General features: G+C 47.0%; 1 protein-coding gene, 46 non-coding genes and 3 pseudogenes across 47 annotated transcripts; 16 read left to right on the plus strand and 34 right to left on the minus strand.

Annotated features, from left to right (window-relative positions):
* Positions 1–21,068: 21,068 nt before the first annotated feature.
* On the minus strand, positions 21,069–21,162 carry trnai-uau (transfer RNA isoleucine (anticodon UAU)). The gene is made up of 2 exons: positions 21,125–21,162; positions 21,069–21,104 (listed from the first exon to the last, which is right to left on the minus strand). It is a non-coding gene; the product is annotated as a tRNA-Ile (tRNA).
* A 4,242-nt stretch (positions 21,163–25,404) lies between these two features.
* On the minus strand, positions 25,405–25,476 carry trnat-cgu (transfer RNA threonine (anticodon CGU)). The gene has a single exon. It is a non-coding gene; the product is annotated as a tRNA-Thr (tRNA).
* Positions 25,477–30,878: 5,402 nt separating this feature from the next.
* On the plus strand, positions 30,879–30,951 carry trnak-uuu (transfer RNA lysine (anticodon UUU)). Its single transcript has one exon. It is a non-coding gene; the product is annotated as a tRNA-Lys (tRNA).
* Positions 30,952–47,743: 16,792 nt separating this feature from the next.
* trnaf-gaa (transfer RNA phenylalanine (anticodon GAA)) lies at positions 47,744–47,816 on the plus strand. The gene has a single exon. It is a non-coding gene; the product is annotated as a tRNA-Phe (tRNA).
* A 1,493-nt stretch (positions 47,817–49,309) lies between these two features.
* On the plus strand, positions 49,310–49,382 carry trnav-cac (transfer RNA valine (anticodon CAC)). The gene has a single exon. It is a non-coding gene; the product is annotated as a tRNA-Val (tRNA).
* A 621-nt stretch (positions 49,383–50,003) lies between these two features.
* Positions 50,004–50,075, minus strand: trnad-guc (transfer RNA aspartic acid (anticodon GUC)). The gene has a single exon. It is a non-coding gene; the product is annotated as a tRNA-Asp (tRNA).
* Positions 50,076–53,321: 3,246 nt separating this feature from the next.
* On the minus strand, positions 53,322–53,395 carry trnan-guu (transfer RNA asparagine (anticodon GUU)). Its single transcript has one exon. It is a non-coding gene; the product is annotated as a tRNA-Asn (tRNA).
* Positions 53,396–60,935: 7,540 nt separating this feature from the next.
* trnal-uag (transfer RNA leucine (anticodon UAG)) lies at positions 60,936–61,017 on the minus strand. Its single transcript has one exon. It is a non-coding gene; the product is annotated as a tRNA-Leu (tRNA).
* A 3,784-nt stretch (positions 61,018–64,801) lies between these two features.
* Positions 64,802–64,890, minus strand: trnay-gua (transfer RNA tyrosine (anticodon GUA)). Its single transcript is given in 2 exon segments — positions 64,802–64,838; positions 64,854–64,890. It is a non-coding gene; the product is annotated as a tRNA-Tyr (tRNA).
* Positions 64,891–65,639: 749 nt separating this feature from the next.
* On the plus strand, positions 65,640–65,952 carry LOC148638183 (histone H4-like). The gene has a single exon (XM_088623391.1). It carries the CDS (start codon positions 65,641–65,643, stop codon positions 65,950–65,952), a length of 312 nt encoding a protein of 103 aa, XP_088479517.1. The 5' UTR covers position 65,640.
* Positions 65,953–66,258: 306 nt separating this feature from the next.
* On the minus strand, positions 66,259–66,314 carry LOC148638184 (U7 small nuclear RNA). The gene has a single exon (XR_015931112.1). It is a non-coding gene; the product is annotated as a U7 small nuclear RNA (small nuclear RNA).
* A 14,013-nt stretch (positions 66,315–80,327) lies between these two features.
* LOC148638185 (5S ribosomal RNA) lies at positions 80,328–80,446 on the minus strand (annotated as a pseudogene).
* Positions 80,447–88,202: 7,756 nt separating this feature from the next.
* On the minus strand, positions 88,203–88,274 carry trnah-gug (transfer RNA histidin (anticodon GUG)). Its single transcript has one exon. It is a non-coding gene; the product is annotated as a tRNA-His (tRNA).
* Positions 88,275–88,914: 640 nt separating this feature from the next.
* Positions 88,915–88,987, plus strand: trnav-cac (transfer RNA valine (anticodon CAC)). Its single transcript has one exon. It is a non-coding gene; the product is annotated as a tRNA-Val (tRNA).
* A 616-nt stretch (positions 88,988–89,603) lies between these two features.
* Positions 89,604–89,675, minus strand: trnad-guc (transfer RNA aspartic acid (anticodon GUC)). The gene has a single exon. It is a non-coding gene; the product is annotated as a tRNA-Asp (tRNA).
* Positions 89,676–96,373: 6,698 nt separating this feature from the next.
* LOC148638189 (5S ribosomal RNA) lies at positions 96,374–96,492 on the plus strand. Its single transcript, XR_015931109.1, has one exon. It is a non-coding gene; the product is annotated as a 5S ribosomal RNA (ribosomal RNA).
* Positions 96,493–98,135: 1,643 nt separating this feature from the next.
* On the plus strand, positions 98,136–98,254 carry LOC148638190 (5S ribosomal RNA; annotated as a pseudogene).
* A 12,104-nt stretch (positions 98,255–110,358) lies between these two features.
* On the plus strand, positions 110,359–110,430 carry trnap-agg (transfer RNA proline (anticodon AGG)). The gene has a single exon. It is a non-coding gene; the product is annotated as a tRNA-Pro (tRNA).
* Positions 110,431–112,547: 2,117 nt separating this feature from the next.
* trnap-agg (transfer RNA proline (anticodon AGG)) lies at positions 112,548–112,619 on the plus strand. Its single transcript has one exon. It is a non-coding gene; the product is annotated as a tRNA-Pro (tRNA).
* Positions 112,620–114,736: 2,117 nt separating this feature from the next.
* On the plus strand, positions 114,737–114,808 carry trnap-agg (transfer RNA proline (anticodon AGG)). Its single transcript has one exon. It is a non-coding gene; the product is annotated as a tRNA-Pro (tRNA).
* Positions 114,809–116,925: 2,117 nt separating this feature from the next.
* Positions 116,926–116,997, plus strand: trnap-agg (transfer RNA proline (anticodon AGG)). The gene has a single exon. It is a non-coding gene; the product is annotated as a tRNA-Pro (tRNA).
* A 2,117-nt stretch (positions 116,998–119,114) lies between these two features.
* Positions 119,115–119,186, plus strand: trnap-agg (transfer RNA proline (anticodon AGG)). Its single transcript has one exon. It is a non-coding gene; the product is annotated as a tRNA-Pro (tRNA).
* Positions 119,187–121,301: 2,115 nt separating this feature from the next.
* trnap-agg (transfer RNA proline (anticodon AGG)) lies at positions 121,302–121,373 on the plus strand. The gene has a single exon. It is a non-coding gene; the product is annotated as a tRNA-Pro (tRNA).
* Positions 121,374–123,488: 2,115 nt separating this feature from the next.
* On the plus strand, positions 123,489–123,560 carry trnap-agg (transfer RNA proline (anticodon AGG)). Its single transcript has one exon. It is a non-coding gene; the product is annotated as a tRNA-Pro (tRNA).
* Positions 123,561–125,677: 2,117 nt separating this feature from the next.
* On the plus strand, positions 125,678–125,749 carry trnap-agg (transfer RNA proline (anticodon AGG)). Its single transcript has one exon. It is a non-coding gene; the product is annotated as a tRNA-Pro (tRNA).
* Positions 125,750–127,864: 2,115 nt separating this feature from the next.
* trnap-agg (transfer RNA proline (anticodon AGG)) lies at positions 127,865–127,936 on the plus strand. Its single transcript has one exon. It is a non-coding gene; the product is annotated as a tRNA-Pro (tRNA).
* A 6,187-nt stretch (positions 127,937–134,123) lies between these two features.
* Positions 134,124–134,232, minus strand: LOC148638200 (5S ribosomal RNA; annotated as a pseudogene).
* A 12,219-nt stretch (positions 134,233–146,451) lies between these two features.
* Positions 146,452–146,523, minus strand: trnap-agg (transfer RNA proline (anticodon AGG)). Its single transcript has one exon. It is a non-coding gene; the product is annotated as a tRNA-Pro (tRNA).
* A 2,117-nt stretch (positions 146,524–148,640) lies between these two features.
* trnap-agg (transfer RNA proline (anticodon AGG)) lies at positions 148,641–148,712 on the minus strand. Its single transcript has one exon. It is a non-coding gene; the product is annotated as a tRNA-Pro (tRNA).
* Positions 148,713–150,829: 2,117 nt separating this feature from the next.
* On the minus strand, positions 150,830–150,901 carry trnap-agg (transfer RNA proline (anticodon AGG)). Its single transcript has one exon. It is a non-coding gene; the product is annotated as a tRNA-Pro (tRNA).
* Positions 150,902–153,018: 2,117 nt separating this feature from the next.
* On the minus strand, positions 153,019–153,090 carry trnap-agg (transfer RNA proline (anticodon AGG)). The gene has a single exon. It is a non-coding gene; the product is annotated as a tRNA-Pro (tRNA).
* Positions 153,091–155,207: 2,117 nt separating this feature from the next.
* On the minus strand, positions 155,208–155,279 carry trnap-agg (transfer RNA proline (anticodon AGG)). The gene has a single exon. It is a non-coding gene; the product is annotated as a tRNA-Pro (tRNA).
* Positions 155,280–157,396: 2,117 nt separating this feature from the next.
* trnap-agg (transfer RNA proline (anticodon AGG)) lies at positions 157,397–157,468 on the minus strand. The gene has a single exon. It is a non-coding gene; the product is annotated as a tRNA-Pro (tRNA).
* A 2,117-nt stretch (positions 157,469–159,585) lies between these two features.
* On the minus strand, positions 159,586–159,657 carry trnap-agg (transfer RNA proline (anticodon AGG)). Its single transcript has one exon. It is a non-coding gene; the product is annotated as a tRNA-Pro (tRNA).
* Positions 159,658–161,774: 2,117 nt separating this feature from the next.
* trnap-agg (transfer RNA proline (anticodon AGG)) lies at positions 161,775–161,846 on the minus strand. The gene has a single exon. It is a non-coding gene; the product is annotated as a tRNA-Pro (tRNA).
* Positions 161,847–163,963: 2,117 nt separating this feature from the next.
* Positions 163,964–164,035, minus strand: trnap-agg (transfer RNA proline (anticodon AGG)). The gene has a single exon. It is a non-coding gene; the product is annotated as a tRNA-Pro (tRNA).
* Positions 164,036–166,152: 2,117 nt separating this feature from the next.
* trnap-agg (transfer RNA proline (anticodon AGG)) lies at positions 166,153–166,224 on the minus strand. Its single transcript has one exon. It is a non-coding gene; the product is annotated as a tRNA-Pro (tRNA).
* A 2,117-nt stretch (positions 166,225–168,341) lies between these two features.
* Positions 168,342–168,413, minus strand: trnap-ugg (transfer RNA proline (anticodon UGG)). The gene has a single exon. It is a non-coding gene; the product is annotated as a tRNA-Pro (tRNA).
* A 2,117-nt stretch (positions 168,414–170,530) lies between these two features.
* Positions 170,531–170,602, minus strand: trnap-agg (transfer RNA proline (anticodon AGG)). The gene has a single exon. It is a non-coding gene; the product is annotated as a tRNA-Pro (tRNA).
* A 2,117-nt stretch (positions 170,603–172,719) lies between these two features.
* Positions 172,720–172,791, minus strand: trnap-agg (transfer RNA proline (anticodon AGG)). Its single transcript has one exon. It is a non-coding gene; the product is annotated as a tRNA-Pro (tRNA).
* Positions 172,792–174,908: 2,117 nt separating this feature from the next.
* trnap-agg (transfer RNA proline (anticodon AGG)) lies at positions 174,909–174,980 on the minus strand. Its single transcript has one exon. It is a non-coding gene; the product is annotated as a tRNA-Pro (tRNA).
* Positions 174,981–177,097: 2,117 nt separating this feature from the next.
* Positions 177,098–177,169, minus strand: trnap-agg (transfer RNA proline (anticodon AGG)). Its single transcript has one exon. It is a non-coding gene; the product is annotated as a tRNA-Pro (tRNA).
* Positions 177,170–179,286: 2,117 nt separating this feature from the next.
* On the minus strand, positions 179,287–179,358 carry trnap-agg (transfer RNA proline (anticodon AGG)). The gene has a single exon. It is a non-coding gene; the product is annotated as a tRNA-Pro (tRNA).
* Positions 179,359–181,475: 2,117 nt separating this feature from the next.
* Positions 181,476–181,547, minus strand: trnap-agg (transfer RNA proline (anticodon AGG)). The gene has a single exon. It is a non-coding gene; the product is annotated as a tRNA-Pro (tRNA).
* A 2,117-nt stretch (positions 181,548–183,664) lies between these two features.
* On the minus strand, positions 183,665–183,736 carry trnap-agg (transfer RNA proline (anticodon AGG)). Its single transcript has one exon. It is a non-coding gene; the product is annotated as a tRNA-Pro (tRNA).
* Positions 183,737–185,853: 2,117 nt separating this feature from the next.
* Positions 185,854–185,925, minus strand: trnap-ugg (transfer RNA proline (anticodon UGG)). The gene has a single exon. It is a non-coding gene; the product is annotated as a tRNA-Pro (tRNA).
* A 4,302-nt stretch (positions 185,926–190,227) lies between these two features.
* trnap-agg (transfer RNA proline (anticodon AGG)) lies at positions 190,228–190,299 on the minus strand. The gene has a single exon. It is a non-coding gene; the product is annotated as a tRNA-Pro (tRNA).
* Positions 190,300–192,416: 2,117 nt separating this feature from the next.
* trnap-agg (transfer RNA proline (anticodon AGG)) lies at positions 192,417–192,488 on the minus strand. The gene has a single exon. It is a non-coding gene; the product is annotated as a tRNA-Pro (tRNA).
* Positions 192,489–194,605: 2,117 nt separating this feature from the next.
* Positions 194,606–194,677, minus strand: trnap-agg (transfer RNA proline (anticodon AGG)). Its single transcript has one exon. It is a non-coding gene; the product is annotated as a tRNA-Pro (tRNA).
* A 2,117-nt stretch (positions 194,678–196,794) lies between these two features.
* Positions 196,795–196,866, minus strand: trnap-agg (transfer RNA proline (anticodon AGG)). Its single transcript has one exon. It is a non-coding gene; the product is annotated as a tRNA-Pro (tRNA).
* Between the last annotated feature and the right edge of the window lie 5,383 nt (positions 196,867–202,249).

A 202,249-nucleotide genomic window follows, 5' to 3' on the forward strand; every position in this document is an offset into this window, starting at 1 on the left:
GACACTCTAACCACGTTGTTGCTATTACTGCTACTTCTGCTGCCGTTGCTTTAAACTCTACTCAGCAGGCAAGTAAAGTTGTACAAAGAATAGACTACTTTGAGCCGTCCAAATTCCATTATGTGAATTTAAGCTTTTTTTTTTTATTAATAACAGCATTAGTAATACAATGCGTGCTCAGAAACCTTACTTATTAGCTTATGAAGCAATAGTGTTTCGACAATTTGCGGTCTTCAAAAAGTAAACGCTGAAGTTTTTATACTTCCTTGTGAGCAGATCACCTTTGATTTAGAAAAGGAAAACTTACTCCTCTGTTGCTTTCATTGCAATATCTGAATCGAGACCCAAGCGCTAAGAAAGCTGAAAAACGCAGAAGTCATAAACCCGATTTTAATTTAGACACACATTTTCTAATGCAGCCTTCATTACAAGACAGTCTATTTCTCGAAAGCGTGTTATGTAAAAAAGAGAAAAACGAAAATATATGGATGACAATATTTAAAAGCTTAAGATTTTACTTTTGAGAAACTGTCATTTTATGTATCTAGACGCTTTTCAACCACTGCTTTTAGAACTTTGCTGTGCTTCCTGAATCATTTTCAGCGTTATAAACTGGGTGTGGAAGTAGCGATCACTTTGTAGAGCAGTTGATAGACTGGAGCTGTTCAGACTACTCTTGTTATTTCTCAAATGCTTCCATCATTTTTCTTTCAGGCTAGGACGCGAGTGTGTACATGTGTTTGGTTTTCGTTTCACTGATTCCCATTGAAGATTTGTGAATTAACAAGGAAAGAATCAGTTGCCTCGGAAAGCAGAAGGTTTGGTTCTCAACGATCTTGAAGACACGCCCATGTAGAGCAGCGTGTGATGATTCGTACTATAAAAGACCAAGTGCTCAAAGTGACGTCTGTGTTTGCCGTTGAAACTTTTCATCTCGGGCGCACTTTTAGAAAGCAAAGATAGAGCAGTTGTGTTGAATCACACTACGACAGCTGTCAGCAGAGTGGCGCAGCAGAAGCGTGCTGGGCCCATAACCCAGAGGTCGATGTATCGGAACCATCCATTGCTATACACACCGTCAGTCTAATGAAGTGAATTTAAACTGATCTTTTTCTCTCGTGTATGTGCAAGCTTCACACTTACTGTATTCGTTAATCTTTACCAATAGCAGATGCCCAAATGTATCTTTGGTTGTTCTGCGATCCTTCATAGTTTCCTCAATTCCTTCAAATGAACATCCATATCAAAGCAATTATATATATATTACAATTAAGGTACATATTAAAAATATCAACGCACATTTCTATAATGCTCATTTAATAATGATTGTCAAGGATTGTCAAGTTCTCCAACAAATCTGTGTTCTAATTTTAAAATAGTTTTGCTAAGGATACAACGGGTGTATAAATGAATTCTCCCAACAGCCAGTTAAAGAAAAATTCCACACGTGAGGATGGTTTTCTTGGACATTGACTTAGGTACTGAATTGTTTACTTGTTTTAGTTGCACACGAGTAAAACACGAAGATTTCCTGTAACATTCAAGAGGGTTTGTGAACAAATCCCTTCAATTTTTAGCGGAGATTATGTTTACATCATCACAATCTGAACCGCGTCCCTGAGTGCGTTTGACCCACCAGCCCTTTGTTTAACAGCTGCAGAGGGACACATTCCCGTTGCTTTTCACAAATCACTGGCATTTTTTTGCAGCATTTCTTCTGTCCTGAGAAGCAAGATTTGTATTTTATCTTTCAGAAGTTGTATGAATTTCTTGAAGTTCAAAAACAACTTGTTCCTGAAAAGAAATGAACACTTGCTTCAAAGTAAATCAAGACGTATGTGTCTCTTGCTGTGTGTGCTCTTATCTGTCCATCTCTCTCTCCTCTTCTCTCTGGCAGTCTGTGTAGAGTATCTGAAGGGGATGTAACACCACTTGGAAAAGAAGAAAAATTATCAGGAAAAATTCTCAGGAAAATTCTCAGGCAGAATAAAAAATCATTATTCTTTTCTCAGTCAGATTCATTGCTCAGACTCACACTCAGACAGGATCTCAACTCCGTACTGCTCTCTATCCTCACAATCCAGAACCAGAAGATATTCAGACAATCAGTGCTGCTACATGAACAATATCAGACAGAACAGCCTGGACTCATGTCACATTTCCCCCTTTTATCCTTCCTCCCAGCCCTCTTAGAGACATAGAAGAGCCCCTGGTTCTCCTCTCTGTGAACTGGGCTCAGGGGTCACTGATCTGGCAGTTGTGGGCTCTGTTCCAGGTCGAAAGCAAGAAGGTTCTATTAACGCTTTCCAGGACTTCCAGCCCTTCAGTATTACTTTCTTTACTGTATGTCAGCCTCCCAAAATGTTTATAAATGTTTTATAACACACATGAGTGTGGAATTATTTTATTATTTATATATAGTATTTATGTAATAAACACCAGTAGTGACAATATGATCAGTATATTGATTATTTGTAGCCGATTGTCCGATGGTCGTGTCTACAATAGTGACCATTTGACCAGTCTGTAGCTCTGGGCAGTGGGATTCAGATCACACAGAAGACCTGTCTGTGTGTGATTCCACACCAGCCGTGGGATTCAGCTACTCTCACAAATGTCTCACAGACTGTCTTATAAATTTACAATTAGATGAAGTCATGTAACAGTTTTACAGATAATTTAAATAATCAGACAGCAGTTTTGGCAGTGGATACATCTCCACATGGGGGAAAGGGACAGTAAAATAGTAAGGAAAATACAAAAGAAGAAACTGAAATATATGCGCTCACTGTAAAGTACGAAGAGGTGGTCAGACAAGCAAAACAGCTTTGCGGATAATGTGAAGTGACATTGTTTTGTGTCAATCAGCTCACGGATTCAGCTTCATGTGCCTTAAGCTGTGCATGCCTTCATGAAGACTCTCTTTAAGATGATTGCACCTTTCATTGTCAAATCGCCTTCTTTGGATACAAAAGTTGCACCAATACTAAGAGAAAGGATGAGGAATGGCTTTTATCAAGCGATTGCATTGTTTGTTTGACTGAGGATCCTTGTGTGCTGAACTGGCCTCTGGAGAAGTGTAGTGCAGTAAAACAGAAGGTTTGTGTCACTCAAGATTGTTACAGAACAGAACAATACAATTACAATACTTTTGTGAGAGTAAATATTACTGGTGCATCACAGTTCTTATAATGGTGAAAACAGGAGCCCCTTCTCTACATTTTTGACTGAAGTATTTAAACGGAAAGAAATACTATCACTATGCAATTCATAAATGCAATTGAGCTCCTATAAAAGTTCTAGTCTGATGAAACAATGTATAGAATTAGGTGACAATATCGGAATTCATTCAAATGCACAAGATTAATTTTCAGCAACAAAAAAAGTGCTCGGAAATATTTTACAAGAATGAAACCTTACATTCACCTAAATAAGCATTCACCCTCTACATTAGCAGAGAACAGTAGGACAGAAGGTTAGTGTCACTGGACACTGCATCAGAGAGGCCGATCTCTTCTCCCTCATTATGCAGGCTTACCCACTCATGATGAACTGTCCTCCAGCGATACTCAGCTGCCATCATCGACTCAGACATGACGTTCATGTACATATTATACCTTAATATGGCACTGCGTTACAATAATTTGATCAAAACAACTGGTGAATAAATAATAATCAAATATTTTTTCCTTTCTTTTAGTAGCTAAAGACCAAAAAAGAAGCATTTATTCTTTTCCTCTCCTACCAGCCCTTACAAGTCACCCAGTTTTTAGTTTAGAGCTGGATTAAAGCTCCAGTCTCTTTGAGGGTTGAGTTGGAATCCCACAGCTGCCAAATATCTCCAACTATCTCAGTGTTAAGAAGCAAAAAAACTCACATTTGCTGCAGAAGGAACAGGAGAATTCGTGCCATTCAGCCTTATAGCGTGATGTCATTTTCTCATTCTCGTTTTTAGATGCTTGTGATCGAATCTATGATCCTTATGAGTGTGGTCACCCTCCATAAAGGTAGCACAGATACAACGTGCCACGTTTTCAGAGAATCACATTAATTACAGGTCAGAAGAAGGCGACAAAGTGTCCGCTAGGCAGTCCAGCGATTTCAATGGTGTTCTCTGTTGTTTAGGTCCAGAATGACACCCGTTACAACCAGGAAACACACAGTGTCAGGCATCAAAAAGACTTCCCAAAACCCTGATCCTCTCCTTGATCCGGTGATGGCATCCAGACATTTCCTGCAACACAGCCAGGATACGGTCTTCAACAACACGAGTGAAAAGCTAATTCCCAACCTTTGCAATCCTTTGCAAAGAAGGACCACATGTGCTCAGTGTTAAATGCACTGTTCATTATTAATAATAATAATAATCTTTACATTATATAGCGCTTTTAAAGGTGGCTTTTCAAAGCACTTTACAGAATGACAACAATAAAGTTAAAAAAATACACAAGATAAGCAGGATGAGAATACACAGTTAGAGGAGACAATAGATGGTGGTATTAAATACAGTAGGAACAGAGGGGTAAAGAATAGTGCATTAAAAGCTCTTCTAAAGAAGAGGGTTTTGAGTCTGGATTTGAAGGAGTTTAGAGAAGGTGACTGATATCCTTGGGGATAAAGATCCAGAGCTTTGGGGCAAAACAGGAGAAGGCCCTGTCACCCATAGAGTGTAGTCCAGATGGACTGGGGGACAGATAGGAAAACACAATTAGAAGAGCGAAGGTTGTGAGGTGGGGAGTAGGGCGATAACCCAGACAGGTACTGAGGTGCCAAGCCATGGAGAGCTTTATAGCTGAGCTTGAGGATTTTGAAGTTGACAGGAAGCCAGTGCAAGGACTCCAGGACAGGAGTGATGTGATCACAGTCCAGTGCTAATTTCTTTCTTGTGGCTGCTGGTTCATTTTCAACTGTGGACTCTTAAGAAGTCCTGTATTTGACTTGATCAACACCAATCCCTAGAGGATTTAGAAAGGTTCAATAAAAATGATACATGACTCTGGTAGGACTCGAACACACAACCTTTGAATGACTTCATTCTATCAAGGCCTAGAAGTCCAACGCGCTCTCCATTGCACCACAGAGCCAGCTGTATGAAAAAGTGTTTGCCCCCTTCCTGATTTCTTATTTTTTTGCATGTTTGTCACACTGAAAGTTTTAGATCATCAAACAAATTGAAATATTAGACAAAGATAACACAAGTAAACACAAAATGCAGTTTTTAAATGAAGGTTTTTATTATTAAGGGAAAAATTAAACCTACATGGGCCTGTCTGAAAAAGTGATTGAGATTTATCAGTCTGGAAAAGTTTATAAAGCCATTTCTAAAGACCAAAATTATCCCAAGAGCACAGCGAAGACTCATCCAAGAGGTCACAAAAAACCCCACAACAACATCCAAAGAACTGCAGGCTTCACTTGCCTCAGTTAAGGTCAGTGTTCATGACTCCACCATAAGAAAGAGACTGGGCAAAAATGGCCTGCATGGCAGAATTCCAAGACGAAAACCACTGATGAGCCAGAAAACATCTTGATGACCCCCAAGACTTTTGGGAAAATACTCTGTGGACTGACGAGACAAAAGTTGAACTTTTTGGAAGGTGTGTGTCCCATTACATCTGGCGTAAAAGTAACACAGCATTTCAGAAAAGGAACATCATACCAACAGTAAAATATGGTGGTGGTAGTGTGATGGTCTGGGGCTGTTTTGCTGCTTCAGGACCTGGAAGACTTGCTGTGGTAAATGGAACCATGAATTCTGCCGTCTACCAAAAAATCCTGAAGGAGAATGTCCGGCCATCTGTTCGTGACCTCAAGCTGAAGCGCACTTGGGTTCTGCAACAGGACAATGATCCAAAGCGGGCAAACTTCTATGCCCACTTTGATGCTCTGAACAAGGGCAATGCTGAGAAGACCCCAAGTGTGCAGGGCGAGTTTGATCTGAAACTCTCAGAGCAGGACGTGCAGAAGACTCTGAGCAGGGTGAAAATCCGTAAGGCTGCAGGGCCTGATGGGATACCACCTCACGTCCTGAGGACATGTGCAGCCCAGCTGACCACAGTGTTTACGGACATCTTTAACTCCTCCCTGTCACAGTCCATGGTCCCCACCTGCTTTAAAAAAAACACTATTGTTCCAACCCCCAAAAAGACAAAAGTGACATGCCTGAATGATTACTGCCCAGTAGCATTAACATCTGTGGTGATGAAATGCCTAGAGAAGCTGGTGTTGTCACACATCAACTCCTCCATCACAGAGTCCCTGGACCCCTTGCAGTTCGCCTACCAGAACAACAGAGCAGTGGATGATGCTGTCTCCCTGGCTCTGCATACAACCTTGGAACACCTGGACACTAAGAACTCGTATGTGAGAATGCTGTTTGTGGACTACGGTTCAGCATTCAATTCCATCATACCCAGTCAACTGGTGACAAAGCTCAGGGGATTAGGTCTGTGCAACTCTGTCTGCAACTGGCTGCTGGACTTTCTTATTGAGAGACCACAGGTGGTGCGGATAGGCAATAAAACATCAACACCACTCACCCTGAGCACTGGAACCCCACAAGGCTGCTGTCTGAGTCCAAGGTTGTACTCCCTATTTACTCACGACTGCACAGCAAGACACAGCAACAACCGCATCATTAAGTTTGCCGATGACACCACTATAATAGGACTGATCAGTGATGATGACAAGTCCACTTACAGGGATGAAGTTGTACAGCTGCTTAGGTGGTGTCATAGCAATAACCTGGACTTGAACATAAAGAAAACGAAAGAGCTAATAGTGGACTTTCGGAGACACAGGCCATACACTCACAGCCCACTCAGTATTGATGGAACGGAAGTGGAAACAGTCACCAGCTTTAGGTTTTTGGGAATTCACATCTCTAAAGATCTAACCTGGACTGTGAACACTGACTCTATCATGAAGAAGGCTCAGCAGCGCCTTTATTTCTTGAGGTGCCTCAAGTGATGGGGGATGCCAATATATGTGTTGGTGAACTTCTACTGCTGCACCATCGAGAGCATCCTCACCAACGGGATCACTGTGTGGTATGGTAACACCTCTTCGCGAGAAAGAAAGGCACTACAGAGAATGGTCAATATGGCCCAGAAGATCATCGGCTGCAGTCTCAACGAGATTAAACAGCTCTATGAGGACCGCTGCCGTGGTAGAATTCTGGCCATCACAGAGGACAGTCACCACCCCGGGCATGAGCTCTTCACCCCACTGCCCTCAGGCAAGAGATATAAGAGCATACGGACACTTAACACTAGATTCTTCAATAGCTTCTATCCACAAGCAGTGAGACTGGCGAACAAATTTAGCAATCCCCCTCGGACAACACCTACACCATCACCATCTACCTCTTTATGATTTCTTATCTATTGCACATCTCCAGTCATTGTTTACACGTCTGTATTGTTTACATTCAAACTGTCTACATGTTTACTTGCACATTGTCTATTGTTTGTTTGTACATTGTCTTGATGCACTGTTTGCACTTTGTCTTGTTTTTTACACTTGTTTTACAATCGAGAGACTTTCTGTAAGTAAGAATTCCATTGTACCAGTACCGGTTACATATGGCAATAAAGTTCAAGTTCAAGTTCAAAACACACCAGCAAGTCCACCTCTGAATGGCTTAAGAAAAACAAAATGAAGACTTTGGAGTGGCCTAGTCAAAGTCCTGACCTGAATCCGATTGAGATGTTGTGGCATGACCTTAAAAAAGCGGTTAAGGCTCGAAAACCCTCCAATGTTGCTGAATTACAACAATTCTGCAAAGATGAGTGGGCCAAAATTCCTCCACAGCATTGTAAAAGACTCATTGCCAGTTATCGCAAACGCTTGATTGCAGTTGTTGCTTCTAAGGGTGGCCCAACCAGTTATTAGGTTTAACTAAATGTTATCCACAACTTCAAACACCTGTGAGAAACGGGCAACTGCAGTGTTTCGCCTGCTGGCTCCACAGATAATCCTTTTTTGAAGTTTAAGGAGAGGATTTCTTTGTCAATTCAATTAAACGTTTCAGAAATGCTGAACTATTGATGTGTTTCACACGCAGCACGGGCTCTCCTTTGCTTACAAATATTTTTTTTACACCAATTTACTCAACTACGATTTTGCTTGTTTTCTAAGACAATCAGACCAGCTGTTCTGACCTTACCCTGCACTGGAGCCACTCTTTTCTTTCCAAAGGCGTGGAGAGAGATACTACTGCAGGTAACACCCCATGAGAAACATCATGAGTTTCTGGAAAAGCTCTCTACCTGCCCGCTCCCCACACCGACGTGTATGAGCAGGGATTTAAAGGGACATTCTGAAGTGTAGAAACATTTTATCGTTACATACTTTTTCTGTGCAGTTAGTTCTCCTTCAACTCCGCCCGACAACAGAGGTCGTTTTTAATACAGGAGTAAAGGCACACTGCACATCTGCAAAACATCACGTTAAGGTTTAGGGAGAGCGACATCAGTGATTGGAAGGTACAGATGCAGCCATTCAAAGTGCGCAGTACAGACACATACCGGAGGTAATTGGCTACGGCGTCGCGCATTGTGACGCGCGATGACGCAAAATACCGCGGTACGTGATTGGTTGACCGACAGGGGCACTCGTAGTCCGTTGGTGGGTCGTAGAAAGATTTACAGTAAATGTCTTTACTGTGCACATTTTAGCATTGAATATTCATATGGAATTTTACCACTGAAGGGAAATCTTAGTACCTGAGCATAAAAAGAATAGGAGCATACTGTAACGTGTGTGAAGGCCATAAACGATATTAATTTTGGAACATAAACATACAGTATATGGCTGGTCTCTGTATTTTAAATAAAAAATACACACCAGTATTCCATTTCTCCCTTAACATTTTAAGCTTCGAAGTCTTTAACTAATGTGATACTGGAGTCAACAAGCATACTTTTAGAATTTGATTAAAAGGGAATATAATATGGAATTGCGTATCTAAAGAAATTAATAACGATATAATTATATTCATGTACCGCAACACAAGAATAGTACATGCTGTACATTGTCTGTTGATAATGTTTCTGTAGTGCTTTTTCAGCACTCTGCATGTGACCTTGCTGGTGGCACTGTGGGTTAGGCTCCTGACTCCTACCTCACATGCTGTGTGTTTGAATCCTGCTGGAGTCATGACTTTTTTTTCAACAAACATTTCTTTGAAAAAATAAAACATTTCCCTGGGTCAGAGATTAAATAAAACCTCACTCGCACCAAACAAATTTATATTTCTAAATATCACAACATGATCGAATTTAAGTCATTTTAATAACAATGAATAGTCACCTATGTGTTACAATATAAACATTTATATTGATTTAAATCGCGTTTTGATTTAAATCACAAACGCAGGTTTAAATATATGTGTTTTTTGATTCACAATCAGACAAATGCAACATAAATTGATATCTTTGTCTTCTAAGTATCTTAATAAACTTTCAGCATAGCATTCTCCCCGTTTAGATTTATTTTTCTTGGGATCCTGGGATCAAACATGGAAAGATTAGATTGTAATCGTTTTTTTTTTTAAATACATTTTAGAAAAGTGTAATCTATACTAAAAAGTTGTACACCACCTGCTATAAAGATACATATTGTAATACTTTCGGGTTCGGATAGGACAGACACGAGAACTCAGACTTGCGGAGTTAAAGCAAGTTAAAGCCTTGATTTTATATATCACCTTTAAAAGTGGCATCTCAAAGCAAAGTAAATACCCAACACTGATTGTACCAATCTGTCATGCTAATAAAGCACCTTGAATTGAGAGAGAGAGAGAAGGGGAGGGCGAGCAAGCGAAAGAGCATAGCCAGGACAGACAGGCAAACAAGATACACTCCACAGACATTCACAACAGCGACATATCATAAAACATTTGCACATATAGTTAAATTATTATTTGTTTTTCAGGAAGTTAAAAAAAAAACACTTGAATTACATATCCAGTCTCTCGAAATAAAATTATTTTTCAAGCAATGCAACTAACGTCGGGCAATGTGTCTTTTTTAATCCAACATTGACAGCCACATCTTAAATCTTGTCAGTCAGCTCTTTTTTCTCTATTTGAATTGTGGCAATTCAAACAACCTGGGATAACAAGTGGTCTCAAAGTCACAGAGCTCACAGAGCTTTCACAACAGATGACAATTCCCTTAGTCCTTCCTTAGTCTTCCTGAAATTGTCAGATTATGAGTGAACAAAAACATTTTATTAAAAATTTTATAAAAATTATTTTTTAATCGCGTATCTAAGGAAATAGCAGTATAACCTTGTTCATGCAGTGGCATGTTACATTATTAATTTGGGTGTCTCCTCTTGCCAGAAAGCTCTAAATTGCATTTTGAGTGCGGTTTTTGACTTTTTTTAAATTGCAACCCATAAATAAAGCTGATACTGTTTAGACTTTTAATTATTTTAAACTGTATTACAGCAGCACAATGCAACGTAAATTGCAAAAATGCACTTGGAATCTGTCCAAGCCCTGCTTTGTCAGGCATTTTCTTTTACTGTAATGGACATAAAAACTCCCTTGCTTTTAACAGAGCGTTTCATAATATCTAACTACGAAAATTATTTAAACTGCTACACTTATCATTCAACCAGAGCTCGAAATATCACAAGGATCCTCAAGAGCACAGCAAAGACTGTATTAAAAGTATACTAGTGACAAATTAGTATACTTTAGATCTTTTTTTCTGATACGGGGAAAATCTGATCATGTTTCTCTATAACAATAAAAAAAACATTATTTTACATATCACCTTTATGTGATATCACCTTAAGGACAGCACATACAAGTGTAAATTGCACAATGGACCGCGCATATACATTTAAAATAGTCTTCTTTAGGTGTGAGGGCAGGAGTGGATCGCAGAAGGCATAATCAGCAAATTAGGAAAACAAAGAACAGGACAGGTGAGACGTGTATCCAGAGAGCGGGTGATCAGAAAAAGGAACAGCTGTTATGCCCAGGTTTTACGCTCTCTCTGCTGAATGAATAAAAGCATTTTATTAAAAATTATTAAAGCGTTTGTCTGGGTATTTACTTTGTAATCTGTGGTTTCCATCTACTGTATTGCTTTGAGATGCCACTTTTAAAGGTGATATGTAAAATAAAGTTTTTTATTATTGTTATAGAGAAACATGATCAGATTTTCCCTGGTTCAGAATAAAGACGATTAAAATCTGTAATCTTTCCACTTGTATGTCATCGGAAAATACAAGAAGTTTCTGCTTTGTGTAAGGATTGTATCAAAAAGTAATCTAACTGGTGAGAAAGCTGTGCTGCTCAAAGCGCTTTACAGGATAAAAACAATAACAACAATAGTGTTAGGCTGGGCAAACGATTTTTTTATAGAAATACAAAATGAGATATAATGATGTGTTCCGGCTAAGACATTAACAAGTACAACCCCCCTCTCTGCGGGAGTGCTGGCTGTGACGAATTAAACCGGTTTCACAGGTATTTTCAAAGTAGAAGGGGGCAAGATTTCCAGCGAAAGACACCTCCCCCCTCCAAAAGTACATTACTTACTAGTTAAGAAAGCTAGGCTCCTCAATGAAATCGCTTTAACATGCTAATGCGTTGGTGTAACAGTCCGGGCGTGGCAAGCTTCTAATGTCAACCCGACTACGGCAAAAGGAACCCTTCTTTCATTGGAAGACAATGAACATATTCTAGCCCTAACTGAATTAATAGCAAACATGGTTTACATAAAATACATTTTTCCAAGAAGTTTAGTCTTTGTCACTAATGAAACCACTAAATAAAGACATAAATATATTTTCATTCCTTCCAGAGGAGCGCATGAAAACGAGTTTCCATCTGCGCCATTCTCACTCCTTCTCTGCTATTGTCACAGCTCCTCCTTGTGCACGACCAACACCCATGGAGTCGGTTCTTTCAGCTTTACTAATTAGGTTTTCAAGGGCTGGAAGTAGGGCACAAGACACACGAACACTAAAAGCATCCTTATCTGCTTTCAGCTGCGAAATGTCATTCGTGGACGCTGAAGAATTTGTTTCCAAGGCAGCGGTTTCAAGCAATTTTGCGCTTTAAAAGTAGAGCAGTGCGTTTCCATTTTTATGCAGGCACACGATGACATAAGGAGATTGTTGTAGTCAGCAGGACTTGAACCTGCGCGGGGAGACCCCGATGGAGTTCAAGTCCATCGCCTTAACCACAAAAACACAGCAGAACTCTTCAAACCAATTGAAGTCCGATTGAACCGGTCCACCAACCTGTCGTTCTGGGGATCCAGCGGGGTGGTCCGCGTCTTAGAGATCCCCAGGCTCTGGCACACTCTGGCGAAGACCTGGGATTCGAAGTTACGCCCCTGGTCACTGTGTAATTCCTCCGGCACCCCTAGCCTGGCAAACATCCCCTCCAGCAGTGCATCGGCCACGGTGGGGGCACTCTGGTCCGGGAGGGCATAGGCCTCCGGCCACTTTGTAAAATAGTCCACCACCACCAGGACATAGCAGTTTCCAGCCTCAGTGCGCGGAAACTGGCCCAAAACGTCAACCCCCACCTGCTCCATAGGAGTCCCCACCTGGTGTTGTTGGAGGGGGGCTCCTTCTGGGCCACGGGCACCGCACACGTTCAGCAATACCGCTCCATGTCCCAGTGGCAAAGACCCCAATAAGAAGTTTTTTTTACAGCCGAAATGCCCCACGCCCGGCTGGCCGTGCACCACTCGTGCAGGACCTCCATCTATCACACCATCTGCCCCTCTGGCTCCTTAAAGTGGAGCAGCCAGGTGAGGGACACATGGTCGGTCCTCAACTGGAATTGGGTCCTGAACAGGCACGGCCTGAAGTGGCGGACCGCCACCATCACCGCCAGCAGCTCACGACGGGTCACGCAGTAGTTCCGTTCAGCCTTATTCAAAACCCGACTGTAGTAGGCAACTACCTGCTCCCCATCTGGCCCCTCCTGCGCCAACACCGCGTCCAACTCCGAGACACTCGCGTCGGTATCCAGGATATACGGTAACCACGGATCGGGGTAGGCCAGCACGGGGACCCCCACCAGAGCTTCACGTAACCGGCTGAAAGCCATCTCGCAGCCCGAGTTCAAGTCGAAACGGCGGCCCTTATCGGTGAGGCGGTGCAGCGGGGGAGCGATGCTGGCAAAGTCCCGGACAAACCTCCGGTAATACGAAGCCAACCCCAGAAAGCTGCGCAGCTCCACGACAGTGCGGGGGGTCGGCCAACCCCTCATTTAGGCGACCTTACCTGGGTCTGTAGCCACCCCTCACAGTCCAACAACATGTCCCAGGAAGGTCACCTCCTGCCTCAGGAGCTCACACTTGCGGGGATTGAGCCTCAGGCCAGCACGGCGGATGCAGGCCAGCACCGCCTGGAGGTTCGTCAAGGCCTGGTCGAAACCCTGGGCATGAACCAGCAGATCGTCCAGATACAGCACACACTGGTTCCACGGGACCGATGCCAGCACCCTCTCCATCAGCCTCTTGAAAGTAAACTGCCAGAGGCTTCGAGCGAGTGGTACCTGCCAGTAGCCACAGCGGAGGTCAAGGGAGCTGAACCAGGTCGACCCGGTGATGTAGTCCTTGGCATCGTCTATCCTCGTCAGGGGGTAGGAATCCTTCCAGGTGACCTCGTTCAGCTTGTGGTAGTTTACGCAGAACCTCCACGAGCCTTCTTTTTTTTGGACCAGTACAGCTGGCGCCGAGGGCTCGCAGAGGGCTTAATCACTCCCGCTGCGGCCATCTCCCGGATCTTTTCCTCGGCGGCGGTCCGCTTGGCGTGAGCCATGCGTCCAGTTGGGATGCGGATGGCAGAGGGTCTCCAGTCTCGATGTCGTGTTGGTAGAGGTCCTCAACGCCGCGCCTCGCTTCCACGCAACCGCCGCCGCCGACTCAGGGGCAGGATCCGGCACGCTCGCTCCCCGGCTCACAGGCCCGGTCTGCCACCGCCGCCACTGACTCTTTTTCCCCCGGCTCCGGCAAGCCCGTGTCCCTCAGCCTTCGCCGGGTCTGCCCTCCACCTGGTGAAGTTGCTCCCCCTGCCACACCAACTCCTGCCGGCCCAAGTCCAAACTGGCCCCCACTCGCTGCAGTAGGTCCAGCCCCAGAATGCAGTCCTCCTGGATGGGTGCGAGGTAGCAGGGGTGGCGCACCATCGCTGCACCTAGACGAAAGGCAAGCACCTGTTTCCCCCGCACTACGGCGAGCTGTCCCATCACAGTCCTTAGCCGCAGGCTGGAGGCCTCTCATCCTGGGGGGTTGGTGCCCTCGGTGTCGGGGAGGATGCCCGGCCGGAGTAGGGTTACCGATGAACCCGTGTCGAGCAGGGCCAGGCAGGGTTGGTCCTCGATTCGTTTCGGCACTGGAGGTACAGGCTATAGCCGACTCGCCCCACAGTGGTGTGAGGGGTGCCGGTCTTCACAGCGCTCTCCGGAGAGGGGGTTGAGGTGTTCAAGGGCGGCCGTCCCCGCGCTGAGCCGACCCGTTCCCGTTTCCCGACACTGATCGCGGAGTGCGAGGTTTGGGTGCCCAGCAGAACCGGGCTCAGTGTCGTCTCTTCCCGCTGCGGTCGCAAAACAGCGTGCGGGGCTGTTCCGCGGGGGTTGCTGCACGGGCTGGCTTCTCTTCCCCCTTGCTGGACTCCTCCGTCTGTGTGGGAATCGCTGGTCAGCTCTGGCAGGGAGGGTCTCTTCTCTTTGGGGCATCCACTGGGCGGGAGTAGCAGGCAGTCGCCCCAATTCTACCGGCAGGACCACTACTGGATTGCCCTGGTAAGGGCTGTGGCCACCTGTCGCACCCAGGAGTTGCTCAGACTCCCTATGTGCGCTGCCGATGGGTTCTGTCTCTTTTAGAGTCAGACAGCACTTGACAGAATCGGCTAATGCCTGCCAAGATTTGTCCATCCTGCCCGCTTCTGACACCAATGTAGCATTTACAGGTTTTTCTCAGAACAAAGGACCAGTGGAGACGCAATTAACAAACCAAGCAATAGCTTTATTCTTTAACAACCACAAAACCAAACACAGCATATACATGCACATGAGGAGACTGACAGAACACGTACACATCTTTAGGGCGGTAATTACTTAACAACACGCTATATACTTATAAGACTACACAGGGCACTAGAACTACTAGGACATTATTTACACAGGTAGGGTCAGCCGCTGGTCACCGTGCTGACCCTCAGACTCTCCCCGGCTACAACTCCCAGCATGCCCAGCGGTACTATGCACGCCTAGGGGCGCTTCCTCCTCACCACCAGGCGAGGGCGTTACAATATATATATATTTTTTCTCTGGTTCTCAGCAGTATCATTGGGCTGAACTCCAGTTAAATGCTTGTCTTAGAAAGATCAAAAGTGAGCGATGGAAGATGGGTGGAGATTAATGGAAGTTATAAAGGCAATGGGTTGGCTCTGCTTAAGCTTCATTCAGACCTTATTAGGGCAAACTCTATGGGTCAATTGCATCGAACTGAAAGTAGCATACTAACAGGAGTTCAACCCGTGCTTAGAACGCAGATGCCGTCTAAACTTGTGCTCCACCTTAAGTCCAATTGCAACAAACTTTCCTGCTGTGCTTAGTCCGCAGTGCCGAACTTAACCTGCTCTCAATTGCAATGAACACAAAGTAATAACTGCAGCACTCCAGAGTAACTAAAGTAGCGGACTAATTTAAACTGTCTTCATTTGGCTTAGCACCGTACTCGGTGTAAAGCAGGATTGCATTAGAAGGCTCCCAAATATAGTGGAAATAATCCGTTGCTTGGAAATGTATTGGAATATTAATTAAAATTGCTTTACACTCATACCATATTTATTAATAATGAAGTTTATTAATGTGTGTATTTACAGAAGTGTCATTTACTATTTATGTTTAATGTCAATCATTACTAGTAGCTGTGAGCTTTAAGATATGCTAGGAAGTGAAGAGAACAGAACAGAGCAAATGGTTATATAAATAGAGTGGGAGCTTTTAATATGTTCTATAAAATTTGGGAGTCAACTGAATAGATTTGCTAAGTATTTTATTGTGATGGGTCTCTGTATTTGTGGTTATCAGTGGAAAGCAGGGATAATAAGGAAATGGGTGGCACCCAAGCACATGTTAAAGAAAAAAACTTGGCTTCTTAAAAGTGATTATGATAGCCACAGGACAGAAGAGACAGTGCACTGTGGTCCAATAATGACTGTGTTGAAACAGCCAGAGTGTGCTGCATGCCATGGAGATGGAAAAGGTAGCTCATCCCAGTCAATCGCAAGGTTGTGTAGGACTGCACATGACCTGATGATGATGGTGCTGGCTCTTGATGGACTGGTATACAAACCAAATGACAGCCAAGCAAAGCGTTGTTTTACAATTCCGAAAGATTGTTCAAAGTGGCTTCTTGCATTTTTATGACTCCTGTTATAGTGCTTCTCTTGTTATGTTGTAGGATTGTGCACAGGTGTCAGAAGATATAGTCATAAAGAATAACCACAAGCAAAACAACATGCCAGCTTGCTCTTCCCTACTTTGAAAGGAAGATATTGGAACTGATTAAAGAACTTAACTTGAAATGTAAGCTCCTACTGACACAGGAGAGAGAGTTCTGAAAAGTAAGCACAAGGCACACTGTGGATAAATAAATGTATTAATTTAAAAAAAGAAATACTGAGAAGGTCAGAGGAACAATAATTGTTGTATTTATTTGCTCAGGTAGTTTTATAAGTTTAACTTTCAGTAAAGTTCTGTTAAAAATAAAACTGGTCATTAGTTGGCGTCTTTTGTAATGATTTAGCAATAGTGACATGTCGGCTTGTTCGACTGGAGTGTTAGACAAAATTAATACAGTAGCGTCCTGTCTCAAGTGTACAGCTGCAGTTCTCGTTTGTTTCGTGACTAATTGCAATTGCATTCATCTGTGTAAAAAAAGACTTCTGCAGCTCCAGTGGTGCGATCGAACTCATGCTGAGATTTAGTTCAAGCCTCACCTGGAGCAGTGTGGCCTATATCTTCAACTATTTAAACTAACTGACCAGTTTAGGTCCTGTTAAGTATTTGCTGGAGATCAGGTCTAAATTAACATGAAAGGAACAAGTAAAGGTTTGTTCCTTGTCAGACCTGAAGAAGGCTCCAAAGCTCAAACGTTGTTTGCTTCTCTTTTCAGCATGGAATAAAATTTTACTTGTTCCTATGCAGTCCACACATGCTGACACAGCTCCCTACTTAAATTACCATCAGCAATGGACCTCCAGCAGACCTATACACAAATATATGAGAGAGGTCTACTGAAACGAGAGGAGCACGATGGAGTACCGAAGACTTGAAAAAGCACTCACTTTTCTGTGTTTTTGTTGTTACCCAGATTTGTTTTTAATGTTCTTTTTCTCTTTGTTTTGAAGTTGTTCTGTTTTTTTTTTCTTTTTTGTAGGTGTTAGACTACTACAGGGATTTACCTAGGTTCTATTAAGACTTCTTTTATCAAAACATATTTTATTAATTAAAGCGTGATTTCTTAATAATGAACTTTAATGTTATCTTTATTAGTAGCTGTATTACAGGTAATGCATGCACAGCCTTTATTATGTTATAGTGAATTTTCAGGTATCCCATGGAGGGAAGAGAACTGAAATTAAGGAAATACTTATTTAAAGGGGTCTTAAAGTCTTAAAAGTGTTCTGTCACATCTGGGTGTTAATTGAATAGATTTGTTGTATTATTTCATATGATTTGACTCTACACTTGTGTTTCTCAGGAGACAGCAGTAATATTGGGGATTTGCGGGTACAGATAATAAATTATATTATACAAGTGTAGAGGTTTGATGGGTTTACTGAGACAATTATTAATTGTAGCAGTAATCACGAGGTTGTTCGTTGTGGTTTTTAGAAAATCAATCGTCAGAACAACTAACAACGCACACACACGGGTTCAATACACGAGATACATTTATTCATATAAATTGTGCACCAAAGATATACTAGTCTGCCTGGATATGAGCAGCAGACCTTACTGTGAGGGTTATCAATATACAAAGTATATAATCTCGAAGAGATGCAAACACAAAGAGATACACAACAGAGAATATATGTCAATATATATCGTTCGGTTACCAAATCGCTAATCAGTGTTATTACCCACTGTTACTCTAAACTCGGAAGTAAATACATTACTCATGAATTAAATAGATAACAACTTGTGTTGAGGTACAATTGAATTCTCGAGACGCAATGTAGAACTTGGGGTTTACTTATCCACTGTGTATGGATTTGGAATTTCCCGGCACGAACACCAAACCAGCTGACAGGCTCTGTTGCAGCCTCGGTCCCAGCGGTTGTCCAATGGGCGTTGTCCCGGCGTCCTCTGGCTACTGGCCAACCAGTCGAGGTGCAGCTCGGAGTAGGACGGGCGGAGGAATCTGACTGCGGCGCGCAGGGCAGTCGTTGCTCCGAGGGGATCTACCAGCAGTCCGGCTGGCTAGTAGAAAGTCTCTATGCACTATGCACTCTATGCAGTGTGACGGCTAGTCCTCACAAGTCACTCTTTTGCCCAGGAAGAAGCTGGTTCGTTCCCGGTCCAGCGCTGCTTCTGAATAAGCTATTCAGGTTGTCGACGAGGGTCCAACTGTGGGCTGCCGTTGATCAAGCGGAGCGTTCACATTGGTAGAATTCTGAGTACGTACGGGATCCTCGGCCCTGCGCTTAGAACAAAGTCCAAGTCCCTTTGCAGACAACAGCCTTTGTCACCTGATTGTCTCTGAGGATGCACGAAAATGGCCAAGGAGAGCCCTGATCTGAGCTTGCGCTCCCTTTTTGACCAAGACACAGATGTGTTCTGATTGGTTGAGAGTTTGGCGGGCATTGGAGACCCACATGGTGTTACCACACCCTGCCAGTCTCTAATTGGTTGATCAAGGTGAGATACGAGTCACATACTCCTGACACTAAGGAATGCAGTCCAGATGTCCATTTGGCACTCCCTAGACAGATAGGCGCCAATGGATGACCATTGATCATGATAGCCAGGCTTATCTAAGTGCATCCCCGTTTGGGAGCTGTCCCTTATCAAAAGAAAACATCTTAAATCAGCCTGCATGAATACTTTCTCTGTGGCTGAAGCACAGAGATGGAGAGTGAGATGGGGCCTCATTAAGGAAAGCACAGCAACGCTTAATTCTGTCTTATTACCAAGCATTGCTGCTACAACTGCTTAAATTCAAACTAAACAGGACTATGGGAATGAGATTTGATTTCGAACTGGGTTTTAAATAAATAGGACCGCTGCACTACATTGTGCTTTATGTAAGACAAAAGGTGGGCTTCCTGTGTTTTCGATAACTCAGTTGTAAGAGCGGAGGAATATAGTGGAAACAGCTGGGAACTCTTTGTTCTCTGGTTTGAATTTTGCTGGAAGAAAGGTGTTTTTTATGTTCTTTAATCAAAAAGTGAAAATTTGTCGTTCACTTAGTTGTCTTATTTTCTAGGCTTGTAGACTCCTCACTCTTCCTAAAAGAAAGTGCTGCAGATAAAGATACAGTAGTTGTCGGAAGTTTCGTTCAGTGGTAGAGCACATACAGGCTGTATGTGGTTGTTTTCAATCGCCGGCGTCTCCACTCTGGATTTCTTCCTAAGCGCGATATCTTTCCTTACTTGTGTGTGAATTTCAGCGCGACACATAAACCCTTTGTCTGTTTTATAAAGATTATATTTTAAATCAGTTAAAACAAAAAAGTACCAATTACATTCACGTAGAAAACACATGTATCTAATTTGAAAATTTGGGCAATGTATTACTAGTAGTGGAGCTGAGCTCACAGAAGAGCAGTTGATATTGTTAAACCACGTATTATTTTTAAATGACGCTACTAAGCACTGGCACGGTGTTTGTGCAGTCCTACCCAAGCTTTCTATCGACTGGATGAGTCTCCTGTTCCATCTCCAATTCTTTCTGCACATTTCGTCTGTTTCACCACCATTATCATTAGACTATAGCCACTAATACGAGAATACTGTTCTGAAAGACTGTCTTAAATAATAATGTTGAAAAGGGTAATGATAAGAGTTTTTTTTCATTAAGGTAACCATACATTTGCCTGTATAGTACAACTTATTATCTGTATCCGCAAATCCCCAATATTAATGCTGTCTCCTGAGAAACACAAGTGTAGAGTCAAATAATATTACAACAAATCTATTCAATTAACACCCCTATGTGACAGAACACATTTAAGACTTACACCCCTTTTAAATATGTATTTCCTTCATTTCAGTTCTCTCCCCGGGATACCTGAAAATTCATTATAGTATAATAAAGTCTGTGCATGCATTACCTGTAATACAGCTACTAATAAAGATAACATTAAAGTTGATTATTAAGATATTACACTTTTATTAATAAAATATGTATTGATAAAATTCCTTGTGAATAATTGTAGTGTCTGGAAAGCAATTGTTCATTACTTAATGACGATATTATTTCCACTACATTCAGGACAGTTCCAATGTAATCTATTGTTCCACTTCGTCTGCTTAGTCTCCTACTTTAGTAACATCTAATGGGGAGCAGCTGTTATTTTAGGTTTGTTGCAATTGAGAACAGGTTTGCTACAGAGCTGCTGACAAATTTCAGCAGCCAGTTTGTTGCAACTGACCCGTTGTAGCTACCAATCAGAAAAAAAACCAAACGCAACAACTTCAAAAGAGAAAGAACATTAAAAACAAATCTGGGGAACAACATAAACACAGAATCTAATGCGAGAGCTTTATCAAGTCTTCAGTGCTCCTCTTGTCTCAGTAGACCTCTCTCATATATTTGTGTACAGGTCAACTGGAGGTACACAGCTGATAGTAATTTAAGTAGGGAGCTGCATCACAGCATGCGTGGGCTGCAAATGGAAAAGTATAGGTTTATTCCATGCTGAAAATAGAAGTAAACACAACGTTTCAGCTGTGGAGCCTTCTTTGATTGTGACTCGAAATAAATCTTTACTTGTTCGTTTGATGTTAATTTATCTCCATCAAATACCTAACAGTATCTAAACTCGACAGTTGCTCTCAGTAGCTAAAGACACTGCTCCAGGTGAGGCTTGAACTCACAACCTCAGCATGCCTCCGCTGTGCACTGCTGTATAAGTACCACGCGCTGACCAATTGCGCCACTGGAGCTGTACAAGTTGTGCTCCTCATACAGACTGACGCTGCAGAAACACAGGGTGAAAACGGTTTCGGTTGTGGATCCATCTATACATGGGGAACACTAAAATAGCAAGGAAAATACAAGAAAAGAAACTGAAAGAATTGTGCTAACAGCAAAGGGGAACTGAGGGAGGTGGTCAGACAAGTAAATCAGCCTGGCAGATTATTTGTATCGACATTTTTTGAGTCAATCAGCAAACAGATTTCTCTTCATGTGCCTTAAACTGTGCAGTTTGTATCTTCGCTGTAGATAGGTTTCTTCAGAAGTCCAGTAAACTGACAATAATGGAGAACTAGCTGACGCACCCCGTCGTGAAGACCCTCTGTAAGGTGATTACACGTTTCAATTTCAAGTCGCCTCCTTTACACTCAATTGCAGCCCCGAAACTGAGAGAAAGCATGAGAAATGGCTTCAGTTTCAATGTGAAAGTGCAGTACAGGCTTGATGGCTTCACATCTCCCATCAATCAAATAAAATTGCAGTAAAGCGATCTAAATATGACTCTTAAGTACTTGGAAAGATGATTATTTTGAGCGTGCCTCCAAGGGTCTGCTACGAGGCTTAAGTTGGCTTCTTATTCGCCAGCTTCTTATGCATGTTTTTCGTTCCACCTTAAATGGTGCTGCTGTGATGTTATGTCGCCTTTCGCCTGTAGATGGCTCTCTTCGATCAGTACTAATCCGGCTGGAATACTGTAGACATCTTCACTGAAAAGGAATATCCAAATAAATAGCGACTGTCCAAATTATATTTTTGTATGGAATATATTTCAGAAAATCGCAAACCAATTTTAAAAACTCACCACAACACGGACTTACACTGGGAAAAGGTGACTGCACTTTCTGCTTATTGCTACGGCCTTCCCCCCGATTATGAAAATGTCTCACAGTTCTAACACCGACGTGTGAAAGACAATGTAACAGACTATCAAAATCCTGAAGTACAAGAAATTTTAATGCACCAGTTTTTTAAATATGACCCTCTGATCCTGGCATGTCAGTATACATTTCGAAAAAGTATGGCACCAATCGCACGAATTGCAATGGCACAAATTGTTGAGAATATCACTGACCTTGCCGATATTTGCAGGGGATACGAATGTTTTGCACATGTTGAACTACAACACATAAAAATTGAGCTTCTTAGTCAATATCATCGGGAATGTCCAATAATGACGAACATCAGTAGCTTCAAGGAAACTTTGACTCGCACATGGAGTTTTATCTTCAAATGGAGGGTGGGAGAATTTATTTGTACTCTCGTTGCTCATTAGCTAAACTATTTTAAAAATATGACACAGATTTGTTCGAGAAACTTGTAATTGCCTTAAAGAGAGTCTTCTTGAAGATGTGCACCAGCTAGCTCTCCACTGTCAATTGACAGGACTTTAGGAGAAACTGTTCTCATACAACCAACATACAAATTACACATCTTAAGGAACATGAAGAGAAATCCGTGTACTAAATAACATAAAATTGTCACTGCAAATTATCACCAAGCTGTTTCATGTGTCTGACCACCTCTTTCCTACTTTGCAGCGAGCACAAATCTTTCTGTTTCTTCATCGCAATTTTACTGTCTCTTTCCCCCATGTGGAGATAGATCCACAGCTGAAACTTTAGGTCAGTTCCTGTTACTCTGTCCGATTGAAAGAGCTGTATTAAAGGCACTCCCATCTCTGCAGGAAAGTTATTGCTGCTCTCAACACAATATACTGCAGCCAAATATAGCAATACTGTCACTGCCTGTGGGCCACGTGTTCCTGCTGGCAGTCTATTATGTCATGTTCATCCACAACCAGAAACATTACTTCATCGCTATTTTACTGTCCCCCATGTGGAGATGGATCCACAGCCGAAACTTTAGGTCAGTTCCTGTTACTCTGTCCGATTGAAAGAGCTGTATTAAAGGCACTCCCATCTCTGCAGGAAAGTTAATGCTGCTCTCAACACAATAGACTGCAGCCAAATATAGCGATACTGTCACTGCCTGTGGGCCACGTCTTCCTGCTGTCAGTCTATAATGTCATGTTCATCCACACCCAGAAACATTACTGCTGGAGCACAAGAGTTATATAGGCGCAGTCCATAGAGCAAGAATCTCTTAATCTCAGAACTGTGGGTTCAGCCCCCACATTGGGTCCCTCTGTGTCAATTTCATCCCCCCAATCCTCCTAGCATGACCTGATGGCATAACAGTGATACCCAGTACCCAGCGTAATTCAGCTTTCTTTCCACTTCATTCAGATTTTGATCTGAAATCATCACCCGAACAAGAGTTTGTCTAAATCGAGGGAGATCTGCTCACAAGCAAGTATTAAACACTTCAGCATTTTCTGTTCGAATACCACACTTTGTCAAAACACTGCCGCTTCTTAAGCTAATAAGTAACGGTTTTTGAGCACGCATTGTATTGTTAATGCTTATATTAAAAAAGCATAAATTCACATAGTGGAATTTGGACTGAACAAAGTAGTCCAGCCCTTTTACAACATTACATACCCACTGATTAAAGCTTAAAACTACAGCAGCAGGAGTAACAATAATGGCAACAACATGTTTGGAGCTTGGCATTTCATTTATTCTGCGGAAACGTATCGGAATGAACTGCCCGAGATAAAAGAGTAATTGCGGCTTCAGATCGTTTTTACAGAGCATTGCGTTGTTCTGTTCATGCTGACTACACGCATTACATTTGTCATTTACTGCAAGCGTTGCTTTTCCAGGTTTTTCTGAAATTCCTCGCATTTGAGCCAGCACTAAAATATTTCATTCCCGTCGCTGAATACATCGTGGAAACGGTATTTGGAACGGAATGCTGTCACTCATGAAACCTCTTTGTTATTCGGTTCTGAAGTTTGAAAATGAAAATAAAACGGGGGTCACTTCATAGGCTTGAAAGAAGTCCAAGCAGCATAAAAACCCGCGAATTCTCACAAAGGCTGCACCTTTCTTCTGCTGCTGTTATAAATCAGCCTTAAACATTTGAATACATACCTTACTGCTGCTAATCACATTCACGTGTTTACGAAGCTTTTTTCTGTCCGTTATGTTTTTGCTAAGCAGTTTCTCCGTTTTCCTCGTACTGTGATTGTCAGCGAGCACAACAAGACTGAAACAGTGTAAAGGCAGGTAAAAAAGACAGGGTAAAACGCCTGATTGTCGGGAGTGGGATTTGAACCCGTGCCTCTATTTGGAGAGTGAAACACAAAACTTAAAAGACACGAAGCTGTGAATTTACTGTTTTAAACCGCTCGACTATCCTGAAGAAATAGGTGCTGACTGCACCAGTCGCATCCGATTTTCCGTAATTTTAGGACGATTGATACGACTGGACTAACAATTTGTGGCGTTTAGTCTGACATGGAAAACGGTACCGGAGCATTCGGGTCCGGACTACTAGACTCAGAAACAGTTTTTACCCCCGCACTATCAAACTATCAAACTCCCAGCCTCTCTCGCTCACTCCTCACCTCTCACCTATGATCTGAACCTCACAGTGCCTTCTTTCTTACCAAAAACCCAAACACACATTGAAAATCTACCTCTACCATACATGTCAAAAGCTCACTCCCCATCATTTCTATCCCTTTATTTCATTCTTTTGATGCGTGTTTTTGCACATAACCTGTTACCTTTTTGTTGTTTTGCACGCTGCCTGTTGTTTTTTTGACATCGGCTGTTGTCTCTGTCTTTCTTTTGTTATACAATTGTATTGTTGTTGTGTTTTTTTCTTTGTACTACTTATGTCCGAGAGCTAGCTAAATAGCATTTCGTTATACCATATACCTGTGTATGAGTATAATGACAATAAACTTGAACTTTAAACTTGAACTTGAACTTGACATAGTCTTGCAGGCAGTATATTATTTTATCGTTTACTCGTTTAAAAAAACACGGTCTTCTCGTTCCTAAGTCAGATTTTTAGTGCTTTCGAACGTTACTTCCAACCTGGACTGACAGCTCACCCGATCTGTTTGTGATCAGACCATGGAGTCGGGGGCTGTACCAAGCGCACGTTCCTTCCCAATGCTGAGGCGATCATTCGGAAGATGGGTGTGAAGAGAAACAAGCTTTGTCGACTAAAAAACAAGGCAGGATATGCAAGAATACTAATCACTGGCGACAGTTATGTTCTCTTACTATTGAGATCCCTACATTGCGAGTTTTTTTAAGACTTTGAAACTAAAGGAAAGCGATGACAAGTGAAACTGGCACGGGTGGGGCTTGAACCCACGCTCTTCGGTTTACGAGACCGACGCCTTACCACTTGGCCACCGCGCCTTCAAGTAAGCATGGGAATAAGGTTGTTCAAATTATTTTTTTCTGAATCTGGTTTACATCGCCAAATGTAAACCGGAGGCAGCAACAGCAATAAAAGGGATACTTGTCCTTAAACTCGGACGTGATGTTCTGCAGACATGTGCACAATGTCCTGTTTTCTTGCAGTATAGACATTTTGCTGTTCACGCTCCGCATTCATCTGCTTTGTGCATTGTTAGTCCGCACCTGTAACATGTAATGTCAGCCGTCCCCTGTTCTTCTATTTCTCTAGCATGACTGCGTCCTGCTGCTCGGCTTTTGTTTGTAAAGTTTGAGCGAGCGCCCCGTTCAGTGTCACTTTGTCACTGTGGTCAGAAAGCATTCTTGATTCTGCTTGAGCTGCTTCATGAATTCTAGCGACTGTAAGAGCTCTTTCTAAAGTCAGCCCTTCCTCCTGCAGCAATTTATAGTCTCTTATGTGCACATTTTTCCACAAGTTGATCTCTTAACATGTCAGTTTCCAATACTCCAAAGTCACACGATTTAGCCAGTTCTCTTAGTGCAGTCACAAAAGCATCAACAGATTCGTCCTGAGACTAAGTTCTCTGGCTAAATTTATGCCGTTCCAAAACCACATTTCTCCGCGGTGTAAAGGAAGCGTCTAAAGCAGCTACAGTCTTTTTCTCCAGGGAGGTTGGCGAAAATCCGCTGCATGGGAGCCCCGATACAGTGCAGTAATGTAGCACGTCTCACGGCATCCTGAGCTTCTGTAGATCCACTGGCTATTTAAAAAAAATCTGTACGACTCCATCCATATCTTGTATTCCGTATACAAATCCGGGGCTCCGAGGTTCAGTAGAAGCGGTGGAAAAAGCTGGGCATAAGCAAAGCTTCTCGGCGCGGCTACCATATCTTCCATGGCGCAATCTAAACGAAAAGTCCGAAAATTCAGAAGTTCGTTTCTACCAGCAAGAGAACTAAAATCTGCACTGCACTCGCTTTGAGTCCGTCAAGCACTCATCTCTCGTCGCCTTCAATGTTGTGTATCTTAATAAAGAGACGTTTTTATATTATTTTAACAACTACACAGATCACGTCCTTACACCATATATTCCTGCCTTCTACTCTTTCGTTCTGTTGTCTGGCGATGTCTACTCACTATACTACATTTAGCATGACTTCTTGTTGCAGTTGAGCTCAAAGCTGGAGATGATCTCCATATTCTACCGCACTATCTAGTCCGAAACGTCGTACACAGTACATACTTTTTTAAGTGAAGTCAGGTTGTTAAAAAATTAAACCAGCGCCCTGTCACAGAAACGTACCCCAGTCTCCCGCGCAACAAGCGGGGGTACTCAGCACTATACTAACGAGGAGCGCTTGTCTGCAGCTGAGCGTCAGTTCTGTTTACTGTCAGCAGTCATTGCCTCATTTCCAAAGACTTTTTCACCTGCTCTCAGCTTTTAAAGACAGTCATAAACGCTCAAGAAGTAATTCATGCCAGTTGGAAGTCTGTTTCTGTTGTCTCAGCTCTTGATAAAGAAAAGCCGTGCGTGGGAGACTCCCTCTCTGAAGAAGTTTGCCGTCACCCTGCGAGGGAGAAGAGCCATCAATCACCGAGGCAACCACTGAGACAGTTAACATTAAACACGTGAAATGCGAGATGTTGTGATTTTTTCCCCGCTTAAGGCTTCTATTGTTTCTACTCTAACGAGAAAGACCTCTTTATTAGAAGTGAGATTTTAACAAACGTCTCCAGGCTTAACTGCGACCTGAACGCAACGCCTTAGACCACCAGCCATCTTGCCTGTGGTACTTAGAGCAGCGCTCAATAAAAATGATCAGAAACCGAAAGCGCTTCTTATGCGGATCAGTATATTCCGATTCCACTGGTTCTGCATAAGAAATAAGAAAAGCCGAACTCAAAGCACTGTGTTTCCATTACGGGTACTCTGCAGCTGCTTTAAGATCTACTCACACCGTGTTGCCATTAAGGCTACCTAGTTAAAAAAAAACGTATCGTCATCTTTTTGAACGTGATTATTAGACACCCGTTAAATCTCCACCGAGGTTTCTTGAGAGATCTTCAGCGAGCGAGTATTAAAAAACGACGTCGCTTCCAACCTCTGCTGTCACTGTAAACTCGGACGTGATGTTCTGCAGAGTTGCAGTGTGCCTTTCCTCTTGTCGTATTCAAGAGTACTCACTGTGTGAGGTCCTCACTGCGTGTTCTGTACTCTACTGTGATTTAATTTAGATGATTAGGTGGAGTAGAGTGACAAGATCTACTTGAACATTTTCGGTTTGTGAAATGAAACACTAAATACACTACTGTAAATACAAGTAATGGACATTTAAAATAACCACAGTACAGCTAGAAGAGTGAAAGATAAAAGACTATTTAGAATGACATTCACAATAGACTTAAGAACAGCACAACCACCCGTACAGGGACTTGAACCCTGGGCCCTCAGATTAAAAGTCTGATGCTCCACCGACTGAGCTATCCGGGCTCTGAAAGAAAGCTAACACTGTCGGGATCCTCGCAAGTCACGTGTCTCTTGTGCCGAAGAGCAGTCATACCTGACCCGTCTGGAATGACCACTGACAGACTTTATCCAGAAGCGACGGCACCACTCCCAGTAGAGTGAGAAATACAGCATGACATGGGTAGTTAAGGGGCTCCCATAATCCATCTTTCCTCACATTACTGATTTTTTTCACATTCAGATTTTTTTTCACATTTAATAAAATCTTTTAATCAACAACATTAAAAAGAAAACAAATGGAACATTTTTTGGAACAATAATTTAAAAAAAATCTTTCAATGCCTTGGTTGTATACGTGTGCACACCCTTTATAAAGGGAGTTGCAACAGTGCTGAAATTTAAAGAGCATTTCTGTAGAGAAAACAGCCTTGATGTTAAGCTTAGGGAGCCTGAAATTCTATTTCTTAACACCTTGCACAGCCTCCCGAGAGACTAACATATTTTTTGGAGAAACTGGCTCACACACCGGAAGACACTAACGTTTATTTACGTTAGAGTATGTGAATAACAGTTTAACCGAAAAAGTTTGTAATTGTGATTTTGTTAAAATTCAATAAATCGTCTATCAACAGTTAGAATTTATTAAGAAATTGTTTTATTTCATAAACTATAAGACAATTAAGAGAGTTTATAGGTCATATCCGTCGCTTATGTTCTTTTAACTCTATCGTTCAGGATCCAAACCCAGGTGCGGACGGTTGTGTTTCTTGAATCTCTTGTAATCATCAAAAGTCGATGTGTAGTCCTTCAGTACTTTCTCGAGTTGTGCCATGGATATTTTATACGTTCAATACTTGTCATGCTCTTTTGCATTTTCCTTAACAAACGGAAAAAGTTTAAAGTGTGTTTATGGCAGTGTTTCACATCTACAGATGTGAGAGCACTCGTAACAGTACAGGACACGCAGTGAGGAGTTCGTGAAGCTTTCAGTTTAGTGCGGAGTTCAGAAGGAGGATTCGCTCGCTGAACGATCTCTCAAGAAATTCCGGGCGAGATTCAACAGGTGTTTTCTGCAACAGCCACGGCAAGTGTGAAGCAATATCTGGATTTCCTGAATTTGAACTAATTATTAGTTCAAATAATTTAGGATTTAACAGAACTAAATGAGGTACATTTAAAACAGCAGCGCAATTCTGCAGCACGTCGAGTGTGCCTGCATTTAGTTGTGTAAACCTGGCTCTCTCTGAACACAAGCAATGAGTTCTCACTCAAAAGAAGATTGCGATGTGAGTACTGTAATATAAAGCACCTGCAGATGCCAGGGACTGAAGCAGGGACCTCATACATAGAAAGCATGCGCGCTACCACTGAGATACATCCCCGATGGAAACGGTAATGGAACAGACTTGTCCAGATGCTCACTGATCACAATCCACCACTCACGAAGAATGCCTGCAGTTTCCCACTTTCACGTTTCCTCTACTACAGAGTAAATTCATGGGAATGAAGAAATAAGGAAGGAAAAATAATCGCATTGAAGCTTCAAGAGACTGGGCACAAATTAATCTATTATTTTTGTATCCAGTCACATGTGCGACGGTGGTTAATTCCCAGACGGGGGAGTGCTTTTTTTCTACCTTCTTACTCGACTGTCTTTCAATTTTGTTTTATTTTAAAGCTTTTTGCATCTTTTAAGTGCTCTTGATTAAACTATGCATAGAAAAACAGCACTACTGATGATTTTCATGGACCGATGCACACTTGTTCTGTACAACTCGAGTGATAAAGCCCTGTCTGCAAATATTGTAGAAGAAAATAAAAGGGTGAAACAACGCCACAACCACAGGTTGGTAACAGGAAGGATCGTGTTCTTATTTGATAAGTCCTTTTGAGATGTCTTGTCAATGCACACAGGCGTTAGAGCTGAATAATTTACTTTTAGTGGTGTTTTTAAACAAAGATGGAACATGTTATTTCTATACCAGGAAGAAAGGAGCAGATTTTAACTTTAAGAGGCAAAAACGACACCTTATCAAAGCTAAAATTAATTAAAATGACATCACAACAAAAGAGTGGAGCCTTGAGTGAATAAGATTAGTTTTCATTGGACGTCTGTGTCTCCATAACTTTGTAGGTGAGAGAGAGGGTTGTGACAATTTGCAGGTGCTTCTCGGAAGTGCGTTGGTGGTACAGGCGCCATCCAAATAATTGAGTCGGGTTTGAATCCCAGCCAGTACAAACCCAAATCTTTTCAAGATAATTTGTGGTCCGCTAACACATCTTTTGAAACACTACAACAGGTAACTCCCCGTGTGAAACATCATGAACATCTGTTAAAGCCTGAGTTTTACATACTCTAACGTAAATAAACGTTAGTGTCTTCCGGTGTGTGAGCCAATTTCTCCAAAAAAATATTTGTTAGTCTGCCGGGAGGCTGTGCAAGGTGTTATAAAATAGAATTTCTAAAAGACAGGCTCCCTAAGCTTAACATCAAGGCAGAAAAAATGCTGTTTTCTCTACAGAAATGCTCTTTACATTTCAGCACTGTTGCAACTCCCTTTATAAAGGGTGTGCACACGTATACAACCAAGGCATTGGAAGTTTTTTTTTTAATTATTGTTCCAAAAAATGTTCCATTTGTTTTCTTTTTAATGTTGTTGATTAAAAGATTTTATTAAATGTGAAAAAAATCTGAATGTGAGAAAAGGTCAAAATGCTATTGAAAAAAATCAGTAATGTGAGGAAAGATGGATTGTGGGAGCCCCTTAACTACCCATGTCATGCTGTATTTCTCACTCATTCTACTGGGAGGGGTGTTGTCGCTTCTGGATAAAGTCTGTCAGTGGTCATTCCAGACGGGTCCGGTATGACTGCTCTTCGGCACAAGAGACAGGTGACTTGCGAGGATCCCGACAGTGTTGGCTTTCTTGCAGAGCCCGGATAGCTCAGTCGGTAGAGCATCAGACTTTTAATCTGAGGGCCCAGGGTTCAAGTCCCTGTTCGGGCGGTTGTAGTGTTCTTAAGTCTATTGTGAATGTCATTCTAAATAGTCTTTTATCTTTCACTCTTCTAGCTGTACTGTGGTTATTTTAAATGTCCATTACTTGTATTTACAGTAGTGTATTTAGTGTTTCATTTCACAAACCGAAAATGTTCAAGTAGATCTTGTCACTCTACTCCACGTAATCATCTAAATTAAATCACAGTAGAGTACAGAACACGCAGTGAGGAGCTCACACAGTGAGTACTCTTGAATACGACAAGAGGAAAGGCACACTGCACATCTGTAGAACATCACGTCCGAGTTTACAGTGACAGCAGAGGTTGGAAGCGACGTAGTTTTTTAATACTCGCTCGCTGAAGATCTCTCAAGAAATCTCGGTGGAGATTTAACGGGTGTTTAATAATCACGTTCAAAAAGATGACGATAAGTTTTTTTTTTAACTAGGTAGCCTTAATGGCAACACGGTGTGAGTAGATCTTAAAGCAGCCGCAGAGTACCCGTAATGGCACCACAGTGGTTTGAGTTCGGCTTTTCTTATTTCTTCTGCAGAACCAGTGGAATCGGAATATACTGATCCGCATAAGAAGCGCTTTCGGGTTCTGATCATTTTTATTGAGCGCTGCTCTAAGTACCACAGGCAAGATGGCTGGTGGTCTAAGGCGTTGCGTTCAGGTCGCAGTTAACCCTGGAGACGTTTGTTAAAATCTCACTTCTAATAAAGAGGTCTTTCTCGTTAGAGTAGAAACGATAGAAGCCTTAAGCGGGGAAAAAATCACAACATCTCGCATTTCACGTGTTTAATGTTAACTGTCTCAGTGGTTGCCTCGGTGATTGATGGCTCTTCTCCCTCGGAGAGTGACGGCAAACTTCTTCAGAGAGGGAGTCTCCCACGCACAGCTTTTCTTTATCAAGAGCTGAGACAACAGAAACAGACTTCCAACTGACATGAATTACTTCTTGAGCGTTTATGACCGTCTTTAAAAGCTGAGAGCAGGTGAAAAAGTCTTTTTAAATGACCGGGGTAAAGTTAGCTCGAAGTTCGAAAACGATTTTGGCACACCTGTAGCGCTTTCACGAAACCTCTTAGAGTTGCGAGAATGCTTGTTTTGTGTATAAAATACATTGTGGATTCTTTCTCAGCCTTTACTTTTTCGTTTTTATGACATTTTTTTGACCAAGCACGAATATTCTTTTGTCCATATCTTCGCAATGGAAGCACAGAACGCCGTCAAACCAAATGCATTTTAAAGACCACGACTTGTGGATATTTCCACACCCTTAACATCAAACTATCAGTGAGCTAATTATCTCTTTTTAACCCTCCGGTTTTTTATCGATGCGTAATTACGCACGAACTGGAACCCGGGGGACCGCTGTGTGCACACGTTCACAACGCGAGAAATACTGTTCAATACGGCTTCATGCGAAAAACCCGTATATGACCATAGGAAGCAGAACAGCGCAGTCTCCCATTACCCAGACTGTAAGCACGGGAATAAAGCTTTGTTTGATTTCTGAAACCCTTCCTTTACGCCCTGTTTTCATTCAGGTAAGGGTCAACTATATTCACAATACTACTGACAGCAGGAAGATTAAAATATTCTTTACTCAGCGGCTTATTAAAAACAGCTCCCATGATGTTCAAACCGATTTTTTACACAGAACACTGACACAGCTTTGCATTCTGAATCTCTTTTTCTCATGCTTTTATTTAATATGGCACAATGCACTGGGATAGGGGTATTTAAACCACAGCACCCACAATGCTGCAGGTAAGTGTTTTGCACACTAAGCAGGTCATCTGACTATTCCCAGCTTTGTTTTGGGTTATGGAACCTTTATTTTTTTATGATTTTCTGAAGATAACACTACAGGTAATACACTGGGACGGGTGGGTCGTCTTCATGGCTCAATAGCATTTCAAATACAGCACCCACACTGCTGAAACCAAGTGTTTTACACACCAGACAGGCCCCCGAACCTCATCCAACCTTACTGTGGCTATGGCCCCTTTCTTTATTTTGTTATGAGTTTCTGAAGATAACACTACACGTAATACACTGGGATGGGTGGGTCGTCTTCATGGTTCAATAGCATTTCAAATACAGCACCCACACTGCTGAAACCAAGTGTTTTACACACCAGACAGGCCCCCGAACCTCGTACAACCTTGCTGTGGCTGTGGCCCCTTTCTTTAATTTTTTATGATTTTTTGAAGATAACACTACAGGTAACACAGTGCGATAGGTGGGTAGTCTTCATGGCTCAATAGCATTTCAAATACAACAACCACACTGCTGAAACCAAGTGTTTTACACACCACACAGGTCCCCTAACCTTATACAACCTTTCTGTGGTTGTGGCCCCTTTATTTATTTTTTTAATAAGAATTTTAGTTTTTCAATATGGCACCATTAGACAGGCGGTACATGGGGATTGGGGGTTGCTATTCATGAGTCAATAGCTCTTCAAGCACAACAGCCACAGTGCTGCAACCAGGTGTTTTACACCAGACATTTCCCCTAACCTTATACAACCTCGCTTTGAGTTGTGGAACATTTCTTTATTTTTTAATGTTTTTTTTGACTGTAATCAAGTGTTGTGCTCACTAGGCAGGCCTCCTGACCTTTCACAGTCATGCTTTGTTGTGTGCAACTTTAATTATCTTTTTAGGATTTTTTGAACATGGCAACTTCCACCGAGACGGGTGGGGGGTGTGGGGGTGCTCTTCAATAGCTTTTTCATCTATACACACAAACGGATGTAACCAAGACACTCAGAACCTGTCACGCAGGGGCTGACTGCTGAGGATAGGGATCCAATGCGGTGCCCTTGGTAGGGTTGGCGCGAGACGCAGGCGTAGTTGGAGTAAACAGGCAGGGGCCTGAGTCCAGGAAGGCGTAGTACAGGCGTAGGCACAGAATCGACAGGCGAAGGCGTAGTCGAGGGACTGGCAGGGGTCGGAGTCCGGGAAGGCGTAGAAGTTGCGTCGGTAGGCAGAGGCATAAACGAAGAGACAGGCTGGGGTCAGGATCCGAGAAAGCGTAAAACAGGCGAAGGTACAAAATCGAGTGGCTAAAGCGGTTGTCGGAAAAGCGGGGTCGAGGTCCAGGGGAGAAGTCATAGTAAGGCAAAGGCGTAGTTAGTAGGTAAGCTCCGGGAGAGAATCTCAATCGTGAGCAATGACCGGGGGACAGATGAGGGTTTAAGTAGAGGACTGATTGACATGTGCACGTTTGGTATAAGGAGAGCTCGAGGGAATGCGGGAGCGCTTGCCTGCGTGAGGGAGATTCATGACAGAACCAACAGAATCAACCTGAACTCATAGAAAAACAAGAATGCCCCCGAGACACCTGAATCCCCCTCCTGGACCACTCTGGTATCAACACCCCCAAACCCATCCATACCAGCTAACAAGACTCAGAATCGGTGCAACCCTCCAACCTGGACCAAGAGCAGGATGGGACAAGAACCTGCACCACACTACGTACACAGGTTTGTATTTTTGGCTGAAGATGAAAATGTCTAACATAGATTGTTTTGGTTCTAGCAAACAATAAAAATAGTTGTTAAAATCAGGCTGTTTTTAATAAGCTGCTGAGAAAAGAATATTTTAATCTTCCTGCTGTCAGTAGTATTGTGAATATAGTTGACCCTTACCTGAATGAAAACAGGATGTAAAGGAAGGGTTTCAGAAAAAAGATAATTAGCTCACTGATAGTTTGATGTAAAGGGTGTGGAAATATCCACAAGTCGTGGTCTTTAAAATGCTTTTGGTTTGAAGGGGTTCTATGCTTCCATTGCGGAGATATGGACAAAAGAATATTCGTGCTTGGTCAAAAAAATGTCATAAAACCGAAAAAGTAAAGGCTGAGAAATCATCCACAATGTATTTTATACACAAAGCAAGTGTTTTTGTAACTCTAAGAGATTTCGTGAAAGCGCTACAGGCGTGCCAAAATCGTTTTCGAACTTCAAGCTAACTTTACCCCGGTGTGGTCACACAGCATGCTGCCCCATATATCAGGGAGCAGTTTGGATCAAGGCACCGTCTCTTTCAAGACAACGATCCGAAACACACAGCAGCAAGGGCGAGGCTTATAGCAGAAGGAGTGAACTGGGCGAAAACTCCAGCCGAATCCCCAGATCTAAATCCGATAGAGATGGTTTGGCATTCGTTGAAAGACTACGTTCGGGAAAACTGCTAAGCCCGTCACAAAGCAGGAACTGATCGATGCAATCTATAAATTCTGGGAGGAAGAACTGACCGAACAAAATTGTAAAAATTTTATTAACAGGCTGTTTCGTGTTCTTCCTAGGATTGTTGACCGCGGCGGGGGACATTCGGGAATGTAAGTCTGAGAAAGACAGTCTCACGTTTGTGGACAGTCTGTCCACAAACAAAACATTCCTGTTAGACAAGAGGAATTGAAAAAAAACAAATTTTGTCAAATATTTTTTTTGAATCCCCGGCGGAACACATTCCATAAGAATCAGCGCTTTACTTCGCGCTTTACAACCCTTACTTCGTGCGACTGGAAAATAATTCGTGATCGGATCAACTAAATGCTTCGTAGAAGGAGGTGCTCTTTTCCTCTCGTCTAACAGTCTGTCCACAAACAAAACATTCCTGTTAGACAAGAGGAATGTAAAAAAACAATTACGTTTGTCAATGGAAACCTGTGTGTGTGTGTCTCTCTCTCTGCTGGATGTCCCTCTCACTCTCTGCTGAATGAATAAAAGCATTTCTATTAAAAACGAGTTTGCGTTTGTCTGGTATTTACTTTGGTCCCTTTTAACTGTTTTTCCCATCTACTTTTTTGCTTTGAGATGCCACTTTTAAAGGTGATATGTAAAATAATGTTTTTTATTATTGTTATAGAGAAACATGAACAGATTTTCCTTGGTTCAGAAAAAAAGATCTAAAGTGCTACATCTAACTTTCTTAATTCGATGTATTTAAAGCAGTGAACTACTGTAGATGTAACATAACACTCAGAAATACAATCGAGAATAGTTTTGTGGTGTTTGTTTAGATGAAATGTTCCTAAAACGTATAACGTAACAAAATTAAAGACGATTAAAATCTGTAATCTTTCCACTTGTACTGTATGTCATCGGAAGGTTTCTGCTTTGTATAAGGATGGTATCAAAAAGCAATCTTAAGTGGTGAGTAGCTGTGCTCAATGTATTTAAGGGACTTAAAAGTAAAAGGAGATGCTTCATATTGCTTGACTAATTTTAAAAACGAAGTTATAAATGCAGACGCTCCCTCGGTACTAGTATTTTAGTACTTAGTACTAAAGTACTAAGTATTTATTTTAGTACTAAAAATAAGATACACTCTACAGACATTCACAACGGTGACTGTCAGAAGATAGGACACAGCGGCTCAGGCACCTGCTGAATGGAAAAGGGGCACTTTAATGTTCGGTATGGCTAATACTAAAGCCAATACTAATATTCAATACTTTAATATTCTTTTCTGTATGTTTAACAATAGTGGGTACTGGCCTTATTCGTCCCTGCTCCCGTTGTTAGGTGTTAATGTGTTGTTAAGTGTGAATTTGTACCTGTTTCCCTGAGGTCTGGCTTTTTTTCTGGAAAACCATAACTCTGGTCTTGTCCAGATTGACTGTCGGCGCCCAGGTCTGACAGTGCTGCTCCAGCAGCGCCAGGTTCTGGCGCAGCCTCTGTTCTGTGGGCGACAGCGGGACCAGGTCGTCTGCAAAGAGCAGGAACTCGATTTCCATAATTAATGCAGATCAGTAAATCAAGGGACAAAACAATTATTGCGCCCGGCTCCTCAATGGGGTTTGACGTGCTAATGCGTTGGTTTAACAGTCCGGGTGTGGCAAACCTCTAATGTCTCCCGACTTCGGCAAGAGGCACCCGCCTTTCATTGGAAGACAATGAACATTCTAGCCGTACATGTGAATATAGCATAAATACACAAAGGGATTGGGTGAGCTCCCATCACAAAAAAAACTGCGAACCTGCACTACAGCGACCACAGTACAGTATGGAGACCAAGACCTTTTACGGGAAGAGACGGGGTGCTTCTGCCGCCCCAGCTTCCAAAGAGCGAAGGGTAAGCAAATACAGCAGACTTCATCTGAAATACGTGATTACAGCGTATATTACAAGGTATTATTGCCGTTTTGAATTTTAAATTCAATTTTAATTATTTCTTCGTAGCCTGTTCTTCAAGAAAACACCGCACGGGCGAAACGATCTACCACCAGGACAGTAAAAAAGAAAGCGGTAAGACGGAAAAAAAGAAAAGTTTATTTTGACTTCTGTTCCGCGACTGATGAATACTACTGTGTGACTTTATTTCTTACATGAATTATGTTATTTTGCCACAGGCCGTGGGTCTCTGCTCTCGGCCACTGGCCAGGGTGCCAACCTGTAGAAGCAGCATCTGTGTGGAGACATTTCGGCAGCAGCGGGAGCAGTACGATGCATTACTGGGGAGGACTGGGAGGCTAGAGACACTCCTGAAAATGCAGAGGAAGGAGACAGTATGTTCCAGCAGTCAAACAGTTGAGCAGCTGTCTCCCGAAAAGTGCCTCTCCCCGCCGCGCAGGTTGCAATGCCTGGCGGAAGCTCTGCCCCCCGCAGAGCACACACCGCCTCAGGACACTCCATCCCGGCCTCTCCGTTCACCACCGCATGGGAATTGGTTGATGCTGTCCCCGCCGTCTATCTCCCCCCAGGAAGCACAGCGGAATTCACAGACGCCAGTGGGACGAATAATTCTCCCAGATGTCCAACTGCTACCCATCACTCAGGAGATGGAGGGGGGGTTGTACTTGCAGTGCATCGGCATAGACAGGAAAGCAAGAGCCGACCGCTACGCCGCCCTCATGTTTCGAAATCTTGTGACTTTTGAAATTTACTGGGGGTGGACCACGTCTGTAAATTTCGATGGGTCCAGAGGCAAAAGTGCCTTGCCTTGCAATCTCCGGGAAACCATTAGTAGCATGGTGAATCGGAGATTCTCAACCCTTACTTTGTGCGACTGGAAAATAATTCGTGATCGGATCAACGAAATGCTTCGTAGAAGGAGGTGCTCTTTTCCTCTCGTCTAACAGTCTGTCCACAAACAAAACATTCCTGTTAGACAAGAGGAATGTAAAAAAACAATTACGTTTGTCAATGGAAACCTGTGTGTGTGTCTCTCTCTGCTGGATGTCCCTCTCACTCTCTGCTGAATGAATAAAAGCATTTCTATTAAAAACGCGTTTGCGTTTGTCTGGTATTTACTTTGGTCCCTTTTAACTGTTTTTCGATCTACTTTTTTGCTTTGAGATGCCACTTTTAAAGGTGATATGTAAAATAATGTTTTTTATTATTGTTATAGAGAAACATGATCAGATTTTCCCTGGTTCAGAAAAAAAGATCTAAAGTGCTACACAAAACTTTCTTAATTCGATGTATTTAAAACAGTGAACTACTGCAGGTGTAACATAACATTCAGAAATACAATCGAGAATAGTTTTGTGGTGTTTGTTTAGATGAAATGTTCCTAAAACGTATAACGTAACAAAATTAAAGACGATTAAAATCTGTAATCTTTCCACTTGTACTGTATGTCATCGGAAAGTTCCTGCTTTGTGTAAGGATGGTATCAAAAAGTAATCTTAAGTGGTGAGAAAGCTGTGCTCAATGTATTTAAGGGACTTAAAAGTAAAAGGAGATGCTTCATATTGCTTGACTAATTTTAAAAACTAAGTTATAAATGCAGACGCTCCCTCGGTGCCACGCCGGGTGTAAAGATCAAAATATACATTCGTCCCGGGCAGAGGCCGAAGAGTGCCCGGCTGGGGTGCGCGGGGAAGAGCAGGACAGGAGTGAAAGTGGTCAGGGCGGGGTTTAGGAAGGCGTACAGTCTGGGCAGGTATAGATTACACTTTTCTAAAACGTATTTGAAAAATAAAAACGATTACAATCTAATCCTTCCACGTTTGATCCCAAAATCCCAAGAAAAATAAATCTAAACGGGTAGAAAGCTATGCTGAAAGTTTATTAAGATACTTAGAAGACAAAGATACTGTATCAATTTATGTTGCATTAGTCTGATTATGATTAAAAAAACACATATAATTAAACATGCATTTGCGATTTAAATCAAAACACAATTTAAATCAATATAAATGTTTATATTGTAACGCATACTGTCCAGCCTCCATTTCTCTATAAAAATTTACTCTATTACACACACACACAATAGAAGCAGGAAGCAGAAGCAGGGACCGTTGTCAGAAGGGAAGAAGGTGACTATTCATTGTTATCAAAAATGACTTAGAATCGATCATGTTGTGATATTTTGAAATATAAAAGTCAATTGATTGTCCATAATATTGCTATTCTATTTTTTCGAAGAAATGTTTGTTAAAAGAAAAGTCCAGCACCAGCTGGATTTGAACACACAACCTGTGAGTTAGTAATCGGGCACGTAGACCAGTGGGCTACAAGGGAAGTCACATGAAGAGAGAGGCGAAACAGCCCTACACAGCCCTGTCGCAGTACACGACTATAATCATATCGTTATTAATTTCTTGAGATACGCGATTCCATATTATATTCCCTTTTAATCAAATTCTAAAAGTATGCTTGTTTACTCCGGTATCACGTTAGTTAAAGACTTCGATGCTTAAAATGTTTAGGGAGAAATGGAATACTGGTGTGTATGTTTTCTTTAAAGTACCGAGACCAGCCATATACTGTATGTTTAATTTCCAAAATTAATATCCTTTATGGCCTTCACACGCGTTGCAGTATGCTCCTATTCTTTTTATGCTCAGGCACTAAGATTTCCCTTCAGTGGTAAAATTCCATATAAATATTCAATACTTAAAGGGCACAGTTAAGACATTAAATATACATATACATACTGTATACAGTACAGTTTGCATACGGTAATATGTTTATGTTCCTAAATCAATCTCTTTTATGAGCATGTGAAAGGCATGGTGAATTGATTCTCAAAAATTACTGTACTTTGTATGATTGGAAACAAATGCATGATTACGAAATGCTGTGGTGTTACTTTTACAAAGAGGGTCAATGAAAAAAAGAATGTTGACCAGGGCAATACTTTGAATTTACACTTACAGCTCGTCCAAGGTCATTCATTATTACTACTATTAGTAATATCTTCGTTAAAGACTTTGATGGCGACAGCTCAAACATGAGAGGTTGAGCTTTATTAGCTCCACCTTGCGGAAATTCCGGATACTATTATTTTGCTTGCCGTATTATAGGAGAATTTACGGTAACTAGCAGTATTTACCGGTAACTCGCGGTAGACTGCGTACAGCGTACCAGAAAATAATGCGGTATCGGCCACGCATTTTGAATGGCTGCATCTGTATGTTCCAGCAGTCAAACACTAGGGTGTCAGCCGTCTCCAAACAGACCTTCATCTCCTGAAAAGTGCCCCTCCCTGCCACACAGGTTGCTGTACCTGGTGCAATGCGTATCTCCATACAACCCTCCACCCCCAGCAGAGCACACCCCCTCAGGACACTCCATCCTGTCCTCTCTGCTCACCACCACTAATGAATTGGCTGGTGCCGTCCCCACTGTCTCTCTCCCCTCAGGAAGCACCATCTACACAGCAGAACTCACAGATGCCACGTACAGTTCTCCCAGATGTCCACCTTTTGCCCATCAGTCAAGAGAAGGAGGGATTGAATGTGCAGTGTGTCGGCACAGAGGGGACAGCCAGAGCCGACCGCTACGCCACTCTTATGTTTCGCAATTTTGGGACTGGGGGTGAACCACATCCATAAATTTTGACTGGTCCAGAGGCAAAAGGGCTTTGCATTCTCCAGGAAAACATAGGTATGTTGAATTGGAGATTCTCAGAACTTACTTTGTATGATTGGAAACTGATACATGATAGGATAAACAAAATGCTTCAAAGAAAGAGGTGCTATTTCTCTCTGGTTTTAGTCTGTGCAGCAATAAAACAATCAGATTAAACAAGAGAGAGTGCGACATTACTTTTCGTCAATGAAAAAATAGTCTTTTCATGTTTATTTAAGTGTCCTTCTTTCATTTGGATTGCATTAAACAACTCGGGAGTTATTGTTATGATTACTCTATTATCGAATCCTCAACTCGTTCACTTTTTGTTATTTTGGGAACATTTTGACATGTTGCTTTTAGCCGTCGATTCTGTTGAATTCACTCAGTTTGTAATGTAGGGTGTAGGGTAAGTTAAACTTTGATACAGGACAAATATATTTCCCACAAGCTGTACTGTAGTAGCATTAAAAGCATACAACATGACACGGTATGCACGTGGCACATCTTCGTTCAACTTAAGAAAAAACAGGACATTTGATTGTTGGTTGCCTTATGTTAAAGGCCAACAATGACACCAGAAAACTGAAAGTTCCTTCCCCTCCCCAAGTAGAACTGTCTAATCTACATAAACACAGTGGGGTGTAACACCTAGCCTAGACTTTGTGAGAAGTATGGAGCTGCGTTGCATTAAAATGGTTGCAATGGAATATACATAGTAGGCAAAAGTTAATTTCAAGCTGAAAAGAAAAGACTCATGTGGTACATGTCTCCTCTATACATCTTCCATTTAGACCATCCAATCATTTATTATTAATATCTTCCATATCCCATTAAAATCAGAAAGTTTCTTACGAGTGTAAATCCAACTATTTTCTAATCGCTTTATCCAGGACAGGTAACGGTTTCACCAATACTATTTGGTAACTTTTTACGATTGTCAGACTTCACAATGCTTCAACTGATGTTTAAAGATATGACATAATGTGCACTGTGTTAAAGAGCTATTGAGCACAGAACATCTTTACACTTGTGAAAAGATTTGCACGTGCAGTTTATTCTTATCTGTGTGAAAACAGGAAATATCGATGGAGTTTCAGAAAGTAAACAGAGGTATAGAACACCATATCTCAGATGTTTAATAAATTCAAGATTGTGAAAACAGTGACAAATCACCCCAAACAAAATACAATTTTAGAATAGAAGCAGTTTGAAATTATTAGTTGTTATTAATAAATCACTTAACTTTGAACATGTTGTGATATTTAGAAATAGCAACAAATCAATATAATTTACTATTTTAGTTTTTCAAAGAAATGTTTTTGTTAAAGGAAAACTCATGCCAGGAGCTGGGTTCAAACAAAGCTATAGCTGAAAAGGGCAGGCAAAATGTTTAAGTAATCATGGGTGAATGAGACAAATTGATGCAGATGTTTAGAAAGAAAGTGGACTACAGTAATATTTTGAGCTTACAGCCTATCCAATGTTATTCATTATTAATCTTTCATATCACATTAAAATGAATGTTTTTTTTAATGTAAGAGGAAATACACAATTTGTGTCCTCTATAGCACTTCAGTGTACTGTTTAATCAGTTTAATGTTTAACAATGTAATACAAAGCTTAAACTTATTAAATTGTATATGCCATTTAGACTGTTAAATTCTGTAACAGACAAAAGATTGTCCCTCAGCATTGACAGGGATTCAAAACCAAGTGTTTTCTGGCAACAGCCCAAATGCTGCACATGAGAGCTTTCATAGCTCCACCTAATGGTTTTACAAGATATTCCACCCTACTTCGATACATCATGCGGTATCCTGCAGTTCTTTGCGGAACGAGCACTGCGATTTACTGCAGCATACCTTGCACATTTTGAATGGTTGGATCTGTAGTTCTACTCAGTTTGGTGAATTCTTGATAAACCAAACTGGTGCCCTCCCTCTAACTCACCATTCCTCCCTTATGGTAGTGTATGCAGAGAAACCCATGTATATAAACCCATAGGGTCAAACGCAATGGACTTCCCGAGTTAAAACACAGCCGCGTACTAAGTTAGTATGGTACATTCTGGAGATCATCTCCCGCTCTGAGTTCAATTGCAGCAAAAAACATGTGGAACAAAGTTGGAGCTCAGCTCAACTTGTGCTTAATCCGGTTCCAAGGGCTCGGCATTGTTGTACTAATTAGCCCGAACTGGAGAGGACTGTACATCAGAACACTTCAGATTAGTAGAATAATATGTAGGCCACATTAATATACAATTACTTTTCTGTTTCTCATTTATATTCAAACTAAATTTCCTGACAAATCAGTTAGTTTTTAATTTAAGAATTGCATTTAGTCGACAATTCACCTGATGAGGCTACATAGTTATTAATGAGATACCCAATTATAATTAGTCATGAAACAAATGAGAACAGCAGCTGTGCATTTGAAATTAAACACTACTGTATTATTGCAGAATTAATTTTGTTTAACACTCCAGATGAATAAGCAGACATCATTACAGCTAAATCGTTACAAAAGACACCAACTAATAATCAGTAAAGTTAAGTTTTATTTTTAACAGAACTGGAAATTAAACTTATAAAAATACTTGAGCAAAAAAAAAAACAACACAACAATTGTTCCTCTGACCTTCTAAGCATTTTTTTTAAGGCAATACATTTCTTTAGCAGGGTGTGCCTTGTGCTTACTTTTCAGAACTTTGATTTTCTCTCTCTCTCCTGTGTCAGTTCAGATTAAGCTCTTTAATCAGTTCCAACATCTTCCTTTCAAAGTGGGGAAGTGCTTGCTGGCGTGTTGTTTTGCCAAGTCGTGCCTATCCTTTATGACAGTATCTTCTGACACCTGCGCACAATCCAACAACATTACAAGACCAGCGCTATAACAGGAGTCATAAAAACACAAGAAGCCACATTGAACGAGCTTTCAGAATTGTAAAACAACGCTTTGCTTGTCTGTCATTTGGTTTGCATACCAGTCCATCAAGAGCTAGCACAACCCTGGCTGTTTCAACACAGTCATTGGATCACAGCCACAGGACAGAAAAGGGACTGTAAACCATCATAAATCACTTAAGATGCCGAGTTTTTTCCTTTAACATGCTTGGGTGCCACCTATTTCCTCCTCATCCCTGCTTTCCTCCGATAACCACAAATACGGAAACCCATCACTAAAATATTTAACAAATCTATCCAGTTGACTCCTCGATTTTATAGAACACATTAAAGCCTCACGCTACATTTATATAAATAATAGTTTAAGTTCTGTTCTCTTCACTCCCTAGCACCTTAAACTTCACAGCTACTACTAATGATTAACATTCAACATAATTAGTAAATGTCACTTTTGTAAATACACATATTAATCAGCTTCATTATGAATAAATGTGGTATGAGTGTTAGGCAATTTTAATTAAGTATTACAATGTTTTCAAGCAGATGCATAAATTCAGTACGTGGTAACTATTATTTCCACTATATTCTGGAGCCTTCTAATGCAATTCATCGTTACACCAAGTATGGTACTAAGTTGCTCAAGCCATATTAAGAGGTGGTTTAAAATAATTCACTAGTTTAGTCACTTCTAGAGGGCAACAACTATTACTCCGTGTTCGTTGCAATTGAGAACAAGTTTAGTACAGTGCTGTGGACTAAGCACAGCAGCAACGTTCGTTGCAATTGGACTTAAAGTGGAGCACAACTTCAGACCACAGCTGCGTACTAAACACGGGTTGAACGCCTGTTAGTACTTCACTTTCAGTTTGTTGCAATTAACCCCTAGACTTTGCACTACTAAGGTCTAAATCAAGCTCAAGCAGAGACAACCCATTAATGGCTTTCATAACTTCCATTAGTCTCCACCTCTGTCTTCCCCAACTCATTCTTGATCTTCCTAAACTAGGCCAATGAGACTGTTTAGTCTGAGAAAAAAAAAAATAATAAGCGCTATTCCTGACAGCCTGAAAAGAAACACAAATTCCTATAGCCTCAACTGAGCAAAAGAGTCAGTTTCTTTACCTCCTGAAGTATTATTTTTTAAAAAAAAACTCCAGCACTGGCTGGAGAGGCTGTGTGTCCGGGCTCAGCGGTTATATAGGACAGGACTCAGCGCGCAGCAGGTGTGACTCATTGCTCTGCGCTGCCCGTGCGGAATGCGCGTCTCCTCCCTCCACACGCCACCGCCTCGCTAAACCGCCTTCATACTCCCCAGCGGCAATAACATCTCCATTTATTAAATTTATTCTTCCATCTTAACCTAGAAAACTCCCGGGACGTTTCTGTGAACCGGTAAAGCTCTCTCTGTTGGTGGTCACACGTAGAAACAATGCACGAGCTGAAAGCAGGAAGTCAAGCACTCCTCCCTCACTGTATATCTGGGTCCAGACTTCCGAAAACTCCTAAAAGTGAATTTCCAGAACGCCATATTAAAGTCTCCCACCCGTTCGTTTCAAATACATCAATTAGATGAGTTCGGGTTCTTTTCTGATGTATTTTAATAGTTTGGCACTGTGCCTTGTTAAATATGTTACAAGCAAAGTTTATCAACTTCATGCGAGGTTTTGCGTGGATACAAAAACATTATATGATATCTATAACACACGTGAAGAGTGAATCTGAATTAATCAGAATGCTTTGCTGCACCAGAATTGTTATTTACGTATTTTAAAAATACATCTGGTGCATCTGAAGACAGAATAAAACCCAGAACTGTAAAAGGACGACAGACCATTAAACTGTCTGGTGATATTGCTGCATGTATAATAGAACACGTTATTGTAAAAAATGTTTACATTCGTGAATGAGTATTTTTTTTAATTATACCAAATGTCCGTTAAATAATGAATTACGTTTATCAGACCATAAACACTATTATATGAAAAAAAAAACATTTACTATACATGCATTTAACTTGCTTTTTTAAAAAACATGACAATACGGTAGATGAAAATTGTTGTTCAGCGCTTTTGTATTAAATATACTCTACCAGCCTTTTAAGTCATGTGTCAGAAATAAAGTGTATAAAATTCGCTAAATCAAACAAAACACAAGCGCTACGAAAAAGAAAAAAATGTGTTTATCCTGCAATTTTATCTTGCTGAAACGTTTTTTTTTCTGTGGCACTAACGGGCTAACGGTTAGGATTCCTGGTTTCCTGATTACATAGAAATGTGTCTCTCTTGTCTTACGGTGTCCAAATGACCAGTTCAGTGTAGAAAGGAGCAGCGTAAAACACCGGGGTAAAGTTAGCTTGAAGTTCGAAAACGATTTTGCCACGCCTGTACCGTTTACACGAAACCTCTTAGATTCGCGAGAATACTTGCTTTGTGCATAAAATACATTGTGAATGCTTTCTCAGCCTTTACTTTTTCGTTTATATTACAGTTTTTGGACCAAGCACGAATATTCTTTTGTCCATATCTTCGCAACGGAAGCACAGAACGCCTTCAAACCAAATGCATTTTAAAGACCACGACGTGGATATTTCCACAGCCTCTACATCAAAGTATCAGTGAGCTAATTATCTTTTTTTAAACCTCCGGTTTTTCATCGATGCGTAATTACGCACTAAGTGGAACCCGGGGGACCGCTGTATACACAAGTTCACAACGCGAGAAATACTGTTCAATACGGCTTCATGCGAAAAACCCGTATATGACCATAGGCAACAGAATAGCGCAGTCTCCAATTACTCGGACTGTAAGCACGGGAATAAAGCTTTGTCTGAATTCTGAAACCCTTCCTTTACGTCCTGTTTTCATTCAGGTAAGAGTCAACTATATGCACAATACTACTGACAGCAGGAAGATTAAAATATTCTTTACTCAGCAGCTTATTAAAAACAGCTCCCATTATGTTCAAACCGATTTTTTACACAGAACACTGACACAGCTTTGCGTTCTGAATCTCTTTTTCTCGTGTGTTTATTTAATGTGGCACAATGCACTGGGATAGGGGTATTCTGTTCACAAACCAATAGCATTTAAACCACAGCACCCACAATGCTGCAAGTAAGTGTTTTGCACACTAAGCAGAGAGCGATGTCTTCCTCGTTAGTATAGTGGCATGTATCCCCACCTGTCACGCGGGAGACCAGGGTACATCAGGACATGCATTGAAGTGAAAGCAGGATGCGCTGCGACATCCACTGTACAGATCCCGCCACACTAAGAGGTGAGTGGGTCTGTTCGATCACAGCGCTAGACGAATCCCCAAACAGTGTGCGTGGCAACAAACGAAACGGGCCTGTGTCCGCCCGGTTTCGATCCAGGGAAATCGGGCCCAGTAGTGGCGGGATCTGTACAGTGCATGTCGCAGCGCTTCAATGTGCTTCCTGATGTCCTACCCCGAGAACAGAAAAGACAGCATCCACAGCAACAACAGCTCAGGTCTCTACACGGGAGCTAAGCTGCCCCCATCTCCTCTGCTCTGCGGCTCCTGCGGAGCGAAGTCCTGCCTGGAGCCGTGTTTGCAGGCGGCGGCTCCCCACACCTGTCTGTGCGTCGTGTCCAAGAGCTCCTGGGAGGAAGAGAGAGCCCTCCCACTCGGGGGCTTTTCCACGGTCTGTGTGAGGAGGGGCGGGTGTGTCCAGTAGCTTATCGAGCGGAAGCCTGGGGCGGCGGAGAGCTGTGATCGTGCAGACCTTGAGGTGTCACCTCTTTGTCTGCTTTCCCGCCCCCCCTCCGCCCAAGCTCTGCTCCAAAGTAGCCCGGCAACCCCTCACACCTGCACGTGTCACAACCTAAGGTGCGGTCATGAGACACCCATGGGGTGTCGTTCTGTTCTTGCTAATTGTTTCCTGCCCGTCGCAGGCAGGAGTCCATGCGAGGAAGATGTGCTGGACAGAGCTCAGAGGGCGCACCTGGGTGGCTTTCCTTCTGAGTGACGTTCCTGCAACACTCTCCCGCTACTCTTGGTGCGCTCATGCCACAACACAGGAAGGCTGGAGCAGGTGGTTGTGGGCTTTGCGCACCGCCGAAATAGCTCAGTTGGGAGAGCGTTAGACTGAAGATCTAAAGGTCCCTGGTTCGATCCCGGGGTTCGGCATTTTGTTTCATCGCGCCCTTTGTTCCTCTCTCCAGCGCCCCCTGCCTAAAGTGACGCGTCCCTTTCTCAGCCCGAAACGCAAGCGAGACACCAGCAGCGGTCCCTGCAGGTTTCCGTAGTGTAGCGGCTATCACGTTCGCCTAACACGCGAAAGGTCCCCGGTTTGACACCTCGTTTTGCACGCTCCTGTACTTCACAGAGGTCTTGAGCGACAGCTCATTTGTTCCCAATGTATTTCCGGTGCCTTCGTGCACTCTTGTACCAAACGCACGTTCCTTCTGTACGCGGAGCCGATCATTTGCAGTTGGGCTGTGCCGACAGACCAGGACGAGCTCTGTCGGCTCAAAAGCAGCGCAGGACCTGCAAGAACAACAGAAAGATTAGCATCCAGCGGGGGCCTCTTAGTGAGCCCAAGAGCTCATCAAGAATCGGCTCCAGCAACAGGGCTGGGCGCATTGTTCCATTCTCTGCCCACTCTCGGTGTAAACAAGTCCCTCCTGGTCTCTGCTTGAAATGCACTTTCCTGCGTTTGCTTTGGTGTAACTGGCTTCCCCTGCATGGGCGAATGTGAAGAAGATCCTTAGTAAGTCATTGAAGAAAACCGAGAAGAGGTCGGAGTGGCCTCTGTCGTTCATCAACGATCCAGTCAGGCAGTACTCCTCTGTAAAGCGCCGTTCGTTCACATCGATTGGCTTTTTTTTTGCCTTCATTCGTGCGAGTAGTAAAAGCAGACGCCCCTAATCTGCCGTGACCCAGATTTGAACCGGGGTTGTTGCGGCCACAACGCAAAGTACTGACCACTATACCATCACAGCGAGTTACCAAGACACACACGGCAGGGCGTAAAGGGCTGTGCTCTCTTCGTGTGACATAATTCGGAAAAGTCCTGACGTTGCATTTCAACTGAGCCCTTCGACACTCTGAGTGACAACTCTCTTGCGTGTTTTCTCATATTTATGTAGTTTGCTTGCATGATGCCGGGAACAGCATGGTTGTTCGCTGCCATTTAGTCTAGCGGTTAGGGTTCCTGGTTTTCACCCAGGCGGTTCGACTCGGTTTTGCCTCCTGCTTTCCAAAAGATCAGCACCGTGTACGAAAGAGCCGCATTAAAACTACTCGAACGTGCAAAACGTGCGAGAAGAGGGGGCGTTTGTTTCCAACCGAAACTTCTCGCGTGTGAGACGAGCTGATCATCGCTGTGGGAAGGTTACTCTGGTAGACAGGGCTGACCTTCGGCAATAGGATTTATAGTCTCCAAGATGATATTTGCACTTTCTGGAGAGGCGATTTTCTCCACTTCAGTAGCCCGATTTCGTCGATTGCGTGGAGAGGGCTGTAGAATGTGGCGCCGCCTTTCCTGCTCCGTCCATGACAGGCGTGCTGGTCTCTGGAGAGAGAGCACGGTCCATCAGCGCACTCCAATAAAGGCACTGGAAGCAGCTAAATCGCATTGGCGAAGCTCAGCGCTGGGCCGCTGGGCACGTCTTACCACCGTTTCCGTAGTGTAGTGGTTATCACGTTCGCCTCACACGCGAAAGGTCCCCGGTTCGAAACCGGGCGGAAACAGACATCTTTTGTCGCCAGGCACAAAAGGGGATTGGGGATTCGCCTAGCGCTGTGATCGAACAGACCCACTGGACCCACCTCTTAGTGTGGCGGGATCTGCACAGTGCATGTCACAGCACATCCTGCTTTCACTTCAAGGCGCGTCCTGATGCACCCCAGTCTCCCGCGTGACAGGTGGGGACAGGTGACAGGTCCTATACTAACGAGGAAGACATCGCTCTCTCCGACCCCCGGCATCGTGTCCCGACCCACCGTGCTGGAAGCCGACGCGTGCTGTGATTCCTTTACGGAGCAGAAATGACAACCGAGGAGCCGAGAGATCATTTCAGCATTTCGCGTCTGAACGGAAAACACAAACGACCAACTCGGAATGACTTGCCTTTGACGCTTCTCAAAGCGTTCTTTGTGCATCGAACAGACCCACTCACCTCTTAGTGTGGTGGGATCTGCACAGTGCATGTCGCAGCGCTTCCTGCTTTCACTTCAATGTGCTTCCTGATGTCGAGTCGTGTGCCGTGCGGAGGCTCTGAAAGCGAGAGCAATGAAAAGGTGCACGACGCTGTGAAAGAAAACAGAGAAGTGAAAGGCAGTCATTTCTCTAAGGAGGTGAAAGAAAAGCTACTCCCCGTCGGGGAATCGAACCCCGGTCTCCCGCGTGACAGGCGGGGATACTTGCCACTATACTAACGAGGAAGACATCGCTCTCTCCAACCCCCGGCATCGTGTCCCGACCCAGCATGCTGGAAGCCAACGCGTGCTGTGATCCCTTTACGGAGCAGAAATGACAACCGAGGAGCCGAGAGATCATTTCAGCATTTCGCGTCTGAACGGAAAACACAAACGACCAACTCGGAATGACTTGCCTTTGACGCTTTTCAAAGCGTTCTTTGTGCACGACGACTGCGCCGCCTAGCAGATACAGATGGGTTGTACAACTTTGAACTAGCAAATGGAAGAGGGCTAAGCCCCCTCTCTTTTAGCCCAGGTTCGATCTGTCTCCCAGAATAACCAGGGCGCACGCACACACACATACCCGTGCCGTTGAAGTGCTCTGCTTCATTTCTAAGGGCAACTCAACATTCACTCCTACCCCGAGTGCAGAAAAGACAGCATCCACAGCAACAACAGCTCAGGTCTCTGCACAGGAGCTAAGCTGCCCTCATCTCCTCTGCTCTGCGGCTCCTGCGGAGTGGAGTCCTGCCTGGAGCCGTGTTTGCAGGCGGCGGCTCCCCGTGCCCTGTCTGTGCGTCGTGTCCAAGAGCTCCTGGGAGGAAGAGAGAGCCCTCCCACTCGGGGGCTTTTCCACGGTCTGTGTGAGGAGGGGCGGGTGTGTCCAGTAGCTTATCGAGCGGAAGCCTGGGGCGGCGGAGAGCTGTGATCGTGCAGACCTTGAGGTGTCACCTCTTTGTCTGCTTTCCCGCCCCCCCTCCGCCCAAGCTCTGCTCCAAAGTAGCCCGGCAACCCCTCACACCTGCACGTGTCACAACCTAAGGTGCGGTCATGAGACACCCATGGGGTGTCGTTCTGTTCTTGCTAATTGTTTCCTGCCCGTCGCAGGAAGGAGTCCATGCGAGGAAGATGCGCTGGACAGAGCTCAGAGGGCGCAGCTGGGTGGCTTTCCTTCTGAGTGACGTTCCTGCAACACTCTCCCGCTACTCTTGGTGCGCTCATGCCACAACACAGGAAGGCTGGAGCAGGTGGCTGTGGGCTTTGCGCACCGCCGAAATAGCTCAGTTGGGAGAGCGTTAGACTAAAGGTCCCTGGTTCGATCCCGGGTTTCGGCATTTTGTTTCATCGCGCCCTTTGTTCCTCTCTCCAGCGCCCCCTGCCTAAAGCGTCCCTTTCTCAGCCCGAAACGCAAGCGAGACACCAGCAGCAGTCCCTGCAGGTTTCCATAGTGTAGCGGCTATCACGTTTGCCTAACACGCGAGAGGTCCCCGGTTCGAGACCGGGCGGAAACAGCCTCGTTTTGCACGCTCCTGTACTTCACAGAGGTCTTGAGCGACCGGTCATTTGTTCCCAATGTATTTCCGGTGCCTTCGTGCACTCTTGTACCAAACGCACGTTCCTTCTGTACGCGGAGCCGATCATTTGCAATTGGGCTGTGCCGACAGACCAGGACGAGCTCTGTCGGCTCAAAAGCAGCGCAGGACCTGCAAGAACAACAGAAAGATTAGCATCCAGCGGGGTCCTCTTAGTGAGCCCAAGAGCTCATCAAGAATCGGCTCCAGCAACAGGGCTGGGCGCATTGTTCCATTCTCCGCCCACTCTCGGTGTAAACAAGTCCCTCCTGGTCTCTGCTTGAAATGCACTTTCCTGCGTTTGCTTTGGTGTAACTGGCTTCCCCTGCATGGGCGAATGTGAAAAAGATCCTTAGTAAGTCATTGAAGAAAACCGAGAAGAGGTCGGAGTGGCCTCTGTCGTTCTTCAACGATCCAGTCAGGCAGTACTCCTCTGTAAAGCGCCGTTCGTTCACATCGATTGGCTTTTTTTTGCCTTCATTCGTGCGAGTAGTAAAAGCAGACGCCCCTATTCTGCCGTGACCCAGATTCGAACCGGGGTTGTTGCGGCCACAACGCAAAGTACTGACCACTATACGATCACAGCGAGTTACCGAGACACACGTGGCAGGGCGGAAAGGGCTGTGCTCTCTTCGTGTGACATAATTCGGAAAAGTCCTGACGTTGCATTTCAACTGAGCCCCAGTATACATCGACCCTTCGACACTCTGAGTGACAACTCTCTTGCGTGTTTTCTCATATTAATGTAGTTTGCTTGCATGATGCCGGTGAAGTGGAAATCTAATAAGTAAATTGATTCTTAAAAATGTAGAGAGCTTTGAAAAAATATATTGGTGCTTTTAGATAATATATTTCAAGGATGTAACTGCTGTGCTACAGTGCGTGCAGAATTTTAGAAAACAGTTCGTCAACAAAGTACACTGTTTAGGTTAGTTTAGAAGACAATGTACCAAAACAATATATGCTGTCTGGGTCATTAGAATTAGCTGAAAGTAACTGATAAGCTTTGAATAACAAATCTAGTTTTTCTTCTCTCGCTCTATGATGTAATCTGTTTTCTCTTAGAGAAAGGGGAAGTTTTAGTAGGGACCAAGTGCTGAACTTTTTTACAGCGCAACGTCTTATAAAAACCCTGTACTGCTTGTAACAAATTGAGTCTCTGGTTGCACTTTGCAGGGCTCCCAATATTGCAATATTGAAATAAAGACCTTACTCAGGTGAGAACTCTCTCTTGTGGCTTCCTTGATAGTTATATTTCCATGACAATTTGGGGGCTCGTCCGGGATCACAAACCTGAGCGCGAACAGCTGCTGAAACTCCATCCATTTAGCAAATTGGACGAACCTCGGAGGATAAACTGTTTATCCTTCCAGAGACGCGTCTGGAGAATTGGCAGCTGTCTGACGTCAGTAAGTGATCCTTTAAAATTAATAGTTATATTTCCATGACAAGAGAAAAACCATCAACACCCCTACCACCTCCACCAATCCTAACCTTGTTTTTACTATACCCTCTGACCTTTCCCTTTCACCCCTTTGCATCCTCAGCTAACATATTTTAAAATTACAATAGACTGTATAGTATTTATGTTTAAAATTAAGGTAAATATGTCAAAATATCAAAATCCAACTGCACAGTGCTATTGTAAGAATGCTTGTCAAGTTCTCAAACAAACCTGCATTGTATTTTTAAAATATTTCAGCGGAGGATTCAACTGGAATATAAATGAAGATTCGACGATAATTTTTTTTGAGTGAATATGGTTTTCTGGGGAGTTGCAATGTTGGGCATTATTGGACATTTCCCGGTGACCCTGACACGTGTTAAACACTCGCATTTCCTGCAAATATTAAAATGGTTAAGGTTTCGCTGAGAAATCCAATCGACTGAAGACAATGTTTATATCGCAAAAGAACCCCGTCCCTGGGTGGACTCGAACCACCAACCTTTCGGTTAACAGCCGAACGCGCTTACCGATTGCGCCACAGAGACTGACCGGTAAGGTCATTTCTCGAATCACAAGTTTTCGGTTAAAAAAAAATCTCTTCCCGTTTATTTTGCCAACCTGTAATATTTCTTCTGCACTGATAACCAAGAATTGAATTTCATTTTTCGCAAGCTGTGTGAATTTAATCAAAAACAAGTTTTCCAGAAAGGAAATGAACACATGCATTTAACGAAATCAAGCCCTTTGTGATTGCCCGAAATGATACGTTCTGTACTACAAGATAGGAAGAAAGACACGGCTGGGATTTGAATCTCAGTTCTTTTGTTTAATAGAGAAGCGCTTTAACCAACTAGGCTACGGTGACAGGACAACCTTCACCTTTTACAGCCGCTTGGACACACCGCTCTGAGACATCTGCGTTCAGTAAGCGCTGAACCTGCGCTCAGAGCAAATTGCCTCTTTTACATAGCAGCCCCGACACTGAGAAACGAAGAGAACTGGCTTTTATCTGCCATTTTCATGTCCAATGCGTTTGACATCTCCCAAGGGCGACAGGGTTCTTTTGCGACACTATTTCTTCTTTTTTATTTCTGTACGCTTTGATAAAAAACTAGAAATCGTGCAACGGAAAAATGTCTTTTTTTCATAGAGAAAACGTGCACCAGGAAATGTTGTGTTGAGAAGAAATGATTTAACATGATACGTAACCTAATTTATCGGAGCAATTGCTCGACCAGCAAGATCTGGAGAGGTTGGAGAGTCTGGTGGATGTGATAATTATACGGTGTTGTGGAAGAAAACAGTCTTTCTTTGAATTCTCAGTCAATCGGAATTTCAGTGCGAAACATAAACCCCTTGTCTGATTTAAAGAGATTATATTTTAAAACTCATAAAAAATCAGAAAACACATGTTTCTCACTTTGAAATTTTAGACGGAGCGGTGCATTACTAGTAGCGGCGCTGAGCACACTATGGGGGAATTCAGGTCATGTGAAATGCCAGCGGTTTAATAAACAACGCGTCTGATTTCGGATCATAAGATTGTAGGTTCGACTTCTACCTGGCTCGTGTAAATTTTATTCAAGCTCCTCAGTAATAGATGTATATTATGTAATGAACCGCACCTGAAAGCAAACGTTGGGTCTGTTTCCTTTGTTTTCCAGCATGAAATAGCAAATCGTTACAAAAAGCACCTGCTAATGTCCAATAGCGGGTTTTGTTTTCAAATTACAGTTTCAGGCTTCAGACACTTTTTAATAAAACAAAAGTGTCCGGAAACTCATTAACTTTCAGGTTTGCTTGAACCTGTATTAAAAAAAGTTATCTGAAACTTCCGGGATTCCATTATCTGATGTAGCTGTCTCTAAAGTTGGACGTGATGTTAAGCAGATGTGAACTGTGCCTTTTCTCTTAAAAAAAAAAAACAAAGTTCTTTTTTCCCCTCCACTCCAATGCTGGAGACTGTAAGCCTGTGTGAGCTCCACACTGCGTGTCCTGTACTGCTCTATTTTGTTTTGATTATCTATGTGGTGTACAGATAGAACTCAACTGCATGGTGTGAATTCCGTGTTCAGGACCAGCAGAACCTGAAAAAGTAACAGCTGACCGCGACATGATTTGAACAAGCAGCCATCTGATCTGGAGTCAGACGCGCTACCATTGCGCCATGAAGTCACAGCTGCCCGTGCCTTTGAATTCCCCAAAGGAGACAAATCAGCTTCACAAAAAAAATCTGTGAAGAGCGCAGCTCTTCCGAAGAGAGTCTCTTCTTCCCAGACCACATTTTATCTTCCTGCGCAGCTCTTGTGCAGGTGTTGTTCTCAATTACAGATCCAGGAACACTGATTTTTTTTCTATTTTTTTTTAATTAAGTACCCCATGGTGCAACGGTAGCACGTCTGACTCTAAATCCCCAAGTTCATTTTCAAAGTATATCGGAGTCAACTGATACTGATCAGGTTCTGCTGCTACTGAACCCGCAGTCTTCACCTTAAGGTTCAATTCCTCAAGCCTTTTGACCTTATATGTCCATCCCTTCTCGTCAAAACTCGTATTTTCACAGAGTACCCTTCAGAAATCGCAGTATAGAATGAATAAACTCCAGTAGATCTCGGCCGCTGTTGGTGATTTTCCTTTAAAAATAAATGAATCTCTGGAAATTTTACGGAGTGTATCACTTTCACTGAGACCGAGAAGTGTTAAGCTGTACATGAGTCTTTGTGGTTCGGTTGTTAACCAAAAGGGTGGTGGTTTGAGCCCTCCCAGGGACACTATGAGCCTTTTAATGTACACACCCGTCTCACTTTATCTCCACGGCCGGTCTTGTACCGCAATCAAATACAGAGCCCGTAGGAGGCAGTAAGCTCGCATATATAGCTCACTGTGTATATAATGAAGAAGCAGAGGTTAGTTTCTCATCTGCGCGTTACAGAGCCTTACGCAACTCGTACTGTACCAACAGCGAGGGTTTGATCCCTGCACGGGCTATTAGTTGAAAAGCCATTGTAAATGACGTGTAAGAGATTTATAGATACTGTAGATCAGTGGTTCTCAAACTGTGGTACGCGTACCGGCAGTGGTACGTGGAGTGCCACCAGGTGGTACGCCAAATGACCCTGGAACTGTGTAGTGTGCACTGAAAAATCGGGACGGGTTTTCATATTTTGTATTTTAATACTTGTCGAATACGCAGCCTACATACTACGATACAGTGCGTGCTAATACTTCAGTGGACACAAGAGATACTCTGTAATTCTATACCACTCTATAGGAATGCGTGCTACGGATGCAAGTGACCAATTGTATTTAAAAAAAGCTATTGTATCTCCAGCAAATAGGGAGAAAGGAGAATGTGCGTGATTTTGGAACAATGCCAACATTGTAAACACAGGAATGCATAGAAATACGTGCTACGAACGCAGGCAATCTTGTGAGCACACGAAAGCGTGATAGAAAAATATTTAAGAACTGTTCGAATTTGAGAAAAATACACCGAGCGTCTCTGTGTTTCGCTCCCATGCGCATGAAATAAAAACTTTAAATAAATACGGAAATAAAAACGGAAACGCGGAAAAAGCTTGCGGATTGCTAAAGCAGGTAAGCTACACTATTTTTGAAGAACCTTATTTACCGTTGGCAAAAGAGCTGACACGTATTATGTGTGGAAAAAAAGCTGCTAAACAGCTCGACCTGCTGCCCCCCTCCCCCTGAAAGACACAGTCATTCATAGAATTATTGAAATGAAGGATTATATCAAAAGTACACTGATAGAGCGCGTTAAGATGAGCAGATGTTTTTCACTGCAATTAGATGAGTCTGTAGTCGATTTGGCCAATTTGCTCGTTTACGTTAGATACGAGTTTGAGGGTATGTCCCATGAAGACTTTCTGTTCTGTAAACCGCTACCAACAGGAACTACAGGAGAGCACATATTTCAGCTTCAGAATGAATTTATCGAAGAGAATGACCTCGACTTGATAAAATGCATCTGAGTTTGTACAGACGGTGCTAGAGCAATGACAAGCCGACATAACGGTGCAGTTGCACGAATTAGAGAGGTTGCTCCAGAAATTAATGTACGCATTACAACATCCACCGCGAGACCTTTGCCGTCAAGAAAATGCCTGATGATTTAATATCTGTTAGACTCTGTTGTGAATTGTATCAAGGCTCGAAAAATTAATTCACATCTCCTTTGCTCAACTAAATAGGCTCACCCCTCTCACTGAAATGGTGCTTTTTTATTAGTTGTTGTTAATGTTTTTTTTTCTGTAAAATACTTTGAGAAGCCACCTTTAAAGGCGCTATATCAAATAAAGTTCATTATTATAATATTTATTATATGTATGTGTGAGTATGTGCACGTACACTCATGTTGGTCATTGAGAATTTCTGGGGTTCCTATGAGATGATGACTTGTAGGTGGTACTTGGATGCTTTGGTTGGATTAGGGGTGGTACTTGGTCCAAAAAGTTTGAGAACCACTGCTGTAGATACTTTATTGATCCCATGAGGGAAATTAATAAAGCTTATCCAGCTGGCTTTTATGTTTCACACTAAATTGCGATCTTGAAACCAAAATAATTAGAAATATGGAACACAACCATTGTTCTCCAAGAAGGAAAGCTGTTTAACACTGACGTCACTCCTTTTTATTTAACCCAGATTGTGAAGACAACTCCACCCTATCAAAGGAAAATGTTGCACAAAAGTTGGAAAGCACACTCTGAATCCATCTGTACTGTATATTTGATTTCCGCGATCCGTTCAAGGCTGCTTGGTGCTTCGCAAGCAAGTCATGTTCAGGGAAGAAACTCAGCTTAGAGAACTACTGGTGCATTTTCACTCATTGAATTTGATCTTTGTACTCTCTTTTCATTCTCAGCTATAATATTTCAAAATTACAGTTCGGATTTGTTGGAAAACTTCACAGGCATTATTAAGTTAGGACTGTACAATTGTATTTTAATATCTTGGTATATTTACCTTCATTTTAATATGGATGTAACCATAAATGTTGTACTTTTGTCGTACATTTTAACTGAGGACGCACGACGACTATTATACCTTGTGATACATGCAAGACATCTGTAAACGAAGATGTAGTCAAATTGGCAATTAACAGAAAACCACAATTGTATAATATTATTTCTCTATGTCGATGATCAGTTGAAGGATTTGAAGAAACTATATATTATTCCTCGATATCGATGATCAGTTGAAGGATTTGAAGAAACAGCAGCGATAGCAGGTGATTTTGGTTTTGAACCCATCTTTACACCTCAATAATCCATTTGTCCTCGAAAAAAGAAAAGACAGGCATGTTTTGAGTCTCATAATGATCATCTTCTCGATCCAAAGAAACATATAAATTTGATTCCTTCCGTAGTATTTTGGATTTTCTTATGAAGATCTCACGAAGTATTGCCAGGATCTATATTTAGCGTTCGGTAGTGATAACACTGCTGATATTGATTGAGTAGAAATCTATGATGTATTGACAACTTTATCTGAAGCGAGAAGTCCTAGAACGCTGTCTATGAAGTGTTAGGATTCATACCAAGATATACTTTTTGTTTTCAACCCAAAATGCTGCTATTGCATTACACATTATATGAACATTACCAGTTTTGGTAGCTTCTCTGCATGATTTTTCAAAACTGAAACTAATTACAAAATTATTTAAGATCAACCATGACAAAAAAATTATAAATCAGGACTAATATTAATATCAACTGATGTTACTACAGAAAAAAAGATTTAACTGAAATATTAATAAGACTATGCAAGCCTAAAAAGTAGAACAATTCAATTTATATAACTTTTTTTTTTTAGAAATGGGCTCACACACCGGAAGACACTAACGTTTCTCTTCGTTAGAGTATGTGAATAACAGTTTAACCCAAAATATTTGGAGTCCAGAGGGAGGACTTGCTCGCTGAATGATCTCTCAAGAAATCCCTGGTGAGATTCAACAGGTGTTTTCTTCAACAGCCACTAAAAGTCTGATGACCTTCTCTGGATTTCCTGAATATGACGTAAAATTAGTTCAAATCATTTGGTAGTTAACACAACGAAATGCTTTGGAGGTACATTTAAAACAGCAGAGCAAGACTGTAGCACTTCGTGTGTGACTGAATTTAATTGTGTAAACCTGGCTCTCTATGAACACGAGCAAAGAGTTCTTACTCAACAGAAGATTGCGATGTGAGCACAATAATATAAGACATCTGGAGACGCCAGAGATTGAACTCAGGACTTCATACAAAAAAAGCATGCACTCTACCACTGAGCTACATCCCCTATGGCACAGATGGTGGAACTGACTTAAAGATGTGCATATGTTTACTGACCACAATCCACCCTTCATGAATAATTGAAATGAATAATTTATTTTTATATCCAGTCACATGGGCGACGGTGGTTGATTCTTCAATGGGGGAGTGCGTTTTTCTACCTCCTTACTCGACTGTCTTTCAATTATGTTTTCTTTGAAACCTTTTTGCATCTTTTAAGTGCTTGCAATTAAATTACGCATAGAAAAACAGCAGTACAGTTGATGTTCATGGACTGATGCACACAACTCCAGTGATAAAGCCCTTTTGTAAATATTGTAGAAGAATGTTAAAGGGCGAAACAACGCTCCAACCACGTGAATGGTAACAAGAAGGATCGTGTTCTTATTTAATATGTGCTTTTAAATTGCCTTGTCAATACACACAGGCTTTAGAGATGGACAAATAATTGAGTGAATCAAATTAGTTTTTGTTGGTCGTCTGTGTCTTCATAACTTTGTAGGTGAGAGAGAGGATTGCGAAAATGTGCAGGTGCTTCTCAGAAGTGCGTTGGTGGTATAGGTTCCTTCAAATAACTGAGCCAGTGCATCCCAAATCTTTTCAAGATGATCTGTGATCTGGTAACACATCTCCTGAAACTAACATTCGAGGTAGGAAGTGTGCTCTTAAACACCAAAACACTCAAAAAGGAAGAAGCAGATCTCTGTACACAAGACGGTAGTGCGATATTAGAATTTCAGAGTTCTTGACGGATTCAGGCTCCTTCTCAGAGGTCCTTGCTCGCCAAATAACTTTGCATCTGAGGAAGAGCACCACGGAAAAAACCCAACTCAACAAGAGAGCGCGTTGGTTGCTCTTGCTCTTAATGCAAGGAGCTGTTTTTTTTTCCTCGCAATAATAATTATTAACCAGAAACAGCAGCACAGGTAGGTCGCATTTGTGATTATGTCACTTCTCTGCTTCAGCAAGGTCAATAAAAGACTCTGAAAGTAGTAAAGCAAAACTGAACTCAAAATCATATTAGGAATTCTGAGCGATATCTCCATACAGGTAATCCAATAAGAACGTTGAAATATTTGAATATCATCTCTCTGTAGATTGCGCTGCTTTTTACCCAGAGTAAAACTATTGGATTGAAGGAATGCTAACCGCTGGGTTAAAATGTATAGTTGTTATTTGGAGAAATCTGTAAACTCGTGATCGACAGTGCTGATTATTTTCCGGAGACGGAGCACTGATGACCTATCCGAGCTAATTGATAAAGCTCACCCAGTGGATACTCTAGCAGAACGTCAAAGAACATTCACCTTTGTATCCAAAGAAACCACAGGCAACATCAGGAAGCACAATCAATTCCCCTTTTAAATCTTTCCTGTAAGGTATGCTATGTGAATTCATGAAGTTAATCCTCTGATCTCTTTTGATCACGAACAAAGTACTTCTGATGGAGCGCTATGTTCAAAGATTTAATAAGCTTTACCCCTGCCAACGATTCGGCATGAAGAATTAAAAGTTTCACAGACAAAAGCAGCTCACCACCACAGCCAATATTGAATGTACTGTACTTGCCGGTACACTATCATGTGCACTGCCTCAAAAGTGATCTTGGCAGATGTTGTTCCCTACATAAAACTGAACGTACCAAAGAGAATTTCTGTTGAGAAAACAAAATATTTTTTCTGCCTTGATGTTAAGCCTGTCTTTTAGAAAGTCTATCTCTTAACACCTCCTGCAGCCTAACAAAAAGCACTTTTACTGATCGTATTGCAGGTCTTAAAACATTAACATTTGGCAGCGGTGGGATTTGAACCCACGCCCCCAGAGAGACTGGAGCCTAAATCCAGCGCCTTAGACCGCTCAGCCACGCTACCTTCCTCCATGTCCATCTTCCTCACATTGCTGGCTTGGACTGGGGGGCTTCAGCTCTTGTCGTCGGATCTAATGATATCATGACATGTGGAAGTGACTGCACCTTCACCTTCCGAGATGCTTTCTATAGCACAAACGCTACTTTCACCGGCACAAACATAGCAATAACGAAGGAGGTGGGTTTCATCCTTTGTGCTGTTTGTAGGGGCGCAACTCTACGTCGATCTACTGACTTGAAGAGCAAAAATCAAAATCCTCTCCTACTACTATTGCTTTTTTCATAGTTTCTTCAAATCCTTCATTTGAACGTCGATTTTGAAGGATATTGATGATAATACCACATAAATTGTGGTTTTCTTGTGATCGCCAATTTTATTCAAATATCAGCCTTTTTTACGGTTCCTTGCGTGTTTCACAAGGTATAATAGCCCCCCTCGCATCCTCAGCTAACATATTTTAAAATTACAATAGCTTATAAAGCATGCATGTTTACATTTATATTAAAATTAAAGTAAATATACAAGAATACATACAGTACTAACCCAATAATTCTTGTCAGGTTCTCCAACAAATCTGCGTTGTTATTTTAACATGTTTCAGCTGAGGGTGCAAAAGGAGTATAAATGAATTTTCCCGCCAGCCAAATTCCATGAGACCAAATTCCATGAGTGAACATTATTTTCTCAGAAGTTGCCGGCATTGGACTTTGCCGGTGGTATTGAATTATGTCCAAACTGTTGTAGTAGTTCCTTCTTGAAATTCGACACGTGCAAAGCACTCGTAATATCATAGGTGTTAAAGTTCGCTGAGTCTATTCGAGTCATGGTGTGTATCCCTGCCTATCATTGGGAGACAGGTAGCTTTTTTACACTCAGATTCCAATCTTCAATGCTTTGTGTGAGAGCTTACATAACTTTCATTTTCTCACATTTTCTGACGACTGTTCCAAAGGGGCACCCTGTCAATTCCGAATACTTTTCAAAAATCTGCCTGCATGTTTGATTATTGTCATTTCATTTAAAAAAAGTTCAATATTGATCATAACTAAAGAAAATAATGATCATGAACAAAAAAGGGATAAAGATGCGAGTCGATCTTGAATCACAGCTGGGTGACACGGGCTTCTGTTCTGATATGGTTGTATGAGAAACAGGAGGAATCGCCAATCTCCTATAGAACATGAGTTGAATCAGGAGTGAGACATTTCGTATACTCGTGCATATGTCAACGCCTGACCTACATCGTAAAACTAACATTAAGTTGTCAGAGACATTCATTTATATACAAACAAGAGACAGACCAAGTAATAATTCTACATTAGTTCAGGTGGGTAAACCTGAACTAACTAACTAATAAACCTATTAATAATTCTACATTAACGTGTCCTACACTGATCAGACTAATTGACATGGTCTGATTCAGAGCCTGTGCAGTTCGTGCTAATTACAACAACGACAGTTCTGAACCCTCATCACCGAACTGAGCACAAGTTCAGCTGTTCTCCAGTTTTGTTAGGCATGGTTTTTCATTGCAATTGAGTTCAGAGCTGGAGCTGATCTCCAGACAGTACAGTGTTTTGGGTAAGTTGTCGATGCAGGAGGCTGCAGACAACTTACCCAAAGTGTTTTCTATAGCTTTCAGGTGCAGTTCATTTATATAAAAGAATGTAAGTGGTATAAACTCAACAAGCCAGATGGCAGTCGAACCCATAATTTTCTGACACGAGGCCTAACGCGTTATTCATTACGCCACTGACCCTGCTATTATAGTGTTAAAAAAACGCGTTTTCTACGTCTGTTTAAAAATCACTAAAAAAGACAAAGGGCTTGTGTGTTGCGCTAAAATTCTGCTTCATTTCGAATGCAAATAAAAACCGTTTTGTTCCGTGAAATCATACATTTGTCACATCCTTCATACTATACTTCTCTCTTGTATTAGTAAAGCATTTTGATTTAAACTGAACAATATATTGTAACGCAACAAGGGCGCATTAGGTCGGCCCCCCACCGTCGGGGGCTCGAACCCGGGACTCCCATGTCTCTCTGCAGCAACCCAGCCCGGTGAGCTGAAGAGAGATCTCCCCACAACCCACGGGCTGTGGTCCTGCTATCACAGGGAAGGGCAGTGACGTCACCTGCTCTGGTACACCGGCTCTTACACAGTGCCTGTCGGCCGTAAGCGTTACACTATGAAAGGTTTCATCTATACACTTACACATAATAAGTATACGAATAAATACTCGGAAGAAGCCGCAGCTCAGGTATTAGAGAGATTTAAAATCGGATCGGAGGATTTAGAGTCCAGACTGCAAACCAACAGCTGACACAGGTCTTTTATAGAACTGTTTTGATTTCCTCTACTTTGTCCCCGTGACGTCATTGTCCTGCTCGCAGCCGAGCCCGACACACGTCTGGTTTCTGTCGCTGGGCGCATACCCTGCGGTCCATGCGGGTCCTGATACCCCAGTACAATGACGGGGACGCTAAACTGTAAACAGGTGCCGTCCTTCGGCTGAGACGTAAAACCAAGGTCCTGACTCTCTGTGATCATTCAGGAGAATGGTGGTGGTGGCGGGGAGTCCCCATTACCTGTAAAGCGCATTGAGTGGAGTATCCAGAACAGCGCTATATAAGTGTAAGCAATAATGATTATTATTATTATGTAAAATGCAATAAAAAATAAAACAAAATATCAAACTTTGATTCAAAATAGATTAATATAAAACTGATAAAGCTAATGCTTTTTTCAGGGCTATATCTACTTTTTTTTTTTAAAAAGCGAAGTCTGTCGCGACTGAAAGTTAGAGAAGGTATACCAGCGGGTGCCTTCATATCGTGAGCGTCAGTCTCGCCCGTAGCTGCGAGAAGGTTAAAAGCGCACAAGTGATTTGTCTTTCGTCAAAGTAACTGCCGGAGCAGTAAGATGCAGAGCACAATCCAGCTGTAGACGATGTTCGGGGAAGAGCTTATTCTGTTTTCAGCACAGGGAGTGAGAATGAGCTCAGTCCGGCTCCCAGCAGAATCCATCCTGGTTTGGTTACAGTGAGTCTGAGGCTCTTTGGATCGTAACGTAAAAAAAAACAATTGCTCACATCGTGTGACTTCCACGACAGGAAGGAAAGATATCACTTAAAAAAATCAGAACTGAAGATTTGGATCCGGGGCCTCATACTTATAAAATTATTAAAATAATAATTATCAAAATATCAGATTGTGTTTCGGCAAAATTTCGTGCACAGTACGCCATTTTTATCTAAAACAGTCACAACGAGGGCTTTACACGCAGTCTGGGGTATTTTCCCCTTTTATATTTTTGCCACTTTAAATCGAACCTGTTATACTCCCAGAAGTGCACAGTAGCTTGTACTTAATAAAAATGTACAATTCACCGCTGGTATAAACAGATGTGTGCCGTGTTTGCCTTTGTAAGCATTTGTTTAAAAAATAAGTTCACAATACGATAAAAACACAGAAAGCACAAACTTTATAATACAACGATACAAAATCAATACCAAATCATTATGCCAATTAAGTAACTATCCTTTGAAAACAGAGAACACCTTTATATCTACAAAAAACTTGACATTTGTATGTATTTTTGAATTACAAAGCAGACAGTGTAGTCCCTTAATTCAAAGATCAGATCTTGGCAAAAAAAAAGACAATCAGACGTGGGCTGAATTCGGAACAGGAGCCTTTGCTTAGTCGATTATTGAGCTTTTGATCAATGTCTGAATAAAACAGAGTCACTTTTTTAACTCTTTGATTAAATTACATGAAAAGCACCTTCCTTCGAGCCGGAATCAAACCAGCGACCTAAGGATTCCCTGTTGACTCCACTACAGTCCTCCGCTCTACCAACTGAGCTATCGAAGAGATGCGGTGGCATTGCTCTCTGGCACATACTGCCCAATGAAGTAAAATGTGAAATGGGTGATTTAAATCCCACTTCGACATCAAGTTTGCAACTCGTTTCCTTAGTCTCATTTACCTTGAATTTAAGCCACGAACCAGGATTCTACTGTATAAACTTCCAGGGATATTACAAAATGTTTGATGGGGCATCAATCATTCCAGGCGGAAATTGATTCCTTTTTTTTCTCGAGGGATCATATTAAACATTTCATTAGTCTCGAGAGGAGGATCACCAGTAGACACAAAACAAACAGTTTCTTTCTGTCTTTATTAGAAAGTAGCGTTTGTGCTACATTAATAATATTTTCGTGGAAATAAAGAAGTTGTAAATTTTAAAAATTTATATTTGAATCGAAATGTGGTTTTGAGTTAAATATTAGCGTGTTCATGTAATTAGTTTGTGTTTGTCATTACTATATATATTGCCATGTTACTAGAATTTGTAACTGAAGTTTACTAGTTGTGTTTTTTATGATGATTAGATATTTGAATACTATATTGTATATAATGTATAATTTGAACTACATATTGTTCAGGTGTGAATAATTGTATATTTTAAGAATACGTTTCTAAAACAAATCATTGGCTTTATTTACTAGTTTCTACACCTATAAAAATCTTTCTTTGATGTATAATAGACATCAAAGAAAGATGTCTATTATACATCAAAGATGAGCAGTGTGTGTCGTGTTCACAGCTGATAACTAGAAGATGTCTGGAAGAGGCAAAGGCGGAAAGGGACTCGGGAAAGGAGGCGCTAAGCGTCACCGTAAGGTTCTCCGTGACAACATCCAGGGAATCACCAAGCCCGCCATCCGCCGCCTGGCTCGCCGTGGGGGAGTGAAGCGGATCTCCGGGCTGATCTACGAGGAGACCCGCGGGGTGCTGAAGGTGTTCCTGGAGAACGTCATCCGCGACGCCGTCACCTACAACGAGCATGCCAAGAGGAAGACCGTCACCGCCATGGACGTGGTGTACTTGCTGAAGCGCCATGGCCGCACCCTGTACGGCTTCGGAGGCTAAACAGGAGCGGAGCTTCACTACTGGACCCCGACGTATAAACCCAAGTGACCCAGTGACATTTGTCACTGCTGAGGTTGCTTTATGGGTCTATTTTCTATACCGTGCTGATCAATTGGAAATCAAATTGCAAAAAAGACCCGTTCCCACACCTAAGGTCAAATATTAGGAATCAAAACTGCTAGAGTGTATGGAAGCACACAGCTTTATCAAGATTTCCAAGTGCAAGATCTTTTTATTCATAAAAGACCCTATTTATGTTGTATGAGAAATATTAATATTAATACAGAATCTTTTTTCACCAAATAAATGGGCTTCCTGACTTCAGAAAGCCTTCTAGACAAATACTAAAAGAGCAAAAATTCAATTTGGTAAATGAAATGAAAACACATACCCTACCAAACCTTGAGTACAGGCCATTCAGGATGATAATACAAAACCATTTATAATTCAACAAATAAAACCTGTCAACTGGTAATCACCACTTATCATAAAAAAATAAGTAGCAATACACAGTAGGGGACTCTTGGGTGCAAGTTAAATCCATGCAAGAAGGGGGTTTAGTGTTATATTTCCAAATCAGATATGCAAATGAGAGATCTGCCCCAGCCACTCCCAAAGCTCCCTTGGTCTGGAATGGAGCTGCTCCCCTCTTCTAGTTATTCACACTGGAGTTAGGTTACATATTAGCACATTTCATCTAACAGTTGCTGCAGAAACAAAAACGTAAACAAATGACCTGGAATGTGACCACACCTATTAGAATGTAGTTCAACAGATAACTTGTAAACCTTGTCATAAGATTTTTTTTGTTCTACAAAATATACTTTATTCCGCAAAAAAAAAACATCTCAAAAGGAACATCTCACACATATTAGCACTCCATGTAATAAAAAACAACGGCGGAACGGAGATTGATTGTTCATTATCAATCTTTGCAAGTGGGGGCGGATTTGCGCAATTAAGAGAGTCCCTCCAAACCTACCACTTGCTATTGTCCTTTAATCCCTGTATAGGGCCCAAAGTCCTTTCCAGCGCTCCCTCGCCGTGGGGTAACCCCATTTGGTGACGTGGTGCTTCGTCTTCCTCCTGAGGTCCGCCAGGATCCTCTCCTCCAGCTCCCTCGCCCCCCACTTTATGTTGTGCCGGATGAGAGTGTTCCTCGCCTTCCACAGTCCTTGTTTTGTGAGGGACAGCAGCAGCCCCCGCAGGTCCTGTGTCCCCTTGTCCAGTCCGGTGGGTGCCAGCCCCCAGCAGAATGTACTGGTAACTGAGCACTGCATCCGTTCCCAGGAGTTGCATAATGTTGTCCATTCTGCCCCACACCGCCTTGGCGAAGAGGCAGCTCCAGAACACGTGCTCCTGAGTCTCCTCGACAAAACACGCGTACCGGGGGCAATGCGGATTCCTGGAGATCGAGTGTCTGTAGAGGACCTTTCTGGTAGCCAGTCTCTTGTGTACAGCCATCCAGTTGAGGTCCTTCAGTTGGTTTCCAAGTTCTTTGGGCTGCGTCCTTTCCCAGACTTGTCTTTGTACAAGTCTCTGTGGTTGGTGCAGAGCTCTGGCTGTCTCGTGGCCTCGTACCTCCTGCTCCACTTGACAGCGCGGATGTAGAACTTCGGTCGCCTTCTGCCTTGGGCCCAGTGTTTGACCACTGGACCAAGTGCCTCATTGGGACGGAGAGCCACAGCCTGACAAAGTACTCGTACTTGTGGCCGATGGGCTCCCGCTGCGCCCGACAGAAGTTGCAGAAAAAGATGCAGTCGAGTTTCAGGGGGAAATGTGGGACATCTCGACCCCCTTTCTCGATCGGCTGACACATCCGGTTTCTCGTGATGTACTCGTACTTGCCGCCCCAGACGAAGCCAAAGATCATCCCTTGCAGCTCTCGTCTGAGTCTGGCCAGCAGCGGGTACACCGCAGACCCAGCATCGCATTCACCTTGGCGATCCTCTCGGTCCGGTTGATGGTCTCGTTGTCCTAGCTCTTGAAGGAAACCCCCAGTATTTTGAGAGGCTCCGTGCAGAGCTCGAGACCCTCCGGCTCCGTCGTCCTGTGCTTTCAGGGCCCGGAGAACTTCAGTTTGCTCTTTCGGCGGTTGAGCTTCGACCCCAAGGCTCTGGAGTATTGCTCCATGACCTGCAGGGCTCTTCTTAGCCCCCTGTCCGACCTCAGGAACAGCATCGTGTCGTCAGCGTGCTGGGAGATCTTCAGGGCTTCCCCCGCACCTCCCGGTATCTCCAGGCGGTTGATGACAGGGTCCCGTCTCACCGCCTCTGCTAGGGGCTCTGTGAAAAGAACATAGAGAAGGGGTGAAAGGGAGCAGCCTTGTCATACTCCGGATTCCTGGGGAATGAAATCCCCCAGGTTTCCTTTCACGTTGACTCTGCTGCCTATGTCAGAGTACAGTATATTAATCCAGTGGCTGAAACTCTCTCCGAAACCGAAGCGTTCCAGCACCCTAAACAGATAGCTATGGTTCACTCTGTCGAAGGCTTTCTCCTGGTCCAGTCATGGGCATATTCCGGTCCTCGCCCCAGGCGCTGGTGTCTCTGGTCAGCTGGAGGTTCCAGCTGACGGATCGCCCTTCCACCCACACGTCTGGTTGCTGTGGATGATGTGGGGAAGGGCGGTTCTCAGTCTGGCGGTCAGAAGCTTGGACGGGATCTTTACGTCCATGCAGAGCATCGTGATCGGCCTCCAGTTTTTGAGGTCGTCGGCATCTCCTCCCTTAAAGAGCTGGGAGGTGATGCCCTTCCTCATGGTGTTTCCGAGTTTCCCCCGCGGAAGATCTCCTGCACCACTTCCACCAGATCTGCCGCCAGGGTGTCCCAGAAGCATGTGTAGAATTCCTTGGGGAGTCCATCCGGTCCCGGCACCTTGCCATTCTCCATGGACAAGAGCGCAGCCTTCAGCTCCTCGGCCGTGATTGGACCCTCCAAGTCTTCCCTCACCTCCTCTGGTACTCGTGCCTTCAGCCCCTCCAGAAAAGCATCACCTGCCTTCACCTCTGTCTGCTTTTCTGAAAAGAGCTCCTTGTAGAAAGTGGTGGTCGCTTCTACCTTGTCACTCTCGTCCAGCACTTCCTCTCCATCTCCCCGTCTCAGGCTGTAGATCACCCTCTTTTTCTGGGCTTCTCGGACCTGATTGAAGAAATAAGAGGAATAGGTTTTATTATTTTCATAATGCTCCCTTTGTGCCTTGACCAGGAAAGCCTTGGCTTTCTTGGTGTGCAGCTTGCGGATCCTTTCCTTCAGGTCCCATGCCCAGGCTGAATTGAAGGCTCCTCCCCTGTTAGCCAAGCTGTACTCCTCCTCTAGTTGTTTCGGGAGTTGCGCAGCTTCCTTCCTCTCCCTGGCCACCTTCCGTCTGCAGTACGTCTGTGCCAGCGTTCGGGTCCTGTCCTTCATGAACTCCCACCATTCCACCACGGAGCTGTAGCCATCCTTCATGTCGACCCAGCTTGCGTAGTCTTTACTGAACAGTGCCCTGAAGTCGTCTTCCTCCAATATCTCCCGGTTCAGCTTCCAATACCGACGACCGAATGCCGGCAGGTTGGTGTTAGCCACCACTGTCACGCACTCATGGTCGGAATACCACTCCGGGGACACCGTCGCCGACTCCAGGGAGCAGGTCGTGTGCAGAAAGATGTAGTCCAAGGCGGCTGCACACTCCCCGGGAGTTTTTCCCGTCGTTAGGGCGGCACCGTCTGAAACCGTCTACCAGGGAGAACTGCTTGAGTAGCGACTCCAGCTCTGCTGAGCTAGCGTCGCTCCCCTTCTCCCGGTCGACGTTGAAGTCCCCGCCAAGCACCACCTGTCTGTTGGTGGTGCAGCAGCTGGCCAGGTCAGCAAACACTTCCTTCCGGAGAGAGGGTTCCATCGGAGCATAGACGTTAATTGCTCTCAATTTCTGCCCCCTCCAGTCGATGTCTACGACCAGGATCCGGCCCTGCACCACCGAGAAGGAGGAAACCAGCGTCATCTCTGGGTTTCCGAGGAGGATTCCCACTCCGGAAGAATGGACCCCTCCTACGCTCCAGCATGATTCTCCCTTCGTCCATTCCCTGCTGAATGTCAGCTTGTCGCTTTCATCCTTCAGGTGGACCTCCTGTAAGAAACAAACTGAGAAAGACTTTGAGGCCAGATCATGAAAGACTCCCCGTCTTTTCACCGGGTCTCTTAGCCCTCTCACGTTAGTTGTTAGAAAGATAAGTTTCACAGTCATGATTAAACAAGTGAAAGTTGAACCTCCTCTCTTTGTGCTTACAGTGGGGAAAACTTGGGATTCTACATCTGGGCACTGTTTAGCCTAGATGTAACTCCTCTTGTTTGGGTCCTGGGGGGAATATGCTGGGCTCCCTCCAGGTCTCGCTGGGGACTGAAAGGTAAACATGCTGGACAGGTCCAGCCCTACCATCAGTCCCGGCTCCAGGGCGGCTTCAAAGTAATCCTCGTCTTCCTTGAGGATACTCTCCACCACCATTTCGGGAAGGCTTTTTTCTTCCCTTTCTCCAGGAGTTTGGGGGACCTCCAGTTGCTCCTGGGCCTTGGGGGAGGGGGTTCCGACTTCCTGGGCTGCCTCTTCCTGTTGTTCCTGGGCCTCAGGGGAGGGGGTTCCGACTTCCTGGGCTGCCTCTTCCTGTTGTCCCTGGGCCTCGGGGGAGGGGGTAACCTCTTCCTGGGCTGCTTCTTCCTGTTGTCCCTGGGCCTCGGGGGAGGGGGTAACCTCTTCCTGGGCTGCCTCCTCCTGTTGTCCGTGGGCCCTGGGGGGGGAGGGTTTCCATTTCCTGGGCTGCCTCCTCCGGTTGTTCCTGGGCCTCGGGGGAAGAAAGTTCCGTTTCCTCTAGGAGGAGGAAACAGTTCTCCCTTACCACTCTTTTCTTTTGTCCTTCCGAAGGTGGATCCTCTTTCCCTTCTTGCTGGGAGTTATCCAGGGCCCTTCCTCCGGTCAGCCATTTTGTCCGTTGTCCTGGCGGCCATCTTGAGGCACTGGTGCGGCTGGGGGTGTGGCCTTGGCAGTTTCGGTTCTCTGCGGGGGAGGTGCAGGTTCTTTGTTCTCACCTCTCTCCCTTTGTCTTGAGACCGGTTTCTGCCGGTCGGCTTCCACCACCTGCGCAAAGGAAGGTTTGCTTACCTTGCATTAGTGAAGGAGGTGTCCCTCGGCGCCGCATCCATCGCACTTTTTGGCTGCCCGGCAGGTTTTTGCCAGGTGCCCCTCTTTGTTACAGTTGTGACATCTGACGATGTCACACGTGTTCTCTTTGTGGCTGGACTGTCTGCACTTCTTGCAGAAATCCGGCATCCTGGGGTAGTAAAGCTACCCCCTGTCGGCTCCGATGTTGAAGTGGGCCGGGGGGTGCTGGAAACCGTCTACGCCCTCTAGGTCCTCTTTCAGGAGGACTCGGTACAGGTGTTTGCTGTACCAGACGCCACAACTGTCCCTGATCTCCGTCGGTTTGTCCACCACAGTTACATACCTCCCTAGGTACGCTGTTACCAGTTCCATTGGTACGTAGGGGTTGTATGTGAGGACTTTTAATGGTCCTCTGGTTTGTCTTCCTCATAGGCTCCGGCCTGAAATCAGAGAAACCGGGGTGCTTACCTTTTTCATTTGATCATTTTCGTTGCCTTTTCATATGAGGCGTCCGTGGCCATGTAGGCCTCCATGTATCTCTCTGCCTTGTTGTCTTGCAGGCAGTAGAGATCTCCGGCCACCAACTGCAGGATCCCTCTTAGGAAGGTAATGAAAATGGATTTCGCAGTTAGCATCGTCTCTGTTTTCTTGGTCCAGTGGAACCGGATCAGTGTCTTCTTGTCTGCCATCTGGAAAGGAGAAAAAAGAAAAAAGGAGAGAAAGAGAGAGAGCAAGGTCCTGTGGAGAGGAGGGTTTAGCTGCTAAAGGAGCAGTGAGGGAGCCCTGGCCTTTGTCCTTGTGGGCAAAGCCCAGCTAGGTGCAGGCGCAGGAGGAGAGAGAGAGAGGGAGAACATTGCTGCCGGATCCCTCCCAGCTCAGCTGCTGCTTGGCCTTAACCCCCTGGGCTCAAGCTAGGGCGATACCAGCTCAAGCGCTCTTCAGGATCTTCGATCGCCTTCTAGAACTTTGGAAAGACAAGAACTGCGGGCATGCCACTTGAACTTGATCTTAGCCAAAAGGCCAATAAAATTGGATTCCAGCTCACTGGCCCTGCAAAACTTAGTTCAAGACTTTAAACTCTCAGACACATATAGATGTATATATCCCACAACAGCAGGATATACATGGTCAGGGAGGAATAGCAGCTCCAGAATTGACTATTGCTTTGTCTCAGAGAGAGAGTGAAAGTTGTTGGGGTCACTCTTCAGCCTGTCTTCTTCTCAGATCATCAGGCTTTAGGTACGCTGGGCAAACGTTCCGAGGTCAAATTCTTCCAGCACGGGGTACCTTTAAAGCGGAGACGACGGCACCGAAATTTTTTGGCGCGCCTTCTCTTTAAAGCCCTGGCCAAATATGAAGACAGTACGTACAGTTATAATTCAAACGGAATTAAAAACTACACATCCCAGTAACCATGGTGGTGCTTGTGATCATTGCGTTTAACCAACGAAACAGGGCGAAAAATCAGTCACATGACTTTGGGGCAGAGTTTCGAAAGCTTAACCTATCAGCAACAAAGCGAAATTTACACGATAGGCTACCTCAAACTGTCAGTTACACGACTGCGTATGTCGCTTAAGCCACTCCTATTTGGCATTTTAGTTATGGAGGCGAGAAGACGCCCCCCCCCCCCTCTTTGGGTGCCTGATTTGCCGCCATCTTTAACCGCTTCGTGTCCAAATCGCAGTAGCTACGCATACGAAATAACGTTCATCCCAGCTACAAAACATATATATTTTTGTGGTAAGAGGGAGCAAAACATCAGTATTTACTGCTTTTAATTAGTGTACGATTTATAGTTGAAATCTGAGCCTAAATATAAAGTTAAAATCTCGACAAAGCAATGTAGGAAATACAGAGAAAATAAATCCTTTCTGACATCTAAAATCAGTTTCGATCAAGGTCTCTAAAACGAACAAGAAAAAGAGGATTTTCGGAGGGCAATTACGCTGTATTTATAGAGAATAAGTGATTTATGATCAATCTAATTTCTTGTTCGTTTAAAACAGTGAAATGTCAGCTGCAAAAGATCGCACCAGAAACAGCACTCTCTCTGCCTGTCATAGACGTTCAGGAAAGGCTGAATGAAGTCATGGTGATCAATAATAACAGTTGTAGGACAAGAAACAAAAGATAGTGAAAACTTAAGATTTTTAAGGCTAAAACTCAAATTCATTCTACAAATTAAGGCAAATGAAAATTCAGGACGTGAAAGTGCTAGAGGTGTAAAAAAATACAAAAATGCACATGAGCAAAACGTTTTAGAAATGGAGCAAACAGAATAAAAGCCATGCCTATAGTACAGAAGAGGGATGCAGGAACACTTGCTTAGATATACAGAAAAATCACAAAAAGGTGTATGTTACAAAAGAACATGTAAACATGTACATCAATTTCCCTTCGCGATCAATAGTCTTATCTATAAACATGAAACAGAGTGAGGAATCAGAAATTAGCATGCATAAAAAACAGCAATTCTGTCAGTGAGCCCTAAATAAATTAATAGCAACTATGGTTTCATGGAGGGCTTCTCAGATAGTTGGGCATTTAGGTAAACTGCCAGGTGAAAGGACTTGTAAACATATTTTGTTAAAGCAAGTCAGTTTTTTCCGCAACACATAAAAGACATTTTTCCAAGAAAGTTTAGCCTTTGTCACTAATGAAACCACTAAATAAAGACATAAATATAGAAATCTTAAGATTCGTTTTATTTAATGTTGGTAGCAGGATGAACTGTCAGGTTGAGCTAAGTGTATATTTTGTCGCAGAGTTGCTATAAGATGTTAACAGTGAAAAGGGTATTTAGAATTGAGTTATTTCAAGATGAAAATTTTCAGAATAATTGCAAATCTAGCAGGATAGAGAAAGCACAGAAAACTGGCAGTTAGATTGATCAGATTAGTATGAAAAGTCATTTAGCAAAGGGAATGAGAAGAGTGACAAACTAGTATACTTTAGATCTTTTTTTCTGAACCAGGGAAAATCTGATCATGTTTCCCTATAACAATAATAAAAAAACTTTATTTTATATATTACCATTAAAGGTGGCATCTCAAAGCAATACAGTAGATGTAAAAACAGATAAAAGGACCTCAGATTACAAAGTAAATACATATAAGAAAGACAAGCAGTTAGAGGTGCTACCAAAATTAGAAAATGAAGCAGATACAGACACTAAGTCTTCTGAAAAGAAAGGTTCTGAGGTTAGATTTAAATGCACTCAGGGTACGTGACTGATATCACTGGGAATACAAATTGAGAGCTCTGGGGTGCAGCTAGAGAAGACCCTGTCACCCACAGAATGTAGATGTTCTTGAGGACAGCTAGAAGACCAGAGTCAAAAGGACAAAGGTGGGGGAGTAGACAGATAATAAGCCATATACTGTAGGTACAGAATGAGGATGAGGAATTTGAAGTTGACTCGAAACCTGATAGGTAACCAGTGCAAGGACTTGAAAACAGGTGTAATGCATCCCTGATAGGATTCTTGCTGTCATATTCTGAACATATTGAAGATTGCTCAGTGTGGATTTAATTTCCCCAGTGAACAGGATGTGCATTTATTAATTCTAGGAAAAAAAGCCTTTCTTAATTTCTCTAGTTCCCTTTAAAATAAACTATTATCCCACAATGCAGAGTATTAAATGGCCAGTATTTACACATGATATTTGTGATTTAAAGAAATTAACACAAGCAGCTTTTGGGGATTTAAGTGTTGGCTGAGTTATTGCAGGATAAAAGACTAGAGATGTTGGTAAGAAGAAGATAATTTTGGGAAAGCTAAGGAATACACTGATAACAGGAACACTTCCTAATGGGGTTAGGCATACTTTTGATGAAGAGGATGAAGTTAACAGACTGTATGTTTACATAGATACTGAAATGAGGATTGTATTTTAGATTTTGTGCAGTTACTAGTATTGAACTGTGTGTTGGATGCACATGAATTGAAGGAATTGGCAAACATAGCTGATGCGGATCCACAGAGCCAGCATATTAAGATGTTTTTAATTAGAGGTAATTTGTTTAAATAACTAGGTATGGATACTGATGTGCATGAGAGGTGAAAGGCCAGCACTATAAAATATTTTATTCTCAGTGAGATGCTGCCATTTCATAGTGGGTTTCTAACACTGTGTATAGTTCCATCTATTTCTAATCTCTTTATCCAGTACAGAGGATTTGGAGCCTATCCCATTAAGCAAAGGACACAAGGCAGAATACACCCTGGACATAGCGCCAGTCCATCACAGGACAGACAGACACAAACACACACACACCAGGGCCAGTTTTCCCATAAACCAATTAACTTACCAGTATGTTTTGGAGTGCGAGAGGGAGTCATATCACACATATGGAGAAAAACCATGTAACCCAGAGAGAACATGCAAACCCCACACACACAGGATGGGAGGAATTGAATCTAGGACCCCAGTGCTCCAAGATAGCAATGCTAACCACTTTGCCACCATTATAAATGGATGGATATCTTAGTTATCTTTCTAGTTCACAGGTTTGCATGCATAATTTAATTTTGAAAGGCGCTGAGACATCAAGTACTACTGTTGTATTTATGAAAAAGAAACAAAACAAAAAGCATACTAACAACTGTGCCATCCTACTCTTTAGTTAATACAATTTATAATTTATAAACAGTTAACATTGTTAGCAAAATATTTTGAATTATATTTAACCCTATTTCTTCTTCAGTTTTGTATTTAACTTATTATATGATATATGACTTATTAGTCAGATTTAATGTATATTTGAACAATGAAAATATATTTTTACAAGATGCGGGGGAAAGTGCAACAACTTATTACAGTGCTAAATTTAATATTGATTGTAATTAAAACAGTGAACTAAGTGTAACATACCATTCAGAAATACAATCGAGAATAGTTTTGTGGTGTTTGTATGGATGAAACGTTTCTAAAATGTATAACATAACAAAAATAAAGACGAATGTAATCTGTAATCTTTCCAATTGTAATGTCATTAGACAGAACAAGAAGTTTCTGCTTTGTCTAAGGATGGTATCAAAAAGTAGTCTAGGTGGTGAGAAAGCTGTGCTTGATAATTAAGTTACTTAAAAGTAAAAAGAGATGCTTCATATTGCTTGATTAATTTTAAAAACTAAGTTATAAATGCAGACGCGATCGCTGCCATAAGCGCTCCAGGCAGTAGAACGTTCATTCTGTGCTGCTGAGCTCCGCGCCTCCTCCCTCTCTCTGTGCCGCGCCCCTCTCTGACGGAGCGCAGTGGGCGGTACGCTATTTTCAGAGCCTCTGATTGGGAAAAAAAGACCTGCTGATGAGTTTCACACAACAGGAAGAGAAAAGAATGGGATTTTTTCTCTTCGAAACGAGTGTTGTCTTTATGAAATTCGTGAATTTTAAACGTTTAATTAAGAAGTAAAAACCTTACAGCGTACACAGAGATTCTGAGCTGATCACGAGGAAGAAAAATCACCCATTTTTCGCGCATAAAAAGTGGTTTTTAACTCTCGAAACCCATTTTTATAGGTTTTAAAGTCATGCAATGTCTAAGTTGAGCAGGAACACATCATTATATCTCGTTTTTTATTTCTTTTTTAAAAATTTTAAAAATCGTTTGCCCAGCCTACTTTAGGGTGTAGAGTGGAACTCAAGGGCGGGACTGTCTTTGGCCCAGGCCTCTGGAAACTCAACACAAAGCTGCTAGAGAACGAGGGGGTAGTATCCCGCTACAAGGAGAAACTATCACAGTGGCTGTCCTTGCAGTGTCTGTATGGGTCAGTAGGAGAGTGGTGGGAGGAGGTGAAGGTGAGGACAAAGGCCTTTTTCATGGCTGAGGGAAGGAAGGCTGCTGCCAGACGGAGAGGAGTGCTAGCCAGGAAACAGAGGCAGCTGCAGCGTCTCTACACGATGCTGCACAGTGGCTTCGATGTGCTCGAGGATATCACCCTCTTAAAAAAGGACATCCGGAGCATAGCGAAAGAAAGTAGTCGAGGAGTGCTGTTAAGAAGCAGAGTGCAGTTCTTGGAAGAAAATGAGAAGTGTACTCGCTTCTTTTTCAGGAAAGTGGTAGGCTCCAAGTCTGTCATGGAAAGTGTAGTTGATGAGGAGGGACGAGAGAGAACAGAGCCGAGTGCTATCCTCTCCTGCACCGAGGCCTTCTACTCAAGACTGTACAGCTCTACAGAGGTAAAGGATGAAGAAATTCATTTTTTTAAATCAAAGTTAGAAAACGTTTTGAGTGAAGAAGATAAGGAAGTACTTGAGAGGAATTTGACAGTAGAAATGCTGAGACAGGCTATGGAGAGCTTACAAAAGGGGAAAACTCCGGGTGCTGACGGGCTCCCTAAAGACTTTTACTGCACCTTTTGGGATCTGCTTCAGGATCCGCTACTGCTCCTATTCGAGGAAAGCTATAAGACAGAATTGCTGCCTGACTCCTTAAGAGAAGGCACTATCTCTCTCTTGTTTAAGAAAGGAGCAAAGAATGACATAAAGAACTGGAGACCCTTCAACCTGTTAGGCATGGACACTAAGATCCTGTCCAAAGCCCTTTTCCTGCTCCTACAAAATGTAGTGGCCTCACTGGTAGGGAAAGAACAGACTTGTGGGATAGCAGGATGCCTGATGAGCGACAACCTGGCCTTGTTGAGGGATGTCTGTCTGTACTCAGAGGATCGCTCCCTCCCTCTGTGCATTTTAGGTGTAGACCTAGAAAAGGCCTTTGACCGCCTAAACCGGCAGTACTTAACATCGGTACTTGAGCACATGAAGTTTGGCCCCATCATGAGAAAGTGGATTAACCTGCTGTACACAGGTAGCAACAGCAGAGTAATGGTTTATGGCAATAGATCAGGCCCCTTTGAAGTCTGTTCAGGGGTGAGGCAGGGCTGCCCATTACCCCCCTTGTTATTCGTTTTGGCTATGGAGCCCTTAGCCTGTGCCTTGCGCCAGGATCAGGCCATTAATGGTATACCAGTGCCTGGAAGTGGGGCAGGAGAGGTAAAGACATCTCTATACATGGATGATGTCACCCTGCTCCTCTCTGGCAATGCCTCAATTAGCAGAGCTCTGCAGTGCTGTGATCGTTTCTCTTTGGCTTCCTCTGCAAAAATTAACAAATCTAAGAGTGAGATTTTTTATCAGAACTGGAGGGAGCCAAAAGAAGGACATGATCTCAGGCTGCAAGAGAAGAGAATTAAGGTCCTGGGGGTGTATTTTGGAGAAGAGATGGGAACAGTAAATTGGCAGAACAAATTGCCAATCTTAAACAAAAAACTGATGCAATGGAAGGACCGAGACCTCACTAGACAGGGAAGGTGCTGGTCATCAAAGCTGAGCTCTTGCCTGTCTTGAATTTTCTGGCTTCTACCTTCCCAATCCCACACCGTGTTGCGGCGGTGCTGAGGAGATTGATGTTTCAATTTCTATGGGGTGGGAAGCAGGAAAGACTCAGAAAGGAAATACTGTACAGGCCGCTACCCTCAGGGGGGAAGTCTGTCCCAGATGTTGCTACGAAGCTGCTGTCCATTTTCCTGGCCTCTGTGCTGTGCGTACCTGGACTTATTTTTCCAGGCTCTGGGTAGGTAGGGAGGTGTTCAGAGTGTGGGCTGTCAGACCCAAGCTGGATGTCCCACTCTCTGACACATGCCCCGCAATTTATGGGACAGTTAAAAGTTTTCTAAGATCTCGCCCAATTGGCCATATTCCCCTCCGAGATGTCAGCGTCCAAAAACTGGAAGATTTCGTTACACCCCTGTGGGCATTTTAACATCAGCCCAAACAAGGAAGGTGTGGAAACACACATCCTCTAAGTTTCTGTGTAACATTCACAGAGATTTAGCCTGGAGTGTCGTCCACCAGTGCTTACAGGTACGAACTTTCTTGAACCGTAGGGGCCTCACCCCCAGCCCTCGCTGCGTTAGGGTGGGCTGCGGCGAGGAGGAGACTGTGACCCATCTCCTGTGGTCCTGCTTTTTGCTAAGGCCTTCTGGGCACAGTTTGAAGATTGGTTGCAAGCTCTCTCGCCCCAATTTACCCTGACCGCTGCTTTCGTCAAACACGTCAGGAGGAAGTTTGACAGGATCTGGGCCGTGGTGAACAGTGGGAAAGACGCCCTGTGGAGAGTGAGGAACATGGGGCTGTTCAAAGGCATCGAGGTCCCAGTCAAGGCAGCAGGTAGCCTGGCCCTGTTCATCACCCGAGAGAACTATTACCTCAGAGATCTGTGGAGAGAAGGGAGGGAGGAAGCAGAAAATCTGGGGGAAATAGAGAGCATAGGTCAATATCTCAAGAAACTGTGAAAAACATTATCATGTTTAAGTAAAGAATGTGATTTGCACCAGCAAAAAATATATTGTTGCTATGTAACTGGTACCGTGTCAAAATGTAATGAGATGTGATCATATATACTGTTTTAAATATGTATATTAATGTAAAGCTTTCTAATTTGTGATGTCCTGTATTTTTTTGTGAAAAGAAAATAAAGTTCTTAAAAATCGAAATCGGTTCACCCAGAGCGAGACTCGGCCATTGCTGTGCTGACCCCTGCGAATTCCCCAAATGTGGGAATCTCGACTGCATAATTTCTGGTAGTGGGGGACTGCGTTCACGCTCTCCCCTGATGTGCTTGGTCCAATATCAGATACGGAAGAGTTACAACACCACGAGCTGCGATAGGATCCCAGTTCGAAAGGAGTCGATGCCACTGCTGGTTCCCGGTTTCTTTTAGTTAGAGGTCCGGAGAAGCATTTCAAGCTGGTTACACTACTCCTTCCGGACATTCATTCCCTTTTCAAAGTCAGTCGTTTTGCTGTAGTCTGCATTATTTAGGCTGATTATCGAGGTTAGCCTTTATTTGGTCATGGGGGCCTCGGTACTGTATGCTAATTCTCAAGGCAGTTTCACCCGTTTTCTGATTGCTAGGTTCTGTACCAGTGCAGACATGTCAAACAGTGAATGGCTGTACCTCTATTGGATCTGTGCTCAATGAATGAAATCAGTAATAAATGAATATATGTATAGTTATACGAAAAACAAGTGGTTTATCGACTCATCTTCATTTGCAGATTTAGAGGCAGCTTCGATATTCGTTTTACAAACGGGTTTTTTTTTATATGGGTCACACACATGCCATAGCAACAAAACACCTCTAGAGCTGAGGCTATAGATCAACTTTCCATCCTCCAAATTTTCCTCCCAAAGTCTACGGCACCAATGGCAACCTCTGCTGGCTGAGAGAGTAAGAGCTTGCAGCACCTGGTATTCCCAGGTGGTCTCTCACCCAAGTACTAACCAGGCCCAACCATGCTTAGCTTCCGACATCAGACAAGATCGGGCACATTAAGGGTGGTGTGGCTGCAATCGAAAGCCATGGCGCCTGACTCGCCTGACTGGGAGAGGAGGTCACACACTGTATTATTATTTTTGAGAGACAGACTCACTGTCTGTTCCTCAGGCTGGGACAGGAGATCATAATCTGCTTTATTATTATTGAGAGACTGGCTCACTCCTGTCTGTTCCTCAGGTTGGGACAAGAGATCACACACTGTATTATTATTGAGAGACGGGCTCACTCCTGTCTGTTCCTCAGGCTGGGACAGTGGATCACATACTATATTATTATAACTGAGAGACAGGCTCACTTTCTATTCCCCAGACTGGGACAGAAGATCACACACTGTATTATTATTGAGAGACAAGCTCACTGTCTGTTCCTCATGCTGGGACAGGAGATCACATAGTTTATTAATATTATTGTTGAGAGACATGCTCACTGTCTATTCCTCTGGCGGGGGCAGGAAATGACACACTGTATTATTAGTTTTGAGAGACAGGCTCAGTGTTCCCCAGGCTGGGACAGGAGATCACACACTGTATTATTATTATTATTATTATTATTATTATTATTATTATTATTGAGATACAGGCTCACTGTCTGTTCCTCTGGCTGGGACTTGAGATCACACACTGTTCTATTATTATTGAGAGACAGGATCACTGTCTGTTCCTCAGGCTGGGACAGGAAATGACACACTGTATTATTATTATTGAGAGACAGGCTCGCTGTCTGCTCCTCAGGCTGGGACAGGAGGTCACACACTGTATTATTATTATTGAGAGACAGGCTCGCTGTCTGCTCCTCAGGCTGGGACAGGAAGACACACACTGTATTATTATTATTGAGAGACAGGCTCACTGTCTTTTCCTCAGGCTGGGAAAGGAAGTCACACACTGTATTATTATTATTGAGAGACTGGCTCACTCCTGTCTGATCCTCAGGTTGGGACAGGAGATCACACATCGTATATGTTACGGATTCGGTAAGAGAAACCGAAACCAGTGAGAGAACCCACTTGCAGGAGCTGACAAAGCCAAGCCGTGATCCAAAGAAAGCCGTAGTCGAAGGAACGAGCCGAGAGTCCAGGGGAAGCCAGAGATCCAAAAGGGAACGAGTTACCGAAGTCAAAGCGTGATCCGAAATCGTAGACAATAGAGTAATCCGATAGTCCAGGGGTAGCCAGAGATCCAAAACAGAGCGTGAGTAACGAAGCCAAGCCGTGATCCGAAAAGCTGTAGTCAAAAGGGGAAAAACCGTAAACGGAAAGCCAAGAAGAACACTAGGTAGAAGAAGGAGTAGGGCAACCAGGAAGCTCGAAAGGGAAACCAATACTGAGCAAGGAGGTAGGGAAAGACATGTGCTTAAGTAGGATGAGACGGGGGTGTGGTGGTGAATAGGAAAACTGATAGGAAAACTTATTATTATTAGGATTATTATTGAGAGACGGGCTGACTGTTCCTCAGGCTGGGACAGGAGATCACACAGTTTATTCATATTATTGTTGAGAGACATGCTCACTGTCTGTTCCTCTGGTTGGGGCAGGAAATGACACACTGTATTATTATTATTGAGAGACAGGCTCGCTGTCTGCTCCTCAGGCTGGGACAGGAGATCACACACTGTTGTAGTGTGCTCTCACGAGGCACCAGTTCTGTAGGGGTTTGGGCATTTACTGGGACAATTATTAATTGTGGCAGTAAATCACAAAATTGATTCTTTTAATGGTCTTAGAATCCAACCATGCGATATAACTCAAAAAACGCACACACAGGTACTAATACACGAGGATACATTTATCAATATATGGAATATGCATGTAAACTTAACAGATCTTTTCGTAAAGGTTATCAGAATACAAAAGATATATATTCATTCAGTTACAGTTACACATATCAAGAGGACATACGTTCAGTATATCATTCATTTAGAATCGTAATTGAACTTGTTTAAAACTTCTACATTAGATACTCAAAACAAGAACATAACTCTTAGGAATTAAATTGATATCAACTGGTTGGGATAACAATTGAATTATCGAGCAGTAATGCAGTGAAGTGGAATACTCATCCAATCTCTGGGGATTTAGGTCTCTTGCGGGCTCAATGGCTCCGTGCATGGCTGTGCTGTGTGGCTTGAGACGTTGCGCTGCTGATGCTCTCTGAAGACCGGCTAGTTAGTTTTGGCTGAAACTAGCGAAGTTTGTGCACAGGAGAAAAGATGACTGTGGGTCCCAGCAAGTCAGGAAGAAGACCAGTTCGTTCCTGATGAAGCGATAGTTCTGAATAGTGATTCAGCTGTCCACAGTTCCGACCTGTTCACGAGGCTTGCTGCTGGTGCTAACCTCGGGTGGATCCTTTGGTTACTCTCTGGCTACCTCCGCTCTCGACACTTAGAACAAAGCAAAGTTCTGGCACTCGGACACACTGGCCGTTCCGTGGTTGTCCAGGCTGAGTCTCAGGATGGTCAGGAGGCGCGCTGCGAGAATGTTCTGCCCTTGGGAGCCTTTCTGCTCCTAGGCCGTCCCGCCCTGGAATTATCTCACAGCCCTGGAATTCTCCTTTGAATTCCCTTTAGAATAGTCTTGGAGCTTTGTGTTGCCTGTTTTTACCTGGAGGAACTTCAGCTCGTTTATTGGATGAAAGTTTCATGGGCATCAGAGACCCACGTGGGTTACTCTGCCCTACCAGTCCCTGATTGGTTGATCAAGGTGAGATATGAGTCACTTACTCCTGACACTTAGGAATGCAGTCCAGATGTCCATCTGGCACTCCCTAGACAGATAGGCGCCAATGGATGCCCATTGATCATGATAGCCAGGCTAAGCTAAATGCATTCCCATTTGGGAGCTGTCCCTTATCAAAAGAAAACATCTTTAAATCAGCCTGCCTGAATAGCTTCTCTGTGGCTGCACCACAGAGATGAAGAGAGAGATGGGGCCTCATTTGGGAAAGCACAGCAACACTTAATTCTGTCTTATTAACAAGCATTGCCGCTACAATTAGTAGGAAGAAAGATACAATGTTTTGAAAATGTCATATGTTTTAAAGGATTAAAGGGAAAATAAATACTTTATATACGCAAACTAATTCAACTGAGCTCCTCTAAACAATATCGCCTGAAGAATTGCCAAAGCACAGTGTATCAATTTGGGTGACACTGGGGGAAAAGGATCACAACATTGAAAACCACAAGGCTTATTTTCAACAGCAAAATTTGTGCTTGAAAATATTTGACAAAAAAAGGAATATTACACGCACGGAAACCAATATTTACCACTAGGATAGAATGCAGCATAGAACAGTTGGATAGAAGGTTAGTGTAACTCTATAGTGCATCACAGAGGTCAGTCTCTTCCCCCTCATTATGCAGGCTGACTTCACTGTCCTCCAGCGATAGTCAGCTGTAATCACTGATGCAGACATGATGTTAATACTCTGACAGCATCTTGGCTGATTTGGTTAAAGTGTTTTCCTATTAAACAGGAGATTCTGCGTTCAAATCCCAGCAGTGTCTTTCTTCCTGTCTTGTCTTACAAAATGTATCACTATGGATGATTACATGCAGCTTGATTTTGTTTAATGCAAGTTTTCATTCCCTTTCTGATGGCTCTCTACAGTAATTTTTAAAAGTACTAATCGGGATGGATTACTGTACATATCCTCAGTAAAGGGGAATATATAAGTAGTGACTATCCAAATTGCATTTTTGTGTGAAACACATTTCAGAAAATCGAAAACCAATTTTCAAAACTCACAATAACAAGACAAAGGCAAAACATAAGTTCACTTGCACTTTATGCATATTTACCACAACCTTGCCTTCTGATCATAAAAAGTCTTAATTTTAATATAGCAGTTTTAAATGGGACATTCAGAACATGGCATATGAGAATATATGGTTAACCGAGGATGAGCAAAGGATGATCGCACTTTCTGCTTATTGCTATGAACCTACCCCTGGTTATAAAAATGTCTCAAAATTCTGACACTGAGGTGTGAGACACAATGTAACAGGCTCTCATAATCCCGAAATACAAGAAATTTTACTGTAGCGTTTTATAAATTTGACCCTGTGAACATTGCATGTCCCTCCTTCCTCATTACCAAAACATCTCAATGTCCCGGCACTATGTACATTTGTAATTACAACACTTCACTGTTTCATTTATGAGTTGTGACATTGTGAACATGGCATGTTAAAGTATATAGAAAATATAGATCAGAATAGGCTAAATGCAATTCCTAGTGATTTATCATTTTCTTACTTTCTAAATGAAAACAATATTTTTTCAGTGATTATGACACTTCAGTATGACATAAAATATGCTTCAATGACAGAATAAATAATAATAATAAATAATCATGGAAAAAATACCCAAAGTGGACATTCATAGTTGTGATTATAGAATGTTAGATATCGGGTGGGTAGCTGCGTCAGCATGCGTAGGCTGCAAAGGAACAAGTAAAGGACTATTCCTGCTGAAAAGAGAAGAAAAGAATCACAATGTTTCGGCTGTGGAGCCTTCTTCAGGTGTGAGAAAGACAGGGCAGTAAGCAAAGATAATTTTCTTTTTATCTTTGCTGAATGCAGTTTATCGCTGATGACAACATCAAAGACATTAAGGACATTAAGGAGTTTTTACGGCTAACAGCTCCACATCAACTTCCTTTCATAACTTTCATAACTAACCTCATCAGATCCTTCAACTCTTTTCTTGGGTGAATATGGTTTTCTGGGGAGTTGCGATGTTGGGCATACAGTAACTGGACATTTCCCGGTAATTCTGACACCTGTTAAGCACTCGCATTTCCTGCAAATATTAAAATGGTAAAGGTTTCGCTGAGAAATCCAATCGACCTTTGCGAAGACAATGTTTACATCGCAACAGAAACCTATCCTTTGGTGGACTCAAACCACCGACTTTTCAGTTAACAACCGAATGCGCCACACAGACGGAATGGTGGGTTCGTGTCTCACATCACAACTTTCCGGTTAAAAAAAAATATTTTTTTGCCAGCTGGCAATATTTCTTCTGCACTGATAATCAAGAATTGAATTTAATTTCTCGCAAGCTGTGTGAATTTCTTGAAATACAAGTTTTCCAGAAAGGAAATGAATACATGCATTTAACGAAATCAAGCCCTTTGTGATAGTCCGAAATGGTACGTTATGTACCACAAGATAGAAAAAAAAACATGACTGGGATTTTAAGCTACTGTACGTGACCTATGGTACCAGACCGGGGTAAAGTTAGCTTGAAGTTCGAAAACGATTTTGGCACGCCTGTAGCGTTTACACGAAACCTCTTAGAATCGCGAGAATACTTGCTTTGTGCATAAAATACATTGTGAATGCTTTCTCAGCCTTTACTTTTTCGTTTATATTACATTTTTTGGACCAAGCACGAATATTCTTTTGTCCATATCTTCGCAACGGAAGCACAGAACGCCTTCAAACCAAATGCATTTTAAAGACCACGACGTGGATATTTCCACAGCCTCTACATCAAAGTATCAGTGAGCTAATTATCTTTTTTTAAACCTCCGGTTTTTCATCGATGAGTAATTACGCACTAACTGGAACCCGGGGGACCGCTGTATACACAAGTTCACAACGCGAGAAATACTGTTCAATACGGCTTCATGCGAAAAACCCGTATATGACCATAGGAAGCATAACTGTGCAGTCTCCAATTACCCAGACTGTAAGCACGGGAATAAAGCTTTGTCTGAATTCTGAAACCCTTCCTTTACGTCCTGTTTTCATTCAGGTAAGAGTCAACTATATGCAAAATACTACTGACAGCAAGAAGATTAAAATATTCTTTACTCAGCAGCTTATTAAAAACAGCTCCCATGATGTTCAAACCGATTTTTTACACAGAACACCGACACAGCTTTGCGTTCTGAATCTCTTTTTCTCGTGTGTTTATTTAATGTGGCACAATGTACTGGGATAGGGGTATTCTGTTCACAAACCAATAGCATTTAAACCACAGCACCCACAATGCTGCAAGTAAGTGTTTTGCACACTAAGCAGAGAGCGATGTCTTCCTCGTTAGTATAGTGGCAAGTATCCCCACCTGTCACGCGGGAGACCAGGGTTCATCAGGACATGCATTGAAGTGAAAGCAGGATGCGCTGTGACATGCACTGTGCAGACCCGCCACACTAAGAGGTGAGTGGGTCTGTTCGATCACAGCGCTAGGCGAATCCCTAAACAGTGTGCGTGCAACAAACGAAACGGGCCTGTTTCCGCCCGGTTTCGATCCGGGGAAATCGGGCCCAGTAGTGGCGGGATCTGTACAGTGCATGTCGCAGCGCTTCAATGTGCTTCCTGATGTCCTACACCGAGTGCAGAAAAGACAGCATCCACAGCAACAACAGCTCAGGTCTCTGCACAGGAGCTAAGCTGCCCTCATCTCCTCTGCTCTGCGGCTCCTGCGGAGTGGAGTCCTGCCTGGAGCCGTGTTTGCAGGCTGTGGCTCCCCGCGCCCTGTCTGTGCGTCATGTCCAAGAGCTCCTGGGAGGAAGAGAGAGCCCTCCCACTCGGGGGCTTTTCCACGGTCTGTGTGAGGAGGGGCGGGTGTGTCCAGTAGCTTATCGAGCGGAAGCCTGGGGCGGCGGAGAGCTGTGATCGTGCAGACCTTGAGGTGTCACCTCTTTGTCTGCTTTCCCGCCCCCCCTCCGCCCAAGCTCTGCTCCAAAGTAGCCCGTCAACCCCTCACACCTGCACTTGTCACAACCTAAGGTGCGGTCATGAGACACCCATGGGGTGTCGTTCTGTTCTTGCTAATTGTTTCCTGCCCGTCGCAGGCAGGAGTCAATGTGAGGAAGATGCGCTGGACAGAGCTCAGAGGGCGCAGCTGGGTGGCTTTCCTACTGAGTGACGTTCCTGCAACACTCTCCCGCTACTCTTGGTGCACTCATGCCACAACACAGGAAGGCTGGAGCAGGTGGCTGTGGGCTTTGCGCACCGCCGAAATAGCTCAGTTGGGAGAGCATTAGACTGAAGATCTAAAGATCCCGGGTTTCGGTATTTTGTTTCATCGCGCCCTTTGTTCCTCTCTCCAGCGCCCCCTGCCTAAAGTGACGCGTCCCTTTCTCAGCCCGAAACGCAAGCGAGACACCAGCAGCGGTCCCTTCAGGTTTCCGTAGTATAGCGGCTAACACGCGAAAGGTCCCCGGTTCGAGACCGGGTGGAAACAGCCTCGTTTTGCACGCTCCTGTACTTCACAGAGGTCTTGAGCGACCGCTCATTTGTTCCCAATGTATTTCCGGTGCCTTCGTGCACTCTTGTACCAAACGCACGTTCCTTCTGTACGCGGAGCCGATCATTTGCAATTGGGCTGTGCCGACAGACCAGGACGAGCTCTGTCGGCTCAAAAGCAGCGCAGGACCTGCAAGAACAACAGAAAGATTAGCATCCAGCGGGGGCCTCTTAGTGAGCCCAAGAGCTCATCAAGAATCGGCTCCAGCAACAGGGCTGGGCGCATTGTTCCATTCTCCGCCCACTGTCGGTGTAAACAAGTCCCTCCTGGTCTCTGCTTCAAATGCACTTTCCTGCGTTTGCTTTGGTGTAACTGGCTTCCCCTGCATGGGCGAATGTGAAGAAGATCCTTAGTAAGTCATTGAAGAAAACCGAGAAGAGGTTGGAGTGGCCTCTGTCGTTCATCAACGATCCAGTCAGGCAGTACTCCTCTGTAAAGCGCCGTTCGTTCACGTCGATTGGCTTTTTTTTGCCTTCATTCGTGCGAGTAGTAAAAGCAGACGCCCCTATTCTGCCGTGACCCGGATTCGAACCAGGGTTGTTGCGGCCACAACACAAAGTACTGACCACTATACTATCACAGCGAGTTACCGAGACACACGCGGCAGGGCGGAAAGGGCTGTGCTCTCTTCGTGTGACATAATTCGGAAAAGTCCTGACAACTCTCTTGCGTGTTTTCTCATATTTATGTAGTTTGCTTGCATGATGCCGGGAACAGCATGGTTGTTCGCTGCCATATAGTCTAGCGGTTAGGGTTCCTGGTTTTCACCCAGGCGGTTCGACTCGGTTTTGCCTCCTGCTTTCCAAAAGATCAGCACCGTGTACGAAAGAGCCGCATTAAAACTACTCGAGCGTGCAAAACGTGCGAGAAGAGGGGGAGCTTGTTTCCAACCGAAACTTCTCGCGTGTGAGACGAGCTGATCATCGCTGTGGGAGGGTTACTCTGGTAGACAGGGCTGACCTTCGGCAATAGGATTTATAGTCTCCAAGATGATATTTGCACTTTCTGGAGAGGCGATTTTCTCCACTTCAGTAGCCCGATTTCGTCGATTGCGTGGAGAGGGCTGTAGAATGTGGCGCCGCCTTTCCTGCTCCGTCCATGACAGGCGTGCTGGTCTCTGGAGAGAGAGCACGGTCCATCAGCGCACTCCAATAAAGGCACTGGAAGCAGCTGAATCGCATTGGTGAAGCTCAGCGCTGGGCCGCTGGGCACGTCTTACCACCGTTTCCGTAGTGTAGTGGTTATCACGTTCGCCTCACACGCGAAAGGTCCCCGGTTCGAAACCGGGCGGAAACAGACATCTTTTGTCGCCAGGCACAAAAGGGGATTGGGGGTTCGCCTAGCGTTGTAATCGAACAGACCCACTCACCTCTTAGTGTGGCGGGATCTGCACAGTGCATGTCACAGCGCATCCTGCTTTCACTTCAATGCGCGTCCTGATGTACCCCAGTCTCCCGCGTGACAGGTGGGGACAGGTGACAGGTCCTATACTAACGAGGAAGACATCGCTCTCTCCGACCCCCGGCATCGTGTCCCGACCCACCGTGCTGGAAGCCGACGCGTGCTGTGATTCCTTTACGGAGCAGAAATGACAACCGAGGAGCCGAGAGATCATTTCAGCATTTCGCGTCTGAACGGAAAACATAAACGACCAACTCGGAATGACTTGCCTTTGACGCTTCTCAAAGCGTTCTTTGTGCATCGAACAGACCCACTCACCTCTTAGTGTGGCGGGATCTGCACAGTGCATGTCGCAGCGCTTCCTGCTTTCACTTCAATGTGCTTCCTGATATCGAGTCGTGTGCCGTGCGGAGGCTCTGAAAGCGAGAGCAATGAAAAGGTGCACGACGCTGTGAAAGAAAACAGAGAAGTGAAAGGCAGTCATTTCTCTAAGGAGGTGAAAGAAAAGCTACTCCCCGTCGGGGAATCGAACCCCGGTCTCCCGCGTGACAGGCGGGGATACTTACCACTATACTAACGAGGAAGACATCGCTCTTTCCAACCCCCGGCATCGTGTCACGACCCAGCATGCTGGAAGCCGACGCGTGCTGTGATTCCTTTACGGAGCAGAAAAGACAACCGAGGAGCCGAGAGATCATTTCAGCATTTCGCGTCTGAACGGAAAACACAAACGACCAACTAGGAATGACTTGCCTTAGACGCTTTTCAAAGCGTTCTTTGTGCACGACGACTGCGCCGCCTAGCAGATACAAATGGGTTGTACAACTTTGAACTAGCAAATGGAAGAGGGCTAAGCCCCCTCTCTTTTAGCCCAGGTTCGATCTGTCTCCCAGAATCACCAGGGTGCACGCACACACACCCGTGCTGTTGAAGTGCTCTGCTTCATTTCTAAGGGCATCTCAACATTCACTCCTACCCCGAGTGCAGAAAAGACAGCGTCCGCAGCAACAACAGCTCAGGTCTCTGCACAGGAGCTAAGCTGCCCCCATCTCCTCTGCTTTGCGGCTCCTGCGGAGCGGAGTCCTGCCTGGAGCCGTGTTTGCAGGCGGCGGCTCCCCGCGCCCTGTCTGTGCGTCGTGTCCAAGAGCTCCTGGGAGGAAGAGAGAGCCCTCCCACTCGGGGGCTTTTCCACGGTCTGTGTGAGGAGGGGCGGGTGTGTCCAGTAGCTTATCAAGCGGAAGCCTGGGGCGGCGGAGAGCTGTGATCGTGCAGACCTTGAGGTGTCACCTCTTTGTCTGCTTTCCCGCCCCCCCTCCGCCCAAGCTCTGCTCCAAAGTAGCCCGGCAACCCCTCACACCTGCACGTGTCACAACCTAAGGTGCGGTCATGAGACACCCATGGGGTGTCGTTCTGTTCTTGCTAATTGTTTCCTGCCCGTCGCAGGCAGGAGTCCATGCGAGGAAGATGCGCTGGACAGAGCTCAGAGGGCGCAGCTGGGTGGCTTTCCTTCTGAGTGACATTCCTGCAACACTCTCCCGCTACTCTTGGTGCGCTCATGCCACAACACAGGAAGGCTGGAGCAGGTGGCTGTGTGCTCTTTGCACCGCCGAAATAGCTCAGTTGGGAGAGCGTTAGACTGAAGATCTAAAGATCCCGGGTTTCGGCATTTTGTTTCATCGCGCCCTTTGTTCCTCTCTCCAGCGCCCCCTTCCTAAAGTGACGCGTCCCTTTCTCAGCCCGAAACGCAAGCGAGACACCAGCAGCAGTCCCTGCAGGTTTCCGTAGTGTAGCGGCTATCACGTTCGCCTAACACGTGAGAGGTCCCCGGTTCGAGACCGGGCGGAAACAGCCTCGTGTTGCACGCTCCTGTACTTCACAGAGGTCTTGAGCAACCGGTCATTTGTTCCCAATGTATTTACGGTGCCTTCGTGCACTCTTGTACCAAACGCACGTTCCTTCTGTACGCGGAGCCGATCATTTGCAATTGGGCTGTGCCGGCAAACCAGGACGAGCTCTGTCGGCTCAAAAGCAGCGCAGGACCTGCAAGAACAACAGAAAGATTAGCATCCAGCGGGGGCCTTTTAGTGAGCCCAAGAGCTCATCAAGAATCGGCTCCAGCAACAGGGCTGGGCGCATTGTTCCATTCTCCGCCCACTGTCGGTGTAAACAAGTCCCTCCTGGTCTCTGCTTCAAATGCACTTTCCTGCGTTTGCTTTGGTGTAACTGGCTTCCCCTGCATGGGCGAATGTGAAGAAGATCCTTATTAAGTCATTGAAGAAAACCGAGAAGAGGTCGGAGTGGCCTCTGTCGTTCATCAACGATCCAGTCAGGCAGTACTCCTCTGTAAAGCGCCGTTCGTTCACATCGATTGGCTTTTTTTTTGCCTTCATTCGTGCAAGTAGTAAAAGCAGACACCCCTTTAGGGAGCCTGTCAGCACCCGGCGTTTTCCCCTTCTGTAAGCTCTCCATAGCCTCTCAGCTCTTCTACTGTCAAATCCCCCTCAAGTACTTCCCTATCTTCTTCACTCAAAACGTTTTCTAGCTTTGAGGTAAAAAAATGAATTTCTTCATCCTTTACCTCTGTAGAGCTGTACAGTCTTGAGTAGAAGTGTCACGCCCTCTGCAGCCAGAGGGCGGTCCTTCTATGTCCTATCCCTAGTTTCTGGTCTGCTGTCCTTCCTGTCCCTCTCTTTCCCTTGGCTAAATATTTCAGGGTCTTGCACTCTGTCCTCGCTCAGCACTGACGTTCGGATGTCCTGAGACCCGCCTAGCACCAGGGCGCCCCACGTCCGCTCCCTGAGGGCACAGGTTTCTATACGGCATTCCTGAACTCTTTGCACTAATGAGCCCGGGCCTTTTTCCCGTATCGCCGCTAAGCATATGGGTCTTTTTCCGCCCTCCTGCTCCCCACGGTTAGTCCCCTTGGACGTCCGTGACAAGAAGGCCTCGATGCAGGAGAGGATAGCACTCGGCTCTGTTCTCTCTCTTCCCTCCTCATCAACTACACTTTCCATGACAGAATTGGAGCCTACCACTTTCCTGAAAAAGAAGCAAGTACACTTCTCATTTTCTTCCAAGAACTGCACTCTGCTTCTTAACAGCACTCCTCGACTACTTTCTTCCGCTATGCTCCGGACATCCTTTTTTAAAAGGGTGATATCCTCGAGCACATCGAAGCCACTGTCTCGTGTAGAGACGCTGCAGCTGCCTCTGTTTCCTGGCTAGCACTCTTCTCCGTCTGGCAGCAGCCTTCCTTCCCTCAGCCATGAAAAAGGCCTTTGTCCTCACCTTCACCTCCTCCCACCACTCTCCTACTGACTCGTACAGACACTGCAAGGACAGCCACTGTGATAGTTTCTCCTTGTAGCGGGATACTACCCCCTCATTCTCTAGCAGCTTTGTGTTGAGTTTCCAGAGGCCTGGGCCAAAGACAGTCCCGCCCTGGAGTTCCACTCTACACCCTAAAGCCTGATGATCTGAGAAGAAGACAGGCTGAAGAGTGACCCCAACAACTTTCACTCTCTCTGAGACAAAGCAATAGTCAATTCTGGAGCTGCTATTCCTCCCTGACCATGTATATCCTGCTATTGTGGGATATATACATCTATATGTGTCTGAGAGTTTAAAGTCTTGAACTAAGTTTTGCAGGGCCAGTGAGCTGGAATCCAATTTTATCGGAGAGCTAGACTGCCTATCTGTGTGCTCTAAGATACAATTAAAATCCCCTCCCACTATCACGTCTGTGCTACATAACAATAGGGGAGAGAGTGCTTTGAGTAGCTCCACCCTTCCTCCAGCGTCAGTAGGACAATACACATTGATTAGACGCAGGTTAACGGTCCCCCATTCCACATCCACACAAAGCAACCTGCCATCTATGACCCTCTGAATACTTTTCAATTTGAATGCCCATCCTTTGAAAAGAATGGCCACGCCAGAGGTTCTGTTGTTATTGTCCCCTGACCAATCAGAAGGCCCTTTATCCCACCTATCTTCAAAGCTTTTATACCTCTCTTGATTTACTTCTTTTTCTTTTTCTTCTTACCAATTTCCTGCCAGCCATCCTCTGAATGAGCCTTCATCAGGGTGGCAGCAGTAATAGCGTTCACGGAGTCCATTTCAGGGAAGGGGGTAGAGGGAGGGGTGGAGGGGTTCCAGCTGTCCCCATCACCATGCTCTCCTTCCTCCTCGCTCGGGGAGAAAACAGAGTCATTTTTCCTTTTCCTCAAGTCCAGCTCCTGGGAGCACTGAGGGGAAAGGGGTGCAGCCGATGCACCAGTCTCCTCTTCGCCCTCACCCACCAGCTGCTGCAGATCCTCCGTGATGGACTGGCTGGACCCGCTCCACCGGGAGGCCCCACACTGGCCCTCGTTCTGAGGAGCAGGAGTGGGGGAGGGGTCCTCGCTGTTCTCGGGGGTTTTCAAACCCTCGTGCTTGTCTGGTGCAGTCTGCAGTTGTGGGGGCGTAGTGGATTTCTCTTCCACCGGCCCCGGAGCCACAGCAGGACTGATCCTGGCTGGAGGCTGAGAGTCTTTGTCCAACAAGGGTTCTTTGTTTGACTTGTTATTTGCTTTGGATTTTCAGGCCGGTTTGGCTGAAACAAGCACTGCCTCATCCTTTCTCATTTTGAGTTTATTGGCGTAGGCGTGAGGGCAGTTCTTAAAAACGTGTCCTTCCAAGCCACATAAATTGCAATTTGGCAGCATTGAACAGTCAGAGGCTAAATGTCCCTGTTTGCCACAGGTCATGCAGCATTTCACAGTGCAGGACGATGCCAGGTGTCCCACAGCACCACAGCGCTGACACACCTTTGGTTGTCCCACATAAAAAACATAGCCATTGCAGGCGCCCAGCCGGATTGTAGAGGGCAGGTGCCTTAAGCCTCCATTTACATTGTCCGGTAGCAAACGAACCTCGAATTTCCTTGCTCCTGTTTTTATACTGTCAACATCTCTAACCTCAGTTCCATGGTGGACAGTGCAGTACTGGTTAAGCCAGGTGTGAATGTCCTCCGTCTTTGCCAGATCCGAGAACATAACAACATGCACCGTTTTCCTCTCTCTCTGTGTCAGAGGCTGCAAGTTGATCTTCTCAAGGGCAGGAACTTTCCCTCTTTTTGCCTCAAACACATCCACACATCGTTCAAACAGAGAATAGGTAGCAAAAACAACCTCAAATGCTTTCTGACCTGGGAGAGCGAAGATGAAATCCAAGTGCCGAGGTTCAAAGCCAAGTTCCTTCTGCAACACTTTTCTGCTGAACTGCATGCGATCCATGAAGAGGTCATCCAAAAGCTCAAAACGCACAGCATTCTTGCGGGATCCAAAAGTTGCCATTTCGTAAACTGCAAAACAAACACTGCTTCCACAAAACAAGAAAACAATCCAACTACTCCACCTACAGGATGATCAAGGTATCTCCCCTGCCAGGTAAGTATAAGTTATATAAGGCCCTGCAAGCGGCCCACAGCCACAGCACAAAGCGCGCAGCCTAGGCCAGCTACTCGCCCCGCAAGCCACTGCCTCCTGCTGGGCCCACTCTTTCGCACACTCACACGCCACACTAACACTCAAAAGGGTGGGCAAAACGAGAAAACGAGCGCGCCGTTTCCTACACATCTGCAGTCGCCAATGCGCATTCGCAGCATGTCCCGGGATGCAATTTGGCCTCATTTGCATAACACCAGACCCACAAATCGCTACGCAAGCTTGCGTCGTGTGCCTGCCACACACCGAACAAACACCGGAGCCTTTTAAGCAATTTCCAAAAAATGGGCCTGCTCGCCTGCCCACAAGGCTCCGTCTCTTACCCGCTCTCCAGAGACTGCTGCCTTCTGTGCTGTTCTCTCGGCACCGCTGCAGCGCACACAACTCCTGCAGCGCGGGGAGAAAGTTTCCACGCTCCGCCGCAGGGAAGGCTCGCTCCGTGCGCACATGTCCTTTCAATGCCAGTTCAACAAGTGCTCCGCATTAGCAGCGTCGGGGCTCCGGCGTGTCGCACCTCACCTCACCTCGCACAGCCCCCTCCTTGAATGTCTGGCGCTGGGCATGCCCCGCTCTCCTCCACCTTATCTTATCGCGTGTGACCACCGACAATGGCCACAATGCCGGGGAATGGCACCTGTAAAGTGTTAATTGGGGCACAGGAACAGCCCGTCTCGTCTCGGGGGCCAGCTTCTAAGACAATACAGCAAACACAGCGGGGCGGGGGAAGTAGACGACACGACACATGCAGGTACATTCAGCTCCGGCGGGAACGAGTCATTTGTCGGTCTTTTCAAGTGCTGGGAGCCGAGTAATCCTTCGCTTGTATCGTTTCTCCCCGGTGACTAGATCTCACCCTGCGACTCTCGACTGGGCTCACCCACGGCAACCCAGCAGGTGTGAGCCTAGCCGGCACCCGGATGGGAGATTCCCCCCAGAAAAGCTCAGGTTGCTGCTGCTCCTACAAGAGGTGTGACTGGGACCAGTAGGGAGCACTCACCCTGCGGTCTGTGTGGCTTTCTTATGCCCCAGCATCCTGATGGCGACACTCTGCTGCACAAACAGGCGCCGTCCTTCGGGGGAGGCATAAAACCCAGGTCCCAACCCTCCTTGGCCATTAAGAAATACCAGGGCGTCTCTCAAAAAGAGACTCCGGGGGTGTCTCTCTGGTGTTAGTGTTCCCCTTTACCAATCAGTCGGGGTCTCCTCCTAATCCCCGTCTCATATGTAACAATCAATGACGAGGCCCCCCTGTCCCGCGATATTGTACTTGTCTCCTGGCTGCTGGCTGGCGCCGTGAGATTTAGTACTCGCGCAAGAGACAGGGGGCAGAGCGCGAACGCGGTCCCCCGCCCCCCACAAAGTGTGCGCTCCAGGTTCCCTCTCGGGGCTCTGCAACACAGCGGAAAGGCAGCGAGAAGGAGCCTCTTGCTCTGACGCCGCAAGGCCACAAGAGTGCGGAGGCGCCATGTGCCCGGCCGACGTGTTGGACTGGTGCGCTTTATGTGCTGAAATAAACACGCGACAGCCCAGAAATGTTTTCAGAGTGCTGTGCACTGGAGGTTTTTGTCTTGTGAAGACTTGCCTTGTGCTCCTCCGTGCAGTTTGTTTGTTCTCCTCAAGTGCGGGACAAGCCAACACAAGGGAGCACATTCGCCAACATCCAGGTACGCAATGCGATTTGGAAAGAGGCTCCTTTCCAAAGAGTTGCACACGAACGATCCTTCAGTCCTGCTCGGGGGGCACAGAGCCCCAGCCACACACAGCTTCAAGTAGCGAGTTAGGCACGATGGCTTTTCCTTGTGGCCACACCACCCTGAATGTGCCTGATCTCATCTGATCTTGGAAGCTAAGCAGGGTTGGGCCTGGTTAGTACTTGGATGGGAGACTTCCTGGGAATACCAGGTGCTGCAAGCTTTTGCTCTCTTGGCCAGCAGGGATCGCCGTTGGTGCCGTAGGCTTTGGGAGGAAAACCTGGAGGATGGAAAGGTGATCTATAGCCTCATCTCTAGAAATGTTTTGTTGCTATGGCATGTGTGTGACCCATATAAAAAAAAACCCGTTTGTAAAACGAATATCGAAGCTGCCTCTAAATCTGCAAATGAAGATGAGTCGATAAACCACTTGTTTTTCGTATAACTATACATATATTCATTTATTACTGATTTCATTCATTGAGCACAGATACAATAGAGGTACAGCCATTCACTGTTTGACATGTCTGCACTGGTACAGAACCTAGCAATCAGAAAACGGGTGAAACTGTCTTGAGAATTAGCATACAGTACCGAGGCCCCCATGACCAAATAAATTGGCCTTAATAATGCAGACTACAGCAAAACGACTGACTTTGAAAAGGGAATGAATGTCCGGAAGAAGTAGTGTAACCAGCTTGAAATGCTTCTCTGGACCTCTAACTAAAAGAAACCGGGAACCAGCAGTGGCTTTCGAACTGGGATCCTATCGCAGCACGTGGTGTCGTAACTCTTCCGTATCTGATATTGGACCAAGCACATCAGGGGAGAGCGCGAACGCAGTCCCCCACTACCAGAAATTATGCAGTAGAGCCTCGCCCTGGGTGAATCGATTTTTTAAGAACTTTTAAAAGTTCACAAAAAAATACAGGACATCACAAATTAGAAAGCTTTACATTAATATACATACTTAAAACAGTATATATGATCACATCTCATTACATTTTGACATGGTACCAGTTACATAGCAACAATTTCTTTTTTTCTGGTGTAAATCACATTCTTTACTTAAACATGATAATGTTTTTCACAGTTTCTTGAGATATTGACCTATGCTCTCTATTTCCCACAGATTTTCTGCTTCCTCCCTCCTTTCTCTCCACAGATCTCTGAGGTAATAGTTCTCTCGGGTGATGAACAGGGCCAGGCTACCTGCTGCCTTGACTGGGACCTCGATGCCTTTGAACAGCCCCATGGTCCTCACTCTCCACAGGGCGTCTTTCCCACTGTTCACCACGGCCCAGATCCTGTCAAACACGTCAGGAGGAAGTTTGACAGGAGAGATGCCGTTGTAGCGGCAATGCTTGTTAATAAGACAGAATTAAGCGGTGGTATGCTGTCCTAAATGAGGCCCCATCTCACCCTCCATCTCTGTGGTGCTTGTGTATTAGCGTGAGCGTTTTTTATTCTGATCAGGAACAGTTTTACAAGTCCGCAAAGGATCGAGGAAAGGTTTATCGCCAGCTGAAAAGAGACACAGCGCTTCGGCTGTGGAGACTTGTTCGGCTGGCGTTCTGGGAGTCGCGTTTTTCAGAATTGTATTGAGATCGTTTTCCACAGAGCTCAGATGTCAAAGCACAGCAGCAGCTCTCCACAGCGATCCTCTATAGCGCCCTTTCTCCCGCAGCTCCGTCCTCATTGGAAGGAAGCAAGAGTGAAAGGCTGAAGTGAAATAGAGCGGAACGAAGGCAGTGAAGAGAGAGAACGTGGTAAGAAGAGAAAAACGCAAGGGAAAAAAAGATGCGTCGTAAAAGAGGTGACAGAGCTGTCCTCTCTATAAGAAGGGTGCCAGCGAGCCTTGCTCTCGCTTACGGCCACATCCCCTTGAGCACGCCTGATCTCGTCTGATCTCGGAAGCTAAACAGGGATGGGCCTGGTTAGTACTTGGATGGGAGATCTCCTGGGAATACCAGGTGCTGTAAGCTTTTAAGCACAGGAGGCGCCCTATCCCCGTTCGCTCGCTCATTCCCCTGTTCACACGTGCAGTGCGGCTTGTCGGTCTGTTTATTTGTCAGCTTTGGCGAGATACTGGTGCTTGTGTATTAGCGTGAGCGTTTTTTATTCTGATCATGAACAATTTTACAAGTCCGCAAAGGATCGAGGAAAGGTTTATCGCCAGCTGAAAAGAGACACAGCGCTTCGTCTGTGGAGACTTGTTCGGGTGGCGTTCGGGGAGTCACGTTTTTCAGAATTGTATTGAGATCATTTTCCACAGAGCTCAGATGTCAAAGCACAGCAGCAGCTCTCCACAGCGATCCTCTATAGCGCCCTTTCTCCCGCAGCTCCGTCCTCATTGGAAGGAAGCAAGAGTGAAAGGCTGAAGTGAAATACAGATGCAGCCATTCAAAATGAGCGTTAAAAACCCGCGGTTCAGTAACCAACCCGCAGGGCACCGTAGGGCACCGCGGTAAGTGATTGGCTGGCCAAAATGACCGACAGGGGCACTCGTGGTGCATTGGTTGGTAGTGAAAAGATTTAATCATTTAATGTCTTTACTGTGCACGTTTCAATACGCTTAGTTTTGAATATTTATATGGAATTTTACCACTAAAGGGAAATTTTAGTAGCTGAGCATAAAAAGAAGAGGAGCATAACGCATCTGAAGGTCATAAACGATATTAATTTAGGAACATAAACATTACTGTATGTACATAAACTGTACTGTGTATGGCTGGTCTTGATAGTTTAAAGAAAAAATACACACCAGTCTTCCATTTCTCCCTAAACATTTTAAGCATGAAAGTTTTATGAAACGGTACCCAAACATGTGATTGCTGTATAGAATGAATTTTAATTTTTAAAAATTATTTAACACGAAAATTAAGCTGTTTACATCTTCCGCCTGAGAACAGTCAACCGTTGCTACCCAACGCAGAAACACAGCCACTAACTAGCAAAGAGAGGACATTAGCTAGCCAATATGATAAAGAAATAAATGATTATTTTGTATATTTCTTTTGCACATTTATTTGAACATTTCCATCGATTGTACAAGCACTTGGAAACTGTCCAATCCCTAGTTCATCAAGCATTTACCGGTCTGGCGCCGGTCTGTCTTCTAGGATATAATGCCAGCGAACTCTTGTTTTTATGTCCACTATAACTACGCTGGGCAAACATTCCAAGGTCAAATTCTTCCAGCACGGGGGTACCTTTAAAGCGGAGACGACGGCACCAAATTTTTTTGGCGCGCCTTCTCTTTTAAGCCCTGGCCAAATATGAAGACAGTACGTACAGTTATAATTCAAATGGAATTAAAAACTACACATCCCAGTTACCATGGTGGTGCTTGTGATCATTGCGTTTAACCAACGAAACAGGGCGAAAAATTAGTCACATGACTTTGGGGCAGAGTTTCGAAAGCTTAACCTATCAGCAACAAAGTGAAATTTACACGATAGGCTACCTCAAACTGTCAGTTACACGACTGTGTATGTCGCTTAAGACACTCCTATTTGGCATTTTAGTTATGGAGGCGAGAAGACGCCCCCCCCCCCTTCTCTGGGTGTCTGATTTGCCGCCATCTTTAACTGTTCGGTGTCCGAATCGGAGTAGCTACGCGTACGAAATAAAGTTAATCCCAACTACAAAACATATATTTTTGTGGTAAGAGGGCGCAAAACATCAGTATTTACTGCTATTAATTACTGTACGATTTATAGTTGAAATTTGAGCCTAGATATAAAGTTAGATATAAAGTTAAAATCTCGACAAAGCAATGTAGGAAATACAGAGAAAATAAATCCTTTCTGACATCTAAAATCAGTTTCGATCAAGGTCTCTAAAACGAGAAAAGAAAAAGAGGATTTTCGGACGGCAATTACGCTGTGTTTATATAGAATAACTGATTTATGAGCAATCTAATTTCTTGTTCGTTTAAAATAGTGAAATGTCAGCTGCAAAAGATCGCACCAGAAACAGCACTCTCTCTGCCTGTCATAGACGTTCAGGAAAGGCTGAATGAAGTCATGTCAAGTACAATAATTCGGTGATCAATAATAACAATTGTAGGACAGTATATAAGGAGGATAAGGATTTTGAAGTTGACTCGAAATCTGATAGGTAACCAGTGCAAGGACTTGAAAACAGGTATAATGCATCCCTGATAGGATTCTTGCTGTCATATTCTGAACATATTGAAGATTGCTCAGTGTGGATTTAATTTCCCCAGTGAACAGGATGTGCATTTATTAATTCTAGAAAAAAAGCCTTTCTTGATTTCTCTAGTTCTTAGTTTCTCTAGTTCCCTTTAAAATAAACTATTATCCCACAATGCAGAGTATTACATGGCCAGTATTTACACATGATATTTGTGATTTAAATAAATTAACACAAGCAGCTTTTGGAGATTTAAGTGTTGGCTGAGTTATTGCAGGATAAAAGACTAGAGATGTTGGCAAGAAGAAGATAATTTGGGGAAAGCTGAGGAATACACTTATAACAAGAACACTTCCTAATGGGGTTAGGCATACTTTTGATGAAGATGATGAAGTTAACAGACTATATGTTTACATAGATACTGAAATAAGGATTGTATTTTAGATGATGTGTAGTTGCTGGCATTGAACTGTGTGTTGGATGCACATGAATTGAAGGAATGGGCAAACATAGCTGATGCGGATCCACAGAGCCAGCATATTAAGATGTTTATAATCAGAGGCAATTTGTTTAAATAACTAGGTATGGATACTGATGTGCAAGAGAGGTGGAAAGGCTGTTTCCTTAAGCCAGCACTATAAGATATTTTATTCCCAGTGAGATTCTGCCATTTCATAGTGGGTTTCTAACACTGTGTATAGTTCCATCCACACAGTGCCTTTACTTCCATCCATTTCTAATCTCTTTATCCAGTACAGAGGATTTGGAGCCTATCCCAGTAAGCAACGGACACAAGGCAGAATACACCCTGGACATAGCGCCAGTCCATCACAGGACAGACAGACACAAACACACACACACCAGGGCCAGTTTTCCCATAAACCAATTAACTTACCAGTATGTTTTGGAGTGCGAGAGGGAGTCATATCACACATATGGAGAAAAACCATGTAACCCGGAGAGAACATGTAAACCCCCCACACACAGGATGGCAGGAATTGAACCTAGGACCCCAGTGCTGCAAGATAGCAATGCTAACCACTTCGCCACCATTATAAATGGATGGATATCTTAGTTATCTTTCTAGTTCACAGGTTTGCATGCATAATTTAATTTTGAAAGCCACTGAGACATCAGGTACTACTGTTGTATTTATGAAAAAGAAACAAAACAAAAAACATACTAACAACTGTGCCATCCTACTCCTTAGTTAATACATTTTATTTTAACATTGTTAGAAAAATATTTTGAATTATATTTAACCCTATTTTTTCTTTAGTTTTGTTTTTAACATATTATATGATAGTCAGACTTAATGTACATTTGAACAATGAAAATATATTTTTACAAGATGCGGGGGAAAGTGCAACAGCTTATTACAGTGCTAAATTTAATATTATTGATTGCTAATAGTTTATGCTAACACCTAACTTTCTTAATTAGATGTATTTAAAACAGTGAACTAAGTGTAACATACTATTCAGAAATACAATCGAAAATAGTTTTGTGGTGTTTGTATGGATGAAACGTTTCTAAAATGTATAACGTAACAAAATTAAAGACGATTAAAATCTGTAATCTTTCCACTTGTAATGTCATTAGACAGAACAACACGTTTCTGGTTTGTTTTAATTAGCTAGTATTAGTTAGTAGTTAGTAGTTTTAATTTAATTAGTATTGCAATTCGCACTGATTCCCTTGCGAAGATATGGACTTAAGAATATTCGTGCCTGGTCAAAAAATGGCATTAAGCACTTAAAATTTATATGGTTAATAATAGTAAACTGTAACATGCTGTAACAAGATCGGTTAAACTGCGAAGAAAATGCTTTCAGAGAAAATGTTTCAGGTGTGAAGAACATAGATCTCCAATGCAATTTCAACCAAACCTGTTCCCACACACCCTGCCCCCACTACCATTAGAATATACACAAAGCACTGAAATCTTTCGAGCTAATGATCAAGTGACCCGAGAGAGAGCGAGAGAAACACCAAGGGGTGCGGAACCAGGGAACTATTTACATGGAAAACGGGCGATCTCCCCAGACTCCCCAGTCCGCCCGTTTCACTGTTACCTGGATACCTCTTTATTTAGAACTCACTAACACTGATTTTTAGTTTAGAAGGATTCAAGTAGGGTTTTAGATGAAAGGCAGCGACCTTAATCAAGCCCAAATCATAATTGAACCCATTCAGAGCCTACATTACATTTTAGCGTTTCATTCTGAGCAGAAGACCCTCACACCTGAAGAAGGCTTGCGTTTTCTCTCTTCTCTTTTAAGCATGTGTACGATGTGTAATACAATTACAATGTGTAATTACAATGCTGTAATACAATTTGAATCGTATGAGGGTGGGGGGGGAGGGGGAGGTGTCTTTCGCTGGAAATCTCGCCTGCTTCTACTTTACGAGTACAACCCCCTCTCTGCCGGAGTGCTGGCTGTGACGAATTAAACCGGTTTCACAGGTTTCAATCACAGACCATGTGACATGGGAGTCAAGAAACTAACACACAGCGCCACCGGATTTGATAACGCTATAAAAACGCTATAAAATAATGTGACTAGGCACAGAACAAGTTTACAGCACAGTACAACATCACTGAAGTCAACTCCTAGGTACTGTAACTGTCGTGTGGATATTTTCACAATAATCAGACAAAGGTTTAAGCATCGCTTGTTCTAGATAAAACTGCAAAAAAAAAAAAACAACAACCCATAATGTACTTCTTTGCGGCTCTGTTTGCCCAAATCATATATTCACAACGTGAAATTTAGAAAATAATATTACGTAACCAAAATCTGCAATATGGAAACAGAACCTGTGTAATTGTTGATAGATGATGTACTCGTAACATTTTTACAAGACGAACTACAACATTTAAAAAATGACTTGTATGTACTTGATATCTCTAATCAATCCACGGCGACATTGTTAAAGCAGAGTCCCAGTAAAACGAAACTAAAACGCCCTGGGCATACCGTTTCGCGCTTCTTATTAGTTGCTCAAAAGTAATTTGACCGTATGAAATGCATAATATAAACCTAGAAACATATACGTGAGCAGTATTTACGTACTGTAGTATCGGTGTTAAGACATACCTCTCAAATACTGAAAATCAAGTTAAAAATATCTCAAGACCGATTCTGGTCATAATGAAACCATGTTTCGTGTATGTTTTCTTTAAAGTACCGAGACCAGCCATATACTGTATGTTTATGTTCCAAAATTAATATCGTTTATGGCCTTCACACGCGTAGCAGTATGCTCCTATTCTTTTTATGCTCAGCTACTAAGAATTCCCTTCAGTGGTAAAATTTGATATGAATATTCAATACTTAAACGGGCACAGTTAAGACATTAAATATACATATACATACTGTATACAGTACAGTTTTCATACAGTAATAAGTTTATTTTCCTAAATCAATCTCTTTTATGAGCATGTGAAAGGCATGGTGAATCGATTCTCAAAAATTACTGTACTTTGCATGATTGGAAACAAATGCGTGATTGCGAAATGCTGTGGTGTTACTTTTACAAAGACGGTCAATGAAAAAAAGAATGTTGACCAGGGCAATACTTTGAGTTTACACTTACAGCTTGTCCAAGGTCATTCATTATTAATACTATTAGTAATATCTTCGTTAAAGACTTTGATGGCCACAGCTCAAACATGAGAGGTTGAGCTTTATTAGCTCCACCTTGCCGAAATTCCGGATACTATTATTTTGCTTGTCATATTATAGGAGAATTTACGGTAACTAGCGGTATTTACCGGTAACTCGCGGTAGACTGCGTACAGCGTACCGGAAAATAATGCGGTATCGCCCACGCATTTTGAATGGCTGCATCTGTATGTCCCCCAGCTCTGAGCCCATTGGGCCTGCTGGTGTGACCAGAGCTGCAGCGTCGCCATGCTGGTGGGGGTCAGTTCGGCTTTTCTGTTGGAATGAACAGGGGGGTTACATGATGGTGCTGTCTGTGGTCTGGCTGTCCTGCTGGTCTGGATGAGGGGTGCGTAGTGTGGTGCAGGTACTTGTCCCATCCTACTCTTGGTCCAGGTTGGAGGGTTGCACTGATTCTGAGTCTTGTTAGCTGGTATGGATGGGTTTGGGGGTGTTGATACCAGAGTGGTCCAGGGGGGGTGAAGGTGTCTCGGGGGCATTCTTGTTTTTCTGTGAGTTCAGGTTGATTCTGTTGGTTTTGCCACGAATCTCCCTCACGCAGGCAAGCGCTCCCGCAATCCTACGAGCTCTCCCCGTACCAAACGTGCACGTGTCAATCAGTCCTCTGCTTAAACCCTCATCTGCCCCCCGGTCATTGCTCACGATTGAGATTCTCTCCCTGAGCTTATGTACTAACTACACCTTTGCCTTACTACGACTTCTCCCCTGGACCTCGACCCCGCTTTTCCGACTACCGCTTTAGCCACTCGATTTTGTACCTTCGCCTGTTTTACGCTTTCTCGGATCCTGACCCAAGCCTGTCTCTTCGTTTACACCTCTGTCTACCGACGCAACTTCTACGCCTTCCCGGACTCTGACCCCTGCCAGTACCTCGACTACGCCTTCGCCTGTCGATTCTGTGCCTATGCCTGTACTACGCCTTCCCGGACTCGGACCCCTGCCTGTTTACTCCGATTATGCCTGTGTCTCACGCCAACCCTACCAAGGGCACCGCATTGGATCCCTATCCTCAGCAGTCAGCCCCTGCGTGACAGGTTCTGAGTGTCTTGGTTACATCCATTTGTGTGTATAGATGAAAAAGCTATTGAAGAGCACCCCAACACCCCCCACCCATCTCGGTGGAAGTTGCCATGTTCAAAAAATCCTAAAAAGATAATTAAAGTTGCACACAACAAAGCATGACTGTGAAAGGTCAGGAGGCCTGACTAGTGAGCACAACACTTGATTACAGTAAAAAAAAATAAAGAAATGTTCTACAACTCAAAGCGAGGTTGTATAAGGTTAGGTGAAATGTCTGGTGTAAAACACCTGGTTGCAGCACTGTGGCTGTTGTGCTTGAAGAGCTATTGACTCGTGAATAGCACCCCCCTATCCCCATGTACCGCCTGTCTAATGGTGCCATATTGAAAACCTCATAAAAAAATAAAGAAAGGGGCCACAGCCACAGCAAGGTTGCATAAGGTTAGGGGGCCTGTGTGGTGTGTAAAACACTTAGTTTCAGCAGTGTGGCTGTTGTATTTGAAATTCTATTGAGCCATGAAGACGACCCACCTGTCCCAGTGTATTACCTGTAGTGTTATCTTCAAAAAATCATAAAAAAATAAAGAAAGGTGCCACAGCCACAGCAAGGTTGTATAAGGTTAGGGGGCTAGACTGGTGTGTAAAACACTTGGTTTCAGCAGTGTGGCTGTTGTATTTGAAATGCTATTGAGCCATGAAGACGACCCCCCTATCCCAGTGTCTTACCTGTACTGTTATCTTAAAAAAACCAAAACAAAGCTGGGAAAAGTCAGAGGACCTGCTTAGTGTGCAAAACACTTACTTGCAGCATTGTGGGTGCTGTGGTTTAAATGCTATTGGTTTGTTAACAAAATACCCCTATACCAGTGCATTGTGCCACATTAAATAAAAGCACGAGAAAAAGAGATTCAGAACACAAAGCTGTGTCAGTGTTCTGTGTAAAAAGTCGGTTTGAACATCATGGGAGCTGTTTTTAATAAGCTGCTGAGAAAAGAATATTTTAAACTTCCTGCTGTCAGTAGTATTGTCAATATAGTTGAACCACACCTGAATGAAAATAGAACGTAAAGGAAGGGTTTCAGAAATCAAACAAAGCTTTATTCCCGTGCTTACAGTCTGGCTAATTGGAGACTGCGCTGTTCTGCTTCCTATGGTCATATATGGGTTTTTCGCACGAAACCGTATTGAACAGTATTTCTCGCGTTGTGAACGTGTGCACACAGCAGTCCCCGGGTTCCAGTTAGTGTGTAATTACGCATCGATGAAAAACTGGAGGTTTTAAAAAAGATGATTAGCTCACTGATAGTTTGGTGTAGAGGCTGTTGAAATATCCACAAGTTGTGGTCTTTAAAATGCATTTGGTTCGAAGCCGTTCTGTGCTTCTATTGCAAAGATATGGACAAGAGAAAATGTGAGCATGGTCAAAAAAATGTCATAAAAATGACAAAGTGAAGGCTGAGAAAGCATTCACAATGTATTTTATACACAAAGCATGTGTTTTTGTAACTCTAAGAGATTTCGCGAAAGCGCTACAGGCATGCCAAAATCGTTTTCGAACTTCAAGCTAACTTTACCCCGGTACAGGCGTACTGGTCTCTGGAGAGAGAGCACGGTCCATCAGCGCACTCCAATAAAGGCAATGGAAGCAGCTGAATCTCATTGGCGAAGCTCAGCACTGGGCCGCTGGGCACGGTTTACAACCGTTTCCGTAGTGTAGTGGTTATCACGTTCGCCTCACATGCGAATGGTCCCCAGTTCGAGACCGGGCGGAAACAGCTGCTTCTTGCAAGCTCCTGTACTTCACAGAGGTCTTGAGCGACCGGTCATTTGTTCCCAATGTATTTCCGGTGCCTTCATGCACTCTTGTACCAAATGCACATTCCTTCTGTATGCGGAGCTGATCATTTGCAATTGGGCTGTGCCGACAGACCAGGACGAGCTCTGTCGGCTCAAAAGCAGCGCAGGACCTGCAAGAACAACAGAAAGAATAGCATCCAGAGGGGGCCTCTTAGTGAGCCCAAAATCTCATCAAGAATCGGCTCCAGCAACAGGGCTGGGCGCATTGTTCCATTCTCCACCCACTCTCAGTGTAAACAAGTCCCTCCTGGTCTCTGCTTGAAATGCACTTTCCTGCGTTTGCTTTGGTGTAACTGGCTTCCCCTGCATGGGCGAATGTGAAGAAGATCCTTAGTAAGTCATTAAAGAAAACCGAGAAGAGGTCGGAGTGGCCTCTGTCGTTCATCAACGATCCAGTCAGGCAGTACTCCTCTGTAAAGCGCCGTTCGTTCACATCGATTGGCTTTTTTTTGCCTTCATTCGTGCAAGTAGTAAAAGCAGACGCCCCTATTCTGCCGTGACCTGGATTCGAACCGGGGTTGTTGCGGCCACAACGCAAAGTACTGACCACTATACGATCACGGGGAGTTACCGATACACGCATGGCAGGGTGGAAAAGGCTGTGCTCTCTTCGTGTGACATAATTTGGAAAAGTCCTGACGTTGCATTTCAACTGAGCCCCAGTATACATCGACCCTTCGACACTCTGAGTGACAACTCTCTTGCGTGTTTTCTCATATTTACGTAGTTTGCTCGGATGATGCCGGGAACAGCATGGCTGTTCGCTGCCATATGGTCTAGCGGTTAGGGTTCCTGGTTTTTACCCAGGCGGCCCGGGTTCGACTCGGTTTTGCCTCCTGCTTTCCAAAAGATCAGCACCGTGTACGAAAGAGCCGCATTAAAACTACTCGAACGTGCAAAACGTGCGAGAAGAGGGGGCGCTTGTTTCCAACCGAAACTTCTCGCGTGTGAGACGAGCTGATCATCGCTGTGGGAGGGTTACTCTGGTAGACAGGGCTGACCTTCGGCAATAGGATTTATAGTCTCCAAGATGATATTTGCACTTTCTGGAGAGGCGATTTTCTCCACTTCAGTAGCCCGATTTCATCGATTGCGTGGAGAGGGCTGTAGAATGTGGCGCCGCCTTTCCTGCTCCGTCCATGACAGGCGTGCTGGTCTCTGGAGAGAGAGCACGGTCCATCAGCGCACTCCAATAAAGGCACTGGAAGCAGCTGAATCACATTGGCGAAGCTCAGTGCTGGGCCGCTGCACCACAGAGATGAACAGAGATGGGGCCTCATTTGGGAAGGCTCAGAACACTTAATTCTTTCTTATTAATAAGCCTCGCTGCTACAACACATATGCAGTTTGAGCACACATAAGACGATAACCAAGTACCACAAACTACCAGGCATCTAGTATCATTAGCAGTTCAGGTGGGGAGCTGCATCACCATGTGTAGGCTGCAAAGGAACAAGTAATAGGTCTATTCCATGCTTAAAAGAAAAGAAAGAAAATACAACATTTCAGCCGTGGAGCCCTCACACCTGAAGAAGCCTCCACGGCTGAAACGTTGTGTTTTCTTTTTTCTCTTTTCATCTAGTGTCATTAGCCTTTTAACAGTTCCTGTCAAAATAAAATAGAAATGGATAACATTCTAGAGAGAGTTTGAAATACCAAGGTACAATTTAAAACATATCTCTTCCACTACAACCACAATATTTTGGAGAGATCGTTGAACCTCACTGTTCTGACATGTCCGTTAGCCTCCGTCCTGCTTCAGCAATGAATGTGGCGGGGCACATTCTGAGGGAGATGAGGTCAATCAGGTGGCAGGAAAACCAAGCTAAGCTTTTTTTTGAGATCCTGAAGACGAAAGAAGGGCCATGTATATGTGTGCAGCTGGATATGTAATTGCAGGTGGCGTAGCAAATTCTGCTGAAGCCCCACTGCCTGGTGTGGACGGTAGCTGTGCATGTTGCAGCACGTGAGATCAAGGGGGCATGTCATGTGTTTCAGCACTTCACTCCATTCAGTAGCACATGATTCCCTGAGTTCTTTGGATGACCTGTGGACCGATCTTTCACGATGAAGAATTCCTTAAGAAGAATAGATCTCGGCCCACCATCCCAATGCCTCCGTCTCAAAACAGCAACCTCCAACTGCCCTTAGTCTGCAAGGCAGTCCTTTCAAATGCGATGACAACGCCGGGACCTTCGTTGCCTATTGTACGAGCTGAACTTTTGTGCTCATCAATTCAACGCTCTTTCCATCAACTCATCTTGTCTTTTGACGCTTCGTGTTTTGCGCTCCTTTGACTATCGGCATATCGGGTGACTGCAAACACTGAAGTTCTTGCTTACGGAGTGTGGAACATTGTTTTCAAGTGATCGCTGTTCTGTCATGTTGACGCCGAGTGAATCTTTCTTTGGCAACATGGGCAGGCTGACAGCAGTGCGAGCGAAAGTAATGGCAAATTTCTTGACTTATTTCTGAATGTGAATGTTCTTTAGAAAAGGGATGCGGCGTTGCTTCTCGCCCGTGTAAAGGTCACGCATTCCAGACGTGGTTATGAGCGAACAGTTGCCGCAAGTGTTTGAAAAGAGCAAGAGAGGAAGCAGCCCTGCCCCGTGTGAGGATCAAACTCAGGCCCTTCAGATGACGAGACTGACGCACTACCAATTACGCCAACAAGCCCAGCTGCAGTACACACACCGGAAAGTTTGCCTCACATGGATTTCAGTCGCCCGTTCCCTAATCTTTAGACGCCCTCTGCTGAATGTTGCATTTGCCTTTTGATCTCACCGATACATTTTTGGTCTGTTTCTGTTGCGAGTCCGTCTTTCAGATCTCACCTAGCACAAGTCTCTGTGGCTGAAGTGGCCTCTCTGCTTCAGCATCGTGCCCTCACTCAGCCATTAAAAATGTCACTCGGACTTCTGACATGCTGACATGAAATGTCAAGAGAGAGGGGCGGAGTGACGCTTAAGCCAGAGAGAAGATGAAAAGGGGGCGTGGCTGCGAAACGCTTGACAGCTGCACGATGCTCTCCATGTAAGGCGGGACCACAGGCTAAAGGACGCCTTTCGGCACATCAAGCTCTAAGCACACACCTGGAGGATGCGGGAATTGATCCTGCTATCTCCCACATGCAAAGCAAGCGCTGTACCATACAAGCCAACCCCCCTCGCTGGGACTTATGCCTCGGCGTCACCTAGTGCCGCTTGTTCCCCTCTTACCGGGCACAGTTCACTGCCCTTCGTCTGCAAGGCAGTCGTGTAATTGCAGCTTTCTTGACTTATTGATGAAGGTCTGACTGGACGAGCGAATGGCGCCTCTCCCCATCCTCAAGCTCGCTGACAGATTGAAATGGAAAGTGCTGCTGTGGCTCGTTGGTCTAGTGGTATGATTCTCGCTTAGGGTGCGAGAGGTCCCGGGTTCAACTCCCGGACGAGCCCTCGTGTGCTCTTTTCCTCCTCTTCCACAAGACTGGGAACTGATATCCACATCACTTCGCAGCGTCTGCTTATGGCAAACGATGGAATGTGACTAATGACTGAACGAGCCTGGTGAATTCTCATCACGTGGCACAATGAGAGCGTGCAGTCAGCTGTCCAAGGCGGCAACCTCATTGCTCGTTCAAAAGAACACGTACTGAAAACTCATCACCACTGTGTCGTAGATGAGCACCGCGATCGCTTGTTGTCATGCGTCCTTACTTGGGAAATGCAGAAGCAAAAACTGCCCTCTCTCAGCCACCGAAACGTGTGCGGCTCGCCTTGCGCTCTCTGCGCCTCACATATTTGTCGAGCTGTCTGCTCTTCTTTCTGTTGAAGTAATCAAGTTACGGGGCGTCCTGCAGCCTATGATGTTCTCACTGAGAGCTTTCAAGATTTGAAGGAAAACTACGAGCTTGATGGCTCAAGTCGAACGAATGTGATTGTTAAGCAATCGATGATCAAAAGCACGTCTTCTAACAATTCGTGAGAGTATTATCAGCACTGTTTTCACTCGGATATACTTTTCACTTGCTAAGCTGACAAATTGGACGAGAAAATGCCGGAGACGCACTCAGTGCAGACTGAGGTTGGGAAGGAGGTGTGGCCCTTCAACGCTTGACAACTGAAGGACATTCTCTCCGCAACGGAGGAGCACCTGTCAGAAGTCGCAGAAGCTAAACAAGAGCACCGGGCTTCCGGAGATCCAAACTCAGACCTGGAGGATGCGGGCATCGATCCCGCTACCTCTTGCATGCTAAGCGAGCGCTCTACCATTTGAGCTAATCCCCCTCGCTTCATGCGTCTCGGCATCATGTCTTACCGCCTCTGCCCCTCTTACCGGGCACCGCCCACTGCCCTTGGTCTGCAAGGCAGTCCTTTCAAGTGCGATGACGACGCTGAGACCTTCGTTGCCTATTGTACGAGCTGAACTTTTGTGCTCATCAATTCAACGCTCTTTCCATCAACTCATCTTGTCTTTTGACGCTTTGTGTTTTGCGCTCCTTTGACTATCGGCATATCGGGTGACTGCAAACACTGAAGTTCTTGCTTACGGAGTGTGGAACATTGTTTTCAAGTGATCGCTGTTCTGTCATGTTGACGCCGAGTGAATCTTTCTTTGGCAACATGGGCAGGCTGACAGCAGTGCGAGCGAAAGTAATGGCAAATTTCTTGACTTATTTCTGAATGTGAATGTTCTTTAGAAAAGGGATGCGGCGTTGCTTCTCGCCCGTGTAAAGGTCACGCATTCCAGACGTGGTTATGAGCGAACAGTTGCCGCAAGTGTTTGAAAAGAGCAAGAGAGGAAGCAGCCCTGCCCCGTGTGAGGATCAAACTCAGGCCCTTCAGATGACGAGACTGACGCACTACCAATTACGCCAACAAGCCCAGCTGCAGTACACACACCGGAAAGTTTGCCTCACATGGATTTCAGTCGCCCGTTCCCTAATCTTTAGACGCCCTCTGCTGAATGTTGCATTTGCCTTTTGATCTCACCGATACATTTTTGGTCTGTTTCTGTTGCGAGTCCGTCTTTCAGATCTCACCTAGCACAAGTCTCTGTGGCTGAAGTGGCCTCTCTGCTTCAGCATCGTGCCCTCACTCAGCCATTAAAAATGTCACTCGGACTTCTGACATGCTGACATGAAATGTCAAGAGAGAGGGGCGGAGTGACGCTTAAGCCAGAGAGAAGATGAAAAGGGGGCGTGGCTGCGAAACGCTTGACAGCTGCACGATGCTCTCCATGTAAGGCGGGACCACAGGCTAAAGGACGCCTTTCGGCACATCAAGCTCTAAGCACACACCTGGAGGATGCGGGAATTGATCCTGCTATCTCCCACATGCAAAGCAAGCGCTGTACCATACAAGCCAACCCCCCTCGCTGGGACTTATGCCTCGGCGTCACCTAGTGCCGCTTGTTCCCCTCTTACCGGGCACAGTTCACTGCCCTTCGTCTGCAAGGCAGTCGTGTAATTGCAGCTTTCTTGACTTATTGATGAAGGTCTGACTGGACGAGCGAATGGCGCCTCTCCCCATCCTCAAGCTCGCTGACAGATTGAAATGGAAAGTGCTGCTGTGGCTCGTTGGTCTAGTGGTATGATTCTCGCTTAGGGTGCGAGAGGTCCCGGGTTCAACTCCTGGACGAGCCCTCGTGTGCTCTTTTCCTCCTCTTCCACAAGACTGGGAACTGATATCCACATCACTTCGCAGCGTCTGCTTATGGCAAACGATGGAATGTGACTAATGACTGAACGAGCCTGGTGAATTCTCATCACGTGGCACAATGAGAGCGTGCAGTCAGCTGTCCAAGGCGGCAACCTCATTGCTCGTTCAAAAGAACACGTACTGAAAACTCATCACCACTGTGTCGTAGATGAGCACCGCGATCGCTTGTTGTCATGCGTCCTTACTTGGGAAATGCAGAAGCAAAAACTGCCCTCTCTCAGCCACCGAAACGTGTGCGGCTCGCCTTGCGCTCTCTGCGCCTCACATATTTGTCGAGCTGTCTGCTCTTCTTTCTGTTGAAGTAATCAAGTTACGGGGCGTCCTGCAGCCTATGATGTTCTCACTGAGAGCTTTCAAGATTTGAAGGAAAACTACGAGCTTGATGGCTCAAGTCGAACGAATGTGATTGTTAAGCAATCGATGATCAAAAGCACGTCTTCTAACAATTCGTGAGAGTATTATCAGCACTGTTTTCACTCGGATATACTTTTCACTTGCTAAGCTGACAAATTGGACGAGAAAATGCCGGAGACGCACTCAGTGCAGACTGAGGTTGGGAAGGAGGTGTGGCCCTTCAACGCTTGACAACTGAAGGACATTCTCTCCGCAACGGAGGAGCACCTGTCAGAAGTCGCAGAAGCTAAACAAGAGCACCGGGCTTCCGGAGATCCAAACTCAGACCTGGAGGATGCGGGCATCGATCCCGCTACCTCTTGCATGCTAAGCGAGCGCTCTACCATTTGAGCTAATCCCCCTCGCTTCATGCGTCTCGGCATCATGTCTTACCGCCTCTGCCCCTCTTACCGGGCACCGCCCACTGCCCTTGGTCTGCAAGGCAGTCCTTTCAAGTGCGATGACGACGCTGAGACCTTCGTTGCCTATTGTACGAGCTGAACTTTTGTGCTCATCAATTCAACGCTCTTTCCATCAACTCATCTTGTCTTTTGACGCTTCGTGTTTTGCGCTCCTTTGACTATCGGCATATCGGGTGACTGCAAACACTGAAGTTCTTGCTTACGGAGTGTGGAACATTGTTTTCAAGTGATCGCTGTTCTGTCATGTTGACGCCGAGTGAATCTTTCTTTGGCAACATGGGCAGGCTGACAGCAGTGCGAGCGAAAGTAATGGCAAATTTCTTGACTTATTTCTGAATGTGAATGTTCTTTAGAAAAGGGATGCGGCGTTGCTTCTCGCCCGTGTAAAGGTCACGCATTCCAGACGTGGTTATGAGCGAACAGTTGCCGCAAGTGTTTGAAAAGAGCAAGAGAGGAAGCAGCCCTGCCCCGTGTGAGGATCAAACTCAGGCCCTTCAGATGACGAGACTGACGCACTACCAATTACGCCAACAAGCCCAGCTGCAGTACACACACCGGAAAGTTTGCCTCACATGGATTTCAGTCGCCCGTTCCCTAATCTTTAGACGCCCTCTGCTGAATGTTGCATTTGCCTTTTGATCTCACCGATACATTTTTGGTCTGTTTCTGTTGCGAGTCCGTCTTTCAGATCTCACCTAGCACAAGTCTCTGTGGCTGAGGTGGCCTCTCTGCTTCAGCATCGTGCCCTCACTCAGCCATTAAAAATGTCACTCGGACTTCTGACATGCTGACATGAAATGTCAAGAGAGAGGGGCGGAGTGACGCTTAAGCCAGAGAGAAGATGAAAAGGGGGCGTGGCTGCGAAACGCTTGACAGCTGCACGATGCTCTCCATGTAAGGCGGGACCACAGGCTAAAGGACGCCTTTCGGCACATCAAGCTCTAAGCACACACCTGGAGGATGCGGGAATTGATCCTGCTATCTCCCACATGCAAAGCAAGCGCTGTACCATACAAGCCAACCCCCCTCGCTGGGACTTATGCCTCGGCGTCACCTAGTGCCGCTTGTTCCCCTCTTACCGGGCACAGTTCACTGCCCTTCGTCTGCAAGGCAGTCGTGTAATTGCAGCTTTCTTGACTTATTGATGAAGGTCTGACTGGACGAGCGAATGGCGCCTCTCCCCATCCTCAAGCTCGCTGACAGATTGAAATGGAAAGTGCTGCTGTGGCTCGTTGGTCTAGTGGTATGATTCTCGCTTAGGGTGCGAGAGGTCCCGGGTTCAACTCCCGGACGAGCCCTCGTGTGCTCTTTTCCTCCTCTTCCACAAGACTGGGAACTGATATCCACATCACTTCGCAGCGTCTGCTTATGGCAAACGATGGAATGTGACTAATGACTGAACGAGCCTGGTGAATTCTCATCACGTGGCACAATGAGAGCGTGCAGTCAGCTGTCCAAGGCGGCAACCTCATTGCTCGTTCAAAAGAACACGTACTGAAAACTCATCACCACTGTGTCGTAGATGAGCACCGCGATCGCTTGTTGTCATGCGTCCTTTCCTTGGAAATGCAGAAGCAAAAACTGCCCTCTCTCAGCCACCGAAACGTGTGCGGCTTGCCTTGCGCTCTCTGCGCCTCACATATTTGTCGAGCTGTCTGCTCTTCTTTCTGTTGAAGTAATCAAGTTACGGGGCGTCCTGCAGCCTATGATGTTCTCACTGAGAGCTTTCAAGATTTGAAGGAAAACTACGAGCTTGATGGCTCAAGTCGAACGAATGTGATTGTTAAGCAATCGATGATCAAAAGCACGTCTTCTAACAATTCGTGAGAGTATTATCAGCACTGTTTTCACTCGGATATACTTTTCACTTGCTAAGCTGACAAATTGGACGAGAAAATGCCGGAGACGCACTCAGTGCAGACTGAGGTTGGGAAGGAGGTGTGGCCCTTCAACGCTTGACAACTGAAGGACATTCTCTCCGCAACGGAGGAGCACCTGTCAGAAGTCGCAGAAGCTAAACAAGAGCACCGGGCTTCCGGAGATCCAAACTCAGACCTGGAGGATGCGGGCATCGATCCCGCTACCTCTTGCATGCTAAGCGAGCGCTCTACCATTTGAGCTAATCCCCCTCGCTTCATGCGTCTCGGCATCATGTCTTACCGCCTCTGCCCCTCTTACCGGGCACCGCCCACTGCCCTTGGTCTGCAAGGCAGTCCTTTCAAGTGCGATGACGACGCTGAGACCTTCGTTGCCTATTGTACGAGCTGAACTTTTGTGCTCATCAATTCAACGCTCTTTCCATCAACTCATCTTGTCTTTTGACGCTTCGTGTTTTGCGCTCCTTTGACTATCGGCATATCGGGTGACTGTAAACACTGAAGTTCTTGCTTACGGAGTGTGGAACATTGTTTTCAAGTGATCGCTGTTCTGTCATGTTGACGCCGAGTGAATCTTTCTTTGGCAACATGGGCAGGCTGACAGCAGTGCGAGCGAAAGTAATGGCAAATTTCTTGACTTATTTCTGAATGTGAATGTTCTTTAGAAAAGGGATGCGGCGTTGCTTCTCGCCCGTGTAAAGGTCACGCATTCCAGACGTGGTTATGAGCGAACAGTTGCCGCAAGTGTTTGAAAAGAGCAAGAGAGGAAGCAGCCCTGCCCCGTGTGAGGATCAAACTCAGGCCCTTCAGATGACGAGACTGACGCACTACCAATTACGCCAACAAGCCCAGCTGCAGTACACACACCGGAAAGTTTGCCTCACATGGATTTCAGTCGCCCGTTCCCTAATCTTTAGACGCCCTCTGCTGAATGTTGCATTTGCCTTTTGATCTCACCGATACATTTTTGGTCTGTTTCTGTTGCGAGTCCGTCTTTCAGATCTCACCTAGCACAAGTCTCTGTGGCTGAAGTGGCCTCTCTGCTTCAGCATCGTGCCCTCACTCAGCCATTAAAAATGTCACTCGGACTTCTGACATGCTGACATGAAATGTCAAGAGAGAGGGGCGGAGTGACGCTTAAGCCAGAGAGAAGATGAAAAGGGGGCGTGGCTGCGAAACGCTTGACAGCTGCACGATGCTCTCCATGTAAGGCGGGACCACAGGCTAAAGGACGCCTTTCGGCACATCAAGCTCTAAGCACACACCTGGAGGATGCGGGAATTGATCCTGCTATCTCCCACATGCAAAGCAAGCGCTGTACCATACAAGCCAACCCCCCTCGCTGGGACTTATGCCTCGGCGTCACCTAGTGCCGCTTGTTCCCCTCTTACCGGGCACAGTTCACTGCCCTTCGTCTGCAAGGCAGTCGTGTAATTGCAGCTTTCTTGACTTATTGATGAAGGTCTGACTGGACGAGCGAATGGCGCCTCTCCCCATCCTCAAGCTCGCTGACAGATTGAAATGGAAAGTGCTGCTGTGGCTCGTTGGTCTAGTGGTATGATTCTCGCTTAGGGTGCGAGAGGTCCCGGGTTCAACTCCCGGACGAGCCCTCGTGTGCTCTTTTCCTCCTCTTCCACAAGACTGGGAACTGATATCCACATCACTTCGCAGCGTCTGCTTATGGCAAACGATGGAATGTGACTAATGACTGAACGAGCCTGGTGAATTCTCATCACGTGGCACAATGAGAGCGTGCAGTCAGCTGTCCAAGGCGGCAACCTCATTGCTCGTTCAAAAGAACACGTACTGAAAACTCATCACCACTGTGTCGTAGATGAGCACCGCGATCGCTTGTTGTCATGCGTCCTTACTTGGGAAATGCAGAAGCAAAAACTGCCCTCTCTCAGCCACCGAAACGTGTGCGGCTCGCCTTGCGCTCTCTGCGCCTCACATATTTGTCGAGCTGTCTGCTCTTCTTTCTGTTGAAGTAATCAAGTTACGGGGCGTCCTGCAGCCTATGATGTTCTCACTGAGAGCTTTCAAGATTTGAAGGAAAACTACGAGCTTGATGGCTCAAGTCGAACGAATGTGATTGTTAAGCAATCGATGATCAAAAGCACGTCTTCTAACAATTCGTGAGAGTATTATCAGCACTGTTTTCACTCGGATATACTTTTCACTTGCTAAGCTGACAAATTGGACGAGAAAATGCCGGAGACGCACTCAGTGCAGACTGAGGTTGGGAAGGAGGTGTGGCCCTTCAACGCTTGACAACTGAAGGACATTCTCTCCGCAACGGAGGAGCACCTGTCAGAAGTCGCAGAAGCTAAACAAGAGCACCGGGCTTCCGGAGATCCAAACTCAGACCTGGAGGATGCGGGCATCGATCCCGCTACCTCTTGCATGCTAAGCGAGCGCTCTACCATTTGAGCTAATCCCCCTCGCTTCATGCGTCTCGGCATCATGTCTTACCGCCTCTGCCCCTCTTACCGGGCACCGCCCACTGCCCTTGGTCTGCAAGGCAGTCCTTTCAAGTGCGATGACGACGCTGAGACCTTCGTTGCCTATTGTACGAGCTGAACTTTTGTGCTCATCAATTCAACGCTCTTTCCATCAACTCATCTTGTCTTTTGACGCTTCGTGTTTTGCGCTCCTTTGACTATCGGCATATCGGGTGACTGCAAACACTGAAGTTCTTGCTTACGGAGTGTGGAACATTGTTTTCAAGTGATCGCTGTTCTGTCATGTTGACGCCGAGTGAATCTTTCTTTGGCAACATGGGCAGGCTGACAGCAGTGCGAGCGAAAGTAATGGCAAATTTCTTGACTTATTTCTGAATGTGAATGTTCTTTAGAAAAGGGATGCGGCGTTGCTTCTCGCCCGTGTAAAGGTCACGCATTCCAGACGTGGTTATGAGCGAACAGTTGCCGCAAGTGTTTGAAAAGAGCAAGAGAGGAAGCAGCCCTGCCCCGTGTGAGGATCAAACTCAGGCCCTTCAGATGACGAGACTGACGCACTACCAATTACGCCAACAAGCCCAGCTGCAGTACACACACCGGAAAGTTTGCCTCACATGGATTTCAGTCGCCCGTTCCCTAATCTTTAGACGCCCTCTGCTGAATGTTGCATTTGCCTTTTGATCTCACCGATACATTTTTGGTCTGTTTCTGTTGCGAGTCCGTCTTTCAGATCTCACCTAGCACAAGTCTCTGTGGCTGAAGTGGCCTCTCTGCTTCAGCATCGTGCCCTCACTCAGCCATTAAAAATGTCACTCGGACTTCTGACATGCTGACATGAAATGTCAAGAGAGAGGGGCGGAGTGACGCTTAAGCCAGAGAGAAGATGAAAAGGGGGCGTGGCTGCGAAACGCTTGACAGCTGCACGATGCTCTCCATGTAAGGCGGGACCACAGGCTAAAGGACGCCTTTCGGCACATCAAGCTCTAAGCACACACCTGGAGGATGCGGGAATTGATCCTGCTATCTCCCACATGCAAAGCAAGCGCTGTACCATACAAGCCAACCCCCCTCGCTGGGACTTATGCCTCGGCGTCACCTAGTGCCGCTTGTTCCCCTCTTACCGGGCACAGTTCACTGCCCTTCGTCTGCAAGGCAGTCGTGTAATTGCAGCTTTCTTGACTTATTGATGAAGGTCTGACTGGACGAGCGAATGGCGCCTCTCCCCATCCTCAAGCTCGCTGACAGATTGAAATGGAAAGTGCTGCTGTGGCTCGTTGGTCTAGTGGTATGATTCTCGCTTAGGGTGCGAGAGGTCCCGGGTTCAACTCCCGGACGAGCCCTCGTGTGCTCTTTTCCTCCTCTTCCACAAGACTGGGAACTGATATCCACATCACTTCGCAGCGTCTGCTTATGGCAAACGATGGAATGTGACTAATGACTGAACGAGCCTGGTGAATTCTCATCACGTGGCACAATGAGAGCGTGCAGTCAGCTGTCCAAGGCGGCAACCTCATTGCTCGTTCAAAAGAACACGTACTGAAAACTCATCACCACTGTGTCGTAGATGAGCACCGCGATCGCTTGTTGTCATGCGTCCTTTCCTTGGAAATGCAGAAGCAAAAACTGCCCTCTCTCAGCCACCGAAACGTGTGCGGCTCGCCTTGCGCTCTCTGCGCCTCACATATTTGTCGAGCTGTCTGCTCTTCTTTCTGTTGAAGTAATCAAGTTACGGGGCGTCCTGCAGCCTATGATGTTCTCACTGAGAGCTTTCAAGATTTGAAGGAAAACTACGAGCTTGATGGCTCAAGTCGAACGAATGTGATTGTTAAGCAATCGATGATCAAAAGCACGTCTTCTAACAATTCGTGAGAGTATTATCAGCACTGTTTTCACTCGGATATACTTTTCACTTGCTAAGCTGACAAATTGGACGAGAAAATGCCGGAGACGCACTCAGTGCAGACTGAGGTTGGGAAGGAGGTGTGGCCCTTCAACGCTTGACAACTGAAGGACATTCTCCGCAACGGAGGAGCACCTGTCAGAAGTCGCAGAAGCTAAACAAGAGCACCGGGCTTCCGGAGATCCAAACTCAGACCTGGAGGATGCGGGCATCGATCCCGCTACCTCTTGCATGCTAAGCGAGCGCTCTACCATTTGAGCTAATCCCCCTCGCTTCATGCGTCTCGGCATCATGTCTTACCGCCTCTGCCCCTCTTACCGGGCACCGCCCACTGCCCTTGGTCTGCAAGGCAGTCCTTTCAAGTGCGATGACGACGCTGAGACCTTCGTTGCCTATTGTACGAGCTGAACTTTTGTGCTCATCAATTCAACGCTCTTTCCATCAACTCATCTTGTCTTTTGACGCTTCGTGTTTTGCGCTCCTTTGACTATCAGCATATCGGGTGACTGCAAACACTGAAGTTCTTGCTTACGGAGTGTGGAACATTGTTTTCAAGTGATCGCTGTTCTGTCATGTTGACGCCGAGTGAATCTTTCTTTGGCAACATGGGCAGGCTGACAGCAGTGCGAGCGAAAGTAATGGCAAATTTCTTGACTTATTTCTGAATGTGAATGTTCTTTAGAAAAGGGATGTGGCGTTGCTTCTCGCCCGTGTAAAGGTCACGCATTCCAGACGTGGTTATGAGCGAACAGTTGCCGCAAGTGTTTGAAAAGAGCAAGAGAGGAAGCAGCCCTGCCCCGTGTGAGGATCAAACTCAGGCCCTTCAGATGACGAGACTGACGCACTACCAATTACGCCAACAAGCCCAGCTGCAGTACACACACCGGAAAGTTTGCCTCACATGGATTTCAGTCGCCCGTTCCCTAATCTTTAGACGCCCTCTGCTGAATGTTGCATTTGCCTTTTGATCTCACCGATACATTTTTGGTCTGTTTCTGTTGCGAGTCCGTCTTTCAGATCTCACCTAGCACAAGTCTCTGTGGCTGAAGTGGCCTCTCTGCTTCAGCATCGTGCCCTCACTCAGCCATTAAAAATGTCACTCGGACTTCTGACATGCTGACATGAAATGTCAAGAGAGAGGGGCGGAGTGACGCTTAAGCCAGAGAGAAGATGAAAAGGGGGCGTGGCTGCGAAACGCTTGACAGCTGCACGATGCTCTCCATGTAAGGCGGGACCACAGGCTAAAGGACGCCTTTCGGCACATCAAGCTCTAAGCACACACCTGGAGGATGCGGGAATTGATCCTGCTATCTCCCACATGCAAAGCAAGCGCTGTACCATACAAGCCAACCCCCCTCGCTGGGACTTATGCCTCGGCGTCACCTAGTGCCGCTTGTTCCCCTCTTACCGGGCACAGTTCACTGCCCTTCGTCTGCAAGGCAGTCGTGTAATTGCAGCTTTCTTGACTTATTGATGAAGGTCTGACTGGACGAGCGAATGGCGCCTCTCCCCATCCTCAAGCTCGCTGACAGATTGAAATGGAAAGTGCTGCTGTGGCTCGTTGGTCTAGTGGTATGATTCTCGCTTAGGGTGCGAGAGGTCCCGGGTTCAACTCCCGGACGAGCCCTCGTGTGCTCTTTTCCTCCTCTTCCACAAGACTGGGAACTGATATCCACATCACTTCGCAGCGTCTGCTTATGGCAAACGATGGAATGTGACTAATGACTGAACGAGCCTGGTGAATTCTCATCACGTGGCACAATGAGAGCGTGCAGTCAGCTGTCCAAGGCGGCAACCTCATTGCTCGTTCAAAAGAACACGTACTGAAAACTCATCACCACTGTGTCGTAGATGAGCACCGCGATCGCTTGTTGTCATGCGTCCTTTCCTTGGAAATGCAGAAGCAAAAACTGCCCTCTCTCAGCCACCGAAACGTGTGCGGCTCGCCTTGCGCTCTCTGCGCCTCACATATTTGTCGAGCTGTCTGCTCTTCTTTCTGTTGAAGTAATCAAGTTACGGGGCGTCCTGCAGCCTATGATGTTCTCACTGAGAGCTTTCAAGATTTGAAGGAAAACTACGAGCTTGATGGCTCAAGTCGAACGAATGTGATTGTTAAGCAATCGATGATCAAAAGCACGTCTTCTAACAATTCGTGAGAGTATTATCAGCACTGTTTTCACTCGGATATACTTTTCACTTGCTAAGCTGACAAATTGGACGAGAAAATGCCGGAGACGCACTCAGTGCAGACTGAGGTTGGGAAGGAGGTGTGGCCCTTCAACGCTTGACAACTGAAGGACATTCTCCGCAACGGAGGAGCACCTGTCAGAAGTCGCAGAAGCTAAACAAGAGCACCGGGCTTCCGGAGATCCAAACTCAGACCTGGAGGATGCGGGCATCGATCCCGCTACCTCTTGCATGCTAAGCGAGCGCTCTACCATTTGAGCTAATCCCCCTCGCTTCATGCGTCTCGGCATCATGTCTTACCGCCTCTGCCCCTCTTACCGGGCACCGCCCACTGCCCTTGGTCTGCAAGGCAGTCCTTTCAAGTGCGATGACGACGCTGAGACCTTCGTTGCCTATTGTACGAGCTGAACTTTTGTGCTCATCAATTCAACGCTCTTTCCATCAACTCATCTTGTCTTTTGACGCTTCGTGTTTTGCGCTCCTTTGACTATCAGCATATCGGGTGACTGCAAACACTGAAGTTCTTGCTTACGGAGTGTGGAACATTGTTTTCAAGTGATCGCTGTTCTGTCATGTTGACGCCGAGTGAATCTTTCTTTGGCAACATGGGCAGGCTGACAGCAGTGCGAGCGAAAGTAATGGCAAATTTCTTGACTTATTTCTGAATGTGAATGTTCTTTAGAAAAGGGATGCGGCGTTGCTTCTCGCCCGTGTAAAGGTCACGCATTCCAGACGTGGTTATGAGCGAACAGTTGCCGCAAGTGTTTGAAAAGAGCAAGAGAGGAAGCAGCCCTGCCCCGTGTGAGGATCAAACTCAGGCCCTTCAGATGACGAGACTGACGCACTACCAATTACGCCAACAAGCCCAGCTGCAGTACACACACCGGAAAGTTTGCCTCACATGGATTTCAGTCGCCCGTTCCCTAATCTTTAGACGCCCTCTGCTGAATGTTGCATTTGCCTTTTGATCTCACCGATACATTTTTGGTCTGTTTCTGTTGCGAGTCCGTCTTTCAGATCTCACCTAGCACAAGTCTCTGTGGCTGAAGTGGCCTCTCTGCTTCAGCATCGTGCCCTCACTCAGCCATTAAAAATGTCACTCGGACTTCTGACATGCTGACATGAAATGTCAAGAGAGAGGGGCGGAGTGACGCTTAAGCCAGAGAGAAGATGAAAAGGGGGCGTGGCTGCGAAACGCTTGACAGCTGCACGATGCTCTCCATGTAAGGCGGGACCACAGGCTAAAGGACGCCTTTCGGCACATCAAGCTCTAAGCACACACCTGGAGGATGCGGGAATTGATCCTGCTATCTCCCACATGCAAAGCAAGCGCTGTACCATACAAGCCAACCCCCCTCGCTGGGACTTATGCCTCGGCGTCACCTAGTGCCGCTTGTTCCCCTCTTACCGGGCACAGTTCACTGCCCTTCGTCTGCAAGGCAGTCGTGTAATTGCAGCTTTCTTGACTTATTGATGAAGGTCTGACTGGACGAACGAATGGCGCCTCTCCCCATCCTCAAGCTCGCTGACAGATTGAAATGGAAAGTGCTGCTGTGGCTCGTTGGTCTAGTGGTATGATTCTCGCTTAGGGTGCGAGAGGTCCCGGGTTCAACTCCCGGACGAGCCCTCGTGTGCTCTTTTCCTCCTCTTCCACAAGACTGGGAACTGATATCCACATCACTTCGCAGCGTCTGCTTATGGCAAACGATGGAATGTGACTAATGACTGAACGAGCCTGGTGAATTCTCATCACGTGGCACAATGAGAGCGTGCAGTCAGCTGTCCAAGGCGGCAACCTCATTGCTCGTTCAAAAGAACACGTACTGAAAACTCATCACCACTGTGTCGTAGATGAGCACCGCGATCGCTTGTTGTCATGCGTCCTTACTTGGGAAATGCAGAAGCAAAAACTGCCCTCTCTCAGCCACCGAAACGTGTGCGGCTCGCCTTGCGCTCTCTGCGCCTCACATATTTGTCGAGCTGTCTGCTCTTCTTTCTGTTGAAGTAATCAAGTTACGGGGCGTCCTGCAGCCTATGATGTTCTCACTGAGAGCTTTCAAGATTTGAAGGAAAACTACGAGCTTGATGGCTCAAGTCGAACGAATGTGATTGTTAAGCAATCGATGATCAAAAGCACGTCTTCTAACAATTCGTGAGAGTATTATCAGCACTGTTTTCACTCGGATATACTTTTCACTTGCTAAGCTGACAAATTGGACGAGAAAATGCCGGAGACGCACTCAGTGCAGACTGAGGTTGGGAAGGAGGTGTGGCCCTTCAACGCTTGACAACTGAAGGACATTCTCTCCGCAACGGAGGAGCACCTGTCAGAAGTCGCAGAAGCTAAACAAGAGCACCGGGCTTCCGGAGATCCAAACTCAGACCTGGAGGATGCGGGCATCGATCCCGCCACCTCTTGCATGCTAAGCGAGCGCTCTACCATTTGAGCTAATCCCCCTCGCTTCATGCGTCTCGGCATCATGTCTTACCGCCTCTGCCCCTCTTACCGGGCACCGCCCACTGCCCTTGGTCTGCAAGGCAGTCCTTTCAAGTGCGATGTCGACGCTGAGACCTTCGTTGCCTATTGTACGAGCTGAACTTTTGTGCTCATCAATTCAACGCTCTTTCCATCAACTCATCTTGTCTTTTGACGCTTCGTGTTTTGCGCTCCTTTGACTATCGGCATATCGGGTGACTGCAAACACTGAAGTTCTTGCTTACGGAGTGTGGAACATTGTTTTCAAGTGATCGCTGTTCTGTCATGTTGACGCCGAGTGAATCTTTCTTTGGCAACATGGGCAGGCTGACAGCAGTGCGAGCGAAAGTAATGGCAAATTTCTTGACTTATTTCTGAATGTGAATGTTCTTTAGAAAAGGGATGCGGCGTTGCTTCTCGCCCGTGTAAAGGTCACGCATTCCAGACGTGGTTATGAGCGAACAGTTGCCGCAAGTGTTTGAAAAGAGCAAGAGAGGAAGCAGCCCTGCCCCGTGTGAGGATCAAACTCAGGCCCTTCAGATGACGAGACTGACGCACTACCAATTACGCCAACAAGCCCAGCTGCAGTACACACACCGGAAAGTTTGCCTCACATGGATTTCAGTCGCCCGTTCCCTAATCTTTAGACGCCCTCTGCTGAATGTTGCATTTGCCTTTTGATCTCACCGATACATTTTTGGTCTGTTTCTGTTGCGAGTCCGTCTTTCAGATCTCACCTAGCACAAGTCTCTGTGGCTGAAGTGGCCTCTCTGCTTCAGCATCGTGCCCTCACTCAGCCATTAAAAATGTCACTCGGACTTCTGACATGCTGACATGAAATGTCAAGAGAGAGGGGCGGAGTGACGCTTAAGCCAGAGAGAAGATGAAAAGGGGGCGTGGCTGCGAAACGCTTGACAGCTGCACGATGCTCTCCATGTAAGGCGGGACCACAGGCTAAAGGACGCCTTTCGGCACATCAAGCTCTAAGCACACACCTGGAGGATGCGGGAATTGATCCTGCTATCTCCCACATGCAAAGCAAGCGCTGTACCATACAAGCCAACCCCCCTCGCTGGGACTTATGCCTCGGCGTCACCTAGTGCCGCTTGTTCCCCTCTTACCGGGCACAGTTCACTGCCCTTCGTCTGCAAGGCAGTCGTGTAATTGCAGCTTTCTTGACTTATTGATGAAGGTCTGACTGGACGAGCGAATGGCGCCTCTCCCCATCCTCAAGCTCGCTGACAGATTGAAATGGAAAGTGCTGCTGTGGCTCGTTGGTCTAGTGGTATGATTCTCGCTTAGGGTGCGAGAGGTCCCGGGTTCAACTCCCGGACGAGCCCTCGTGTGCTCTTTTCCTCCTCTTCCACAAGACTGGGAACTGATATCCACATCACTTCGCAGCGTCTGCTTATGGCAAACGATGGAATGTGACTAATGACTGAACGAGCCTGGTGAATTCTCATCACGTGGCACAATGAGAGCGTGCAGTCAGCTGTCCAAGGCGGCAACCTCATTGCTCGTTCAAAAGAACACGTACTGAAAACTCATCACCACTGTGTCGTAGATGAGCACCGCGATCGCTTGTTGTCATGCGTCCTTACTTGGGAAATGCAGAAGCAAAAACTGCCCTCTCTCAGCCACCGAAACGTGTGCGGCTCGCCTTGCGCTCTCTGCGCCTCACATATTTGTCGAGCTGTCTGCTCTTCTTTCTGTTGAAGTAATCAAGTTACGGGGCGTCCTGCAGCCTATGATGTTCTCACTGAGAGCTTTCAAGATTTGAAGGAAAACTACGAGCTTGATGGCTCAAGTCGAACGAATGTGATTGTTAAGCAATCGATGATCAAAAGCACGTCTTCTAACAATTCGTGAGAGTATTATCAGCACTGTTTTCACTCGGATATACTTTTCACTTGCTAAGCTGACAAATTGGACGAGAAAATGCCGGAGACGCACTCAGTGCAGACTGAGGTTGGGAAGGAGGTGTGGCCCTTCAACGCTTGACAACTGAAGGACATTCTCCGCAACGGAGGAGCACCTGTCAGAAGTCGCAGAAGCTAAACAAGAGCACCGGGCTTCCGGAGATCCAAACTCAGACCTGGAGGATGCGGGCATCGATCCCGCTACCTCTTGCATGCTAAGCGAGCGCTCTACCATTTGAGCTAATCCCCCTCGCTTCATGCATCTCGGCATCATGTCTTACCGCCTCTGCCCCTCTTACCGGGCACCGCCCACTGCCCTTGGTCTGCAAGGCAGTCCTTTCAAGTGCGATGACGACGCTGAGACCTTCGTTGCCTATTGTACGAGCTGAACTTTTGTGCTCATCAATTCAACGCTCTTTCCATCCACTCATCTTGTCTTTTGACGCTTCGTGTTTTGCGCTCCTTTGACTATCGGCATATCGGGTGACTGCAAACACTGAAGTTCTTGCTTACGGAGTGTGGAACATTGTTTTCAAGTGATCGCTGTTCTGTCATGTTGACGCCGAGTGAATCTTTCTTTGGCAACATGGGCAGGCTGACAGCAGTGCGAGCGAAAGTAATGGCAAATTTCTTGACTTATTTCTGAATGTGAATGTTCTTTAGAAAAGGGATGCGGCGTTGCTTCTCGCCCGTGTAAAGGTCACGCATTCCAGACGTGGTTATGAGCGAACAGTTGCCGCAAGTGTTTGAAAAGAGCAAGAGAGGAAGCAGCCCTGCCCCGTGTGAGGATCAAACTCAGGCCCTTCAGATGACGAGACTGACGCACTACCAATTACGCCAACAAGCCCAGCTGCAGTACACACACCGGAAAGTTTGCCTCACATGGATTTCAGTCGCCCGTTCCCTAATCTTTAGACGCCCTCTGCTGAATGTTGCATTTGCCTTTTGATCTCACCGATACATTTTTGGTCTGTTTCTGTTGCGAGTCCGTCTTTCAGATCTCACCTAGCACAAGTCTCTGTGGCTGAAGTGGCCTCTCTGCTTCAGCATCGTGCCCTCACTCAGCCATTAAAAATGTCACTCGGACTTCTGACATGCTGACATGAAATGTCAAGAGAGAGGGGCGGAGTGACGCTTAAGCCAGAGAGAAGATGAAAAGGGGGCGTGGCTGCGAAACGCTTGACAGCTGCACGATGCTCTCCATGTAAGGCGGGACCACAGGCTAAAGGACGCCTTTCGGCACATCAAGCTCTAAGCACACACCTGGAGGATGCGGGAATTGATCCTGCTATCTCCCACATGCAAAGCAAGCGCTGTACCATACAAGCCAACCCCCCTCGCTGGGACTTATGCCTCGGCGTCACCTAGTGCCGCTTGTTCCCCTCTTACCGGGCACAGTTCACTGCCCTTCGTCTGCAAGGCAGTCGTGTAATTGCAGCTTTCTTGACTTATTGATGAAGGTCTGACTGGACGAGCGAATGGCGCCTCTCCCCATCCTCAAGCTCGCTGACAGATTGAAATGGAAAGTGCTGCTGTGGCTCGTTGGTCTAGTGGTATGATTCTCGCTTAGGGTGCGAGAGGTCCCGGGTTCAACTCCCGGACGAGCCCTCGTGTGCTCTTTTCCTCCTCTTCCACAAGACTGGGAACTGATATCCACATCACTTCGCAGCGTCTGCTTATGGCAAACGATGGAATGTGACTAATGACTGAACGAGCCTGGTGAATTCTCATCACGTGGCACAATGAGAGCGTGCAGTCAGCTGTCCAAGGCGGCAACCTCATTGCTCGTTCAAAAGAACACGTACTGAAAACTCATCACCACTGTGTCGTAGATGAGCACCGCGATCGCTTGTTGTCATGCGTCCTTACTTGGGAAATGCAGAAGCAAAAACTGCCCTCTCTCAGCCACCGAAACGTGTGCAGCTCGCCTTGCGCTCTCTGGGCCTCACATATTTGTCGAGCTGTCTGCTCTTCTTTCTGTTGAAGTAATCAAGTTACGGGGCGTCCTGCAGCCTATGATGTTCTCACTGAGAGCTTTCAAGATTTGAAGGAAAACTACGAGCTTGATAAAAGAATCAATTTAAATGTTTCTTGAAAAACGGATCCTTCTAAATATCGGAAGTCCAACGTCTCATGGAAACTGTCTGTGTAACGGTCTAACGTGATAACGTGATAACCACTACACTCTGGAAACGGTGGGAAATTGTGCCCAGTGGCCCAGTGCTGAGCTACGCAAATGCTATTCAGGGGCTATTCAGGGGCCAATGCTATTCGATGTGAATTGAATGCTATTCAACTCGCCAATGCTATTCAGGGGTGGAAAAGGGTGGAGCCGTGTGTGTCTTTTGTTCAAAGACACCCCCATCTCAGAGCCGGAAGTACAGGCCTTCCTCCCGCAGGTCCACAAAGATGTTATTTTTTAAGAAGATTCTGCGAAAGTCGGCCATCCGCCTCTCAGCCCTGCAGTAGGCCAGGCTGAGAGAGAAGCAGTCCTTCACCCTGGCAATGCACAGCCTGACAAGGTCTGGCTTCAGGCCATTGTACATCATGAGGTTCCTCCTCTCCCAGACAGCTGTCCTCGTTAGGCTGAGGAGGAGGTTCACTAAAATGGCGTTAACCCCCCTCTCAGACCCGCGGTACCCAAAGAGGAACAGCTCTTTCCAGGGCACCCCGTCAAGAACAGCTCCTCGAACAGAGCGAAACAGGCCATCCAGCAGATCCGTCAAGTATGCCCTGGCTCGAGCTGGGGGAAGATCTTACCCCAGAACACCTCTGAGACCGGCACTCTGAAGCGTTTCGCCACCATCAGCCTGTAGAACATGCTGGTGGTGAACCCCAGGAGGTCCACCCCACGGTCCCCCCACTTCACCCTCAGCTCCGGCCAGGCTGGGCCTGCTGCCCCGTCTTGTAGATGGAGCTTCTCCAGCCAACTGTCCGGGAGACCGAGTTTGAGCTGCTCGTAATCCTGACGGATCTTACTGACAGGCAGCTCGTCGTCGACCTCTCGCACAGCGTCGACAATAGCCTGGGTGGGCAGAAATCCGTCCTTTACTTCATAAAGAAGATCCTTGACCTTGGATATGCCAGCCTCGTAGAGCTGCCTGTTCCATCGAGACACCAGCAGGGGGTCGAGGAACAGAGGCTGTTCCAGAATCTGGGCCCGGGTCTCCGGCGTGTAGGAGACATGCTGGGACATGAACTACCCCCTCGCCAGCAGGACCTCCCTGTAAAAGGAGGGCAGATGTTTTATCAACCCCGGAGTCAGCCTCACCAGGAGAGTCTCCTGCCCCAAGCCCCCGCAAGTCTCGAGGTAGCTTCCCATACCAATCTTCCAAATGCTGACATTATCCAGGTCAAGGAACTTCTTCACTACTTTCAGCCTAAAGCTTTTCAGCTTCAGGCCTACATCACACAGCTTCAGCCCACCCCTGGAGATTTTCCCAATGAGGGTGTCATGAGTGACCCGCGGAGGCTTCCCCTCCCACACGAATCCCACCACCAGTTGCCTAATCTCATTCTCTACCCGTTCAGGAAGAGGCATCACAGACAGTGGGTACCACAAGAGGGACAGGCACAGTGTGTTAACGAGCAGGACCCTTCCCTTTAGGGTCAGGGACCTGTGTCTCCACCGATTTAATTTGCCCTCATCTTAATGAGCTTCTCCTTCCACAGGAGAAGCCCAGTGGCCTGCTCATCAGCGTTAATGTAGATGCCAAGGACCTTCAGGTGACCCGTCTCAACCCTGAAAGGGTAACCGAAGAGCGGGGCAAGGTCTGCCCTCCCCACCGGCATGACCTCAGACTTCTCCAAGTTTACCTTGGCGCCCGAGGCAGCGCAGTAGGCCTGCACCACCTCTAAAATGGCCGAGATCTCCGCCACCTCTGCCAACGTCAGTCTGGTGTCGTCAGCATATTGGTAGATCAACGAGGTGGCGGTGCCCCCAGGCAAGGTCACTGGAAAGAAGCTCGTGAGGGAACCATTCACCTTGACACAGCTCACGATCCCCTTGTACACGAGCCTCACCCAGGAGATGAAGGCCTCGCCGAAGCCAAAGCTCTTCAAGACCTCAAACAGGAAGGAATGCTCCACCCTGTCGAAGGCCTTCTCCTGGTCCAGTTTCAGGACGTATCCACCCCTCGGCTGCTCCCGCATAAGGTCCACAACATCTCTGATGGAGCACACCGTGTCCGCGATGTCTCTCCACTTGACGCAGTAGGTCTGCGAAGGCGACAGGATCCTGGGCAGAACCTTCCCGAGCCTGAGGGAGAGAACACGAGTTAGTATCTTATAGTCTGTGTTCAACAGACTGATCGGGCGAAAGTTTTTCAAAAGGGAGGGATCCCCCTGCTTTTTGTAGACAAGAGAGATCACCCCCCTTCTCATAGATGGGGTCTGAGCGCCGGTCCTGGCAATCTCCTGGAACACCTCCAGAAGGAGGGGCCCCAGGGACTGCTGAAAGTGTCTGTAGAGCTTGGAGGAGAGCCCGTCCCACCCAGGGCTCTTGTTAGGAGACGAGCCCCGAAGTGCTTCAAGCACTTCCTCCAAGCTCAGCGCACTGTCACAGAGCTCACGATCGCTCTGTGACAGGCGGGTACTCACCCAAGCCAGCATGGCCCAGGTCTGCTGCTCATCCACCACTTCGGCCAGAACAAGGCGCTATAAAAAGAAAACACCTCATTCCTAACGGCCTCGGGGGCAGAGAGCCGCACACCGTCCTCTCCCACCAGCTCCTCGATGAAGGAGCTGCGCTGCCTCTCCTGCTCCAGGCCGAAAAAGAACATCGTGCTCTTATCGCCCTTGGCAAGATACTGGGCTCTGCTGCGCACCCTGGCTCCTCTCCACTTCTCCTCCTCCAGGGCTTGTAGCTCACCCCTCAGCTCCAGCAAGAGCTCGCAGCCCCCGCCGTGATCTGCCAGGAGCCCGAGCTCTGAGGTGATCCGAGCCCGAAGCTGTCTCTCCCGCCTGGCCTTCTCCCGCCCCCGGGACAGGCCATACTAGATACTGAACTCTTTGATGGCGTACTTGAGATTATCCCACCAGACCAGCTTTTCTGACCTATACAGGGGACACTGCAGCTGCTGCCGGATAAGGTCTTCTATGCCCTGACAGAATGAAGCCTCCCCAGGAGCGCCTTATTAAAGCACCAGAGGCCGGGGCACCGGTCCTCCTGTGCCCCTGCTAGAGAAAAGTGAAGCACAGCATGGTCGCTCAGGGTCATGAACACATAGCGCATCTGGCTCAGGCACGGGAAGAGACTCATGTGCCCCTGCAACAGGTTGATCCGGCTCTGTCTCAAGACACCTTCGACGACCTGCCGCCGAGAAAAGTCCCTCCGCGCACACTAAGCCTGACGCCACGCATCCACGAACCAGTGAGCTTCCGCACTGCGCTCCAGGAAGCTGCGAGCAGCACTGCTCTTAAAGGTCATCCCAACCGCGACATCGAGCGCACTCAGTGCACAGTTAAAATCTCCGACGACCAGCCCTGGCTGCTGAAAGCAGCTCGCCTCCAGCTGCTTGAAGAAGGCGAGCCGCTCAGCTTCCCCATTGGGGGCGTAGATGTTGCTCAGCAGCACGGACTGTCCAGGAAACCCAAGACAGACCTGCAGGAGCTGACCCTACGTGTGGCGGTGCAGGAGCCTTACGCTCTCGTACACTCCCCTCCTCACCAGCACAGCCACCCCCCTCCTGCACAGGCTGGAGGTGTTGCTGTAAAACAGCTCCCCGTCCCACTGTGCTCGCACCTTCCGGACACACTCCTCGTCCCAGAAGGTCTCCTGGAGGCAGACAACATCCGTCCGCCCCAGCAGAGCTAACACTGCCCCCAGCTTTGCTCAGTCCCTCAGCCCGTTGGCGTTTAAAGAGGCGAAAGTTGCCATCACGCATATGGCCATAAGAGTGAAATTAATTCTCCGGCCCGCGCGACAGTTCCCCCGCCCTTTCTGCCACATTCTCATTGCCAACACTTGCCGCTTCCTCCCCACCTCCTGTCTCCGCCACCGCAGAGACATCAGGGATGGGTCTGCGGACAACTCTTGAACTGGGCTTCAGGTTGGGCTGAGGCCTGACGTGGTGCCACTGGATTCCAGCCTTCGAGGGCCCAGGCGGTTGTACCCCGGCTTGCCCACAGCTGGGGAACCGCTGACGGTGATGGTGGTGGTGGTGCTGGTGCCGTCGCCTCCTCCCTCTGCCTCTCTCCCTGCACAGGCTTGGGTGTCAAAAGCCCACTGGTACGCTGAGGGGCAGCCTCTGGTGGTGGTGGTGCCCGTAGGATCTCAGCTGCACCACGCTGCACCGCCGCATGTTGTGGAGCAACCTCCCTCTGCTTCTCTTGCGGCACAGAGTGGGATGCAGCAGGATTGTTAGGGCAACGGGGCGCCTCTGCTGGTGGAGATGCTGGCTGGTCCCCGGCTCCTTTCTGCTGCGCTGTACCCAGGATTGGAGGGGCCTCCTCTGCCTCTCTCCCATCACCGGCTGGGGCGTTGCTGGCTCACTGGGGTCCTGGGGCGCCGCTGCTAGCAACTCTCCATGCTCAGCTGCAGTGGCCACTCGTAGTCCATCTTCAACCCCCTCAGCGTTGCGGGCAGCTGCTCCTGCGGCGGCTGGATCTTCCGGCTCTGGCTCGCAGTTGCAGCTCATGAGCGCATGGAGGCAGTCCGGGCACTTGGCAGCGGTGCATTTCCTGGCGCGATGGCCGGGCTGTCTGCACTCATAGAAGAGGAACTCAGGGCAGTCCTTGGCGATGTGCCCCAAGTCCAGGCAGACATGACACACCCTTTGTTGCTGGTCGTGGAGGACCCTGAAGTACTGCCCCCCCTCTGCCGTGGCGAAGCGGGTGCTGTATGGCAACGAGGCTACATGATCGGGAAAGCGAATCCGAACAAACCTCGTGCCATCAGCAATGGTGGTCCCGGGGTAGTGGCGCATCCTGATGTCCGAAATGACTCTCACCCCCCAGCTACTCAGCTTCTCCTTGATAGTCTAATCTGAGATATATGCCGGGAGGTGGAGGAAGGACACCACTACCTCCTTCCGCTCCAGCCAGCGGCAGTAGCAGGGTGTGCCCTGCACATCCAGCCCCACAGCCACCGCGTCCGCATGTTCTTTTGAGTCCAGAGTCAGTTCAAACTCTTTTGGCGTCTGGGGGCGGCAGGCAAAAAGAGAGCCCTCCCCACAGACGCCGTACACAGCTGCGATAATAGCACCCGCAGACGGTTTCTCCACGCCGCTCACATCCACCACAACAGTATGCGCCCTTGCAAAAACCCGCCAGGGGGGTCGGTCCAAATTCCTCATCTTTCTCTTACCTACACTACAATAACATTCTCTGCCTCCATGTTTTTTCCTTCCATTAAAACACAAACAGGACTCAGAAAGCAACAAAAAAGCAACAAAAAAACCCCAAAAGTCTCTCCCCTCCCCAAACAGAGCTAGGCTGAAGGGGAGGGCTTCAAAAATCAACCAAAAACACCAAAAAAACACAAAAAAACAAAGTCTAACTTAAGACAAACAAATCCTCTGTTCCTCTTCTTCTTCTCCTTCTTATAGAGAGAACAGCTCCGTCACCTCTTTTACGACGCTGCTTTTTTGAGAGCTGCTGCTGTGCTTTGACATCTGAGCTCTGTGGAAAACGATCTCAATACAATTCTGAAAAACGCGACTCCCCGAACGCCAGCCGAACAAGTCTCCACAGCGGAAGCGCTGTGTCTCTTTTCACCTGGCGATAAACCTTTCCTCGATCCTTTGCGGACTTGTAAAACTGTTCATGATCAGTTTTACAAGCTCCTGCGCTTAAAAGCTTACAGCACCTGGTATTCCCAGGCGGTCTCCCATCCAAGTACTAACCAGGCCCATCTCTGTTTATCTTCCGAGATCAGGCATGCTCAAGGGGGTGTGGCCGTAAGCAAGAGCAAGGTTCGCTGGCACCCTTCTTATTGAGAGGACAGCTCCGTCACCTCTTTTACGACGCTGCTTTTTTCCCTTGCGTTTTTCTCTTCTTCCCACGTTCTCTCTCTTCACTGCCTTCGTCCCCGCTCTATTTCACTTCAACCTTTCACTCTTGCTTCCTTCCAATGAGGACGGAGCTGCGGGAGAAAGGGCGCTATAGAGGATCGCTGTGGAGAGCTGCTGCGGTGCTTTGACATCTGAGCTCTGTGGAAAACGATCTCAATACAATTCTGAAAAACGCGACTCCCCGAACGCCAGCCGAGCAAGTCTCCACAGCCGAAGCGCTGTGTCTCTTTTCAGCTGGCGATAAACCTTTCCTCGATCCTTTGCGGACTTGTAAAACTGTTCATGATCAGAATAAAAAAAACGCTCACGCTAATACACAAGCACCCGTGTCTCGCCAGAGCTGACAAATAAACAGACGGACAAGCCGCACTGCACTTGTGAACAGGGGAATGAGCGAGCGAGCGGGGATAGGGCACCTCCTGCGCTTAAAAGCACCTGGTATTCCCAGGCTGTCTCCCATCCAAGTACTAACCAGGCCCATCCCTGTTCAGCTTTCAAGATCAGGCATGCTCAAGGGGGTGTGGCCGTAAGCTAGAGCAAAGCTCGCTGGCACCCCACTTATAGAGAGGACAGCTCTGTCACCTCTTTTACGACGCTGCTTTTTTTCCCCTGCGTTTTTCTCTTCTTCCCACGTTCTCTCTCTTCACTGCCTTCGTCCCCGCTCAATTTCACTTCAGCCTTTCACTCTTGCTTCCTTCCAATGAGGACGGAGCTGCGGGAGAAAGGGCGCTATAGAGGATCGCTGTGGAGAGCTGCTGCTGTGCTTTGACATCTGAGCTCTGTGGGAAACGATTTCAATACAATTCTGATAAACGCGACTCCCAGAACGCCAGCCGAACAAGTCTTGAAGTGGAAATCTAATAAGTAAATTGATTCTTAAAATGTAGAGAGCTTTGCAAGAAATATATTGGTGCTTTAAGATGTAGCGGTGAGGCTTAAATAATAAGGCAGAATTAAGTGTTTCTGAGCTTCCCAAATGAGGCCCCATTTCTCTGTTCATCTCTGTGGTGCAGCCACAGAGAAACTATTCATGCAAGATGTTTTCTTTTGATAAGGACAGCTCCCACAGGGGGATGCACTTAGCTAAGCCTGGCTATCATGATCAATGGTCATCCATTGGCGCCTATCTGTTTAGGGAGTGCCAGTTGGACATCTGGACTGCATTACTAAGTGTCAGGACTAAGTGACTCATATCTCACCTTGATCAACCAATCAGGGACTGGTAGGGCCGAGTAACCCACGTGGGACTCTGATGCCCATGGAACTTTCAGCCAATCAATGAGCTGAAGTTCCTCCAGGTAAAACAGGCAACACAGAGAGCCTGGGAGATTGAGATTCAGATTCAGATTCAGACAAGATTCAACAATTCTAAAGGGAATTCAAAGGAGAATCCCAAGGGCAGGACATTCTCACAGCGCGCCTCCTGACCATCCTGAGACTCAGCCCGGACAACCACGGAACGGCCAGTGTGTCCGAGTGCCAGAACTTTCCTTTGTTCTAAGAGTCTAGAGTGGAGGTTGCCAGAGAGTAACCAGCAGCAGGCCTCGTGAACAGGTCGGAACTGTGGACAGCTGAATCACTATTCAGAACTAGCTCTTCATCAGGAACGAACCAGTCCTCTTCCTGACTTGCTGGGACCCACAGTCATCTTTTCTCCTGTGCACAAACTTTGCTAGTTAAGCCAACAGTGAGCATCAGCAGCGCACCGTCGCAAGCCGCACAGCACAGCCTGGCACGGAGCCAGAGAGCGCGGATTGGACAGCAACAGCCTGCAACTGTTTCTTTGTGCCCGCAGGAGATCTGAATCCCCAAAGATTGGATGAGTATTCAACTTCAATGCATTACAGCTCGAGAATTCAATTGTTATCCAAACCAGTTGATATCAATTTAATTCCTAAGAGTTATGTACTTGTTTGAGTATCTAATGTAGAAGTTGTAACCAAGTTCACTTTACGAAACGGTCTTAATGAATGATATACTGAATGTATGTCCTCTTGATATGTGTAACACTTTGTAACTGATTGAATATATACCTTTTGTATTCTGATAACCCTCTCGATAAGATCTGTTAGGTTTACATGCATATTCTATGTATTAATAAATGTATCCTCGTGTGTTAGTACCTGTGTGTGTGCGTTGTTTGAGTTATGTCGCATGGTTGGATTCTAAAGCCATCAAAAGAATCAACTTTGTGATTTACTGCTACAATTAATAATTGTCTCAGTAAATGCCCAAACCCTACAGAACTGGTGCCTTCAGAGACCCACTATGATTACATATTTGGCGTCCCTGGACCGGTTTTCCCTACATTATTTGGCGTCCCTGGGTCAGCTTAATCTACAAAGATAATATATTTCAAGGATGTAAATGCTGTGCTACAGTACGTGCAGAATTTTAGAAAACAGTGTATCAACAAAGTACACTGTTTAGGTTACTTTAGAAGACAATGTACCAAAACAATATATGCTTTCTGGGTCGTTAGAATTAGCTGAAAGTAACTGATTAGCTTTGAATAACAAATCTAGTGCTTCTTCTCTCGCTTTTTGATGTAATCAGTTTTCTCTTAGGGAAAGGGGAACTTTTAGAAAGGACAAAGCGCTGAGCTTTTTTACAGCGCAACATCTTTTAAAAACCCTGTACTGCTTGTAACAAATTGAGTCTCTGGTTGCACTTTGCGAAGTGGCAGCAGGGCTTGCAATATTGAAATAAAGACCTCACTCAGGTGAGAACTCTCTCTTGTGGCTTCCTTGATAGTTCCATGACAATTTGGGGGCTCGTCCGGGATCAGAAACCTGAACGCGAACGGCTGCTGAAACTCCATCTGGACCCTGACAATTTTAGCAAAATTGGACGAACCTCAGAGGATAAATTGTTTATCCTTCCAGAGACGCGTCTGGAGAATTGGCAGCTGTCTGACGCCAGTAAGTGATCCTTAAAAATTAATAGTTTGAGAAGCGAGCCACAGGGGTGTTCTCACGTGGGTTTGATTAGTCTGGGACTCATATAAAGAACTTATCTTAACACAGACGTGTGGTTTTTGCTCTGCGGAGTAGTTGATGTGATAAGGTTCTAAGTAAGGCACCGATTGGTAAAAATGGGAAATTAAAATTCAAAGATGAAAATGGGACCGAGCAGTCCAGCAAAAGTACATGTACGACAAATTCAGAGAAACAATTATAGCCTGGGTTAGAGTAAAAAAAATGTTTTATGTTCATGAACTGTAAAGCTAGGGTAATAGGTGTAAGGGAACTTGCACATAATTTATATATGATAATTAGGGGCCCATAACTATGAAGGATCTTTGTAAGTGAATCAGAATGGACAGAGGAAAGTTGAATTAGGAAAAATAAGTTTTCTGAAGAAGGGGAAACTAAGAAGAGAAGGAGAAGAACGGAAAGAAAGTGAATTGGAAAGCTTATGTAATGGAAAGAGAAATCACAGAAATAATGGGAAGCTTCAAAAAAGACTAGTCTTGAAACTAAAGAACAGCAAGCTGCAGCTAAAGTCATGACCATGCCTTCTAAAAAGAAAAAGTCTCCACCAAAACTAGAAAGCGGTCCGGAGCCAAAGCCTTTTCACTTGTTCGTGAAATGCCAATGTGCACTTTAACAGGTCCAGAAGGAACTCCAGCATATGTACATTGACATTGGTCTCCTAGTGAATTATTTGCATTAGTTAAGTCTTTTCCTAAATTGCCTGATGACCGTAAAGAATTTCGAAGAAAGGCAAGCCTTGTTCTTGATTGTCTTAAGCCTAATTACAGTGACATAACCTTGTTGCTAGATTATATTGTTCCTAAAGGTTTACAACGTCCTCTAAAAAGGAGGAGGCAGATTGGCGGATATGTAACCCAAATGATGAAGAAGTATCCATCTAAATTAAACCACACGGACATGGAGAGGAAAAGTTAGGCGACCGCTTCTAAAAAGAGGTAAGGACTCCTCTTTTCTAAAAAGTCCCTTGTCCTCTCCATGTTGCTGTGGTGCTGAAGCAAGTATTACAGAAAAATGAGTTAATGGTGTATGTGTTTTTAGATGCCTGTTTTGTGAAGGTGGGGTAGAAAAAAGGGATTGCTGAAGGAATAGCGTCTCGCCCTGCCCGTGCGAAACAATCCAGGTGTTGCATCCTGGTACACGACTGCAGTATGGCTGAAGGTAGTAACTAGAACTGTACTCGCAGAAGAGCCGAAAATGGTAACTCGATTCAACTGTGTGTTTAAAGCCAGGATTTGGAACCTGGTCCGTGATCCTGAATTGTGATAGTTCGTCAGTTTGTCTCGACTGGGGGGTTCCGCGGGGCGCGTGGGAGAAGTGAAAATGGTTTGGTGTGAAGAAAAAAAAAAGTTTGATTAATCCAAAGTGAAACAAAGAAATATGTCGGACGGAATTTAGGCTGAACAGGAATGTAGAAAAGTGCATGAACATTTGGATAAAAATAAACAATATTTAGAGGAATATTTGAGAATTCAACAGAATATCATAGATGAGACACAAAAATCTCTGATGGAAAAGCTAAAAGCAATGGCTGAACGAAACGAAGTTATATATGCAGAAAAAGAAACAGCAAAAGAAGAAATAGAACGCCTTAAGAGAGAATCTAGGAGAAGGGTGGGAATTAGTGTGGAGATTTTTGAAAGCGCATTACCCACCGAAAACTGATTAGACAGCATGTCAGCAGAAGGAAGTGAGGATGTTTCAGATTTTACAGAAAGGTTTATAGCTTTATGGATATTATACTCGGGGTTAGCCGATGAGAAGGAAGTGAATGAAGATACTTCCACAGTAATAAAACAAATTTACTTGAGTGGGTTGATGTTGCTGATGATAAAACCTGATGTTGCCAAGAATGTACAACTATGCTTTCCTGATATTACGGACAGCGGAGACAGATTTGATTTAATAACTCGTGAAGCATGCATGCAGAAGTGCGAGCGCTGCAAATGGGGTAAAAAGACTCCCAAGGAGGAGAAAAGGGAGCTGCCAGTTTGTTGAAATTATTGTGCGACTTTAATGTTATACCGAGATATAAAACCCCAAAGACAAAACTACTAATAAGCTGGTGTACAGTTACTAAAAAAAAGGTGTTTTTTGGAGAAATTGTAAGAAAGAGGCTTGATTTCACAATTAAAGAACATGTCAGAAGCTGAAACGAGAGCCGTGCGTGAACTAACAGTTTTAATCTAGTAAACCCCTCTGTAGCCTTCCTAAATTTATCTCAGGATTTAAATAAAAGTGAAATAATCTTACAGTGTGCAGTAACTGGGGGACACAGGAGCACAGCTGTCCTGTTTTTAGACTAAAACAGCATAAAGATGTGATATAAAGTTTTCTAACGGGTAACAGGAGGCTACAGGAGAAGGGGTGCAAGGGTTGTGTTTAAAGCAAATATAAGCTGTCACAGTCTGCTTGGGAAAAGATGTACAGTTTCAACTACTGATGTGGGTGGGGGACACCCCAGACCTATTTTAGGCCCAGACCGCAGCATTTTATAAGGAATTACTGCATGAAATAGCATTTATGTAAACTAACTCAATAGAGTTATGTGATATTGTGATTGTTTTACCTAATTACGGAATCCATAAGGCCGGGCTACTCCAAGTATTGGATCTAAAGAGGAAAAAAAGGAGTATAAAACCAACTACATGATAAAGCCAGGGTGAATGCCTTCTCAGAACGAGCTTGTCCAGTGACGTATTGGTTTAAGGGGGGTAGTGCAGTCTAAAGACAAAATTGCCTTGACCCCTGCAGCACAAACTGTTTTTGATGTTTTGAAACAAGCTTTCTTGCAGACACTGGCCCTGGACTGTATTCCCTCAGACTGATCATCTGCATGTAATCTGTCTGTAAGTGAAAGAAATGGGTTGTGAGCCGTTGTGCTGGTGCAGGAGCATGGAGATAGGCATCGTCTGGTGGGTTATTATTATTCAGGACCCCTTGATGCGGTGGCCAAGGGGCCGTGTTTATGTGTTGTGCAGGCTACCTGCCTGGCTGTATAAACTGTGAATAATCTGGTGTAGAACTAGCAGACCGAATGAAAATATTTAATTGAAACTTGTAAATATGCTAAATGGAAAATTGTAGCAATTTATATAGACTGTATATATACATTTGGTGTATGCCACAATTTTGGATGGCAGTGAAGGAATAGGGATTTCCCCAACATGGAAGGGACTCCAATCAAGAATGCTGGGTTTGTCTCTGAACTGTTAGAAGCTTTGCAGCTACTGACTGAAGTAGCTGTGGTAAAGTATAAATCACATAATAAAGAAATGTTTCCAGTACCTCGAGGGAACAACTTTGCAGATGTAGCTGTCAGGTGCACAGTCCTGGTAGAACAGGAGTCTGAGACCCCTGTGAGACCTCTGTTGGTGAAAAGGGGACAGCTACAGGATATTCAGGCTGAGGCCTCTAAAGCAGAGAAAAGGACATGGTTAGAAAAGAGTGTGGTGCTGCCAGCACACTGGACGCTCTGCATGCCCTCACAGCCTAATGCCCTTTGTAGCTCGACTAATGCACTGTGTCGGACACCTGGGTGTGAGTCAAATGGTGTGCTGGTTACCCAAACCTGGGTGGGGACCGTGTTTGAAGCAGTAGCCACTTATGTGGCATCTCAATGTGATGCTTATCAAAGGAACTCAACTACAGTTCAGGTGCAGGTGCTACAGCTCAAAAGGCCTGCTCCTGAGAAACCTTTCATGCAGTACCAAATGTTTACAACCTTGGCTCTTATAATCTGTTTTCCCAGTGGGTTGTTGTCACTGCCCCTGTGTCTACCAAACACTTGATGATGGAGATAAGCCCTTGGTGGGCACTGCCCTACCGCATGTATTATGATCAAGGGACAGGCTGTGGCTGGATTATTCGGGGTGAGATGGACTGAGATCACCCTCAGTCTGCTAGAACAGTGGAATGAAGGAACAGAAAAGATTGACTAGACATCAGACTGAAGGAACACCATGGGATGCGGGCTGGATCAAACAGAACTGTGTAATAGAGCCTGTTTGATATCATCACAGGCCAATCAACGAAACTTCCTAGAGGGATGAATTTGGCTAATGGATTGTTGAATTTGCTAATTCTCTATTGTAGTATTGTAGGTTGTTAATTGAAGTGGTGCACGGGGCTGGTGAACAGGTGCTGGACACTTGGAGACCTCCAGTAGAGGGAAGACACGACCTGATACCTGGCGAGTGGGTGTGGGTGAGGAAGATATACCCTGCCAGATGTTGCAACCCTGCTGGGAAGGACCATATCAAGTGCAACTGACTACCGACTCTGCCATCTGAGTGACAGGATGAGATCGCTGGATCTACGCATTGCGCTGACACCGAACCACTGCACCAGAGACTGAGTGAACATTATTGTATTGTCACTGTTTCTGTGTTTGTTGAGCTTCCTGAGGGGGGGTGACAGTGTACCTGTTAAGTGTAAGGAGTTTTACTTTAATAAATGGGGATATGGAATCAATACTTTTTCAGTCAGCCACAAATAATAATCAGAGCTCCTGTTGGGATTGTATTGCTATAAAAGATGCTCATGGGAGTAATCCCCTTTGGTAGAGGTGATTATTTAGGTTAATTGGCATGGGTAAATAGCCCTGCTTTTAGTCTGAGTGTAACTCAGATGTATTAGAATGGAAATAACTGTATGCTCCTCGCTATAATCACAGTTTTAGGCCATTCTCTATTAGGGTGATAGACAGCTGTTTAGGTGAGCAAAGACTAAACAGTACTTGTATTCTAGACAATTATTAGCAAATTAATGACTTAGCAAAGCACATCTATGATGAAGAAAAATATATATCATAATTATAATCCAGATGATTGGGGCATTGGTGCATGGCTACAGTCTGTGCTAGGATCCTGGAGAGGGTCTCTGGTTCAATACATATTTGTGTGTCTGGTATTATTCGTTATAATCATACTGTTAATATCCTGCTGGAAAAACATGTGGACTAAAGCTGCTGCTTCTGTGCTAATTGTACGCCCTGAAGGGATCATGAAGGTCAAAAAATGATTTCATGGGAAAGGTTCTCTTATCTAGTGGCAGAACCTGATGGGTAGAACAATATAGTTTTAAGGGGGGGTTACCCTTGGGAGTGATTCCCCTAGATGCACATTATTATTATGATTTGTTTGTTCATAATAAGATGTTTTGCAGGAACGGGCCAATGAGAAATTTTACAACTTCAGCTACAATTGTTCTGCAAAATGGCACAGCTGAGGCAGTGGAACAATGTGTAGATTTTTCTAAGAGTTATTACTCTTCTGGTGAAAGACTTCAGGAAAAAGAAGTGGTGTTCACTCAGGTGGAGGGGGCCGTACCAAGGCTGCTGACCACTGCGACTGCTGTGAAAGTCACGGAAAGGGTGCCCTGAATTCATGCCTCCCACTGTAAAAGGGTCACAAACGAACTGAGCAAAGCGCAGGAGTGATGTCTCCACAGGGATAGATGGGGATCACATGCTTGGGACTGATGTGCCCAGCCTTTTTCCTTTTTATGTGGAAGCCTGTCACCACCCAGAAAGAGGAAGAATCTAAATGCGAAGCCTCTTTGTATACAAACTGGCTGAATGAAACTGATAATGAGGGGGATATGAGTAATTTGTGGTATAAACTTATAAATCATACTGTAAAGTTAAAGAAATTTAATGCATCTTGTTATGTATGTGCTTTAATGCCTCATTCTACAGCTTCACCCATTTCTCTCCTGGTTAGAATCACTGTTTGGGCCAGGGGGAATGTTTTTCTTTAAGTTACTAACACCGATTATAGTAGCTGTGATACTTGTCTTCCTGTTTTTGTGTTGCTGTACGACATATTATTCCAATGCTTTGAAATATGGTAATGAATATGTTTGCGTATCAGTATGTTCTGATAAGAACGCAAGAATCCGAAGTATGGGAGCCCCCTGGGAGTCCATATTGTAACGCCCTCGCCTGGTGGTGAGGAGGAAGCGCCCCTAGGCGCTCGTAGTACCGCTGGGCATGCTGGGAGTGGTAGCCGGGGAGAGTCTGAGGGTCAGCACGATGACCAGCGGCTGACCCTACCTGTGTAAATAATGTCCTAGTAATTCTAGTGCCCTGTGTAGTCCTGTAAAAGTATAGTGTGTTGTTAGGTAATTACCACCCTAAATATGTGTACGTGTTCCGTCAGTCTCCTCATGTGTGTGTAGATCCTGTGTTTGGTTTTGTGTGGTTGTAAATGAATAAAGCTAATGTTTGTTTGGGTGGGACGGGCTCTCCTCCAAGCTCTACAGACACTTTCAGCAGTCCCTGGGGCCCCTCCTTCTGGAGGTGTTCCAGGAGATTGCCAGGACCGGCGCTCTGACCCCATCTATGAGAAGGGGGGTGATCTCTCTTGTCTACAAAAAGCAGGGGGATCCCTCCCTTTTGAAAAACTTTCGCCCGATCAGTCTGTTGAACACAGACTATAAGATACTAACTCGTGTTCTCTCCCTCAGGCTCGGGAAGGTTCTGCCCAGGATCCTGTCGCCTTCGCAGACCTACTGCGTCAAGTGGAGAGACATCGCGGACACGGTGTGCTCCATCAGAGATGTTGTGGACCTTATGCGGGAGCAGCCGAGGGGTGGATACGTCCTGAAACTGGACCAGGAGAAGGCCTTCGACAGGGTGGAGCATTCCTTCCTGTTTGAGGTCTTGAAGAGCTTTGGCTTCGGCGAGGCCTTCATCTCCTGGGTGAGGCTCGTGTACAAGGGGATCGTGAGCTGTGTCAAGGTGAATGGTTCCCTCACGAGCTTCTTTCCAGTGACCTTGCCTGGGGGCACCGCCACCTCGTTGATCTACCAATATGCTGACGACACCAGACTGACGTTGGCAGAGGTGGCGGAGATCTCGGCCATTTTAGAGGTGGTGCAGGCCTACTGCGCTGCCTCGGGCGCCAAGGTAAACTTGGAGAAGTCTGAGGTCATGCCGGTGGGGAGGGCAGACCTTGCCCCGCTCTTCGGTTACCCTTTCAGGGTTGAGACGGGTCACCTGAAGGTCCTTGGCATCTACATTAACGCTGATGAGCAGGCCACTGGGCTTCTCCTGTGGAAGGAGAAGCTCATTAAGATGAGGGCAAATTAAATCGGTGGAGACACAGGTCCCTGACCCTAAAGGGAAGGGTCCTGCTCGTTAACACACTGTGCCTGTCCCTCTTGTGGTACCCACTGTCTGTGATGCCTCTTCCTGAACGGGTAGAGAATGAGATTAGGCAACTGGTGGTGGGATTCGTGTGGGAGGGGAAGCCTCCGCGGGTCACTCATGACACCCTCATTGGGAAAATCTCCAGGGGTGGGCTGAAGCTGTGTGATGTAGGCCTGAAGCTGAAAAGCTTTAGGCTGAAAGTAGTGAAGAAGTTCCTTGACCTGGATAATGTCAGCATTTGGAAGATTGGTATGGGAAGCTACCTCGAGACTTGCGGGGGCTTGGGGCAGGAGACTCTCCTGGTGAGGCTGACTCCGGGGTTGATAAAACATCTGCCCTCCTTTTACAGGGAGGTCCTGCTGGCGAGGGGGTAGTTCATGTCCCAGCATGTCTCCTACACGCCGGAGACCCGGGCCCAGATTCTGGAACAGCCTCTGTTCCTCGACCCCCTGCTGGTGTCTCGATGGAACAGGCAGCTCTACGAGGCTGGCATATCCAAGGTCAAGGATCTTCTTTATGAAGTAAAGGACGGATTTCTGCCCACCCAGGCTATTGTCGACGCTGTGCGAGAGGTCGACGACGAGCTGCCTGTCAGTAAGATCCGTCAGGATTACGAGCAGCTCAAACTCGGTCTCCCGGACAGTTGGCTGGAGAAGCTCCATCTACAAGACGGGGCAGCAGGCCCAGCCTGGCCGGAGCTGAGGGTGAAGTGGGGGGACCGTGGGGTGGACCTCCTGGGGTTCACCACCAGCATGTTCTACAGGCTGATGGTGGCGAAACGCTTCAGAGTGCCGGTCTCAGAGGTGTTCTGGGGTAAGATCTTCCCCCAGCTCGAGCCAGGGCATACTTGACGGATCTGCTGGATGGCCTGTTTCGCTCTGTTCGAGGAGCTGTTCTTGACGGGGTGCCCTGGAAAGAGCTGTTCCTCTTTGGGTACCGCGGGTCTGAGAGGGGGGTTAACGCCATTTTAGTGAACCTCCTCCTCAGCCTAACGAGGACAGCTGTCTGGGAGAGGAGGAACCTCATGATGTACAATGGCCTGAAGCCAGACCTTGTCAGGCTGTGCATTGCCAGGGTGAAGGACTGCTTCTCTCTCAGCCTGGCCTACTGCAGGGCTGAGAGGCGGATGGCCGACTTTCGCAGAATCTTCTTAAAAAATAACATCTTTGTGGACCTGCGGGAGGAAGGCCTGTACTTCCGGCTCTGAGATGGGGGTGTCTTTGAACAAAAGACACACACGGCTCCACCCTTTTCCACCCCTGAATAGCATTGGCGAGTTGAATAGCATTCAATTCACATCGAATAGCATTGGCCCCTGAATAGCCCCTGAATAGCATTTGCGTAGCTCAGCACTGGGCCACTGGGCACAATTTCCCACCGTTTCCAGAGTGTAGTGGTTATCACGTTATCACGTTAGACCGTTACACAGACAGTTTCCATGAGACGTTGGACTTCCGATATTTAGAAGGATCCGTTTTTCAAGAAACATTTAAATTGATTCTTTTATCAAGCTCGTAGTTTTCCTTCAAATCTTGAAAGCTCTCAGTGAGAACATCATAGGCTGCAGGACGCCCCGTAACTTGATTACTTCAACAGAAAGAAGAGCAGACAGCTCGACAAATATGTGAGGCGCAGAGAGCGCAAGGCGAGCCGCACACGTTTCGGTGGCTGAGAGAGGGCAGTTTTTGCTTCTGCATTTCCCAAGTAAGGACGCATGACAACAAGCGATCGCGGTGCTCATCTACGACACAGTGGTGATGAGTTTTCAGTACGTGTTCTTTTGAACGAGCAATGAGGTTGCCGCCTTGGACAGCTGACTGCACGCTCTCATTGTGCCACGTGATGAGAATTCACCAGGCTCGTTCAGTCATTAGTCACATTCCATCGTTTGCCATAAGCAGACGCTGCGAAGTGATGTGGATATCAGTTCCCAGTCTTGTGGAAGAGGAGGAAAAGAGCACACGAGGGCTCGTCCGGGAGTTGAACCCGGGACCTCTCGCACCCTAAGCGAGAATCATACCACTAGACCAACGAGCCACAGCAGCACTTTCCATTTCAATCTGTCAGCGAGCTTGAGGATGGGGAGAGGCGCCATTCGCTCGTCCAGTCAGACCTTCATCAATAAGTCAAGAAAGCTGCAATTACACGACTGCCTTGCAGACGAAGGGCAGTGAACTGTGCCCGGTAAGAGGGGAACAAGCGGCACTAGGTGACGCCGAGGCATAAGTCCCAGCGAGGGGGGTTGGCTTGTATGGTACAGCGCTTGCTTTGCATGTGGGAGATAGCAGGATCAATTCCCGCATCCTCCAGGTGTGTGCTTAGAGCTTGATGTGCCGAAAGGCGTCCTTTAGCCTGTGGTCCCGCCTTACATGGAGAGCATCGTGCAGCTGTCAAGCGTTTCGCAGCCACGCCCCCTTTTCATCTTCTCTCTGGCTTAAGCGTCACTCCGCCCCTCTCTCTTGACATTTCATGTCAGCATGTCAGAAGTCCGAGTGACATTTTTAATGGCTGAGTGAGGGCACGATGCTGAAGCAGAGAGGCCACCTCAGCCACAGAGACTTGTGCTAGGTGAGATCTGAAAGACGGACTCGCAACAGAAACAGACCAAAAATGTATCGGTGAGATCAAAAGGCAAATGCAACATTCAGCAGAGGGCGTCTAAAGATTAGGGAACGGGCGACTGAAATCCATGTGAGGCAAACTTTCCGGTGTGTGTACTGCAGCTGGGCTTGTTGGCGTAATTGGTAGTGCGTCAGTCTCGTCATCTGAAGGGCCTGAGTTTGATCCTCACACGGGGCAGGGCTGCTTCCTCTCTTGCTCTTTTCAAACACTTGCGGCAACTGTTCGCTCATAACCACGTCTGGAATGCGTGACCTTTACACGGGCGAGAAGCAACGCCGCATCCCTTTTCTAAAGAACATTCACATTCAGAAATAAGTCAAGAAATTTGCCATTACTTTCGCTCGCACTGCTGTCAGCCTGCCCATGTTGCCAAAGAAAGATTCACTCGGCGTCAACATGACAGAACAGCGATCACTTGAAAACAATGTTCCACACTCCGTAAGCAAGAACTTCAGTGTTTGCAGTCACCCGATATGCCGATAGTCAAAGGAGCGCAAAACACGAAGCGTCAAAAGACAAGATGAGTTGATGGAAAGAGCGTTGAATTGATGAGCACAAAAGTTCAGCTCGTACAATAGGCAACGAAGGTCTCAGCGTCGTCATCGCACTTGAAAGGACTGCCTTGCAGACCAAGGGCAGTGGGCGGTGCCCGGTAAGAGGGGCAGAGGCGGTAAGACATGATGCCGAAACGCATGAAGCGAGGGGGATTAGCTCAAATGGTAGAGCGCTCGCTTAGCATGCAAGAGGTAGCGGGATCGATGCCCGCATCCTCCAGGTCTGAGTTTGGATCTCCGGAAGCCCGGTGCTCTTGTTTAGCTTCTGCGACTTCTGACAGGTGCTCCTCCGTTGCGGAGAGAATGTCCTTCAGTTGTCAAGCGTTGAAGGGCCACACCTCCTTCCCAACCTCAGTCTGCACTGAGTGCGTCTCCGGCATTTTCTCGTCCAATTTGTCAGCTTAGCAAGTGAAAAGTATATCCGAGTGAAAACAGTGCTGATAATACTCTCACGAATTGTTAGAAGACGTGCTTTTGATCATCGATTGCTTAACAATCACATTCGTTCGACTTGAGCCATCAAGCTCGTAGTTTTCCTTCAAATCTTGAAAGCTCTCAGTGAGAACATCATAGGCTGCAGGACGCCCCGTAACTTGATTACTTCAACAGAAAGAAGAGCAGACAGCTCGACAAATATGTGAGGCGCAGAGAGCGCAAGGCGAGCCGCACACGTTTCGGTGGCTGAGAGAGGGCAGTTTTTGCTTCTGCATTTCCCAAGTAAGGACGCATGACAACAAGCGATCGCGGTGCTCATCTACGACACAGTGGTGATGAGTTTTCAGTACGTGTTCTTTTGAACGAGCAATGAGGTTGCCGCCTTGGACAGCTGACTGCACGCTCTCATTGTGCCACGTGATGAGAATTCACCAGGCTCGTTCAGTCATTAGTCACATTCCATCGTTTGCCATAAGCAGACGCTGCGAAGTGATGTGGATATCAGTTCCCAGTCTTGTGGAAGAGGAGGAAAAGAGCACACGAGGGCTCGTCCGGGAGTTGAACCCGGGACCTCTCGCACCCTAAGCGAGAATCATACCACTAGACCAACGAGCCACAGCAGCACTTTCCATTTCAATCTGTCAGCGAGCTTGAGGATGGGGAGAGGCGCCATTCGCTCGTCCAGTCAGACCTTCATCAATAAGTCAAGAAAGCTGCAATTACACGACTGCCTTGCAGACGAAGGGCAGTGAACTGTGCCCGGTAAGAGGGGAACAAGCGGCACTAGGTGACGCCGAGGCATAAGTCCCAGCGAGGGGGGTTGGCTTGTATGGTACAGCGCTTGCTTTGCATGTGGGAGATAGCAGGATCAATTCCCGCATCCTCCAGGTGTGTGCTTAGAGCTTGATGTGCCGAAAGGCGTCCTTTAGCCTGTGGTCCCGCCTTACATGGAGAGCATCGTGCAGCTGTCAAGCGTTTCGCAGCCACGCCCCCTTTTCATCTTCTCTCTGGCTTAAGCGTCACTCCGCCCCTCTCTCTTGACATTTCATGTCAGCATGTCAGAAGTCCGAGTGACATTTTTAATGGCTGAGTGAGGGCACGATGCTGAAGCAGAGAGGCCACCTCAGCCACAGAGACTTGTGCTAGGTGAGATCTGAAAGACGGACTCGCAACAGAAACAGACCAAAAATGTATCGGTGAGATCAAAAGGCAAATGCAACATTCAGCAGAGGGCGTCTAAAGATTAGGGAACGGGCGACTGAAATCCATGTGAGGCAAACTTTCCGGTGTGTGTACTGCAGCTGGGCTTGTTGGCGTAATTGGTAGTGCGTCAGTCTCGTCATCTGAAGGGCCTGAGTTTGATCCTCACACGGGGCAGGGCTGCTTCCTCTCTTGCTCTTTTCAAACACTTGCGGCAACTGTTCGCTCATAACCACGTCTGGAATGCGTGACCTTTACACGGGCGAGAAGCAACGCCGCATCCCTTTTCTAAAGAACATTCACATTCAGAAATAAGTCAAGAAATTTGCCATTACTTTCGCTCGCACTGCTGTCAGCCTGCCCATGTTGCCAAAGAAAGATTCACTCGGCGTCAACATGACAGAACAGCGATCACTTGAAAACAATGTTCCACACTCCGTAAGCAAGAACTTCAGTGTTTGCAGTCACCCGATATGCCGATAGTCAAAGGAGCGCAAAACACGAAGCGTCAAAAGACAAGATGAGTTGATGGAAAGAGCGTTGAATTGATGAGCACAAAAGTTCAGCTCGTACAATAGGCAACGAAGGTCTCAGCGTCGTCATCGCACTTGAAAGGACTGCCTTGCAGACCAAGGGCAGTGGGCGGTGCCCGGTAAGAGGGGCAGAGGCGGTAAGACATGATGCCGAGACGCATGAAGCGAGGGGGATTAGCTCAAATGGTAGAGCGCTCGCTTAGCATGCAAGAGGTAGCGGGATCGATGCCCGCATCCTCCAGGTCTGAGTTTGGATCTCCGGAAGCCCGGTGCTCTTGTTTAGCTTCTGCGACTTCTGACAGGTGCTCCTCCGTTGCGGAGAGAATGTCCTTCAGTTGTCAAGCGTTGAAGGGCCACACCTCCTTCCCAACCTCAGTCTGCACTGAGTGCGTCTCCGGCATTTTCTCGTCCAATTTGTCAGCTTAGCAAGTGAAAAGTATATCCGAGTGAAAACAGTGCTGATAATACTCTCACGAATTGTTAGAAGACGTGCTTTTGATCATCGATTGCTTAACAATCACATTCGTTCGACTTGAGCCATCAAGCTCGTAGTTTTCCTTCAAATCTTGAAAGCTCTCAGTGAGAACATCATAGGCTGCAGGACGCCCCGTAACTTGATTACTTCAACAGAAAGAAGAGCAGACAGCTCGACAAATATGTGAGGCGCAGAGAGCGCAAGGCGAGCCGCACACGTTTCGGTGGCTGAGAGAGGGCAGTTTTTGCTTCTGCATTTCCCAAGTAAGGACGCATGACAACAAGCGATCGCGGTGCTCATCTACGACACAGTGGTGATGAGTTTTCAGTACGTGTTCTTTTGAACGAGCAATGAGGTTGCCGCCTTGGACAGCTGACTGCACGCTCTCATTGTGCCACGTGATGAGAATTCACCAGGCTCGTTCAGTCATTAGTCACATTCCATCGTTTGCCATAAGCAGACGCTGCGAAGTGATGTGGATATCAGTTCCCAGTCTTGTGGAAGAGGAGGAAAAGAGCACACGAGGGCTCGTCCGGGAGTTGAACCCGGGACCTCTCGCACCCTAAGCGAGAATCATACCACTAGACCAACGAGCCACAGCAGCACTTTCCATTTCAATCTGTCAGCGAGCTTGAGGATGGGGAGAGGCGCCATTCGCTCGTCCAGTCAGACCTTCATCAATAAGTCAAGAAAGCTGCAATTACACGACTGCCTTGCAGACGAAGGGCAGTGAACTGTGCCCGGTAAGAGGGGAACAAGCGGCACTAGGTGACGCCGAGGCATAAGTCCCAGCGAGGGGGGTTGGCTTGTATGGTACAGCGCTTGCTTTGCATGTGGGAGATAGCAGGATCAATTCCCGCATCCTCCAGGTGTGTGCTTAGAGCTTGATGTGCCGAAAGGCGTCCTTTAGCCTGTGGTCCCGCCTTACATGGAGAGCATCGTGCAGCTGTCAAGCGTTTCGCAGCCACGCCCCCTTTTCATCTTCTCTCTGGCTTAAGCGTCACTCCGCCCCTCTCTCTTGACATTTCATGTCAGCATGTCAGAAGTCCGAGTGACATTTTTAATGGCTGAGTGAGGGCACGATGCTGAAGCAGAGAGGCCACTTCAGCCACAGAGACTTGTGCTAGGTGAGATCTGAAAGACGGACTCGCAACAGAAACAGACCAAAAATGTATCGGTGAGATCAAAAGGCAAATGCAACATTCAGCAGAGGGCGTCTAAAGATTAGGGAACGGGCGACTGAAATCCATGTGAGGCAAACTTTCCGGTGTGTGTACTGCAGCTGGGCTTGTTGGCGTAATTGGTAGTGCGTCAGTCTCGTCATCTGAAGGGCCTGAGTTTGATCCTCACACGGGGCAGGGCTGCTTCCTCTCTTGCTCTTTTCAAACACTTGCGGCAACTGTTCGCTCATAACCACGTCTGGAATGCGTGACCTTTACACGGGCGAGAAGCAACGCCGCATCCCTTTTCTAAAGAACATTCACATTCAGAAATAAGTCAAGAAATTTGCCATTACTTTCGCTCGCACTGCTGTCAGCCTGCCCATGTTGCCAAAGAAAGATTCACTCGGCGTCAACATGACAGAACAGCGATCACTTGAAAACAATGTTCCACACTCCGTAAGCAAGAACTTCAGTGTTTGCAGTCACCCGATATGCCGATAGTCAAAGGAGCGCAAAACACGAAGCGTCAAAAGACAAGATGAGTTGATGGAAAGAGCGTTGAATTGATGAGCACAAAAGTTCAGCTCGTACAATAGGCAACGAAGGTCTCAGCGTCGTCATCGCACTTGAAAGGACTGCCTTGCAGACCAAGGGCAGTGGGCGGTGCCCGGTAAGAGGGGCAGAGGCGGTAAGACATGATGCCGAGACGCATGAAGCGAGGGGGATTAGCTCAAATGGTAGAGCGCTCGCTTAGCATGCAAGAGGTAGCGGGATCGATGCCCGCATCCTCCAGGTCTGAGTTTGGATCTCCGGAAGCCCGGTGCTCTTGTTTAGCTTCTGCGACTTCTGACAGGTGCTCCTCCGTTGCGGAGAGAATGTCCTTCAGTTGTCAAGCGTTGAAGGGCCACACCTCCTTCCCAACCTCAGTCTGCACTGAGTGCGTCTCCGGCATTTTCTCGTCCAATTTGTCAGCTTAGCAAGTGAAAAGTATATCCGAGTGAAAACAGTGCTGATAATACTCTCACGAATTGTTAGAAGACGTGCTTTTGATCATCGATTGCTTAACAATCACATTCGTTCGACTTGAGCCATCAAGCTCGTAGTTTTCCTTCAAATCTTGAAAGCTCTCAGTGAGAACATCATAGGCTGCAGGACGCCCCGTAACTTGATTACTTCAACAGAAAGAAGAGCAGACAGCTCGACAAATATGTGAGGCGCAGAGAGCGCAAGGCGAGCCGCACACGTTTCGGTGGCTGAGAGAGGGCAGTTTTTGCTTCTGCATTTCCCAAGTAAGGACGCATGACAACAAGCGATCGCGGTGCTCATCTACGACACAGTGGTGATGAGTTTTCAGTACGTGTTCTTTTGAACGAGCAATGAGGTTGCCGCCTTGGACAGCTGACTGCACGCTCTCATTGTGCCACGTGATGAGAATTCACCAGGCTCGTTCAGTCATTAGTCACATTCCATCGTTTGCCATAAGCAGACGCTGCGAAGTGATGTGGATATCAGTTCCCAGTCTTGTGGAAGAGGAGGAAAAGAGCACACGAGGGCTCGTCCGGGAGTTGAACCCGGGACCTCTCGCACCCTAAGCGAGAATCATACCACTAGACCAACGAGCCACAGCAGCACTTTCCATTTCAATCTGTCAGCGAGCTTGAGGATGGGGAGAGGCGCCATTCGCTCGTCCAGTCAGACCTTCATCAATAAGTCAAGAAAGCTGCAATTACACGACTGCCTTGCAGACGAAGGGCAGTGAACTGTGCCCGGTAAGAGGGGAACAAGCGGCACTAGGTGACGCCGAGGCATAAGTCCCAGCGAGGGGGGTTGGCTTGTATGGTACAGCGCTTGCTTTGCATGTGGGAGATAGCAGGATCAATTCCCGCATCCTCCAGGTGTGTGCTTAGAGCTTGATGTGCCGAAAGGCGTCCTTTAGCCTGTGGTCTCGCCTTACATGGAGAGCATCGTGCAGCTGTCAAGCGTTTCGCAGCCACGCCCCCTTTTCATCTTCTCTCTGGCTTAAGCGTCACTCCGCCCCTCTCTCTTGACATTTCATGTCAGCATGTCAGAAGTCCGAGTGACATTTTTAATGGCTGAGTGAGGGCACGATGCTGAAGCAGAGAGGCCACTTCAGCCACAGAGACTTGTGCTAGGTGAGATCTGAAAGACGGACTCGCAACAGAAACAGACCAAAAATGTATCGGTGAGATCAAAAGGCAAATGCAACATTCAGCAGAGGGCGTCTAAAGATTAGGGAACGGGCGACTGAAATCCATGTGAGGCAAACTTTCCGGTGTGTGTACTGCAGCTGGGCTTGTTGGCGTAATTGGTAGTGCGTCAGTCTCGTCATCTGAAGGGCCTGAGTTTGATCCTCACACGGGGCAGGGCTGCTTCCTCTCTTGCTCTTTTCAAACACTTGCGGCAACTGTTCGCTCATAACCACGTCTGGAATGCGTGACCTTTACACGGGCGAGAAGCAACGCCGCATCCCTTTTCTAAAGAACATTCACATTCAGAAATAAGTCAAGAAATTTGCCATTACTTTCGCTCGCACTGCTGTCAGCCTGCCCATGTTGCCAAAGAAAGATTCACTCGGCGTCAACATGACAGAACAGCGATCACTTGAAAACAATGTTCCACACTCCGTAAGCAAGAACTTCAGTGTTTGCAGTCACCCGATATGCCGATAGTCAAAGGAGCGCAAAACACGAAGCGTCAAAAGACAAGATGAGTTGATGGAAAGAGCGTTGAATTGATGAGCACAAAAGTTCAGCTCGTACAATAGGCAACGAAGGTCTCAGCGTCGACATCGCACTTGAAAGGACTGCCTTGCAGACCAAGGGCAGTGGGCGGTGCCCGGTAAGAGGGGCAGAGGCGGTAAGACATGATGCCGAGACGCATGAAGCGAGGGGGATTAGCTCAAATGGTAGAGCGCTCGCTTAGCATGCAAGAGGTAGCGGGATCGATGCCCGCATCCTCCAGGTCTGAGTTTGGATCTCCGGAAGCCCGGTGCTCTTGTTTAGCTTCTGCGACTTCTGACAGGTGCTCCTCCGTTGCGGAGAGAATGTCCTTCAGTTGTCAAGCGTTGAAGGGCCACACCTCCTTCCCAACCTCAGTCTGCACTGAGTGCGTCTCCGGCATTTTCTCGTCCAATTTGTCAGCTTAGCAAGTGAAAAGTATATCCGAGTGAAAACAGTGCTGATAATACTCTCACGAATTGTTAGAAGACGTGCTTTTGATCATCGATTGCTTAACAATCACATTCGTTCGACTTGAGCCATCAAGCTCGTAGTTTTCCTTCAAATCTTGAAAGCTCTCAGTGAGAACATCATAGGCTGCAGGACGCCCCGTAACTTGATTACTTCAACAGAAAGAAGAGCAGACAGCTCGACAAATATGTGAGGCGCAGAGAGCGCAAGGCGAGCCGCACACGTTTCGGTGGCTGAGAGAGGGCAGTTTTTGCTTCTGCATTTCCCAAGTAAGGACGCATGACAACAAGCGATCGCGGTGCTCATCTACGACACAGTGGTGATGAGTTTTCAGTACGTGTTCTTTTGAACGAGCAATGAGGTTGCCGCCTTGGACAGCTGACTGCGCGCTCTCATTGTGCCACGTGATGAGAATTCACCAGGCTCGTTCAGTCATTAGTCACATTCCATCGTTTGCCATAAGCAGACGCTGCGAAGTGATGTGGATATCAGTTCCCAGTCTTGTGGAAGAGGAGGAAAAGAGCACACGAGGGCTCGTCCGGGAGTTGAACCCGGGACCTCTCGCACCCTAAGCGAGAATCATACCACTAGACCAACGAGCCACAGCAGCACTTTCCATTTCAATCTGTCAGCGAGCTTGAGGATGGGGAGAGGCGCCATTCGTTCGTCCAGTCAGACCTTCATCAATAAGTCAAGAAAGCTGCAATTACACGACTGCCTTGCAGACGAAGGGCAGTGAACTGTGCCCGGTAAGAGGGGAACAAGCGGCACTAGGTGACGCCGAGGCATAAGTCCCAGCGAGGGGGGTTGGCTTGTATGGTACAGCGCTTGCTTTGCATGTGGGAGATAGCAGGATCAATTCCCGCATCCTCCAGGTGTGTGCTTAGAGCTTGATGTGCCGAAAGGCGTCCTTTAGCCTGTGGTCCCGCCTTACATGGAGAGCATCGTGCAGCTGTCAAGCGTTTCGCAGCCACGCCCCCTTTTCATCTTCTCTCTGGCTTAAGCGTCACTCCGCCCCTCTCTCTTGACATTTCATGTCAGCATGTCAGAAGTCCGAGTGACATTTTTAATGGCTGAGTGAGGGCACGATGCTGAAGCAGAGAGGCCACTTCAGCCACAGAGACTTGTGCTAGGTGAGATCTGAAAGACGGACTCGCAACAGAAACAGACCAAAAATGTATCGGTGAGATCAAAAGGCAAATGCAACATTCAGCAGAGGGCGTCTAAAGATTAGGGAACGGGCGACTGAAATCCATGTGAGGCAAACTTTCCGGTGTGTGTACTGCAGCTGGGCTTGTTGGCGTAATTGGTAGTGCGTCAGTCTCGTCATCTGAAGGGCCTGAGTTTGATCCTCACACGGGGCAGGGCTGCTTCCTCTCTTGCTCTTTTCAAACACTTGCGGCAACTGTTCGCTCATAACCACGTCTGGAATGCGTGACCTTTACACGGGCGAGAAGCAACGCCGCATCCCTTTTCTAAAGAACATTCACATTCAGAAATAAGTCAAGAAATTTGCCATTACTTTCGCTCGCACTGCTGTCAGCCTGCCCATGTTGCCAAAGAAAGATTCACTCGGCGTCAACATGACAGAACAGCGATCACTTGAAAACAATGTTCCACACTCCGTAAGCAAGAACTTCAGTGTTTGCAGTCACCCGATATGCTGATAGTCAAAGGAGCGCAAAACACGAAGCGTCAAAAGACAAGATGAGTTGATGGAAAGAGCGTTGAATTGATGAGCACAAAAGTTCAGCTCGTACAATAGGCAACGAAGGTCTCAGCGTCGTCATCGCACTTGAAAGGACTGCCTTGCAGACCAAGGGCAGTGGGCGGTGCCCGGTAAGAGGGGCAGAGGCGGTAAGACATGATGCCGAGACGCATGAAGCGAGGGGGATTAGCTCAAATGGTAGAGCGCTCGCTTAGCATGCAAGAGGTAGTGGGATCGATGCCCGCATCCTCCAGGTCTGAGTTTGGATCTCCGGAAGCCCGGTGCTCTTGTTTAGCTTCTGCGACTTCTGACAGGTGCTCCTCCGTTGCGGAGAGAATGTCCTTCAGTTGTCAAGCGTTGAAGGGCCACACCTCCTTCCCAACCTCAGTCTGCACTGAGTGCGTCTCCGGCATTTTCTCGTCCAATTTGTCAGCTTAGCAAGTGAAAAGTATATCCGAGTGAAAACAGTGCTGATAATACTCTCACGAATTGTTAGAAGACGTGCTTTTGATCATCGATTGCTTAACAATCACATTCGTTCGACTTGAGCCATCAAGCTCGTAGTTTTCCTTCAAATCTTGAAAGCTCTCAGTGAGAACATCATAGGCTGCAGGACGCCCCGTAACTTGATTACTTCAACAGAAAGAAGAGCAGACAGCTCGACAAATATGTGAGGCGCAGAGAGCGCAAGGCGAGCCGCACACGTTTCGGTGGCTGAGAGAGGGCAGTTTTTGCTTCTGCATTTCCCAAGTAAGGACGCATGACAACAAGCGATCGCGGTGCTCATCTACGACACAGTGGTGATGAGTTTTCAGTACGTGTTCTTTTGAACGAGCAATGAGGTTGCCGCCTTGGACAGCTGACTGCACGCTCTCATTGTGCCACGTGATGAGAATTCACCAGGCTCGTTCAGTCATTAGTCACATTCCATCGTTTGCCATAAGCAGACGCTGCGAAGTGATGTGGATATCAGTTCCCAGTCTTGTGGAAGAGGAGGAAAAGAGCACACGAGGGCTCGTCCGGGAGTTGAACCCGGGACCTCTCGCACCCTAAGCGAGAATCATACCACTAGACCAACGAGCCACAGCAGCACTTTCCATTTCAATCTGTCAGCGAGCTTGAGGATGGGGAGAGGCGCCATTCGTTCGTCCAGTCAGACCTTCATCAATAAGTCAAGAAAGCTGCAATTACACGACTGCCTTGCAGACGAAGGGCAGTGAACTGTGCCCGGTAAGAGGGGAACAAGCGGCACTAGGTGACGCCGAGGCATAAGTCCCAGCGAGGGGGGTTGGCTTGTATGGTACAGCGCTTGCTTTGCATGTGGGAGATAGCAGGATCAATTCCCGCATCCTCCAGGTGTGTGCTTAGAGCTTGATGTGCCGAAAGGCGTCCTTTAGCCTGTGGTCCCGCCTTACATGGAGAGCATCGTGCAGCTGTCAAGCGTTTCGCAGCCACGCCCCCTTTTCATCTTCTCTCTGGCTTAAGCGTCACTCCGCCCCTCTCTCTTGACATTTCATGTCAGCATGTCAGAAGTCCGAGTGACATTTTTAATGGCTGAGTGAGGGCACGATGCTGAAGCAGAGAGGCCACTTCAGCCACAGAGACTTGTGCTAGGTGAGATCTGAAAGACGGACTCGCAACAGAAACAGACCAAAAATGTATCGGTGAGATCAAAAGGCAAATGCAACATTCAGCAGAGGGCGTCTAAAGATTAGGGAACGGGCGACTGAAATCCATGTGAGGCAAACTTTCCGGTGTGTGTACTGCAGCTGGGCTTGTTGGCGTAATTGGTAGTGCGTCAGTCTCGTCATCTGAAGGGCCTGAGTTTGATCCTCACACGGGGCAGGGCTGCTTCCTCTCTTGCTCTTTTCAAACACTTGCGGCAACTGTTCGCTCATAACCACGTCTGGAATGCGTGACCTTTACACGGGCGAGAAGCAACGCCGCATCCCTTTTCTAAAGAACATTCACATTCAGAAATAAGTCAAGAAATTTGCCATTACTTTCGCTCGCACTGCTGTCAGCCTGCCCATGTTGCCAAAGAAAGATTCACTCGGCGTCAACATGACAGAACAGCGATCACTTGAAAACAATGTTCCACACTCCGTAAGCAAGAACTTCAGTGTTTGCAGTCACCCGATATGCTGATAGTCAAAGGAGCGCAAAACACGAAGCGTCAAAAGACAAGATGAGTTGATGGAAAGAGCGTTGAATTGATGAGCACAAAAGTTCAGCTCGTACAATAGGCAACGAAGGTCTCAGCGTCGTCATCGCACTTGAAAGGACTGCCTTGCAGACCAAGGGCAGTGGGCGGTGCCCGGTAAGAGGGGCAGAGGCGGTAAGACATGATGCCGAGACGCATGAAGCGAGGGGGATTAGCTCAAATGGTAGAGCGCTCGCTTAGCATGCAAGAGGTAGCGGGATCGATGCCCGCATCCTCCAGGTCTGAGTTTGGATCTCCGGAAGCCCGGTGCTCTTGTTTAGCTTCTGCGACTTCTGACAGGTGCTCCTCCGTTGCGGAGAGAATGTCCTTCAGTTGTCAAGCGTTGAAGGGCCACACCTCCTTCCCAACCTCAGTCTGCACTGAGTGCGTCTCCGGCATTTTCTCGTCCAATTTGTCAGCTTAGCAAGTGAAAAGTATATCCGAGTGAAAACAGTGCTGATAATACTCTCACGAATTGTTAGAAGACGTGCTTTTGATCATCGATTGCTTAACAATCACATTCGTTCGACTTGAGCCATCAAGCTCGTAGTTTTCCTTCAAATCTTGAAAGCTCTCAGTGAGAACATCATAGGCTGCAGGACGCCCCGTAACTTGATTACTTCAACAGAAAGAAGAGCAGACAGCTCGACAAATATGTGAGGCGCAGAGAGCGCAAGGCGAGCCGCACACGTTTCGGTGGCTGAGAGAGGGCAGTTTTTGCTTCTGCATTTCCAAGGAAAGGACGCATGACAACAAGCGATCGCGGTGCTCATCTACGACACAGTGGTGATGAGTTTTCAGTACGTGTTCTTTTGAACGAGCAATGAGGTTGCCGCCTTGGACAGCTGACTGCACGCTCTCATTGTGCCACGTGATGAGAATTCACCAGGCTCGTTCAGTCATTAGTCACATTCCATCGTTTGCCATAAGCAGACGCTGCGAAGTGATGTGGATATCAGTTCCCAGTCTTGTGGAAGAGGAGGAAAAGAGCACATGAGGGCTCGTCCGGGAGTTGAACCCGGGACCTCTCGCACCCTAAGCGAGAATCATACCACTAGACCAACGAGCCACAGCAGCACTTTCCATTTCAATCTGTCAGCGAGCTTGAGGATGGGGAGAGGCGCCATTCGCTCGTCCAGTCAGACCTTCATCAATAAGTCAAGAAAGCTGCAATTACACGACTGCCTTGCAGACGAAGGGCAGTGAACTGTGCCCGGTAAGAGGGGAACAAGCGGCACTAGGTGACGCCGAGGCATCAGTCCCAGCGAGGGGGGTTGGCTTGTATGGTACAGCGCTTGCTTTGCATGTGGGAGATAGCAGGATCAATTCCCGCATCCTCCAGGTCTGTGCTTAGAGCTTGATGTGCCGAAAGGCGTCCTTTAGCCTGTGGTCCCGCCTTACATGGAGAGCATCGTGCAGCTGTCAAGCGTTTCGCAGCCACGCCCCCTTTTCATCTTCTCTCTGGCTTAAGCGTCACTCCGCCCCTCTCTCTTGACATTTCATGTCAGCATGTCAGAAGTCCGAGTGACATTTTTAATGGCTGAGTGAGGGCACGATGCTGAAGCAGAGAGGCCACTTCAGCCACAGAGACTTGTGCTAGGTGAGATCTGAAAGACGGACTCGCAACAGAAACAGACCAAAAATGTATCGGTGAGATCAAAAGGCAAATGCAACATTCAGCAGAGGGCGTCTAAAGATTAGGGAACGGGCGACTGAAATCCATGTGAGGCAAACTTTCCGGTGTGTGTACTGCAGCTGGGCTTGTTGGCGTAATTGGTAGTGTGTCAGTCTCGTCATCTGAAGGGCCTGAGTTTGATCCTCACACGGGGCAGGGCTGCTTCCTCTCTTTCTCTTTTCAAACACTTGCGGCAACTGTTCGCTCATAACCACGTCTGGAATGCGTGACCTTTACACGGGCGAGAAGCAACGCCGCATCCCTTTTCTAAAGAACATTCACATTCAGAAATAAGTCAAGAAATTTGCCATTACTTTCGCTCGCACTGCTGTCAGCCTGCCCATGTTGCCAAAGAAAGATTCACTCGGCGTCAACATGACAGAACAGCGATCACTTGAAAACAATGTTCCACACTCCGTAAGCAAGAACTTCAGTGTTTGCAGTCACCCAATATGCCGATAGTCAAAGGAGCGCAAAACACGAAGCGTCAAAAGACAAGATGAGTTGATGGAAAGAGCGTTGAATTGATGAGCACAAAAGTTCAGCTCGTACAATAGGCAACGAAGGTCTCAGCGTCGTCATCGCACTTGAAAGGACTGCCTTGCAGACCAAGGGCAGTGGGCGGTGCCCGGTAAGAGGGGCAGAGGCGGTAAGACATGATGCCGAGACGCATGAAGCGAGGGGGATTAGCTCAAATGGTAGAGCGCTCGCTTAGCATGCAAGAGGTAGCGGGATCGATGCCCGCATCCTCCAGGTCTGAGTTTGGATCTCCGGAAGCCCGGTGCTCTTGTTTAGCTTCTGCGACTTCTGACAGGTGCTCCTCCGTTGCGGAGAGAATGTCCTTCAGTTGTCAAGCGTTGAAGGGCCACACCTCCTTCCCAACCTCAGTCTGCACTGAGTGCGTCTCCGGCATTTTCTCGTCCAATTTGTCAGCTTAGCAAGTGAAAAGTATATCCGAGTGAAAACAGTGCTGATAATACTCTCACGAATTGTTAGAAGACGTGCTTTTGATCATCGATTGCTTAACAATCACATTCGTTCGACTTGAGCCATCAAGCTCGTAGTTTTCCTTCAAATCTTGAAAGCTCTCAGTGAGAACATCATAGGCTGCAGGACGCCCCGTAACTTGATTACTTCAACAGAAAGAAGAGCAGACAGCTCGACAAATATGTGAGGCGCAGAGAGCGCAAGGCGAGCCGCACACGTTTCGGTGGCTGAGAGAGGGCAGTTTTTGCTTCTGCATTTCCCAAGTAAGGACGCATGACAACAAGCGATCGCGGTGCTCATCTACGACACAGTGGTGATGAGTTTTCAGTACGTGTTCTTTTGAACGAGCAATGAGGTTGCCGCCTTGGACAGCTGACTGCACGCTCTCATTGTGCCACGTGATGAGAATTCACCAGGCTCGTTCAGTCATTAGTCACATTCCATCGTTTGCCATAAGCAGACGCTGCGAAGTGATGTGGATATCAGTTCCCAGTCTTGTGGAAGAGGAGGAAAAGAGCACACGAGGGCTCGTCCGGGAGTTGAACCCGGGACCTCTCGCACCCTAAGCGAGAATCATACCACTAGACCAACGAGCCACAGCAGCACTTTCCATTTCAATCTGTCAGCGAGCTTGAGGATGGGGAGAGGCGCCATTCGCTCGTCCAGTCAGACCTTCATCAATAAGTCAAGAAAGCTGCAATTACACGACTGCCTTGCAGACGAAGGGCAGTGAACTGTGCCCGGTAAGAGGGGAACAAGCGGCACTAGGTGACGCCGAGGCATAAGTCCCAGCGAGGGGGGTTGGCTTGTATGGTACAGCGCTTGCTTTGCATGTGGGAGATAGCAGGATCAATTCCCGCATCCTCCAGGTGTGTGCTTAGAGCTTGATGTGCCGAAAGGCGTCCTTTAGCCTGTGGTCCCGCCTTACATGGAGAGCATCGTGCAGCTGTCAAGCGTTTCGCAGCCACGCCCCCTTTTCATCTTCTCTCTGGCTTAAGCGTCACTCCGCCCCTCTCTCTTGACATTTCATGTCAGCATGTCAGAAGTCCGAGTGACATTTTTAATGGCTGAGTGAGGGCACGATGCTGAAGCAGAGAGGCCACCTCAGCCACAGAGACTTGTGCTAGGTGAGATCTGAAAGACGGACTCGCAACAGAAACAGACCAAAAATGTATCGGTGAGATCAAAAGGCAAATGCAACATTCAGCAGAGGGCGTCTAAAGATTAGGGAACGGGCGACTGAAATCCATGTGAGGCAAACTTTCCGGTGTGTGTACTGCAGCTGGGCTTGTTGGCGTAATTGGTAGTGCGTCAGTCTCGTCATCTGAAGGGCCTGAGTTTGATCCTCACACGGGGCAGGGCTGCTTCCTCTCTTGCTCTTTTCAAACACTTGCGGCAACTGTTCGCTCATAACCACGTCTGGAATGCGTGACCTTTACACGGGCGAGAAGCAACGCCGCATCCCTTTTCTAAAGAACATTCACATTCAGAAATAAGTCAAGAAATTTGCCATTACTTTCGCTCGCACTGCTGTCAGCCTGCCCATGTTGCCAAAGAAAGATTCACTCGGCGTCAACATGACAGAACAGCGATCACTTGAAAACAATGTTCCACACTCCGTAAGCAAGAACTTCAGTGTTTGCAGTCACCCGATATGCCGATAGTCAAAGGAGCGCAAAACACGAAGCGTCAAAAGACAAGATGAGTTGATGGAAAGAGCGTTGAATTGATGAGCACAAAAGTTCAGCTCGTACAATAGGCAACGAAGGTCTCAGCGTCGTCATCGCACTTGAAAGGACTGCCTTGCAGACCAAGGGCAGTGGGCGGTGCCCGGTAAGAGGGGCAGAGGCGGTAAGACATGATGCCGAGACGCATGAAGCGAGGGGGATTAGCTCAAATGGTAGAGCGCTCGCTTAGCATGCAAGAGGTAGCGGGATCGATGCCCGCATCCTCCAGGTCTGAGTTTGGATCTCCGGAAGCCCGGTGCTCTTGTTTAGCTTCTGCGACTTCTGACAGGTGCTCCTCCGTTGCGGAGAGAATGTCCTTCAGTTGTCAAGCGTTGAAGGGCCACACCTCCTTCCCAACCTCAGTCTGCACTGAGTGCGTCTCCGGCATTTTCTCGTCCAATTTGTCAGCTTAGCAAGTGAAAAGTATATCCGAGTGAAAACAGTGCTGATAATACTCTCACGAATTGTTAGAAGACGTGCTTTTGATCATCGATTGCTTAACAATCACATTCGTTCGACTTGAGCCATCAAGCTCGTAGTTTTCCTTCAAATCTTGAAAGCTCTCAGTGAGAACATCATAGGCTGCAGGACGCCCCGTAACTTGATTACTTCAACAGAAAGAAGAGCAGACAGCTCGACAAATATGTGAGGCGCAGAGAGCGCAAGGCGAGCCGCACACGTTTCGGTGGCTGAGAGAGGGCAGTTTTTGCTTCTGCATTTCCAAGGAAAGGACGCATGACAACAAGCGATCGCGGTGCTCATCTACGACACAGTGGTGATGAGTTTTCAGTACGTGTTCTTTTGAACGAGCAATGAGGTTGCCGCCTTGGACAGCTGACTGCACGCTCTCATTGTGCCACGTGATGAGAATTCACCAGGCTCGTTCAGTCATTAGTCACATTCCATCGTTTGCCATAAGCAGACGCTGCGAAGTGATGTGGATATCAGTTCCCAGTCTTGTGGAAGAGGAGGAAAAGAGCACACGAGGGCTCGTCCGGGAGTTGAACCCGGGACCTCTCGCACCCTAAGCGAGAATCATACCACTAGACCAACGAGCCACAGCAGCACTTTCCATTTCAATCTGTCAGCGAGCTTGAGGATGGGGAGAGGCGCCATTCGCTCGTCCAGTCAGACCTTCATCAATAAGTCAAGAAAGCTGCAATTACACGACTGCCTTGCAGACGAAGGGCAGTGAACTGTGCCCGGTAAGAGGGGAACAAGCGGCACTAGGTGACGCCGAGGCATAAGTCCCAGCGAGGGGGGTTGGCTTGTATGGTACAGCGCTTGCTTTGCATGTGGGAGATAGCAGGATCAATTCCCGCATCCTCCAGGTGTGTGCTTAGAGCTTGATGTGCCGAAAGGCGTCCTTTAGCCTGTGGTCCCGCCTTACATGGAGAGCATCGTGCAGCTGTCAAGCGTTTCGCAGCCACGCCCCCTTTTCATCTTCTCTCTGGCTTAAGCGTCACTCCGCCCCTCTCTCTTGACATTTCATGTCAGCATGTCAGAAGTCCGAGTGACATTTTTAATGGCTGAGTGAGGGCACGATGCTGAAGCAGAGAGGCCACTTCAGCCACAGAGACTTGTGCTAGGTGAGATCTGAAAGACGGACTCGCAACAGAAACAGACCAAAAATGTATCGGTGAGATCAAAAGGCAAATGCAACATTCAGCAGAGGGCGTCTAAAGATTAGGGAACGGGTGACTGAAATCCATGTGAGGCAAACTTTCCGGTGTGTGTACTGCAGCTGGGCTTGTTGGCGTAATTGGTAGTGCGTCAGTCTCGTCATCTGAAGGGCCTGAGTTTGATCCTCACACGGGGCAGGGCTGCTTCCTCTCTTGCTCTTTTCAAACACTTGCGGCAACTGTTCGCTCATAACCACGTCTGGAATGCGTGACCTTTACACGGGCGAGAAGCAACGCCGCATCCCTTTTCTAAAGAACATTCACATTCAGAAATAAGTCAAGAAATTTGCCATTACTTTCGCTCGCACTGCTGTCAGCCTGCCCATGTTGCCAAAGAAAGATTCACTCGGCGTCAACATGACAGAACAGCGATCACTTGAAAACAATGTTCCACACTCCGTAAGCAAGAACTTCAGTGTTTGCAGTCACCCGATATGCCGATAGTCAAAGGAGCGCAAAACACGAAGCGTCAAAAGACAAGATGAGTTGATGGAAAGAGCGTTGAATTGATGAGCACAAAAGTTCAGCTCGTACAATAGGCAACGAAGGTCTCAGCGTCGTCATCGCACTTGAAAGGACTGCCTTGCAGACCAAGGGCAGTGGGCGGTGCCCGGTAAGAGGGGCAGAGGCGGTAAGACATGATGCCGAGACGCATGAAGCGAGGGGGATTAGCTCAAATGGTAGAGCGCTCGCTTAGCATGCAAGAGGTAGCGGGATCGATGCCCGCATCCTCCAGGTCTGAGTTTGGATCTCCGGAAGCCCGGTGCTCTTGTTTAGCTTCTGCGACTTCTGACAGGTGCTCCTCCGTTGCGGAGAGAATGTCCTTCAGTTGTCAAGCGTTGAAGGGCCACACCTCCTTCCCAACCTCAGTCTGCACTGAGTGCGTCTCCGGCATTTTCTCGTCCAATTTGTCAGCTTAGCAAGTGAAAAGTATATCCGAGTGAAAACAGTGCTGATAATACTCTCACGAATTGTTAGAAGACGTGCTTTTGATCATCGATTGCTTAACAATCACATTCGTTCGACTTGAGCCATCAAGCTCGTAGTTTTCCTTCAAATCTTGAAAGCTCTCAGTGAGAACATCATAGGCTGCAGGACGCCCCGTAACTTGATTACTTCAACAGAAAGAAGAGCAGACAGCTCGACAAATATGTGAGGCGCAGAGAGCGCAAGGCGAGCCGCACACGTTTCGGTGGCTGAGAGAGGGCAGTTTTTGCTTCTGCATTTCCCAAGTAAGGACGCATGACAACAAGCGATCGCGGTGCTCATCTACGACACAGTGGTGATGAGTTTTCAGTACGTGTTCTTTTGAACGAGCAATGAGGTTGCCGCCTTGGACAGCTGACTGCACGCTCTCATTGTGCCACGTGATGAGAATTCACCAGGCTCGTTCAGTCATTAGTCACATTCCATCGTTTGCCATAAGCAGACGCTGCGAAGTGATGTGGATATCAGTTCCCAGTCTTGTGGAAGAGGAGGAAAAGAGCACACGAGGGCTCGTCCGGGAGTTGAACCCGGGACCTCTCGCACCCTAAGCGAGAATCATACCACTAGACCAACGAGCCACAGCAGCACTTTCCATTTCAATCTGTCAGCGAGCTTGAGGATGGGGAGAGGCGCCATTCGCTCGTCCAGTCAGACCTTCATCAATAAGTCAAGAAAGCTGCAATTACACGACTGCCTTGCAGACGAAGGGCAGTGAACTGTGCCCGGTAAGAGGGGAACAAGCGGCACTAGGTGACGCCGAGGCATAAGTCCCAGCGAGGGGGGTTGGCTTGTATGGTACAGCGCTTGCTTTGCATGTGGGAGATAGCAGGATCAATTCCCGCATCCTCCAGGTGTGTGCTTAGAGCTTGATGTGCCGAAAGGCGTCCTTTAGCCTGTGGTCCCGCCTTACATGGAGAGCATCGTGCAGCTGTCAAGCGTTTCGCAGCCACGCCCCCTTTTCATCTTCTCTCTGGCTTAAGCGTCACTCCGCCCCTCTCTCTTGACATTTCATGTCAGCATGTCAGAAGTCCGAGTGACATTTTTAATGGCTGAGTGAGGGCACGATGCTGAAGCAGAGAGGCCACCTCAGCCACAGAGACTTGTGCTAGGTGAGATCTGAAAGACGGACTCGCAACAGAAACAGACCAAAAATGTATCGGTGAGATCAAAAGGCAAATGCAACATTCAGCAGAGGGCGTCTAAAGATTAGGGAACGGGCGACTGAAATCCATGTGAGGCAAACTTTCCGGTGTGTGTACTGCAGCTGGGCTTGTTGGCGTAATTGGTAGTGCGTCAGTCTCGTCATCTGAAGGGCCTGAGTTTGATCCTCACACGGGGCAGGGCTGCTTCCTCTCTTGCTCTTTTCAAACACTTGCGGCAACTGTTCGCTCATAACCACGTCTGGAATGCGTGACCTTTACACGGGCGAGAAGCAACGCCGCATCCCTTTTCTAAAGAACATTCACATTCAGAAATAAGTCAAGAAATTTGCCATTACTTTCGCTCGCACTGCTGTCAGCCTGCCCATGTTGCCAAAGAAAGATTCACTCGGCGTCAACATGACAGAACAGCGATCACTTGAAAACAATGTTCCACACTCCGTAAGCAAGAACTTCAGTGTTTGCAGTCACCCGATATGCCGATAGTCAAAGGAGCGCAAAACACGAAGCGTCAAAAGACAAGATGAGTTGATGGAAAGAGCGTTGAATTGATGAGCACAAAAGTTCAGCTCGTACAATAGGCAACGAAGGTCTCAGCGTCGTCATCGCACTTGAAAGGACTGCCTTGCAGACCAAGGGCAGTGGGCGGTGCCCGGTAAGAGGGGCAGAGGCGGTAAGACATGATGCCGAGACGCATGAAGCGAGGGGGATTAGCTCAAATGGTAGAGCGCTCGCTTAGCATGCAAGAGGTAGCGGGATCGATGCCCGCATCCTCCAGGTCTGAGTTTGGATCTCCGGAAGCCCGGTGCTCTTGTTTAGCTTCTGCGACTTCTGACAGGTGCTCCTCCGTTGCGGAGAGAATGTCCTTCAGTTGTCAAGCGTTGAAGGGCCACACCTCCTTCCCAACCTCAGTCTGCACTGAGTGCGTCTCCGGCATTTTCTCGTCCAATTTGTCAGCTTAGCAAGTGAAAAGTATATCCGAGTGAAAACAGTGCTGATAATACTCTCACGAATTGTTAGAAGACGTGCTTTTGATCATCGATTGCTTAACAATCACATTCGTTCGACTTGAGCCATCAAGCTCGTAGTTTTCCTTCAAATCTTGAAAGCTCTCAGTGAGAACATCATAGGCTGCAGGACGCCCCGTAACTTGATTACTTCAACAGAAAGAAGAGCAGACAGCTCGACAAATATGTGAGGCGCAGAGAGCGCAAGGCGAGCTGCACACGTTTCGGTGGCTGAGAGAGGGCAGTTTTTGCTTCTGCATTTCCCAAGTAAGGACGCATGACAACAAGCGATCGCGGTGCTCATCTACGACACAGTGGTGATGAGTTTTCAGTACGTGTTCTTTTGAACGAGCAATGAGGTTGCCGCCTTGGACAGCTGACTGCACGCTCTCATTGTGCCACGTGATGAGAATTCACCAGGCTCGTTCAGTCATTAGTCACATTCCATCGTTTGCCATAAGCAGACGCTGCGAAGTGATGTGGATATCAGTTCCCAGTCTTGTGGAAGAGGAGGAAAAGAGCACACGAGGGCTCGTCCGGGAGTTGAACCCGGGACCTCTCGCATCCAAAGCGAGAATCATACCACTAGACCAACGAGCCACAGCAGCACTTTCCATTTCAATCTGTCAGCGAGCTTGAGGATGGGGAGAGGCGCCATTCGCTCGTCCAGTCAGACCTTCATCAATAAGTCAAGAAAGCTGCAATTACATGACTGCCTTGCAGACGAAGGGCAGTGAACTGTGCCCGGTAAGAGGGGAACAAGCGGCACTAGGTGACGCCGAGGCATAAGTCCCAGCGAGGGGGGTTGGCTTGTATGGTACAGCGCTTGCTTTGCATGTGGGAGATAGCAGGATCAATTCCCGCATCCTCCAGGTGTGTGCTTAGAGCTTGATGTGCCGAAAGGTGTCCTTTAGCCTGTGGTCTCGCCTTACATGGAGAGCATCGTGCAGCTGTCCAGCGTTTCGCAGCCACGCCCCCTTTTCATCTTCTCTCTGGCTTAAGCGTCACTCCGCCCCTCTCTCTTGACATTTCATTTCAGCATGTCAGAAGTCCGAGTGACATTTTTAATGGCTGAGTGAGGGCACGATGCTGAAGCAGAGAGGCCACTTCAGCCACAGAGACTTGTGCTAGGTGAGATCTGAAAGACGGACTCGCAACAGAAACAGACCAAAAATGTATCGGTGAGATCAAAAGGCAAATGCAACATTCAGCAGAGGGCGTCTAAAGATTAGGGAACGGGCGACTGAAATCCATGTGAGGCAAACTTTCCGGTGTGTGTACTGCAGCTGGGCTTGTTGGCGTAATTGGTAGTGCGTCAGTCTCGTCATCTGAAGGGCCTGAGTTTGATCCTCACACGGGGCAGGGCTGCTTCCTCTCTTGCTCTTTTCAAACACTTGCGGCAACTGTTCGCTCATAACCACGTCTGGAATGCGTGACCTTTACACGGGCGAGAAGCAACGCCGCATCCCTTTTCTAAAGAACATTCACATTCAGAAATAAGTCAAGAAATTTGCCATTACTTTCGCTCGCACTGCTGTCAGCCTGCCCATGTTGCCAAAGAAAGATTCACTCGGCGTCAACATGACAGAACAGCGATCACTTGAAAACAATGTTCCACACTCCGTAAGCAAGAACTTCAGTGTTTGCAGTCACCCGATATGCCGATAGTCAAAGGAGCGCAAAACACGAAGCGTCAAAAGACAAGATGAGTTGATGGAAAGAGCGTTGAATTGATGAGCACAAAAGTTCAGCTCGTACAATAGGCAACGAAGGTCTCAGCGTCGTCATCGCACTTGAAAGGACTGCCTTGCAGACCAAGGGCAGTGGGCGGTGCCCGGTAAGAGGGGCAGAGGCGGTAAGACATGATGCCGAGACGCATGAAGCGAGGGGGATTCGCTCAAATGGTAGAGCGCTCGCTTAGCATGCAAGAGGTAGCGGGATCGATGCCCGCATCCTCCAGGTCTGAGTTTGGATCTCCGGAAGCCCGGTGCTCTTGTTTAGCTTCTGCGACTTCTGACAGGTGCTCCTCCGTTGCGGAGAGAATGTCCTTCAGTTGTCAAGCGTTGAAGGGCCACACCTCCTTCCCAACCTCAGTCTGCACTGAGTGCGTCTCCGGCATTTTCTCGTCCAATTTGTCAGCTTAGCAAGTGAAAAGTATATCCGAGTGAAAACAGTGCTGATAATACTCTCACGAATTGTTAGAAGACGTGCTTTTGATCATCGATTGCTTAACAATCACATTCGTTCGACTTGAGCCATCAAGCTCGTAGTTTTCCTTCAAATCTTGAAAGCTCTCAGTGAGAACATCATAGGCTGCAGGACGCCCCGTAACTTGATTACTTCAACAGAAAGAAGAGCAGACAGCTCGACAAATATGTGAGGCGCAGAGAGCGCAAGGCGAGCCGCACACGTTTCGGTGGCTGAGAGAGGGCAGTTTTTGCTTCTGCATTTCCCAAGTAAGGACGCATGACAACAAGCGATCGCGGTGCTCATCTACGACACAGTGGTGATGAGTTTTCAGTACGTGTTCTTTTGAACGAGCAATGAGGTTGCCGCCTTGGACAGCTGACTGCACGCTCTCATTGTGCCACGTGATGAGAATTCACCAGGCTCGTTCAGTCATTAGTCACATTCCATCGTTTGCCATAAGCAGACGCTGCGAAGTGATGTGGATATCAGTTCCCAGTCTTGTGGAAGAGGAGGAAAAGAGCACACGAGGGCTCGTCCGGGAGTTGAACCCGGGACCTCTCGCACCCTAAGCGAGAATCATACCACTAGACCAACGAGCCACAGCAGCACTTTCCATTTCAATCTGTCAGCGAGCTTGAGGATGGGGAGAGGCGCCATTCGCTCGTCCAGTCAGACCTTCATCAATAAGTCAAGAAAGCTGCAATTACACGACTGCCTTGCAGACGAAGGGCAGTGAACTGTGCCCGGTAAGAGGGGAACAAGCGGCACTAGGTGACGCCGAGGCATAAGTCCCAGCGAGGGGGGTTGGCTTGTATGGTACAGCGCTTGCTTTGCATGTGGGAGATAGCAGGATCAATTCCCGCATCCTCCAGGTGTGTGCTTAGAGCTTGATGTGCCGAAAGGTGTCCTTTAGCCTGTGGTCTCGCCTTACATGGAGAGCATCGTGCAGCTGTCCAGCGTTTCGCAGCCACGCCCCCTTTTCATCTTCTCTCTGGCTTAAGCGTCACTCCGCCCCTCTCTCTTGACATTTCATGTCAGCATGTCAGAAGTCCGAGTGACATTTTTAATGGCTGAGTGAGGGCACGATGCTGAAGCAGAGAGGCCACTTCAGCCACAGAGACTTGTGCTAGGTGAGATCTGAAAGACGGACTCGCAACAGAAACAGACCAAAAATGTATCGGTGAGATCAAAAGGCAAATGCAACATTCAGCAGAGGGCGTCTAAAGATTAGGGAACGGGTGACTGAAATCCATGTGAGGCAAACTTTCCGGTGTGTGTACTGCAGCTGGGCTTGTTGGCGTAATTGGTAGTGCGTCAGTCTCGTCATCTGAAGGGCCTGAGTTTGATCCTCACACGGGGCAGGGCTGCTTCCTCTCTTGCTCTTTTCAAACACTTGCGGCAACTGTTCGCTCATAACCACGTCTGGAATGCGTGACCTTTACACGGGCGAGAAGCAACGCCGCATCCCTTTTCTAAAGAACATTCACATTCAGAAATAAGTCAAGAAATTTGCCATTACTTTCGCTCGCACTGCTGTCAGCCTGCCCATGTTGCCAAAGAAAGATTCACTCGGCGTCAACATGACAGAACAGCGATCACTTGAAAACAATGTTCCACACTCCGTAAGCAAGAACTTCAGTGTTTGCAGTCACCCGATATGCCGATAGTCAAAGGAGCGCAAAACACGAAGCGTCAAAAGACAAGATGAGTTGATGGAAAGAGCGTTGAATTGATGAGCACAAAAGTTCAGCTCGTACAATAGGCAACGAAGGTCTCAGCGTCGTCATCGCACTTGAAAGGACTGCCTTGCAGACCAAGGGCAGTGGGCGGTGCCCGGTAAGAGGGGCAGAGGCGGTAAGACATGATGCCGAGACGCATGAAGCGAGGGGGATTAGCTCAAATGGTAGAGCGCTCGCTTAGCATGCAAGAGGTAGCGGGATCGATGCCCGCATCCTCCAGGTCTGAGTTTGGATCTCCGGAAGCCCGGTGCTCTTGTTTAGCTTCTGCGACTTCTGACAGGTACTCCTCCGTTGCGGAGAGAATGTCCTTCAGTTGTCAAGCGTTGAAGGGCCACACCTCCTTCCCAACCTCAGTCTGCACTGAGTGCGTCTCCGGCATTTTCTCGTCCAATTTGTCAGCTTAGCAAGTGAAAAGTATATCCGAGTGAAAACAGTGCTGATAATACTCTCACGAATTGTTAGAAGACGTGCTTTTGATCATCGATTGCTTAACAATCACATTCGTTCGACTTGAGCCATCAAGCTCGTAGTTTTCCTTCAAATCTTGAAAGCTCTCAGTGAGAACATCATAGGCTGCAGGACGCCCCGTAACTTGATTACTTCAACAGAAAGAAGAGCAGACAGCTCGACAAATATGTGAGGCGCAGAGAGCGCAAGGCGAGCCGCACACGTTTCGGTGGCTGAGAGAGGGCAGTTTTTGCTTCTGCATTTCCCAAGTAAGGACGCATGACAACAAGCGATCGCGGTGCTCATCTACGACACAGTGGTGATGAGTTTTCAGTACGTGTTCTTTTGAACGAGCAATGAGGTTGCCGCCTTGGACAGCTGACTGCACGCTCTCATTGTGCCACGTGATGAGAATTCACCAGGCTCGTTCAGTCATTAGTCACATTCCATCGTTTGCCATAAGCAGACGCTGCGAAGTGATGTGGATATCAGTTCCCAGTCTTGTGGAAGAGGAGGAAAAGAGCACACGAGGGCTCGTCCGGGAGTTGAACCCGGGACCTCTCGCACCCTAAGCGAGAATCATACCACTAGACCAACGAGCCACAGCAGCACTTTCCATTTCAATCTGTCAGCGAGCTTGAGGATGGGGAGAGGCGCCATTCGCTCGTCCAGTCAGACCTTCATCAATAAGTCAAGAAAGCTGCAATTACACGACTGCCTTGCAGACGAAGGGCAGTGAACTGTGCCCGGTAAGAGGGGAACAAGCGGCACTAGGTGACGCCGAGGCATAAGTCCCAGCGAGGGGGGTTGGCTTGTATGGTACAGCGCTTGCTTTGCATGTGGGAGATAGCAGGATCAATTCCCGCATCCTCCAGGTGTGTGCTTAGAGCTTGATGTGCCGAAAGGCGTCCTTTAGCCTGTGGTCCCGCCTTACATGGAGAGCATCGTGCAGCTGTCAAGCGTTTCGCAGCCACGCCCCCTTTTCATCTTCTCTCTGGCTTAAGCGTCACTCCGCCCCTCTCTCTTGACATTTCATGTCAGCATGTCAGAAGTCCGAGTGACATTTTTAATGGCTGAGTGAGGGCACGATGCTGAAGCAGAGAGGCCACCTCAGCCACAGAGACTTGTGCTAGGTGAGATCTGAAAGACGGACTCGCAACAGAAACAGACCAAAAATGTATCGGTGAGATCAAAAGGCAAATGCAACATTCAGCAGAGGGCGTCTAAAGATTAGGGAACGGGCGACTGAAATCCATGTGAGGCAAACTTTCCGGTGTGTGTACTGCAGCTGGGCTTGTTGGCGTAATTGGTAGTGCGTCAGTCTCGTCATCTGAAGGGCCTGAGTTTGATCCTCACACGGGGCAGGGCTGCTTCCTCTCTTGCTCTTTTCAAACACTTGCGGCAACTGTTCGCTCATAACCACGTCTGGAATGCGTGACCTTTACACGGGCGAGAAGCAACGCCGCATCCCTTTTCTAAAGAACATTCACATTCAGAAATAAGTCAAGAAATTTGCCATTACTTTCGCTCGCACTGCTGTCAGCCTGCCCATGTTGCCAAAGAAAGATTCACTCGGCGTCAACATGACAGAACAGCGATCACTTGAAAACAATGTTCCACACTCCGTAAGCAAGAACTTCAGTGTTTGCAGTCACCCGATATGCCGATAGTCAAAGGAGCGCAAAACACGAAGCGTCAAAAGACAAGATGAGTTGATGGAAAGAGCGTTGAATTGATGAGCACAAAAGTTCAGCTCGTACAATAGGCAACGAAGGTCTCAGCGTCGTCATCGCACTTGAAAGGACTGCCTTGCAGACCAAGGGCAGTGGGCGGTGCCCGGTAAGAGGGGCAGAGGCGGTAAGACATGATGCCGAGACGCATGAAGCGAGGGGGATTAGCTCAAATGGTAGAGCGCTCGCTTAGCATGCAAGAGGTAGCGGGATCGATGCCCGCATCCTCCAGGTCTGAGTTTGGATCTCCGGAAGCCCGGTGCTCTTGTTTAGCTTCTGCGACTTCTGACAGGTGCTCCTCCGTTGCGGAGAGAATGTCCTTCAGTTGTCAAGCGTTGAAGGGCCACACCTCCTTCCCAACCTCAGTCTGCACTGAGTGCGTCTCCGGCATTTTCTCGTCCAATTTGTCAGCTTAGCAAGTGAAAAGTATATCCGAGTGAAAACAGTGCTGATAATACTCTCACGAATTGTTAGAAGACGTGCTTTTGATCATCGATTGCTTAACAATCACATTCGTTCGACTTGAGCCATCAAGCTCGTAGTTTTCCTTCAAATCTTGAAAGCTCTCAGTGAGAACATCATAGGCTGCAGGACGCCCCGTAACTTGATTACTTCAACAGAAAGAAGAGCAGACAGCTCGACAAATATGTGAGGCGCAGAGAGCGCAAGGCGAGCCGCACACGTTTCGGTGGCTGAGAGAGGGCAGTTTTTGCTTCTGCATTTCCCAAGTAAGGACGCATGACAACAAGCGATCGCGGTGCTCATCTACGACACAGTGGTGATGAGTTTTCAGTACGTGTTCTTTTGAACGAGCAATGAGGTTGCCGCCTTGGACAGCTGACTGCACGCTCTCATTGTGCCACGTGATGAGAATTCACCAGGCTCGTTCAGTCATTAGTCACATTCCATCGTTTGCCATAAGCAGACGCTGCGAAGTGATGTGGATATCAGTTCCCAGTCTTGTGGAAGAGGAGGAAAAGAGCACACGAGGGCTCGTCCGGGAGTTGAACCCGGGACCTCTCGCACCCTAAGCGAGAATCATACCACTAGACCAACGAGCCACAGCAGCACTTTCCATTTCAATCTGTCAGCGAGCTTGAGGATGGGGAGAGGCGCCATTCGCTCGTCCAGTCAGACCTTCATCAATAAGTCAAGAAAGCTGCAATTACACGACTGCCTTGCAGACGAAGGGCAGTGAACTGTGCCCGGTAAGAGGGGAACAAGCGGCACTAGGTGACGCCGAGGCATAAGTCCCAGCGAGGGGGGTTGGCTTGTATGGTACAGCGCTTGCTTTGCATGTGGGAGATAGCAGGATCAATTCCCGCATCCTCCAGGTGTGTGCTTAGAGCTTGATGTGCCGAAAGGCGTCCTTTAGCCTGTGGTCCCGCCTTACATGGAGAGCATCGTGCAGCTGTCAAGCGTTTCGCAGCCACGCCCCCTTTTCATCTTCTCTCTGGCTTAAGCGTCACTCCGCCCCTCTCTCTTGACATTTCATGTCAGCATGTCAGAAGTCCGAGTGACATTTTTAATGGCTGAGTGAGGGCACGATGCTGAAGCAGAGAGGCCACCTCAGCCACAGAGACTTGTGCTAGGTGAGATCTGAAAGACGGACTCGCAACAGAAACAGACCAAAAATGTATCGGTGAGATCAAAAGGCAAATGCAACATTCAGCAGAGGGCGTCTAAAGATTAGGGAACGGGCGACTGAAATCCATGTGAGGCAAACTTTCCGGTGTGTGTACTGCAGCTGGGCTTGTTGGCGTAATTGGTAGTGCGTCAGTCTCGTCATCTGAAGGGCCTGAGTTTGATCCTCACACGGGGCAGGGCTGCTTCCTCTCTTGCTCTTTTCAAACACTTGCGGCAACTGTTCGCTCATAACCACGTCTGGAATGCGTGACCTTTACACGGGCGAGAAGCAACGCCGCATCCCTTTTCTAAAGAACATTCACATTCAGAAATAAGTCAAGAAATTTGCCATTACTTTCGCTCGCACTGCTGTCAGCCTGCCCATGTTGCCAAAGAAAGATTCACTCGGCGTCAACATGACAGAACAGCGATCACTTGAAAACAATGTTCCACACTCCGTAAGCAAGAACTTCAGTGTTTGCAGTCACCCGATATGCCGATAGTCAAAGGAGCGCAAAACACGAAGCGTCAAAAGACAAGATGAGTTGATGGAAAGAGCGTTGAATTGATGAGCACAAAAGTTCAGCTCGTACAATAGGCAACGAAGGTCTCAGCGTCGTCATCGCACTTGAAAGGACTGCCTTGCAGACCAAGGGCAGTGGGCGGTGCCCGGTAAGAGGGGCAGAGGCGGTAAGACATGATGCCGAGACGCATGAAGCGAGGGGGATTAGCTCAAATGGTAGAGCGCTCGCTTAGCATGCAAGAGGTAGCGGGATCGATGCCCGCATCCTCCAGGTCTGAGTTTGGATCTCCGGAAGCCCGGTGCTCTTGTTTAGCTTCTGCGACTTCTGACAGGTGCTCCTCCGTTGCGGAGAGAATGTCCTTCAGTTGTCAAGCGTTGAAGGGCCACACCTCCTTCCCAACCTCAGTCTGCACTGAGTGCGTCTCCGGCATTTTCTCGTCCAATTTGTCAGCTTAGCAAGTGAAAAGTATATCCGAGTGAAAACAGTGCTGATAATACTCTCACGAATTGTTAGAAGACGTGCTTTTGATCATCGATTGCTTAACAATCACATTCGTTCGACTTGAGCCATCAAGCTCGTAGTTTTCCTTCAAATCTTGAAAGCTCTCAGTGAGAACATCATAGGCTGCAGGACGCCCCGTAACTTGATTACTTCAACAGAAAGAAGAGCAGACAGCTCGACAAATATGTGAGGCGCAGAGAGCGCAAGGCGAGCCGCACACGTTTCGGTGGCTGAGAGAGGGCAGTTTTTGCTTCTGCATTTCCCAAGTAAGGACGCATGACAACAAGCGATCGCGGTGCTCATCTACGACACAGTGGTGATGAGTTTTCAGTACGTGTTCTTTTGAACGAGCAATGAGGTTGCCGCCTTGGACAGCTGACTGCACGCTCTCATTGTGCCACGTGATGAGAATTCACCAGGCTCGTTCAGTCATTAGTCACATTCCATCGTTTGCCATAAGCAGACGCTGCGAAGTGATGTGGATATCAGTTCCCAGTCTTGTGGAAGAGGAGGAAAAGAGCACACGAGGGCTCGTCCGGGAGTTGAACCCGGGACCTCTCGCACCCTAAGCGAGAATCATACCACTAGACCAACGAGCCACAGCAGCACTTTCCATTTCAATCTGTCAGCGAGCTTGAGGATGGGGAGAGGCGCCATTCGCTCGTCCAGTCAGACCTTCATCAATAAGTCAAGAAAGCTGCAATTACACGACTGCCTTGCAGACGAAGGGCAGTGAACTGTGCCTGGTAAGAGGGGAACAAGCGGCACTAGGTGACGCCGAGGCATAAGTCCCAGCGAGGGGGGTTGGCTTGTATGGTACAGCGCTTGCTTTGCATGTGGGAGATAGCAGGATCAATTCCCGCATCCTCCAGGTGTGTGCTTAGAGCTTGATGTGCCGAAAGGCGTCCTTTAGCCTGTGGTCCCGCCTTACATGGAGAGCATCGTGCAGCTGTCAAGCGTTTCGCAGCCACGCCCCCTTTTCATCTTCTCTCTGGCTTAAGCGTCACTCCGCCCCTCTCTCTTGACATTTCATGTCAGCATGTCAGAAGTCCGAGTGACATTTTTAATGGCTGAGTGAGGGCACGATGCTGAAGCAGAGAGGCCACCTCAGCCACAGAGACTTGTGCTAGGTGAGATCTGAAAGACGGACTCGCAACAGAAACAGACCAAAAATGTATCGGTGAGATCAAAAGGCAAATGCAACATTCAGCAGAGGGCGTCTAAAGATTAGGGAACGGGCGACTGAAATCCATGTGAGGCAAACTTTCCGGTGTGTGTACTGCAGCTGGGCTTGTTGGCGTAATTGGTAGTGCGTCAGTCTCGTCATCTGAAGGGCCTGAGTTTGATCCTCACACGGGGCAGGGCTGCTTCCTCTCTTGCTCTTTTCAAACACTTGCGGCAACTGTTCGCTCATAACCACGTCTGGAATGCGTGACCTTTACACGGGCGAGAAGCAACGCCGCATCCCTTTTCTAAAGAACATTCACATTCAGAAATAAGTCAAGAAATTTGCCATTACTTTCGCTCGCACTGCTGTCAGCCTGCCCATGTTGCCAAAGAAAGATTCACTCGGCGTCAACATGACAGAACAGCGATCACTTGAAAACAATGTTCCACACTCCGTAAGCAAGAACTTCAGTGTTTGCAGTCACCCGATATGCCGATAGTCAAAGGAGCGCAAAACACGAAGCGTCAAAAGACAAGATGAGTTGATGGAAAGAGCGTTGAATTGATGAGCACAAAAGTTCAGCTCGTACAATAGGCAACGAAGGTCTCAGCGTCGTCATCGCACTTGAAAGGACTGCCTTGCAGACCAAGGGCAGTGGGCGGTGCCCGGTAAGAGGGGCAGAGGCGGTAAGACATGATGCCGAGACGCATGAAGCGAGGGGGATTAGCTCAAATGGTAGAGCGCTCGCTTAGCATGCAAGAGGTAGCGGGATCGATGCCCGCATCCTCCAGGTCTGAGTTTGGATCTCCGGAAGCCCGGTGCTCTTGTTTAGCTTCTGCGACTTCTGACAGGTGCTCCTCCGTTGCGGAGAGAATGTCCTTCAGTTGTCAAGCGTTGAAGGGCCACACCTCCTTCCCAACCTCAGTCTGCACTGAGTGCGTCTCCGGCATTTTCTCGTCCAATTTGTCAGCTTAGCAAGTGAAAAGTATATCCGAGTGAAAACGGTGCTGATAATACTCTCACGAATTGTTAGAAGACGTGCTTTTGATCATCGATTGCTTAACAATCACATTCGTTCGACTTGAGCCATCAAGCTCGTAGTTTTCCTTCAAATCTTGAAAGCTCTCAGTGAGAACATCATAGGCTGCAGGACGCCCCGTAACTTGATTACTTCAACAGAAAGAAGAGCAGACAGCTCGACAAATATGTGAGGCGCAGAGAGCGCAAGGCGAGCCGCACACGTTTCGGTGGCTGAGAGAGGGCAGTTTTTGCTTCTGCATTTCCCAAGTAAGGACGCATGACAACAAGCGATCGCGGTGCTCATCTACGACACAGTGGTGATGAGTTTTCAGTACGTGTTCTTTTGAACGAGCAATGAGGTTGCCGCCTTGGACAGCTGACTGCACGCTCTCATTGTGCCACGTGATGAGAATTCACCAGGCTCGTTCAGTCATTAGTCACATTCCATCGTTTGCCATAAGCAGACGCTGCGAAGTGATGTGGATATCAGTTCCCAGTCTTGTGGAAGAGGAGGAAAAGAGCACACGAGGGCTCGTCCGGGAGTTGAACCCGGGACCTCTCGCACCCTAAGCGAGAATCATACCACTAGACCAACGAGCCACAGCAGCACTTTCCATTTCAATCTGTCAGCGAGCTTGAGGATGGGGAGAGGCGCCATTCGCTCGTCCAGTCAGACCTTCATCAATAAGTCAAGAAAGCTGCAATTACACGACTGCCTTGCAGACGAAGGGCAGTGAACTGTGCCCGGTAAGAGGGGAACAAGCGGCACTAGGTGACGCCGAGGCATAAGTCCCAGCGAGGGGGGTTGGCTTGTATGGTACAGCGCTTGCTTTGCATGTGGGAGATAGCAGGATCAATTCCCGCATCCTCCAGGTGTGTGCTTAGAGCTTGATGTGCCGAAAGGCGTCCTTTAGCCTGTGGTCCCGCCTTACATGGAGAGCATCGTGCAGCTGTCAAGCGTTTCGCAGCCACGCCCCCTTTTCATCTTCTCTCTGGCTTAAGCGTCACTCCGCCCCTCTCTCTTGACATTTCATGTCAGCATGTCAGAAGTCCGAGTGACATTTTTAATGGCTGAGTGAGGGCACGATGCTGAAGCAGAGAGGCCACCTCAGCCACAGAGACTTGTGCTAGGTGAGATCTGAAAGACGGACTCGCAACAGAAACAGACCAAAAATGTATCGGTGAGATCAAAAGGCAAATGCAACATTCAGCAGAGGGCGTCTAAAGATTAGGGAACGGGCGACTGAAATCCATGTGAGGCAAACTTTCCGGTGTGTGTACTGCAGCTGGGCTTGTTGGCGTAATTGGTAGTGCGTCAGTCTCGTCATCTGAAGGGCCTGAGTTTGATCCTCACACGGGGCAGGGCTGCTTCCTCTCTTGCTCTTTTCAAACACTTGCGGCAACTGTTCGCTCATAACCACGTCTGGAATGCGTGACCTTTACACGGGCGAGAAGCAACGCCGCATCCCTTTTCTAAAGAACATTCACATTCAGAAATAAGTCAAGAAATTTGCCATTACTTTCGCTCGCACTGCTGTCAGCCTGCCCATGTTGCCAAAGAAAGATTCACTCGGCGTCAACATGACAGAACAGCGATCACTTGAAAACAATGTTCCACACTCCGTAAGCAAGAACTTCAGTGTTTGCAGTCACCCGATATGCCGATAGTCAAAGGAGCGCAAAACACGAAGCGTCAAAAGACAAGATGAGTTGATGGAAAGAGCGTTGAATTGATGAGCACAAAAGTTCAGCTCGTACAATAGGCAACGAAGGTCTCAGCGTCGTCATCGCACTTGAAAGGACTGCCTTGCAGACCAAGGGCAGTGGGCGGTGCCCGGTAAGAGGGGCAGAGGCGGTAAGACATGATGCCGAGACGCATGAAGCGAGGGGGATTAGCTCAAATGGTAGAGCGCTCGCTTAGCATGCAAGAGGTAGCGGGATCGATGCCCGCATCCTCCAGGTCTGAGTTTGGATCTCCGGAAGCCCGGTGCTCTTGTTTAGCTTCTGCGACTTCTGACAGGTGCTCCTCCGTTGCGGAGAGAATGTCCTTCAGTTGTCAAGCGTTGAAGGGCCACACCTCCTTCCCAACCTCAGTCTGCACTGAGTGCGTCTCCGGCATTTTCTCGTCCAATTTGTCAGCTTAGCAAGTGAAAAGTATATCCGAGTGAAAACAGTGCTGATAATACTCTCACGAATTGTTAGAAGACGTGCTTTTGATCATCGATTGCTTAACAATCACATTCGTTCGACTTGAGCCATCAAGCTCGTAGTTTTCCTTCAAATCTTGAAAGCTCTCAGTGAGAACATCATAGGCTGCAGGACGCCCCGTAACTTGATTACTTCAACAGAAAGAAGAGCAGACAGCTCGACAAATATGTGAGGCGCAGAGAGCGCAAGGCGAGCCGCACACGTTTCGGTGGCTGAGAGAGGGCAGTTTTTGCTTCTGCATTTCCCAAGTAAGGACGCATGACAACAAGCGATCGCGGTGCTCATCTACGACACAGTGGTGATGAGTTTTCAGTACGTGTTCTTTTGAACGAGCAATGAGGTTGCCGCCTTGGACAGCTGACTGCACGCTCTCATTGTGCCACGTGATGAGAATTCACCAGGCTCGTTCAGTCATTAGTCACATTCCATCGTTTGCCATAAGCAGACGCTGCGAAGTGATGTGGATATCAGTTCCCAGTCTTGTGGAAGAGGAGGAAAAGAGCACACGAGGGCTCGTCCGGGAGTTGAACCCGGGACCTCTCGCACCCTAAGCGAGAATCATACCACTAGACCAACGAGCCACAGCAGCACTTTCCATTTCAATCTGTCAGCGAGCTTGAGGATGGGGAGAGGCGCCATTCGCTCGTCCAGTCAGACCTTCATCAATAAGTCAAGAAAGCTGCAATTACACGACTGCCTTGCAGACGAAGGGCAGTGAACTGTGCCCGGTAAGAGGGGAACAAGCGGCACTAGGTGACCCCGAGGCATAAGTCCCAGCGAGGGGGGTTGGCTTGTATGGTACAGCGCTTGCTTTGCATGTGGGAGATAGCAGGATCAATTCCCGCATCCTCCAGGTGTGTGCTTAGAGCTTGATGTGCCGAAAGGCGTCCTTTAGCCTGTGGTCCCGCCTTACATGGAGAGCATCGTGCAGCTGTCAAGCGTTTCGCAGCCACGCCCCCTTTTCATCTTCTCTCTGGCTTAAGCGTCACTCCGCCCCTCTCTCTTGACATTTCATGTCAGCATGTCAGAAGTCCGAGTGACATTTTTAATGGCTGAGTGAGGGCACGATGCTGAAGCAGAGAGGCCACCTCAGCCACAGAGACTTGTGCTAGGTGAGATCTGAAAGACGGACTCGCAACAGAAACAGACCAAAAATGTATCGGTGAGATCAAAAGGCAAATGCAACATTCAGCAGAGGGCGTCTAAAGATTAGGGAACGGGCGACTGAAATCCATGTGAGGCAAACTTTCCGGTGTGTGTACTGCAGCTGGGCTTGTTGGCGTAATTGGTAGTGCGTCAGTCTCGTCATCTGAAGGGCCTGAGTTTGATCCTCACACGGGGCAGGGCTGCTTCCTCTCTTGCTCTTTTCAAACACTTGCGGCAACTGTTCGCTCATAACCACGTCTGGAATGCGTGACCTTTACACGGGCGAGAAGCAACGCCGCATCCCTTTTCTAAAGAACATTCACATTCAGAAATAAGTCAAGAAATTTGCCATTACTTTCGCTCGCACTGCTGTCAGCCTGCCCATGTTGCCAAAGAAAGATTCACTCGGCGTCAACATGACAGAACAGCGATCACTTGAAAACAATGTTCCACACTCCGTAAGCAAGAACTTCAGTGTTTGCAGTCACCCGATATGCCGATAGTCAAAGGAGCGCAAAACACGAAGCGTCAAAAGACAAGATGAGTTGATGGAAAGAGCGTTGAATTGATGAGCACAAAAGTTCAGCTCGTACAATAGGCAACGAAGGTCTCAGCGTCGTCATCGCACTTGAAAGGACTGCCTTGCAGACCAAGGGCAGTGGGCGGTGCCCGGTAAGAGGGGCAGAGGCGGTAAGACATGATGCCGAGACGCATGAAGCGAGGGGGATTAGCTCAAATGGTAGAGCGCTCGGTTAGCATGCAAGAGGTAGCGGGATCGATGCCCGCATCCTCCAGGTCTGAGTTTGGATCTCCGGAAGCCCGGTGCTCTTGTTTAGCTTCTGCGACTTCTGACAGGTGCTCCTCCGTTGCGGAGAGAATGTCCTTCAGTTGTCAAGCGTTGAAGGGCCACACCTCCTTCCCAACCTCAGTCTGCACTGAGTGCGTCTCCGGCATTTTCTCGTCCAATTTGTCAGCTTAGCAAGTGAAAAGTATATCCGAGTGAAAACAGTGCTGATAATACTCTCACGAATTGTTAGAAGACGTGCTTTTGATCATCGATTGCTTAACAATCACATTCGTTCGACTTGAGCCATCAAGCTCGTAGTTTTCCTTCAAATCTTGAAAGCTCTCAGTGAGAACATCATAGGCTGCAGGACGCCCCGTAACTTGATTACTTCAACAGAAAGAAGAGCAGACAGCTCGACAAATATGTGAGGCGCAGAGAGCGCAAGGCGAGCCGCACACGTTTCGGTGGCTGAGAGAGGGCAGTTTTTGCTTCTGCATTTCCCAAGTAAGGACGCATGACAACAAGCGATCGCGGTGCTCATCTACGACACAGTGGTGATGAGTTTTCAGTACGTGTTCTTTTGAACGAGCAATGAGGTTGCCGCCTTGGACAGCTGACTGCACGCTCTCATTGTGCCACGTGATGAGAATTCACCAGGCTCGTTCAGTCATTAGTCACATTCCATCGTTTGCCATAAGCAGACGCTGCGAAGTGATGTGGATATCAGTTCCCAGTCTTGTGGAAGAGGAGGAAAAGAGCACACGAGGGCTCGTCCGGGAGTTGAACCCGGGACCTCTCGCACCCTAAGCGAGAATCATACCACTAGACCAACGAGCCACAGCAGCACTTTCCATTTCAATCTGTCAGCGAGCTTGAGGATGGGGAGAGGCGCCATTCGCTCGTCCAGTCAGACCTTCATCAATAAGTCAAGAAAGCTGCAATTACACGACTGCCTTGCAGACGAAGGGCAGTGAACTGTGCCCGGTAAGAGGGGAACAAGCGGCACTAGGTGACGCCGAGGCATAAGTCCCAGCGAGGGGGGTTGGCTTGTATGGTACAGCGCTTGCTTTGCATGTGGGAGATAGCAGGATCAATTCCCGCATCCTCCAGGTGTGTGCTTAGAGCTTGATGTGCCGAAAGGCGTCCTTTAGCCTGTGGTCCCGCCTTACATGGAGAGCATCGTGCAGCTGTCAAGCGTTTCGCAGCCACGCCCCCTTTTCATCTTCTCTCTGGCTTAAGCGTCACTCCGCCCCTCTCTCTTGACATTTCATGTCAGCATGTCAGAAGTCCGAGTGACATTTTTAATGGCTGAGTGAGGGCACGATGCTGAAGCAGAGAGGCCACCTCAGCCACAGAGACTTGTGCTAGGTGAGATCTGAAAGACGGACTCGCAACAGAAACAGACCAAAAATGTATCGGTGAGATCAAAAGGCAAATGCAACATTCAGCAGAGGGCGTCTAAAGATTAGGGAACGGGCGACTGAAATCCATGTGAGGCAAACTTTCCGGTGTGTGTACTGCAGCTGGGCTTGTTGGCGTAATTGGTAGTGCGTCAGTCTCGTCATCTGAAGGGCCTGAGTTTGATCCTCACACGGGGCAGGGCTGCTTCCTCTCTTGCTCTTTTCAAACACTTGCGGCAACTGTTCGCTCATAACCACGTCTGGAATGCGTGACCTTTACACGGGCGAGAAGCAACGCCGCATCCCTTTTCTAAAGAACATTCACATTCAGAAATAAGTCAAGAAATTTGCCATTACTTTCGCTCGCACTGCTGTCAGCCTGCCCATGTTGCCAAAGAAAGATTCACTCGGCGTCAACATGACAGAACAGCGATCACTTGAAAACAATGTTCCACACTCCGTAAGCAAGAACTTCAGTGTTTGCAGTCACCCGATATGCCGATAGTCAAAGGAGCGCAAAACACGAAGCGTCAAAAGACAAGATGAGTTGATGGAAAGAGCGTTGAATTGATGAGCACAAAAGTTCAGCTCGTACAATAGGCAACGAAGGTCTCAGCGTCGTCATCGCACTTGAAAGGACTGCCTTCCAGACCAAGGGCAGTGGGCGGTGCCCGGTAAGAGGGGCAGAGGCGGTAAGACATGATGCCGAGACGCATGAAGCGAGGGGGATTAGCTCAAATGGTAGAGCGCTCGCTTAGCATGCAAGAGGTAGCGGGATCGATGCCCGCATCCTCCAGGTCTGAGTTTGGATCTCCGGAAGCCTGGTGCTCTTGTTTAGCTTCTGCGACTTCTGACAGGTGCTCCTCCGTTGCGGAGAGAATGTCCTTCAGTTGTCAAGCGTTGAAGGGCCACACCTCCTTCCCAACCTCAGTCTGCACTGAGTGCGTCTCCGGCATTTTCTCGTCCAATTTGTCAGCTTAGCAAGTGAAAAGTATATCCGAGTGAAAACAGTGCTGATAATACTCTCACGAATTGTTAGAAGACGTGCTTTTGATCATCGATTGCTTAACAATCACATTCGTTCGACTTGAGCCATCAAGCTCGTAGTTTTCCTTCAAATCTTGAAAGCTCTCAGTGAGAACATCATAGGCTGCAGGACGCCCCGTAACTTGATTACTTCAACAGAAAGAAGAGCAGACAGCTCGACAAATATGTGAGGCGCAGAGAGCGCAAGGCGAGCTGCACACGTTTCGGTGGCTGAGAGAGGGCAGTTTTTGCTTCTGCATTTCCCAAGTAAGGACGCATGACAACAAGCGATCGCGGTGCTCATCTACGACACAGTGGTGATGAGTTTTCAGTACGTGTTCTTTTGAACGAGCAATGAGGTTGCCGCCTTGGACAGCTGACTGCACGCTCTCATTGTGCCACGTGATGAGAATTCACCAGGCTCGTTCAGTCATTGGTCACATTCCATCGTTTGCCATAAGCAGACGCTGCGAAGTGATGTGGATATCAGTTCCCAGTCTTGTGGAAGAGGAGGAAAAGAGCACACGAGGGCTCGTCCGGGAGTTGAACCCGGGACTTCTCGCATCCAAAGCGAGAATCATACCACTAGACCAACGAGCCACAGCAGCACTTTCCATTTCAATCTGTCAGCGAGCTTGAGGATGGGGAGAGGCGCCATTCGCTCGTCCAGTCAGACCTTCATCAATAAGTCAAGAAAGCTGCAATTACATGACTGCCTTGCAGACGAAGGGCAGTGAACTGTGCCCGGTAAGAGGGGAACAAGCGGCACTAGGTGACGCCGAGGCATAAGTCCCAGCGAGGGGGGTTGGCTTGTATGGTACAGCGCTTGCTTTGCATGTGGGAGATAGCAGGATCAATTCCCGCATCCTCCAGGTCTGTGCTTAGAGCTTGATGTGCCGAAAGGTGTCCTTTAGCCTGTGGTCTCGCCTTACATGGAGAGCATCGTGCAGCTGTCCAGCGTTTCGCAGCCACGCCCCCTTTTCATCTTCTCTCTGGCTTAAGCGTCACTCCGCCCCTCTCTCTTGACATTTCATGTCAGCATGTCAGAAGTCCGAGTGACATTTTTAATGGCTGAGTGAGGGCACGATGCTGAAGCAGAGAGGCCACTTCAGCCACAGAGACTTGTGCTAGGTGAGATCTGAAAGACGGACTCGCAACAGAAACAGACCAAAAATGTATCGGTGAGATCAAAAGGCAAATGCAACATTCAGCAGAGGGCGTCTAAAGATTAGGGAACGGGCGACTGAAATCCATGTGAGGCAAACTTTCCGGTGTGTGTACTGCAGCTGGGCTTGTTGGCGTAATTGGTAGTGCGTCAGTCTCGTCATCTGAAGGGCCTGAGTTTGATCCTCACACGGGGCAGGGCTGCTTCCTCTCTTGCTCTTTTCAAACACTTGCGGCAACTGTTCGCTCATAACCACGTCTGGAATGCGTGACCTTTACACGGGCGAGAAGCAACGCCGCATCCCTTTTCTAAAGAACATTCACATTCAGAAATAAGTCAAGAAATTTGCCATTACTTTCGCTCGCACTGCTGTCAGCCTGCCCATGTTGCCAAAGAAAGATTCACTCGGCGTCAACATGACAGAACAGCGATCACTTGAAAACAATGTTCCACACTCCGTAAGCAAGAACTTCAGTGTTTGCAGTCACCCGATATGCCGATAGTCAAAGGAGCGCAAAACACGAAGCGTCAAAAGACAAGATGAGTTGATGGAAAGAGCGTTGAATTGATGAGCACAAAAGTTCAGCTCGTACAATAGGCAACGAAGGTCTCAGCGTCGTCATCGCACTTGAAAGGACTGCCTTGCAGACCAAGGGCAGTGGGCGGTGCCCGGTAAGAGGGGCAGAGGCGGTAAGACATGATGCCGAGACGCATGAAGCGAGGGGGATTAGCTCAAATGGTAGAGCGCTCGCTTAGCATGCAAGAGGTAGCGGGATCGATGCCCGCATCCTCCAGGTCTGAGTTTGGATCTCCGGAAGCCCGGTGCTCTTGTTTAGCTTCTGCGACTTCTGACAGGTGCTCCTCCGTTGCGGAGAGAATGTCCTTCAGTTGTCAAGCGTTGAAGGGCCACACCTCCTTCCCAACCTCAGTCTGCACTGAGTGCGTCTCCGGCATTTTCTCGTCCAATTTGTCAGCTTAGCAAGTGAAAAGTATATCCGAGTGAAAACAGTGCTGATAATACTCTCACGAATTGTTAGAAGACGTGCTTTTGATCATCGATTGCTTAACAATCACATTCGTTCGACTTGAGCCATCAAGCTCGTAGTTTTCCTTCAAATCTTGAAAGCTCTCAGTGAGAACATCATAGGCTGCAGGACGCCCCGTAACTTGATTACTTCAACAGAAAGAAGAGCAGACAGCTCGACAAATATGTGAGGCGCAGAGAGCGCAAGGCGAGCTGCACACGTTTCGGTGGCTGAGAGAGGGCAGTTTTTGCTTCTGCATTTCCCAAGTAAGGACGCATGACAACAAGCGATCGCGGTGCTCATCTACGACACAGTGGTGATGAGTTTTCAGTACGTGTTCTTTTGAACGAGCAATGAGGTTGCCGCCTTGGACAGCTGACTGCACGCTCTCATTGTGCCACGTGATGAGAATTCACCAGGCTCGTTCAGTCATTAGTCACATTCCATCGTTTGCCATAAGCAGACGCTGCGAAGTGATGTGGATATCAGTTCCCAGTCTTGTGGAAGAGGAGGAAAAGAGCACACGAGGGCTCATCAGTTGAACCCGGGACCTCTCGCACCCTAAGCGAGAATCATACCACTAGACCAACGAGCCACAGCAGCACTTTCCATTTCAATCTGTCAGCGAGCTTGAGGATGGGGAGAGGCGCCATTCGCTCGTCCAGTCAGACCTTCATCAATAAGTCAAGAAAGCTGCAATTACATGACTGCCTTGCAGACGAAGGGCAGTGAACTGTGCCCGGTAAGAGGGGAACAAGCGGCACTAGGTGACGCCGAGGCATAAGTCCCAGCGAGGGGGGTTGGCTTGTATGGTACAGCGCTTGCTTTGCATGTGGGAGATAGCAGGATCAATTCCCGCATCCTCCAGGTGTGTGCTTAGAGCTTGATGTGCCGAAAGGTGTCCTTTAGCCTGTGGTCTCGCCTTACATGGAGAGCATCGTGCAGCTGTCCAGCGTTTCGCAGCCACGCCCCCTTTTCATCTTCTCTCTGGCTTAAGCGTCACTCCGCCCCTCTCTCTTGACATTTCATGTCAGCATGTCAGAAGTCCGAGTGACATTTTTAATGGCTGAGTGAGGGCACGATGCTGAAGCAGAGAGGCCACTTCAGCCACAGAGACTTGTGCTAGGTGAGATCTGAAAGACGGACTCGCAACAGAAACAGACCAAAAATGTATCGGTGAGATCAAAAGGCAAATGCAACATTCAGCAGAGGGCGTCTAAAGATTAGGGAACGGGCGACTGAAATCCATGTGAGGCAAACTTTCCGGTGTGTGTACTGCAGCTGGGCTTGTTGGCGTAATTGGTAGTGCGTCAGTCTCGTCATCTGAAGGGCCTGAGTTTGATCCTCACACGGGGCAGGGCTGCTTCCTCTCTTGCTCTTTTCAAACACTTGCGGCAACTGTTCGCTCATAACCACGTCTGGAATGCGTGACCTTTACACGGGCGAGAAGCAACGCCGCATCCCTTTTCTAAAGAACATTCACATTCAGAAATAAGTCAAGAAATTTGCCATTACTTTCGCTCGCACTGCTGTCAGCCTGCCCATGTTGCCAAAGAAAGATTCACTCGGCGTCAACATGACAGAACAGCGATCACTTGAAAACAATGTTCCACACTCCGTAAGCAAGAACTTCAGTGTTTGCAGTCACCCGATATGCCGATAGTCAAAGGAGCGCAAAACACGAAGCGTCAAAAGACAAGATGAGTTGATGGAAAGAGCGTTGAATTGATGAGCACAAAAGTTCAGCTCGTACAATAGGCAACGAAGGTCTCAGCGTCGTCATCGCACTTGAAAGGACTGCCTTGCAGACCAAGGGCACTGGGCGGTGCCCGGTAAGAGGGGCAGAGGCGGTAAGACATGATGCCGAGACGCATGAAGCGAGGGGGATTAGCTCAAATGGTAGAGCGCTCGCTTAGCATGCAAGAGGTAGCGGGATCGATGCCCGCATCCTCCAGGTCTGAGTTTGGATCTCCGGAAGCCCGGTGCTCTTGTTTAGCTTCTGCGACTTCTGACAGGTGCTCCTCCGTTGCGGAGAGAATGTCCTTCAGTTGTCAAGCGTTGAAGGGCCACACCTCCTTCCCAACCTCAGTCTGCACTGAGTGCGTCTCCGGCATTTTCTCGTCCAATTTGTCAGCTTAGCAAGTGAAAAGTATATCCGAGTGAAAACAGTGCTGATAATACTCTCACGAATTGTTAGAAGACGTGCTTTTGATCATCGATTGCTTAACAATCACATTCGTTCGACTTGAGCCATCAAGCTCGTAGTTTTCCTTCAAATCTTGAAAGCTCTCAGTGAGAACATCATAGGCTGCAGGACGCCCCGTAACTTGATTACTTCAACAGAAAGAAGAGCAGACAGCTCGACAAATATGTGAGGCGCAGAGAGCGCAAGGCGAGCCGCACACGTTTCGGTGGCTGAGAGAGGGCAGTTTTTGCTTCTGCATTTCCCAAGTAAGGACGCATGACAACAAGCGATCGCAGTGCTCATCTACGACACAGTGGTGATGAGTTTTCAGTACGTGTTCTTTTGAACGAGCAATGAGGTTGCCGCCTTGGACAGCTGACTGCACGCTCTCATTGTGCCACGTGATGAGAATTCACCAGGCTCGTTCAGTCATTAGTCACATTCCATCGTTTGCCATAAGCAGACGCTGCGAAGTGATGTGGATATCAGTTCCCAGTCTTGTGGAAGAGGAGGAAAAGAGCACACGAGGGCTCGTCCGGGAGTTGAACCCGGGACCTCTCGCACCCTAAGCGAGAATCATACCACTAGACCAACGAGCCACAGCAGCACTTTCCATTTCAATCTGTCAGCGAGCTTGAGGATGGGGAGAGGCGCCATTCGCTCGTCCAGTCAGACCTTCATCAATAAGTCAAGAAAGCTGCAATTACACGACTGCCTTGCAGACGAAGGGCAGTGAACTGTGCCCGGTAAGAGGGGAACAAGCGGCACTAGGTGACGCCGAGGCATAAGTCCCAGCGAGGGGGGTTGGCTTGTATGGTACAGCGCTTGCTTTGCATGTGGGAGATAGCAGGATCAATTCCCGCATCCTCCAGGTGTGTGCTTAGAGCTTGATGTGCCGAAAGGCGTCCTTTAGCCTGTGGTCCCGCCTTACATGGAGAGCATCGTGCAGCTGTCAAGCGTTTCGCAGCCACGCCCCCTTTTCATCTTCTCTCTGGCTTAAGCGTCACTCCGCCCCTCTCTCTTGACATTTCATGTCAGCATGTCAGAAGTCCGAGTGACATTTTTAATGGCTGAGTGAGGGCACGATGCTGAAGCAGAGAGGCCACCTCAGCCACAGAGACTTGTGCTAGGTGAGATCTGAAAGACGGACTCGCAACAGAAACAGACCAAAAATGTATCGGTGAGATCAAAAGGCAAATGCAACATTCAGCAGAGGGCGTCTAAAGATTAGGGAACGGGCGACTGAAATCCATGTGAGGCAAACTTTCCGGTGTGTGTACTGCAGCTGGGCTTGTTGGCGTAATTGGTAGTGCGTCAGTCTCGTCATCTGAAGGGCCTGAGTTTGATCCTCACACGGGGCAGGGCTGCTTCCTCTCTTGCTCTTTTCAAACACTTGCGGCAACTGTTCGCTCATAACCACGTCTGGAATGCGTGACCTTTACACGGGCGAGAAGCAACGCCGCATCCCTTTTCTAAAGAACATTCACATTCAGAAATAAGTCAAGAAATTTGCCATTACTTTCGCTCGCACTGCTGTCAGCCTGCCCATGTTGCCAAAGAAAGATTCACTCGGCGTCAACATGACAGAACAGCGATCACTTGAAAACAATGTTCCACACTCCGTAAGCAAGAACTTCAGTGTTTGCAGTCACCCGATATGCCGATAGTCAAAGGAGCGCAAAACACGAAGCGTCAAAAGACAAGATGAGTTGATGGAAAGAGCGTTGATTTGATGAGCACAAAAGTTCAGCTCGTACAATAGGCAACGAAGGTCTCAGCGTCGTCATCGCACTTGAAAGGACTGCCTTGCAGACCAAGGGCAGTGGGCGGTGCCCGGTAAGAGGGGCAGAGGCGGTAAGACATGATGCCGAGACGCATGAAGCGAGGGGGATTAGCTCAAATGGTAGAGCGCTCGCTTAGCATGCAAGAGGTAGCGGGATCGATGCCCGCATCCTCCAGGTCTGAGTTTGGATCTCCGGAAGCCCGGTGCTCTTGTTTAGCTTCTGCGACTTCTGACAGGTGCTCCTCCGTTGCGGAGAGAATGTCCTTCAGTTGTCAAGCGTTGAAGGGCCACACCTCCTTCCCAACCTCAGTCTGCACTGAGTGCGTCTCCGGCATTTTCTCGTCCAATTTGTCAGCTTAGCAAGTGAAAAGTATATCCGAGTGAAAACAGTGCTGATAATACTCTCACGAATTGTTAGAAGACGTGCTTTTGATCATCGATTGCTTAACAATCACATTCGTTCGACTTGAGCCATCAAGCTCGTAGTTTTCCTTCAAATCTTGAAAGCTCTCAGTGAGAACATCATAGGCTGCAGGACGCCCCGTAACTTGATTACTTCAACAGAAAGAAGAGCAGACAGCTCGACAAATATGTGAGGCGCAGAGAGCGCAAGGCGAGCCGCACACGTTTCGGTGGCTGAGAGAGGGCAGTTTTTGCTTCTGCATTTCCCAAGTAAGGACGCATGACAACAAGCGATCGCGGTGCTCATCTACGACACAGTGGTGATGAGTTTTCAGTACGTGTTCTTTTGAACGAGCAATGAGGTTGCCGCCTTGGACAGCTGACTGCACGCTCTCATTGTGCCACGTGATGAGAATTCACCAGGCTCGTTCAGTCATTAGTCACATTCCATCGTTTGCCATAAGCAGACGCTGCGAAGTGATGTGGATATCAGTTCCCAGTCTTGTGGAAGAGGAGGAAAAGAGCACACGAGGGCTCGTCCGGGAGTTGAACCCGGGACCTCTCGCACCCTAAGCGAGAATCATACCACTAGACCAACGAGCCACAGCAGCACTTTCCATTTCAATCTGTCAGCGAGCTTGAGGATGGGGAGAGGCGCCATTCGCTCGTCCAGTCAGACCTTCATCAATAAGTCAAGAAAGCTGCAATTACACGACTGCCTTGCAGACGAAGGGCAGTGAACTGTGCCCGGTAAGAGGGGAACAAGCGGCACTAGGTGACGCCGAGGCATAAGTCCCAGCGAGGGGGGTTGGCTTGTATGGTACAGCGCTTGCTTTGCATGTGGGAGATAGCAGGATCAATTCCCGCATCCTCCAGGTGTGTGCTTAGAGCTTGATGTGCCGAAAGGCGTCCTTTAGCCTGTGGTCCCGCCTTACATGGAGAGCATCGTGCAGCTGTCAAGCGTTTCGCAGCCACGCCCCCTTTTCATCTTCTCTCTGGCTTAAGCGTCACTCCGCCCCTCTCTCTTGACATTTCATGTCAGCATGTCAGAAGTCCGAGTGACATTTTTAATGGCTGAGTGAGGGCACGATGCTGAAGCAGAGAGGCCACCTCAGCCACAGAGACTTGTGCTAGGTGAGATCTGAAAGACGGACTCGCAACAGAAACAGACCAAAAATGTATCGGTGAGATCAAAAGGCAAATGCAACATTCAGCAGAGGGCGTCTAAAGATTAGGGAACGGGCGACTGAAATCCATGTGAGGCAAACTTTCCGGTGTGTGTACTGCAGCTGGGCTTGTTGGCGTAATTGGTAGTGCGTCAGTCTCGTCATCTGAAGGGCCTGAGTTTGATCCTCACACGGGGCAGGGCTGCTTCCTCTCTTGCTCTTTTCAAACACTTGCGGCAACTGTTCGCTCATAACCACGTCTGGAATGCGTGACCTTTACACGGGCGAGAAGCAACGCCGCATCCCTTTTCTAAAGAACATTCACATTCAGAAATAAGTCAAGAAATTTGCCATTACTTTCGCTCGCACTGCTGTCAGCCTGCCCATGTTGCCAAAGAAAGATTCACTCGGCGTCAACATGACAGAACAGCGATCACTTGAAAACAATGTTCCACACTCCGTAAGCAAGAACTTCAGTGTTTGCAGTCACCCGATATGCCGATAGTCAAAGGAGCGCAAAACACGAAGCGTCAAAAGACAAGATGAGTTGATGGAAAGAGCGTTGAATTGATGAGCACAAAAGTTCAGCTCGTACAATAGGCAACGAAGGTCTCAGCGTCGTCATCGCACTTGAAAGGACTGCCTTGCAGACCAAGGGCAGTGGGCGGTGCCCGGTAAGAGGGGCAGAGGCGGTAAGACATGATGCCGAGACGCATGAAGCGAGGGGGGTTAGCTCAAATGGTAGAGCGCTCGCTTAGCATGCAAGAGGTAGCGGGATCGATGCCCGCATCCTCCAGGTCTGAGTTTGGATCTCCGGAAGCCCGGTGCTCTTGTTTAGCTTCTGCGACTTCTGACAGGTGCTCCTCCGTTGCGGAGAGAATGTCCTTCAGTTGTCAAGCGTTGAAGGGCCACACCTCCTTCCCAACCTCAGTCTGCACTGAGTGCGTCTCCGGCATTTTCTCGTCCAATTTGTCAGCTTAGCAAGTGAAAAGTATATCCGAGTGAAAACAGTGCTGATAATACTCTCACGAATTGTTAGAAGACGTGCTTTTGATCATCGATTGCTTAACAATCACATTCGTTCGACTTGAGCCATCAAGCTCGTAGTTTTCCTTCAAATCTTGAAAGCTCTCAGTGAGAACATCATAGGCTGCAGGACGCCCCGTAACTTGATTACTTCAACAGAAAGAAGAGCAGACAGCTCGACAAATATGTGAGGCGCAGAGAGCGCAAGGCGAGCCGCACACGTTTCGGTGGCTGAGAGAGGGCAGTTTTTGCTTCTGCATTTCCCAAGTAAGGACGCATGACAACAAGCGATCGCGGTGCTCATCTACGACACAGTGGTGATGAGTTTTCAGTACGTGTTCTTTTGAACGAGCAATGAGGTTGCCGCCTTGGACAGCTGACTGCACGCTCTCATTGTGCCACGTGATGAGAATTCACCAGGCTCGTTCAGTCATTAGTCACATTCCATCGTTTGCCATAAGCAGACGCTGCGAAGTGATGTGGATATCAGTTCCCAGTCTTGTGGAAGAGGAGGAAAAGAGCACACGAGGGCTCGTCCGGGAGTTGAACCCGGGACCTCTCGCACCCTAAGCGAGAATCATACCACTAGACCAACGAGCCACAGCAGCACTTTCCATTTCAATCTGTCAGCGAGCTTGAGGATGGGGAGAGGCGCCATTCGCTCGTCCAGTCAGACCTTCATCAATAAGTCAAGAAAGCTGCAATTACACGACTGCCTTGCAGACGAAGGGCAGTGAACTGTGCCCGGTAAGAGGGGAACAAGCGGCACTAGGTGACGCCGAGGCATAAGTCCCAGCGAGGGGGGTTGGCTTGTATGGTACAGCGCTTGCTTTGCATGTGGGAGATAGCAGGATCAATTCCCGCATCCTCCAGGTGTGTGCTTAGAGCTTGATGTGCCGAAAGGCGTCCTTTAGCCTGTGGTCCCGCCTTACATGGAGAGCATCGTGCAGCTGTCAAGCGTTTCGCAGCCACGCCCCCTTTTCATCTTCTCTCTGGCTTAAGCGTCACTCCGCCCCTCTCTCTTGACATTTCATGTCAGCATGTCAGAAGTCCGAGTGACATTTTTAATGGCTGAGTGAGGGCACGATGCTGAAGCAGAGAGGCCACCTCAGCCACAGAGACTTGTGCTAGGTGAGATCTGAAAGACGGACTCGCAACAGAAACAGACCAAAAATGTATCGGTGAGATCAAAAGGCAAATGCAACATTCAGCAGAGGGCGTCTAAAGATTAGGGAACGGGCGACTGAAATCCATGTGAGGCAAACTTTCCGGTGTGTGTACTGCAGCTGGGCTTGTTGGCGTAATTGGTAGTGCGTCAGTCTCGTCATCTGAAGGGCCTGAGTTTGATCCTCACACGGGGCAGGGCTGCTTCCTCTCTTGCTCTTTTCAAACACTTGCGGCAACTGTTCGCTCATAACCACGTCTGGAATGCGTGACCTTTACACGGGCGAGAAGCAACGCCGCATCCCTTTTCTAAAGAACATTCACATTCAGAAATAAGTCAAGAAATTTGCCATTACTTTCGCTCGCACTGCTGTCAGCCTGCCCATGTTGCCAAAGAAAGATTCACTCGGCGTCAACATGACAGAACAGCGATCACTTGAAAACAATGTTCCACACTCCGTAAGCAAGAACTTCAGTGTTTGCAGTCACCCGATATGCCGATAGTCAAAGGAGCGCAAAACACGAAGCGTCAAAAGACAAGATGAGTTGATGGAAAGAGCGTTGAATTGATGAGCACAAAAGTTCAGCTCGTACAATAGGCAACGAAGGTCTCAGCGTCGTCATCGCACTTGAAAGGACTGCCTTGCAGACCAAGGGCAGTGGGCGGTGCCCGGTAAGAGGGGCAGAGGCGGTAAGACATGATGCCGAGACGCATGAAGCGAGGGGGATTAGCTCAAATGGTAGAGCGCTCGCTTAGCATGCAAGAGGTAGCGGGATCGATGCCCGCATCCTCCAGGTCTGAGTTTGGATCTCCGGAAGCCCGGTGCTCTTGTTTAGCTTCTGCGACTTCTGACAGGTGCTCCTCCGTTGCGGAGAGAATGTCCTTCAGTTGTCAAGCGTTGAAGGGCCACACCTCCTTCCCAACCTCAGTCTGCACTGAGTGCGTCTCCGGCATTTTCTCGTCCAATTTGTCAGCTTAGCAAGTGAAAAGTATATCCGAGTGAAAACAGTGCTGATAATACTCTCACGAATTGTTAGAAGACGTGCTTTTGATCATCGATTGCTTAACAATCACATTCGTTCGACTTGAGCCATCAAGCTCGTAGTTTTCCTTCAAATCTTGAAAGCTCTCAGTGAGAACATCATAGGCTGCAGGACGCCCCGTAACTTGATTACTTCAACAGAAAGAAGAGCAGACAGCTCGACAAATATGTGAGGCGCAGAGAGCGCAAGGCGAGCCGCACACGTTTCGGTGGCTGAGAGAGGGCAGTTTTTGCTTCTGCATTTCCCAAGTAAGGACGCATGACAACAAGCGATCGCGGTGCTCATCTACGACACAGTGGTGATGAGTTTTCAGTACGTGTTCTTTTGAACGAGCAATGAGGTTGCCGCCTTGGACAGCTGACTGCACGCTCTCATTGTGCCACGTGATGAGAATTCACCAGGCTCGTTCAGTCATTAGTCACATTCCATCGTTTGCCATAAGCAGACGCTGCGAAGTGATGTGGATATCAGTTCCCAGTCTTGTGGAAGAGGAGGAAAAGAGCACACGAGGGCTCGTCCGGGAGTTGAACCCGGGACCTCTCGCACCCTAAGCGAGAATCATACCACTAGACCAACGAGCCACAGCAGCACTTTCCATTTCAATCTGTCAGCGAGCTTGAGGATGGGGAGAGGCGCCATTCGCTCGTCCAGTCAGACCTTCATCAATAAGTCAAGAAAGCTGCAATTACACGACTGCCTTGCAGACGAAGGGCAGTGAACTGTGCCCGGTAAGAGGGGAACAAGCGGCACTAGGTGACGCCGAGGCATAAGTCCCAGCGAGGGGGGTTGGCTTGTATGGTACAGCGCTTGCTTTGCATGTGGGAGATAGCAGGATCAATTCCCGCATCCTCCAGGTGTGTGCTTAGAGCTTGATGTGCCGAAAGGCGTCCTTTAGCCTGTGGTCCCGCCTTACATGGAGAGCATCGTGCAGCTGTCAAGCGTTTCGCAGCCACGCCCCCTTTTCATCTTCTCTCTGGCTTAAGCGTCACTCCGCCCCTCTCTCTTGACATTTCATGTCAGCATGTCAGAAGTCCGAGTGACATTTTTAATGGCTGAGTGAGGGCACGATGCTGAAGCAGAGAGGCCACTTCAGCCACAGAGACTTGTGCTAGGTGAGATCTGAAAGACGGACTCGCAACAGAAACAGACCAAAAATGTATCGGTGAGATCAAAAGGCAAATGCAACATTCAGCAGAGGGCGTCTAAAGATTAGGGAACGGGCGACTGAAATCCATGTGAGGCAAACTTTCCGGTGTGTGTACTGCAGCTGGGCTTGTTGGCGTAATTGGTAGTGCGTCAGTCTCGTCATCTGAAGGGCCTGAGTTTGATCCTCACACGGGGCAGGGCTGCTTCCTCTCTTGCTCTTTTCAAACACTTGCGGCAACTGTTCGCTCATAACCACGTCTGGAATGCGTGACCTTTACACGGGCGAGAAGCAACGCCGCATCCCTTTTCTAAAGAACATTCACATTCAGAAATAAGTCAAGAAATTTGCCATTACTTTCGCTCGCACTGCTGTCAGCCTGCCCATGTTGCCAAAGAAAGATTCACTCGGCGTCAACATGACAGAACAGCGATCACTTGAAAACAATGTTCCACACTCCGTAAGCAAGAACTTCAGTGTTTGCAGTCACCCGATATGCCGATAGTCAAAGGAGCGCAAAACACGAAGCGTCAAAAGACAAGATGAGTTGATGGAAAGAGCGTTGAATTGATGAGCACAAAAGTTCAGCTCGTACAATAGGCAACGAAGGTCCCGGCGTTGTCATCGCATTTGAAAGGACTGCCTTGCAGACTAAGGGCAGTTGGAGGTTGCTGTTTTGAGACGGAGGCATTGGGATGGTGGGCCGAGATCTATTCTTCTTAAGGAATTCTTCATCGTGAAAGATCGGTCCACAGGTCATCCAAAGAACTCAGGGAATCATGTGCTACTGAATGGAGTGAAGTGCTGAAACACATGACATGCCCCCTTGATCTCACGTGCTGCAACATGCACAGCTACCGTCCACACCAGGCAGTGGGGCTTCAGCAGAATTTGCTACGCCACCTGCAATTACATATCCAGCTGCACACATATACATGGCCCTTCTTTCGTCTTCAGGATCTCAAAAAAAAGCTTAGCTTGGTTTTCCTGCCACCTGATTGACCTCATCTCCCTCAGAATGTGCCCCGCCACATTCATTGCTGAAGCAGGACGGAGGCTAACGGACATGTCAGAACAGTGAGGTTCAACGATCTCTCCAAAATATTGTGGTTGTAGTGGAAGAGATATGTTTTAAATTGTACCTTGGTATTTCAAACTCTCTCTAGAATGTTATCCATTTCTATTTTATTTTGACAGGAACTGTTAAAAGGCTAATGACACTAGATGAAAAGAGAAAAAAGAAAACACAACGTTTCAGCCGTGGAGGCTTCTTCAGGTGTGAGGGCTCCACGGCTGAAATGTTGTATTTTCTTTCTTTTCTTTTAAGCATGGAATAGACCTATTACTTGTTCCTTTGCAGCCTACACATGGTGATGCAGCTCCCCACCTGAACTGCTAATGATACTAGATGCCTGGTAGTTTGTGGTACTTGGTTATCGTCTTATGTGTGCTCAAACTGCATATGTGTTGTAGCAGCGAGGCTTATTAATAAGAAAGAATTAAGTGTTCTGAGCCTTCCCAAATGAGGCCCCATCTCTGTTCATCTCTGTGGTGCAGCGGCCCAGCACTGAGCTTCGCCAATGTGATTCAGCTGCTTCCAGTGCCTTTATTGGAGTGCGCTGATGGACCGTGCTCTCTCTCCAGAGACCAGCACGCCTGTCATGGACGGAGCAGGAAAGGCGGCGCCACATTCTACAGCCCTCTCCACGCAATCGATGAAATCGGGCTACTGAAGTGGAGAAAATCGCCTCTCCAGAAAGTGCAAATATCATCTTGGAGACTATAAATCCTATTGCCGAAGGTCAGCCCTGTCTACCAGAGTAACCCTCCCACAGCGATGATCAGCTCGTCTCACACGCGAGAAGTTTCGGTTGGAAACAAGCGCCCCCTCTTCTCGGTTTTCTTTAATGACTTACTAAGGATCTTCTTCACATTCGCCCATGCAGGGGAAGCCAGTTACACCAAAGCAAACGCAGGAAAGTGCATTTCAAGCAGAGACCAGGAGGGACTTGTTTACACTGAGAGTGGGTGGAGAATGGAACAATGCGCCCAGCCCTGTTGCTGGAGCCGATTCTTGATGAGATTTTGGGCTCACTAAGAGGCCCCCTCTGGATGCTATTCTTTCTGTTGTTCTTGCAGGTCCTGCGCTGCTTTTGAGCCGACAGAGCTCGTCCTGGTCTGTCGGCACAGCCCAATTGCAAATGATCAGCTCCGCATACAGAAGGAATGTGCATTTGGTACAAGAGTGCATGAAGGCACCGGAAATACATTGGGAACAAATGACCGGTCGCTCAAGACCTCTGTGAAGTACAGGAGCTTGCAAGAAGCAGCTGTTTCCGCCCGGTCTCGAACTGGGGACCATTCGCATGTGAGGCGAACGTGATAACCACTACACTACGGAAACGGTTGTAAACCGTGCCCAGCGGCCCAGTGCTGAGCTTCGCCAATGAGATTCAGCTGCTTCCATTGCCTTTATTGGAGTGCGCTGATGGACCGTGCTCTCTCTCCAGAGACCAGTACGCCTGTACCGGGGTAAAGTTAGCTTGAAGTTCGAAAACGATTTTGGCATGCCTGTAGCGCTTTCGCGAAATCTCTTAGAGTTACAAAAACACATGCTTTGTGTATAAAATACATTGTGAATGCTTTCTCAGCCTTCACTTTGTCATTTTTATGACATTTTTTTGACCATGCTCACATTTTCTCTTGTCCATATCTTTGCAATAGAAGCACAGAACGGCTTCGAACCAAATGCATTTTAAAGACCACAACTTGTGGATATTTCAACAGCCTCTACACCAAACTATCAGTGAGCTAATCATCTTTTTTAAAACCTCCAGTTTTTCATCGATGCGTAATTACACACTAACTGGAACCCGGGGACTGCTGTGTGCACACGTTCACAACGCGAGAAATACTGTTCAATACGGTTTCGTGCGAAAAACCCATATATGACCATAGGAAGCAGAACAGCGCAGTCTCCAATTAGCCAGACTGTAAGCACGGGAATAAAGCTTTGTTTGATTTCTGAAACCCTTCCTTTACGTTCTATTTTCATTCAGGTGTGGTTCAACTATATTGACAATACTACTGACAGCAGGAAGTTTAAAATATTCTTTTCTCAGCAGCTTATTAAAAACAGCTCCCATGATGTTCAAACCGACTTTTTACACAGAACACTGACACAGCTTTGTGTTCTGAATCTCTTTTTCTCGTGCTTTTATTTAATGTGGCACAATGCACTGGTATAGGGGTATTTTGTTAACAAACCAATAGCATTTAAACCACAGCACCCACAATGCTGCAAGTAAGTGTTTTGCACACTAAGCAGGTCCTCTGACTTTTCCCAGCTTTGTTTTGGTTTTTTTAAGATAACAGTACAGGTAAGACACTGGGATAGGGGGGTCGTCTTCATGGCTCAATAGCATTTCAAATACAACAGCCACACTGCTGAAACCAAGTGTTTTACACACCAGTCTAGCCCCCTAACCTTATACAACCTTGCTGTGGCTGTGGCACCTTTCTTTATTTTTTTATGATTTTTTGAAGATAACACTACAGGTAATACACTGGGACAGGTGGGTCGTCTTCATGGCTCAATAGAATTTCAAATACAACAGCCACACTGCTGAAACTAAGTGTTTTACACACCACACAGGCCCCCTAACCTTATGCAACCTTGCTGTGGCTGTGGCCCCTTTCTTTATTTTTTTATGAGGTTTTCAATATGGCACCATTAGACAGGCGGTACATGGGGATAGGGGGGTGCTATTCACGAGTCAATAGCTCTTCAAGCACAACAGCCACAGTGCTGCAACCAGGTGTTTTACACCAGACATTTCACCTAACCTTATACAACCTCGCTTTGAGTTGTAGAACATTTCTTTATTTTTTTTTACTGTAATCAAGTGTTGTGCTCACTAGTCAGGCCTCCTGACCTTTCACAGTCATGCTTTGTTGTGTGCAACTTTAATTATCTTTTTAGGATTTTTTGAACATGGCAACTTCCACCGAGATGGGTGGGGGGTGTTGGGGTGCTCTTCAATAGCTTTTTCATCTATACACACAAATGGATGTAACCAAGACACTCAGAACCTGTCACGCAGGGGCTGACTGCTGAGGATAGGGATCCAATGCGGTGCCCTTGGTAGGGTTGGCGTGAGACACAGGCATAATCGGAGTAAACAGGCAGGGGTCCGAGTCCGGGAAGGCGTAGTACAGGCATAGGCACAGAATCGACAGGCGAAGGCGTAGTCGAGGTACTGGCAGGGGTCAGAGTCCGGGAAGGCGTAGAAGTTGCGTCGGTAGACAGAGGTGTAAACGAAGAGACAGGCTTGGGTCAGGATCCGAGAAAGCGTAAAACAGGCGAAGGTACAAAATCGAGTGGCTAAAGCGGTAGTCGGAAAAGCGGGGTCGAGGTCCAGGGGAGAAGTCGTAGTAAGGCAAAGGTGTAGTTAGTACATAAGCTCAGGGAGAGAATCTCAATCGTGAGCAATGACCGGGGGGCAGATGAGGGTTTAAGCAGAGGACTGATTGACACGTGCACGTTTGGTACGGGGAGAGCTCGTAGGATTGCGGGAGCGCTTGCCTGCGTGAGGGAGATTCGTGGCAAAACCAACAGAATCAACCTGAACTCACAGAAAAACAAGAATGCCCCCGAGACACCTTCACCCCCCCTGGACCACTCTGGTATCAACACCCCCAAACCCATCCATACCAGCTAACAAGACTCAGAATCAGTGCAACCCTCCAACCTGGACCAAGAGTAGGATGGGACAAGTACCTGCACCACACTACGCACCCCTCATCCAGACCAGCAGGAC

This window comes from Lepisosteus platostomus, assembly GCF_059453375.1.
Source record: "Lepisosteus platostomus isolate fLepPlt1 chromosome 5 unlocalized genomic scaffold, fLepPlt1.hap1 SUPER_5_unloc_3, whole genome shotgun sequence".
NCBI classification, from domain to species: domain Eukaryota; kingdom Metazoa; phylum Chordata; class Actinopteri; order Semionotiformes; family Lepisosteidae; genus Lepisosteus; species Lepisosteus platostomus.

Bases quoted from the DNA above. Each gene is read 5' to 3' on its own strand.
- LOC148638183 (XM_088623391.1), top strand. From the start codon at position 65,641: ATGTCTGGAAGAGGCAAAGGCGGAAAGGGACTCGGGAAAGGAGGCGCT.